Below are 267,890 nucleotides of genomic sequence, written 5' to 3' on the forward strand. Positions count from 1 at the left end.
GACTACAGTAAATGGACGACCGTCGGGCGTACTGGGTATTTATACCCCGCCCTGGAGGCGGGGTTAACTCAGCCTCTCGACCAATCGGGTACCCGTCACATGACTGGTCTCAACCAATCGGTCGAGAGGCACATGACCGACCAGGGCCAATGGTAAGCCGGTGTTCTGCACCAATGGCAGGCAGCTATGTTAATCATACCACCACATACGGTCCCAACTGGGACAACACAGAATTCATAAAGAAGACCATGGCAGAAATCTCCGACCTTGACACACACTGACTGATCATGGGGGGGTGACTTCAACTGTGTGCAGGACCCACTGACCGACCGATCAAACCCCAGAGCAGGGAAAAAGACTGGCATGGCCAGGGAACCAGGAGCATTTATGGAGCAGATGGGGGCCTGGTGGAGGAAGTAAGAAGAGACCTTCAATGGTGGGGCTCACTCCCACTCTCCCTGGCGGGGAGAGTGCAGACGATCAAGATGAATGTACTGCCAAGGTTCCTCTTCCTTTTCCGAAAACGTAGACAGTCTAATCATGGCGTTTGTGTGGGGGGAGGGTAAGAATCCGAGAATTCCCAAACAGACACTGCAAAGAAGGAAAATCAAAGAGGGCTTGGCCTTACCAAATCTACAATACTACCACTGGGCAGCAACGGCAGAAAGAGTGAGGGGATGGGGACAGGAACCCAACACAGATGGAGGAGGTATTCTGTAAAGGAACGACCCTGCGGGCCCTGGCCACAGCAGCACTCCCATCCTCCTCAACAAGAGACACAACGAGCCCAGTGGTAGCGGCCACGCTGAGAACACGGACCCAGCTGAGACAAGATTTCAGGATAACCAAAATGTCCCCAATGGCTCCCATATACGGCAATCACAGATTCCCCTCAGCCATGCAGGATTCCACCTTCAAAAGATGGAGGCGGGATGAGGGCACATCGACGGTCATGGACTTCTATGTAGGGCACAGACTGGCGACACTAGACGAACTGATGAGGAAGTGGAGGCTAGCAAAAGGACAGGAAATGAGACACCTCCAAATAAAGCACTTCCTCCGCAAAGAGACAGTAGGGTACCCTGGGGAGCGAGAAGCCAAACTACTTGAGGACCTGATTGGCACAAGCAGTGAGAAGGGGGGGCTGTGTGGGAAAATATACAGACAGCTACTGGACAGACCCCAGACTCCACTGGACGAAACCAGACAAAAATGGGAGGACAAACTGGGGACAGAGGTAGGGTGGGGAATCTGGAGTGAAGCACTGAGCAGGGTGAGCTCCACCTCCTCCTGCGCAAGGCTAAGCCTAACGCAGATCAAAGTGGTGCATAGAGCGCACCTGACCAGAACCCGAATGAGCAGGTTCATCCAGGAACAAATATGAGCGGTGCGAGAGGGGCCTGGCCAACCAGACCCACATGTTTTGGGCTTGCCCCAAGCTTGCTGGGTTCTGGACAGCCTTCTCCGAGGCAATGCGCAAGGTTGTGGGGTAAGGGTGAAGCCCAATAGTGGCAATCTTCAGGGTATTGGAGCAGCCAGAGGTACACATGGGGAAGGCCAACGCCCTTGCTTTCACTTCCCTAATTGCACGCTGGAGAATCCTGCTTGGCTGGTGATCGGCAGCACCACCCACAGCTGCAGGCTGGCTCGCTGACCTCTCGGAATTTCACCACCTGGAGAAGATTAAGTACGCCAGCCGAGGGTCAGATGAAGGCTTCCTGGATACTTGGGGGCAGTTTGTCGGGCTGTTCCAAAACCTGTTCGAGGCCAGCAACGAGGAGCAACCTAATAAGAATTAAAAAATAACACCAAGATAGATGAGGAACCAAAAGGCCGCGTGCGGGGCGGGGGGGGGGGGGGGGGGGGGGGGGAAGGTGGAAAAACCACGAGAGATGAGGGGGGGCTACCCCCTTTTTATGTCCCATTCTGTCCGGAAAATAAATCAAAAACACAGCCGGTGCCGGGGGGGGGGGGGGGGGAAGGAACCATAGACCGATCCAGAGGGCAACAAAATGCACGTAGGGTCAGTTAAGGAAAAGACAAACTGAACCTCTCTGTATAATAAAGAAAATTAGTGTGGGCGAGAAAAATATGATGTGTATATACAACTGCTTATAAATATGGGAAATGCCAATAAAAAGATTTTAAAAAAAATTAATTTTGCCCTCCCCACCCCGCATGAAGCTCTACCCCGAGCCTCCTCCTATATCTCATCTACATGCTTCCCATCACCAACATCATCCGAAAATAGTGTTAGTTTTTGTTACACTGATAACACCCAGACTATTTGTCTAACATCTGGATTTGGATGAGCAGAAATTTCCTCCTGTTAAATATTAGGAAGGCTGAAGCCATTGTCTTTGGTCCCCATTGTAAACTCGGTTCCCTAGCCACTGACTCCATCTGCCTCTCTAGCAATTGTCCAAGGCAGGCAGCACTTTCAATTTCAAAACTTTCATCCTTGTTTTCAAATACTTTCATGTCCTAACCCCTCCAAACCTCTGGAAGCTCCTCCAGCTCTAACCATCCAAAATATCTGTACCTTTAATTTCATTGAGGCAGCAGTGCTAACCTTAGCACCACCTTGCCACCTCCTCATCTGACACTTTCACAACATTTTTTTTTAAGAATCACCCACCCAACCTTTTGAAGCCAACGAGCAATATATCATGGCCAATCCACCTAACAGCATATTTTTGGACAGTGGGAGGAAACCAACGCAGATATGAGAAGAACGTGCAAACTCCACAGTCAACCAAGGTTAGAATTGAACCCAGGTGCCTGGTGTGAGGCACACTGCTAACCATTGTGCCACCCCGGTCGATGCCGACTGCCGACAGTCGATGCTGACTGCCAATTCTTTGATACTTCTTCCTATTGGATCATGACCCCACCAACAAATGTTAGGTTTTTTTTAAATTTAGAGTAACCAATTATTTTTTTCCCAATTAACGGGCAATTAACCAGCACATCTTTGGGTTGCGGGGGTGAAACCCACGCAGACACAGGGAGAATGTGCAAACTCCACACGGACAGTGACCTGGGGCCGGGATCCGAACCCACCAACAAATGTTAAGTAATCGTGTTTTCCAGGTCTGCGACCGACTTCACCTCCTCTGGAAATCTTCCCTCCATAGTCTCCAACCTCATGGTTCCCCAACCCCAAACAGCCCACTTCTACCTCCTTCCCAAGATCCACAAACAGGATTGCTCTGCTCATTTCTGCCTGCCATCAAACAACTCCTCTAACTTCATTCACATTGTCCAAATAAAAGGTCTTACAATGTGTAATAACCTGCACATAACACATCGAATTGAGGATGACGTTTCCCTGTGCTCCCCCAAGGTGGGCCTTGCGGATGGGGTACTATCACTGAGGTAAAAGGTCAGTCGGCATGAAGCTGATTAGGAGGACCCGGTAAGGTACATCCAGGCTTGCCTTGGTGTGCTTTTATTAAACTATGGGCACCCGCATAGATCCTAGCTAAGCCTGTCTCTTTGTAGGATATAATAAATGTTTCGTGTTCCACTCCCATGCAGGCCCTTTCCCATACCTCTTTTCCTGGTACATGGATGCCTTTTCCTCCTCTTGCCTTGGAAAATGTAATCAACTTTGCTTCCAATTTCCACCCTTCTCTCACCTTCACATGGTCTATCTCTGACCCACCTTTTCTGACCCTCTCTTGAATTCTCTGTCTCCATTTCCAGGGATAATCTACCAACAAGTATTCATTATAAGCCCACTGACTCCCACAGTTACCTCAAATTACACTTCCCCAAACCTTGCTTCCTGTAAGGACTTAACTCCATTCTCCTAATTTATTTGTCACATCTATTCCAATAATGTATACCAGAGCTTTGGTCTGCCTTTTTCTTCAACCCAGAATTAGCCCTACCGTGGTTGACAGGGCCATCAGCCAGGTTGGCATCATTTCCTACCCTTCTGCTCTCATTGTTGTCCTCCCTGACAAAACCATTATAGGAATCCCCTTGTGCTCACCTTCTACACCATTCACAGATCATCCTCCACCATTTCTGTCACTCCAGTGTGACACCATCACCAAACACATCTCCCCCCCCCCCCCCCCCCCCCCAATGACAGGACAGCACTATGTTTGATAGCTGGTGGGGATGTACTATGTGAAATGGTTGTAGCTGGGTTGCCTAGTACCATACTAACATCCTCATAGGCGATACTCACCTGCAACAACCTTGAATTTCCTTTCACTTATGCTTAGTCGGTCACCTTTTAGTGATCACCCTTTCAGCCTTGGAAAAGAGCATCAATAGGCCATGATGCTTTTTGACTCTTTCCAAAGCCTAAAAATTTATGTCCTGCTTTTTTTCTGGAGGCAGACTTGACATCACAGCTAACTGGTAATGTTGTTGACAGGTGCGTGTTATCAACAGGTGTGCAGATAACATGTTTATTTGACCGTCTGTTCCTCATGGTTCCTCTTTGGAGATTGTATGGCTAGCTGGTGGGGCACAGATGGGGGATTGTGATGTCTAAGTTATACCATTACCGAATGTGTCAGTCTCCATGAACTTGCTAGCCTTCGCTTCTCCTTCACTTCCATGTGTTCGTCAGTGAATGTATACCAATGCTACAGCAACAATCTCTCCAGCACAATGTGCATATGTCATGCAAATAGATAGCCTGATCCACATTATCCCATGCTTAGCCCATGAAAACTAATGAGGAATTGTAATTGTGTTTTCCCAAAAATTAAACTGATTTAAGCAAACGTGAAAAATGTCTTGCTCTTTAAGTGCAGTCACTGTTATACAGTTAAAATTGGTAGCCAATGTGTCTCAAGTCCAACAAAGAGTCAATGATAAATAGCCAGTTTTTGGAGGTGTTGGAACAAACCAAACTACTTCCCCAAACTCCTCTTCAAATAGGCTGTCTCTCTTCAGCTTCCACAATGACAGCTGCAACAATGTAAACAATAATCTCAAGATGGTGCCAACATGCTCCAGGCTGATATCTTGCACACTCCAGAAACTTGATTTGACCAAAATTATTTTCGTCTCTATCCTAATTTACACCGTCCCATTCATCCATTATAATATAAAAGTTTTGAGAGTCACCCAGATTCTAAACATCAGCTCCTTTTCTCTCCATAGATGCTGTCAGACCTGCTGAGATTGTCCAGTATTTTGTTTTTGTTCCCAATCATCTATTGTTTAGTGACTAACATTCACTCTCAGTCCAATAGTGCCTTGATCTTAAAATTCTCATCTTGGTGTTCAGATTTCTCCCTATTTCTGTAACCTTCAGAATTCTGTGTTCCTCCAACTCATAATTCTTTTGCCTTCCCTTCTCCTTTCCTCACCACTGGCAGTCATAGCCTCAGTCATCTAGGTCCCAAAGCGCTGGAACCACCATCTAAAACGCATTCACTCCTTTAAGGTGCTCCTTGAAAGATACCCTGTGCAATTCTCGGTCTGCAGGATTCTCCGCCCCGCCGGCAGCGCAACCACAGCCACGTGTTTCCCAACGACGTGGGTGGCCCATAATGGGAAACGCCATTGGCCGGCTGCGGGAATGGAGAATCCCGCTGCCGGTGGGGGCGCGCCATGCCGGAAAACGTTGCTGGCGGGATGGGAGAATCCCGCCCACTGTTTTTATCGGTCACCTGTCCCAATGCCACCTCCTTTGGCTTTGTCAATTTTTATTTTCAGATTGTGCTTTTCATGAAGTGTTTTGGCACATTTTACCACATTAAAGGCATTATATAAATGCAAACTGTTGTAGATTACCTGTTCAAGTCCTAAAGTGGATTTTATATCAATTATGCGGTCTCAAAGGTGAGATTGTTATCACCTCAGCCGAAGACCCAATAAGGTGATTTTCTAACCAGTTGAATCAATAGTCAGACAACCCCAGCATGTCCAAAGTTTCAACATACAACCTCATCAGATGAGGCTTCCTATCAGAAACATTGGAAACTGATTTGTATAAATCCTAGCTGGAGATCGGCAGTGCAAGACCACTGGTTCAGTGTGGGGGAAATATTCATTCAAATGATTGGCTGTTTTTCATTCTGAGGGTTTTGTGACTCCAGCTTAGAATTAGGGAATCTGTGATACGGAGGCTTAGAAAACTGACACTCGGGTTGTGTGATTTTCAGTGAACTTTAAAAATTTTTTTTTTTAAAAAGAGTACCCAATTCATTTTTTCCAATTAAGGGGCAATTTAGCGTGGCCAATCCACCTACCCTGCACATCTTTGGGTTGTGGGGGCGAAACCCACGCAGAGACGGGGAGGACGTGCAAACACCACACGGACAGTGACCCAGAGCCGGGATTGAACCTGGGACCTCGGCGCCATGAGGCTGCAGGGCTAACCCACTGCGCCACCGTGCTGCCCCATTTTCAGTGAACTTAATCTGAAACTACCATCACGGATTGCTAAGAATTTTCTATTGCCAGGGATGTGGGCTCAAATCCATCTCAAGGTAGTTTAGTCTTTTGCCCAAGGTTTTTAAACAAAATATCCCCAAGTCAGCTTTGATGGTGGTGCTTTATTGTTTTTGTAAAAAAACAAACAAGTGTGCTTGCCATTCTGCTGCACTCATAGGCAGACAGGTTTTTGGTTTTAACAATGGTACATGTACAGGAATTTACATTTGAGATTTATCAAAGACGACTGTGTGGTTTGACGCCTATCAGAGGTCCAGAGTACGGGTAATGTAGATAGCTTCTGCATCAGTCCCACACACTAAACGTTCGCCCACAACATCCAAACTATTCACTGACAGGGCATAAGCCCAGAGCAGATTCTCAATATCCACTCTTCCTTTTGCAGCATCCATGGTGAGCCACGCACTGCTCAATGATTGGTTTATGTCGGCATGGGCAACTGTGCTATTCAATGAGAAGTTTCTTCTACCTAAGAAAATGCAGGAGAAAGAGAGGCGATGAGAATAATGTTTTGCATTTATTACAATAAAAGCTCAGGTAACTTCAGAACCATAAATCTTGCACTTCAGTCCAACTACCAAATGACTCTTCAATTTGGTGCTCAACTATAGTCAAGAGCTTGGTCTACTGTGCATTCAATTCATTCTACATATTGTTACAGTAGCAAACGCACGCACACACACACACATTTTCATCTAAAGGCTATCTGTAATTCAGATTGATTGAATATAACCTTTGGTTGTCTCAGAGATGGGAACGATAGCTTAGTAGTTATGTTATGGTCAAATCCTACCACGGTAGCTGGAAAACTTTGGAAAATAAAAAGATACTTTAGGGAACCAGATTCATTTTTCATGAATTTACTTTGCAAGAAGGAAATCTGCCGGCCTTACCCAGATTCCGCCTTTATGTGACACCCAATTGTTACAAATAAGAAGCTTAAAAAAATAGTTATGTTTAATTTGCTCGCTGTTTAATTTAAAGGAGGAATGGAAGGGTGATGTGATCTGTTCCAAATTCTGCCCAACAACAAGCCTGTGTGGATTGGTTGTTAAAGAGGGGCACAGGATGATTTACTGGGAAGAAGGTGTTCATAAGAGTATCTATGTTGACAGTAGGTAGACTGTCAGTCTCCAAGTCTCTCAAGGAGATCTTAGGATTGTCAGGTTTTATAAAATTTTAGTATAAACTGTCAATTTAATTCTATGCTACAATGGAGTGGAGGGCCTGGAGGATAGCTAATTGGCATTTCCATCTGGATGCAAGGACCGGAGTCAGTCTTTGTGGAGAGAAGAGTCCATAGCAAGCCATCATAGTATTGGGTTACAGGATTTTATAAGATTTTACTAAATCTCACAGACCCAGGTCAGTCTGCAAGAATCTGAGACAGAAATCAGAGAGGTAGAATCCCTACTGTGCAGGCCATTCGGCCCATCGAGTCTGCACCGGTCCTGGGAAAGAGCACCCCAATTTATTTTTTAAATTTAGAGTACCCAATTATTTTTCTTCCCAATTTAGCATGGCCAATCCACCTACCCTGCTCATCTTTGCGTTGGGGTTGAAACCCACGCAGACACAGGGAGAATGTGAAAAGCACCCTACTTGAGGCCTGGATAGAGTGGATGTGGAGAGGATGTTTCCACTTGTAGGAAAAACTAGAAGCAGAGGACACAATCTCATCCTTTAAAACAGAGATGAGGAGGAATTTCTTCAGCCAGCGGGTGGCGAATCTGTGGAACTCTTTGCTGCAGAAGGCCGTGGAGGCCAAATTACTGAGTGTCTTTAAGACAGAGATAGATAGGTTCTTGATCAATAAGGGGAATCAGGGGTTATGGGGAGAAGGAAGGAGAATGGGGATGAGAAAAATATCAGCCATGATTGAATGGCGGAGCAGACTCAATGGGCCAAGTGGCCTAATTCTGCTCTCATATCTTATGGTCTTAAGCCCACACCACCCTATGCCCATAACCCTACCTAACCTTTTTGACAATAAGGGGCAATTTAGCATGGCTAATCCAATAGCCTGCCAATCTTTGGACTATGGGAGGAAACCCAAGGACCCGGAGGAAACTCACGCAGATACGGGGAGAACGCGCAAAGTCCACACAGGCAGCCACCGGAGGCTGGAGTTGAACCCTGGACCCTATGCTAACCACTGTGCCAGCATGCCACCCAAAGAGGTAGCTGGCCCTGCACCTGAAGCAGAGAAAATGCTGACTATTGTTCACCATGCAGAATGTGGGTGGGAAATCTGCTCAGATTGAATGAAATGTCCACTTAAGGGATGAATGAAAGTATAACCATCACATGGAATCGTTGGTCACGTTAAAAGTCACATGGGCTGATTTTTCTGGAGTGTATAGTACAAATTGCCTTAAAAAATAAAGTTTAGTCAATGTTACCAAACAGGATATGGAAACATCAACTCTCACTGTTTCTGGCCTCCCGCTGATGATCTGGGATGTCATAAAGGAATATTTTCATGGACAAATAATGAAGTCATCTTTCGGCGCCAGAGCATGGCGACTCTGCTAGCTCTCCCAAACAGATCATCTTTTTACATCTCTTATAATCGTACTAATCTTTTCTATGTATTTACATTGTGGACCTTGTGTTGCCCTTTTATATATTTTCTTTTTCTTTTCTCTTCATGTACTAAATGATGTGTTTGAGCTGCTCGCAGAAAATTACTTTTCGCTGTACCTCGGTACATGTGACAATAAACAAACAAACAAACTATTTTCCTAACTCTTTTCTTTTTAAAAAATAAATAAATATCCACTTCTCAACATAAGTTTACCTGAGCGGAAATATTTAATTTAACATTCTATCCAAGGCCAGAAAACAGCTGCAATTTTGAATCAGTGACTTGGTTCATACCTTGTTGTAGAAAGGAAGGCAGATCAGGAGTTATAACAGAAGCGTTCCAATGCCACAGTGACCCATCCTCGGAGCAGGTAAACACATGGTCAGGATTGGAGGGGTGAAAATGAACTTCCCACACTGTTAATAAAGGATAGCATACTTTAAGACGCTAGCAGTCTGCCATTCAACTGAATACACTTACAACCAACAAAAACATTGCAGTGACAACCACAATCGCACACAGGGGTTGTGGGACGTTGATGCCCCAGCTTGGTTTGGACACAGTCGCCATTTATTTGGAAGAGGAATGTCGAGATTACAGCATGGAGGAGGCCACCAGTCAGACTATTGTGGCCAGTGCCAGCTACTCCACTGGACCGGTGATATATTGCTCAAGGTCAGGAAGGTCCAAGAAGGATAAACCAGAGATAAGTCCATTCAATTTGAGTTACAATATGGCGAGTAATGGCACGGGAAATTGTGACACACATGCATCTAGGTGTAGGAAAGACTTAGAGAGAGAAGCATGCACAAAGTGAACTCAACTGTGTTAAACATCAGCGTGTAACCAGAGATAAATCAGAGCTAAAGAGCAGGGATAACTAGAACATGGACTCGGGCTTAGTTCAGACCACATTTTGGAAGTGCTTTTCAAACAATAGGGCATTCTAAGTGGATTTAGAGTCAATTAAATATTTTTTGAGTGTCATCATTATTGGAAGGCAGCAGCCAAATTGAGCACAGCAAGATCTCACAAACAGCACGAGAAAACATCCATCTGAGAGGGCGGACAGGGTCCCAGTTCAACATCTCAACTAAAATTTAGCATCTCCAACAGTGCAGTGCTCCATCAGCATGGCACTGGAGTGATGCTTAAATAATGTGTTCAGGTTCCTGCAATGGGATTTGAATCCATGGCCTTCTGGCTCAGAGGCGAGGACGCACTACTGATCTACAACTGATACTTTAAACCTGTTGCAGACAGTGAGGGAGGGAGGACCCAAATAGAGCAACTAATTTTCATGTGCAGTTTAATTGTAGATATAAGCACAGAAGTTTATGTCAGTAGAAGTCACCAAAAAACATGTCAGATTCTAAATGTATGCTGGCGGCACTACGACTTCTCAACCTTTCCACTGTTCTACTCCGGAAAGCCCGTGGTCAATTTTTATTCAGTCCTACATTTATTTACAGAGTGAAACATTACAAGCATATCCCTCCTAACTGAAACTGTGCTGTGGTGGAATTAAGTTTTCTTTTACGTGTTCAAGTGAAACCCCAATTAATGTCCTCCACCTGCAAATAATTAAACCCAAATGATAGATTATTAACGAACACAACCTCCGATTTGTCTTATCTGACATACAGTACAGGATACGCAGAGATTTTTTAAACTAAGTATTTGGAAGAAATAACGCCTGTAGCATTGCACATGGAGCCAAGACCAAGTGGAGTATTCAGGATAAACAGGGTTACAGGGTGGGAGTAATTGAAATGGATTTTAAAAAGCAGCAGATTTGGAAAGAATGGAGTCAGATAAAAAGATTTAGGAAGAGGAGTTGTGAAGGAGAAGGGGAAGTAGACGGGGACGCAAAAAGATGGGAAAAGAGGATTGAGGGTTGGGTGGTGTCTCATCAGACAAGTGAAGGTCAGTGCAGAGGGGAGTGGGAGATTGATCGGGGGAGAGGACAAGGAAGGTCAAGGGAGGAGATTGGGCTCCTGTCGTCAAAACAATACTCAGTAGATTGGGGAGCAGGTAGTTGTTTAGCTTGGGTGGTTTGACTCCAATCACAGAGTGTGAGGAGATGGATAATGTGGGCAAAATGGGGGAAAGAGGCGGCTGCAATCGCTGGAGTAATGCTCAGTGGGCTGATGGTGCAGATGGCTTCAAAAATCTCAGTAAAATAGGTTCTTCAGACTTTCAGATCCCCTGGGAATTCAAATGGATTCTTCAGTGAGCTCTAGGCACAAGGTAAGACTCCCTTAAACCAAACCATCAGTAAGCGGCACCAATCATCATTAATAACTTAACCAATGGTAATTGTGCAAGTATTACTACTGCTGCCCAAGTATCAATTTGTCATTAAAACAGATCGTCAAAACCTATTTGTAAGCTTGTGCCACGGAACTGTTGGAAACTGAGTGCAGATAAGCTTCTTCCTTATCTTCGTTCATCTCACCCCATCAGTGTATCCTTCTATTCCCCTTCATGCAGTTATCTAACTTCTCCTTACATGCATTTATTTATTTCAAAAATAAAAATTTTTTTTTTTTTTTTTTTTTAAAAAGAGTACCCAATTATTTTTTTCCAATTAAGGGGCAATTTAGCGTGGCCAATCCACCCATCCTGCACATCTTTTGGGTTGTGGGGGTGAAACCCACGCAGACACGGGGAGAATGTGCAAACTCCACACAGACAGTGACCCAGGGCCGGGATTCGCAACCCGGGTCCTCAACGCCGTAGGCAGCGATGCTAACCACTATGCCACCGTGCTGCCCTTTTACATGCATTTATAACAGTAATAATAATAATCGCTTATTGTCACAAGTAGGCTTCAATGAAGTTACTGTGGAAAGTCCCTGGTCGCCACATTCCGGCGCCTTTTTGGGGAGGCCGGTACGGGAATTGAACCCGCGCTGCTGGCATTGTTCTGTACTACAAGCCAGCTTTTTAGCCCACTGTGCTAAACCAGCCGGCATTTATGGTTTTTGACTCAAATGCTCTCTTTGGTAGCTAGTTCCACATTCTCACCACTCTCTAAATAAAGGCACTTTGAAAATAATACAATGAAACATAAATGCATTTACTTTAATGCCTATCTGTCAATTCTGGGTTATTATTCCCATCACTTGCCCTACCCCACCCAAAGAAAAAGACTGAAGGGAGTTCACTGGATATCAAAACATTTGTGCTGAAAATTCCCAGCAGTTAGAGGGTGGGAAAAATAACAAGAAACAAACATACTTTCTGCAGAATGAGCATCCAGTAAGGAGATGGGTATACTTCCTTGCCGGACATCCCAGATACAGAATGTTCCATCCTGGCCGCCTGTCGCCACTATATGTTGCTGGTTTGGATGTCTGTCTACACAGTGCAGTGGCACTCGGTCGCCAGTCCTGGGAACCAACAAACAGTGGCATTAAAGAAAAAACAGAGTGAGTAAGCACACACTTCTATTAACCTTGTACTACAACAAAGAACAATTAAGCACAGGAACAGGCCCTTCGGCCCCCCAGGCCTGCACCAATCACGTGTCCTATCTAGAACAACTGCCTGTATCCTTCTATACCCCGTCTGTTCATGTGCCAATCCAATGTTCAGATGTGTTAGAGAACTTGAAAACAATGAAAAGTTTTATCAGTTAATGTCAAGAAATGTTTCAATTTGTGAATGAGAATAGAACCAAGGGAACATCAGTATGACAGACAGTCATTAATAAATCTAATCGGAAATTCAGGAGAAGCTTCTTCACCCAGAGAGTGGGGAACTCAGTACTGTCCAATTGCCTACATTACAGCAGTGACTGCACTTCAAACACACTTCACTAGCTGTAAAGTGATTTGGGATATCTGGAGGGGTGAAAGAATTACAGAATCCCTAAAGTGCAGAAGGAGGCCATTCGGCCCATCGAGTCTGCAGAGCCCTTAGAAACAGAACCCTACTTAAGGCCACACCTCAACCCTATCCCCGTAACCCAGTAATCCCACCTAACCTTTTGGACACTAAGGGGCCATTTATTATGGCCAATCCACCTACCCTGCATATCTCTGGACTGGTGTGTTATAAATACATGTTTGTTGTATTCTTTTTTCGAGAGGAACCTGTCATTGGTTTAACAACAAAGGTTTAACACAGGTTCAACATAAATCAATGAAGGGAGGGGGGGTCTGGACATTTATTCTTTCATGCAGGACGTAAAATGTTCAACATGAGAGAGGTGGAAACTGAATCTTTAACTTTCAAAAGTAAATTTGCTATTTTGTTTAAAAAGCTATGGGGGTGGGCGGCATGTGGTGCAGTGGTTGGCACTGGGACTGCGGCTCTGGGTTCGAATTCTGGCCCTGGGTCACTCTCTGTGTGGAGTTTGCACATTCTCCCCATGTCTGCGTGGGTTTCACCCCACAACCCAAAGATGTGCTGGTTAGGTGGATTGGCCAGGCTAAATTGCCCCTTATAATTGGGTACTCTAAAATTTAAAAAAAAGCTATGGGGAAAGAACAAACAAAGAAAAGTACAGCACAGGAACAGGCCCTTCGGCCCTCCAAGCCTACGCCGACCATGCTGCCCATCTAAACTAAAATCTTCTACACTTCCGGGTCCGTATCCCTCTATTCCCATCCTATTCATGTATTTGTCAAGATGCCCCTTAAATGTCATTATCGTCCCTTCTTCACCACCTCCTCCGGCAGCGAGTTCCAGGCACCCACTACCCTGTGTGTAAAAAACTTACCTCGTACATCTCTTCTAAACCTTGCCTCTCGCACCTTAAACCTATGCCCCCAGGTAATTGACCCCTCTACCCTGGGAAAAAGTCTCTGACTATCCACTCTGTCTATGCCCCTCATAATTTTGTAGACCTCTATCAGGTCGCTCCTCAACCTCCTTTGTTCCAGTGAGAACAAACCAAGTTTATTCAACGTCTCCTCATAGCTAATGCCCTCCATACCAGGCAACATCCTGGTAAATCTCTTCTGCACCCTCCCTAAAGCCTCCACATCCTTCTGGTAGTGTGACGACCAGAATTGAACACTATACTCCAAGTGTGGCCTAACTAAGTTCTATACAGCTGCAACATGACTTGCCAATTCTTATACTCAGTGCCCCGATCAGTGAAGGAAAGCATGCCGTATGCCTTCTTGACTACCTTCTCCACCTGTGTTGCCCCTTTCAGTGACCTGTGAACCAAGATCTCTCTGACTGTCAATACTCTTGAGGGTTCTACCATTCACCGTATATTCCCTACCTGTATTAGACCTTCCAAAATGCATTACCTCACATTTGTCCGGATTAAACTCCACCTGCCACCTCTCCGCCCAAGTCTCCAAACAAACTAAATCCTGCTGTATCCTCTGACAGTCCTCATCGCTATCCGCAATTCCACCAACCTTTGTGTCGTCCGCAAACTTACTAATCAGACCAGCAGACCAGTTACATTTTCCTCCAAATCATTTATATATACTCCGAACAGCAATGGTGGGAATGCAAACCAAATACACGTAACAATGGGCTGAACAGCTCCCTTCTGTGCAGCAAAATGTTATGCAGGATTTAGATGTGTAAACGTGGAAACATCTTTCAAAAGTGCAATCCAACATTGCAGGATACTGTCACACCTCCTGCATTGGTTGATGTCCCAGTGGTGTGTCCAGTACCGATTGCAGAGACCGGACGGCTCTGGATTTAAAGTCTTTACTTTTCTCACAAAGAAGGGCGGGCCTGTAATCTCCAAGGTCTAACTATGGGGGCAGGATTGGCTTTTGATTTGAATTGTTTCCCTTTTGGCCAGGGCTCGGGGGGGTCGGGGGGTGCTGCAGCTGCTACGACTTCTATAGGATTTCCTGTTAATTATGGCAGACTTCTTCCAACTAACCACAGGAGACCCAGGGACAAGCTACAATAGTTTATTCATGATGCTAGCAGGGAGGCAACCTCTGGAGATGCACTCTCCTCTGATGCAGCTCTCGCAGCTCTAACACACAGCAACTCAGGGAGAGCATTCTAATACAAGTCACAGACACAGTCTGCTGTACAATTAGCCAGTACACAAAACACTGTTTTAAAAATTCCAATCTTGCCTAGGTAGGTTTATTATTAAACCTTCACCCAAAGGCTTGTCTTTAAATCACCTGGTGAGGAACTGTCTGTTCTTCTAACAAATAAACAACCTTGCTGGTGAGTTCCGCTGATATTAGGACCTTGAGGTATAGCATTTGACTAGCATGTGATTTTATGCTAATGCAGGGATGTTAGATCTTTCCTCCCTTTACTAAATCTACAGGATTTCCCGTTGATTATGGTATTCCAGTCAATTGAAAAGAAATAACCATAACATGATACATGTTCCCCCACTACCATAGTATTCTAAAAACTGTTTAATGATGAGTTCAACTCAAAAGTTAAACGAACAGCCTGCTGTGCATTTCTACTGCTCCTTTTATTTTTATGAATATTGCAGATATGCAGAGCTCGAAAATGTTTCTACAATTGCAATTATAGATACTTAACTATATCATTTTAATTTTCTATCCTGTTGCACTGTCTTACGTCATCTGTTGTGGCTTTGTATACGTACATTTCCTACACCTAGTGCAAGCTTAAGGAGAAACGTGCAACGGTTGAACTTACAAAGAATATATCTGACGAGGATTATTTCCTGGCTCTCTGAAGTCCCAGATTTTCAACTGTCCAATTGAGTTGACTGTCAAAATTTCTGTGGTTCGCAGGAAGGTGACTGCATTGAGTGAACTGCTGTCAGCATTGTCTGGAAAGAGAAGGGGCAAGCCTTGGTGTTCAGATTCATTTACAAACAACCTTATGTTAAATAGAAGATGAGCTTCTTAAAGTCAATGCTACTATTGTTCGACAGTAGAGGCTCTTGAGACAGAGCCATTAGTTGTTGGAAACCAGTTTGCATTTTGCAAGATTAATGTACTGAGCAGGTGCCAGCTGTGGCTCAGTAGGGAGGCACTCTCTCTTCCAAGTCATGAAGATTGTGGGCTCAAGTCCTACCCCAGGCCCCTGAGCACAAAATGAGGGAGTGCTGCACTGTTGTAGGTGCTGTCTTTTGGATAAGATGTTCAACGAGGGCTCAGTCTCTCAATGGCTGCAAAAGATGCATTAGTCAAAGAGTAGATAAGAGCACTCCAGTGAACACCGCAGCCACCACCTAAAAACAGATCATATGGTCATCATTGCATTTGTTTGTGGGAACTGGCTGCGCACAAGTTACCATTTTGGCACCAGTGGACTGATGGTTTCTCATCGTCACTGGGTATCCCTCGTCACTGACATTCACAATTTTCATCAGCCAGTTGTGCAAATACCCATCTGACACTAATCAAGAGCATATACAGTTGAATACCAATTTAAATAAATTCTTTCCCCAAATATTTCCAACCTCCTTTCCTCTTAAACTCATAAAAGCCTCTCTCTCAAACCAAGCCTTTGTTTGCCTGTCTCTGTGACGGTCAAATTTTGCCCGATTACATTCTCGTGAAGCACTTTGTGACATTTAAACTATGTTAAAGTCACCACACAGATGTAAATTGGTTTCAAAAATAAATCCTGTTTCGAGAGAACAGGCAATAGAGGACGTTGAAACAATCACAGAATCCCTAAAGTACAGAAGCAGGTCATTTGCCCATTGGGTTTGCACTGACCCGGTGAAAGAGTACTTCACCAAGCTCATTCCCCAGCCCTATCTCATTTACCCCTTAATCTCACCTCCCCATCTTTTTGGACAAGGGACAGTTTCCCATAACCAATCCACCTAACCTGCACATCATTGGGAGGAAATCGGAGCACCCGGAGGATACCCACACAGCACGGGGAGAAAGTGCAAACTCCACACATTCACACAGACAGTGACCCAAGGCCGGAATGGAACCCAGGTCCCTGGCACTGTGAGGTAATAGTGCTAACCATTGTGCCGCCGTAACAATGGAACAAGTAACGGTGAAGGCCAAATCTATAGGGAACTGGGTGGAGTACAAAATACCTCTCTGTAAAGTTGGTAATCCATGAGGGAGGAGCAAAACACTTTTATCATCAACTGTCTTTGTCCTATAGAGAGAGTTTCACTGGTGTGATGGCGAAGCTACCAAATTCAGAAAGGGCTTGAGAGAGTAGACGCTGAGATAGTTTCCGCTGTTTGGGCAGCCTCGAACAACAGGGACACAGTCGCAGGATAAGGAGCCAATCATTTAGGACTGAGATGACGAGAAATTACTTCACTCAAATGGTTGTGGATCTTTAGAGCTCTCTACCGCAGAGGGTTGTGGATCTTTGGAGCTCTCTACCGCAGAGGGTTGTGGATCTTTGGAGCTCTCTACTACAGAGGGTTGTGGATGCTACATCATTGAATACATTGAATGCAAGATTGAGATAGACAGATCTTTGGTGTCTCAGGAAATTAACAGATATGGGAACGGGCGAGAAAATGGAGCTGCAGCCTAAGATCAGCCAAGATCATACTGAATGGCGGAGAAGGCTCGATGGACCACATGGTGTGCTCCAGCAACCATTTCGTGGGTCCATGAGATGGTCAGCTGCACAACCCAAGAACCCGATTTCTCCATTTGTGCAAGTTTCTTGGCTGATACTCCAGTGTTGCACAGAACAAGTCAAATTGGAAGAATGAACTGAAGGCACTGTTGCTAAGTTGCAGATGATACAAAGATCTGTAGAGGGACAGGTTGTATTGAGGAAGCAAGGGGGCTGCAGAAGGACTTGGACAGGCTAGGAAAGTGGTCAAAGAAGTGGCAGATGGAATACAATGTGGAAAGGTGGGAGGTAATGCTGTTTGGAAGGAAGAATGGAGGCATAGACTATTTTCTAAGTGTGGAAATGCTTACGATATCAGAAGCACAAAGGTACTTGTGAGTCCTTGTCCAAGATTCTCTTAAGGTTAACATGCAGGTTCAGTCGGCAGTTAGAAAGGCAAATGCAATGTTAGCATTCATGTCGAGAGGGCTAGAATACAAGAGCAGGGATGTATGTCTGTGGCTGCATAAGGCTCTGGTCAGAACCCATTTGGAGTATTGTGAGCATTTTTCAGTCCCGTATCTAAGGAAGGGTGTCCTGGCCTTGGAAAGGGTCCAGGGGAGGTTCACAAGAATGATCCCTGGAATGAAGAGCTTGTCATATGAGGAATGGTTGAGGACTGTGGGTCTGTACTCGTTGGAGTTTAGGAGGAGGGGGGGGATCTTATTGAAACTTACAGGATACAGCGCGGTCTGGATAGAGTGGACGTGGAGAGGATGGTTCCACTTGTAGTAAAAACAAGAACCAGAGGACACAATCTCAGACTAAAGGAACGATCCTTTAAAACAGAGATGAGGAGGAATTTCTTCAGCCAGAGGGTGGTGAATCTGTGGAACTCATTGCCACTGAGGGCTGTGGAGGCCAAATCAGAGTGTCTTTAAGACAGAGATAGACAGGTTCTTGATTGATAAGGGGATCAGGGTTTATGGGGAGAAGGCAGGAGAAAAATATCAGCCATGATTGAATGGCAGAGCTAACTTGATGGGCCGAGTGACCTAATTCTGCTCTTATGGCCTTATCTTTCAGGTGAGATTTAAGTAAGGCTTTGTTCACTCACAGATGGACATATAGAATCCTACGGTTCTATTTCTTTAAAAAAAAAGAGCTGGTGAGTTCTCCCTGCAATGTTCGCCATTATTTATCCCTCAATGAACATTTTAAAGGATCGTTCCTTTAGTCTGTCTGGACATCATCACATTGTTGTTTGTAGGACTTTGCCGTGTGTAAATTGACTGCCATGTTTCCAAAATTACAACAGTGACAACATTTCAAATATACTTAATTGTCTGTATCGGGCCATTCTGAGGTCTGGAGAGGTGCTATACAAACCCAAGTTATCCCTTCAACAAGCACTGTCATTATTTATTTCTTTATACCCACCTATGGTCCGCACAGGTTCCATTTGGTCAACTTGTAAATGATTGATCCGGCCATCCTCTCCAACGGTGATGATCTCAGGGCCGTTACAGACCAGGCCGGTACAGGGAGCACTGTCATGTGAATGATAGTGGGCACGTTCCCACTCCTGTACCACAGAGAGCACCTGTTTAAACAAAATGTCAAGTAAAATTAAAAAAAGAAGACGACAAACCTTCCTTCCACTTTTAATTCTCAAACCTTTTGGTTATTACCATAAAACTTTCACATTTCGTATCTTTACCTCCTCGATTTCATGATGACGGAATACAATGACACTCCCTGTAGAAGAAGCAGTGACGATCCTCTCCTGATCCAGAAACTATAAAAATATAAAAGCCATAGTAACATCCATTATAAGTCAACATAGGAATTTGTAATTGCGCATGCTTGCTTTGAATGCCTACAGACATTTTGGATTGGATTTGTTTATTGTCACGTGTACCGAGGTACAGTGAAAAGTATTTTTCTGCAAGCAGCTCAACAGATCATTCAGTACATGGAAGAAAAGGGAATTAAACAATTCAAGAAAATACATGAGAATACATAATAGCCCAGACACAGGGAAACCCCAATGTTTCTACGTTTTAAATAATTACACTTTTGAAGAATGAACCTACTTTTTAAAAACTTCTTTCATGGCTTGTGGATGGGCTTGCCCATCCCTAATGGTCTTCAAGGTGGCGATGAGCCACGCTACTGCAGTCTCTGTGTTTCAGCTTTCCTGTCGTGGTTTGATAGAACTAGGTGGTTAGTGGACCATTTCAGAGGGTAGTTAAGAGTCAAGCACGTTGCTGTGGGTCAGAAGGCATGCATAGACCAGAACAGGTCAAACAAGCAGATTTCCTTCCTTAAAGAATACTAATGAACCAGATAGGCTTTTACATCAATTGATATTATCTTTATGGTCACTATTACTGACACATTATGTATTCATTAACTTTAACTGAATTCACATTCCACCAGCTGCTGTGTTCAGAGTTGAACCAATGTGTCCCAATTCATTTTTTTTTTCAATTAAGGGGCAATTTAGCATGTTCAATCCACCTAACCTGCATATCTTTGGGTTGTGGGAGCGAAATCCACGCAAACACGGGAGGAATGTGCAAACTCCACACGGACAGTGACCCAGAGCCGGGATCGAACCTGGGAACTCGGTGGGGTGAGGCGGCAGTGCGAGCCACTGTGCCACCGTGCTGACTCTTCTGCTTCATTGTTGCTCAGGTTCCTGCTGCGGCACAGAGAGCTGATATACTTGTACTATACTGGAAAACAGTTAGGCAACTTAATTTTAGCAGTGACCCATCTCAAAACGTTTGCCACAGGGGTCAAACATTTTGCATTATATAAAAGCAAATTACTGCGGATGCTGAAACAAAAGAGAAAATGCTGGAAAATCTCAGCAAGTCTGGCAGCATCGTTAGGGAGAGAAAAGGGCTAACGTTTTGAGTCCGATGACTCTTTGTCAACACATTTTGCATTAATATTTGGGATTTGATTGCCATTTTTTAATCATATTTAGGGGGATTAAAAGCCCACCCCCAATTACCTGAGAGGAGGTGATGGTGGTCTGCCTTCTTGAGCCGCTGCAGCCCATGCGGCAAAATGTGTATGTAAATATCCTCTACTCATTACACTGTTGTTGAAGGAGACAGAGGGTGGAAAGAGGGGTGGCAATGGTACGGGGAGGTTCTCCACAATGTTGCCATGGATTCTAGGAAGCACAATGGCAGACAAGGTTACGGACCAAGCACCGGAAACCGAGATTAGAATTGATGGGTGATTGAACTATAGCAGCACAGACATTATGGGCCAAAGGGCCTGTAAAACTCTATCACTGGGGGCTTCAGTTGCCCGCAGACTGTTCTTCTTGGTGACAAAAGGCACAAGAGTTAGGCAACCTAAAAGAGATTAATAAACTGATGACAGGTTTTGATAAACAGGGAAAATTAGTCTTGTAAATGGGGTAATCACCAGGGGGCCAATAATTCTAAATAATTGGAAAAGCTAACCGGAGGAGAGACAAAGAGAAACGTTTTGATTTAGAATTGTAAGGATCTTCCAGAAAAGGTGATGAAAGCTGATCCATAAAAAACTTTAAAAGGGACTTGTTCAGGTGTACAAGATGGAGGAACTTGCAGGAATTATAGACCAAGAAAACAGAGATTTGGGCGTGACGACACCAGCACAGGTCCTTCTCGAAGCAGTAAACTCTTGGCTGATGCAATGGTGCCAGTACTCATCTTAATCCTACACTAACACATTTCCTTCTGTGATAACTCAACACCAGAATATACAACGTTGAATGCAACACAATTTTGATGACGTGCAAATTATAGCAGCAGTATTTGAAATGGGATCCAATGCAACCTTGGGGAAATTAGGATATGTGCAAGGTGGGTTGCATGGTCTCATTCAAACTTTCATTCACTGCTTTACAGTTACCTGTAGGTCCATGACGTCACCATTGTGCTGGATTTTACACAAGGGCTTAGTGCTCTCCAAGAACAGCTGATCTGTTTCAGTGTCTTCTGTAACTGCTTCCCAAATGCAGACCGTATTCTTCTGCATAGGACAAAAAAAAAAGAGAAGAATGGTTCATTCCAGGGACTGAAAAAAAAACAGGACCTGTCTCAACTACAGTCCTCTTACAAGCTTGGAGCGAGCTGTTTAACCCGTTCTGCGAGTGTGGAACTGAACGAGATAATGATGAAGTTAATAACCATCAGGTGAGGGGCAAGATATGAATATAATTAGAACATAATAAAAGATTATAGAATCTCAAACCAAGAAGAAGGTCATTCAGCCTATCTTGCCTGTACAGGTTCTTTGAACGAGCTATGCAAATAATCCCAATCTCTCTGCTCTTTCCCCATAGCCTTGCATGTTTCTGTTTCAAGTATTGATCCAATTCACTTTTGCAAGTTATAGAACATAGAACAGTACAGCACAGAACAGGCCCTTCGGCCCTCGATGTTGTGCCGAGTAATGATCACCCTACTTAAACCCACGTAACCCGTATACCCGTAACCCAACAATCCCCCCATTAACCTTACACTACGGGCAATTTAGCATGGCCAATCCACCTAACCCGCATATCTTTGGACTGTGGGAGGAAACCGGAGCACCCGGAGGAAACCCACGCACACACGGGGAGGACGTGCAGACTCCACACAGACAGTGACCCAGCCGGGAATCGAACCTGGGACCCTGGAGCTGTGAAGCATTGATGCTAACCACCATGCTACCGTGAGGCCCCCACGGTATTGAATTGAATCTACTTCCACTAGCCTTTCAGGCAGTGCATTCCAGATCATAGCTCACAGCATAAAAAAGTCTCATCTCCCTTCTGGCTCTTTGGCAATATATATATAATATATATATATTATGTATATTTTTAAAATTTCCAATTAAGGGGCAAATTTAGCATGGTCAATACACCTACACTGCACATCTTTTGGGTTGTGGGGGTGAGACTAATGCAGACACAGGGAGGATTTCCCACTTTCAGTCTGTTAGCTTTGACAAAGAGTCATTGGACTCGAAACATTAGCTCTTTTCCCTCCCTACAGATGCTGCCAGACCTGCTGAGATTTTCCAGCATTTTCTCTTTCGTCACAGGGAGGATGTTCAAACTCCACATGGGTAGTCCCTGGCACCGTGAGTCAGCAGTGCTAAGCACTGTGCCACAGTGCCGCCCCTTTCTGGCAAAATTAAAGCTATGTCTGCGAGTTACTGACTCTCCTGCAACTGGAAACAGTTTCCCCTTATTTACTTGATCAAAGCCTTACACAACCTTGAACACTTTGACAAAACCTGCCTGTGAACCTCATAGCTCCAAGAACCATCCTAGTTTCTTGGGTCTCTCCACATAAATGAAGACTCAATCCCAGTACCATTTTATTAAATCTCCCCTGCACCCTCATCAAGTTCTTGAAAATGAAAATGAAATGAAAATTGCTTATTGTTACGAGTAGGCTTCAATGAAGTTACTGTGAAAAGCCCCATGTCACCACATTCTGGCGCCTGTTCGGGGAGGCTGGTACGGGAATTGAACCGTGCTGCTGGCCTGCCTTGGTCTGCTTTAAAAGCCAGCGATTCAGCCCAGTGTGCTAAACCAGCCCCATAATAAGGTCTTCACACACTTCCTAAGGTGCTGCACCCAAAATTGGACACAACAGGCCTCAGAACCTGTGATTTATAAAATGACTTCCTAGTGATTATGTAGGATTACATAGAATGTACAGAACAGAAACCAGTCACTTAACCCAGCAGGTGGATGCCTGTGTTTAAGTTCCACATGAACCTCCTCCCACAATTCTTCATTAAACCGTATCAGCCCTTCTATTCCTTTCTGCCTCACTGTTTATCCTTAATTCCACTTAAATGCATCAATATTTGTCAACTCAACCAGTTCTTGTGGGAGCAAATTTTAAATTCCAACCTCTCACTGTGTAAAGATGCTTCTCCCGAATTTCCGATTAATGGTTACTACCTGATATTAATGACCTCTAGTTTTGGAGTCCCTCATAGGTGGAAATATCTTCTCTACACCTATCCTATCAAATCCCTTCATAATCTTAAAATACTTCCATTGGCTTATCACCCCCCAGTCTTCATTCCTTACAAGAGAGAGGAGGAGCTCCAGCCTGAACAACCTAAACTGATAGACATGATCTTTCAGTTCCGGTGTCATTCTAGTCAATCTTTTTTGCACCTCTTCCAGCCTCTATATCACCTGGAGACCAGAACTGTGCACAGTACTCCCAAGTGTGGTCTAACCATGCTGAGGTACAGGTTTAAGATAACTTCTCTGCTTTTCAATTCTAACGTGCTGGAAATGAATCCCAGTGCTTTTTAAAGGCCTTATTAATCGGTTTGGTAATACGTGTTTCTGTATTCCCTGATAATTTTGTTCCTCTACCTCAATTAGAAACACATGTTTTAAGGCACGTCTGACCTCTTTATTCTTCCTACCAAAACATACCATCTTACACTTAACCGTATTGAGATTCATTTGCCAATTATGCGGTCATTCTTTAAATTGTTAATGTTTTCCTGCATTTTCTCAGTCTCTGCTGTATTAATTATACCCTCCAATTTGGTGTCAGTTGCCAATTTTTGAAATTATATTTCAAATTCTTGATTGAAATGGTTTGTATGAATGATAAACAAGAGTGGTCCCAGCATCAGGAACATCATTTCCCTTCTTTTTGCCAATCTTAAGAACTTCCTTTAACCCCCAACACTACTCTGTATTTGTAGTCAGCTTGGTATCCATTCAATAAGGATCTTTTCACAAATCGTTACAGGGCAGAACGAGGCCATTCGGGTCTGCATCAACATTCTGAAAGAACAACCTACCTGAGCCCACTCCCCAGCACTGTCACCATAACCCCACATAACCTACACGCCTTTTGGATGCGAAGGGGCAATTTAGCATGACTAATCCACCCAACCTGTACATCTTTAGACTGAGGAAGGAAACTGGAAAACATCTTCTGAATATTTGTATCTTAAAAAATGTCAAGGATCACGTATGAGTTGTCAACCAGATTCACTCCTGCCAATGGACCTCCTTCCCCTCTTGGAGACCCACCCTCCAATCTCCCTGGGCGACCCCCCTCCAATCTCCCTGGGGGGGTGGGCTCCCCCCTCCAATCTCCCTGGGGGGGTGGGCTCCTCCCTTCAATCTCCCTGGGGGGGTGGGCTCCCCCTTCAATCTCCCTGGGGGGTGGGCTCCCCCCTCCAATCTCCCTGGGAGGGGGGCATCTCCAATCTCCCTGGGAGGGGGGCATCTCCAATCTCCCTGGGAGGGGGTCATCTCCAATCTCCCTGGGAGGGGGGCATCTCCAATCTCCCTGGGACGGGCTCCCCCCTCCCCCTCCTCCCCCCCTCCCTCCCCCCCCCCTCACCCCCCTTTCCCCCCCCCAATCTCCCTGGGACGGGCTCCCTCCAATCTCCCTGGGACGGGCTCCCTCCAATCTCCCTGGGACGGGCTCCGTCCAATCTCCCTGGGACGGGCTCCCTCCAATCTCCCTGGGACGGGCTCCCTCCAATCTCCCTGGGACGGGCTCCCTCCAATCTCCCTGGGACGGGCTCCCTCCAATCTCCCTGGGACGGGCTCCCTCCAATCTCCCTGGGACGGGCTCCCTCCAATCTCCCTGGGACGGGCTCCCTCCAATCTCCCTGGGACGGGCTCCCTCCAATCTCCCTGGGACGGGCTCCCTCCAATCTCCCTGGGACGGGCTCCCTCCAATCTCCCTGGGACGGGCTCCCTCCCATCTCCCTGGGACGGGCTCCCCCCCCCCCCCTCCAAACTCCCTGGGACGGGCTCCCCCCCATCTCCCTGGGACGGTCTCCCCCCCTCCAAACTCCCTGGGACGGGCCCCCTCCAATCTCCCTGGGACGGGCTCCCCCCCCTCCAAACTCCCTGGGACGGGCTCCCCCCTCCAAACTCCCTGGGACGGGATCCCCCCTCCAAACTCCCTGGGACGGGCTCCCCCCTCCAAACTCCCTGGGACGGGCTCCCCCCTCCAAACTCCCTGGGACGGGCTCCCCCCTCCAATCTCCTTCGGGGCTCCCTCTCCTTCCCTCCAGCTCTTCCCCCTCTTGGCAGCAGACCCCAAGTTGCATCTCTTCTCCTTCTTCCTCCCCGCCTCCTTGTTATCGCCTCACGCTCTGCTCACCTCGGCGTCCCACGATCCGCTGGCAAAGCATTCGGGGAGCTGGAGGCTGGAGCCGGTCGTCGGCCGCCAGCGGACCCGGCTGATCTTCTGCGAGACGTACCTGCCCTCCATGATCGCAGGGGGAACGCCGCGACCCCGGGGCGGTTAACTTCCGGGTGGAGGGAGACAACTTCCGGGCAGAGAGAGAGAGGCAACTTCCGGGAAGAGAGGGAGGGAGAGAGAGACAACTTCCGGGCGGAGAGAGAGACAACTTCCGGGCGGAGAGAGAGACAACTTCCGGATTACTCCCCGGCTCACCAGCTCAGTTATTGCTGTTGTGGGTTGTTGCTAAACCTTACCCCATGGTATGAAGCGGTAAGTAATATCGATGAACGACATTAGAGCGGGTATTAGAGCGAAGTTCACTATTGGTGGAAAGCGGAATTGGTGTCTGAATAGTAATGTTGTGGGTGGAAGAGGCACTCACTCCCCTGACTTGAACACAATAATCGGGGCTGACACTGCAGTGCGAGACTGAGGGAGTGCTGCGTTGTCGCACGCCTTTCAAATATGGTGTTCATCTGCTGCCCTCTCAGATGGACATAAAATATCCCATTGTGTTATTGGATGAAGAGCAGGGCTTCATCTGGGATGAAGGCTGAGCTGTAGTGGATAAATAGGAGTCTGGAATAGGTGTCTTTGTTATCTAGGTGTTCCAGAGCAGAGTGCCATGGAGATGGCGTCTGCTGTTGGCCTGTTGCAGCGGTAGGCGAACTGTAGTGGATCAGAGAGGCTGGAGTTGATTTGTGCCATGACTAACCTTCCGAAGCACTTCATGATGATGGATGAAGTCTCCCTGGTGCCTGGCTGGTATTTATCCCAGAGTCACTGAAAAAACCAGATAATCTGGTCATGATCTCATTGCTGCTGTGGGACATTGCTCTGTGCAAATTGGCTGTAACATTTCCGATCTTACATTTTTACAAAATTGGGTGGCATGGTGGCACAACACTGCCGCCTCACAGCTCCGGAACCCAGGTTCAATTGCAGCCTCAGGTGATTGTGTGGAGTTTGCACGCCCCGTGTCTGCATGGGTTTCCTTCGGGTGCTCCGGTTTCCTCCCACAGTCCAAAGATGTGCCGGCTAGGTAGATTGGCCACGTTAAATTGCCCCTTAGTGTCCAAAAGATTAGCTGGGTTACGGGGATAGGGTGGAGGTGTGGGCTTAAGTAGGGTGCTCTTTCCAAGGGCTGGTGCAGTCTCAGGGCCAAATGGCCTCCCTCTGCACTGTAAATTCTATGATTCTAAGCCATGTTGTGACATCCTCAGGTGTTAAGGGTGCAATGTATCTTTTTGTTAGTATTTGTAATATCTATTTTTGGTGCCTACGTGTGTAATATGTTATTAGTTTAAAACTGAAATTCTTGTTATTAATGTTAATGCAAATTCTGTTGGTTTTAAAATTGACTAATATGCCTTTGTCATGTTAGATTCGGAGTATTATCCATTACAATTAGTATCAGCTCTGGCTCAATGATGGTAAACACACTCAAGACTTGAGCACATAATCCAGTCTGTACTGAGGATTTTGATTTGATTTATTATTGTCACATGTATTATGAACATGAATGAATGAATATCGCTTATTGTCACAAGTAGACTTCAAATGAAGTTACTGTGAAAAGCCCCTAGTCGCCACATTCCGGCGCCTGTTCGGGGAATTGAACCGTGCTGCTGGCCTGCCTTGGTCTGCTTTCAAAGCCAGCAATTTAGCCCTGTGCTAAGCAGCCCCTAGTATATAATGAAAAGTATTGTTTCTTGCATGCTGTACAAACAATGCATACCCTACATAGGGAAGGAAGGAGAGACTGCAAAATATAATGTTACAGTTATAGCAAGATGTAGAGAAAAGATCAACTTAATACGAGGTAGGTCCATTCAAACGTTTGATGGCAGCAGGGAAGAAACCGTTCTTGAGTCAGTTGGTAGAACAAAGAAAATTACAGCACAGGAACAGGCCCTTCGGCCCTCCCAGCCTGCGCCAATCCAGATCCTTTATCTAAACCTGTCTCCTATTTTCCAAGGTCTACTTCCCTCTGTTCGCGCCCATTCATATACCTGTCTAGATGCTTCTTAAATGATGTTATCGTGCCTGCCTCTACCACCTCCACTGGTAAAGCGTTCCAGGCACCCACCACCCTCTGCGTAAAAGACTTTCCACGCACATCTCCCTTACACTATCCCCCTCTCACCTTGAAATCGTGACTCCTTGTAACTGACACCCCCAATCTTGGGAAAAGCTTGTTGCTATCCACCCTGTCTATACCTCTCATAATTTTGTAGACCTCAATCAGGTCCCCCCTCAACCTCCGTCTTTCCAACAAAAACAATCCTAATCTACTCAACCTTTCTTCATAGCTAGCACCCTCCATACCAGGCAACATCCTGGTGTACCTCCTCTGCATCCTCTCCAAGGCATCCACATCCTTCTGGTAATGTGGCGACGAGAACTGCACGCAGTATTCCAAATGTGGCCTAACCAAAGTCCTATACAACTGTAACATGACCTGCCAACTCTTGTACTCAATACCCCGTCCGATGAAGGCAAGCATGCTGTATGCCTTCTTGACCACTCTATCAACCTGTGTTGCCACCTTCAGGGTACAATGGACCTGAACTCCCAGATCTCTCTGCACATCAATTTTCCCCAAGACTCTTCCATTGACCATATAGTCCGCTCTTGAATTTGATCTTCCAAAATGCATCACCTCGCATTTGCCTGGATTGAACCCATCTGCCATTTCTCTGCCCAACTCTCCAATCTATCTATATTTTGTTGTATTCTCTGACAGTCCTCCTCGCTATATGCAACTCCACCAATCTTAGTATCATCTGCAAACTTGCTAATCAGACCACCTATACCTTCCTCCAGGTCATTTATGTAGATCACAAACAACAGTGGTCTGAGCACGGATCCCTGTGGAATGCCACTAGTCACCCTTCTCCATTTTGAGACACTCCCTTCCACCACTACTCTCTGTCTCCTGTTGCCCAGCCAGTTCTTTATCCATCTAGCTAGTACACCCTGAACCCCATGTGACTTCACTTTTTCCATCAACCTGCCATGGGAAACCTTATCAAACGCCTTACTAAAGTCCATGTATACGACATCTACAGCCCTTCCCTCATCAATTAACTTTGTCACTTCCTCAAAGAATACTATTAGGTTTGTAAGACATGACCTTCCCTGCACAAAACCATGCTGCCTATCACTGATAAGTCTATTTTCTTCCTCAAACTTTGGTATCTTTTCCTGACGGAAGAAGGTGGAAGAGAGTATAATCAGGGGTGTGTGGGGTCCTTAATTATGCTGGCTGCCTTTCCGAGGCAGCGGGAATTGTAGATAGAGTCAATGGATGGGAGGCTGGTTTGCGTGATGGACTGGGCTACATTCACGACCTTTTGTTGTTTCCCGCGGTCTTGGGCAGAGCAGGCTCCATACCAAGCTGTGATACAACCAGAAAGAATGCTTTCTATGGAGCATCTGTAGAAGTTGGTGAGGGTCATAGCTGACATGCCAAATTTCCTTAATCTTCTGAGAAAGTAGTCGTTGGTGGGCTTTCTTAACTATTGTGTCGGCATGGGGGACCAGGGCATGTTGTTGGTCATTTGTACACCTAAAAACCTGAAGCTCTCAACCCTTTCTACTTCGTTCCCATTGATGTAGACAGGTGCATGTTCTCCACTACGTTTCCTGAAGTCGATGAAAATCTTCATTTTGTTGACATTGAGGGAGAGATTAATGTCGTTGCACCAGTTCACCAAATTCTCTATCTCATTCCTGTACTCTGTCTCATCATTTTTTGAAATCCGACCCACTACGGTGGTGTCATGAGCAAATTTGAAAATCGAGTTGGAGGGGAATTTGTCCACACAGCCATAGGTGTATAAGGAGTACAGTTGGGGGCTGAGGACACACCCTTGTGGGGCACCGGTGTTGAGGATGATCGTGGAGGAGGTGTTGTTGCCTATCTTTACTGATTGTGGCCTGTGGGTTAGAAAGTCCAGGATCCAGTCACAGAGGGAGCAGCCGAGGCCAAGGCCATGGAGTTTGGAGATGAGTTTAGTAGGAATGATGGTGTTGAAGGCTGAGCTGTAGTCGATAAATAGGAGTCTGACATGGGTGTCTTTGTTATCTAGGTGTTCCAGGGCAGAGTGCAGGGCCATGGAGATGGCATCTGCTGTCGGCCTGTTGCAGCGGTAGGCGAACTGTAGTGGATCAAGGCAATCAGAGAGGCTGGAGTTGATTCGTGCCATGACTAACCTTCCGAAGCACTTCATGATGATGGATTGAGTCACTGGACGATAGTCATTCAGGCATGCTGCTTGGCTTTTCTTTGGTACAGGGATGTTGGTCAGCTTCTTGAAGCAGATAGGGACCTCGGATTGTTGTAAAGAGAGGTTGAAGATGTATGTGAATACCCCCGCCAGCTGATCCGTGCAAGACCTGAGTGCTCGTCCGGGTACCCCATCCGGGCCAATGGCTTTCCGAGGGTGGATGTCGAGAAGGCTGCTCTGACGTCTGCAATGATGATCTCAGATACATGTTTATCCGAGGCTTCTGGGGTGGAGGGCTCACTCTCGCTGACCTCTTGCTCAAAGCGGGCATAGAATGCATTGAGCTCATCAGGGAGGGGTGCGTTGGAGCCGGCGATTTTACATGCCTTCATCTTGTAGCCCCTTAGGTCTTGCAGATTGTGCCATAGATGGTGGGGGTCCATGTGGCTAGCCTGGGACTCGAGCTTGGTCCGGTACTGTCGTTTGGCAGCTTTGGGGGATTTGTTTTGATCATATCTAGCTTTCTTGTATTGGTCAGGGTCGTCTGACTTGAACGCCTTAGACCTAGACTTCAGCATGCAGTGGATATCGCTGTTCTTCCAGGGTTTCTGGTTGGGATACACGCAGATTTGCTTCTTTGGCACACAGTCTTCTACACACTTAGTAATGGAGTCAGTTATTGTAGTGGCATACTCGTTCAGGCTGGTCGCAGAGTTTTTAAAATACTGACCAGTCCATTGACTGTAAGCAGTCCCGTATGAGATCATCCGATTCCTCAGACCAACAATACACGACTTTCATTGACGGATTCTCACGCTTTAGTTTTTGCTTATAAGCAGGGAGCAGGAGCAAGCCTTGTGGTCAGATTTGCCAAAGTGTGGGCGGGCGATAGAGCGGTAGGCATGTTTGATATAGTGGTCCAGGATGTTTGTGCCTCTGGCATGTTGGTGGTAACTTGTTGCCTCATTGTTGGCTGTAGTCCTTTAGATAAAACATTAAACCAAGAATGATGAAATAGGCATCCTATGGCACTGTTCAGTTTAAGGGCAAAACAGTCTGTTCATTGTCCAGGCCAAAACTTATCTCGGAATCAATGTCACCAACAATAGACTATTTGCAGATTATTCAATTCTTCTGTAGTTTGGGATATTGCTGTGTGCAGATTGGCTGCTGTGCTTACTTACAAAACAACACTTCACTTCAGAAGTATTTACAAGTCTTGTAAAATGCTCTGGGATGTAACAAGAAGTGTAAGTTTCTATATAAATGTAATGTTGATCTGACTGTAATTTCTAGGAAATTTCCCATACATGACATATGTGTAGTTTCCAGGTTTAGTCTCATAAATCAATAATCAATCCAAAACTCAATTCATTAATCTAAAGAGCTTTGGGAAATGATGGTTAACATATCTGCAGTTTTCTGGTTCAATTGTTTTAATTGCAATTTAGCACAAGATAATTTATTTTATTCAAACAATTCAAATTTACTTTATCCAAATGTCTTGCACTTAATATGCAATTCCAGGCTAATTGCTTTCTTTCTCGACTTGATTTTCTGTGTGTTATATTAATTAGAACATACAGTGCAGAACGAGGCCATTCGGCCCATCGAGTCTGCACCGACCCACTTAAGCCCTCACTTCCACCCTATCCCCGTAACCCAATAACCCCTCCTAACATTTTTTGGTCACTAAGGGCAATTTAGCATGGCCAATCCACCTAACCTGCACATCTTTGGACTGTGGGAGGAAACCGGAGCACACGGAGGAAACCCACGCAGACACGGGGAGAATGTGCAGACTCCGCACAGACAGTGACCAAAGCTAGGAATTGAACCTGGGACTCTGGCGCTGTGAAGCCATAGTGCTATTCACTTGTGCTACCCTGTTGCCCCGAATTGCCATTTAAATTGATGAATTGAAATTTAACCACATGGAAATTTCTAGAAAAGAGACAATGGAAGCAAACCAGCCACAGCTATTGTAAATTCATTAAAAAATCAGCTTCTGTTTTGTGCCCTCAGTCCTGCCTGTTCTATTAGGATATGGTTTCTACCCGAAATATATGATGAGAAATAATGTTAGCAAAACCTATGCTTGAATTTAACGGGATTTTCTTCCCCTACAGTTTCCACCGTTAACAGCTACAAGTTGATGATGCCATCTGAGTGTGTTTCATGGCCACGAGTTTCCAGTATGCATCAATAGGATTCTCTCTCCGAAGACGGGAGGCTGTGTCAATCTCCGCCATGTAACAGGATTTCTGAGAATATTTTGCTTTTGCTTTTTTAACCAACGTGGGTGGAAGTAATTAAGGTAAAAATCAGCCAACTTCACCGTCATTGACCAAGTCAAATGTGTAATATTTAAAAAAAAAATCTAAGTACCCAATTCTTTTTCTTCTAATTAAGGGGCAATTTAGCATGGCCAATCCACCTACCCTGCACATCTTTGGGTTGTGCGGGCGAAACCCACGCAGACACGGGGAGAATGTGCAAACTCCACACAGACAGTGACCCAGAGCCGGGATCGAACCTGGGACCTCAGCGCTGTCCAAGATATATATTTCTTTCCATTTGTTGAGCTTAAAGTCCTTTCCAATTTGAACAACGCTACCAGTACTTTGTAAGCCCAAGGTCCTAGCAGTCAAACTGAAAAGCTAAAAGTTTGTGAATTAATTACATTTTTAAAAATGGAAACTATCTGAGCTAAATTATTCTTTTCTGAGATAAATTTTAAGTGGTGCAAAATAATAGTCAACTTGTTTATAAGCCTAAGAAATCGTAATGTAGCTGGAGACATTATTTGCCTCCGATTGAAGGCTTCCAAACTAATCATCATCAAGCTTTTATCTGAAACAAATCAATTGCATCTCACTCTTGCCGGCTCAATCACGCAACTGTAAGGTTTACAAGCTGATGCTACATTCTCCCAATGCCAAGTCCCTAAGGCACTTTACGTTTGTTGTTTGTGCTTTTCATAGAACATACAGTGCAGAAGGAGGCCATTCAGCCCATTGAGTCTGCAGCGACCCACTTAAGCCCTCAATTCCACCCTATCCCCGTAACCCAGAAACCCCTTCTAACCTTTTTGGACACTAAGGGCAATTTAGCATGTCCAATCCACCTAACCTGCACGTCTTTGGACTGTGGGAGGAAACCGGAGCACCCGGAGGAAACCCACACAGACACGGGGAGAACATGCAGACTCCGCACAGACCGTGACCCAGCAGGGAATCAAACCTGGGACCCAGGCACTGTGAAGCCACAGTCTTTTTTTTTTTATAAATTTAGAGTACCCAATTATTTTTTCCAATTAAGGGGCAATTTAGAGTGGTCAATCTACCTATCCTGCACATCTTTGGGTTGTGGGGGTGAAACCCACGCAGACACGGGGAGAATGTGCAAACTCCACACGGACAGTGACCCAGGGCCGGGATCGAACCTGGGACCTCAGCGCTGTCCAAGATATATATTTCTTTCCATTTGTTGAGCTTAAAGTCCTTTCCAATTTGAATAACGCTACCAGTACTTTGTAAGCCCAAGGTCCTAGCAGCCAAACTGAAAAGCTAAAAGTTTGTGAATTAATTACATTTTTAAAAATGGAAACTATCTGAGCTAAATTATTCTTTTCTGAGATAAATTTTAAGTGGTGCAAAATAATAGTCAACTTGTTTATAAGCCTAAGAAATCATAATGTAGCTGGAGACATTATTTGCCTCCGATTGAAGGCTTCCAAACTAATCATCATCAAGCTTTTATCTGAAACAAATCAATTACATCTCACTCTTGCCGGCTCGATCACGCAACTGTAAGGTTTACAAGCTGATGCTACATTCTCCCAATGCCAAGTCCCTAAGGCACTTTACATTTGTTGTTTGTGCTTTTCATAGAACATACAGTGCAGAAGGAGGCCATTCAGCCCATTGAGTCTGCAGCGACCCACTTAAGCCCTCAATTCCACCCTATCCCCGTAACCCAGAAACCCCTTCTAACCTTTTTGGACACTAAGGGCAATTTAGCATGTCCAATCCACCTAACCTGCACGTCTTTGGACTGTGGGAGGAAACCGGAGCACCCGGAGGAAACCCACACAGACACGGGGAGAACATGCAGACTCTGCACAGACCGTGACCCAGCAGGGAATCAAACCTGGGACCCAGGCACTGTGAAGCCACAGTCTTAACCAGTGTGCGCTACCGTGCTGCCCTGTGTCATCTGCTAAGTGTCTGTAGCTTCAGCATCTCTTTAGGCAGTATTGAAAGAAAATAGCCATCAGTGATAGGTGTACTGTAACTTGAGCGACACTCTGACTAAAAGGGTTAAATTCTGAGGGCAGGCTGCATAGACTAGGCTTGTATACTCTTTTGAGTTTAGAAGATTAAAGCGCAATTGAGTTGTGGTGTTTAAATTATAGATCGAGTGAAACTGTTTACCTCTGGTGGGGAAGTCCAGAACAAATCCGAGCTGGGCAGTTCGGGGTGAAATCAGGAAGCACGTCTTCATGCAAAGAGTAGTGGAAATCCCTGCCCCATCACCTTGCACCGGTCCTCCCTTGACTCCCAGGTTAAAACAAAAAGTTGAAGCTTGAAGTCAATTGAAAATCTTAGAACTGAGATTGATAACACCCCTATTTAGCAAAGCTACAGAGCCAAGGCAGATCAATGGGAATTGAGAAACAGATCAGTGCTGACCTAATTGAACGGCTTAACAGGAGTTGAAAGGCCTCCTCCTGACCTATATTCCGAACTAAAGGCTCCAAGCAATACAAATGCTTCATGCCAGCTTTTTGTTGGGAATACTCTTTATATTCTTGTTTTTTTTGTTGCAGCTGTGAACCTGCAGAAAGCTTCTGGTACAATGAGTAACAGAAGGAAGCGCACAGCCCCAGTGCGGGTAGATGAGGAAACAAAGAAAAAGCTGAGCTGGAACATGTGCGAAGACTTGAAGGAGCCGCATCCACTTGTACCACCACCCGACAGCAATAATCCTTCGGCTATGGGCACGAGTTTCTCAGGACAAGTAGGACAGGTAGACCCACTGCTGGATAGCAGTCCGGAACTGGACGAAACATTGATTGTTGTTGAGGATGGAGAAAGTCCTCTTCCATCAACTGCTATCACCCAACTCCTTGTAGTCTCCCAAAGCCACGCGAATGAAGAGTGGCGAGCGCTGCTGGACGAATTCACCCTTCAACTTCCATCAGGGCAAATGTTTCCAGAGAAGCTTTGTTCTCTTAGTATATACTTAATGAAGAGCAGTGCTGATGATCAGCTGCAAGTTTCAGTCAGGAGGAAAGGTGACGATTTTGAGAGTGATGGCCGTGAAGAATTTGTGAGCTCTGTGAGAACTTCACTCAGTTATAAGATGCTGGAGGATATAATTTGGCTTCAGAAAAAGAACATACTTGGATTGTTCCAAAAGGACATCGAAGACTGTCAAACACTGAAGGTATTTAGCTATTCCAATAAGATATTGATTCTTCCAATAAAATGTTGTCCATTGCAATGACCATTGAGTCTTCCTGATTGGGCACGTGTTTTTGTTTTCACCTTTCCTGTTGGTGATTTTCTAGTTTGGCTACTCGCCAATTACCAATAAAGGCTGAGGCAGGAAACTCTCAAAGTGAATGGAAGTGAATCTTTTTTTCTCACTGACATCTGATTTACTCAGTATCTTGTTGCTCGTTATGCTTTCCTTAATTTGCTCTGTTTTAATTATCTTTGCTTAAGAGTCGCCAGGTATCTTTCTGATACCACCACAAGGTTCAAAACCGAATACTGATCAATGACTCGATACACCAGTTAGTAAATTTGAAATCAATGCACATTTATTTACACACACAGTCCATTATTACTCATGCACAAACTCTACTCACTAAACTACAACTACTACTAAAAACCCATACTTAGCTTCGGGCACCCACTCAGTCAGGGGAACAATGGCCATTGTCCGGTTCTGAGGCTGCTGGCTTCGAACTGGTATAGAATAGTAGCTAGGAGCGCCTATCTCGTAGCGTGCATTGACCTTAGAGTTACTTGGCTGGTGCTTGGCGGGCCTCTCGTCGCTGAGAGCCAAATGCCAAGATGAAGAAGAAGAAGAGTTCTAAGAGTTTAAGAGCGCTCTGACCTTGGGGACTCCTCTTTATACCCCAAAGGGTTTCGCGCCTTTCTGGGCGGATCCTGGACTTGGTCCAAATTAATTGGACCATGTCCCAATCATTTGTTATTGATTCTCTCCAATAAAGGGGTCGTTCCTCGATTGCTGGGCGGGCCCTAGTTAACCGTTGGCTTGCCTTTGTTTTAGTCTCCACTGGCGCCGGGGAGTCTGCCCTGGTACCGATTGTTTAAATGTTTCTCTTTTGTCCCCGGAGATAGCTCATTGCTATGCTAATGGCTTATAGTATCAGTTCTGTCTGGGCTCTGCAAGTTCCAATCCACGGGCAAACCTTGCACCTGCTTGTTTTCCTAGTACTGTCCATTTTTCCCTGTACTCTTTGCAAATGTCCATTTTGAAATCGGGACGTGGCCACCCCAGTTGGCTACAATCTCCGCCATGGATAAACATCCAGTCAGAAAGTTGAAATTAGGCACCGGACTGATCCACATTTGAAGCTGAAAAATCAGGGGTGGCTAACAGCCACTAGAGGTTGCATCAGATGGAGGTACAATCCAGTTCACTCACACCAGTCCATAATTAATAATAATCTTTATTATTGTCGCAAGTATGCTTTCATTAACACTGCAATGAAGCTACTGTGAAAATCCCCACCTGTTTGGATACGCTGAGAGAGAATTCAGAATCTCCTAACAAGCCCGTCTTTCAGGACTTGTGGGAGGAAACCCACGCAGACATGGGGAGAATGTGCATACTCCGCATAGACAGTGAATCCAAGCCCGGAATCAAACCTGGGACCCTGGTACTGTGAAGCAACAGTGCTAACCACTGTGCTACTATGCCAGCCCATACCACTGACTGCTATCTGTATTGGTAAAGGTGTTGAATGCTGTTACTATGGACCTGGGTTCAATTCCAGCCTCCGGCGACTGTGTGGAGTTTGCACATCCTCCCCATTTCTGCGTGGGTTTCTTCCAGATGCTCTGATGTTTCCTCCCACAGTCCAAAGATGTGCAGGTTAGGTGGATTGGCCATGCTAAATTACCGCTTAGTGTCCAAAAGGTTAGGTGGGTTTACTAGGTTATGGGGATATGGTGGGGACTTGGGCCTAGGTAGAGTGCTCTGTCCAGGGATTGGTGCAGACTAGATGGGCTGAATGGCCTCCTGCACGAGATTAATTCTATAATCTATAGGAGCCAATTAGAAAGGCGCTTTTAATTTATTAATTTATTAATTATTTTAATCAGTTCAAATGTACTGATTTAAAAAGTTCTACCTATTTCACACAAAGAGAAATAGTTCAAAGGTTCAAATCAGCTTTTCAAGCATCCAAAAGCAAAAGAGGTCATTACTTTGCAGAAGCCTGATGGACAGATTTCTGCCACCATCACTGGCCCTCACTTCCTGCTGTTCGTTGGGACAGACAACGAGCTATATTCCTTTGGTGCAAACAATTAAATCATTGAAAATATGGTTTCAAGCATTTGTTAATCTCAGCAGTGTGTAGAAGTACTACAGAGAGAAGTGTGTACACTGATGGGACAGTTCACAATGGCACTATCTACAGTGTGGAGCTAGTGACATATCATCTAATTAACAATGTATGCCTGAATGATATATCTGATCTCAGACAACCTTCTGAGCCAGTTTTGCTGTGCTTTGATTCATGCTTCTCATAACCAAACTTGCATCAAATTTCAATTCTCTATAAACCCTGTGCTCACTGACCTACATTGGTTCCTAGTTTGACAATGCCTTCATTTTAAAATTCTCACCCTTTGTTTTCAGATCTCTCCATTGCTTCGCCCCCTCCCTACCACTGTAACCTCCTCCAACTCTCTGCACTTCTTCTCTAATCCTGGCCTCTTGTACACGTCCGGTTTTCATTGCTCCACCATTGACAGCTATGCTTTCAGCTGTCTAGGCCCTCCTAAAACTCTCCACCTAGCCATCCGATCTTAAAAACCATTTGAGCATTCCTAATAACTAATGCAAATTTTATTTGGTAATGTTCCTGTGAAGTGTCTTTGAGCTCTTTTCTAACGTGAAGTACTAAGATCACAGGGACAGACCACTCAGCCTCTACAAGCCCATGTTGGTGTTTTTGTACAACGCGAGTCTCCTCCCAATCTTGTTCGTTCTAATGCTATCAACATATTCTATTCTTTTTTCCCTGGTGTACTTTGCTGGTGTGGTGGTGTGTTACAGTTCATTCGGGGAGTCAGAGTTGCTGTGGCAACCTGCACCTTTCCATGCACAGTGTAGACTGGATAGTGATAATAGAGGCGCCCACCCTTCTTTCCATCACTTGGCTGACCAGGAATCTCTCTCACTCTGACCACTTGCCATTTGTGTTCGCTAGAAAGATTTTCAGGTTGACCCTCAACTCTGTTTGGTCACCTTCCTTGGCCATCAAGTCCTGGGGTGGGACTTGAACCTGAAGTTTCTGGCTCAGAGGCAAGGACCCTCTGCTACATAAAACATAGAACAGTACTGCACAGAACAGGCCCTTCGGCCCTCGATGTTGTGCCGAGCAATGATCACCCTACTCAAACCCACGTATCCACCCTATACTCATAACCCAACAACCCCCCCCTTAACCTTACTTTTTAAGGACACTACGGGCAATTTATCATGGCCAATCCACCTAACCCGCACATCTTTGGACTGTGGGAGGAAACCGGAGCACCCGGAGGAAACCCACGCACACACGGGGAGAACGTGCAGACTCCGCACAGACAGTGACCCAGCCGGGAATCGAACCTGGGACCCTGGAGCTGTGAAGCATTTATGCTAACCACCATGCTACCGTGCTGACCTCCTTATTTGTACTTTTCTAGCTTTCCTTAAATGCATCTCTGCTATTCTGAACTACTCCTTGGGAGCGAGTTCCACATTCTCACCACTCATTGGGTCCAAAGTTTTTTCTGAATTCACTCTTTATCCCTGAGGGCACCATATACAAATTGTCCTTTAACTGTTAGATTCTGCACAAGCGTTACGCAGATTCCCAGCCCAACTTCCTGATCCATGGGCTGGCTCCAGTCACATCTTGTCTTCAGTTTGCACCCTGCCCAGCTTGCTCTTGGTTACAAGCAATTCTCCTGATGAGATACATTTAGTCCTTCTCAAAAGTGCAATTAGTTCCGACAACTACACTGCGTTAACTTGTATATAACTATATAATAAACTGAAAATTTCAACAATTGGAGATATTAGCGGGGTGGAACAATGCTGATCATGTTGTCTCAAGCACAGACTAGAAATATAGTAAGAAAGAAACACTTGCAACTTATGTTACTCTTTCCATAATCTCAGGCAGCCCCAATCGTTTTGCAAATTGTTTATATCAGTCTCGTAGAACATACAGTGCAGAAGGAAGCCATTCGGCCCATCGAGTCTGCACCAACCCACTTAAGCCCTCACTTCCACCCTATCCCATAACCCAATAACCCGTCCTAACCTTTTTGGACACCAAGGGCAATCTAGCATGGCCAATCCGCCTAACCTGCATGTCTTTGGACTGTGGGAGGAACCCGGAGCACCCGGAGGAAACCCACACAGACACGGGGAGAATGTGCAGACTCCGCACAGAGTGACCCAGCGGGTAATCGAACCTGGGACCCTGGCACTGTGAAGCCACAGTGCTAGCCACTTGTGTTACCGTTTATCCTTTCCAAGGTCCTGACCTCCATCCTAAAGCATGGTGCCCAGAAGTGGACCCAACACTCCAGCTGGGGCTGAACCAGTGATCAATAAAGTTTTTTAAAGAAAGACTTGTGCAGTAATTCTTCACTTCACGTTGTAGTTGAGTTCTTGAAAAGTGCAACTTTAAATGAAACATTAGGTGGATAAGATTTTCCCATTATCATCAATTGAAAAGTTAGATTCTGGAGGGCACTTCCTGTCGAAGGGGGAAAAGAGCAGTGAAACATTATAGCCTATAAGGAACACTGTTGCTAAATTCCTACATTCACAAAAGATATAACTTGGTTCATCACTAGTTGCTCTCCGCAGTGCAAAGCGATGTTAAAGCGAAGCTCCCATTAGCTGACCGACACTAAATTGTAACGACTAATGGGGAGCAACTTAGCGATGACTTGTATGTGGTGCCTTTCATGACCACTTGATGTCTCAAAGTGCTTTGCCACCAAGAAAGTAATTTGTCTTCGTCAAATGTAGTAATTGTTGTAATGTCAGAAACGTGGTTGCTAATTTATGAAAAGCATGCTCCCATCTTTGCTGACCAGATAATTTGTTCTTGTGCTGTTGATTGAGGAATTAATATTGGTGAGCAGACTGAGACATTCTCCTCTTCAACTTGATGTCGATGGTACCTTTCATTTGAAAGAAGACACCTTAACAGTGCAGTGCTTCCTCACTACCGCACAACCTTGATCTTTGTATTCAAGCTCTGGGGTGGAACTCTGAGATGAGAGTGCTACCAACTGAACCGTGACTGATACTTGAATTGATATTATATTGACAATGTCTTGCGTGTTTATTTTAACTGTGTCGACGAACCTTTTTGTTTTGTTCTGTAGATCGGTATATATCTTCTTGAGTCTGGTTTAGGAAAACCAGAGTTCCTTAGTGAAGGAAGCTGCAGGATCAGAAAGACAAATGCACTGATGCAGAAACTCATGGAATATATTCATGACTTAGCAGTTCCAGGTACAATTCTCAAAGTAAAGGTAAAACAGAATCAGGCTGGTTTGAGAACTGTTGCAGTCAGATTATTTTGTAATTCAGTTCCTTATTTTCCCCCCCTCGCAGTAATACCAGCGGCTACATCTTTCTTCACAGTTTATCCCATATCCTGGGGTCAATGATGCCATGCTTGATGCTCCTAGAATTGATGTCCATCAGGAAGGAAGAACTTGCATTTCTCGAGCAGCGTTTCCCTGACCTCTGGATGTCACAAAATGTCTCGCAGTCAATGACGTACTTCTGAAATGCGGGCACTGTTGTAATACAAGACATGTGGCAGCCAAACTGTTCCCTGGAGGCCCAGCAAACGTCGGTGATGATCATCCGATGTTTTGCTCTTTTGTAGCGTTGCTCAAGGAAAAAATGTTATCCAGGACGCAGGAGATGACGTGCCTGTTTTTCTTTAAAATAATGCTTTGTCTTGGTTTTTTTTACACACTTGGGAGAGCAGACAGGACCTCGGTTTAATGTCTCATCCAAAGGATGGCATGTCTGACAGTGCAGCATTCCCTCAGTACTGCACTGGCGCAGCAGCATGAATTTCCATGCTCAAATCTATGAGTGGGGTTTGAATCCTTGACCTTGTGACGCAAAAGTGAGAATGCAACACTCTGAGCCACAGCCGACACCGCTGCTGTGAATTACTTGTAGACGTCTACCAGGAACCCGTCTAGTCCTGGTCCTTTCCTGACTGCATGGAATTAATGCCTTCCATGATCTTTTCCAGCCCGAGCGGTGCTTCCAGTCCCTGTCTCCTGTCCACAACTGGTATATCCAGCCCATTGAGGAACTGTTTCATCCTCCAGTCCACCTCCAGGGGCTCTGAGGTGTACAGTCTCCGGTAAAAGTTTACAAAGGCCTCGTTCATCTCATTTGGGGCTGTGACCATCCTAATGCTCCCATCCTTTACCTTTGTTGTCTCTCTTGAGGCAGTCTGTTTCCTTAGCTGGTGTGCCAGCAGGCAGCTGGCTTTGTTACTTCCAATATGGAGTTGAACAGCTGCTGCCTAGCCGCCCTTTCCTTCCTATCCCTCAGCCTCAGTCAGACTTTCTCTCTCAAACATGTCTCTTGCAGGAAGGCTGCGTTCACCCTCAGGCTTTAAGATGGGCGAAGACTCTGTATCGTTTCACCGGTCCATTGAGACCCCTCGCATTCCAGGTGACCCACACCCTTCCCTCCTGTGGGGTAAGCAATGCTTATCTCATGGACATGTCCCTGCACGCCAGGTTTTCCCTGTGTTTGTGGGCCCTCCCAAGATGACCGCTGTCACCTTTCATTCTCTAGCCATCTCCACATGCGACCTGCTGTAACCAGCCTTCTACCCGTGTACTTCCTTACAACTCCTGTTTCCTTGCCTGTCGCCTTTTGTGCCCCCCCCCCCCGACCTTGCCAGGCGTTCCCTCCCAGGACGTTCTCTGCAACCCCCCCCCTCCCACTTTTACATCTGTACACCAGCTTCCCACTCTCCACTAGAACCGCATTTCCATTTTTACCTCCCTGTCAGATTCTCCCCCACATCCCCAAGTACAGATACCCCTCTTCCCCCCCCCCCCCCCCCCCCCCCCCCGAATCATTAAAGTCTACGTTTAGTTTGTTGTCTTTCATTGTTGTTTCCTGAGCTTGTTCTTCCAAATGAACTTGTTTGCCTCCGGGGAGTTAAAAGTAATGTTCCTTACCATCGGTCTGTGACCCATAGTCTGGTTGGGTACAGCATGCCAAACCACACCTTACTCTTGAACAGTGTGGTTTTGTCTCCATTAAATTCTGTTCGGTGCTTGGCCAGGCCCACTCCAATGTCTTGGTACAAGCGGGTGGTGTGTCCTTCCCACTTGCATGACCATGTTTCTTTCGCCCACTTCAGGATCTGCTCTTTTTCCTGGAATCTATGGAGCCTCACTATCATTGCCCATGGTGGGTTTGCCGAGGCTGACAGAGCGACCTGTGGGCCCTGTCCACCTCTGGGGGATTGGCGAAGCCTTCCTCACCGACCAGCTTTACGAGCATCGATGCTACATACTCTGTTGGGTTCCTCCCTTCTGTGCCCTCCAGTAGCCCGACGATCCCCAGGTTTTGCCGAAGGGACCTTGATGGGTCTCTGTGTATTTGGAACCCTGGATATGCGTTATCCCTTCTTAGTTCTCAAATAACAGAGATTCCAGACTGTACTTTTTGGCAAAGTTTATTTGTCAGCTTTTAGTGCTACTGGTAAGCTCAATTTCAGTACAACATGTTGGAAAGTTCCAATTAGCCCTGCAGCAAGCCAGTCAGATTGATTGTCTTTAGCAAATACAGTAGTTGAATTCAAAATACAACATTATATTTCTTGGTAATTTCTTCAAATCAAGATGCATAGTACAAAAACGACGGAGTGATTTAAAACAAAAGAAAATGGCAATTTTGAAAAGCAAGCAGAATAGGTTTCAGAAAATAGGTTAGAGTGATTCCGGAATGAGTTTTCTCATCCCGCCAGCTGATCTTTTAAGGAGATCACAATCTTAAAGCTTCACCCTCTTTACAGCTGTGATTGGCTTTAACTAATTTACAATTCACTCAATTCGGCCAAACTCTGTCAATTTAAGAGATAAATGATTTGGGGTAATTTTCCATAACATTGTCTGAGCGAAACACATTTCCCACCAGGACTTATCACCATGGACTGACTGTTCGTTACCATGGAAACGGAACTGGGACCTCATCCCGGTTCTCTAACACAAAGCGTCTTTCTGTTATTTGACCTTGCAGTCCCTAGCAGTTTGCATAACTTGCAAAATGTGAAAATTAAGTCTTGTCTGATCAATTCCCACCATTCAGCTTTTATCACTCTCATGGTTAATATGATTTAATTAATTATTCTTAATGATTTTTTCATTAAACCTTTTATCTATCTTATCTATAGCTAACTCAAAAGGTTGATTTCTATCAGACCTGTTTGCTTGGTCATTGACCTTTCCCTTCAGTACGTTCTGAGTTGTGACCAGTGTTGCCACCTCGGCTTCGAGTGAGGCGATCCGCTCTCCCTGGTCCGTGGCAGCTTTTTCAAGGTTCCGCATCATTGCCTCTTAGACCCCCAGTCTCCACTCCACTTTGACCATTGCCTCCTTTATGGGGGCCATCGTGGCCTCTACTGCTGACCCCACCGCCGCAATTAGGTCCTTTTTCATTGCGTCCCTGTGCCTCTGGAGTATTGTTGTGATGAACTCCATCAGGTTCTCCATCTTGGCCTGGGCCATGTTGGGGCCGCCATGGTGGGTTCTCGGCCGTCACGCGTGTCTCCCCGTTCAGAGGTCAAGATTTTCCTCTTGCTGCTCTTGTTGTTTTTGCGGCCTGATTTCTGGCTCGTCCGCATCCTGGTTGATACAGTGGTGGTAATTTAGGGAACTTTTTGCACTTTTTGTGCCTGTCTGGCCGGGTTGAAAGGTCTAATTCAAAGTTTCTAGGCAAGTGCCACCTTTCGTGTGACCATTCAGCTTATGGCCGCCACCGGAAGTCTGAATTTTGGAAGATCATAACCTGTCTCTGTAGCCACCTCTTTTAGATCCTAGTATACAGGTGATGGTGATTTAATTTCCTTCTTCCCTTTCACCTCTTGATTTTCAAATGTCTTTGAGAAGTTTTCTAAGTCTTCTGCAGTGAAGGCAGACCCAAAATACCTGTCCAGTGCTTTTGCCATTTTGATTTTCATTATGAATTCCCCAGGTTCGCACTCACATTTGTTATTCTTTTCTTTTTTAAGTATTTGTAGAAGCTCTTACTATCTGTTTTTATGCTGCTTGCTTTCTTTCATACTTTTCTTTCTCCCTCTTTTTTTTTAGTTCTTTGGTGTTTCTTAAAACCTGTCCAATCTACTGACCTACCACTAAACTTCACAAAATTTTACTGTGTTTCTTTCAATTTGATACTGTCCTTAAGTTCCTTATTGAGCCACGGATGATGCATCCTTCCCAAAGAGCATTTCTTTCTCACTGGGATAAATCTTTGCTGAGTGTTATTAACTCCTTAAAAGTCTGCCACTGTCTTCCCTTCTAATCTATTTGCCCAGTTCACTTTAGTCGACTATCCCTCAACGTCCTTATAAATTACCTTAATTTAGGTTTAAAACAATAGTCTTTAACCCACACCTCACCTTCAACCTGAATATGAAATTCTATAGTTTTTCTGATTGCTGTCACCTCGTGGTTCCTTTACCATGAGATTGTTGATTAATCCGATCTAATTGCACATTGCCAGGTGAGGAATAGCCTGCTCCATGGTTGGCCGTAGAAAGTACTATTCTAAGAAATTGTGCCACACTATGAACTAATTTTCCGTGCCACCCTTGTCAATCTGACCCGCCCAATCTGCATGAAGATTAAAGTCCCCCATGATTATTGCAAAAAAATAGAAAATGCTGGGTAAACTCAACAGGTGTGGCAGCATTCGTGGGGAGAGGTTGATTTAACGTTTCTACAAACAAAAAGGGGGTGGGGATCAGGATGGAGGGGAGTGGTTACAGTCTTTTGTTGTTTTTAGTTTCCTTGGCGTGCCCCAACAGAACTCCACCCCTCATCCACCTGTCCTTTGTTTTTCAGTTTTGCTTTCACTGACCGTTGGTACCTATTACCACATTCTGCTATCTTATCTTTATGCTGCTATTAGCACTTTTTTAGTCCTTAATACTACCATTAACATTCCCTTTGTCTTATGTCTATTACATATTTGTCAACCTCTCCTTAGCTTTGGTCTATCCCTGACCTATTCTGCCCCACTTTTTCCACTATCCTCTCCAACTACATACTTCATTACATTTCTATCCCTCTTCAGTCCTGTAGAAGGGCCATACAGACTCAAACCATTAGCTCTGTTTCTCCACAGATGCTGCCAGACCTGCTGAGTTTATTCAACATTTTCTGTTTTTATTTCAGTTTTCCAGCATCCGCACTATTTGGTTTTACATAATTATTTCAGTACCTTATACGGCCCATTTATTTCTCCCTTTATACTCTGTACTGCAGTATGACTAGTTAGGGGCCGATGAACTACTCCCACAAGTGGCCTATTAATGTCTCACAGATTTGTGTTTCTTGCACCCTCCATCCTGATTCTTGTCTTAGTCATTAAAACTGTCAAATGCAAATAATTTGACTTTTCTGGAGCCCAAAACCAATGGACTTTGTGGTAATGGCATGGATTTTAAGTAACGCACTGACCTTGCATCCAGATTTTCACCAGTTCCGCCAACTCCAGCACAAACACATCTTCCCCTCACTCTCCCTGTCAGTTAGCAGGATCCATTCTCTCTGGGATATCCTGGTCCACTCCTCCGTTACCCCAGACACCACGTCCTCTTCCCGTGGCACTTTCCCATGCAATCACAGAAGGTGCAACACCTGGCTCTTTACCTCCTCCCTGCTTATCATCCAAGGGCCAAAACACATTTTTCAGATGAAGCAAACTCGATGGGCTGAATGGCCTCCTTTGCACTGTATGTTCTATAATACATTGTCTCGTCTCCCCCCACCCCACCCCACTTGGGTCATCTGTTCCAGGTTCCTAGTTGCCCTTTGACTCACTGCTTATCTTTGTTCTGCCTATAATGCATTGTGATCTTTTAATGTGCCACTATCAGCACTCTTCTTAGTCATTATCGCCAATATTTACATTCTATTCTTATTGCCCATGACAATTTTGTAAATCTTCATCTATCGCTGCCCCCTATCCAGCCCCATTGCTACACAACCCTTCCCTTCACAACAGTATAAATCTCTTCCTGTTTCCAGTTTTCTCCAGCTTTGACAAAGAGTCATCCAGATTTGAAATGTTAGCTCCGTTCTCTCTCCACAGATGCTGTCAGACCTGCTGAGATTGCCCAGTATTTTGTTTCTGTTTCACATTCCAGCATCTGCAGTATCTTATTTTACCTTGCTGAGGCCTTCGTTTCTATACTGACAGCCTGCAGACCTCCAGGCGAGAACATGACTTTTCCCCCTGTGCCCAGTTGCCCAACACGGTATAAATAGGTTTGTTTTCCCCCCCCTCAGAGCAATGAGCTAGTTCATCCAATTTGAAAGAGAGATTTGCATATATCTGTAATCACGTTTTTAATGTACGAAACTAACCGAGGGTTCCAATTTGCATCCAGAAAGATCCCACAAACAGCAATGTGATAATGTCCAGATAATCTATTTTAGTGCTATTGTTTGAGGGATAAGAATAAACATTATCCACAATACTGAGGAGAATACACATGTTCTTTGAAATAGTGCCAGGTATCTATTACAACCACCTGAGAGGGAAGAGTGGGACCCAGTCTAATGCTGTCCTAAAGAAGGCATCATCGACAGTGCAGCTCTCTCTCTCTCTATCGTCTTGTGAGCACATTCATAGATTTCAATATGTCCCTGGAGTGTGACGCGAGCCCACAACCTCTGACTCCCACAGCTGATGAGAATAGTTCAAGCTGCTGTCTGCGCAAACCTACAAACTCCCCATGAAAAGGTTTAACTACCTCTTGAATAACACTGAAATCTTCGCCACCACTCCCTACTTGCAGACACTTTCAGACTTTCATTGTTCCTATTCGATGAACTACTCCCTTAGAGGAACAGGAATGAGCCATTTAGCCCCTCGAGGTTGCTCCACCATTCAGTCAGATTATGAGCAATTGTGAACTTGTTTACCAATTTGTGTCAATGCCCTCTTGCACTGCAGCCAAGGTTTAACCAGAATTAGTTTTCTGGTATATTTGTACATATTAACACAAGCATATGAAAGAACAAATAGAATCATAAATTGGTACAGCACGGAAGGAGGCCATTCAGCCCCTGGTGACCATGCTGGCTCTCTGCTAGTTTGCTGGCCTGTCCTTTTTCCAGTGCCCATTTATTCTCTTCTCGTTCAATTCCCCTAATGAAAAACATAATTTACTACATTGACGGCAGTGCATTCCAGGCCCTAATCACATGCTGTGTAAACAAACTTTTGCCTCGTGTCATCCTTGCTTCGTTTGCAAACGTCTTAAAGTAATGTCCTCTAGTTCTCGTCCCTTCTACCAGTGGAAAGTTTCTCCCCGTCTACCCTGTTTCGAGCCCTCATGACTTTGAACAGCCCATATTAACCTTCTCTATGGAGAACAACCTCGGCTTGTTCAATCTATCCTCTTTTGTGAAACGGCTCATTGCTGGAATAATTCTCGCAAACTTTTTCTGCATCCTCCTAAACCTTCACATGCTTCAAAAAGAGTGGTGACCAAAATTGAGCACAGTACTCCAGTTGAAGCCAAACCAGTGTTTTCGCAATGGTTCATCATAACTTCCTTCGTTTGTACTCCATACCTCTATTCATAAAGCCCAGAATTCTATATTCCTTTTTAACCACTTTTTCCCTCTGCCCTGCCAACTTCAACAATTTGTGCATATGCTCCCTCGGGTCTCTCTGTTCTTGCATCCCCTTTCGAATTTGTCCCCAGTAGATTATATTTCCTCTCCTTGTTCTTCCTACCAAAATGTATCACTTCACACAAATCTGTATTATATTTAATCTGCCACATGTCCACCTATTCGACCAGTTTGTTTGTGTCCTCTTGAGAAGTTTATCACTACCTGTTTTGTTATACTCTTGACGTAGCATAAGCTGCTTCCTTGATGTACACTCTGACAAAGGGAGGTTCAGACTTGGAGATAGCTTCAACACATTTTTTTTTAAAAAAATAATTTTTATTGAGAAATTTTGATTTTATACAACAATAATGCACCTTAGTAAAATACCGAAAATAACAATAATATTAACAATCATATACATTCACCTCATCCCCATGAACAACCCAGCATTTTAACAACAACGCAAATTAAAACACTATAAAGTTACAGAATAAACACTACAATAATGCCCCCCCCCCCCCCTCTACCCCCCGGGTTGCTGCTGCTATTGACCCAGTTACCTATCTCTGAGCCAGGAAGTCCAGAAAAGGCTGCCATCGTTTATAGAACCCTTGTATTGATCCTCTCAGGGCAAATTTGACCTTTTCCAATTTTATAAATCCCGCCATGTCACTGATCCAGGTCTCCACGCTTGGGGGCCTTGCATCCTTCCATTGTAACAGAATCCTTCGACGGGCTACTAGGGACGCAAAGGCCAGGACACCGGCCTCTTTCGCCTCCTGCACTCCCGGCTCCACCCCAACCCCAAAAATCGCGAGTCCCCACCCTGGTTTGACCCTGGATCCAACCACCCTCGACACCGTCCCCGCCACCCCCTTCCACCTTCCAGAATTCTTCCATTGCTGGGCATGCCCAGAACATATGGGCGTGGTTCGCAAGACTCCCCGAACACCTGGTGCACCTGTCCTCACCCCCGAAGAACCTACTCATCCTAGTCCCGGACATATGGGCCCGGTGCAGCACCTTAAATTGGATGAGACTAAGCCTCGCACATGAGGAGGAGGAGTTGACTCTCTCCACGGCCTCCGCCCAAGTCCCGTCCTCTATCTGCTCCCCGAGTTCCTCCTCCCATTTAGCCTTCAGCTCCCGCTTCAACACATTTATTAAACTGTTAACAAGTCTCCTACTTGGATTCGACTCTCCTGTTAATCCTGCTATAGCTACTCAGACTAACCAGTCTGCTACAATCCAGGTGGTAGGTGTGATGTGCTCAATCAACCCTATCTGTACTCACTAAGTGTCTCCACTGGAAAGAGGAAGATCATGTGTGCTGTGTTCTTGTATATGGGTTGGTGTAATGTCCCCCCTGTGGTAGTGTCACCTCTGTGTGTGTCTTGAATGCCCATTGGTCGTGTCCTATCTTATTGGCCGTTTGGTTGAATGTCTGTGTGTCATGTCTCTGGTGCTCCCTCCATTGTCTATCTAGTCTACTTGTATTTACATTAACCCCTTCTGTATTTACAGTGATGCATATCACCACACTACCCTCCCGACTGTTCATAATTTTTCAGGTTTTGCGTCGTCTTCAAAAGTTTAGACTCTCCCTGTACTCCAAAGTCACGGTCATTATTAAAGATCAAGAAAAACAGTACTCTTAGTACTGACCCTTGCGGAGCCCCACAAAATGCCCCCTTCCAGTCTGAAAGACAACTAAGTACCACCATACAAGCAAAATACTGCCAATGTTGCAATCAGAAACAAGTACAGAGGAAGCTGGAAAAACTCAGCCTCTATCAGGAGAGAAACTGCCCATCACCACTACTTTCTGTTCCCTTTCGCTCAGCCAACTTCATATCCAAGCTGCCCCTTTTAAATCGTGGGCTTCAACTTTCCTGATGAGCCTGTTATTTGGCATTTTATCAAACATGAATGAATCTGCAAAGCCACGTTAATTCTCTCAAATAACACTCATTTTCTGTAATTTTAGAAGTCTCAAATATCACAGAAGAAGCTGATAAAGAGCGGGAAAGAGAGAACGTTGAAGAGCTTTATGATTTTGTGCGGCATACACATCAGCAGGAAGCTCTGCACATTGAGAATGTTCAGCACCCCCTGCTTATCCCGACACTCAGACTGTATCAATGCCAGGCTGTCAGTTGGATGCTTCAGAGAGAGGAGTACAGTGCTGGCTGCTCCTCAAGCAGTAAGTTTGAACCGGAAGCCGGTGAACATAAGCCTTTTGCCTAAATGCCATTTTTGGACTGAAGGCACATCTCCTTCTGAGAGTGAAAATTATTTAGCTTTCCTATGGTAATTTTTACTGTTTTTCTAAACTTGATGGTTTGAAACGTATTTTAAAATGGACAAATTTTGACCATCATCCAGACTCGAAACGTTGGCTCCTTTTCTCTCCACAGTTGCTGTCAGACCTGCTGAGGTGGTCGAGCATTTTCTGTTTTTGTTTTAAAATTGGAAGTGTTGAGGTGGTTATACCATTTTGTCAGAGAGTTGAGGTGCTTCCTACTTGCCTATAGGTAATCTTGCAACCTAATGCCCTAACAGGTTAAGCTCTACTCACTAATCAAGCAGCAGGAAGGTATTGGTGCTCTGTGCTATGAAGCAGTATGATCTTTACCTGGCCAACCTCCAGCAGGGTCTCTCAGTACAGTTTGGGGGTCATCTGGCCCACCTGGTTTCACTTTCCTTAGTCTGATCCTGTCAACATAATTTTCTATTGTTTTTTCTCTCTCGTGTGCTTATCTATCTTTCCCTTAAATGCTGTTGACCTCAACTGGTCCATGAGGTAGCAAGTTCCACTCTCTGAATAAAGATGTTTCCTGGAATCACGATTGGATTGTCTTAAATTTATGGACTCGAGTGGAACAACATCTATGTCTACCATATCAAACCCCTTCAAAATTTCAAAGATCGTTACCATGTCACTTCTCTAACTTTAATTTCCTATAGAAAAGAACCAAGCCTGTTCTGTCTTTCCTTTTTTTAAATAAATTTAGATTGCCCGATTACTTTTTCCAATTAAGGGGCAATTTAGCGTGGCCAATCCACCTACTCTGCACAATTTTGGGTTGTGGGGGCGAAACCCACGCAGACACGGGGAGAATGTGCAAACTCCACACGGACAGTGACCCAGAGCCGGGATCGAACCTGGGACCACTAGGCCACTGTGCTGCCCTCTGTTCCGTCTTTCCTAATAACAGGACTGAGAAGTTATAACTATCATCCTTGTAAATCATTATTTGCATCACCTTCAAAGAGTGAATCCATGAAATGCCAAGTCTTTTGCTATTTGCAGTTATACAGATGTATATTTTTCCCCTGGTTACAAAACCATGTATCATTTATGGAGTAACAACGGAAAATATTGGAAGCATTCAGCAGATAGTGTTTGTGGGGAGGGAAACAGAATTGATGTTTCAGGCTCATGAGTTTTCATCAGAACAGGCCATGCAGACTCTGCCGACAATTGTTACAGTGGAGAAAGTAGTTTAGTCCCTTTGTCTGAATTAGGGTGATTGGCAACTTGTACTTAGGGATATGCTTGGTCTGGTACTCCGGTTTTGTAAATTTGGGACCCATGCACTCGAGTTCCCTCCTCCACGTCTCCCCAGTTGTGATGAATAAACCAGGGATGAGAAATTTTAATACCAGGAAAGGCTGCCACCGCCTAAAGAACCCTCGCACCGACCTTCTCAGGGTGAATTTCACCCTCTCCAACTTGATGAACCGCGCCATATCATTGATCCAGGCCTCCACGCTTGGGGGCCTCGCATCCTTCCACTGAAGTAAAATCCTACGCCGGGCTACTAGGGATGCAAAGGCTAGAACACCGCCTCCCGCAGCTCCCGGCTCCGCTGCTACCCCAAATATCGCGAGTCCCCAGCCTGGCTCAACCCTGGATCCTGCCACCCTCGACACTGTGCTTGCTACCCCCCTTTCAAAAGTCCCCCAATGCTGGGCATGCCCAGAACATATGGGCATGCTTCGCTGGGCTCCCCGAGCACCTAGCACACCTGTCTTCGCCCCCGAAGAACCTGCTCATCCTCGTCCCGGTCATATGAGCCCTATGTAGCAACTTGAACTGTATGGGCTAAGCCTCGCACAAGAAGAGGAGGAATTCACCCTTTCCAGGGCATCCACCCACGTCCCCTCCTCAACCTCCTCACCCAGCTCCTCTTCCCATTTACCCTTCAGCTCCTCCACGGGGGCCTCGTCTACCTCCTGCATTACGTGGTTTACGTCTGAAATCCTCCCTCCTCCAACCCACACCCCCGAGAGCACCCTGTCCCGTACCCCACGTGGGGGCAACAGAGGGAACCCCTCCACCTGCCGCCTGGCAAACGCCCTAACCTGCATGTACCTAAACATGTTTCCCGGGGGAGCCCAAACTTCCCCTCTAACTCACCCAGGCTCGCGAACCTCCTATCCACAAACAGGTCCCTCAACCTCCTAATACCTACCCTGTGCCAGCCCAGAAACCCGCCATCGATGCTCCCTGGAACAAACCGGTGGTTCCCCCGTATCGGGGACTCCATCGAGCCCCCCACCTCCCCCCTATGCCGTCTCCATTGCCCCCAAATTTTGAGGGTAGCCACCACCACCGGGCTCGTGGTATACCTCGTTGGAGGGAGCGGCAACGGTGCTGTTACCAGCGCCTCCAGGCTCGCGTCCACACAGGACGCCATCTCCATCCTCTTCCATGCTGCCCCTTCCCCGTCCATTACCCACTTACGTACCATCGCTGAATTGGCAGCCCAATAGTACCCACAGAGGTTGGGCAGCGCCAGCCCCCCCCCCCCCCCCCCTATCCCTGCCCCGCTCCAAAAACACCCTTCTCACCCTCGGAGTTCCATGCGCCCATACAAATCCCGTAATACTCCTGTTAACTCTCCTAAAAAAGGCCTTCGGGATATGGATGGGAAGGCACTGGAACAGGAACCAAAACCTTGGGAGCACTGTCATCTTGACGGACTGCACCCTACCCCCAGCGACAGCGGTAACATATCCCACCTTTTAAACTCCTCCTCCATTTGCTCCACCACCCTTGTGAGGTTAAGCTTGTGCAGGGCCTCCTAGCCACCTGGACCCCCAAGTACCTAAAGCTCCTCCCTGCCTGCTTCAGTGGGAGCCTACCAGTCCCCTCTTCCTGATCCCCCGGGTGCACAACGAACAGCTCGCTCTTACCCAGGTTGAGCTTATACCCAGAAAAGCCCCCAAATTCGCTGAGAATCCTCATCACCGCCGGCATTCCCCCCACTGGATCCGCCACATACAGCAACAGGCCGTCCACATAAAGTGACACTCGATGCTCCTCCCCACCCCGCACCAGGCCGCTCCAGTTCCCTGACTCCCTCAACGCCCTGGCCAGGGGCTCAATTGCCAATGCAAAGAGCAAGGGGGACACCCCTGTCTCGTCCCCCGGTGCAGCCGAAAGTACTCCGACCTCCTATTCGTGGCTATACTCACCATTGGGGCCTCATAAAGCAGCCTCACCCAACGGACAAACCCCTCCCCAAACCCAAACCTTTCAAACACCTCCCACAGATACCCCCACTCAACCCTATCAAAGGCCTTCTCCGCCTCCCCTTCCACAGCCGGCATCATTATAACATTCAGAAGCCTTCGTATGTTGGTATTCAACTGCCTTCCCTTTACAAACCCTGTCTGGTTCTCGTGAATGACCCCCGGCACACAATCCTCTATCCTTGTAGCTAAAGTCTTTGCCAACAGCTTGGCATCTACATTTAGCAGCGAGATCGGCCTATATGACCCGCACTGCAGGGGGTCCTTGTCCCGCTTAAGGATCAAGGAACTCAGCGCCCGTGACATAGTTGGGGGCAAAGCCCACCCCTCCCTTGCCTCGTTAAAGGTCCGAACCAATAGGGGGCCCAACAGGTCCGCATACATTTTATAAAATTCGGCCGGAAATCCATCTGGTCCCGGCGCCTTCCCCGACTGCATGTTCCCTATCCCTTTAACCAGCTCCTCCAGCTTAATCGGCGCCCCCAGTCCCTCCACCTGCCCCGCCTCCACCTTCGGAAATCGCAGCTTGTCCAAGAAGCCCTCCCCCCCCCCCACCACCGGGAGTAGAAATTTTAATATTTAATAACCTTTATTGTCACAAGTAGGCTTACATTAACACTGCAATGAAGTTACTGTAAAAAGCCCTTAGTCGCCACATTCCGGCGCCTGTTCGGGTACACAGAGGGAGAATTCAGAATGTCCAATTCGCCTAATGACACGTCTTTCGGGACTGTGGGAGGAAACCGGAGCACCCGGAGGAAACCCACGCAGACACGGGGAGGACATGCAGACTCCGCACAGACAGTGACCCAAACGGGAATCGAACCTGGGACCCTGGAAATGGGAAGCAACAGTGCTAACCACTGTGCTACCATGTTGCCCACATTCTGAAGTTTTAAAAAATAAATTTAGAGTACCCAATTAATTGTTTTTCAATTAAGGGGCAATTTAGCATGGCCAATCCACCTACCCTGCACATCTTTGGGTTGTGAGGGCGAAACCTACGCAAACACGGGTAGAATGTGCAAACTCCACACGGACAGTGGCCCAGAGCCGGGATCGAACCTGGGACCTCGGCGCCGTGAAGCAGCAGGGCTAACCGACTGCGCCACCGTGCTGCCCCACATTCTGAAGTTTGGTGGATTTCTGACATAAACATATTGGAAATCTGCCATTTCAAATATAAATTCCAACCTTGGGGACTGGTATGAACTTAAAAAAGAAATCAATTCTGCTGTCAGTCAGTGTCAGCAGCATTATCTGATCCAAGCAGATAGTCTTGGTGCTCTGCTCATGAAACTGCATGGGTGTGCCCGGGAATCCAATCCAGCAGCAACCGTAAATCTTCAATGTCCCTCGTGATATTAGGAACCAGGCTGCCAAAACTTGGTTAGCTTCTGTTGACTGGCAGTTATTACCGTCTCCTTCTGTGCTGCATTCAAGGTGTGACTGGCACCAACATGTGTGCACACCAGAGATTCACATCCTGCAAGGTGTCAGGAGTATCGGGGTATGTTACACATCAATCCAGACACTATATGGGAAGGTTGAAAGTGTGGATTTTTAGTTGCAAGAATAGAAGTGAGATATCATTTACACTTACTGCCCACATAAACTGCAGTTGGAGGGCAGCTGATCCATCCTTTGTATTTCTTCACCTTTATTCTTTACCATTCAGCTCCACCATAATGTTCAATGTAATGATGCAGTTAAAAAAATTACAATTGTTTCCTTGCAGAAGATTCCCTCCACTTGTTATGGAAAGAAATCACCACAAAGGATGAGAAGAAATTATATTACAACCTGTACACTGGCTGGTGGGTATATTTTAATATCTGGAGCACATTTTGGTGCTAAAACCAAATTTGTAGGCCTCAGCGTGCTGGCAGTTGGGGTCAGGATTCAGAGTCCTTTTATGGTGGGTCTGATTACTATAACAAAGAAATCAGAGGTAGCAGTACATCCTCATCCAAGGTCCAATCGCCTTGTTCCCCAACTTTAGACTTCAGATCAGATTCCACCTTGTCTTGGTTCTTTATGTTACCAACAGCGTTGCTGTTTCTTGCTTCCCTCCTGTGTCTCATTTACTGTCCCTACTGTCTAGTCGCTCGGGAATCCAGTCCCTATCCAGAGGCTTCTAGTCGCTCAGGAATCCAGTCCCGATCCAGAGGCTTCTAGTCGCTCGGGAATCCAGTCCCTATCCAGAGACTTGAGAACATCATCTAGGTCGACCATCCCCCACTGCTGCACTGAGGGATGTTGTACTGTCAGAGGTGCTGCCTTTCAAGTGAGATTTTAATCCCAAAACCCTGACTGCCCTGTGGAGTGCACATAAAATACCCTGAGGCGCTAATTTGAAGATGAGCATGGAGTTCAACCCAGTGCCCTGGTCACCATGGATCCCTCAACCGCCATCACAAGAACAGATTATCTACTTCTTGTCTCCTGGTTTTTTGTGGGACCTGGCTGTGTGGAAATCGGCTGCTGAATTTCCCTTTTTAAAAAATAAATTTAGAGTATTTAATTCTTTTTTTTTTCCAATTAAGGGGCAATTTAGCGTGGCCAATCCACCTAATCTGCACATCTTTGGGTTGTGGGGGTGAAACCCACGCAGACACCGGGAGAATGTGAAAACTCCACACAGACAGTGACCCAGGGCCGGGATTTGAACCCGGGCCCCCAGCGCCACGAGGCAGCAGTGCTAATTACTGCACCACCCTGCTGTTAAATTTCCTACGTTGCAGTAGTGACGATACTTCAAAAACGTACTTCACTTGGGGATGTCCGCAGGGGCACGAAAGGGGCTAGAAATGTTATAAAAACACATTGCTGTCAGACTGCAACTATGTAAGGAGTGATGCAGTTAATGTTTCAGGTTGGTGACCTTTCACCAGAACTGGAACAAAATAGAACCGTAACAGGTTTTAAACAGATGCAGAGGGGAGGAAAGAATAAAAGTGAAGATCTGTGAGAGGGTGGGTGGCAAGAGAGATTAAATACCGAATGGAGGATGGCGCAGGGCAAAAGGGGGCTGTAAAGGGACAAGTAAAGCCTCTCTCTCCTCCTGGGTTCTCGGATCTTCTGACACTCCAAATATTGCCAATTCTGGGCTCGGAGTCACCCTCCCTTCCAGGGCCTCTGACATGACATCTGAAAATCCCGGCCAAAATCCCCTCAACTTCAGACATGCCCAGATACTTGGTTCTCAGGACTCCACCCACACGTCCTCCACCTCCTCACAAAACCTACTCATTCGAGCCACAGTCATCTGAGCCCTGTGAACCACCTTGAACTGGATCAGGCTAAGCTTGGCACATGACGAGGATGCATTGACTCTCCTCAGGGCCTTCTCCCGTAACCCAACTTTCAACTCCCCTCCCAGCTGTTCCTCCCACTTCCTCTTCACCTCCTGGGGGTTGGGATCCCTTCCCAGACCATCAGTTCCTTATATATTTTGAGCCCCCCCCCCCCTCCCTGCTTTTGACATCACCTTATCCTGTAGCCCCCGTAGTGGGAGGTGAGAGAAGCTCCGGACAAAGTCCTGTACCTGCAGTTACTGGAACCCGTCCCCACCTGGCAACTCAAACTCCTCCTCTAGGTCCTCCAAGCTCGGGAAAGCCCTCAGTGATGAAGTGATCCCCAAATCTCTCAACCCCTGCCCACTGCCACCTCCTGAAGTCCCGGTCCAGCCTCCCCGGAGCGAACCAGTGATTATCACAAATCGGTGACCACACTGACGCCCCCTCCATTCTCATGTGCTGCTTCCATTGCCCCCACACTTTCTCAAGACTGCCACTACCACTGGGTTTGTGGAGTACCCCGCCGACAAGAACGGCAGAGGTGCCATTAACAAAGCCTTCAGACTCGTGCCTTTGGAAGATGCCGCCTCCACTCACACCCGCACCGACCCCTCCCCCACTACCCGTTTCCTAATTGGAAGGGCCAAGCCCCCCTCCCCGTGCCCTCACTCAAGAAGACCTTATTCACCCTTGGGGCTTTCCCGCCCCATATAAAACCCAAGATTGCCGCATTCATCTATCTAAAAAATGCCTTGGGAATGAAGATTGGAAGACACTGAAACATGAACAGCAATCTCGGGAGGGCAATTTTCACAATCTGTACAATCTCCCAGCCAATGACAGCGGGAGCACGTCGCACCTTTGGAAGTCCCCTTTCATTTGCTCAATCAACCTGCCCAAATTTAGTTTATGGAGCTGACCCCTGTCCCTTGCCACTTAAATCCCCAGATACCTAAAACTCCCTCCCTCCACTTTGAGCGGCATCTCCCTCAGTCTCCTATCCTGCCCCCTTGCCTGGATCGCAAAACCTCACTCTTGCCCATATACAGTTTGTAACCTGAGAACTGGCCAAATTCCTCCAGTATCCCCATATTTCCTGCAATTTCCTCCTACAGGTCTGTTATATAAATGAGCAAATCGTCTGCAGAGAGCGAGACCCTATGTTCCACCCCCCCCCCCCCCCCCCCCCCCCCCCCCCCCCCCCCCCCCCCTCACTATCCCCCGCCAAATGTTCGATGCTCTCCGCACCATTGCCAAAGGCTCTATGGCCAGGGCGAACAGTAGTGGGGAGAGTGGACACTCCAGACATCCCGATACAGACTAAGATATTCTGATCGAACCCGGTTTGTCCTTCCATTTGCCACGGGTGCCTGAGATAACAATCGGATCCAATCCACAAATCCCTGCCCAAACCTAAACCTTCCCAGGACATCCCACAAATAGTTCCACTCCACCCGATCAAAGGCCTTTTCTGCACCCATAGCCACCACCACCTCGACCTTGCGCCCTTCTGCAGGCATCATTATTATATTTAGGAGCCGCCTAATGTTGGACGCCAGGGGTCGTCCCTTAACAAATCCCGTCTGGTCCTCCCCTATTACCCCCTGGTACACAATCCTCTATACTTGTGGTCAAGATCTTTAGCAGCAATTTTGCATCCACATTTAGCAGGGAGATTTGACTATACGACCCACAGCTCTCCAGATCCTTATCCCGCTTCAAAATAAGGGAGATTCTACGATAAAGGGGATGCCTGCGATAACGTTGGGGGGAGCACTGCCAGGGGGGGAGCACTCATTAAAAGCCTTTACCAGGAGCGGCCCCAACAGCCCGGAAAACATTTTATAAAACTCCACCATGTATCCGTCTGGTCCCACCTATAACCTCCCCAAGTCCAATTGAGGCTTCCAAATCCTCCACCAACTTCTCATCTATCCTCGGGAACTCCAGCCCCCCTCCTCCCCAGCTGCGGGTCCAACCCGCAGAAGTGAGAGCAGATGAGAGTGACCCCTAGTTTATGGAGCTGCTGTCCAGAAGACCCCGGAAAAAAGCGATCCAGTTGGTTGAGGCGAGTGACAAGCAGACAACGCACGCCAGATCAGCTTTCACTCTCCCCACCAAACTAGAAATGTTGTACCTGCGGAGCCGCGCCCCCCCCCCTCCCAGACAACCTGCACCCCCAGGTACCTAAAGTGAGTCCCTGCCCTACGGAATGGCAACCCCCATAGTAAACAAAACTTAATACCCTCCTTGTGTAGTGCTGACTTGACCGTATTAAAGCTTGCCCTCTTTGCGACCACTGCTCCAGGTCCTGGTACCTGAATCTCGACGCCTTCCCAAGTGTATCGCCTCGTTTGCCTGGCCCACCTCCTGATGCGTTCCTTGTCCAGGAACCGATGCAATTGCACCACCATCGCCCTTGGCAGCTCGCCCCCCCCTTTGAGGTTTGTGCATCAGTGCCCTGTGGGCCCGATCCACCTCCAACGGCCTGTCTAACGCACCTTCCCCAAGCAGCTTCTCCATCACCTTCCCCACATACGCACCTGCATCCGATCCTTTGATTCCCTCCGGCAGACCCACAATCCAGATGTTCTGCCTCCGAGAACGGTTCTCCAGGTCCTCCACTTTCTCCAGCTGTTGCTTCTGCTGGTCATGCAGCAGCCCAATCTCTGCTGCCATCGAGGTGGACTGGTCTTCCTGCTCCCCCGCCAGCTCCTCCAACCTCTAGATCGCCTGTCCCTGGGCTGCCAGTCTCGTCTCCACGCGGTCAACCACCGCCTTGATTGAGTCCACCGACCGAGCCAAGTCCTCCGCACTTTCCTTCTGCTGTTGGGTGAACTTCTCATTCGGGAAGCTCACCAACTGGTCCATCGACCACTGAGCCGGTGGGGCCATACCCTGCACATCCGCCATCTCCGCGTGTGTTGTCTGCTTCTCACTCGCCTCAACCAACTGGATCGCTTTTATCCGGGGACTTCTGGACAGCAGCTCCATAAACTAGGGGTCACTCTCATCTGCTTTCACTTCTGCACCTTTTTCCTACAAAATTTCTGCGACAAACCGGCGTAAAGGCCACACAAAGACCACCATGAGCGAGAGCTGCCAAATGTGCGACCACTCACTCCGTGGCCGCCACCAGAAGTCCTGGTCACCTCTGCTACTGCCCCTTCTCTTTATTTCATGTCTTCTTTATTTTGTGTCTTTTTTTCTTTGGAATAATAGGGTAAGAACTGACTATGAGGAGGTACATATGACCGGAATGTCTGATTAAATTAAACAGTGAGCCTCTTGTTCTATCTACCGCACCCAACAATGTAATCCTAGAATGCTGGGTGCAGCCGGAAATATCTGGTCCTCGGGGAGTTTCCGGACTAAATGGTGTTACATTCCGAGTGTTTTAAAGGAGCAAGCTTTAGTTACATAGAGTTCCACCTTAGCAATAAAATGATCTGTTGTGCATGACATGGTCTGTAGCATCAGCAGCTTATTATGCTATGATTTCTGTATGAATGTAGAATTTCTGTATTGCTTGACCTGCTAGTTCTGTGCTCTCAATCTGTTTTTAGCTTTATTCGTGAGCGCCCTCTGCAAAGTGCTGATTGGCCTGGGGGAGTCCTTGCGGATGAGATGGGTCTGGGGAAAACTGTGGAAATGCTGGCACTCATTCTGACCCACATACGCCAAGACGTGAAGCAAGACATGCTGTTGCTCCCGGAGGTATAGTCCACCATTTGAGCGCACTGTTTAGCTGGATTCTAGAGTTGCCAATCCTGCAGGACTGCCCTGGAGTCTTCGGAAATTAAACAAATTAAATGCTGTGAGCAAACACAGCAGAAAGATCATAGGGGGCATTAAAAACAATTGTATTTTTAAAACATTTTTTGGGATGCTTTTCATAATTAGTTGCAAAAGTATTTGCCTTCGGGTCAGTAGGGAGACTTTTGTCTGGGTGGAATATTTGGCGGAGGGATATTATCCAATGAAATCTCCAGACATCGAGTTGGTAACCCTGCTGGATGCTAATTTATCCACTGTGGTTATGCTTAAAAGACAAATTCCATGGGAACTGGTGATATCAGAAAATAGCACACTAGGAAAAAACCTGAAAGGAACTTTACTGCGGAGTAAGACTCTTAGCAGGGTGATGGTACAGATACAGAGATCCTAAATGGTGGGCCTGTTGATAGAACAGACCCAGGCAAATGAGATTCTGGATTTTATACATTGTGACAATTCATTTAAAACAGGGAAGTAATGCTGAATTTGTTGTACAATGATTAGGTCACTGTTGCTGTACTGCCTGTACTTCTGGCATCCCACTATTGGAAGGATATTTGAACCACGGAAAGTTGACAGTAGAGATTGACTGGAATTATACCAGATTCAAGTTGTATAATGTCTTTTCCTGCTTGTCCCCCTGTTTGAACCTGTGATGTCTGAGATCTGCATTGTCAAGTACTGTAGAGATGACACAAAGATAGGTAGGGTAGTAAGATGTGAAGAGGACACCAGGAGGCTACAAAGCAATATAGGTAAGTTTAAGTGATTGGTCAAAGACCTGGCAAATGGAATATAATTGTGCAAATGTGAAATTGCCTATTTTGTGAAAAAAAAAGAAGCATATTATCTGAATGGTGAGAGGTTGCAGAGCTCTGAGATGCAGAGTGATCTAGGGGTCCTAGTGCATGAATCGCAAAGGGCTAGTATGCAGATTCAGCAAGTCGTTAGGAAAGCTAGTAAAACGTTATAATTTATTGCAGGGCAGCATGTGGCGCAGTTGTTAGCACTGGGACTGCGACGCTGAGGACCTGGGTTCAAATCCCAGCCCTGGATCACTGTCCATGTGGAGTTTGCACATTCTCTCCATGTCTGCGTGGGTTTCACCCCCACAATCTAAAGATGTGCTGGTTAGGTGGATTGGTCACGCTAAATTGCCCTTTAATTGGAAAAGAAAAAGAATAGGCTACTCAATTTATTTTTAAAATAATAATAATTTATTGCGAGAGCAATTGAATATAAGAGTAGGGAAGGAATGCTTCAGCTGTTGCGGGTAGCACTGCTGCCTCACATCGCCAGGGACCCGGGTTCAATTCCAACCCCTGGTGATTGTGTGGAGTTTGTACCTTCTTCTCGTGTCTGTTTGTGTTTGCTCCAGGTGCTCCGGTTTCCTCCCACAGACTAAAGAAGTGCGGGTTAGGTGGCCATGCTAAATTGCCCCTTATTGTCTAGGGATATGCAGGTTAGGTTATGGGGATCGTGCGGGGTGGACACTCGTAAATGGACAGAGGACGGGGTGGACACTCTTAAATGGGTAGAGTGCTCATTCAAAAGGTCGGTGCAATTCGATGGGCTGAACAGCCTCCTTCCACACTGTAGGAATTCTATGATTCAGGGTATTGATGAGACCACATCTGGACCACAGTATCGGTCTCCTTATTTAAGAAAGAATAAATATTTGTGCCTACTGTTCTGTAGAAGTGGATTTCATTTGGAACTTCGCTGATAGGGTTAATATAACAGTTCTGAAAAGCTCTGTGAAAGAGATGTCAACAGGTCAAGGGATGAAATAAAGGGAGTGTGTCTGACCGGCATCTGTAAAAGCAAAGATGTCAGAAGGTTATGGGATGGAATATAGGGAGTGTGACTTTGGTACTAATTAATGTTCTGACCCACATCTGTGAAAGCAGAGAGGTCAAAAAGGCAAAGAATGGAATGAATGGGAACCGTTACTTTATTGCAGAGATAACGTAATTAAGCTCGTTTGACCAGTTGGAACAAATAAACATTGAAATGTAAAAGGAAGGGCCTTGGAATGAGATAAGCCAGATGGCCATGGGATACAAAAACCTTTGTATTAATATTGATAGTGACTTGTGCTAATGATTATGTCAAAAATAACCTCCCGACCTCGAAGAATAATTCCATATATGTACATGTTCTGGATCCTTGCCAAATCATAGGTGTATCTAGGAATTTAAGGGGACCACCCCTAAGCTGTAAGATGTATAAAGATACCGTCCTTATTCTGGGATTTTGGCACTTCTCGAAGGTGGTTACCCGACTGCTTAGAGATTTGTCCCGGCCGTAAATAAACGAATATTCGTTACTGACGTGTTCGAGTGTTTTACTTCTGGACTGACGATCAGATACGTGAAAGCGCAATTCACATTTGGTGGCCCGTACGGGGATCTCCAGAGGGGTCTGCGCAACTAACCGCCGTAATTGGCTGAGCTCGTTCAAAGTAGAGGACGAATTTGGCCCCCAACGTGAGTAAAAATTTGTTTTCCACCTTGGTATTCGCCTACTACCAGTTTGATCGTTGCTCAGCCTTGCCGTTGGTTTGTCGAGAAGCCTCTGCGAGATCCAGGTCAGTCCAGCGAACCCGTTTTAAAGAGGGTAAGTGAGTGAACCCTGTGGTTATCGTCTCTAGGGGCAGCCTGGGACTGCCGCCGTGATTCCAGGCAGCGTTCGCTGGAGTTACGGGCGGGGTTGCCAGGACTGCTAGGGGCAGCCTGAGGAGCCGCCGTGATTCCAGGCAGCGTTCGCTGGAGTTACGGGCGGGGTTCTCAGGATTGCTAGGGGACGGTTAACGGGCTGTGGGCAGCCTGGGACTGCCGCCGTGATTCCAGGCAGCGTTCGCTGGAGTTACGGGCGGGGTTGCCAGGACTGCTAGGGGCAGCCTGAGGAGCCGCCGTGATTCCAGGCAGCGTTCGCTGGAGTTACGGGCGGGGTTCTCAGGATTGTTAGGGGACGGTTAACGGGCTGTGGGCAGCCTGGGACTGCCGCCGTGATTCCAGGCAGCGTTCGCTGGAGTTACGGGCGGGGTTGCCAGGACTGCTAGGGGCAGCCTGAGGAGCCGCCGTGATTCCAGGCAGCGTTCGCTGGAGTTACGGGCGGGGTTCTCAGGACTGCTAGGGGACGATTCCGGGCTGTGGGCTCCGGACGGGACTGCCGCCGTGATTCCAGGCAGCGTTCTCTGGAAGTTACGGGCGGGGTTCTCGGAGCCTATCCCCCGGTGTAACCCATACCTTCACTGAAGAATTTTACCTACTTACCCCTTAATAGCATTGGTGTCCTGGGTCCTGTGTTATTAAGGAAGTGAAGTAAGCTAATAACCACTTAAAATCTGGTCTTCTTGAGTTGTATTAGCTGTTTAAACTCGGCTGCTTTCCTTGTCTTTCTCCAGCAGGCTGTGTCTCTCTCTCTCTCTCTCTCTCTCTCTCTCTCTCTCTCTCTCTCTCTCTCCTGTTGCTGTTGCAGAGTGCTGCTGCTTCTGCTCCCTGGGTTTATATTCTCTTTCGAAGAGTTATTAAGTTTTAATGACTGTATTGTATATGGGCTTGTTTCACTTTGATAGTTTAAAAGTATCTTTGATGTAAACATCTTACTACAACTAATTATTCATTTTGGGCATATCGTCTCCTCTCAGATCTGATTTTAAAAAATGCTTTCTGTTTCAATAGTTAACTTTTATTTCTGTGGTTTCAAATCGTTTAATTTTCCAATTGTCCCCAGTTCATAACTTTGCCTTTGATTTTGACTTAAATGATGTTTCTCGTAGCCAGGTCATCTCCAATTTTCTTTAAATTAACTTGATGTTCGTAGAATTTTACCCCTGAAATTGACACTAAATTCGACTGAGCATCTTCCATTCTTTCCAGCTGTTTACTAAGAGAGTTTATTTCAATTAAGGTGTGAAACTTTGCCCGTAGCTGTATGCTAAAATTTAACTTGGTTGTGACTTGAAAGACTTGCCTGTTTTAAACATTCGTCACTTAATGCAATTGAAACTCTCATCCATGCTTTTTCAGATGCTTTCTGAGATAGTTACATTCCATGAAGGTGTGAGCCATTGTTTCTGCTGAGACCTGATTGTGAGCAAGAATCTGCATTTTATAACCCTGCTCTTTGCAGCTGCTATTAACCTTTTGTGGGATCTTTCCCTGTACCCTCTCAAACCAGATATTGCCAGACTTTCATGTTTCAAATGACACATTTTTCTGTATTATCAAGAACCCACCGCAAAGAAATTAATTGCCTTGTGGAGGGAATACTGTCAGTTAATGAAAGATGCATCTATACTGGCTAGCTGGCAGGCAAATGCCTCAAAATTGGGTATTGGCCTCACCAAAGGGGGAATTGTTAAAACAGTAGAGGTCTTAAAAAGGGAATGTAAAGAATATAAGAAACGTAAGAATGCTAATCCTACCCTGGCGCCGGTCAGCAATGCGAAGCAAGGTTGGGAGGAGGGGGACGATGGGGATGAGGAACATCTGTTCAATTGCGGGGGACGTCAGAAGCCCCCACAGCCCCCACAGCCCCCACAGCCTCCACAGCCTCCACAGCCCCCACAGCCCCCACAGCCTCCACAGCCCCCACAGCCACCTCCGCCACCGCCCCTGGAATGTGATCAGTATTATGAGTAACTCAGTATGTTCAGAACTACATTGGTCTCAGAATAAACAGATAAAGAATTTGTGCTGGGCAGTTTCGAAACTGCTGCGTTGAAATTGACACTGCATGGCTCCGCAGGGTCCTAGTGCCCGCTGATCACAAACAGTCACTAGCAGAACCGCCTCAAGGAGGCACTCCTCCAGGCCCCTGCCCTTGGTCGACCCTTATCTGATCGCCCTTTTCAGCTCTATTGCACAGTCCTTGCCGACTGCGCCACAGCTGTCCTGACCCAACGCCGCGGCGACCGCTGTCGCCCGGTTGCATACTACTCCTCTAAACTCGATCCGGTAGCCCTTGGCTATCCTATCTGTACCCAAATTCTTGCAGCTATCTACAACAGCCTGCAATCGGCTGCTAATATTACCCTCCAACAAGATATCACTGTCTATAGTTCCCATTCTGTTACGGCCCTTTTGGGACAGCTACAGACTCAGCATCTCACGATGGCTCGTCAGAACAAATATGAGATTGCTCTCCTTAATAACCCGAAGATCCAGTTTGCCCACTGCACCACTATCAACCCTGCTGACTTTTTGACGCATCCTCCCACAGACTTGCTCGACCCAACTCATGACTGTCTGCAATTGTTGCAGGAAGTCTCCTCGGTTCGAGACGACCTCTCCGATATACCCCTCCCAAGTGCAGATTGTTCCTTTTTCACCGATGGAAGTTCTTCCGTCGGCGAAAGGGGGGATAGACAATCTGGCTATGCAATCATCGATCAAGACGGTGATGGAAAAACAGAGGATTTCTAACCTCCGCTGGTACACCCATCTCACACCAGCAGTTAGTAACACAGTTATTGCAGGCCCTTATGCTCCCAGACAAGATAGCGGTGATAAAATGCGCAGCGCATACAAAAGGCACGGGACTGGTGGAAACGGGCAACAGGAGAGCGGACGAGAAGGCAAAAGAAATTTCTAAATCTGGCAAACTAATGGTGCCTAGAATGATGAGGCAGACTAAAACCCCCTCGGGAAAGTCCCCCTCTGAAAAACCTATGCCAACCATTGCTGACATAATCCAAATGCAGGAGGACGCTCCTGCAACTGCTGTAAATATGTGGAAAAACTTAGGATGTATATATGATATCGAAAATAAGCTGTGGGTCACCCCGGTAGGACAAACATGTATGACCGATGCATTAGCAGCCTGGGTGACCGAATGTGTACACTTTGCAACTCACTGTGGAGCTCGTGCCACAGGGGACATATTGTTAAAAAGCTGGTGGCACCCACGACTGCAAGAAATGGCCCAACAAATTAGCAGTCGGTGCCTAATCTGTCAACAGCACAACCCCGGTAAGGCCGTCCCCTGTGATCCTGGCACAACCCCCTTACCTGAGGGTCCATTTGAGACCCTACAAATGGATTACATTGAGTTGGAAAGATGTCAATGCTATAAATATGTGTTAGTCATTGTGGACACTTTTAGCAAATGGATCGAGGCCTACCCGACTACGGATAACAAGGCCTCGACAGTAGTTAAGGTGTTAATGCGAGAAATTGTTCCGCGATTTGGAATTCCAGCCCGGCTGAGCTCTGACAATGGTCCCCACTTCATAGGTCAAATCAATAAGGAATTCTGTGCTCTGCTTGGAATAAAGCAACAGTTTCATTGTGCCTACAGACCACAAGCCGCTGGAGTGGTGGAAAGGGCTAATCAGACTCTAAAGACTAAACTCGCTAAACTACAAGCAGACACTGGGGCCACTTGGCTCAAACTCCTGCCTTTAGCACTCTTCCAGCTACGTGCCACCCCCGCAGGAAAAACTCGCCTAAGCCCAGCGGAAATACTATATGGCAGACCCTTTCGAACGCCTTGGGACAGCAGTGTTCCACGGAATGTTCAATTCCATTACATGACTACCGAGATGGCTAATTATATATTAACACTAACTAGAATTTTGAAAGGATTACACTCCCGAGTTCGTGCCACCCAGGAAGAAGTCCCATCCATTACTCATGACGTCTCCATCAACCCTGGGATTATGTCCTAATTCGAAATTGGACACGTAAAGGTTTGGAACCTCGATGGGAGGGTCCCCTACAGGTTCTACTCACTACCCCCACTGCAGTCAAAGTGGAGGGCCGGAACGCATGGGTACATATGCACCATTGTAAGTTAATTAAGTATCCATGATGTTCTAAACCTTTCCTTTAAGTCCTAGGAACACGAGTACCAGGATGAGGCCCCTCTTCGCTGTCACAATACTCGCCACCCTGCTCTCTCTCGCTGCATCCGAAGGAAGGAGATGCCTGTACGGAAGCCGACACCCACCCATGTGCCGGGAAGGGACCCCACGATGTGGAACAACGACAGATCTCCGATGGATCACCACCGCTATCAAAACCTGCCCAACCACCGTTCCTCCCGACGACCAGAAGCGCCGATTCCTGATTACGTACATGGTTCTAATGTACGATCGCCGCACATGCAGGTGGAACCACCGGTGCATTGATAAGGACAGGGTACAAATTTTACCATCAAGGACTACTCACCCCTACTCGCCTTCCAGAAGGAAGCGGGCAACGCACCATGTAACGGCAAATTCTTTTCTGTTTATGTCCTATGTCTATGCTAAGAAAGTGGGTGTCTCCTCTTGCTGGGTATGTACACAGGTCCCGACCCATGCCCATGGAGGCGTTCCCTTGATATCTGTTCCTTTCTCGATCGAACAGACGGCTGAATGGGTTATATTCCAGACAGTTCAGAGAATATCACGCGTCTGGTAACCCATATCAGAGATGGAGTACAGCGCTTGCGACTCGCCGGTCAGGCTGACTGGTGGAGCTGGATGTGGTCCAATTCTTGGGCCACTTACCTATTCCATGGGCTCATTATCTTCGTTACCATCTGTTTGTTGCTCTGTATCATAGCTACTGGTGTGAAATGCCTATCTAACCGTTTGGGTGCCACTGCATTACCACAGATGCTTCAGAGATCCGCCCTAGACGAAAAAGAAAAACTGGTTCCACCTACCCCTGACCTATATGAGGAAGTGGCATCCTGCCGGAGCCTAGTAGAGGAGGAGTACCTCCGCCTCGCTCTCATTTCCATCTAAAGTATCCTGAGTGTTATGTGATCAAGGAATGATCAAAGGGGGGAATGTAGAAGTGGATTTCATTTGGAACTTCGCTGATAGGGTTAATATAACAGTTCTGAAAAGCTCTGTGAAAGAGATGTCAACAGGTCAAGGGATGAAATAAAGGGAGTGTGTCTGACCGGCATCTGTGAAAGCAAAGATGTCAGAAGGTTATGGGATGGAATATAGGGAGTGTGACTTTGGTACTAATTAATGTTCTGACCCACATCTGTGAAAGCAGAGAGGTCAAAAAGGCAAAGAATGGAATGAATGGGAACCGTTACTTTATTGCAGAGATAACGTAATTAAGCTCGTTTGACCAGTTGGAACAAATAAACATTGAAATGTAAAAGGAAGGGCCTTGGAATGAGATAAGCCAGATGGCCATGGGATACAAAAACCTTTGTATTAATATTGATAGTGACTTGTGCTAATGAGTGTCAGAAATTGTCAAAAATAACCTCCCGACCTCGAAGAATAATTCCATATATGTACATGTTCTGGATCCTTGCCAAATCATAGGTGTATCTAGGAATTTAAGGGGACCACCCCTAAGCTGTAAGATGTATAAAGATACCGTCCTTATTCTGGGATTTCGGCACTTCTCGAAGGTGGTTACCCGACTGCTTAGAGATTTGTCCCGGCCGTAAATAAACGAATATTCGTTACTGACGTGTTCGAGTGTTTTACTTCTGGACTGACGATCAGATACGTGAAAGCGCAATTCACAGTTCTTTTGGTGCCCCTTCCTGTTTCCCTCTCGCAATGTTCTGTCTTTTTGTGCTGTGGAAGATGGGTGATATCATGTGGTCAGGATAGTTGTAGAAAATTAAATGAAGCGAGTGGCACCATAATATAATGCATGTTCATTGTGCACCTGCATAGTGCCCTTTGATGGTTTTCATCTGTGACTCCGTGGGTGACACTCACACCTCTGAAACAGAAAGTTGTGGGTTCAAGTTCAAGTCTCAGTCCAGAACCCGAGCACAGGCTGACATTCCCAGTGCAGTACTGAGGGAGTGCTGCACTGTCTGTCACAGTCATAGTTGTAGAGGTCTCCAGCACAGAAAAGGCCCTTCAGCCTATTGCATCTGTGCTGGTCAAAAACAACCACCTAACTGTTCTAATCCCATTTTCTAGCACTTGGCCCATGGCCTTGCAAGCTTCGGCATTGCAAGTGCACGTCCAAATACTTAACAAATGTTATGAGGGTCTCGGCCTCCACCACCGTTTTGGACAGTGATTGCCAGACTTTCACCACCCTCTGGGTGAAAATGTTTTTCCCCACATACCCTCTAAACCGCCTGCTCCTTACTTTAAGCCTATGCCTCACCGGCCATTGATCCTTCCAACAAGGGATAAAGTTTCTTCCTGTCCTACCCTATCTATCCCCCTCATAATTATATACATCTCAAATCATTTCTGAGGTTCTGTCTTTCAGATGGGATTTTAAACTAGGGCTCTATCAGACGATTAGATGGACGTAAAGAATCACGAAGCGTTATCTCAAGAAAGAGAAGCTTTCTCCAGTGTCCTAATCAACATGTATCCCTCAACCACCAGCAACCACAAACAGATTCCTGGACCCTCTCACATTGCTGTTTTGTGGGAGCTTGCTGTGTACAAATTGACTACCATGTTTTCTACATTGCATTTTAAAAAAAGGTTCTTAATTGGCTGTAAAGCACTTTGAAATGTCCCAAGGTTGTGAAAGGTGCTATAAAAATGCAAATTTTTATTCAATTAGATAATTTCATGGCAATTGACAACTAAACTCTGGTTGGACAGAAAAAAATAGCTTTCTTGGGTTGGCAACACATACAACAAACAAGGAAACAACTTGCATTTCTAGATAGAGACTTTAATGTAGAAAAATGTTATATTGCCCTTCACAGTTTTGTAACAAAAGAAAAGCTTGCAATGCCAAAGAATATCAGGCGAGCTGACAAAATATGTGGTTCAAGATTCAGGTTTTATGTAGTGTCTTAACCGAGAGAGAGAGAGGTGGAGGGGCTTGCAGAGCAATCTATTCCATTTATAAAACTTGATTGGTGATTTTTTTTTGGGGGTTTGCACTCAAACTTTCAAAAGGTTTGAAGCCTAATTCTTTCTGTTCTTCCACACCCGTCCCATTAACTGGAGGTTCCCACTCCTCTCAAAGTGCATCACCGTACATTTATCAATATTAAATCTCATCTTCCAGCTGCCTTCTGCTAACCTACATTCCCCTGAAGTCTTTAGTAATTCTCCACAGTTTGCTGCCTCCTACACTGTTTGTCTGCCCACGCTTGAATCCACATTTCTAAGATTGAATCACCGATCGCATCAACAGAGGACTCTTCAGTTGTTATGGAAGTGTTGATGTGTGAAGAGCTTGATCACTGATGCACTTGTACAGCTGTTACTTACTGCGTTGAAAGCCAGATGAAGCAAGTAGGTGACTTGAGCTAGGCACGCTCAAATTCAATCAAACTGATGCAACAATCATGTTGCCGTCTTGGTTGTCGGTGACTGTCACTTCCTGGGTACTGGTATCACTATTGCAAAATTTCATGGTGGTTTTTAGTGTGATCTTTTATCTGCTCACCTTGTTTACAAGGAGAGGTTTTGTGAGTAAAGTTAATTTTTGTTGAAAAAACATTGTCGGGAACATTATTCAGATAGTTGAAATGAGAAGTAAATCATTACAGTCAAACCTTATCTGGTATTGTGCTTCTCTTACTAGGGGAAATCTGTGAATTATTACGTTCCACCGTCACCACCTGCAGCCTCTTGTAGAACAAAAAGGAATAAAACTGAAGTCAAACCCAAGGAAAGGCTGAACTATCCTAGTAAGTGCTCCCTTTATTACCATGTTGCAGGAATGATTTGGTGTCTAAAGAAACAGTATTACCCTAGATCTGGTGCAAAACCTTATCTGCTGGGAGTACACATGAGACAAGCAGGCGCACTTTCCACTATCTGCTGCCAGTTCATTTTAATGGACATAAAATTGGAAGCGGAATCAGTAGAAGTTACCTCACAAAAGTAAGACTTGCCTTTATACAACCCCTTGTCTGCTTTCCAGTTGTCCCAAAAATGGTTCTATGGAAATGTATCCTTTTTAAATGAAGTATTGTGAAGATTATTTGATTTTAGCAGTTCAAGTCACCAATTCATAAGGTCATAAGACAGGACTTTCGGTTGCGGCTATGCGGAGCTAAGCCGCACGTTCGGCAGCTCCCGCCAGGAACGGACTTTTGGGCTCTTTTAAAGGCCCCCAGCGGTACTTGCTCGACGGTTCCCGACGTGGGAAAGTGTCTGCAGGGGGTCCCCTGGTCTGTGGTCTTGACCAGGAGCGGGGCTAGCAGAATAGCGGTAGCAGTGCCTAAGAAAAAGCGGGGGAAGAGAATCAAGATGGCGGCCGGCAGAGGCCTCGAGGAATGGAGGCCCTGGGCGCAGGTGCAGCAGGAGACTCTCCGGCGATGTTTTCAGGAGCTAAAGGTGGAGCTGCTAGATTTGCTGAAGGCGAATGCGGACAAGCTGATGGCGACGCAGGCAGCCCAGGGGGTGGAGATCCGGGAGCTCCGACAACAAGCCTCCGAAAGAGAGGATGAGGCCGCGGCCCTCGCGGTAAAGGTGGAGATGCATGAGGCGCTCCATAAGAAGTGGCAGGAGCAGTTCGAGGAGATGGAGAACCAGTCGAGGCGGAAACATTTTGCGGATCCTGGGCCTCACGGAGGGGTTGGAGGGGTCAGACCTGGGGGCCTATGTGGTTGTTTTGTTGAACTCGCTGATGGGAGGTGGGTCCTTCCAGGGGCCCCTGGAGCTGGAGGGGGCCCACAGAATACTGGCCAGGAGGCCCAAGCCGAATGAGCCGCCGCGGGCGGTGCTGGTGCGGTTCCACCGGTTCGTTGACCGAGAGTGCGTGCTTAGGTGGACCAGGAAGGAGCGGAGCAGCAAGTGGAAGAACACGGTAGTGTGGATCTATCAGGACTGGACTGCGGAGGTGGCTAAGCGGAGGGCCGGGTACAACCGGACGAAGGCGGTGCTCCACAGAAAGAGCGTGAAGTTTGGCATGTTACAGCCGGCGTGTCTGTGGGTCACATTCAAGGACCGGCACTTTTATTTTGAGTCCCCGGAGGAGGCGTGGGACTTTGTGCAAGCCGAGAAGTTGGACTCTGACTGAGGGTCGGGGGTTTGTAAATAACTGTGTTAACCTGTGGTGGGAAGGGTCTCTGTGTTATGCTGTTTAATGCTGTTTTAAGCTGGTTGTGTGTTGGTTCTTGGGCGGGTTGGGTGCTGTCTTTTTTTTGCATGGGCGGGGTCAGGCAGAGGGAAAGAGCGGGCTTTTCTTCTGTTTCCCGCGCTGAGGGTGGTTGGGGGCGGGGTCGGAGCTGAGAAGCGCAGGCTTTTTTTCCGCGTGAGAGCGGGAGGGGGAGGAGGAGGGTCATCTGATGGGTCTGGGGGACGAGAGGTAGTCCCACGTTGGGGGGGGGGGGGGGGGGTCGGAGGTGTGGCGGGAGCTGCCGGGGTCAGCAGAAGTTAGCTGGCTCACGGGAGTGCTACGGAGGGAGTAACGCTGCTGGGAGGGGTCCTAGCCTGGTGGTGGTGGGGGGGGGGGGGGGGGGGGAGATGATGGGGGGGTACCGGGTTGCTGCTGAAATGGCCAGGAAGGAGCTGGAGTATGCAGGGGGGGGCCTGGGTGGGGGTTTGCCGCCGTGGGGAACGGGCCGAGCGGGGGACGCTGGCCTGGGGCGGGCAGGGGATGGGGTATGGCTAGTCGGCAGGGGAGGGGGGCAGGGAGCCCTCTGATCTGGCTGATAACTTGGAATGTGAGGGGGCTGAATGGGCCGGTCAAACGGGCCCGGGTGTTTACGCACCCTGAAGGGGCTAAAGGCGGACGTGGCTATGCTCCAGGAGACGCACCTGAAGGTGGTGGACCAGGTTAGACTGAGGAAGGGCTGGGTAGGCCAGGTGTTTCATTCGGGGCTGGATGCAAAAAATCGGGGGGTGGCGATTCTGGTGGGAAAAAGGGTGTCGTTTGAGGCGTCAAAGGTGGTGGCTGACAGTGGAGGGAGGTATGTGATGGTGAGCGGCAAGTTGCAAGGGGAGCGGGTGGTGCTGGTGAATGTCTATGCCCCGAACTGGGATGATGTGGGTTTTATGCGGCGCATGTTAGGCCGCATTCCGGATCTAGAGACGGGGGGGGGGGACTTTGACACAGTGCAGGATCCCCCATTGGATCGATCCATGTCCAGGACGGGCAGGAGGCCCGCGGTGGCTAAGGTGTTGAGGGGGTTTATGGACCAGATGGGAGGGGTGGATCCTTGGAGGTTCGCGAGGCCGAGGGCCAGGGAGTATTCATTTTTTTCCCACGTGCATAAGGCCTATTCCTGGATCGATTTTTTTTGTCCTGAGCAGGGGGCTGATTTCGAGGGTGGAGGATGCCGAGTATTCGGCCATAGTCATTTCGGACCATGCCCCGCACTGGGTAGACCTTGAGCTGGGGGAGGAGAGGGACCTGCGCCCGCTCTGGAGCCTGGAGGTGGGGCTGCTGGCAGATGAGAAGGTGGGCGGGCGGGTTCGGGGGTGTATCAAGACGTACTTAGAGGCCAATGATAATGGGGAGGTGGGGACGGTTTGGGAGGCATTGAAGGCGGTGATTAGAGGGGAGTTGATTTCCATCCGAGCCCATAGGGAGAGGGGAGAGCAAAGAGAGAGGGAGAGGTTGGTGGGGGAGATGGTGAGGGTGGACAGGAGATACGCGGAGGCTCCGGGACTGTTGAGGGAGCGACGTAACCTTCAGGCCAAGTTCGACTTGCTGACCACCAGAAAGGCGGAAGCTCAGTGGAGGAAGGCACAGGGAGCGATGTACGAATATGGGGAGAAGGCGAGTAGGATGCTGGCGCATCAGCTATGTAAGCGAGACGCGGCCAGGGAGATTGGTGGAGTGACGGATAGGGGAGGTAATGTGGTGCGAAGTGGCGTGGACATTAATGGGGTCTTCAGGGACTTTTATGGGGAATTGTATCGGTCCGAGCCCCCCGGGGGGGGGGGGGGGGGGGGGGCTTTTCGGATAGGCTGAGATTTACGAAGGTTGAGGAGGGACAGGTGGAGGGGCTGGGGGCACCAATTGAGCTGGAGGAGCTGGTCAAAGGGATAGGCAGCATGCAGTTGGGGAAGGCGCCGGGGCTGGATGGGTTTCCGGTTGAATTTTACAAAATGTATGCAGACCTGTTGGGCCCCCTGTTGGTTAGGACCTTTAACGAGGCAAGGGAGGGGGGGGGGGGGCTTTGCCCCCGACTATGTCACGGGCGCTGATTTCCTTGATCCTTAAACGGGACAAGGACCCCCTGTAGTGTGGATCATATAGGCCGATCTCGTTATTAAATGTGGATGCCAAGCTGTTGGCGAAGATCTTGGCCACAAGGATAGAGGACTGTGTGCCGGGGGTCATTCATGAGGACCAGACGGGGTTTGTGAAGGGAAGGCAGCTGAACACCAATATACGTAGGCTTCTGAATGTTATAATGATGCCGGCGGTGGAAGGGGAGGTGGAGATAGTGGTAGCATTAGACGCGGAGAAGGCCTTTGATAGGGTTGAGTGGGGGTACTTGTGGGAGGTGCTGGAAAGGTTTGGGTTTGGGGAGGGGTTTGTCAGTTGGGTGAGGCTGTTATGTGAGGCCCCGATGGCGAGCGTAGCCACGAATAGGAGGAGATTGGAGTACTTTTGGTTGTACCGGGGGACGAGGCAGGGGTGTCCCCTGTCCCCTTTGCTCTTTGCGTTGGCAATTGAACCCCTGGCCACGGCGTTGAGGGAATCGAGAAATTGGAGGGGTCTGGTGCGGGGTGGGGAGGATCACCGAGTGTCATTATATGCAGATGACTTGTTGCTTTATGCGGCGGATCCAGTGGGGGGAATGCCGGGGGTGATGCAGATCCTTAGGGAATTTGGAGGCTTTTCTGGGTACAAGCTCAACCTGGGTAAGAGTGTGTTCGTCGAGCACCCGGGGATCAAGAGGCGGGGATTGATAGGCTCCCGCTGAAAAGGGCGGGGAGGAGCTTTCGGCACCTGGGAGTCCAGGTGGCTAGGAGCTGGGGGGCCCTTCACAAGCTTAACCTCACTAAGCTGGTGGAGCAAATGGAGGAGGAGTTTAAAAGATGGGACAAGTTGCCGCTGTCGCTGGCGGGCAGGGTGCAGTCCGTCAAGATGACAGTGCTCCCAAGGTTTTTGTTTCTGTTCCAGTGCCTCCCCATCTTTATCCCGAAGGCCTTTTTTAGGAGGGTCAACAGGAGTATTACGGGATTTGTATGGGCGCATGGGACTCCGAGGGTGAGAAGAGTGTTTTTGGAGCAGGGCAGGGATAGGGGGGGCTTGCGTTGGCGCTGCCCAACCTCTGTGGGTACTACTGGGCTGCCAACGCAGTGATGGTGCGTAAGTGGGTAATGGACGGGGCATGGGCAGCATGGAAGAGTATGGAGATGGCGTCCTGCATGGACATGAGCCTGGAGGCGCTGGTAACGGTGCCGTTGCCGCTCCCTCCAACGAGGTATACCATGAGCCCGGTGGTGGCGGCTACCCTCAAAATTTGAGGGCAATGGAGACGGCATAGGGGGGAGGTGGGGGGCTCGATGGAGTCCCCGATACGGGGGAACCACCGGTTCGTACCAGGGAGCATCGATGGCGGGTTTCTTGGCTGGCACAGGGTAGGTATTGGGAGGCAGCGGGACCTGTTTGTGGATGGGAGGTTTGCGAGCCTGGGTGAGTTAGAGGGGAAGTTTGGGCTCCCCCGGGGAGCATGTTTAGGTACATGCAGGTTAGGGCGTTTGCCAGGCGGCAGGTGGAGGGGTTCCCTCTGCTGCCCCCACGTGGGGTACGGGACAGGGTGCTCTCGGGAGTGTGGGTTGGAGGTGGGAGGATTTTGGACGTGTACCACGTCATGCAGGAGGTGGATGAGGCCTCGGTGGAGGAGCTGAAGGGTAAATAGGAGGAGGAGCTGGGTGAGGAGATTGAGGAGGGGACGTGGGCGGACGCCCTGGAGAGAGTGAATTCCTCCTCTTCCTGTGCGAGGCTTAGCTGCACAGGGCCCACATGACCGGGACGAGGATGAGTAGGTTTTTCGGGGGCGAAGACAGGTGTGCTAGGTGCTCGGGGAGCCCAGTGAACCACGCCCATATGTTTTGGGCATGCCCAGCGCTGGGGGAGTTCTGGAAGCAGGTAGCAAGGACGGTGTCGAGGATGGTAGGATCCAGGGTCAAGCCAGGCTGGGGACTCGCAATTTTTGGGGTTGCAGTGGAGCCGGGAGTGCAGGAGGCGAAAGAGGCCGGTGTTCTGGCCTTTGCGTCCCTAGTAGCCCGGCGCAGGATTTTGCTTCAATGGAAGGATGCGAGGCCCCCAAGCGTGGAGGCCTGGATCAATGATATGGCGGGGTTCATCAAATTGGAGAGGGTGAAATTTTTCCCTGAGGGGATCAGTATTGGGGTTCTTTCGGCAGGGGCAGCCTTTCCTGGACTTCCTGGCAGAACGGTAGGAAAATAGGCCGGCAGCAGCAGCAACCCGGGGGGGGGGGGGGGGTTGTGTTTCGGGGGAAGGGAGAAATGTGTATATGTGTTTATTGACTATGCCGGGTGTTTATCTATTTCTTCTTTTTGTAGTTACTGGGGGTGGGGGGGGGTTTGGTTTTGGGGGTTAGTGTGTTTTTCTTTTTGTTGTTGTTAATACTGGTTTCTTGTTGTTATTTTCTGTTTTTGATATGTTTTGGAAAATCTCAATAAAAAGTATTTAAAAAAAAAAAAAAATTTAGATCATAAGACTTTTCAAAGTTTGTGTGTTCTGTTTTAGAAAATGTAGTTATTTGATTTGGAAAAAACGAAGATATGTTGTTATTCTATCTTGAAGGGATAGATAAGTACACTCCTCTGGGCACAAGAGAGGAACCAGGAGATTTTTTTTTTGAGCATTAACCATACTGGCATCATGTATCTTGGTGGGAACTGAGGATTATTTCTGTAAGAAATTATCCATTTGTAAAGAAAGACAGTCGGCGCTGAGGACCCGGGTTCAATCCCGGCTCCGGGTTATATTCTCCCCCTGTCTGCATGGGTTTCACCCCCACAACTCTAAAAGATGTGCACGTTAGGTGGATTGGCCATGCTAAATTGCCACTTAATTGGAAAAATATAATTGGGTACTCTTAAATTTAAAAAAAAAAAGAAAGACAGCAGCCAAAAGTGTTTCTTGACATGACATCCAGCCAGAGTACTTGCAGTATGTCCATTTGCCATGATGCTTTCTGGAGCATTGAGACCTGAATGGGGAGAGGGAGTAAAACGATTTGATTAAATTTTGAGTTGTTCAAATTTTCATCAACCATGCAGTCGGAATGGCCTCACTTGTACTGATTTTCTGCCTGTGTGGGGAGCACATAACACTGCCCTGGTCACTTCATTCCCTCCGGTGCCAGAGTTAATTACCAGAGGTCATAGAATCAGAATCATTGGCAAGAGGCCCGGAGAGTAAATTAGATTTTTTTTCACTCCATGTTGTCAGGATCTGGAAAGCTGTGCCTGAAACCTGTGGTGGAGGCTGATGCAATAAATTATTTTAACAGTGAGTTGGACAGGGACTTGAGCACAAGGAACATTTACAGGGTTATATCCAAAAGGCAGGGATGTGGACTATGCTCTTTCAAAGAACCAGGGATGTCGGGGCTGAATAGCCTGCTTCTGTGCTGTGAATTTTTATCATTTTCTATGTTCTGATAAAGAAACTTGAGGGTTGAACAGAGAGACCAAGGTGTGAAGGAGGAAGCTGAGAAAGTGTGAAGTAGAATGAAGCCAGTGTGTGAAAGTCAGCATAAGAAGTCAGGGAGGAGAATGAAAGCAAGAAGTGAAAGTGGAGAGCGAGAGAAAATACTAAACTGGAGGAAGAGGAGTGTGTGTGTATGTGTGAGAGAGAGAATTTCAGTCAGAAGCAGAGGAGGAGGTGGAAACTCAAAATTTGTACCTTGGTAGAGTAAGCTGCCATTTACCTTCCTCTTTTATTGCTGCCATTCTTTCCATTAACTTCTTTCTCCCACTGCCCCAAATTTCATTCCCTGCCAATGCCTTGGATTCTCTTAGTTATTAGTTATTCCCCACTGACCTCCGCGCTTCTCTCAGACCTGCGACCTCCTGAATCTTTCACTTCACTTTGAGTATCCCTATTCCTTCCACACATATTGAGCTACCAGAATCTTTCAAATCGCTGTGCCCATCTGTGAACTTTCTCAAGACTGTTTCCAAGTCTGACTACCTGAAAGTTAGCCCAGATAATCATTTCAAATCTTTGACATTTGCCTACCTTAACCTCAATGCTTACTCTTTCTCACTCATCCTCATGCTCTCTTGTGCACTGTGATCCCCACTCTTTGCTTCTTCCCACATGCCCCACCAGTCATTCTTCAGCTCTCCTTTCTCAATTCATCACATTGCAGCATCTCTCTGACAGTCTTTCTTTTTGCCCTCCCATTTCTGTTGTATTTCATCTTTCTGCATAAACAATGCTGTTATGTATATCTATAAAAGAACATGTGCAAGATGCACTCAAATGTTGAGGAGAAAGGGATAGAAAGGTGGAGTTCCAAAAATGTGAGTGAGAGAAGGAGAAACTGTTGGGGAGAGTGATGCAACACTAATTGAATGTTTGACCTAATCATAGAGTCTGGGAGATCACCTCTATATTGTAATACATGGGTTAATGCTGACATAAAATACTGCACTACATCATTAGTATGTTGAAATTTGAGCTCACAGTGTCCTACTCTCATTCTTTTGCAGGACTCAAGGACAGTGCAATGCCTTCCACCCTGTTGTCTTCCCTTTGTATGAATATTAAATCAAAGTTTCACATCACTGCTTTTTGAATTTCATTGTTTTTGCTTCTAACTGATTCCACCCATTTGGTCGCTGTACTGTGGATATTTGCTGGTCACTCAGCTTTGCTGAAATGATCAGACTTATTCTTAGTTGCATTGACCATAATAAGGTCGCAAGAAATATCTAGGCCCGATTCCCTGCCCTATCCCCACTTAACTTCTTGTACACTTGGAGGCAATTTAGCATGGCCAATCCACCTAACCTGCATATCTTTGCACTGTGGGAGGAGCACCCACGCAGACCCGGGAAGAACGTGCAAACTCCACTCAAGTCATGCAAGATCAGATTTGAACCTGGGTCCCTGACGCTGAGAGGTAGCAGTGCTACCTTCATTTATATAGCACCTTTAATGTAGCAAAATATCCTAAGTAGCATAAAAGGAGCATCATCAGGTAAAATTTAACACCAAGCACATGGGGAATTATTAGAACCGGTGACAGAAAACATCCATATGTATACATATGTTGATTTTAAGGAACAGCTTAAAGGAGAAGAAAGATGTGGAGAGGCAAAGAGGTTTGCTGAGGGAATTCCAGAACTTGGAGCCTAGGTGGTTGAAGGTATGGCTACTCGTACTGGAGAAATTAAAATTAAGAATGTTCAAGAGGCTAGCATTGGGAGAACGTAGCTATCTTTGAGAGTCATCTGACTGGAGGATATTAAAGAGATAGGGGTGAGGCTAAGGAGGAATTTAAAAACTAGGATGCGAATGTTAAATTGGAAATGCGGTCGATGAGGAATCAAAGATTGTCACAAATGAATAGTTGGCTTTGTACTGCTGATTGCTAATAATGCCCTCATCTTGTGTATAGGCCTACGAGTAATGCTAATCACTGCCATAAACAAAATGAAGATGAAGAAGGCGATTTCTGTCAGTGCTATGTATAAATACATCACTGCTACCTACAAGTACGACATTCAGCGGAACCGCAATCTAATCAGGAAGACCTTGGCCAAACTTATTGCAGAACAAGTGATCCAACAGGTCAAAGGTCATGGATTAGCTGGATCCTTCAGGGTGGGAAAGAACTACAAGGAACAAGCGATAAGAAATGGACCAGAAAAACAGGTGTGTTCTGTTTTAATTCATTGAGAGCTTTTTAATTTTGAAACATAAGGGTGTGTCCAGAACTGGGGTCACAGTCTGAGGATTCAGGGTAAACCATTTCGGACAGAGATAAGGAGACATTTCTTCACCCAAAGTGTGGTGAGCCTGTGGAATTCATTACCACAGGAAGTAGTTGATGCTGAAACATTGAATATATTCAAGAGGCGGCTAGATATAGCACTTGGGGAGAATGGGATCAAAGGATATGGAGAGTAAGCAGGATTAGGCTATTGAGTTGGATGATCAGCCATGATCGTGAGGAATGGCGGAACAGGCTCGAAGGGCCAAAAGGCCTCCTCCATTTAGCCCCTCAAGTTGCTCTCTAATCTTACTCCATATATCTGCCTTTACCTCATGTCTCTTAATGGTTAACAAATGCTAAACAATCTCTGTTTGAAATTAAAGTAGTATCACTTACTGTTTGCGGAAAAGAGTGTGAAACTTCTACCACCTGTAGTGTAGAAATATTTCCTCATTTCACTCCTGATTCTTGCGCAGTGATTCTTATTTTTGACCCTCCCCTATACGCTCCTACCAGTGAAAATAGTTTCTCCCAACCTACCCTATAATACCTTGAAAACATGGATCAAATCTGTATTAACTTGACCACCAAAAGGTAGTCTAAATGCATTGTAAGTCTTTAAGGTATAAAAATAACAAAGTTTAAAATACAGTTTAGACTCAAAAACGGGAGCAGCTAGTTAAACATTGCAATAACAGTAACTGTAAAGAATCAGAACTCATGGCTGTTAAATCCAAATAAACACAGGTAACAACAGCCATAACTAATGACCTCACAGCATTTAATGATGACATCATCAATGGATTTAAATAAGAAGATGCACAAGAATAACACTATATAACAAAGTCTAAATTTCATGGAATACGATCTTAGCTAATGTAATTTCTCCTCTTAGATTATTTTTTGGAGTTCAGGGGCCAGATTTTCACAGTCGGTTGGTTCCAGAGCCATTTTTAAAATGCCCAATTCTGGGACTCACCCTTGCGTTCGCAGTGCTGGTAATTTTCGGCAGTGCAGGATAATGGTATGGGGTAGCGGGCCCACACCCTGCACTCCCGGCCTGGCTGCCTCCATTGCGGGGACAGGAAACTCACAGCCCCCTGTGATTCCTGTTAAGTTGGGCCAGCTTCTCCATGGCTTGTGATTGACGGCCCGTCGAGATGAATTGTGACTCATAGTCTGGATCTAAGAATTCTTTGAAATCTACATTCAAATGGCCTTCCCCATGATCCCTCCAAGCCACCTCCATGGCCCTTTCATCCCCATTCTTCCCACTAAAACTTTTAAGGCCTCAGTTAGAATGCCGTATTGGGCTTCATACTATAGGGAGAATATTGGGACCTTAGAGTATAACACAGATTCACTAGCATGTTCATTGGAACAATTCAAATCTGGGTCAAATGGAAGTGTTTAAAATGATGAAAGGATTGACTGGGTAGATAGAAGCAGATTGTTTCCAGTGTTCGAGGGGTCTAGAATGAGGGATCATAAATGCAAGAGGTTTAGAACATCGGGCTAGAGAAATGTCTCACGCTTGGTTGTGGAGTGTAGAATTCACTATCCGAGTTAGTGGTTGAGGCAGAAACTATGTCAACATTGATTAGATTAACATCTAGTTAGATTATCTGGGCAGATGAAAGAAATACTCACGTGGAGGTTAAATCCTGACATGGACTAGTTGAACTAGGCAGCCCGTTACTGTGTTATTTCTATGTATGTATTATGCGATTTATATGTACTGTTTTAATTAATCTCATTGTCTCCGCTTAGAAACCAAGTCCTGTGAAAAATGTGTTACATATTTTACTAAATAATGAGCAAGAGGTGAAAAGAGAAGACGGTGAAACAGCTTTGAATGCCACAGATCCAGGCAAACTGTTGGCGAGCGATTCTTTTGTGCGTCTCCTGGAAGATGAAACTGCCGATTGTGGAGAAACTGGGCAACACCAGAATTCAATCAAATCACCTGAAACATCACTGGACTTGGATCCAAAAGAAGAGGAGGTTATTAATGGAGGGTTAGAGAGGATTCCAGCTGGACAAGGCCTCACGGAGAATAACGCAATTGATGAAATAAGAGAAAGTTCTGTTACTCCCCTGCAGCTGACCATAAGTGATAGAGGTTGCTCAAACGTCCCGCAGGGCGATTCTCGAGACGATCTGAATGTGCACCTTCCCTCTAAGATGACCCTTTCCTTTAACAATTCAAAGTGTCATTTTGAATGCATCTGTGGAGAATGTGGTCTGATTGATTATAAAGCACGGGTGCAGTGTCTGAAATGCCATTTATGGCAGCATGCAGCATGTGTTAATTACAAGGAAGAAGACCTAAAGGTTAGACCATTCTACTGCCCACACTGTCTGGTCATGATGCAACCTGTGCCCACATCTGCAACCCTCATCATCTCACCCAGTTCAATTTGCCACCAGTGGGTGGATGAAATTAACAGGCATGTGAGATCTTCTTCCGTTTCCATTTTGGTAAGGAATCGTACAGTGAAAAGGAAATGAAACTGGCGTGCATCTTAAATGTATAGTTTTCATTATCATTGTCACTGCTTTATTATTTCTTTGTTCTCTATATATGTTAGGATTATCTATTGGGAAGTAAGCAAATACATTTTTTTCTGTAAGTTCTTTATTGAGTGGAGCCCTGAAGTGATGCTGCTGATTTGTTGCAGCACAATCCTGGCTGTCAGTGCAGTTAATCCAGGAAAAGATCTTGAGGCCAAAGTATGAGGGTGCTAAATGAGTTGAGTTACCAATATGGTGGGCAGGCAGCACATGTTCATTTCGGGCCAGAGTTTCACTGACCACCATATCGGCAAAAGAAACATTGACATACATCGACTGTTCCTGAAATGGGTGTCAAGTCCTTTCGACTCTCTGAAACCAATTTCAGAAAAATCAGGTCTGCATGTAGCTATCCAGGGGCCCTTAAAGGAACAGCAGCAGGCTGCAAACAAAAAGTGTCAGGAAAATACATGTATGATGTGGAGCCGGGAGGTGCAGGAGCGTTGGTCCCAGATTTGCATCAGAACTGTGATCCCCTGCCACCCACCACATATTCTCGACCCTCACTGACCACCAACCACCTCACCCCTCCGTTGCCCACCTTTTTGATGCCCCAATCACCCACCAGCCCTGTTGTCATGAAGCACCCTATCCTTTCAGTATTTTATTCTTGTTTTATTTAAATTTATGTGACAGATAAATTTGCAAACCAAAGTAGGTTGACTTAATTTTATAAGTAGTTAATTGTTAGATGTTTAAGTAATTGGATCCATTCTAGTGTGATTAGTTGTTGTGCTAGCTTAGAATACTTCAGTTCTTTAGAGCAGCACCTTCATTGACATTTTTGACTTCCCCTCCATAGGTGTACCAAGGAGTGAAGAAGCATGGCTTTATCCAACCTCATGCCCTGGCAAAACACGAGATAGTCATCACGACGTACGATGTGCTTCGATCGGAGTTAAACTATGTTGACATTCCTCACAGCAACAGTGATGATGGGCGTCGATTACGCAAAGACAAGCGTTACATGGCCATTCCAAGCCCGTTGGTTGCAGTGGAGTGGTGGAGGATCTGTCTGGATGAGGCTCAAATGGTGGAATGTACCACTGCCAAGGTGAGAATGTAGAAGGCAGAGTTTGTATGATGGAAAGTGACCACTTCCTGACATAGCACCGCTGATGGGGAAATTGGGTGTGTTGTCTGATTGTCCAATTATTTGTTCAAACCGGTTGGGGAATTGTTTGGAATGCAGGTCCACGTTTTCAACATGTGCTCCCGGCAAGTGAATCTCCCCGCCTGGAATGCAAAGTTTGAGAATGACTCCGATTAATGTAAATTGGTGTTGACTTACTGTAGTCCTCTTGATGTCCTTTTCCTTTTCTTTGATTAATTCTATTCCATCCCTCCTTCTCACCTAAACTTATGGAAAAGGAGATTTTTATTCTGATCATTTTGGACTGAATTTGACCTCTGGTTCTGAAGGAGAATGCCTAATGTCACTGTGTCAGATACCCCCTTCAGTATGCTGAAAAATGCAGAATGCAGGTATTGTACTTCACAGACCAGACATTTGTATTTTTAATGTTAATGTTCACAATATATGCAGTGTGCATATTCTGTCTTGTGACAGCAGCATTGCAGTATCTATAACTGCATCAGTACATTTGTTCTTAACAGCCCACAGGTGATGAGGAGCTTGCCACAAAATGTCAGTCCCCAATCAACGGTAGCACTTTGTCGGAAGGTCCTGGGTCCAATCGCCACTGCAGAGAGTTGAGCACGTATCCACCTTCTGCTTTCTCGGGTGGATGTGAAAGATATCACATCACTATTTCGAACAAGGACAGAGACTTCCCACCTGATGTCCTGGCCAATATTTATCCCTCAATGAACATTGCAAAAACAGATGAACTGGTCTTCTTCACACTGTTGTTTCGGGAACTTGCTATAAGCGAATTGGCCGCCATATTTCCGACAATGCAACAGCACTTCAAAAAATAAAGTATTGCATTGTCTATAAAGTGTTTTGGGCTGACTGAGGTTGTGCTAGGCGCTGTATAAGTGCTAGTATTTCTTTGAAATAACTCCTAGAATAGAATTTCTTCAGTGCATTTGGCCCATCGAGTCTGCAACGACCCTCTGAATGAGCACCCCACCTAGGCTCACTCCCCCGCCCTATCCTCCTAGCCTCATCTAACGTGCACATCTTTGTGACACCAAGGGACAATTTTGGCATTGATCAATCCACCTAACCTGCACATCTTTGGACTGTGGGAGGAAACCGGAGCACCCGGAGGAAACCCACGCAGACACTGGGAGAAAGTGCAAACTCCGTACAGACAGTCACCCAAGGCCGGAATTGAACCCAAATCCCTGGTCCTGTGAGGTAGCTGTGCTAATCACTGTGCCACTGTACCGCCCTTAAATCACCTTTATGGTATTAAGTTTTTGAATCAAGTGTGGACAAATGAAAATTGAGACAGCTCAGTATCTTTGCTTTGAGACACGAGAATTTTCACACAAACCTGTACACGTACAACATCTTTTATCTGTCCCTTTTTTCTTTTCAGGCTGCAGAAATGTGTCTACGGCTAAGTGCCATCAATCGTTGGTGTGTCACAGGAACTCCAGTCCAAAGGGGGTTAGAAGGTAAGAAGTCTCTGAATCCGAACATTTTCTCCCTATGATTCAAAGGGTCTACGCTTGAGAAGATTTATCTCGCCCATCCTACGTACTGGAGTTGCATTAGATAAAGTAATTTGTATTTTACAAATGGAAACGCCTAATAATGAAACGAAAATGAAAATCGCTTATTGTCACGAGTAGGCTTCAATGAAGTTACTGTGAAAAGCCCCTAGTCGCCACATTCCGGCGCCTGTCCGGGGAGGCTGGTACGGGAATATATATAGGAAGAGAGAGCAGATCCTTGTTGAACAAATCCAAAAAATCCACAGTGTTGAAACTAATTAAACTAGCTGTATGAGTGGCATGATTAGCAGTTTCATATTGGGTGTTGGGCTAGTGTGTAAATTAAGTTTGGATAAACCGGACTTTATTAGCAAATTTAGCCCTGGCGTGCACAAAACCTTTGTGGAGAAGGATAGGAGACTGTGGTGTTCATCCTCACCAGGAATTCACTCAGAATGCGTTTGGTCCAGAAGTACATTTAAAAATTTTTTGTAAGTACCCAATTCTTCTTTTTCCAATTAAGGGTGGCCAATCCACCTACCCTGCACATCATTGGGTTGTGGGATGAAACCCTCGTAGACACGAGAAGAATGTGCAAACTCCACACGGACAGTAACCTGGGTCCTTGGCGTCGTGAGGCAGCAGTACTAACCACTGCGCCAACATGCCGCCCCTAAGGTCCTGAAGTATAGTTGCCTCAAAATTATTCTTGAGGAGCTAAATCACTAAACTGTTGTGATGTTTATTTAATTTTAAAGAGAGGACCTTTAGTTTAGCACGGGGTTGGCAGAAGCATATGATATACGTTGCCTGTGACATGCGGAAAGCACTGGATGTGTCCACATGATCCATCTTGGGATGCTTTATTTTCACAGTCAATGTGATTTGAAGAAAGAGCAATACTGCACAGGAACAGGCCCTTCGGCCCTCCAAGCCTGTACCGGTCATGATACCAACCTTTGCCAAAACCCTCAGCACTTCTTTGTGCCTTATTCCTCTATACCCATCCTATCCATGCGTTTGTCAAGATGCCTTCTGCCATCAATGCATCTGTTTCCACAACCTCCCCTGGCAGCGTGTACCAGGCACTCACCATTCTCTGCGTAAAAAACATGACTCGTACATCTCCTCTAAACTTTGCCCCATGGACCTTAAACCTATGCCCCCTGGTGATTGACCCTCAACCCTGGGAAAGAGTGCCTGCCCATCCACTCTATCCATGATCATCTTGTACACCTCGATCAGGTCACCCCTCAACCTTCGTCTTTCTAATGAAAGCAGTCCGAATCTATTCAGCCTCTCCACATAGCTAACACCCTCCAGACCAGCAACATCCTGATAAACCTCCTCTGCACCCTCTCCAAAGCCTCCACATCCTTCTGGTAGTGTGGCGACCAGAATTGTGCACAATTTGTTTACCTGAATTTCTCAGTCTCCCTCCTGCTCTACTTTCAAAGCCTTAACCTTTAGTGTAAATGTTTCCCTCTAGTTCGTTAAAATGTTCCCCCTCACAATTCTCTGCATTCTATTTAATCTGGCAAATATTTGCTCAATCTTGTTTATGTCCACCTGAATTTAGTTACGGACCTCTTAGATCAAACAAAAAGGAGCATAATTAAGTACTGAAATTTTAATATGGTATCCCATACCCAAGTTCAGATCATCTGAGAAAATCAACTAACCCCTGAATTTACGGCTTACATTCCTCCAGTCAGAGAATTAGCCATTAATTATGTTTTATGCCATTTAAATAACTTAAGTCCATAGCGTCACATTCTTTAACACCATGTACCTTGATTTCCCAACAAGCGAAGGGGAATGTAGAGCATTCACAAGCTAATGATCCTTGGATCACTAAAGATTATATACGTTAAAATGAAACGAAAAGGAGGCTTATGATGCACGTCAGTTTCATTATTCCGAAGCAAGCTGAATTCAAAAGATAAAAGGGAGAACTGAAAAAGAAATTAAGAGGGACAGAGAGAAAGGACCAGAATAGATTGGTGAATGACATGAAAGGAAACGCAACTTTAAAAAAAAAAAATGAAATAATTGTTTCGATAGTCAAAGGAAGGGCGGCATGGTGATGTAGTAGTTAGCACTGCTGTCCCACGGCGCTAAGGACCCGGGTTCCATCCCGGCCCTGGGTCACTGTCCGTGTGGAGTTTACACATTCTCCCCGTGTCTGCTTGGGTCTCACCCCACAACCCCAAAAAGATGTGCAGGGTAGGTGTATTGGCCATGCTAAACTGTCCTTAGTGTCCAAAAGGTTAGGTGGGGTTACGGGGATAGGGTGGAGGCATGGGCTTAAATAGTAAGAAGTCTTACAACACCAGGTTAAAGTCCAACAGGTTTGTTTCAAACACGAGCTTTCGGAGCACGGCTCCTTCTTCAGGTGATTCACCTGAAGAAGGAGCCGTGCTCCGAAAGCTCGTGTTTGAAACAAACCTGTTGGACTTTAACCTGGTGTTGTAAGACTTCTTACTGTGCTCACCCCAGTCCAACGCCGGCATCTCCACATCATGGGCTTAAATAGGGTGCTCTTTCAAGGGCCGGTGCAGACCCGATGGGCTGAATGGCTTCCTTCTGCACTGTAAATTCTATGATTCTAGGTTGTTCGTATGCAAGAATTTGAAAGTGGCAGATCAAGCTTATGCAGTTGTTAAAAAAGGTATATCGGGATCCTTGGCGTTCTAGGGACACAGATTGCAAAAGCAAGGGATTTATGCTAAACTCTTACAAAACACTGATTAGACACCAGCTGGAGTTTTGTGGCCAATTCTGGGCACCACACTTTAGGAATGATGTCAAGGCCTTCAAGAAGGTGCTGAAGAGATGTAATAGAATGGTACTGGGGATGAAAGAATTCAGGAAAATTGGGATGGTGCTTCTTGGATCAGAGAAGATAAAGAGGAGATTTGATAGAGGCGTTCAAAATTATGAAGGACTTTGACAAAGTAAATAAGGAGAAACTCTCTCACAGGCAGGAGGATTGGTAACCAGTGAACACAAATTTAAGATAATTGGCAAAAGAATCAGAGATGATGTAAGAAAAAAGATCTGCAGGATGTTAAGATCTGGAATGCACAGCCTGAAAGGACAGTGGAAGCAAATTCAGTGGTAAATTTCAAATGGGAATTGGGCAAATACTTGAAGTGGGCATATTTGCAGAGCTACAGGAAATGAGCAAAGGGCTGGGACTAATTGGATAGCAGGCACTAGTAAGAAGGACTGTGCAATATAGCGTTTGATACAGCACTTCATCAAATACCCACAACATATAACGGCAGCAGGGTAGCATGGTGGTTAGCATAAATGCTTCACAGCTCCAGGGTCCCAGGTTCGATTCCCGGCTGGGTCACTGTCTGTGTGGAGTCTGCACGTCCTCCCACTGTGTGCGTGGGTTTCCTCCGGGTGCTCCGGTTTCCTCCCACAGTCCAAAGATGTGCGGGTTAGGTGGATTGGCCATGCTAAATTGCCCGTAGTGTCCTAATAAAAAAGTAAGGTTGTTGGGTTACGGGTATAGGGTGGATACGTGGGTTTGAGTAGGGTGATCATGGCTCGGCACAACATTGAGGGCCGAAGGGCCTGTTCTGTGCTGTACTGTTCTATGTTCTATATCCTTTATCATTAATTCTTTCGACTTGTTTTACCTTGATTGTTCATTTTTCCGCTTCAAATTATATTTGAAATGTATTGTTATGGTTGCATTTCAAAATGTTGCCTCAATCTTGAATTTTCTTTCTAAAAAAATATTTTTCTTGGTATTTTGAGTTATAGAAAGCTCTGTTTCCCTTGTTTAATTTGCTAGAATTTGATTCAGCCTTCTTCCTTTTTGGACTCTACATGTGTTGATTAGAAAGCAGTCACATCGGTGTAGAAATCCTTGCCTTTTTTGTTACTTGCATAACTTTTTCTTTAGTCTATCTTGAGATAATTAGACATTATTATTATGGATCTATGGTTTCTCCAGTTTGTCTAGTTATTCCTTTTGACTTATAATATAACCTCAAAATAAACAGGTCAACACCTCTAAATTAGTGTGATGAGTATTTGACAGGAGTACGTTGAGTATCAATATGTTATTTTCAGGTTATTTATTTGCTTACAAAGGCTATCCAGATTAATTTTGAGGCAACTTACTTGCACTTTTTTTGACTTTTGTAATCCACATGCAATTTTGATGTGTCTGATTTATTTCTCCTTCTTTCTTTAGACCTATATGGATTAGTTCTATTTTTAGGTGTGGACCCATATTGGGTTAAACACTGGTGGGACCAACTCCTATACCAACCTTACTGCAGGAAGAATCCTATTCCAATCTACACCCTCATCGCAAGGATCATGTGGAGAACAGCAAAAAAGGATGTGCTTGATCAGGTACACGTGCCCACCTAGATATCAGCATAAATACATTTGGATGGGGAGGGTGGAAATATGCAATAGGGAGGCTCTCAGCTGGCTGAAGTTTGGCTTCTGGCCTTAATCTAAATAGTCCAGGCGAACCGCCAGTATCTGTCGTGCCTCCGCGGACAGCTCTCCCTTTTTTTGCAGCAATGATTTTCAGGCCATCTGTCTCACCATCTAAATCCTGAGGTGGACTGACAAACAATCACAGCTGTCATGGCTGCCCTTCCTGGTTCCTTTAATTGGCAGCCATTGCTTTGGCCGAGTTCTGACCAGATTAGGCCCCAACATCTTTTCTGCTCAATAAAGACTGTTTCCTCTGAGGTAGGATTGCCTAAGTTATACATTAGGCTTCTCATTTACACACTTAAAAGGCTTCTTTTCTCGCTTCGGGTCAGAAATCTTCTAGGTGTCTTGAGGTGTCATCCCATTTGTTCTACGACCACAAAATGAATGTAATGAGGTTCCATTTGTACCCCATTATTATAAATTAATGGAAGTGTACAATTAACATGCTGCAGAATAAATTGTTCTTTGAATCTTTGAATCTTACTGCCAGCATATCTCCCACTTCCCACGGTTCACGAGATGCAACATATAAACTAGCAACAGGAGTAGGCCATTTGGTCTTTTGAGTCTGCTCCACTATTCAATATGACCATGGCTGATCCTCTATCTCAATGCCATCTTCCTGTTTTCTCCCATACCCCTTGATGCCACTAAAATCTAAAAAATTAGCTGTCTCTTTCTTGAATACATTCAGTGACTTGGTTCCACAGCCTTCTGTGGTAGAGAATTCCACAGGTTCACTACCGTTTGAGTGAAGAAATATTTACCTATCTCAATCTTAAATGGTCTACCCTGTGTCCTGAGACGTTGCTCCCTGGTTCTAGATTCCCCAAACAGGGAAAACATCCCCCCTGCAACTCGTTGTCCAGCCTTGTTAGAATTTTATATGTTTCAATCAGACCTCCTCCTGTCCTTCTAAACTCTAGTGAATACAGGCCCAGTCAAACTAATCTCTTATAGGACAGTCCTGACAACACCGCATCAGCCTAGTGAACCTCCACTGCACAGTAGAGTAGTGGGGCTGTAAATGTAGATGATGGGTTATTGAATTGCAACTGGGGGTAGTTGTAACACTGCTACAGTAGTGCTTGGTGATCCTTTCTATTCTGCACAGGTCAGATTTTGAGGGCTTCTTCTTCTAGTACCCTGGTCTCCGATTTGGTTAATCCCTTGGATTAGAACCCCCTTTACAGATTCACTATCCCCTGGTGTATGGGACCCTAATCCCAGAATCACCATCCCTTGGTACAGTATCTCAGACTTCAGATTCACCATTCCTCGGTACATTCCACTTTGGTGTTGTTTGTCCAATTTCTAACCACCATTTCCAGGATTTTAGAAGGTGGTGGGAATATTGGCATTGGGATGACTAATCCTTTGCCACTTTCTCCTGCTCCTCGGAGGAATGCCACCTCAGCATTTCACAGCGGAGACGTTGTTTCTGCTGAAAGTTTCTGTTTCGGCTGAGTGTTGGCGGGTTTGATCAGCAAACTGGGCATTTGTTCCACCCTGTCCTCACCCAGGTGTTGCTTTTTCCCCAGATCCAGATTCCCGCTCAGACTGAGGAAGTTCACTGGCTGCAGTTCTCACCAGTGGAAAGGCACTTCTACCATCGGCAGCATGAAATTTGTTCCCAGGACGCACTGCAGAAGCTCAGGAAAATTTCCGATTGGAGTATCAAGTTGAGCAGCCTGGACAGACGGACAGTTGGCTCCATTCTATATCCCTTGTTGAGATTAAGACAGGCGTGCTGTCATCCACAGGCTGTACGAGGAGAGTTCCTTCCACTTCAGAAAAGGTATATGTACAGAGAAGATGGAACAGGGAAAAACACCATTCAACTGGCTCCGAACATTGGGGCCATAACATTTCCCAGTCATTGTGAGGCAATGTTTAAATCACACAACACATCCGTGCACAGGAAGGCCAACGTGGAAACTGACTATTCAGCTCACCCACACCGACATTGACCTTCAATGTGAGGAAATAGGCCCAGATCTTCCGGAGACTGGATGTACAGCCCAAGAAGTGCATTGGGACGCAGCGGGAGTCCTGACACGCTGGCCTCCATGAGAATGGCCTGGGAAGTTCGAACTTCCAATGGTCCCTGTTCCCCGAGACCCTGAAAAAATCTCCAACTCTGGGTCAGAGTTCTCTGTGGGGAAGCTTTTCTTGTTGTCTCTTTTTAACTCTTTCATAGTTAATTATGTATTTATATTTAATTATTTATCTATTTGGGCAGCACGGTAGCACAAGTGGCTAGCACTGTGGCTTTACAGTGCCAGGGTTCCAGGTTCGATTCCGGCTTGGTTCACTGTCTGTGCAGAGTCTGCACATCCTCCCCGTGTGTGCGTGGGTTTCCTCCGGGTGCTCCGGTTTCCTCCCACAGTCCAAAGACGTGCAGGTTAGGTGAATTGGCCATGCTAAATTTCCCTTCGTGTCCAAAAGAAAAAAAAGGTTAGGAGGGGTTATTGAGTCATGGGGATAGGGTGGAAGTGAGGGCTTAAGTGGATGGGTGCAGATTTGATGGGCCGAATGGCCTCCTTCTGCACTGTATGTTCTGTGTATGTATCTGTGGCTCCTTCATCTTAGCTTAAATAGTTATGTGGAAGTGGATTTAAAGGTGACTTTTAAAAATGAATATTACAACGCAGTTGGGTAAGAGTAAGTAAGTGGGACTAATTGGAAAGCTCCCTCAAAGAATCGTCACAGGCAGAATGGGCCTCAAGTGGCCTCGATCAGTTCTATGATTCCATTGGAAACAGTCTGTTATGTCAGGCCTTTTTCAATTTCAAACACTCCTTAATTTGTGTCATCTTAATTTTAAAAATACCCACACTTTAAAATATTTTCTAAACACATCAATAAAGCATCAATGTGAGCACAAACATAATGGATTTGTCACTTTGTTTCCTAACAAAATCCTGTTTCCAGGATATTGGGTTGACTGGGTGGGGTGGGGAGGGAGGATGCAGTGATTTACTTCTAGAGGTGACCGGCTGGGTGACCATTTGTTATTTTTGTAATTAAAAACAAAATACTGGAAGACACTTGGGTGAGGATCTGTCTATCCATGACCTGTAAATCTTTCTTCTCACGAAATACTGCCTGGCCTATTGATTGTTTTCTTTTCAGATTTGCAGCATCCACTGTATTTTCCTTTTTGGAAGGTCATATTTTCATATTTATCCAGTCATCGAGTCATAGTCATAGAGGCCTACAGCAGAGAAAAGGCCCTTCGGCTCAACGCTTCTGCGCCGGCCAAAAACAGCCACCTAACTATTCTAATCTCATTTTCCAGCATGTGGCCCATAGCCCTGTGTGCCTTGGCACTGCAAGTTCACATCTCAACTCTTCTTAAATGTTATGAGGGTTCTCTGCCTCCACCACCCTTTCGGACAGTGAGTTCCAGACTCCCACCACCCTCTGGGTGAACATTTTTTCCCCTCACACCCCTCCTAAATCTCCTGCCTCTTGCCTTATATCTATGCCCCCTGGTCATTGATCCTCAACAAAGGGGAAAAGTTACTTCCTGTCTACTTTATATATGCCCCTCATAATTTTATACGTCTCAATCATGTTCCCCCTCAGTCTCCTCTGCTCCAAGGAAAACAACCCCAGTCTACCCAATCTCTCTTCGTGGCTAAAATTCTCCAGCTCAGGCAACATCCTAGTAAATCTCCTCTACACTCTTTCCAGAGCTGTCACATCCCTCCTATTTTTTTTTTTTTTTTTATAAATTTAGATTACCCAATTATTTTTTCTATTAAGGGGCAATTTAGTGTGGCCAATCCACCTACTCTGCACATTTTTGGGTTGTGGGGGCGAAACCCACGCAGACACGGGGAGAATGTACAAACTCCACACGGACAGTGACCCAGAGCCGGGATCGAACCTGGGACCTCAGCGCCGTGAGGCGGTTATGCTAACCACTAGGCCACCGTGCTGCCCTACATCCCTCCTATTATGTGGATTCCAGAATTGCACACAAGATTCTAGCTGTAGCCGAACCAATGTTTCATACAGTTCCAGCATAACCTCCCTGCATTTAAACTCTACGCCTCAGCTAATGAAGGCAAGTATCCCATAGGCCTTCCTAATCGGCGTATCCACCTGCTCTGCTATCTTGAGAGACCAGTGTACATGCACACCAACGTCCCTCTGCTTCTCGGTGCTTCCCAGGGCCCTGCTGTTTATCATGCATTCCCTTGGCTTGTTTCTCCTGCCCAAGTGCATCACCTCACACTTACTTCGATTAAATTCCATTAGCCACTGATCAGCCCATCTGACCAGCCCATCTATATCCTCCTGGAATCTAAGGCTATCCTTCTCACTATTTACCACCCCACCAATTTTCATATCATCTGTGAACTTACTGACCAATCCCTTAATAATATCTTTAATTGGACAATCCCTCAATTATCTATCTGCCCGTTCTGCCTTGGGCATTCCGATCCCAATGTAAATGTTATATCTAATCTGCCTGAACGCCTTTTCTCTTCAACTACTAGAATGACGTACTATACACCTACTTATCTGTACATATACCGAATCGTAGGTACCTATTTATCTTAAAAAAGAGAGACGCACCTTTCAGAACCTCGGTATGTCCTGAATTGCTTTTCTACCAATGGTGTATTTTTAATGTGTAGTCACATTTATAAAGTAGCCAGTTGGTGTTCAGCCAGCACCCACAAACAGCTATTAAAATAAAATTGTATTTTTAAATTGTTGGTTAATGGAATAATGGTAGCCAGGGCCCCAAGGACAGCACGGTAGCACAGTGGTTAGCACAGGTGCTTCACAACTCCAGGGTCCCAGGTTCGATTCCCGGCTTGGGTCACTGTCTGTGCAGAGTCTGCACGTTCTCCCCGTGTGTGCGTGGGTTTCCTCCGGTTGCTCTGTTTCCTCCCACAGTCCAAAGATGTGCAGGTCAGGTGGATTAGCCATGATAAATTGTCCTTGGTGTCTGAAAAGGTTGGGTGGGATCACTGAGTTACGGGGATAGGATGGAGCCGTGGGTTGAAGTGGGTGCACTTTCCAAGGGCCGGTGCAGACTCGATGGCCGTATGGCCTCCTTATGCACTGTAAATTCTATGATTTCCTGCCCTATCTCGAGTTGTGCCCTGCGACTTCTTGAGAGGGAAGATGGGGCCTCCTCTTAAGGAAGGTCCCATCTGAAAGTTAGCATCTTTCACAGTGCAGCATTCCCTTGGTACTGTGATCATTGTACTTAATTATATGCAAGTACTGAAGCCTAACGTGCAGGTGCAGCAAGCTATTAGGGCGGTTAATGAAATGTTAGCCTTTATCGAAAGAGGATTTGCATACAGGAGTAGTGAAGTCTTACTTCAATTGTATAGAAGCACCTGGAGTACTGTGTGCAGTTTTGGTTGCCCTACCTCGGAAAGGATATTATTGCCTTAGAGGGAGCGCAAAAAAAGGTACACCAGACTTGTTTCGGGGATGGTGGGACTGTCGTATGAATTGAGACTGGGCCTGTATTCTCTAGGGTTTCGAAGGATGAGACGTGATGTCATTCAAACCTACAAAATACCTAAAGGAATAGACAGGGCCGATGTGGGTAAGATGTTTGATTGGGTGTCCAGAACCAGGGGCCGCAACTTCAAAATAAGTGGGAAGAGGAGAAATTTCTTTACACAGAGAGTTGTGAATCTGGAATTCTCTACCCTCCGAGGGCTGTGGAAGCTCGGTCATTGTGTATGTTTAAAGTAGAGATTGATAAATTTCTGATTAACAATAACATAAAGGGTTATGGGAAGTGTCTGATCAGCCATGGTTGTACCATGGTGGAGCAGGTTCGATGGGCTGAATGGCCGACTCCTGATCCTAGATGGTGGGCATTAACTGGGGATTCCCTCTGTAATGAACTCAAATTGGCTTTATTGGTTGGCCAATTGGAGTATGAGCTCCCTAAATGATAGCTCATTGAGGGGGCCCATATAATCACCTGTGTAGGCTTTGTGAGCCAGTCTTAAGTTGACTGGACAGCTAGCAGCACTGTTTGTAGCTGCTCCTGTAATATCGTTATTGTAATTAAATATTGGTGTGGTGACGGAACTCCTGCCTCCCGTGGATTACTACACCCTCTATGTAAATAGAATAAATAGGTTGATACAGTGATTGTTGGGTTAGGAGGTGTATGTTTGGAATGCGTATCTCTGTAAATAAATGCATGTAAAAGTGTGGAAAGAAAGGTTTCAGTTCATTACCTAGCTTTCTGAAATAAAACATACCCCAGTGGCGTGTTAGCTGACGGTTTGTGCTCAAATCTCTGGAGTGTGTCTAGAACCTACAACCTCTTGACTTCAAGGCATGTGAGCCACCAACTGAGCCGCAACTGACATTGCAGGATGTGTGCTTACAGGATGTGTGCTTGCTTTCGAGCTGGCAAAGGCAACGTTTGGCAATTTCTTTACCCAGATTGTCTATGCTTTTGTGATTGCAGTACCATGACGATGGAAGAACTCTTAAAGTCTCTTCAGAAAAAATGTTGCACCGAGTGTGAAGAGGCTCATCGGCAGCTAGTGAGTTCTCTTAATGGATTGGCTGGCATTCATATTATCAGAGGTAGATACATTTGTTCCAAGTGGGTTTTATGCCTCTAAATATATGAAGTAAATATGAATCCACTTATTTTAGTCGATAAAGGGGATAAAGGCTATGGGAATAAGACAGATGCATTTCATTAAAACTTTGCATGTACCAAAATGGACTGCTTGGGTTGAATGATCAGTTTGTTTCTGCATTGTACTTGTATGTATTTCTATATAGCACAAACTTAATATGAACATGCTAGCTTAATTTATGTATATGGGCCGGAGCTTTCCATTCAGTGGGCAACAGTTTGCCCGTTCACATTAAGAGATGAAAAATTACAAGCTGACAAACTCTGGAATGAAGTACCCAAGCTACTATTCAAACCCAAATATGCTAACTGTTATACCAGGCGGGATTTACCCGGTGCGTCTCACTGGAATCTGAACAGGACATGGCCGGCTCCTGGGATTCCCGACAGCCGTTACACCATGCGAGATCTAACAAGGTCTCGTGAGATGTGATCTGGTTCTGGCCACTACTGATTTCACCGAGGATGCCCCAGCCGGGTGCCGTTCGGCACTGGTTCCCACAAATGGGGACCAGGCGGAAAGGAATTTGGGGGGTGGGGGGGAAGAGAGGTTTCCCATGCGATTGGAGGCACCCAAATGCCCTAATCTGTATATACCTGAAGGTATTCCCTGGGGGGAGACCCCACCTCCCCTCCAATTCCTCTAAGGTCGCAAACGTCCCATCGAGAAAGAGGTCCCCCATTGCCTGATACCTGCCCTGTGCCAGCTCAGAAACCCTCCATCCATCCTCCCTGGTACAAACTGGTGGTTCCCCCGTATCGGGGACCAAACTGAAGCCTTCACCTCCCCACTATGCCGCCTCCACTGCCCCCAGATTTTGAGGGAAGCCCCCACTACCAGACTCGGAGTATATCTTGCTGGGGGGAGCGGCGACGGCGCCGTCACCAGCGCCTCTAGGCTCGTGCCCACATAGGACGCCGCCTCCAACCTCTTCCATGCTGCTCCCCTCCCCCTCCATCACCCACCTACGTATCATTACCACTTTCGCAGCCCAGTAGTACCCACACAGGTTGGGCAGCGCCAACCCCCCCACCTCCCTACCCCGCTCCAGGAATACCCTCCTCACCCTTGGGGCCTTATACGCCCTCACAAACCCCGTAATACTCCTACTGACCCTCCTGAAAAAAGCCTTCGGGATCATGATAGGTAGACACTGAAAGAGGAACAGAAACCTCGGGAGCACCGTCATTTTGACCAACTGGACCCTGCCCGCTAGGGAGATTGGTAACACAGACCACCTCCTAAACTCCTCCTCCATCTGCTCCACCAGCTTCGTAAAGTTGAGCTTATGCAGGGCCCCCCAGCTCCTGGCTATCTGGACCCCCAGGTATCTGAAGCTCCTCTCTGCCCTTTTCAGCGGAAGCTCCCCTATTTCTCTCCTGGTCCCTCGAATGCACCACGCACAGCTCACACTTCCCCATGTTGAGCTTATACCCAGAGAAGTCCCCGAACTCCCCAAGAATCCTCATCACCTCCGGCATCCCACCGGGACTATCCCCCTCCAGCTCCTCGATTCCCTCAGCGCCACGGCCAGGGGTTCGATTGCCAACGCAAACAGCAGGGGAGACAGGGGGCACCCCTGCCTCGTCTCCCGGTACAACCAAAGGTTCTCCGACCTCCTCCCATTCGTCACCACACTCGCCACTGGGGCATCATACAACAGCCTCACCCACCAAATCCCTCACCAAACCCGAACCTCTTCAAAACTTCCCAAAGGTATTCCCACTCCACCCTGTCAAAGGCCTTCTCCGCATCCATCAACGCCACTATCTCCACCTCCCCGTTCACCGCCGGCATCATTATGACATTGAGAAGCCTCCGTACCTTAACCTTGGCCAGCAGTTTCGCATCCACGTTGAGGAGCGAAATCGGCCTATATGATCCACACTGAAGGGGGTCCTTATCCCACTTCAGAATCAATGAGATCAACGCCCTGGACATCGTCGGGGGCAAAGCCATTCAAGGCCCTCACTAGCAGCGGGCCCAGCAGGTCTGAAAAGCTCTTATAAAATTCAAACGGGAACCCATTGGGTCCCGGTGCCTTCCCTGACTGCATGCGCCCCATCGCATTAACCAGCTCCTCCAGCTCAACTGGCGCCCCCCAGACCTTCCACCTGCTCCTCCTCCACTCTCGGGAACTCCAGCTTGCCCAAAAAGCGGTCCATTCCTCCCTCCTCCACTGGGGGCACTGACCGGTATAGCTCCTCATAGAAGGTCCTGAACACTCCGTTAATGCCCCTCGCACTCTGCACCAGACTCCGTCCTCCATCCCTAACTCCCCCTATCTCCCTCGCCGCCTCCCGCTTCCGGAGCTGGTGCGCCAGCATCTGACTCGCCTTCTCCCCGTATTCGTATATCGCTCCTTGCGCCACCCTCCACTGCGCCTCCGCTTTCCTGGTGGTTAATATATCAAACTCCACTTGGAGACTTACGACGCTCCCTCAATAGCCCTTCTTCCAGGACCTCCGCGTACCTCCTATCCACCCGCACCATTTCTTCCACCAACCTCTCCCTCTTCCTTTTCTCCCCCCTCTCCCTATATGCCCTGATGGAAATCAGCTCCCCCCTAACCATCACCTTCAGCGCCTCCCAGACCATCCCCATCTGCACCTCCCCATTATCATTAGTTCCTAAATACCCCTCTATGCACCTCCGGACCCGCCCGCATACCTCCTCATCTGACAGCAGCCCCACCTCTAACCTCCACATCGGGCGTTGGTCCCTCCACTCCCCCAGCTTTAGATCCACCCAATGCGGTGCGTGATCTGAAATGGCTATCGCCGAATATTCCGCGCCTACCACCCTCTGAATCAACGCCCTGCTGAAGACAAAAAAGTAAATCCGGGAGTAAGCCTTGTGGTCGTGGGAGAAAAACGAAAACTCCCTGGCCCCGGCCTCATAAACCTCCAAGGATCCACCCCTCCCATCTGGTCCATGAACCCCCTCAGCACTGTGACCGCCGCCGGCCTCTTACCCGTCCTGGACCTGGAGCGATCTAGTGCTGGGTCCAGCACTGTATTGAAATCTCCTCCAATTATTAAACTCTTCCGTCTCAAGGTCTGGAATCCGGCCCAGCATGCGCCGCATAAAGCCTGCATCATCCCAATTTGGGGCGCACACATTAACCAGCACCACCCGCTCTCCCTGGAGCCTACCGCTCACCATTACATACCTGCCTCAACTATCCACCACCACACTCGACGCCACAAAACAACATACTCTTCCCCACCAAAATCGCCACCCCCGGTTCTTCGCATCCAACCCTGAATGGAACACTTGCCAAACCCACCCCTTTCTCAAGCTTACCTAATCCGCCACCCTAAGGTGCGTCTCCTGGAGCATAGCCACATCCGCCCCCAGCCCCTTCAAATGTGCGACCGCCCGGGCCCACTTGACCAGCCCATTCAGCCCCCTTACATTCCATGTGACCAGCCGAATCGGGGGGGGGCTATTCACCCTCCCGCACGGCCTGTTCCCCACAGTGGCAGATCCTGGTCCCGACCCCTCCTAACACCATCAGTTCCCCTTCGGCCCTTGCAGCAGCAACCCAATCCCCCCCCCCCCCCCCACCACACAGATAGGGCCCCCCTAGCTGCGTTGCCCCTCTCATTGTACTTCCGTAAGTCAGCTGACTCCTGCTGACCCCGGCTGCTACGGCACCCCAACGACCCTCCCCGGTGTAACACTACCACCACCCCCCACCCACCCATCCCCCCCCCCCCCCCCCCCCCCCCCCCCCAGGCCGGCACAGTCCCCTCCCATTCCGACTCCAGCGCGGGAAAAAGCCAGCGCCTCCAGTTTAAACCCCGCCCCTCGACCCAAAAACGCGGGAAGAGAAGGCCCGCGCCACTACGGGCCTACAAAACATCCCACAAGCTTTCCCACAAGAAAAACAAAAGCCGACACAAAAGAACAAGGGAGAACAGACCCTCCAAACACTGTACATCAGTCCCCAACCCCCCCATAATCCTCAGCCCTAGTCCAGCTTGTTGTTTGGGGTTGTTTGTGTATGGTTTGTAATTTTGTATAATATATTCAAAACAGAAAAATGGCGTGTCGATTGCTTCCTGCGGCTAAGCGCAGCCGCGGCCAGCCATTCCCCATCTTTTTGGGTTGCGGAGGTAAGACTCACGCAGCCACTGGGAGAACGTGCAAACATCCACACGGGCAGTGGCCAGGGTTGGGATTGAACCCAGGTCCTTGGCGCTATGATGCAGCAGTGCTAACTACCGTGCTGCCCTAGGGAACAACCCCTCTAATCCTGCACATTCTCCCAGTGTCTGCGTGAATCTCAACCCCACAACACAAAGATGTGCAGGCAAGGTGGATTGGCCACACTATATTGTCCTTTAATTAATAAAATATAGTGATTTGATATTCAATTTTTTTTTATCAATAGCGTGTTTGAGACAATAATAATAATAGATTTTCTTGCCAAATGGACATTTTACCCATAGATCTATGGTGAAGCCTTAATGTAATTATGTAGATATAAGGGGCTGGACTCTCCGCCCTGCCGCGCCACATTTCAGATTCACCCTGGTGGTGGGATGCTGCATTACGCCGGCCAGTCAATGGGGTTTCCCACTGTAGGGCAGCCTCACACCGTCGGGAAACCCCCGGGCTGCAGGCAAAATGGAGCATCTCGCCGGCGGAGAATCCAGCCTTCAGACTTTTGGATCACAAATATACTTGCAAATTTGATTCAAAGAAACAACTTGCCTTTATATAGCACCTTTCATGACGTCTGGGTTGTGTCAAAGCCCTTTGCAGCCAATGAAGTAATCTAGAAGCTTAGTCACCATTGTAATAAGGAAAGGAAATGCGGCAGCCGGTTCTCACAGCAAGCTCCCAAACACACCATTTTTCAAGATATTGATTGAGGGATAAATATTGGTTTCAAAACAATTGGCATCTCTGACAGTGTAACACCATCTCACTACAGTGTCCTGGAGTGGGACTTGAAGTTGCAGCATAATTGTTGCGGTATAATTGTATGTTTCAGGCGAGTTCGTCACGGCAGTTGAATATTATAGAGATGTTCTGCGTTCATCCGAGGAGCATAAAGGCAAACTTCAAACCGACTCTCTACAGGTGAGTGGGTCAATCTGGATTTCAACTTGCATTGCGGAATGATACAAGTTCCATATTGATCTGTGTAGTTGCGGGTTTATAACAGCCCCACTCTATCAACTGAAATGTTGTTCTTTCCAGCGACTCCACGCTACCCACAACCTTATTGAGCTCTTGGAGGCAAAGCACCCAGGGATCCAGCCAACTCTTCGAGATCACAAACTTCGTGAAGAAGTAGGTAGCCACTTTCCTTTGGGGGGCAGTGCTTCTAACTAACCATGCAAAGTAATTTTCATTTACTACTTGCCTCTTAAGACTTGTCATTTAGTAGTTAACTCCAGAGGTGTAATAGTCCTGAACATTGCAGCACTGTATTCCCTAGCACTGTATTCCCTAGCACTGTATTCCCTAGCACTGTATTCCTTAGCACTGTATTCCTTAGCACTGTATTCCTTAGCACTGTATTCCTTAGCACTGTATTCCTTAGCACTGTATTCCTTAGCACTGTATTCCATAGCACTGTATTCCTTAGCACTGTATTCCTTAGCACTGGATTCCTTAGCACTGTATTCCATAAACTGACAATTTTAATTTTATTGTATTATCTTTTGTTTACATTTCATACATATTGCTTTTGGCACAGGTATTTAAAAAGGAAGAGAGTAAAGCGAGTGTCAGAACATAGAACATACAGTGCAGAAGGAGGCCATTCGGCCCATCGAGTCCACTTAAGCCCTCACTTCCACCCTATACCCGCAACCCAGTAACCCCTCCTAACCTTTTTGGACACAAAGGGAAATTTAGCATGGCCAATCTACCTAACCTGCACGTCTTTGGACTGTGGGAGGAAACCGGATCATTCGGAGGAAACCCACGCAGACACTGGGAGAAGATGCAAACTCCACACAGAGAGTGACCCAGCGGGGAATCGAACCTGGGACCCTGGTGCTGTGAAGCCACAGTGCTAGCCACTTGTGCTGCCCCCACCTGTGTTACCGTGTTGATCCTCCAGAGAGTGCAGATGGGAAGTTAATAGGCGATGCGGCAATTGCAGGTGAAATACACAAATATTGTGCTTCTGTCTTCACTATGGAACGATGGTGGACGACCGCGGTAAGAGGGCCACATGCGGCCCACCTGCCATCTGAGTGCAACCCAGAAGACGTCTTGTTATTCAGCAGAGACTGGGTCATTGCAGGGTACACAGTGGAGACTGGGTCATTGCAGAGTACGCAGCGGAGACTGGGGCATTGCAGGGAACGCAGCGGAGACTGGGACATTGCAGGGTACGCAGCGGAGACTGGGGCATTGCAGGGAACGCAGCGGAGACTGGGTCATTGCAGAGTACGCAGCGGAGACTGGGGCATTGCAGGGAACGCAGCGGAGACTGGGTCATTGCAGAGTACGCAGCGGAGACTGGGGCATTGCAGGGTACACAGCGGAGACTGGGGCATTGCAGGGAACGCAGCGGAGACTGGGTCATTGCAGAGTACGCAGCGGAGACTGGGGCATTGCAGGGTACACAGCGGAGACTGGGACATTGCAGGGAACGCAGCGGAGACTGGGACATTGCAGAGTACGCAGCACAGACTGGGACATTGCAGGGTACGCAGCGGAGACTGGGACATTGCAGAGTACGCAGCACAGACTGGGACATTGCAGGGTACACAGCGGAGACTGGGACATTGCAGAGTACGCAGCACAGACTGGGACATTGCAGGGTACGCAGCGGAGACTGGGACATTGCAGAGTACGCAGCACAGACTGGGACATTGCAGGGTACGCAGCGGAGACTGGGACATTGCAGAGTACGCAGCACAGACTGGGACATTGCAGGGTACGCAGCGGAGACTGGGACATTGCAGGGAACGCAGCGGAGACTGGGACATTGCAGACTACGCAGCGGAGACTGGGACATTGCAGAGTACGCAGCAGAGACTGGGACATTGCAGGGTACGCAGCGGAGACTGGGGCATTGCAAGGTACGCAGCGGAGACTGGGGCATTGCAGGGTACGCAGCGGAGACTGGGACATTGCAGAGTACGCAGCGGAGACTGGGGCATTGCAGAGTACGCAGTGGAGACTGGGACATTGCAGGGTACGCAGCGGAGACTGGGACATTGCAGAGTACACAGTGGAGACTGGGACATTACAGGGTACGCAGCGGGGACTGGGGCATTGCAGGGTACACAGTGGAGACTGGGGCATTGCAGAGTACGCAGCTCAGACTGGGACACTGCAGGGTACACGGCGGAGACTGGGGCATTGCAGGGTACGCAGCGGAGACTGGGGCATTGCAGGGTATGCAGCGGGGACTGGGGCATTGCAGAGTACACAGCGGAGACTGGGGCATTGCAGGGTACGCAGCGGAGACTGGGGCATTGCAGAGTACACAGCGGGGACTGGGATATTGCAGGGTACGCAGCGGAGACTGGGGCATTGCAGGGTACGCAGCGGGGACTGGGATATTACAGAGTGCGCAGTGGAGACTGGGACATTGCAGAATACACAGTGGAGACTGGAACACTGCAGGGTTCGCAGCGGAGACTGGGACATTGCAGAGAACGCAGCGGAGACTGGGGCATTGCAGAGTACGGAGCGGAGACTGGGACATTGTAGGGTACACAGCGGAGACTGGGGAATTGTAGGGTACACAGCGGAGACTGGGACATTGCAGGGTACACAGCACAGACTGGGACATTGCAGGGTACACAGCGGGGACTGGGACATTGCTGAATATACAGCGGAGACTGGAACATTGCAGGGTACACAGCGGGGATTGGAACATTGCAGGGTACACAGCGGAGACTGGGACATTGCAGGGTACACAGCGGAGACTGGGACATTGCAGAGTACGCAGCGGAGACTGGGACATTGCAGGGTACACAGCGGAGACTGGGGCATTGCAGGGTACACAGCGGAGACTGGGGCATTGCAGAGTACACAGCGGAGACTGGGACATTGCAGGGTACACAGCGGGGATTGGAACATTCCAGGGTACACAGCGGAGACTGGGACATTGCAGGGTACACAGCGGAGACTGGGACATTGCAGAGTACGCAGCGGAGACTGGGGCATTGCAGAGTACGCAGCGGAGACTGGGACATTGCAGGGTACACAGCGGAGACTGGGACATTGCAGGGTACACAGCGGAGACTGGGACATTGCAGAGTACGCAGCGGGGACGGGGACATTGCAGGGTACACAGCGGAGACTGGGACATTGCACAGTACACAGCAGAGACTGGGACATTGCAGGGTACACAGCGGAGACTGGGACATTGCAGAGTATGCAGCGGAGACTGGGGAATTGTAGGGTACACAGCGGAGACTGGGACATTGCAGGGTACACAGCGGAGACTGGGACATTGCAGAGTACGCAGCGGAGACTGGGACATTGCAGAGTACACAGTGGGGACTGGGACATTGCAGGGTACACAGCGGAGACTGGGGCATTGCAGAGTACGCAGTGGAGACTGGGACATTGCAGGGTACGCAGCGGAGACTGGGACATTGCAGGGTACGCAGTGGAGACTGGGACATTGCAGGGTACGCAGCGGAGACTGGGGCATTGCAAGGTACGCAGCGGGGACTGGGACATTGCAGGGTACACAGCGGAGACTGGGACATTGCAGGGTACACAGCGGAGACTGGGACATTGCAGGGTACACAGCGGAGACTGGGACATTGCAGGGTACGCAGCACAGACTGGGACATTGCAGGGTACGCAGCACAGACTGGGACATTGCAGGGTACGCAGCAGAGGTTGGGACACTGCTGGTTGCTCGCAGTGTACTAGAACTATTCTGTGCTTGGTAACCTACACATTTAAGTGTTACCGTTTTTAAAAAAATAATTTTTATTGGAATTTTTTACAGAAAATATAACAACAAGTATAGCAACAAGCAGTAATAAGCAACTAACAGCCCCATAACACCCACAATTGCCCCCATACCGTAACATCACATGTATCACACTCTTCCCCCCCCCCCCTCCCCACAGGGAATCCCTCCACCTGCCGCCTAGCAAATGCCTTTACCTGCAGATATCTAAAATGTTCCCCGGCGGGAGCCCAAATTTCTCCTCCAACTCCCCCAGGCTCGCAAACCTTCCGTCGATAAACAGGTCCCTCAGCTGTCTGATGCCCGCTCTATACCAACCCCGAAATCCCCCATCCATGTTCCCCGGGACGAACCTGTGGTTCCCCCTTAACGGAGCCTCCATCGAGCCCCCCACTTGTCCCCTATGTCACCTCCACTGCCCCCAAATCTTGAGGGTAGCCGCCACCACCGGACTCGTGGTATACCTCGTGGGAGGGAGCGGCCACGGCGCCGTTACCAGGGCCCCCAGGCTTGTATCCCCACAGGACGCTCTCTCCATCCGTTTCCATGCTGCCCCCTCCCCCTCCATCACCCTCTTGCGCACCATCGACACATTGGCCGCCCAGTAGTACCCCGAGAGGTTGGGCAACGCCAGCCCCCCCCCCATCTCTACCCCGCTCCAAGAAGACCCTCCACTCTCGGGGTGCCATGCGCCCAAACAAATCCCATGATGCTGCTGGTCACCCTTTTAAAAAAGGCCCTAGGGATAAAGATGGGCAAGCACTGGAAGAGGAACAAGAACCTCGGGAGAACCGTCATTTTGACGGATTGCACTCTGCCCACCAGCGATAGCGGCACCATGTCCCACCTTTTAAATTCCTCCTCCATCTGTTCCACTAGTCTGGTGAAGTTAAGCTTATGAAGAGCCCCCCAACTCCTGGCCACCTGCACCCCCAGGTACCTGAAACTCCTCACTGCCGTCCTGAAGGGGAGCCTCCCAATTCCCTCCTCCTGATCTCCCGGGTGCACTACAAATACCTCGCTCTTTCCTAAGTTCAGCTTATAGCCCGAGAAGCTCCCAAATTCCGCTAACAGCTCCATCCCCCCCGGCATTCCCCCCTCTGGGTCCGCCACATATAACAGCAGGTCGTCCGCGTACAGCGATACCCGGTGCTCCTCTCCACCCCGCACCAGACCCCTCCATTTCCCTGACTCCCTCAACGCCATGGCCAGCGGTTCAATCGCCAGTGTAAAGAGCAGGGGGGACAGTCGACACCCCTGCCTGGTCCCACGATAGAGCCTAAAGTACTCCGATCTCCTTCCATTTGTGACTGCACTCGCCATCGGCGCCGCGTAAAGCAGCCTCACCCATTTGATGAATCCCTCCCCAAATCCAAACCTCTCCAGCACCTCCCCACTCAACTCTATCAAACGCTTTCTCTGCGTCCAGCGCCACCACTATCTCCGCCTCCCCCTCCACTGCCGGCATCATGATAACATTGAGCAGTCTCCGCACATTCGTGTTGAGCTGCCGCCCCTTGACAAATCCTGTCCCAGACCATCCCCACCTGTATCATTGGTATCCAGATACCCCTCAATGCTTCTCCGAACCCTCTTACACACCTACTCCTCCGCCAGCATCCCCACATCCAGGCGCCAGAGCGGGCGCTGGTCCCGTGCCTCCCCCATCTCCAGATCAACCCAGTGCGGAGCATGGTCCGAAAACGCTATGGCCGAATACTCAGCATCCTGCACCCTCGGGATCAATCCCCTGCTCAGGACAAAAAAGTCTATCCGGGAATAAACCCTATGGACCTGAGAGAAAAAGGAATACTCCTGAGCTCTCGGTCTCCCAAACCTCCAGGGATCCACCCCTCCCATCTGGTCCATGTATCCCCTCAGCACTTTGGCCGCCGCCGGTCTCCTACCCGTCCTTGAACTGGACCGGTCCAGTGTGGGATCCAGCACTGTGTTAAAATCTCCCCCCATGATCAGGCCCCCTGCCTCCAGGTCCGGGATGCGGCCCAACAATCGCCCCATGAAGCCAGCATCATCCCAATTCGGGGCATATACGTTCACCAGCACCACCTTCTCTCCCTGCAGCCTACCCCTCACCATGATATATCTGCCCTCCTTGTCCGACACCACCTCAGCCGCCTCAAACGCCACCCTCTTGCCCACTAGAATCGCCACCCCCCGGTTCTTCGCGTCCAATCCTGAATGATAAACCTGCCCCACCCACCCCTTCCTCAGACGGACCTGGTCCGCCACCTTCAGGTGGGTCTCCTGGAGCATAGCCACATCCGCCTTCAACCCCCTTAGATGGGAGAACACCCTGGTTCTCTTAGCCGGCCCGTTCAGCCCCCTCACGTTCCAGGTAATCAGCCGGATCAGAGGGCAACCCGCCCCCCTCCCCTGCCGACTAGCCATAGCTTGGCAGATGTTCGCCCCAGGCCAGCACACCCCGCTCGACCCGTTCCCCATGGCGATAGCGCCTCTCCTCCTCTTCTCCCCCCCGCCCCCATCGGGTCGTTCCAGCAGCAACCCGGTATTAAGTGTTACCGTTAGGAGTAGTGTTGCATGCAAGTTTTTTTTGATAACTATGTCAAAGTAGGAACAGGAGTGTTTCTCCCAAGAGAGTGGTCAATGCTTAGCTGATGTATAAAGCAGGATTTTCTCTTCAAAATCTTTAGTCTAATTGTAAATAGCATTATATTAATCCAGTGTTGCTGGTTCTCTCTCAAACTATCAAAAGACAAATGCATATTTTAAATAAGAAAAACAGTGACTTCAGTTTACTGGCCAGTTTTGATTATTGCCAATCCCCTCCTGCACTGAGGGCTGGTTGATTTCTTTGCTGTGCTTTCTGGGAGAGTTCTGTGCACTAATCTGGAAGCAATTACATTTGGATCAACATGGATAGCAAATTGGAAATGTTAGTTCAGACATGGTACTCAACTGGTCTTCAAATTTCCCAGTTCAGCCAAATCGGAGCTGCCACTTTGACCATTACTTTGCTGCGCAGCATTTCAGCCACTCACTGATTTGTACTTTATAGAAAATGATTTGCTGGGGTGTAGGTTTTGCGGCTGGACCAGATTTTATTGTCCATCCCTCATTTCCCTGGGAAGGTGGTGCTGAGCTTCCTTCTCGAACCGCCGCGGTTTCGGTACACCTACGGTGGTGTTCCAGGAGCTTGAATGAACAGCGATATATTTCCAAGTCAGGATGGTGAGTGGCTTGGATGTGTATTCGCAGGTGGTGGTGTTCCCATGTATCTGCAGCCCTTGTTCTTCTAGGTAGCAGAGGTTATGGGTTTGGAAGGTGCTGTTGAAGGAGCTTTTGTGAGTTTCTGCAATGCATCTTGCATCTGGTGCACACTGACGCTTCTGTGCATCGGTGGTGGAGGGAGTGAATATTTAAGGTTGTGGATGGGGTGCCGTTCAAGCGGGCTGCATTGTCCTGATGCTGTCGAGCTGCTCGAGTGTTGGAGCTGCCCTCGTCCAGGCAAGTAAAGAGTATTCCATCACATTCTTGACTTGTACTTTGTGATGGAGTCTGCAGGTAAGTTGCTCGCCTCAGAATTCCCAGCCTCTGACCTGTCTTCTAGCCACAGTATTTATATGGCTTGTCCAGTTCAGTTTCTGATTAATGGTAACCACAGGAAGTGGGGGATTCAGTGATGGTAATTGACGTACTATTAATTGCACGAAAGACTCAGATTGGTACAACTGTGGCTTTATTACAGTCTGATGCATGGCCTCCTACTGCAGCTGGCAGAATGGCTGATCAGGAGGAGTCATGCCTATTTATACGGTTCCTTGTGGGCGGAGCTAGCCGGCAGGGGCTACCGGCGAACCTGTAGTGTAGGTCCTACTGTACATCCCCTAATACAGGTGCACACAGTTAACACAGTGGATCACCACAGTAATACCATTAAATGGCAAGGAGAAATGGTCAGATTCTCTCTTTGGAGATTGCCTCGCATGTGTGTTGCACGAATATTATTTTCCCTTTATCAGTCTGTACCTGAATGTTGTCCAGGTCTGGGTATGAACACAGTTTCTTCAGTGTCTGAAGAGTCGCAAATGGAACTAAACATTGTGCAATCATCCATGAACATCCCCACTTCTGATCTTATGATGAGGAGGACGATTATTGAAGCAGCTGAAGATGGTTGGGTCTCGGACACTACCCTGAGGAAGTCCTGTGGCATTGTCTTGGGACTGAAATGATTGGCCTCGAACAGCCAGTCATCCTACTTTGTGTTAGGTGTGACTCCAACCAGTGGAGAGTACTCCCTTGCTTCCCATTTTTGCATTGACTTCAGTTTACCCAGATCTCCTTGATGCCACACTCAGTGAATTGCTGTCTTGATGTCAAGGTCAGTCACATTCACCTCCCCTGCTGAGCCTTGGGAATTGACATGGTTCACTGAGCGCACCACACGTTCAAATTTCACCTGATGAAGATGTCACCAGACACTGGCATAGATAAAGACCACTGTGGGCTGGCATGATTTGTTCAATTCTATTATATTTATGATCTTTAATATTCCTTCTCTTGCCTTGTCATATACAGGCTGAGCAACTTAGACAGCACTACATGAGCAAATCGGATTCGGAGGTTTCTGCAGCATGCCAAGCTTTGCCGCCCGTTCAGCAGAACATCCGTGAGTTACAACGAAAGGTAAACGGCCGTGTATCAGAGAGCCGGGTAAAAAATAGCCCTATATCGGACCGCCGGGTAAACAAACGGCCCTGTATCAGAGAGCTAGGTAATCAAACTGCCCTGTATCGGAGAGCCAGGTAATCAAACGGCCCAGTATCGGAGAGCCAGGTAAGCAAACGGACCTGTATCGGATAGCCAGGTAATCAAACTGTCCTGTATCGGAGAGCCAGGTAATCAAACGGCCCTGTATCGGAGAGCCAGGTAATCAAACGGCCCTGTATCGGAGAGCCAGGTAATCAAACGGCCCTGTATCGGAGAGCCAGGTAATCAAACGGCTCAGTATCGGAGAACCAGGTAAGCAAACGGCCCTGTATTGGAGAGCCAGGTAAACAAACTGCCCTGTATCGGAGAACCAGGTAATCAAACGGCCCTGTGTCGGAGAGCCAGGTAAACAAATAGCCCTGTATCGGAGAGCCAGGTAATCAAACGGCCCTGTATCGGAGAGCCAGGTAAGCAAACTGCCCTGTATTGGAGAGCCAGGTAAACAAACTGCCCTGTATCGGAGAGCCAGGTAAACAAACTGCCCTGTATCGGAGAGCCAGGTAAACAAACGGCCCTGTATCGGAGAGCCAGGTAATCAAACGGCCCTGTATCGGGGAGCCAGGTAAACAAACGGCCCTGTATCGGAGAGCCATGTAAACAAACTGCCCTGTATCGGAGAGCCAGGTAATCAAACTGCCCTGTATCGGAGAGCCAGGTAATCCAACTGCCCTGTATCGGAGAGCCAGGTAAACAAACGACCCTGTATCGGAGAACCAGGTAATCAAACTGCCCTGTATCGGAGAGCCAGGTAATCAAACTGCCCTGTATCGGAGAGCCAGGTAATCAAACTGCCCTGTATCGGAGAGCCAGGTAAACAAATGGCCCTGTATCGGAGAGCGAGGTAATCAAACTGCCCTGTATCGGAGAGCCAGGTAAACAAACGGCCCTGTATCGGAGAGCCAGGTAATCAAACGGCCCTGTATCGGGGAGCCAGGTAAACAAACTGCCCTGTATCGGAGAGCCAGGTAAACAAACTGCCCTGTATCGGAGAGCCAGGTCAGCAAACTGCCCTGTATCGGAGAGCCAGGTCAGCAAACTGCCCTGTATCGGAGAGCCAGGTAATCAAACTGCCCTGTATCGGAGAGCCAGGTAATCAAACGGCCCTGTATCGGAGAGCCAGGTAAACAAACGGCCCTGTATCGGAGAGCCAGGTAATCAAACTGCCCTGTATCGGAGAACCAGGTAATCAAACTGCCCTGTGCCTGCGAGCCAGGTAATCAAACTGCCCTGTATCGGAGAGCCAGGTAATCAAACTGCCCTGTATCGGAGAGCCAGGTAATCAAACTGCCCTGTATCGGAGAGCCAGGTAATCAAACTGCCCTGTATCGGAGAGCCAGGTAATCAAACTGCCCTGTATCGGAGAGCCAGGTAAACAAACGGCCCTGTATCAGAGAGCCAAGTAATCAAACGGCCCTGTATCGGAGAGCCAGGTAAACAAACTGCCCTGTATCGGGGAGCCAGGTAAACAAACGGCCCTGTATCGGAGAACCAGGTAATCAAACTGCCCTGTATCGGAGAGCCAGGTAATCAAACTGCCCTGTATCGGAGAGCCAGGTAATCAAACTGTTCTGTATCGGAGAACCAGGTAATCAAACTGTCCTGTATCGGAGAACCAGGTAATCAAACTGCCCTGTATCGGAGAGCCAGGTAAACAAACGGCCCTGTATCGGAGAGCCAGGTAAACAAACGGCCCTGTATCGGAGAACCAGGTAATCAAACGGCCCTGTATCGGAGAGCCAGGTAATCAAACGGCCCTGTATCGGAGAGCCAGGTAATCAAACGGTCCTGTATCGGAGAGCCAGGTAAACAAACTGCCCTGTATCGGAGAGCCAGGTAAACAAACTGCCCTGTATCGGAGAGCCAGGTAAACAAACTGCCCTCTATTGGAGAGCCAGGTAAACAAACGGCCCTGTATCGGAGAGCCAGGTAAACAAACGGCCCTGTATCGGAGAGCCAGGTAAACAAACTGCCCTGTATCGGAGAGGCAGGTAAACAAACTGCCCTGTATCGGAGAGCCAGGTAATCAAACTGCCCTGTATCGGAGAGCCAGGTAATCAAACTGCCCTGTATCGGAGAGCCAGGTAAGCAAACTGTCCTGTATCGGAGAACCAGGTAATCAAACTGCCCTGTATCGGAGAACCAGGTAATCAAACGGCCCTGTATCGGAGAGCCAGGTAAACAAACGGCCCTGTATCGGAGAACCAGGTAATCAAATTGCCCTGTATCGGAGAGCCAGGTAATCAAACTGCCCTGTATCGGAGAGCCAGGTAAACAAACGGCCCTGTATCGGAGAGCCAGGTAATCAAACTGCCCTGTATCGGAGAGCCAGGTAAACAAACGGCCCTGTATCGGAGAGCCAGGTAATCAAACGGCCCTGTATCGGGGAGCCAGGTAAACAAACTGCCCTGTATCGGAGAGCCAGGTCAGCAAACTGCCCTGTATCGGAGAGCCAGGTAATCAAACTGCCCTGTATCGGAGAGCCAGGTAATCAAACTGCCCTGTATCGGAGAGCCAGGTAAACAAACGGCCCTGTATCGGAGAGCCAGGTAAACAAACTGCCCTCTATCGGAGAGCCAGGTAAACAAACGGCCTTGTATTGGAGAGCCAGGTAAACAAACTGCCCTGTATCGGAGAGCCAGGTAATCAAACTGCCCTGTATCGGAGAGCCAGGTAAGCAAACTGCCCTGTATCGGAGAGCCAGGCAATCAAACGGCCCTGTATCGGAGAGCCAGGTAATCAAACTGCCCTGTATCGGAGAGCCAGGTAATCAAACAGCCCTGTATCGGAGAGCCAGGTAAACAAACTGCCCTGTATCGGAGAGCCAGGTAAACAAACTGCCCTGTATCGGAGAGCCAGGTAATCAAACTGCCCTGTGCCTGCGAGCCAGGTAATCAAACTGCCCTGTATCGGAGAGCCAGGTAATCAAACTGCCCTGTATCGGAGAGCCAGGTAATCAAACTGCCCTGTATCGGAGAGCCAGGTAATCAAACTGCCCTGTATCGGAGAGCCAGGTAATCAAACTGCCCTGTATCGGAGAGCCAGGTAATCAAACTGCCCTGTATCGGGGAGCCAGGTAAACAAACGGCCCTGTATCGGAGAACCAGGTAATCAAACTGCCCTGTATCGGAGAGCCAGGCAATCAAACTGCCCTGTATCGGAGAGCCAGGTAATCAAACTGTCCTGTATCGGAGAACCGGGCAATCAAACTGCCCTGTATCGGAGAGCCAGGTAATCAAACTGTCCTGTATCGGAGAACCAGGTAATCAAACTGTCCTGTATCGGAGAACCAGGTAATCAAACTGCCCTGTATCGGAGAGCCAGGTAAACAAACGGCCCTGTATCGGAGAGCCAGGTAAACAAACGGCCCTGTATCGGAGAGCCAGGTAATCAAACTGCCCTGTATCGGAGAGCCAGGTAAACAAACTGCCCTGTATCGGAGAGCCAGGTAAACAAACTGCCCTGTATCGGAGAGCCAGGTCAGCAAACAGCCCTGTATCGGAGAGCCAGGTAAACAAACTGCCCTGTATCGGGGAGCCAGGTAAACAAACTGCCCTGTATCGGAGAGCCAGGTAAACAAACGGCCCTGTATCGGAGAGCCAGGTAAACAAACTGCCCTGTATCGGAGAGCCAGGTAAATGACCCTGTAGTGGGGACCAGTGAAAGAGTTGTATACTGCAGTGTGTCTCTATTAAAGCCATGTACTGTAAAGGAGACCAGAGGTGGGAGGGCTGCAGCAAACACCCAATTTAGCACAAACCGTTAAAGGGACAAAAGCACAGCAAAAGTCATTTTTAAATTGCAAAGTTTTCTAGGTGCCATGGGTCCATGAGTTTTAGCCAAGTAGAGATATACTGAGATGCAGATGCTATTGCACCAGACTGTAGCAATGACTGCGTATCCCTAGTGTTATATCGCTGCTGGAAGCCCTGCAATTAAAATAAACCCTTCTGCAGGGCTTGCTGCGCTGAATTGGGTATCTCCTGCAGCACTCCCAAAACTGGACTCCTTGCAGTAAAGGGATCATTTAAAAAGAAATTTACTCTTTTTCCAAACATGTATAAAACAGAAACATATAAAACACAGACTCCACAATATTGCAGTCATCAGTTTGTACAATTTTTTTCCCCCAGCACCTCGCAACCCCAGAACATGTACGCATGATTCGCCTGCCCCCATCCACACTTCTCGCACTTATCGGCCACTCCTTGGAAGAACCCACTCACATGTACCTTTTGCACCACCTTGAACTGAATCAAGCTCCTCCTCGCACAGGAGAAGGTTGAATTCACCTTCTGCATCGCCTCACACTACAGTTCCCAGCATTTCCCCCCCCCCCTAACTCTAACTCCCATTTGTTCTCAGCGCTTGCCCCCACCCCCACCACACTTCCCCCAAACATCCATATATATCTCCAATCCTACTCTCCCTCAACTCATCTGGGAGCAGGAGTTGCCCCAATAAAGTGTACTTTGGCAACCTGGGAAACACCCTCTAATCTTTTTGTGCCGAGTCCCACACCTGCATATATCTAAACTCACTAACCTTCGCTAACTCAAACCTGCAAGCTTCTCTTCTGAGTACACGTCCCTAACCCTCTCCGGCCCTGGCTCCCCCACCATCGCCTAACCTTGTCCAAGTTCGTTGCCCAATAATAGTGCAGCGGGTTTGGCAATGCCAACTGCCCTTTCTGTTTCTCCCTCTGTAACAGAGCCCTTTTACCCTCTCTTCTTCTGTAACAGAGCCCTCTGTACCCTTGGCACCTTCCCCACCCATACTCCAAGATCACTGTCTCCAACTTCCGGAAGAGGGTTTGGAAAACAAACCGGGATCTTGGCAGCGCATTCATCTTTACAACCTGCACACTTCCTGCCAGTGTCAGGTGTAATGTATCCCATCTCTTAAAATCCCCTGTAATCTCTTCACCAGTGTTGTCAAATTTCCCCTTGCATTATAGCCCATTCCCTCGTTACCTGAATCACCAAATACCTAAACCTTTCCCTAGCTATCTTGAATGGCAACACCTTCAAGTTAGCCCCCTGTCCCATCACATTCACCGGAAATACTTCACTCTTCCTGACATTTAACCTATACTCCAATATTCTCATGATCCTATACATACTCTCCAGCGGGTCCGACACAAGCAATAGGCCGGCCACCTACAATGACACCTGGTGCTCCTTGCTCCCTTTCACAAACCTCTGCCACTCCACAGACCGCCGGAGGGTCATCGCCAAGGGCTCAATCGCCAACGTGAACAACAATGGTGATAGCGGACACCTCTGTCTCGTTTCCCTCTGCGGTCCAAAACTCTTCCCCCATGCCATAAACCTACCCAAAATTTCAAATAAATACCTCCATTCCACCCAATTGAAGGCTTTCTCCGCATCTATAGAAGCAATAACCTCTAGCACCTGACCCCCTGAGGGAGTCAAAACCACATTTACCAGCCTCCTGATATTGCTGGAGTGTTGCCGGCCCTTTACAAAACCTGTTTGATCCTCAGAGACCACCCCTGGGCAAACCCCTCCATCCTCTCGCCAACAACTTAGCCAGTATTTTCACATTTGTATTCAACAATGAAATAGGCCTGTGCAACCCACACCCACAATGGATCCTTCCCCTTTTTCGGGATTAGAGTAATCGACACCTGTGTCAACGTCTCTGGCAACTCCCCCATTTCCAATGCCTCATTAAACATCCCCAACAAATACGTATTCTCCTGATACTATCCATCACTTCCCTCAGCCCCAGCGGCTCCTCCAATACCCATAATCAGCTGGTGCACATCCAAGCCCGGGATCGCTCCCGCTAACCCCTTCCCGAACCCTGTATCATCCGCATATACATTGACTGGCAGCAACGGTTTCCCCTCCAGCACTCCACTCACTATCACACATCCCCCCCCCCCAGGTCCCGCACTTCCTTGAGCCTCACAACTCCCGTCCTTTTGTCCAACAAAACCCCCCCCCCCCCCCCGACTTTGAATCAAACACAAGTGAAATACTTGTCCCATCCATCTCTTCCTCAACCTAACCTGACCCTTCACCTGGAGGTGCATTTCATGCAGGTAAATCACCTCCACTTTCAAACTCCTCAAACTCGAGACCTCTTAACCAGCCCGTTTAACCCCCAGATGTTTCACATCACAACTCTTGCCAGAGGCTTATGCCTCCATTCCCCTCTACTATTTGCCATCCATCACCCCCCCATCGCTTCTACCTTCCTTAATACCACCCTGAACCGGGCCCATCCAATTAACCATCAGGAAGCTAAAGTAGTCAATGATTGGTACAGCAGTGCTAATGCTGAGAATCTATAATATTTCATGTATAGTTACTTTCCAAAAAAGAGTTGGTTATTGAAATAACTCCCTACAGATTTTCTCACCTTTGCTATTTTCCTCTGTGACTTAGCACTGACTTCTGGTTTTGGAAGTTGGTAAATAGGATGGGGCAGCTGACCATTACCTTGACATACCTGCAATGCCTTTCTCTTCTTGTTTTTGTGTCCTGTCACCAGATGCACTTTGGGACTCCTTGGTGGCTGGGAATCATTGAGTGTGTACTGCAGGCAGACCTGGATGAAGAGCTGGTGACTAGGGTGCAAAATGAAATCTCGTCCAACTATAAACATCAAGCGAATAAACTGTCCATGGCTGAAAAGTAAGTCAGTTTGCATCCTGTCCATAAGAATAACAGAATTAGGAGCAGGAGTAGGCCACTCGGCCCTTCGAGCCTGTTCCGCCATTCAATCGGGAAAATACAGAGATTAATAATCTGTGTTGACCTTGGGAGTAGAGTGTGGAGTGGTGGAAGTGTTACTGAACTAGTACTTCAGAGGCTCAGGCTAATCCTCCAGGGACATGGGTTCCAATCCCACCACAGCAGCTGGTGGAATTTAAATTCAATTTATAAATCTGGAGTATAAAGATAGTGACCATGAAACTATCACTGACTGTTGCACAAACCCATCTGGTTCACTAATGCCTTTTAGGGAAGGAAACCTGCCATTCTTACCCGGTCTGACCTATACGTGACTCTAGACACACATCAACAGCCGAGCAAACTATTACGTTCAAGGGAAAAAATGGATGGATAATAAATGCTGGGCAATGCCCTATGAAAGATTTATTTTAAAAGGTGCATGTATGGAGAGTCAGTTGTACATGGTGAAGGTCATTGCACCAGAGTGCAGGAGGAGGTGACTGAGTCAGAGATGTCCGTACACGGTCCCCATCAGGAGGGAGGGTAATGATAATGATCCAGTAGGCATTGAGTGAGGGCCTCGGGACTCTCCTTGGGCGGAGTACTTGGATCATCAGGAGCAGGCATGCAGAAATCTGACAGAGTTCCCTGAAGCAATGTGTGCTCAAGCACTTCAAAATAGAAAATAAGAGCAGGAATAGGCCATTTGGCCCTTTGAGCCCGGTCTGCCATTCATTATGATCATGGCTGATCATTCAGCCATTCAGGGGCTGTTATTTCAGGGGCTGTTTAGCTCACAGGGCTAATCGCTGGCTTTGAAAGCAGACCAAGGCAAGCCAGCAGCACGGTTCGATTCCCGTAACAGCCTCCCCGAACAGGCGCCGGAATGTGGCGACTAGGGGCTTTTCACAGTAACTTCATTTGAAGCCTACTCGTGACAATAAGCGATTTTCATTTCATTTTTCATTTCATTCAACTCAATAGCCTGATCCCACCGTCTCCTATTTCCTTTGGTCCCTTTTGCTCCAAATGCTATATCTAACTGCTTCTTGAAAAGATGCAATGTACTGTCCTCAACTATTTTCTGTGGTAGCGAATTCCACAGACGGAATTTTAAAAATAAAATTTAGAGTACCCAATTCATTTGTCCAATTAAGGGAGTTCATGCGATCAAGTTCCTGACACAATGTTGAGCTCATCACAATGCTGGCTCATGTGGATATAATTTATAATTAAAGGACAATTTAGCGTGGCCAATCCGCCTACTCTGCACATCTTTGGGTTGTGAGGGTGAAACTCACGCAAACACGGGGAGAATGTGCAAACTCCACATGGACAGTGACCCAGAGCCGGGATCGAACCTGGGACCTCGGCGCCCTGAGGCAGTAACGCTAACCACTGTGCCACCGTGCTGCCCTTACAGATGAAATTTCTTCTCATCTCAGTCCTGATTGGTCTACCCAGTATCCTCAGACCGCGAGCCCTAGTTTTGGACTCTCCAACCATCGGGAACATCTTTCCTGCATCTACCCTGACTAGTCCCGTTAGAATTTTCTAAGTTTCTATGGGATCCCCCTCATTTTTCTGAATTCCACTGAATATAATCCTAACCGACTGAATCTCTCCTCATAGGTCAGTCCCCCATCCCAGGAATTAGTCTGGTAAATATCCTCTTTACTCCCTCTATAGCAAGAACTTCCTTCCTCAGATAAGGAGACCAAAGCTGCAAATAACATTCCTGGTGTAGTCTCACCAAGACCCTGTATAACTGCAGTAGGACATCCCTGCTCCTGTACTCGAATCCTCTCGCAGTGAAGGCAAACCATGCCCTGTGACATATCTTCTTCACTGCCAAGTTTGCCTTCTTCACCGCCTGCTGCACCTGCATGCTTACCTTCAGCGGCTGGTGTACGAGGACACACAGTTCACGTTGCATATTTCCCTCTCTCAATTTATAGACATTCAGCTAATAATCTGCCGTCCTTTTTTTTTTTTGCTATCAAACCTCCCATTTATCCAAATTATATCCACATGAGCCAGCATAGTGATGAGCTCAACATTGTGCCAGGAACTTGATCGCATGAACTGCAACCATTAAAGAATGGCCAATCTCACATCAAGACACTTGGAGAATAACACAAAATGGATGCGAGAGTAGCATGATGGCCTGCAGAGGGTACAGGGCTCATTCAGAAGCCTGGGGTATGCCGTTTACAGAATGAGCGTTGTTCTCCAAGGAGTAAGCGAGAAGCTGCGTACCCATAACAGGATATTTGCGCTGTTGGCATGTCAGCGGCTAGAAGGGATGACTGCTGTGCCCCAGTAGCCAGCCCCATCTAACTTGCATTGAAGTCAGCCTAGGCCTGTGGAGCTGGGCGAGGAGGATGAGGGTTCCAAGAACATCTCTGCACCCTCGCCTTCTTCTGCTTCCTGGTCCCTCCACTCGAGCACTCATCTGTGGCACAGGTCTCCGAGAGAACAACTGCTGCTGCATAGATGCTGAGCCGCCAGTCTCCGGTAGGTTCCCTTTGATTGGGGAGGGATGATCAATTTAACATTTTCACTGAGCAAGGGGAGAAGGAGGAATTTTTTAATGCAGTAAATTGTTAAGCGCATGGACTGATATGTCACAGGGCATTGGACCAGTAAACGACACTAAAATGTTCTGAGCAACTCCATTAATATTTCACTGAGTGACTGGAAATTTACAGATCAGTACATTGAACCTTACCTAAGTGATGCACTGAAACGTTTCTAATAGAATATTGCAAAACTTTATACATATTCAGGAAGTTCAAATGAACAATGAAACTTCATGCACTGCTGCCTCATGGCGTTGAGGACCTGCGTTTGATCCCGGCTCTGGGTCACTGTCCGTGTGGAGTTTGCACATGCTCCCCGTGTTTGCGTGGGTCTCACCCCACAACCCAAAGATGTACAGGTTAGGTAGATTGGCCACGCTAAATTGTCCCTTAATTGGGAAAAAAAAAATCATTGGGTACTCTAAATTTATTTTAAAAAAACAATGAAACTTCACTAATTACTACATAACTGAAATATTGAAACTTTTTTACTTTGGGATGAAGCTTCTCTAAATATATAATCTTTCTTTTTTTTCAGTAACTCATTCAGTTTTGCTAACAGCTGGTTAAAATTCACTGATTAAATCTCACTCACTCACTGACTGCTGCTCTGAAACTTGACTAAATAAACTTCCCTGATTGCTGCACATTAAGCCTCCACTTTGAGTAAGCTCTGATGCAATGAACCATTCATCAACTAAAAGACATGGTAGCAAATGTTGTCTCAATCTGTGTTGATCACAGTTAACTTTGTACGCTCAGGTTCCGGGACTACAAAGGCCTACAGTTTTTGCTGTCCGTACAAATGGACGAGTTGAAGAAAGCCCAAAAGATCGTACAGGACTCGGTCAAGAATCTGGAGACCCCTCCATCACAAGAAGAAATTCGGCTCGCCACAGTGTGTCATCTTCGCCCGGTCCGATTTCCCCTGAACAAGTGGGTATATTGGCCAGTGATATAATTGTTTTGTATTCTTCAATAGCTGCTTGTGGTTGCATTCTGTATTTCCATATTTTTGTAAACTAAGAATTTTTGGGAAGAATCGTTTTTACGATGCTTCGATTTTTTAAAAAAACCTTCCATTTATATAGGTCTTTCACATCCTCACGATATCCCAAAATAATATAATAATATTTTTTTTATTGTCACAAATAGGCTTACATTAACACTGCAATGAAGTTACTGTGAAAATCCCCTAATCGCAACATTCCAGTGGCTGTTCGGGTTTACAGAGGGAGAATTCAAAATTCTTAGTTGGTACGGGAATTGAACCCGCGCTGCTGGCCTTGTTCTGCATTGTAAACCAGCTGTCGAGCCCACTGAGCTAAATCAGCACATTACAGTCAATTAAGTGCTCCTTGAAATGTAGTCACAGTTTTAATGCAGGAAACCTGGCAGCCAAACTTCGCACAACAATTCCCACAAACACAAAGAGATAATGACCATATAATCAGCTTCAATTATATTGTGGGAGAAATGTTGGCCCGGACACAGGCAAGACCTCCCCTGCTATTTTTTGATATAACTACTTGAGACCACCCCAAGAAAATGCTGTGAACACTCAGCAGATCTGTCAGCATCTGTAGAGTGAGAAACAGAGTTTAAAAAAAAAAAAAATTAGAGTGCCCATTTATTTTTACCAATTAAAGGCCAATTTAGCGTGGCCAATCTACCTATCCTGCACATCTTTGGGTTGTGGGAGTGAAACCCACGCAGACACGGGGGAATGTGCAAACTCCACATGGACAGTGACCCAGGACCGGGATTCAAACCCGGGTCCTCAGTGCCGTAGACAGCAATGCTAACCACTGTGCCACCATGCTGCCCTGTGAGAAACAGAGTTAATGTTTCAGGTTAATGACTATCCTGTCAGGACATCGACTTGAAACGTTAACTCTGTTTCTCTGTCCACAGATGCTGCCGACTGTTTCCAGTATTTACTGTTTTTATTTTGGAATTGCCAGTGTTGGTTTGCAACATTCAAACAGCTATTGGGAAAAATATCATTGTCAGCAGTTTCTGTGGAGGCTGCGATGAATGTAAGAAATAATTATAGTTCGTAATCTTTTTGCAGTAATGTTATTAAAACCTTGGTTAACATGCATATAGATAGTATGACTGCTAGAGTGGTGATTAAGGTGTTGTGAAAGTGAGGTAATCATTGATTTGCAGATGAAGTGTTCTGCTAATAGATCTTGAGAACCATTTACTTGTTTACAGATAGCTAGCTAATGGAATATTGTATGGGTTTGAAGGACCCCTGGGGTGTAGATAATTTATGAGGGGTATTGTGTTTGGTCCTGGCTATACAAGTCGAGGGACATCTTGTAAGAAGAGACAAAGGCTACCTCATGCTTTGGGTACAGATGATGTAGCTAATGGGAGGAGCCAGATCTGTGTGAAGAGTCAGTAGGTCCGAGAACTCTAATCTGAACAGAGGTGTTTCAGTTTGGTCCTGAAAGGTGTTCTCTTCAAAGATCCTGCACAGAGAAAATCAAGTAGAAACCTGGTTGTTAACATTATTCATGAGTGGTATTTAATATATATTGGTGTGCTTAATTGGAATGTAGTGACATATTTAGGGAGTAAGTAAGGTTGTTTCTTCTACTTAAGAACTTTTGACACTGTTAACTATAAAGCTATTTCTTTGTTGCTAATGTGGCTAATTCTGTGATTAAATTAAAGTTTGTTTTAACATTAAATACACCTACTGGCCAGTGTTCTTTGGGGAAATAACATTTCCTTGCAGTTTTACAGATTGAAAATAGTTGGGTTCTCATTTGGGATCCTAACAATACATGTGATGAAACAACCTTTTATGGCTGTCGGAACATGATTTCACATACATTAAGAAAATTGGTATTATGCCATTAGAAATGGGAGACATGTGGCCAGGGCAGCAACCACAGCAGCCATTCCTCCATTCTTTTATTATTTTTATTTATTATTTTCTCTTCCTCTGGGCTGGTTGTCTGTGATAAGGGTATGAATATACGATTGGATTGGATTGGATTGGATTTGTTTATTGTCACGTGTACCGAGGTACAATGAAAAGTATTTTTCTGCAAGCAGCTCAACAGATCATTCAGTACATGGAAGAAAAGGGAATTAAACAAAATTCAATAAAATACATGAGAATACATAATAGGGCAACACAAGATATATAATGTAACTATATAAGCATTGGGATCGGTTGAAGCATACAGGGTGTAGTGTTAATGAGGTCAGTCAATAAGAGGGTCATTTAGGAGTCTGGTGACAGTGGGGAAGAAGCTGTTTTTGAGTCTGTTTGTGCTTGTTCTCAGACTTCTGTATCTCCTGCCCGATGGAAGAAGTTGGAAGAGTGAGTAAGCCGGGTGGGAGGGGTCTTTGATTATGCTGCCCGCTTTCCCCCGGCAGCGGGAGGTGTAGATGGAGTCAATGGATGGGAGGCAGGTTCGTGTGATGGACTGGGCGGTATTCACGACTCTCTGAAGTTCCTTGCGGTCCTGGGCCGAGCAATTGCCATACCAGGCTGTGATGCAGCCCGATAGGATGTTTTCTATGGTGCATCTGTAAAAGTTGGTAAGGGTTAATGTGGACATGCCGAATTTCCTTAGTTTCCTGAGGAAGTATAGGTGCTGTTGTGCTTTCTTGGTGATAGCGTCGACGTGAGTGGACCAGGACAGATTTTTGGTGATGTGCACACCAAGGAATTTGAAAATCGCTTATTGTCACGAGTAGGCTTCAATGAAGTTACTGTGAAAAGCCCCTAGTCGCCACATTCCGGCGCCTGTCCGGGGAGGCTGGTACGGGAACATTTGAAACTGATATTAGTGTTTATACTTTTAAGCGTCATTTCCCAATTGTATGGGCCATCTCACTTGACCCCTGACCAAATGATTTGATGAAGTTCACAAACGGGTTGCTTTCCGTTCCTGGCGCCACAACAAAGAAGTGGAAATGGCGCTCGGGTATCTGATGGCAGTTGGCCTGCGCAAAGGTGACCCCGTAACCAAGAATGAGACTGCCCCAAGATAGTGCCGTAGAAGAGGGGCCTAACCAAGTATGCCAAGTTTGTCAGAGATCAGATCCGTGAGGTCTGTGGTTTCGCTCCCCATGAAAGGTGTGCAGAAGGAATTGCTGAAGGTCTCTAAAGACAAGCATGCACTCAAATTCATCAAAAAGCGAGTTGGCACTCACATCCGTGCAAAGAGGCAGAGGGAAGAACTCAGCAATGTGCTGGCAGCAATCAGAAAGACAGCTGCGAAGAAAGATTAACCTGTACAAACTACATTTAAAGTTATTTCAATGTTTAAAGAAAAAAGTACACAAATGGGTTGTTGTCTCGGACTTGAAAGAATTAATCCCCCAACTACATGATTGGGCTATTTCCCCAATATCTGTTGAAATAACGGAATAACTCAACAACAAAAGGGTACATCAGTAGCCATTTCTCAGGCACAGGAATTAACCATTTCTGAGGTATATGAATGGTCTTCTGTAATTGAATGGACTAACTGAATAATCCAACATCGATCAAATACCTGAATGGCTTTTGCTGAAGATGCATAATTGGTCAATTGTCTCTATGTATTTTTGCTTTTCTCAGACAGATAGATATTTTCTGTTTTAGCTGTTATAGGTGTTCGGAAGGAACCCTTTTCCCTCATCGAGCATGAATCAAACCTCTTCTTTTCCTTTGTTTTACAGTTGTCAATTCTGTAAGGCAGACGAATTATTTACAGAATATGAATCCAAGCTGTTCTCACACAGGTAAGTACTTAAACTGGAAGAAATAATATTCTTTGTGCGTTTTCTCCTCCTCCAGGGTACAACACAGCAAGCCCTGTTCTCTGACACAGTGTGACAAACACTGCTCCTGGTACAGAACAATAGACTAAAGCAGATTGTTTGCGATCTTGAGCTCAGCATCTGACCCATATCTTCTCTTTCGCCAAGACCATTTATTTTCCACCTCTGCAATATCACTCATACCCATCAGCTGCTCAAACCTCTTGCATATTAGATTTTTCAATGCTCTCCTCGCCAATCCCACTTTCTACCTGACAGAACGTTCTTAGCCATAACCTAAATTGCACCCAGCCCTATTTCTTAATTGTATATTTGTCATTGTTAATTTCCTTTTGTTATTGAAGATGGCTATTTCTTGCATGCATCATCTATTGTATGTTCTAATGTGGCAGTGGAGCCTGACTGCAGACCGGGTGCATGGCAAGGCTGCATTGTCTGATTTTTGCCAGTACAGCCGAAGTCTTTCAAGCTTACCTTTTGTCCTTTGCTGCTTGCTTTCTTTGCTGTTCGAAGAAAAAAAAATGCCGCGACATGGAATCACTCCCCAGGTAATTCTTTCTTGTTCATTTTTCTCTCAGTCTGTGGTGGACATGCCACATTTCCTGAGGTTTGTGTTCCAGGGGTTCCTTGAACCTTAACTTCAGCCTACCTTCCAGGCAGCGTCCAAGTTTAAGTTGTGAATATATCACCGCCTTAGGAAGTTTATTCCCCAGCCATAGGTACTACATGTCCATCTTAGCTGAGCTCTGATAATGAATCCTTCAATACCAGCCATTTCTGCTCTTTGAAGTACCCCAGTATTGGGCACTTTGGCTGGGATTCTCCCTTCTGGGGACGAAATTCCCACGCCGGCAGGAAAACTGGCACCAATGACTCTGGCGTCAACGGGCCCCCAAGATGAGGAATTCTCACCTGTCTCGGGGACTAGGTGGACGCTGGAGGGGTTGGTGCCACTCCAGCCGGCGCCAAGTGGAAGGCGCGAGTTCGTGCATGTGAATCACGAATGACCATCGTGATCTCGCGAATGCTCAGAACCGCCGGCGTGATTGCGCGCATGTGCAGACCGGCCGGCTTATACGTGCCGGCCATGGCTGAGCACTACTGGGGCCGGCGCAGAAGGAAAAAGTGCCCCCACGGAACAAGCCCGCCCGCAGATCGGCCCCGATCACGGGCCAGGCCACCGTGGGGGTCCCCCTCTGTGGGCGGTTCACCCCCACCGACACTGCCAGGTCCCGCTGTGTGGGACCATACGTAACCCACGCCGGCAGGACTGCCCAAAAATGGATGGCCGCTCGGCCCATCAGGGCCTGGAGAATCGGCGGGGGGGGGGGGGGCTGCTGCCAACAGCCCCCAACCTTCGTGGCGGGAATCCCGCCCCTGTCCGAAAAAAGGCGCCGGAGAATAAGGCAGCCGGCGGCGGGGCGGGGGTTGGAAAATCCCGTTTTTGTCTCCCATTTGAAGCCCATGATGTTCTGAACAGATTTCATGTGGAACCTGCTCAAGTGCTTAATATGTCTGGAGTAGGTCGACCATCTTTCACAGGTATATATAGGAGAGTAGTTATTACCACAGCTTTATAAACAGCATGTTTTATTGTAAATTTGACACCTTGTTTCTTCCAGTGTCTTGCATAAATGGGCAAAAGTTGAAAAATAAAGTACATATTCTCTCCCTGTATGATTTCTGTTTACTTTTTAAAAATTACTTTTTCAGAGTTACAAAGCCCGGGCTCAGAGTGTGCACAGGGGCAAACCCCTAATCCAGCTCCTTGCCTGCTCCAAAAACCAATTCAGATTGAATCCAATTCATGGTCCCCACAAGAGAGACATACCAGATCCAGGCATTACACCTGACCTCGCGCTCATCTTAGTCAAAAGGCATCCCAGTATGAAATGTACACACTCTCTGTTAATTGTATATTAATTGGGTGTTAATTGTATTCAGTTGGGGTGCATTAATTGGGGACTGTGTTCTTATTTTGGAACAAATTGAAAGAGGAATTGAGAGTTTGAGTTGCACAACTTGTCATGTCTGTCTCTATTAATAAAAGCTTGTAAATTTAGAGAAGAGGCTCCAATGTCCTCTCCTTCATCACCTGTGTACCAGAATTCTAACATTATTCATCTATCTCCTCTGTGTTCACTAGAGTACAGTAATTCCTGATTCAACAATGCCTTGATTTGAAAAAATCTCATCCTCACGTTTAAATGCCTTCAGGGTCTTGCTCATCCTTTCTCCCTATCTATGTCACTTCTTCTAACTCTACCAATTCTCTGAGATCTCTGTATTCTTCTAGCCTATGGCACCTCTGGCCTCTTGCTTCATTCCACCCTTGATAACCACGCCTGGTCCTTAAGCTGTAGAATTCCCTCTGTAAACTTGCCCACCTCTCTATTTTTCCTCGCTTTTTCGACACTGCTGAAAACCTACATCTTTGACAAAACGTTTTGTCATTTATTTGGACTAATTTCTCTGAAAGTGGCTCACTGTCAAATATTCTTTTATTATGCTTCTAGAAAGTGTCTGAGGATGACGTACCTTATTAGAGATTTTACATATATATGCATTTTTATTTGGTGCAAGTCTCTACTGTGATCAGGCAGTTGGGAGCCTCACATGTTTTATTGTGCACTGTGCTGCCAATTGAGGATCTCCCGGTACCTATTTTACCCCCAGGCAGCATGCAAACTCAGACATCGCATTTGACAATGACCATATTGTGAATAGCCCCTTGAGGAAGTCAGCACAGTCTCTTGGAGATTCAGATGTCTTCAAAATTATATGTCTGGAAATGGAAAATTTTATTTAGATGTGCCCTCTGAAGCAGACATGGTAAACCAATACTGGAGCAGTTCGGATATAGGAATTTCCACAATTGATCAAAGAACCATTTGGTTGAGAGAACTGCCACTGCACACGGTGTTTGTTTCCACTTGACTCCAGGTAACTATGAAGGCAAAGCCCTAATAAATACAGGGGCAATGTTTGCACATGCAATGGGGGCGTTATCAGCATACTGCAGTGATTGTTTGAACTACAGCGTATCCCTGTGCACACTTGGCCTTTCTAAGCTTGTCTCTCCAACTCTTGTGCATAACTTCTCTGGACACAGATAAACAATTTGGAGGAAAATGTCGATGGTCTGATTAGTAAGTTCGCGGATGACACCAGGTTGGTGGAGTGGCAAATAGTGTTGAGGATTGTCAGAGGATTCAGCAGAACATAGATAGGTTAGAGACTTGGGTAGAGAAATGACAAATGGAGTTTAATCCGGACAAGCGTGAGGTAATGCATTTTGGTAGGCCTAACATAGTGGAGAAATAGACCATAAATGGCAAAACCCTTAGGAATATGGAAAGTCAGAGAAATCTGGGCGATCAGGTCCACAGATCTTTGAAAATGGCAACACAAGTGGACCAGTTAGTCAAGAAAACATACAAAATGCTTGCCTTCATTGGACAGGGCATCGAGTATAAAAACTGGCAAGTCATGCGTTGGTACGGCCACGCTTGGAATATTGTGCACAATTCTGGTCGCCGCACTACCAGAAGGATGTGGAGGCTTTGGAGAGGGTGCAGAGGAGGTTTACCAGTATATTGCCTGGTCTGGAGGGTGTTAGCTATACGGAGAGGCTGAATAGACTCAGACTGTTTTCATTAGAATGATGGAGCTTAAGGGGTGATCTGATAGAGGTGTACAAGATTATGTGAGGCGCATGGCTAGAGTGGATGGGCAGGCACTCTTTCCCAGGGTGGAGGGGTCAGTCACCAGGGGGCATAGGTTTAAGATCCGTGGGTCAAAGTTTAGAAGAGTATGCGAGGCAGGTTTTTTTACACAGAGGGTGGTAAGTGCCTGGAACGGGTTGCCAGGGGGATTGTGGAAGCAGATACATTAACAGCGTTCAAAAGGCATCTTGACAAATACATGGATAGGATGGGTATAGAGGGATGTGACACAAGGAAGTGCTAAGGGTTTTGGCCAAGGTTAGTATGACCGGCGTAGGTTGGTGGGCCGAACGGCCTGTTCCTGTGCTGTATTGTTCTTTGTTCTTTATATGCAAGTGGTGTATGTCCCAATGGGGACCGGAGATGGATTTCATGGTAAGATAAACCGAAACCCTACAGGGATGATGTGTATTTTATATTGGGGGAAACTGAAGTTTGCCTTTGTTGTCCAGTGTTAAAGGTCAGAAAGTAATCTTCGAAGAGATGATTGAAGAGGATGAGGGCATGGTTGATGAACGCTTGCCCACCACTAGTCGTGGACTGTGGGCTGCGAGTGAGACAGAACGTGTGTTAAAAGCCATCTTAGCCTTTGGGAAAGCACACCGAATGGATACCTTGCTAATAGAAGAAGGGAACATCTTCATGGAACTGTTTGAGTCTTGGAAAAAAGAATACAAGGTACATTGGAAATCCTCAGACACAATAGAATTGATCTGCCATATCTTCAAGAAAACTGATTATAAATGATCACATTTGCTCAAAAAATAGTTTTGTTATACAGTTATTGAGGCTAAATCTGAAAAATGTAACTCCAAGAAGGGAAGGGCAGAAAGCAAAAATTAAAGCTTGACATCTGTCATGGGGAAGGTGCAAGAATCAAACATTGAAGAAAGTTATAGTGGGGGCACTTAGAATTTGAGATAATCGGGAAGAGTCACCATGGTTTTGTGAAAGGGAAGTCATTTTAACCAATTTATTGGAGTTCTTTGATGGAGTAGCATGCTCTGCGGGTAAGGGGAGTCAGTAGATGTAATGTACTTTGACTTCCAGGACATTTGATAAGGTGCCACATCAAAGGTTATTGTGGAAGAAAGAAGCTCATGTTGTAAGAGGTAACATATTAACATGGATAGATAGAAGGTTGGCTGGCTGGCTGGCAGAAAACACAGGTGCATAAATGAGTCCTTTTCTGACGAACAGAATCATAGAATCATAGAATTTACAGTGCAGAAGGAGGCCATTCAGCCCATCGAGTCTGCACCGGCTCTTGGAAAGAGCACCCTACCCAAGGTCAACAACACCCTATCCCCATAACCCAGTAACCCCACCCAAGACTAAGGGCAATTTTGTACACTAAGGGCAATTTATCATGGCCAGTCCACCTAACCTGCACATCTTTGGAGTGTGGGAGGAAACCGGAGCACCCGGAGGAAACCCTCGCACACACGGGGAGGATGTGCAGACTCCGCACAGACAGTGACCCAAGCCGGAATCTAACCTGGGACCCTGGAGCTGTGAAGCGATTGTGCTAGCCACAATGCTACCGTGCTGCCCCAAATCCTGCAGGGGTCTGTGTTGGGGCCTCAATATTTCGCAATTTTTATCAATCTTAGTTGAAGAGAGTGAAGTGAAGGTAGCTAAATTTGCAGGTGACACAAAGATAGTTGTGCAGAGCGCTTACGGAGGTTGAACAAAAACATTGCAGCACAGGCCCTTCGGCCCACCAAGCCTGCGCTGATTCAGATTCCTTATTTACACCTACTACTTATTGCCCAAACGATCCGTATCCCTCTATTCCCTGCCCATTCATGTGTCTATCAAGGTACATCTTAAACATTGCTATTGTGCCTGCCTCCACCATTTCTACTGGCAACGCGTTCCAGGCACCCACCACCCTCTGCGTGATAAACTTTCCCAACACATCTCCCTAAACTTTCCCCCTCTCACCTTGAACCTGTGCCCTCTGTAATTGAGTCTTCCACCCTGGGAAAAAGCTCCTGACTATTCACCCTGTCTATACCTCTCGTAATTTTGTAGACCTCAATCAGGTCCCCTCTCAGCCTCCGTTCTGCCAACCAAAACAATCCGAATTTATTCAACCTCCCCTCATAGCTAACACCCTCTCGACCAGTCAATATCCTGGTAAAACTTCTTTGCACTCTCTGCAAAGCACTCGCGTCGTTCTGGCAGTGTGGTGACCAGAACTGCACGCAATATTTTAAATGTGGCCGAACTAGAGTTTTATACAACTCTAACATGACCTGCCAACTCTTATACTCAATGCTCCAGCTGATAAAGGCAAGCATGCCGTATGCCTTCTTAACACCTTATCCACCTGCATTGCCACTTTTAAGGAACTATGGGTCTGAATGCGCAGATCCCTCTGTACATCAATGCTCTCAAGGGTTCTGCCATTTACTGTATAATTCACATCTGAATTTGATCTTCCAAAATACAGCAGCTCGCATTTGTCCGGAACCCAGAACCCTCTGTCTTGGAGGCGGGTGTGCTTGCAAATGAGCCAGAAGTACGGTGTGACTGACAAATGTTGAACAGAAGACTCTTAAAATGTATTGCAAAGCTTTGTTAGCACCAGTTTGTCATACCTCAAGAGTGTTGGAATTGCAAGGTGCAGATCAGATTATCAATAATGCATCTTTGTTTCTAGTATCGCATTATCAATATTATAGTTTTTAAAAATTAATTTAGGGTACCCAATTCATTTTTTCCAATTAAGGGACAATTTGGTGTGGTCAATCCACCTAACCTGCACATCATTGGGTTGTGGGGGCGAAACCCACGCAAACACGGGGAGAATGTGCAAACTCCACACTGATAGTGACCCAGAGCCGGGATCGAACCTGGGACCTCAGCGCTGTGAGACATCAATATTATAGTTAAAGGAACAAATAGGAAAGTAACCAACGAATGAGCAGTAAGCAGCTACCAATAAACAACTAATGACGAACCCAACCAATAAATAAATGATTTTTGAAAATACTTAATTGTAAAGTGCTTTGGGATGTCCAAAGGACGTTTTTCATCTCCATAGCCCTTTATTACTAATTAATCTGTTCCCTTACAGTTATTTACAATTCTCTTCACAATTAACCATGTGAACTTTCGCTGTTATGCAGCTACCATCAACTTCAAAGCAATGACTTTGGCTGGGATTTTCCGGACCCACGGCAGGAGATTTGGCGGCTCAGCCAAAAGTCCACTGACTTTGAGCTAGACCAGGCGATCCCAATTGTGGATAGGGCCAGAAAATCCTGCCCAAAAATATTTAAAGGTGGAAGACAAGATGAATTGAGCGTTATTTTTAAAAATCATGTGGAATAGACAACAAAAGTAAAATAATACAAATTATTGGTTAGGACTCCATTAGAATATTGTCTAGTTTTGTGAGCCTTATTTAGAACAGTTGCCAAGGCCATGGGGAGGGTGCAGAGGAGATAAACTAAAGGGATACTGGGATGAGAGAATGTGGAGTGATTAAAGAAACAGGGGTTTATATTACTGGAACAAGTTGTTATAATCCCCATAGAGAATGATAACTTTAAACAAGAAAGTTGAATTCCCGGTGACCAGTTTAAGGAACTGCGCAACAAAATTTCAAGGTTTTTTTAATAAACAGTTTATTGAGGTATTTATAGTTTTACAACAACAATAAAGTAAACAATGTACATGAATTTATAAACATAGTGCAAAAGCCATATTCCTCCCTTTCAGGGCTCACCTTTACTAAACCTCTATTCTAAACTAATCTAAAGTAATCTTCTGCTGAAGGTTAATTTTCCGCAAAGAAATCGACGAAGTGCTGCCACCTCCGGACGAACCCTGATGTTGACCCTCTCATGGCGAACTTGATTTTCTCCAGACACAGAAAGCTAGCCATGTCAGTTAGCCAGGCCTCTGGCGTCGGGGGCTTTGAGTCCCTCCAAGCTAATAGAATCCGGGCTATCAGGGAAGCAAAGGCTAGAAAGTCTTCCTCGTTCTCCTCCTGGATTCCCGGATCTTCTGACACACCGAAAATCGCCACCTCTGGACTCGGTGCCAGCCTTGTTTTGAACACCTTGGACATGACCTCCGCAAACCCCTGCCAGAATCCCCTGAGTTTCGGGCATGCCCAGAGCATATGGACATGGTTTGTTGACCCCCCGCACACCTTGCGCATCTATCTTCTACCCCGAAGAACCTGCTCATCCGGGCTACTGTCATGTGGGCCCAATGCACAACCTTAAATTGTATCAGGCTAAGCTGGGCACATGTTGTGGATGCGTTGACTCTACTCAACGCGTCCGCCCAGAGACCATCCTCTATCTCGCCTCCTAACTCCTCTTCCCACTTGTGTTTTAACTCCTCGGTCTGTGTCTCCTCTGACCCCATGAGTTCCTTGTAAATGTCAGGAACCCTCCCTTCTCCCACCCACACTCTAGAAACTACTCTGTCCTGCATCCCCCTTGGTGGTAGGAGCGGGAAGGTTGAGACCTGCCTGTGTAGGAAGTCCCGTGCCTGCAGGTACCTAAACTCATTTCCCCATGCCAATCCAAATTTCTCCTCCACCTCCCTGAGGCTCGAAAGGCTCCCTTCTATAAACATATTCCCCATCCTCTCAATCCCTGGTCTCTGCCATCTCCGAAACCCCCGTGTTAGGATATGAAATGCTCCACCAGAAATTACAGTAGAAGCAGAATCCATAATATGGGTGTAGATGTAACTAATTATAATTTTAAAAATAATATGGGGGAGGATAAGAGAAGACTAAATGATTTGTTCTTTAGGTAAAAAAATAAAATTGACTTACACACTGTTGTAAGAGAGCTTGTTGATGCATGTTGGGCATGCAGGAATGAGTGTGCATGTGGTGTGTGCTCGAGTGTTAAATTGAATGTTAAGTAGTGTGCATTTGAATGTTAAATAATGTATGTTTACATGTTTGTGTAAACATTTAGAGAGAGATAATCTCAGGAATTGATGTACTTAAGCTGGAAACAGACAAATCTGTCTTTAAACATTTTTTTAAGCACCTGTTTTCCATTGTGTCTGTAGTTGCTTCACGAATATTGGATGGCACTGCGCAATCGTGTTTCTTCTATTGATGAATTAGCCATGGCAACTGAGCGCTTTCAAGTGCGCCTTCCAGACGAGCCCAAGCCAAGTCTTCCTGTTCTTCACATCATTGAGTCACATGAGGTACGAAACTGGGGAGCCGTGTTTGGATTCTTGGATTTCGACCATGTTAGAGACTGAATGTTGTAAGAATCCTTCCTGTTTCTTTCCTTTGTTGTCGTTTCTTTTATGTTATTATTTTTGGTCTGTGGACCCATAATCGGAATGTGTCTTTAAACAGAAGATTGCTTGCCAGGACAGTCTGCTCCTAGGTTTTGTATTTTGCAAAGGAGAATCCAGACTCGTTGGTGCTGAGTGAATCTTAGGAAACAGTTTTGGCCGAAATCTGATTGATTGGCTAACTGGCAATTGGTATATTGGTCAGGGGCAGTGTTCTGCCTGATAACAGTCAGTGATTTGTTCCTGCCTGATGCTTTCTGAGAGAACTTGCCAGAAGCCTCTAGATCTTCAAAGGAAGAAGAGCTGTGTTTGCTCCCTCTCTCTGCTGCCATTTGCCTGCTGTATCTGTGAGGCTGCAGTGAAGATCATTACAAGCTGAAGGAAAAGAAAATACCCAACTGAAGGCCTAACTTTCAGAAAGAAATGAACTGGAAGACATCCATCTGAATCCAAGTTCCTTATCCTTTTATTTTATTATTACTTCTCTTCCCTTCCTCCTCCTACCCTTTCCCTTCTGTGTTGTTTTTCTGTGTGTGTGAGTGTGTATATAGACGGTAGGACGATTTAGAATTGGGGGGGGGGGGGGGGTTGGGAATCAGGTATTCGATGGTCAGTTCAATTTTTGTCCATTTACTGTTAATAATAAAAGGCTGCTGTTGTTTAAATTTACAAACCTGGTGACTGTAGTCAATTTAACTCGACCAAAGCCGCGGGTGTTAATATAAAATCTAATCTCACCTGTGTTGCGTCTCTGAGTCAAGTGGAGCTGGAATTGACTGCGCAGTAGCCCAGGGCATTGTAACACCATGAAAAGGGAAGAAGAAAATGTGAATTTTTGCAAGTTCATAATAAGTCAAATAGGCATATGAAGGAGAAGGTATGGAAGAATATGTTGGTTAGAGGAGGAGTGAAAGGAGCCTGAACACTGGAATAAACTAGTTGGGTTGGAAGGCTGGTTTCTGTGCTGTAAATTCTCTGTAGTATGTATGCAGTATTTATTTGCTCTGAGTGATTCTTTACTTGGCAGACGTGGGTGAAGCAATTTCTACTGGTGGTGAGATTTGTTTAAATACCAATAGATTTCTGTCCTGCACAGACCACAAGAACAAAATGGAACCTTTTCTTCATAACATGTTGCTCTCTTTCTGCCAGCATGGAGGAATTAGTCCTCCCCATGACTTGAAGGGAACCAGAAAATCCTGACTTTATAATATATGCTTTATGTATAACACTGATACTTCCTCCATGCCTCAGTGCTTTCTCTTTAGTTCTTCCTTCTTTTGGGATACAAGGGGTGGAATCCTACAGATAGGGCCTTGTTGCTGAAGACGCTGATGGTGAGAAGGAAGCCAGATGCATCTGAGGCCAAATTTGGAGAGCTCTTGTTGGGTTGTAGGGCTGGAGGAGGTTCCAGAAATAGGGCAGGGTGAAGCTATGGAGGGATTTATTTATTGCACCCAATACAACCTGGAGCAAGATGTCCTAGGACAGGGTTTTCCCAAACTTTTTGAGCTGCAGAACTCCTAGTGACCTCCCAAGATCACTGAGAACCCTAAACATTCTCACAATGTCAACGCCCTTTTTTGCCACGCAATAGGAGCGAACACAGAAATCAAATAAAAGTATTTTCTAGCTATAAATATGCACCTATTAGGAAGAGCACACAGTCACAAACACATTAGCCAGCAAGATGGCCTCCTCATATTTACCCGGGCAAAGCCACCCTCCTATGGCCCCTTAACATTAATCCCTGGAAGTAGGACCCACTTTAAGTGGGTAATCTGGTAATTAAAAAGTTCCCTTATTTAAAAAATACATAGGCCTTTTTAATGGGAGGAATGATGTTGGAAAGCTGATTCTCATATTGAACACAACCACCACCCTCTCTCGCACCCATACACGCACACAACTCACTCCCTCACTCGCACTCTCTCGTCTCTGTCTCACATTCACAAACACTCACGTATCTCTTATTCACACACGCACTCAACCCCATTCTCTCTCTCACAAACACACACTCATAGAATTTACAGTGCAGAAGGAGGCCATTCGAACCATCAGGTCTACACCGGCCCTTGGAAAGAACACCCTACTTAATCTCATGCCTCCATCCTATCCCTGTAACCCAGTAACCCCATCTAATCTTTTGGACACTAAGGGGCAATTTATCACTGCCAATCCACCTATCCTGCGCATCTTTGGACTGTGGGAGGAAACCGGAGCACCCGGAGGAAACGACACGGGGAGAAACTGCAAGCTCAGCACAGACAGTGACCCAAGGCCAGAATGAACCCAGGTCCCTGGAGCTGTGAAGCAGCAGTGCTAACCACTGTGCCACATGCCGCCCCTATTCTCTCTCTCTCTCTCTCTCTCTCTCTCTCTCTCTCTCACATACGCGCTCACCCCCATTATCTTTCGTGTGCGCGCGCACACTCACTCCCCGTTCTCTCACATGCACGCACTCAACCTCGCTCTCTCTCACACACACTCACCCCTCTCTCTCTCACACTCACTCACACACCCACACACACATGTACTCACTCCCGTTCTCTCTCGCACGCACTCACTTTCAATATCTCTCTCGTTTTCTCTCTCTCTCTCTCTCTCTCTCTCACACACACACTCACTCACTCCCTCTCAGACTCACTCACTCCCTCTCTCACACACACACACGCTCTCTCTCTCTCTCTCTCTCTCTCTCTCTCACACACACACTCATATACTCACTCCCGTTCTCTCGCTCTCGCTCTCGCTCTCTCTCTCTCTCTCTCTCTCACACACTCATACTCACTCCCGTTCTCTCTCGCACGCACTCACCTTCAACCTCTCTCTCGTTCTTGTTCTCGTTCTCTCTCTCTCTCTGTCTCTCTCACACACCCCAATGGAATAAGTCAAATCTGCTAATCAGAGAAATGTTTCTCTGATAGCTGGGTGCTGAAAGTACGTATGCAGCAAATGTGTATTTTATTTTTGTCGCCTACGTAACACGAGGTGAAATTTCTGACTCTAAAAGCCAGATCAAGATCACTATTTCATTTTACAGGTCGAACGAAATCGAATGAAACTCCTAAATGACAAAGCTGTGGCTACATCCCAATTACAGAAGAAGCTCGGTCAAGTCCTCTACCTCACAAATCTGGAGAAGGTGAGAATTGTTTGAATGTGTGGAACATGATCTAATGTACATCTAAACAAACAACATCCTGGAATAGCCAACCATTGCTTCAGCTCCATCGTGACCATTTTCCTGTGGGCTGCAATTATTCAGACAGGGAGCAAATGCCCGGAGCAGTGGTACAAAGGGGCCCATCCTTTTCAGTTGTCACAAATTTGGGTGCTGGATGCTTGCTGCCTCTTGTGGTTCCCAACCGGTTGCAATAGCTGAAGACCTTGCTGCATCAATCTTTCTCTTAGCTGCTGTATGGTTTCAGGCCATTACTGGAATGGAAAGAGGGGGCAAAAAGGAGTTTTAGCAGCAGTTGATCTATCTGGGATCAGTGATCCATCTGACATATTAGCTATTGGGAATAGTTTTGTTCATTGTGACCCAGGATGGCATCTCCCCTCTGTCAATGGTGGTCCCGCTGGGCTCCTCCAGGAGTATTTGTCAGGGTTTCCAGGACCATCCCCCACCCCAGATGGCTGCAGGTGCATAGAATAAAGCTTCTCCCCACTCTTTCCTCCCTCTCTTCTACAGCCACCCTATAACGCCTTGCATTCTTCACCAGCCCCTGGAATGGGATTTGATCAATAGGATGGGAGCTGAGTTCCACCCAGAGGAGGAGTACAATCTTTGGGCTAGCATCTCTACATCTGAACTGTCCAATAATGAACCATTCTTTGATTTGTATGCTGTGTTCCTTTTTGCTTTATTGACCCAGAGGGGATAGTAGCATAGTCGAAATTTTACCAGGCTGATAATCCAGAGGCCTGGACTAATGAGCCAGAAATGTGAGTTCAAATCCCAATTCAATTAATTAAAGCTGTAAGAAAAAAACTAATATCAGTAATGGTGACCATGAAACTATCTGATTATTGTAAAAAAAAAACCATCTGGCTCACTCATGTCCTTTAGGAGAGGAAATCTGCCATCTTGTTTTATAAATTTAGACTGCCCAATTATTCTTTTCCAATTAAGGGGCAATTTAGCGTAGCTAATTCACCTACCCTTCACATCGTTAGACACGCAGACTCGGGAAGAATGTGCAAACTCCACACGGACAGTATCCCAGGGCCAGGATTAAACCCAGGTCCTCGGCGCTGAGAGGCAGCAGTGTTAACCACTGCGCCACCATGCCACCCAGAAATCTGCCATCTTTACCCGATCTGGTCTACATGTGTCTTCAGACCACAGCAATGTAGTTGACTCTTAACCTCCTTCTGAAATGCATGGCAAGCCGGTCAATTGTATCAAATCACTACAGAATGCTCAAGTAAGAGTAAACCAGGACCAGCGCTAGGCTCAGATACAGCAAAGGCGCACCCGGCCCAGGTGATCCTCCTCACTAACATCTGGGGAGTTGTGTCCAATTTGGCAACAGCCTGACGTAGTCATGCTGAAAGAATCATGCTGTAAAGACAATATCACAGACTCCTCCAGCATCATCCAATGTAAACATCTGTGGTTGTTCACGATTATTGGCATAAAAGCCAATAAGAAGAGATGTTTTACTCTGTTATGCTCTGGATTGCACTGAATAAATGAATGTTGGAAGCAAATACAGTCGTAGCTTTGAAGGGAAATTGAATACACGGGTCTGGATTTTCACCACGATGGACTGTCTGTCGTGGTTAAAATGGCGGGGGAGCCTGGAAATTAGAAACCCCATCCCCGAACATGGCACTTTCTATTTTCATGGGGGCGGGAATGGAGTCAGACCGATGTTTGGTTTGCAGGGACAGCTAGCTATTTAAATTATCAGCTGCCTCCACATAATTCTGAGTTTTGCAGGCCCAGAGTGTGAAACCTGAAAAATGCAGATTAGACCAGGTAAGAGCAGCCCTGAACTTTTTGGATTCATTTAGATAGCCAGGCTACCCCTTTGAGAAGCATGGTGTACCCCTTTGGTCCTGCTTCTGGGACACCTTTGCAAGAGGTATGGTTCCCTTTGGAATTCCTAAAAGTAGTCATAAATGTGCATAGACACATTACTGTCTGCCTCATTTGAACTGTCAACAGACCTATCAAAATCAACCATCAGAACTGTCAAGAAACGGAACAGAAAAGGAAGCACATTTAAAAAGGGAATATTTTCATGGCTCTGGGGAAGGGGAGGGGAAGTGGGCCTAACTGGGGCACTTGATCCATGCTTAAATTTTCAGAAAACGTGTGAGATTGGTACTCCTGGAGAGACAGAATAGTAATTCGAGAGAAAGTGATAAATGGACAAGGTAACCCCTAGGAGTCCTTCTTGCGATGGATTGTAGGTCTCATTTCCATGTAGCACATAAAAGGCCACTGAATCCGACTCTTTATAACTCTTGATTCTTTTTCCGCACAGTTTGTATAGCTGAAGTTTTGATTGCAAAAAGATTGGGAGTTTACAGCAAAGAAGGAGGCGATTCACCCATTATGTCTTTGCCAGAGTGGAATTCAGAGCATGGAATTATCTGATGGATTATTAATAATCCAGGATGAATGAAATAATCTGATTGGATTAGTGTTAACCTGTGATGTAATAGATAATCTGAGGGATTAGTGCTAATCCAAGATTAGGTACCTAAAACATTGGATTAGTACTAACCCAAAATGGAATAACCAAAGAAGTGAAGTAATCTGATAAATAATAGAGCAGAAATTAATGGAGTTAAAGGCTAAAAAACCCACCAGGGCCTAAAAAATCCATCCCAGAGTATTAAAGGAAGTTACTCTGGAAATATTGGATGCATTGGTAGTCATATCTTCCAAAATTTTGGAGCAGTTCCTACAGATTGGAGGGTGGTGAATATAACCCCGCTATTTAAAAAGGGAGGGGGAGAAAAAAGGGAGAATTACAGACCGGTTAGTCTGACAGCAGTAGAGGGAAAGATGCTAGAGTTTGTTATAAAAGAAGTGATAACAGAACATTTGGAAAGTACTACTGGGATTGGACAATGCCAGCTTGGGTTCATGAAAGGCAAATCATGCTTAGCAAATCTACTGGAGTTTTTTGAGAAAGTAACTGGTAGAATAGATAAGGGAGAACTAGTGGATGTGGTGTATTTGGCCTTTCGGAAGGCCTTTGATAAGGTCCCTCAAGAGATTAGTGGACAAACTAAAGCACATGGGATCGAGAATTGTTTGACAGGCAGGAAACCGAGAAGGGGAATAAATGAATCATTTTCAGAGTGGGAGGCAGTAACTACTGAGGTACCACAAGGATCTGAGCTTGAGCCCCAGCTGTTCATGATATATAGGAATGTCTCGGATGAGGGAATCAAATGTAACATAAGAACATAAGAACATAAGAACTAGGAGCAGGAGTAGGCCATCTGGCCCCTCGAGCCTGCTCTGCCATTCAATTAGATCATGGCTGATCTTTTGTGGACTCAGCTCCACTTTCCGGCCCGAACACCATAACCCTTAATCCCTTTATTCTTCAAAAAACTATCTATCTTTACCTTAAAAACATGTAATGAAGGAGCCTCAACTGCTTCACTGGGCAAGGAATTCCATAGATTCACAACCCTTTGGGTGAAGAAGTTCCTCCTAAACTCAGTCCTAAATCTACTTCCCCTTATTTTGAGGCTATGCCCCCTAGTTCTGCTGTCACCCGCCAGTGGAAACAACCTGCCCGCATCTATCCTATCTATTCCCTTCATAATTTTAAATGTTTCTATAAGATCCCCCCTCATCCTTCTAAATTCCAACGAGTACAGTCCCAGTCTACTCAACCTCTCCTCATAATCCAACCCCTTCAGCTCTGGGATTAACCTAGTGAATCTCCTCTGCACACCCTCCAGCGCCAGTACGTCCTTTCTCAAGTAAGGAGACCAAAACTGAACACAATATTCCAGGTGTGGCCTCACTAACACCTTATACAATTGCAACATAACCTCCCTAGTCTTAAACTCCATCCCTCTAGCAATGAAGGACAAAATTCCATTTGCCTTCTTAATCACCTGTTGCACTTGTAAACCAACCTTCTGTGACTCATGCACTAGCACACCCAAGTCTCTCTGAACAGCGGCATGCTTTAATATTTTATCGTTTAAATAATAATCCCGTTTGCTGTTATTCCTACCAAAATGGATAACCTCACATTTGTCAACATTGTATTCCATTTCCAAGTTTGCTGACGACACAAAATTGGGCAGAATTGAGAGTTGTGAGGAGGATGCAAGGAAGCTTCAAGGTGATTTAGACCAGTTGAGTGAGTGGGCAAACACATGGCAGATGCAGTATGACACGGCTAAAGTGGAATTATACACTTCGGTGTGAAAAACAGAAAGAAAGAGTATTACTTAAATGGTGATATATTGGGAATTGTGAATATATAAAGGGATCTGGGTGTCCTTGTACACCAGTCAGTGAAAATGGAGAGGCAGGTACAGCAAGCAATTAGGAAGTTTTGTTAGCCTCCATTGCAAAAAGATTTGAGTTCAGAAGGAGGGATGGCTTACTACAGTGATGCAGGGCCTTAGTGAGACCACATCTGGAGTATTGCTTACAGTTTTGGTCTCTGTACCTAAGAAAGGATATACTTGACACTTGCCATAGAGGGAGTGCAGCAGTGCTCACTAGGCTGATATCAGAGTTGGTGGGACTGTCCTACGAGGAGAGATTGGTTCGACTGGGCCTATATTCACTAGAGTTTCACGTTGCCGAGAGCCCGGGTTTAATCCCGGCCCCGGGTCACTGTCCTTGTCGGGTTTGCACATTTTCCCCGTGTCTGCGTGAGTCTGCGATGTATAGATAGGTGAATTGACCACCCTAAATTGCTCCTTAATTGGGGGAAAAAAAAGTATTGTGTACTCTAAATGTATAGAAAAAAATATTCACTAGAGTTTAGAAGGATGAGAGGAGATCTGATTGTAACGTATAAAATTCTAACATGGCCGGACGGACTAGATGCAAGGAGGATGTTTTCCCTGGTTGGGGAATCAGGGACATAGTCTCAGGACACAGGATAGACTATTTATGACTGAGATAAGGAAATATTTCTTCACTCAAAGGGTAGTGAACCTGTGGAATTCTCTACCACAGAAGGTTGTGGAGGCCAAGTCACTGAATGTATTCAAGAAAGAGATAGATTATTTTTTTAGATTTTAATGGCATCAAGGTGTATTGACAGAAAGTGGGAATATGGTATTGAGATCGAGAATCAGCCATGCTCATATTGAAGAACCAGGCAACGTGCCTCAATGACTACGTCTGGTGGCCTTGTCTTCAGACGTAATGAAGTGCTCTGAGAGGTTGGTCATGAAGCGCATCACCTCCATACTCCCAGAACGCCTTGATCCAGTGCAATTCGCATACCGTCACAACCGGTCCACAGCAGATGCCATTTCCCTGGCCCTACACTCATCCCTAGAGCATCTTGACAACAAGGACTCCTACATCACACTCCTATTTATTGACTACAGCTCCGCCTTCAACACCATAATCCCAGCCAAGCTCATATCAAAACTCCAAAACCTGGGACTTGGCTCCCCACTCTACAACTGAATCCTCGATTTTCTGACCAACAGACCACAATCAGTAAGAATGAACAGCAACATCTCCTCCACAATAGTCCTCAATACCGGCGTCTCGCAAGGCTGTATACTTAGCCCCCTACTCTACTCTGTACACACACGACTGCGTGGCAAAATTTGGATCCAACACCCTCTACAAGTTTGCTGACGATACGACCATAGTGGGCCGGATCTCGAATAACGATGAGTCAGAATATAGGAGGGAGATAGAGAACCTAGTGGAGTGGTGCAGCGACAACAGTCTCTCACTCAATGTCAGCAAAACTAAAGAGCTGGTCATTGACTTCAGGAAACAAAGTACTGTACACGCCCCTGTCAGCATCAACGGGGCCGAGGTGGAGATGGTTAGCAGTTTCAAATTCCTAGGCGTGCACATCTCCAAAAATCTGTCCTGGTCCACCCATGTCGACACTACCACCAAGAAAGCACAACAGCGCCTATAGTTCCTCAGGAAACTAAGGAAATTCGGCATGTCCACATTAACCTTTACCAACTTTTACAGATGCACCATAGAAAGCATTCTATCTGGCTGCATCACAGCCTGGTATGGCAATTGCTCGGCCCAGGACCGCAAGAAACTTCAGAGTCGTGATCGCTGCCCAGTCCATCACACGAACCTGCCTCCCATCCATTGAGTTCATCTACACCTCCCGTTGCCTGGGGAAAGCGGGCAGCATAATCAAAGACCCCTCCCACCCGGCTTACTCACTCTTCCAACTTCTTCCATCGGGCAGGAGATACAGATGTCTGAGAACACGCACAAACAGACTCAAAAACAGCTTCTTCCCCGCTGTTACCAGACTCCTAAACGACCCTCTTATGGACTGACCTCATTAACATTGCACCCTGTATGCTTCAGCCGATGCCGGTGCTTATGTAGTTACATTGTACACCTTGTGTTGCCCTATTATGTATTTTCTTTTATTCCCTTTTCTTCCCATGTACTTCATGATCTGTTGAGCTACTCACAGAAAAATACTTTTCACTGTACCTCGGTATACGTGACAATAAACAAATCCAATCCAATCCTTACTGCTGCTCTTAGTTTCTATATTTCATAAGTTCTAACCTAAAGTGAAGTCATCTGATGGGTTATTACTAACCTGGATAACAACAATAGCAACAACTGCTATTTGCATTTATAAAGGAGGAAATATTTAAAAAGTCTAACTTGATCACTATCCTACATTTTATTTCAGTCTCAGGATCCATCTACAGGCAGCGTCAATCCAGATCCCTGTCCCATCTGTGCACGGCAATTAGGACAGCAGGTAAGAAGTTAGCTGTCGGAATGGGAGGCTGCAGTGTGTGTCAATTCATTCAACACATTCACATATAGGTTTCAGATAAAACTTCTTCCATGCATTTTGAACAAGATTTAGAACAAGATCTGGCCAGATAATTTTTTAAAAATTAAATCTGAAAACATCACTTCTGTAATGTTGAAATATATTTGTAATTTTAATCAAATCTCAGAAACTGCTCATCAGTCTGGGTTTATTTTCAAAAGGTGCTTCCTTCATAATCGGCTCTGGGTCATGTCAATTTCTTCCCTCGCTGATTTTAATTTGAGCTTTTTAGAAGTGTTTCGCTCGCAGATGCAGCTTTTCATTTTAGTCCACGAGTTCGTAATTGTGCATGAGAGTTTGTTCAACTCTGATCTCTGTGCATGCAAAATATGTCTTCTGTAGTTTATTTTGGCAAGTGTAAAATTATCAGAATGTAATGTGGAAACAGATTTAATATTTTAAAACAGCTTGCATTTATCTAACAACCCAGGGTGCTTCACAGGAGTGTTATCAAACAGAATTTGATATCAAGCCACGTAAGAAGACAAAAGGGGTGTTTTGGGGGGGATAATAGAGCAAATTTTGGAGCTAGGGCCGAGGCAGCTGAAGGCAAGGCTACCAACGATGGGGCGATGAATAATGGAGATGTGAAAGAGGCCAGATTAGAGGACAGTTTTGTCGTGCAAAAGGTGCTATATTAATGCAAGTTATTGTCATTCCCTTAAAGTGCAAACATTTTGTTCCTCCTTCAAATGATTTCAAAGCTGTTTTCATCTCCCTGACTCCCCACACTGCTTTTGTAGACTGTCTGTGCCAAGCTGTTGCTGTCACACTGCAACAGAGGGTAATTCCTGTTGCCAAGTCTCCAATAATCAGCACTTAAGGTATTTGGTGAATTACTATGGGCCTGACTCACTCCAGCTGCAGTGCCTGAACTGAGCATCAAAGGTTCCTCATAAATATACCCGTCCCGTTCCCTCATCAGCACCAGTCCCACCTCACAACGCATCATTCCGATTGTTACTTTTAAGTTCAGAAGTTTTAATTACAGAAAGAAAGAACTTTTCGTGTCCTTTGGACATCTCAGTACTGCACAGTTAGCAAAATTCTTTTAAAGTTTAGACACTGTATTAATAAGCAGCAAATTCCAGCAAGATCTGACAAATAGCAACGTAATCAGTTCAGTTTTAAGTTGCCATGTTGAAGCATGAATGTTGACCAAGCGATGAGGAGAATCCCCATGTTTCTTTTTAACTGATATCATGGGATCTTTTGCACTCATCTGGGAGCCTCGTCTCAAGATGGCATCTCTGAGAGTGTAGCATTCTCTGTGTTGGCCTAGATTTTGTGTTCAACCCCTGCAGTGCGACTTGAAACCCTGCCCTTCAGGGGAAGAATTTTTCAGATGGTGCGGTTTATGCAAAGCACATTTCTGCCAATTCCGGCTGCCCCATGGTCATTTAATGGAGGCCGAGACTTCTGTCCCAATCTGGCAAGGAAGGAAGTTCCCTTTTAGAGAGCTGCAGGCAAATCCAATTAGTCGGCAACTCTGTAGTCCCAGCAGTGCAAGGTTTGAGCAGTGGCCATTGTTGGAACTACAGCCAATCCTGAAGTAGAGATATTAATGGAGGGCGGACTGAATGCAAGTCTGGGGCATTGGTGGAGTTTGACCGGCAGGTCCCAGCAAGGGGGGTGGGGAGCCAACTTTGAGGGCTTGGTGTTTGGGGAGGTCGGTTGGGGGGGGGGGGGGGGGGAGATTGTGTGGCAGAGAATGATAATTGAGTTAAAGGGGGGGTATGAACTGATGGCCACAGGGCACCCTCAAAGGACATTCCACCCTCTCTTGCCTGACACCAGCCTGCACAATAAAAGCTGCCAGACTACCCACCTGGTGTAGGCCACCCCCTGCTGCAGGTAATAAAGTGGCAGTAGCCCACCGTTGTAAAATATAAGACCGGTCGGACAGGCAGTTAGGCGCCATGCATTTTACGACTCCCCTCCATGGACAAGGGAGCATAAACTTTTGCCCAGAAGCGAGCGTGGTATTCACTGAGGCACAGATGACCCTATATCAAGTTGTGTAAAACACGGAAGGAAACTGATGTCTTTATTCCACTAGCTTTTTGTAGGCGCTACTTGTTTGCCAACTTGTGTTTTCTCTCAGTTCCCTGTTCTCTTCTTTATTCACAGTGGGCAGTACTGACTTGTGGACACTGCTTCTGCAATGACTGCATAGCCATTATAATAGAACAGTACAGTATTGGTGCTCGGCGGAGCACTATCAAGTGTGCGATTTGCAGACAGACAACAGCACACAAAGAAATCTCTTACGTATTCACAACTGAGGCTGCAAACAAAGAAGATGAATTTCCTGTTAAAGTAAGCTGCCTTAATGAACAAAATCTTCTCTGCCAAATGGAGAGGGCCTTTTAAAAGCTATTTGCATCATTGTTAATCTGTGTACCTAAAGCAGAGACTGAAACAAGGGGGATATAACATGGGAGCAGAGAAATGATGCACAAAGTAGGAGCAACTGGGATCATGCTGAAGGAGGGTAACCTTGCATTGTTTTCCTTTCGCAAATCTAAAGAAGTATTCTGCTACAATGATACCAGAAATGGGGATGTGCTACATATGTATTAATATTGGGGTCTGCATTAGGAATCAGTGCACCAAAAAAAGAGGACGACCCATAAGAAAGAGTTGATCTGGGGCAGCACGGTGGCACAGTGGTTAGCACTGCTGCCCCACAGTGCCGAGGTCCCAGTTTCGATACCGGCACTGGGTCACTGTCCATGTGGTGTTTGCAGATTCTCCCGTGTCTACGTGGGTCTCACCCCACATCCCAAAGATGTGCAGGGTAGGTGGATTGACCACGCTAAATTACCCCTTAATTGGAAAAAATGAATTGGGCACCACAAATCTGAAATTTCCCAGAGTTTAATTCTACATGTATCACTCTACCTCTGTATATCTCACAAAATGTTTCAATTTGTTTTATTTAGCATTAGCACTAATACCTTAATTACATTATAACTTATGAGTTAAGCAGTTTACTTGGAGACCCAGTTCACTTCCAGACCATACCTAGTGGTGTAGATGCAGAAGCTTCAAAGTAACAGCAACCATTTGCATCAGTAAAGGTCTTCTAATAAAGAAGTCATCCCACTGGCTTTACACAGCCCTAATCAGCCCTACAGCTTAGGGTTGCAACTGCTTGGCCCAAGATCATAAGAAACTACAGAGAGTCTTGAACACAGCCCAGTCCATCACGCGAACCCACCTTCCATCCGTTGACTCTGTCTACACCACCTACTGCCTTGGAAAAGCGGGCAGCATAATCAAAGACCCCTTCCGCCCGGGTTATTCTCTCGTCCAACCTCTTCCATCATGCAGAAAATACAAAAGTCTGAACGCGCACAAACAGGTTCAAAAACAGCTTCCCCGCTGTTGCCAGACTCCTGAATGACCCTCTTATGGACTGATCTGACCTCTCTACCCATCTTCTCTACATCCGATGTCTATGTACTTACATTGTGTATTGATCGTATGTCCCATGTCTTCCATGTATGGAATGATCTGCCTGGACAATACCTCGGTACACGTGACAATAAATCCAAATCTAATTAGATGAAAGTGGACAAGAAGTCAAAGGAGCTTGGTCAGTGATGGATTTTAAGGAGGATGTAAAAGGAGAAGAGCCTGGTGTAAAGGCAGAAGTGACTTCCAGAATATCTGGTAGAAGGCTGCCAGTGGGGGGATGAAGACAAGGATGGCAGAGTTGGAGGAATGGAGAATTCTGGAGGGGGCGTCTGCTGGAAGCGGGAGGTTACAGCGATAGAACGTGGCCTGGCCATGACTGGGTTTAAATACAAGGGTGAGAATTTTTAATTTGAGGCATTGGTGGATCAGTAGCCAATGCAGGTCTGCAAGAGTGGGAGTGGGCAGTCTAATTTTGAATAAGCTGAAGTTTGCATAGTGTAAAATATGGAGGCTGGCCAGGAGAATTTTGATTCTGGAGATGACAACGGCGTGGATGAGATGGGGGCAGAAGCAGATAATGTTATGGAGTTGGAGGTTTGACGGCAAGATTTGGAGTTGAATAGGAAATCAAGGTTCCAAACAATCTAGTTCAATTTAAATCAGGAACCAGGTTAGGATATGAAATGTTTCGAACCCTTGGTGGGAACCAAAGACAATGGCTTTTGTCTGAATCAATTGAATTAAATTGTGGTTCATCTGAGGCTGGACGTTCGACAAGCATCAGCCAATATCGAGGCTGTGGGGGGTGGGGGGGGGGGGGGGGGGGGGGGGGGGGGGAAGGGAGAGAGGTGCTGAAGTTTTAGAGCTGGCTGTTGTCATTAATCTCACCAAACCAGAAGTTTAGCATCGTGTGGTTGGTTTTAGTCATTCCCTCTTCTGTGCCTTCTGTTTCAGGGTAGCCATTCTACCAAAGTGGAGGCTGTGCTCAAAACCCTGAAGAAAATCCAGCAAAAGGAACCTGGAGCCAAGGCCCTGGTTTTCTCCACGGTAGGTTTTAACAGCTCAATTTCACAGTTGGTACTTGACCAAACAGCAATTCAGGACTTCTTGCACTGCTGCCCTTCTTGACAGCGGGTTTAATCTTCAGCTTTGAATTGACAGGTACAGGTGCTCGGATGATTTTGTCGTCATGCTAATAATCCAGAGGCTTGGACGAATGATTCAGAGACACGATTTTAATTCCTACCATGGCAGCTGGGAAATTTAAATTCAACTGATTCGATAAATCTGGAATAAAACGCTGGTCCCAGAATTGGTGACCATGAAATTACTGGATTATTGTGAAAACCGAGCTAGTTCACTCAAGTCATTTAGGGCAGGAAATCGGCACCCTGACCTGTCTGGCCTTTGTGTGACGTCAGACTCACAGTAATGTGATTAACTCGTAATTGTGCTTTGAAAATGGTCTAGCAAACCAGTCAGTTGCATTTGCGAAGGAGCCTCACTGCCTCCTTTACAGGGGCATTTGGGGATGGACAATAAATGCTGGCCCCACTGGCAATGACCACCAGCTCTGAAGAAGGGTCATAAGGACTCAAAATGTTAACTCTGGATGTGATTTAGCTTAAAGAATATATAGAGTCTGTTCTGGGTGACATTCGAGTGCCATTCCTTGGCTGGGCTCTCCTCGGTAAGGCCGATAGATGCTGGGTGGTCGTTCAATCTGATGTCAGTACGGCTTTTTTTTTGTAAAACAAGAATTTTATTTGTAATAGCAAAGTAATGATATGCTGCTTGTTCAATTTAAGGTTGCACGGTATTACTATTTCCAAACATGTCTGAATGCGAGCAATGTAATTACTGATTTTTACATGTAATACAAAACCACTTTATCTCAAGGTGGTAATTATAAAAACGACCATATGAAATTCCATTTTCTAAAGCGATCAGTTCATTATTCCAGTATTAAAATAACACCTAAAACAAAACCTAAAACAAATTTTTGTAGCAGTCTTGCCAAAAACCTTTCTATTTGATTGTTTCGCACATATGCCAATTTATTGATTTTCCTTTTCATTTTGTTTTAACAGTTATTAACTATAACACCCTTGTGCGGTTATGCTCACATTGCCACATACTGGATTCTCCCCCCCCCCCCTGATGTTTAGTATTTCAGTCTGGCTTCCAGAGACATGGCTCTCTCTTTGGCAAACCAAACAAAGCAGTCTCTACTCATCACAGGTGGAATTTCCCTCCACGCCCTGCTAAAGCAAGATCCATTTACTCTATCATCATCATTATCACACCTTGCCCTAATGTAATAGTCATTATGCAACCTCAAATCTGAGGACACAATTAGCAAATACTGGGAAATGCATTGGTCCAAACATGTTCAAATACCCACCACAAGCAAGCAGACTGATTTTTATTTATAAATGTTTTTTATTGGGTTTTTGAATATAGTATATTTACATTTATGTACACAGATTAAAATATATATATATAAAGAAGAAAAACAAAACTGGTAGGATATTGTACACTAGCTCAAAAAGAGCAACAGTTAACAATATTACGTTTAACAAATAAGTAGGCACCTGTTTGGGGGGGGGGGGGGAGAGAGAAACTGGGGAGGTACATATATATTTGGGTGCCGGAGAAACAATTACAGTAGTTATGTCCAGTAGAGAGAGGGCAATACGGGAATGGATCTGATGTTGGTGTTGTTACTTGCTTCTCCCGGACGGTTTTCGTTGCCGTTGTTGTTGTGCGTTCACCTCCGCTGAGGTCATTCGTCCCATCTTTCTCCCGTATTTTCCTTCCTCTCTGTCACTGTATTTGCCGAGTTTGTTGTCGTTTCTAAATGAGTTTTTAACCTCACTTAACTGTGGGAGACTGGGATCCGACAATTGTGGGCAGGATGCAGATTGCGACGTCTCGCAAGATCTGGTTCGATCCTGCGGCCATCAGGAATCCCAGGGGAGCCCCCTCCTGGGATCTACCGGCCATTCTCGATTCAGGAAGAACGTGGCTGGTAAATCACGCTCTCTGTTTCTCTCTCAGCAGTTGCTGCCAGACCTGTTGAGTTTGTCCAGCATTTTCTGTTCTTATCATCTATCATAAAAAGCTTCACTGCCTGAGCAGTAACTCTACAGCAGTGGAATATCGCTCTCTAGAAAACCCGCCCAATTTTCCTTTCATCCAAGAAATAAAGAACTAACAGCTGTAAAGTGCTTTCAAATATGTTGAGGATGTACGGTGCTATATAAATGTAGGTCTTTTTGATTAAATATAAAGTGTACAGCCCCCACCCACTAGCCATCTGTAAATGTACAGAGCTATCCTGTTGTGCCTGTCCCTGTGCGCTGCTACATATAAGACAATAATTTTGGGTAGTATGACCTGCATTGAGGTTCATTGTTCTCAAGATTTCAGTGAATTATTCTCGCCTGATTTTCATTTTGTGCTGTTACCTTACAGTGGCAGGATGTGCTGGATATAATCGGGAATGCCTTATTGGATAATAATATGGAGTTTGTTCAGATCAATGGACTCCATAAGTTCCAGGTAAGGAAAGACATCTATTTAGATGTATACCCAGGACCTAAAAAATATGTGTCTGACCAGGGGATTCATGACTCAAACAGTATTTGTTCTAGTCCCTGGGCAGGCTAGCATTTATTGGCAACCCTGCTGGACCGGGTTTGTTACAATGCAGGGGATTGTGTGGTTGTTTCGGAAGAGCCAACCACAAGTGTGCGACTGATGTTGCAAATGTTGGGTAAGGATGGTAGGTTTTCTTCCCTTAAGGACATTAGTGAACACGATGAATGTTTGAGATAATCCAAGTTTCACGCTCACTTTCCCTGGTGTCCGCAGTTTAGTTCCAGATTTGATCAACTGAATCCAAACTCCCGGGCCGGATTGTCTAGCTCCCCTGCAGCATATTTTCAAGTGGCAGAGGTAGCTTGGCATTGGCTGCCAGCGGGATCTTCCAGTTCCGTTAAAATGTATGGCACTTCACTTGGCTTGCCCACCCCGCCACAGGGAACATGTCACAGGGGGTCAGCTTTGATGGGACCCGCATGTTGCCCCAGCAGGAAGAACGTGAAAATCCCATCTATGGTCTCTGGACTATTTGTCTCGTCCTCTGATTAGTATCAAGGCCACTACTTTCCATACACCTGACATTCTTAGAAAGCTTTCAGTTGTTCTTGCTGGAGTTCAGTGAAGACTGAGGGAAACTTTTGTTATTGGGAATTTTACTACAATTAGCAGAGTACAGCTCCTTTCACCGTGTCCTGATTTTAGGTCACATTTGAGACTCCCTCCCTCTTATACTGGTTTTACGTGGTACCATTTCCTCTTCAGTGCTGATTTCATACAATCCTATTCCCTCTTGAGGCCCTGGTTTTCCATGATCCCATTCCCTCTGGAGGCCCTGGTTTCCCATGATCCCATTCCCTCTCGAGGCCCTGGTTTCCCATGATCCCATTCCCTCTCGAGGCCCTGGTTTCCCATGATCCCATTCCCTCTCGAGGCCCTGGTTTCCCATGATCCCATTCCCTCTCGAGGCCCTGGTTTCCCATCATTCCATTCCCTCTCGAGGCCCTGGTTTCCCATGATCCCATTCCCTCTCGAGGCCCTGGTTTCCCATCATCCATTCCCTCTCGAGGCCCTGGTTTCCCATCATCCCATTCCCTCTCGAGGCCCTGGTTTCCCATGATCCCATTCCCTCTCGAGGCCCTGGTTTCCCATCATCCCATTCCCTCTTGAGGCCTTAGTTTTCCATGATATAGCTTGCACTCTCGCACTTACGCTCTCTCTCTCTCTCTCTCTCTCTCTCGGCCCTGGTTTTCCATAATCCCATTCCCTCTCTAGGCCTTAGTTTACCTCGACCCTGTCCCTCCCGAGGGCCTGGTTTTCCATTTCCCATTCCCTCTGGAGGCCCTGCTTTTCCATGATCCCTTTCCCTCTTCAGGTATGGTTTTCAATGAATTCATTCCCTCTTTGGTTTTTTTCTCACATTGTTTAGTTTCCTGCTTTTTCTCCAAATCTTTTGTTTGCAGAGTTTGGCAAGTTGCTATGATGTTTTTAGTTATCTTTTCAGGTAAGGCATAGTGGGCAGCAATGGAAGTGCTGTAGCTGTATAATGTCAAGGACACCTGGGGGAAATACAGTGGGTTCTGAAGGGAGGAAGAAACAATGAAAATAGTTACTGTGTTAGTCATCTCAAATGCAGAAAAATTCCAATTGATTCCTCTGTTTTTACATATGTGCAATGGCTACATGGGCCACAGTACAGGGGAGTGCCCCATGTGCAAGAAACTACCCAGCCAGAAAAAGTACTTTAAGCATTCGTGGGCACCCAGTGCCCAGGAAGTTACCCAGGGTAAACTTTCATTTCCTGTCCCCAGAAAACTTATCAGAAACAGTGTCAGCAAACATCACACACAAAATGACCCTGGATACTGTACCTAGCACATGTCAGAGCCTTTCATAGAGGAGGTGATCCAGAAACAATTCACTTGACCAAAACTAACAGTGAAAGATTCACCCCTGCCATTAATAATAATAATAATAATAATAATCTTTATTTGTGTCACAAGGATGGACGGCATGTGGTGTGGGACTACGGCGCTGAAAAGCCAGGTTCGAATCCCGGCCCTGTGTCACTGTCTGTGTGGAGTTTGCACATTCTCCCGTGTTTGCGTGGATTTCACCTCCACAACCCAAAGATTAGGTTAAGTGGATTGGCCACGCTAAATTGCCCCTTAATTGGGAAAAAAAAAGTAATTTGGTAATCTAAATTTATGGGGGAAAAATATTAGTGTCAAGTAGGTTTACATTAACACTGCAATGAAGTTACTGTGAAAATCCCCTAGTCACCACACTAAGGTGCCTGTTCGGGTACACGGAGGGAGAATTTAGAATGTCCAATTCGCCTAACAAGCACGTCTTTCGGGACTTGTGGGAGGAAACCCATGCGGACTTGGGGAGAATGTGCAGACCGCACAGTCAGTGACCCAAGTCGGAAATCGAACTCGGGTTTCTGGCGCTATGAAGCAACATTGCTAACCACTGTGCTACCGTTACAAAATAGAAAGCTATATGTGGGTAATTCTGCAACAGAACGTAAATAGAGATAAGTAAATTTACATAACTAGAGGTTCCGTCACAATGTCTAGCTGTAAAATTGTTCCATTATCATACACCACAGTTAGAAATATGTATAATTACATCTTTCAGGAGAATCTATCAGCTTTTAAGTACGATTCAAAGATCAATATTTTGCTGCTGCCTCTCCATACGGCATCGAATGGTTTAAACATCATTGAAGCAACATACGTGCTGCTGGTGGAGCCTATATTAAACCATGCTCATGAACTTCAAGCAATAGGAAGAGTACATCGTATTGGACAAACAAAGTGAGCAATAGTTCAGAAATACATGTTCCATCTATTTTTCTGATCTGATATTTTTGTTGTACAACAATCCTTATTGTGCAAATATATAACCAAATGACATGGGCCTGCTTCTGTGCTATAAATTCTGTTGGCCCAACCAGTCATTTTGATCCACATGAACCTCGTTCAAACCCCGCCTCATCAAACCCTAATGACACATACCCTTCTGTTCGTTATGTAGTTTCCCTTTCAATTCATCTATGCTATTTACTTCAACTAATAATTTGGAACTCCCTCCCCAACAGCACTCTGGCTGTACCTATACCTCATGGACTGCACCAGTTCAAGAAAGCAGACCACCACCGTCTCGAGGGCAATTGGGGGATGGGCAATAATAATGCTGGCCTAGCCAGCAATGCCCAGGTCCTGTGAAAGGATTAAACAAAAAACATGCTTTGTTATCAAATTTCATGTGTCCGAACTTTGAGCAAAGAGGTTAATCCTGGACTCTAGCTTGAATTTATTAGATACCGTTGTATTTTCATGGCTTCTAGCTATGAGCACCCTAACAAGTGGAAATCTTATTCTGTATCCACTCTGAAACATTTTCACAATTTTCAAGACCTTTCTGTTATTTTTGCTGAAGTATGGAAGTTAGTAATGGAATACAATGACGTGACCATTTTCTATGATTATTTAAGTTATTAGGTTGACTCGATTGGTCGTGCCTTGGTAAGTTTCACTGTTTTTTTTTTATAAATTTAGATTACCCAATTATTTTTTCCAATTAAGGGGCAATTTAGTGTGGCCAATCCACCTACTCTGCACATTTTTGGGTTGTGGGGGTGAAACCCACGCAGACACGGGGAGAATGTGCAAACTCCACACAGACAGTGACCCAGGGCTGGGATTCGAACCTGGGACCTCAGCGCCGTGAGGCGGTTGTGCTAACCACTAGGCCACCGTGCTGCCCGAAGTTTCACTATGTTAAGGGCACTATATAAATGCAAGTAATTGTTGTCCTTTGTTAGTACTTGGTCGTAACCAGTATTCTGTAAGGCCTGGTGTATCCTTTTAAATTGTTAACTAAAGCATGATTGCATTGCTTCCTTATATTTTACATCATCCCCTCAGGACTGGCTCTACCTTGTAAAATGTTTGTTTTTCGTGTTGGTTAACCATGTGAGTTGGCACCTACGAGCTTGGCTTTCCTATCTGAGCTATCTAGAGGGGAACTGCTGGCCCTCATTTCTTTTCAGCATAACTCGCATCAGTGTCAAATGAATTGACATGGCACTTTTTAAATGTATCTAAACAAAAAAAGTTAAAACTGGTTTGAATGTAAAAGAAGGAAGACTTTCACTGAAATAGCCTTTCACAACCCCAACATCCCAAAGTGTTTTGCAGAAGCACTTTTCCGATGCAGTCGCGATTGTAAAGTAGAACGGTTTTCTTAGAATTTTACTGCATACTTAGAGGCCATTCTTTTCAGTGCCATTTCTCTGAAAGTTGTCCACTTAATTTCACGTGGCAATCTGTAAAATTGTTTTGCAAGCTGTGGTTCAACGTCTTCAGGTTCTCTAAAAGTGAAACAAAAACAGAATATTCTGAAAACGCTCAGCGGGTCAGGCAGCATTTACGGAGAGAAAACGGCTAACTATTTAAGTTGACGATTTTTCATCAGAACCGTGAGAATGACACCACTCTCAGCAGATCGTCCCCTATCTCAGGAAAAAGGGACTATTTAACTGGACTGTGATATGAAACCTGGGTCCTTTGTGCTGCTCTGTAATTGCCACACATTGTTTGAATTTATTTACAATGAATAATAAGTCCCTTTCTCTTTCTAGGGAAACTGTTGTTCATAGGTTTCTAATTAAAGCTACGATTGAGGAGAAGATGCAGAGTATGCTTAAAAGTACTGAAAAAAGGTGAGATCAATTTCCACATATTGCAGTTATTATTTCAATTTGTGTCAAGCATCCAGAATTGCTGAAAGATTAAAATAAGACTTTTTCCTAAATAAAGCTTTCAGCTTGTATAGTCAGAATTAGTAAATGAATAGGTTATCACCTGCTTTAGTAACTGTGACATTGCCTTCAGTCCCCATCACAAAATCTGTCCGGTAGCCTCCCACTCCATTCTTTTACCCCCCCCAAGTGCCTGAGGCTGAACCATTCTGCTCGCGACCTTGATATCCTATTTGATCCTGAGAATGTGGTTCCAATCACATATCTGCTCCACCAAGACACCCAACTTCCATGCCTATGTTACCTATAGATTTGACTTTTCCATAGCTCTCCCGGCCAACCCCAGAGAACAGTGGATGATCAGAGATGAATAGATGTTTGGATAGTAAGGAAATCAAGCGGTATGGGAATAGTGTCAATTGCGACTCTGTAGGTTGCACTTTCATCTTTGAATCAGGGATCCAAAAGTCCCACTTGGACACAAAAATTAAGGCTGTTACTCAGCACAGTGCTGGAGGAATGTTGCACCAGAGGTGGTGTTTTTTGGATGTGACATTAAACGGAGGCAGTCTGCCCTCTCGGGTGGCTATAAAAGATCCCATGGCACTATTTTGATGATGAGTAGGTGAGTGATCCCCAGCATCTTGATCAATATTTATCCCTCAACCATTGATAATCTAGTAATGAACAGATTATTATTGAGTGATGTTGATTAATTAGTCAATTAGTGTATTAATCAAAACACAGGGGAAGAATTCCCTTGCTGCTCTTTGAAATAGTCCCATGGGATCTTTTATTCCTATTTGGCAGGGCAACCCAGAGCCAAAGCAAGAATTTCCTGGAACAGATTGCTGACCTGTCTCCAGAAGCTTGTAGCCTGTGGGTGCCACTCTGCATCAAGCATGGCTGACCAGGAATCTCTCCCGCTCTTACCATCTGCCAGTGGCATGTTGGAAGGCTTTTGCAGGTTTGGCAACGTCATGAACACATCTTCCTTGGTTATTAAGCCCTGGGCTGGAACTCAAACCCGGAGCTTTTGATTCGGAGGCAGGGACGTTACCCACTGCACGATAAGACCTCCTCTCTTAAATATGTGTCCCCTGTTAATTGACCTCTCCATTAGAGGATGCAGAACACCCCTGTCTACTCTAGCTAGACCCTTCATAATCTTGTACACCTCAATCAGGTCATCCGTCTGCCTCCTTAGTTCTAAGGTAAAAACACCAGCCTATCTCATCTTTACTCATCGCTGCAATTTTCAAAACCTGCCAACATTTGTGTAAATGAGCAATCACATCTCACCTGTAATGTGGCAATGAGAACTGTACACAGAATTAGGGCACAGTAGTGACCTAATCAGCATTTTATATAGTTCCGTCATTCCATCCCTACTTTTATTTTCAATATCTTGTCCATTAAAGGAAAGTGTCCCGTATGCTTTTTTTACCACCTTACTGCCTATCCTGCCACCTTCAAGGACCTGTGGACATGCCCTCCAAGGCCTCTCATTTCCTCAATTCCTCCTAACACCCTCCCATTTATTGTGGATTACTTGTTTCCATTACCTCACGCTACTCTGGATTCATTTCCATTTGCCATCTTTCCACTCAACTAAACCATTAATATCATTCTGGAGATGATAGATATCCTTTTCACTATCAGCTACATGGTCAATCTTTGTGTCATCTGCAAATTTCCAATCACGCCTCCCACATTTAAGTTCAAATCATTTAGAGACAACAAACAGCCAGAGCCCCAACACGTAGCCCTATGGGACCCCAGTGTAAACTGCCTTCCATTCACAAAAACACCTTTGTCGCTGAGCCAATTTTAAATCCAACTTACCATCTTCCTCTGTATCCCCTGGGATTTCACTTTTCTGACCAGTCTGCTTCTCGGACCTTGTCAAATACCTTGCATGTGCATGTAGACTACATCCACTGCATCACCCATATCAATCCTCCTTGTTACTTTCTCAAAATAATTTAACTAACTTGTAAGACACAACCTTCCTCTTTTAAAAAAAAACAACATGTCGGCTATCACTGATTAATCCGTTTTGTGAAGTAACAATTTATCCTGTCTCTCAGAATTGATTCTAATAATTTTTCCATCACCAAAGTCAGACTGACCGGCCTATAATTTTCTGGCCTATCACTCACACCCTTTTAAAATAATTGTACAATGCTTACAGATCTCCAATCCTCTAGTACAGCACATATCCAGTGAGGATTGGAAAAATGATCCTTAGATCTTCCACTATTTACTCTCTGGCTTGCTTTAACAACCTGGGATACAATTTATCCATCTCGAAGGATGTCAGTCCCTTCAGCACTTCCTCTCTCACTATGCTTATTGTATCTAATATTTCACACTCCTTTTCTTTAACTAGAATGTCTGCATCATCCCTATTAGTGAAGACAGAGACCAAGTTCTCATTTAGAATCCTGCTCACATCCTCTGCACTAGTTCTCAAGTTACCAGATACATCTTTGATCGGCTCCATTCCTTCCTTAGTTACCCCCTTGCTCTTAATACACTGGTAAAATATCTTTGGGTTTTAATATTCTCTCTGCTTTGCTAAGTACCTTTTTTTTTACTTCACCCCTGTATATTCAATACTCCTTCCTCTAGGCTTTCTACAGTATTAAGTTTTTCTGACTATATCATAAGGCTTTTTTTTTCTGCTTTCCTTACCTGTATTGCTTCCAGATTTGGCAGTCCCACCCTTTCTCTGCTCTGCCTGCAGAATCTTGCTTTTGAATGCCTCCCACTGGCCTTTCATTGATTTAACTTCAAGTAGCTGCAACCAGTTCACTTTTATCAGATCACCTCTCCGCTTCATAGAATTAGTCTTTCCTCAATTTAGAGCATTTACTCCTGTTCTATCTTTATTCGTTACCAAAATTATGCTGAATCTAACTATTCCGGTGACCATCTCCAAAATGGTCACCAACTGCCATTTCATCCACTCGCCCAGCTTAATTTCCTAAGACTACATCTAGAATTGCAGTCCCTTGGGCAAGTTACATGCTGGCTAAGAAAGTTCCCCTGAATGCAGTTCAAGAATTTGGCGCCCACTGTGCCTATTATACTGTTCGTATCCTGGTTGTTATTGGGGTTATTGAAAAACCAACTTTTATTTCCCTGTCGCTATTGCACTCAGAAAATTGCTTACATATTTGCTGTTCTCCCTCTCGCTCGCTCTTGCGCTCGCTCTCGTTCCCTGGTGCTCTCGTTCCCTGCCGCGTTCCCGCGCTCCCTCGCGTTCCCGCGCTCCCTCGCGTTCCCGCGCTCCCTCGCGTGCCCGCGCTCCCTCGCGTGCCCGCGCTCCCTCGCGTGCCCGCGCTCCCTCGCGTGCCCGCGCTCCCTCGCGTTCCCTCGCGTTCCCGCGCTCCCTCGCGTTCCCGCGCTCCCTCGCGTTCCCGCGCTCCCTCGCGTTCCCGCGCTCCCTCGCGTTCCCGCGTTCCCGCGCTCCCACGCGTTCCCGCGCTCCCACGCGTTCCCGCGCTCCCTCGCGTTCCCGCGCTCCCTCGCGTTCCCGCGCTCCCTCGCGTTCCCGCGCTCCCTCGCGCTCCCTCGCGCTCCCGCGCTCCCTCGCGCTCCCTCATTCCCTCTCCTTCGCGTTCCCTCATGCGCTCTCGTGTTCAATCGCGCTCGCGTTCCTTCGCGCTCACGTTCCCTTGCGTTCCTTAGCGCTCACGTTCCCTCGGGATCGGGCTTTCGTTCCCTCGGGCTTTCGTTCCCTCGTGTTCGCGTTCCCGCGCGCTCGCGTACGCTCGAGTTCCCTCGCGCTCGCGTTCCCTCGCGCTCGCGTTCCCTCGCGCTCGCGTTCCCTCGCGCTCGCGTTCCCTCGCGCTCGCGTTCCCTTGCATTCGCTCGTGTTCCCTCGCATTCGCTCGTGTTCCCTCGCCCTCGCATTCGCTCGTGTTCCCTCGCGCTCGCATTCGCTCGTGTTGCCTCACGCTCGTGTTGCCTCGGGCTTTCGTTCCCTCGGGCTTTCGTTCCCTCGGGCTTTCGTTCCCTCGGGCTCGCGTTCCCTCGCGCTCGCGTTCCCTCGCGCTGGCGTTCCCTCGCGCTCGCGTTCACTCGCGCTCGCGTTCCCTCGCGCTCGCATTCGCTCGTGTTCCCTCGCATTCGCTCGTGTTCCCTCGCGTTCGCATTCGCTCGTGTTCCCTCGCGCTCGCATTCGCTCGTGTTCCCTCGCATTCGCTCGCGTTCCCTCGCGCTCGCATTCGCTCGCGTTCCCTCGCGCTCGCGTTCCCTCGCGCTCGCATTCGCTCGTGTTCCCTCGCATTCGCTCGTGTTCCCTCGCGCTCGCATTTGCTCGTGTTCCCTCGCATTCGCTCGCGTTCCCTCGCGCTCGCATTCGCTCGTGTTCCCTCGCGCTTGCATTCCCTCGTGTTCCCTCGCGCTCGCATTCGCTCGTGTTCCCTCGCATTTGCTCGTGTTCCCTCGCGCTCGCATTCGCTCGTGTTCCCTCGCATTTGCTCGTGTTCCCTCGCGCTCGCATTCGCTCGTGTTCCCTCGCGCTCGCGTTCCCTCGCCCTCGCCTTCCCTCGCCCTCGCCTTCCCTCACCCTCGCGTTGCCTCGCCCTCTCGAACTAATAGAATCGCCTCTTAAATTTGGCCCAATTGGGATTGGCACGATCGGTAATCCCAGTTGGGATCTATTTGCTGTGTGCCATGTTGTGGCCTTTTCTTTTGGCTGAAAATAAACTGCCGTTTTGATTCAGCTTCTCGGGTCTCCTGAGCTTTTATATTATATCATCCCTCCTCACAGCTGTAATCAATTCTTTAACCAATTGGATAACTATATGTGCAGAGAGTGCCCCCAAATGGAAAATCTCGAGCACCGTTTCTTGTTACTCGAGGGGCAGCTGGTGTCACCGAGATGCACTTGTGAGGTTGAGAGCTCCGTGGACAGTGCATTTCAGAAGCTGGTCTCCCTGAAGCTTAAGAGAGAGCTGATATGGAGATGCCGGTGTTGGACTGGATTGGGCACAGTAAGAAGTCTTACAACACCAGGTTGAAGTCCAACAGGTTTATTTGGAATCACTAGCTTCCAGAGCACTGCTCTTTCATCAGCCTCCCCTCTATTCGTCCTGAAAACCCGACATCTCGGGATTTTGACCTGCCATTTTTTCCCCGCTTTAAGCCAACTTTCTGTTATACCAAAGATATGCTGCCATGTGTCCATCTGTGGCCTCAACTCATCGGCTTTGTTTGCTATAGTTCTTGCATTTCAATAAATACCTTTGCTGCAAATATTTGCTTATTTTGCCTTTCAGCTAATTTTCTGTCTACCGCTCCGTCCTCTGAATATGTCCGATCTGAATCTGCCCTCAGCTTCCCTTCCCCTTGCCACTCTGTAGTTTAAACCCTCCCCAACAACACTAGCAGATCTCCCAGCAAGAACATTCAACCCAGTCCTATTCAGGAGAAAACTGTTCTGCAAGTACAGGTTCCACCTTCCCCAGAACTATTCCCAATGCTTCAGAAATCTGAGGTCTCCTCGTGCACTATCTTTCCAGGCTCTCATTCATCTGCCATATTCTCCTATTTCCATACTCACTAGCACTAGCCTTGGAAGTAATTTGGAGATTACTACCTTTGAGGTCCTGCTTGCTAATCTCTTTTCTAACTCACTGAACTCAGTCTGCAGGACCTCAGCCCTTTTTCTACCACCATCATTGGCACCAATGTGAACCATGACCTCTGGATGTACACTTTCACTGCCCAGAATGTTCTGTAGCCATTCGGTGATATCCATCCTTGCACCAGGGAGGCAATGTACCATCCTTGAATCATGTCTACGGCCACAGAAACATCTGCTGTCCCCCTAACTTTTGAATTTCCCACTACTATTGCTCTCCTGTCTTTTCTCCTCCCTGCTGCACAACTGAGCCACTAATGGTGCTCAGGTTATGATTCTGGTCTCTCCAGAGGAACTTCCTCTCCCATTGGTACTCAGAACTGAGTATCTGTTAGAAAGTGTAATGTCCTCTGGGGTCTGCTGCACTACTTGCCCCTCTCTGCCTGCTCTTTCTTCCTAAGAAGTCTTACAACAGCAGGTTAAAGCCCAACAGGTTTATTTTGAATCACTAGCTTTCGGAGTGCAGCTCCTTCATCAGGACTCGCCTAATGAAAGAGCAATGCTCTGGAAGCTAGTGATTCCAAATAAACCTGTTGGACTTCAACCTGGTGTTGTAAGACTTCTTACTGTGCCCAATCCAGTCCAACACCGGCATCTCCATATCAGCTCTCTCTTAAGCTTCAGGGAGACCAGCTTCTGAAATGCACTGTCCACGTAGCTCTCAACCTCACAAGTGCATCTCGGTGACACCAGCTGTCCCTCGAGTAACAAGAAACGGTGCTCGAGATTTTCCATTTGGGAGCACTCTCTGCACATATAGTTATCCAGGACGTGAATAGTGTCCTGGAGTCCCCACCCGATACAGGGTGCACACTCGACGTGTCATGTCTCAAATTATTTATTTACTGCAGCTAAATTGGAATTTAAATAACCACCATAAAAAGTTAATTAATTCTGACTCCAATTTTATCCAATCTCATCCAGAAGATCACGTCTTATACTCAGTATGCTGTTTTCAAAGAAATTCTCCCCAGTGACAGAATTAACATTTAGCCCTCGTTCAACACATAAACAGACAATCTGGTCATTTCTTTCACAGAATCGTAGAATTTACAGTGCAGAAGGAGGCCATTCGGCCCATCGATCCTGCTCTGGCCCTTGGAAAGAGCACCCTAAGAGGCCCACACCCTATCCCCATAACTCAGTAACCCCACCTAACCTTTTTGGACACTTGAGGGCAATTTAGCATGACCAATCCACCTAACCTGCACACCTTTGGACGGTGGAAGGAAACTGGAGCACCCGGAGACACGAGGAGAACGTGCAGACTCCACACAGTCACCCAAGACCGGAATTGAACCTGGGACCGTGGCGCTGTGAGGCAGCAGTGCTAACCACTACACCACGGTGCCACCCTCCTTCATTCCTGATTGTGTGATCCTGTTGCACAAACATTGCACGCCATATTTTTCATGTTACAAACTGTGACTACACTTCAAAAGTGCAGTCAGGCTGATTTCGCTCAGTCGGTTGGACAGCTGCTTTGTGATGCAGAGCAAGGACAACAGCGCAGGTTCAATTCCTGTACCAGCTGATGTTATTCAAGAACACTCTGCCTTCTCAACCTTGCCTGAGGTGATCCTCCGGTTAAATCACCATCAGTCAGCTCTCCCCCCTCAAAAGGGGAAAGCAGCCTATGGTCATCTGGGACTGTGGTGACTTTACATCGGCTGTAATTGAGGTAACCTGACATTGAGGTTGTGGAAGACGCCATGAGAACAAAAAAAAAACAATTCCACGATTTAGAAATGAATTAATCTGACTTTTCTTTCTTAATTGGTCTTTAGTCACAACAAGTCGGTGATTGTACAGTCGGAAGCTTCTGTATTGACAGTGGGGGACCTGGCAGATCTCTTCTCCGAGGAAGAGAGAACAACAGATGAATGAAAGAGGATTATTGACCACTACTGGAGATTAATTACTGTCTCTCTCTGCTTTGTTATTTATTGTGGAACATCATTAAGAAAAGGGGCTCGACCTCCACCTGGACACTAATGAAATTGAAACAAACCTGAACTATGAATGACATCAACTTAAGACACAAGCAATTCTGCTCTTGTTTCGTTTATTGATGAGCTTGAATTTCAGAACTTTAAATACAATCAAGAATGTCCAGTGAGATGTTCAATACTGTGTGAAGGGCCAAGGTCGGGAATGAAACATTGAATCACAATGGGGAAGGTCGACAATGAAACAGTTGGCTGAAATTTTGCTATAGCAGGGCATCTAATGGCATTTGCCGTTAGTTAGACTTCCCTTACACCCTTCAGCTCAAAGCACATTTGCCCGCTAAACCGGTAAAAATGCGAGCTGGTAATGGAACAGTAAGAGAAGCGGAACATCAGAGACCTGACTGAACAGGGCAAACACCAAGGTATCTTTATCAATGAGCTGTTGGGTTGGGAAATAAACACAGGAAGGAATGTAAATTAACAGCAGTGAATTCAATATCTAGTACAAAAAGAGAAATACCGAGAAAGAAAGATTAGATTAAGAGAGAAGAAGCGATAAGGGAAGTAAATAAAATATTTCAAATTTGGGCTGTTTAAAATCTCCATCAAAAAGGTAATACCTGATGGAATGAAACTCCACTGGTATCTGTTAATTTCTGGCGCAGAGAGGGTGATTAGAAGTAATTATCATCCAACACTTCATTAAAAGGGTACTTATTCTTGAAATGACCAGACTTAACTTTCTGTGGTGAGTTCAGAGGGTAAATACAGCGAGGTTCTTTTAACAAAGCTAATGATGGAATCAAACAACTTGGACAGCAACTCTTGGATGGGGGGAAAGCTAGAAACCGCACCAGGCATACCGAATAATGAGGTGTCAAGCTTCAACACAGGACGACACGTGTGCTAAAGAGCATAAGCATAAAGTGATGGACAGAGCTAAGTGATTCCACAATCAACTAATCAGCTCTAAACTCTGCAGTCCTGCTACATTAAGTCGTGAATGGTGGTGGAGGCTCCACAAATATCCCCATCCTTAATGATGGAGGAGCCCAGCACATCTGTGCAAAAGACAAGGCTGAAGCATTTTGCAATAATCTTCAGCCAGAAAGGCCTAGTAGATCATCCATCTTGATCTCCTCCAGAGGCCCTCAGCATCACAGATGCAGTTTTCAACCAATGCAATTCACCCCACATGATGTCAAGAAACGGCTGAAGACACTGGATACTGCAAAGCTGATGTGCCCTGACAATATTCTGGCAATAGAACATAGAACAGTACAGCACAGAACAGTCCCTTCGGCCCTCAATGTTGTGCCGAGCAATGATCACCCTACTCAAACCCACGTATCCACCCTATACCCGTAACCCAACAACCCCCCCCTTAACCTTACTTTTTAGGACACTACGGGCAATTTAGCATAGCCAATTCACCTAACCCGCACATCTTTGGACTGTGGGAGGAAACCGGAGCACCCGGAGGAAACCCACGCACACACGGGGGCACACACGCACCCACGCACACACAAGTACTGAAGACTTGTCCTCCAGAACTGGCTTCGCCCTTAGCCATGCTGTTTCGGTACAGCTACAACACTAGCATTTACCCAGCAAAGTGAAAATTGCCTAGGTATGTCTTCTGCACAAAAAGCAAGACAAATCGACCCTGGCCAATTCTAGCCCTATCAGTCTACTCTCAATCATCAGTAAAGTGATGGAAGAGGTCTTCAACGGTGCTGTCAAGCGGCACTTACTTAGTAATAACCTGCTCACTGATGTTCAGTTTCGGTTCCACCAGGGTCACTCAGCTCCTGATCTCATTACAGCCTTGTCTATTACATGGACAAAAGAGCTGAATGTCAGAGGTGAGGTGAGAGTGGCTGCCCTTGACATCAAGGCAGCATTTGATTTAATATGGCATCAAGGAGCCCTAGCTAAACGGGAGTCAATGGGAATCAGGGAGAAAACTCTCCACTGGTTGGTGTCATACCTAGCATAAAGGAAGATAATTGTGGTTGTTGGAGGTCAGTCATCTCAGTCTCGGGACATCACTGCAGGAGTTCCTCAGGATCGTGTCCAAGGCCCAACCACCTTCAACTGCTTAATCAATGATCTTTCTTCCAACATAAGGTCAGATGTGGGGATATTCGCTGATGATTGCACAATGTTCAGCACCATTCGAGATGACTCAGACACTGAAGCAGTTCACATGCAAATGCAGCCAGACCTGGATAATATCCAGGCTCGGGCTGACAAGGGGCAAGTAAAAGTCGTATCATACAAGTACCAGGCAATGACCATCTCCAATAAGAGAGAACCAAACCATCACCCCTTGACATTCAATTGTATTACCATCACTATCCCCCACTATCAAGATCCTGGGGTAACCCCATTGACCAGGAACTGGACAAGCCATATAAATACTGTGGCAGCAAATGCATTGTCAGAGGCTATAAATTTTGCATTGAGGAACTTACCTCCTGAGTGCAGCTCTAACGACACCCAAGAAACTTAAGTCTATCCATAGGCCGCTATTGGCACCTTTCCACAAACTCCCTCCACCACCGACGCACAGTAGCAGTAGTGGACCATCTACAAGATGCACTGCAGGAACTCACTGAGGCTCCTTGGGCAACATTGTCCAAACTCACGACCACTACCACCTAGAACAGGGGTGGGCAAACGGCCCGCCAAAGGTATTTCTGCGGCCCACCAAGTCATTAAAAAAGAAAAATAATAATTTTTTTTTTTTAATTTTTTTTTTTTTTTAAATTTATTTTTAAGGTTAATGGTGGGGGGGGCTGTTGGGTTACTTACTGGTATAGGGTGGATACGTTGACTTGAGTATGGTGATTATTGCTCGGCACAACGTCGAGGGCCGAAGGGCCTGTTCTGTGCTGCACTGTTCTATGTTCTATATGAGGCGCCCAGAATCATAACCGGGTGAAGTAATTATTTTACTTAATATACTATGCGGCCCTTTCTGAATTGTGAACTTCTGAATGTGGCCCTTGCACGGAAAAGTTTGCCCACCCCTGACCTAGAAGGATAAGGGCAGCAGATTCATGGGAATACCACCAAATGTGGAAATATATTGCTGTTCCTTCACTCACTGGGTCAAAATCCTGGAACTCCCTCCGTAACACCACTGTGGGTGTAGCTACACCACATGGGCTGCAGTGGCTCAAGAAGGCAGCTCACCACCACCTTCTCGAGGACAATTATGGATGGGAAATAAATACTGGCCGAACCAGCGAATCCCGTAAAATGACTTTTAACAAAAAATGGTGTTGGACTGGTAATCCAAAGGCCCAGGCTAATGTGTTGGGGCCATAGGTTCAAATCCCTCCGTGGCAGCTTGTGGAATTTCATTCAATTAACAGACCTGGAATATAAGGCCAGTTTCCGTAATGGGGCCCATGAAACTACCATCCTTATCTGGCCTGGCTTACATGTGACTCCAGATCCACAGCAATGTTAACTCTTAACTGCCCTCTGAAAAAGGCTTGGCAAACCACTCAGTTTAAGGGTAATTAGGGATGGGCAGTGATGCCCACACTCCATGAATTAAAAAAAACACATTTGACTGCATTTGTTTCTTGCCTGAAATTGCTGTAATATTCATGCATTATTTTGACAGCAGCTTCTGGCCCATCAAATACTCTGGAGGAAGGTCTGTGATGTAGCTGTAAACATGTTCATATTTCTCTTTCCAATATTATATGTAGGTATTGGAAAAAACATTCCTACTATGTCTTTAACATGAAATCAATTCTGATTTTTGGAATAATGTATCAAATAGGGATTTTTAGATTTCTAATGAATTGTCAGATGGGAACATTGGTGTTTTGGAGGAATGGACTCTGATAGGAAAGTTTGCCTGGTGGAGCAATGGGTGCATGTTCCCTTCCAAGCCACAGGTCATCCTGACTTGGAACCACATTTCCGCCCCTTCCCTGTTGAGCGATCAAAATCTTAGAACCCCCTTTTCAGCAACACTTGCACGAGTTAGACTGCCGTGGTTCAAGACGTGGTGCACCGCCACTCAGTCACGGGAATTGAAGAATGACTATCGAATGCTGGCCTAGCCAGCAATGCTCACACTCAATGAAAGAAAATTTAAAAACCTTTGGATAGTAGAGTTTGGATGGCAGAGGGGTAAGGAGAGTTTTGGTGTAGGGAGGTGGATTTCAATGGGAGGATTCAAATAGAATAAGAAAAATAAAAGAGTTACTCTTGTTTATATAGGCAAGCTAATTGTACACTGCAAAGCCTGACAAACAGCAGTACGATGCATCAGATAATCTGCTTTGGTGATTTTGGTTGAGCTACATGTTTACCAAGGCGCTGAGACAGCTCCTGTGCTCTTCTTGAAAGGCGTTATTTCTAACAGTTGAAGGGACCTTGGTTTAACATCCGAAATATGGCAATTAGAAATGAGCAACAAATGTTAACCTTTAAAATGATAGTGGCTGGAACATGGCTGGGGGACCGGAGAATCCAGGCCCGTATGTCTGACAGTGGAGCACTTCCTCGCTACTACACTCGCGTTATGACCTAGATTATGATTAAGTACTGAAACGGGAGTCCAAGACCTTCTAACTCAGGGGTAAGAATGCTGCCAAATGAGGCAAGCTGACACTCGGATAGTCAGGAGGATGGACTTTGATGGGAGAATCTGGTGAGTAGAAGGTGCAAAGGTATTTCTCACCTTCTGAATTGTCTGGTATTCTTATACAAGATTCAAATGTAAAAGTTCCAAGGGGAAAAATTGACTTGATGGGATAAGATCCTTGTTAAGAAAAATTGAACCATAACTTTATCTGACTGACCAAGATCAAGCTCTCATTCATCATTATTTTCAAATCGCAGGATGCAAAGTTAATATCAGCACGGGATTCTCGTTATTGATCAGCCATTGCTACTTGTAATATGTTCACATGAATACAGCTATGTCTTTCTTTTCCATCTTTAGGAAATCGGAGGTGTTAAGGAGTTATTTTACTCATTGAGATTATTTATTGTACAGTTTGGGGAGAAGTTTCTCCCTCTAATTTTGACAAATATCTTCCTGTGTTAACTAGGTGAGCTTTCCTCTTTTGTTATCATTCTCTTGTTTTTGCTAAGTTATCCTTGGGAACAGTTCCACTCCTCTGCATTATTCATTGCTGTGACCCACATGTTGCTTAACGTACTTATTCAGCAGTTGTAAAAATTGAATAAAATGTTTCTTTTGTGATTTTTGTTTTAACTGTAAGAAAATTAGTGGTGGAGGAAAGAGATTAGAGTCTAGTTCCAATATCTGAACCATCTGAAAAACTCCAGGATTGATACCTGAATGGATGTTGAAGCTCTCAGGCGCTTTTATTCTTAAATCAGAAGCAAATACTCTTTTTATATAGAACATACAGTGCAGAAGGAGGCCATTCGGCCCATCGAGTCTGCACCGACCCACTTAAGCCCTCACTTCCACCCTATCCCCGTAACCTAACCCCTCCTAACCTTTTTGGACACTAAGGGCAATTTAGCATGGCCAATCCACCTAACCTGCACGTCTTTGGACTGTGGGAGGAAACCAGAGCACCCGGAGGAAACCCACGCACACACGGGGAGAACGTGCAGACTCCGCACTGACAGTGACCCAGCAGGGAATTGAACCTGGGACCTTGGCGCTGTGAAGCCACAGTGCTAACCACTATGCTACCATGCTGCCCATATGTGCCTCTGGCACATCAAAACACACAGGAGCTCTAATCATTCATGGTGAACACACAAAGATACAAATAAAGCGCTGGAGTGTGCCACTCGGCCCCTCGAGCCTAATCCAACATTCAATACGATCATGACTGATCTGATTATAACCTTAATCCCACATTCCCGCCCACCCCCCTTTCACCCTTTGGTCAGTCAAGAATCTATCGATCCCGGTCTTAAAAATATTTAAAGATTCTGCTTCCACTGCCTTTTGAGGAAGAGATTTCCAGAGACACATGGCCATCTGAGAGAAAACATTTCTTTTCACCTCCGTCTTAAATGACCAACCCCTTATTTTTAAATTCTCTGACAAGAGGAAACATCCTCTCTACACCCACACTGTCAATCCCCTCAGCATCTTAACGGTTTTGCTCGAGTCACCTCTTATTTTTCTAAATGCTAGTGGATACAAACCTAACCTTCAACTTTTGCTCAATAGATAAGCCGCTCATTCCTAGTATTAGTCTAGTAAACCTTCTCGGAACTGCTTCAAATGCATTTACACCTTTCCTTAAATAAGGAGACCAATACTGTGCACGGTACTCCAGATGTGGTCTCACCAATGCCCTGCACAACTGAAGCATAACTTTTATAATCAGTTCCCCTCACAATAAATAATAGCATTCTATAAGCTTTCCTAATTACTTGCTGAACCTGTATATTAGCTTTTTGTGAAATGAAAATCGCTTATTGTGATTCATGCAATGGGAGATTCAAATTTCTCTACATCTCCGAGCTCTGCAATCTCTCACGATTTAGATAATAAGCTTCTCTTTTATTCTTCCTGTCAAAATGGACTGTATCACATTTGCCCACATTATACTCCATTTGTGGATTTCCGGTGACGGGGATGTGCTGAGTAGTCGCATATGGCTCTCCTTCCACGAACCTGAAAATAGGCTTTTACCCAAAATAGCCCGCTAAAACAGGGAAAAAAGTATCCCATCACCATAGCTAATGATATTATAAGAAAGGGTGCCAAGCAATACTAACTCCGGAGGCCATAAGGAGGTGAGAAACCAGGAGAAACAAGCGGCTAAGATGGCAGACGCACAAATCGAAGAAGTGCCGGTCACACTAGGATGAGAGGGACCGACAAACCGCATATCGGCGGATGGAGGATGTTCCTCTCCAGGGAACTAAGAGAACATGGGGAAGAGACAAAGACCGATATCCAAGCTGCGGACAGAGTGGCGGTTGTGGAGGCTCTGGTGACCATGCAGGTGGCCCTGGACAAGGTGGAGAGGCAACTGGTGGCCCAGGGGAACACCATCAAACAATTAGAAAAAACTTCAACAGGAGAAGGCAATAGCGAAGTTGGTCGCGATGCAGGGGGAGTCTGAAGGGGAATATAGAGGACCAAGAGAATCAATCACGGCGCCAAAACTTAAGAATAATGGGCCAGCCAGAAGGGATTGAAGGCAGGGACCCCACAGACCATGTGACCCAGATGCTGGGACACCTGGTGAGAAGAGGCAGCTTCTCCAAACCGCCAGAAATAGACACAGCCCACCGGTCGGTCCATCCAAAACTCAAGGCTGGAGATCAGCCGAGGACAAAATGCACCGGTACCAGGACCGGCAAAGAATCCGCTGGACCAGACAGACAAGGACCTGCAATTGGGAAGGTCACCGGATCAGGATTTCTAACAGTTTCCCAGAACGGGCTGGAAAAGCAGCAGCAGACACAGTGGTGACATTTTGGCCAAAGGGACCTCAATCAGCCTGAAAGATACTTTGCATAGGACTGCTCTGCCTCGCTTTGAAGAAGGGAATTAAAACATAGGAAGGAAGGGGCGAGGGCAGCGGAGCAAGGAGAGGGTGAGGAGGATGGCAGGAGGGGAAGACAGGTAGCAAACGAACATATCACCAACCCCAGCCGGGAGGGCCACTACACTAGTGGGAAACCTAGCGCCAGGAAGTATGGGCGAGGTGGAGGGGGCATGGCATGTTTACCACAGGGGAGAGAGTGCTAAGTAATGGGGGGTACACAAAATTAATGGGGGGGGGGGGGAGAACAAGGGGGTGGCGTAACAGGAGGGGGGAGAAGACAAGAGGGGGAAAGAATCATAGGGGAAACATAGGGACAAGGGTAGCAAGGGCATTAGGCTGGCGACAACAGGCCACCCGTGGCGACTTGGAACACATAGGAACCCCAAGCAGCCAGTTTGGAGGGTCCCCAAGCAAAGGGAAACCCCGAATTTCAGAGGCTCATCCATGTGGTTTGCACATAGTTGGCTGTCCTGTTGGGTCGCCCCTGTACAAAGGGAAACCCCGGAGCGCAGGGGCCCGGCCTCATGGTGAGAACGGTGGCCATGTTGGATTGCCCCCTAACAAAGGGAAATCCCGAGTACAGTGGCGCATCCACAATATCAGTATGGTTGTTCCCACATAATCTTCCCCCAAGAGACACACCTGAGGGAGAAGGACTGGGATAAGGAAGGGCTGGGTGGGACAGACCTACCATTCCTGTTACGGCAAGAGAGCTGGGGGGGGGGGGGGGGGGTAGCCATACTGTAACATAAGAGGAAGGTGTTCACTGCGATGAGGACGGTTAGGGACCCAGGGGGACGGAGCAAGAGTCAGCGGTGTGCTGGACAGGGCATCAGTGGTCCTGGTCAACGAGTATGCACCGAACTTGAAGATTAAGGACTGCAGAGGTAAATTAGTAGCCAAGCCGGAAACGGTCAACAAGGCGTTTGAGACTTTCTACCAGGGACTGTACACCGTCAAGCCCCCCGCAGGGGACTTGGGGATGAAACAGTTCCTTGATGGACTTGACATACCAGTTGTGAGAAAGGATAGGAAACGAGGGCTGGAAGCACCACTAGAACTGGGAGAAGTTATGGAGAGCATCAACCCCATGCAGGAGGGGAAGGTGCAGGGACCAGATGGATTCCCGGCGGACTACCACAAAACATTCATGGCAGCACTGGCCCCACAGTTGCCGGAGCTGTCACGGACTTGCTGGCGATGGGCACCCTGCTGCCTGTGCTAGCGCAAACCTCAATCTCACTGATGCCCAAAAAGGACAAACCAAAAGAATCCGGGCACCACAGACCCATTTTGCTGCTAAACGTAGACGTGAAAATACTAGCCAAAATCCAAGCCAAGCGACTGGGGAACTGCCTACCGGAGGTGGTGGCAGAAGACTAGATGGGCCTTGCCAAGGGTGGACAGTTAACATTGAACATCAGGTGCCTGAATGTGATATTGACCCCACCCAGGGAGCGAACACTAGAGGCGATCATCTTCCTGGATGCCGAAAATGTCTTCGAAAGAGTTGAAGGGAAATACTTGTTCGGCTTGGAACGGGTTCACGGCCTGGGTGATAGTCCTGTACAGCTGGTCAGGCATACAGATGAGCACCACCAGCTCTAAGTACTTCCAGTTGCACAGAGGCACACGGCAGGGATGCCCACTGTCCCTGCTGCTGTTTGCCCTAGCGATCGAACCACTGGCGGTCATGCTTAGCGTGGCAAAGAATTGGAAGGGGGTCTAAAGAGGAGACAGGGAGTGCAGAGTCTTGCTCTATGCAGATGACCTGCTCCTCTACATCTCGGACCCACAAAGCAGCTTGGAGGGAATCATGGTGCTCTTGAAGGGGTTTGGTACCTTCGCGGGCTATGAACTCAACCTGAACAAATGTGAGATCTTCCCGGTGAACCCGCAAAACAAATTCTGTTACCTGGGGATCCAAATTGTCCATGACTGGACACGGGTCCACAAGTGGAAACTGACCAGCCTGACGGAAGAAGTTAAAAAGGACCTGCAGAGGTGCAACACACTCCCACTCTCCCTGGAGGGAAGGGTGCAATCAAGATGAACGTACTGCCCAGGTTCCTCTTCCTGTTCAGATCCATAACGATCTGTATCCCCAAGGCCTTTTTCACCTCAGTGGAAAAATTGATCATGGCATTTGTGTGTGTGTGTGTGTGGAGGGAGGGGGGGGGCGAAGAACCCAAGGACCCCCAAAACAGACCTGCAAAGAACGAGAAGCCCTCCCAAACCTGCAGTAATACTACTGGGCAGCAACAGTGGAAAGAGTAAATGAATGGATTAAGAAACCAGAGACCGGACTTCCGGTGGCTGCGATGTTTGAGTGAGCCGCACATTCGGCGGGCTCTCACTCCGGCGGGGCTTTAGAGCTGATTCCCAGCGATAGCGGGACCGCGGAGCGGCAAAATGGCGGCCGCGAAAGTGCTGGAGAGCGGGCTGCAATCGATGGAACCGTGGGAGTTCAGGAAGCAGAGGAAGGGACAGAGACAAGGAGCAGAGGAAGCTGACCTGGAACATAAAATGGCGGACACACGGACCTTTCTTGCTCCAGGAGATGAAAAACAGTTTTGAGTCGCTGAAGCGGGACAACTTGGACCCACTTCAGAAGGCAGTGGATCAGCTGAATCAGAGGCTGGATGCTCAAGAGGTAAAAGTTAAGGAGCTGGGAGAAGGAAGGCGGCAGCGAAAGTGCTGAGGAGCGGGCTGCGGCACATGGAACAGCGGGAGTCCAGAAGGCAGAAGAAAAAAGAGAAAAAGGCAAGGACCTGAAGAAACTTACCTGGGACCTAAGATGGCGGACACACCGACCCTGGACTCAGCAATCCAGCAGACGCTGGATTACATGCTCCAGGTAATGAAGTCCAGTTTTGAAGCGCTGAAGCGGGACAGCTTGGACCCAATCCAGAAAGCGGTGGATCAGCTGAACCAGAGGCTGGATGCGCAAGATGTAAAAGTTAAGGAGCTGGGAGAGGCGGTGGAGGAGCAGGCGGATGCGCAGACGGTTGCGGCGCTAGAAGTTGACGGCCTGAAAGAGCGGCAGAGAAGACTGCTGGACAGAGTGGAGGAGCTGGAGAATAGAGTCCGCAGGAACAACCTGAGGATGGTCGGCCTCCCGGAGGGGGCTGAGGGAGCTGATGCCGCAGCGTTTGTAGCAGACCTATTGATGCAGCTGATGGGGGCCGAAGCCTTTCCGCGACCGCCGGAGCTGGAGGGTGCAGGCGAGGCAGGGGCGGCCGGGTGGACACCCCCCCCCCCCGCCCAATGGTGATTAGGTTCCATAGGTTCGTGGACAAGGAGCGGGTGCTGCTGTGGGCAAAGAGCGCCAGGAGCAGCACGTGGAACAACAGTGTTCTCTGTATATACCAGGACCTAAGCCAGGAGGTGGCTCGGCGGCGAGCAGCCTTTAAGAATGTCAAGGAGGTGCTGTTCAAGAAGCACGTGAAGTTTGGTCTGCTGTTCCCGGCTCTCCTATGGGTCACGATCCAGGGTCAACACCACTACTTCTCCGAGCCCAAGAAGCAATGGATTTTGCGAGGGATCAGGAGCTGGTCCCGAAAAGAGGCCCCACGGACGCGAATTAGGGCCCGAGGATTTCTGTGGGAAGGTACGCCAAATGGGCCTGGGCTGCTGTTCAACGGTTTGCTGGGCCAAAGGTGCCAAGCGGAACATTTGGGACTCTTTTTTTTAATATAATTTTTATTGGAATTTTTTACAGAAAATATAAAACATAACGACAAACAATGAAATGCAACAAAATAACCCACAATAACTGTAACACCCCCAGACCGTATCGACGCATGTATCACATCCCCCACCCCCCCAACCCCAATGAACAACAAAAGAATTTAAAAATAAATTTAAATTAAATAAACAAACATAGTCATCGTCCGCCCCCCCCCCCCCCCCCCCCCCCCCCCACCTTTTCCCTCCCCCTTCGTCCCCTCCCCCCCGGGTTGCTGCTGCTACTGTCCCTGTACCCTATCGTTGAGCCAGAAAGTCGAGAAAAGGTTGCCACCGCCTAAAGAACCCTTGTACCGACCCTCTCAGGGCGAATTTGACCTTCTCTAGCTTAATGAAACCCGCCATGTCATTGATCCAGGTCTCCACGCTTGGGGGCCTCGCATCCTTCCATTGTCGCAAGATCCTTCGCCGGGCTACTAGGGACGCAAAGGCCAGCACACCGGCCTCTTTCGCCTCCTGCACTCCCGGCTCCACCCCAACCCCAAAAATCGCGAGTCCCCATCCTGGCTTGACCCTGGATCCCACCACCCTCGACACCGTCCTCGCCACCCCCTTCCAGAACTCCTCCAGTGCCGGGCATGCCCAGAACATATGGGCATGGTTCGCTGGACTCCCCGAGCACCTGACACACCTGTCTTCACCCCCAAAGAACCTACTCATCCTCGTCCCAGTCATGTGGGCCCGGTGCAGCACCTTGAATTGGATGAGGCTAAGCCGCGCACACGAGGAGGAAGAATTAACCCTCTCCAGGGCATCAGCCCATTTCCCGTCTTCGATCTGTTCCCCCAGTTCCCCCTCTCACTTAGCTTTCAGCTCCTCTACTGACGCCTCCTCCGCCTCCTGCATAACCTTGTAGATATCAGATATCTTCCCCTCTCCGACCCAGACCCCCGAAAGCACCCTGTCGCTCACCCCCCTCGCGGGAAGCGAAGGGAATCCCTCCACCTGCCGCCTAGCAAATGCCTTTACCTGCAGATACCTGAACATGTTCCCCAGGGGGAGCCCACATTTCTCCTCCAACTCCCCCAGGCTCGCAAACCTCCCATCAATAAACAGGTCACTCAGCTGTCTGATGCCCGCTCTGTGCCAACCCTGAAATCCCCCATCAATGTTCCCCGAGACGAACCTATGGTTCCCCCTTAACGGAGCCTCCATCGAGCCCCCCACTTCTCCCCTATGTCGCCTCCACTGCCCCCAAATCTTGAGGGTAGCCACCACCACCGGACTCGTGGTATACCTCGTAGGAGGGAGCGGCCACGGCGCCGTTACCAGGGCCCCCAGGCTTGTATCTCCACAGGACGCCCTCTCCATCCGTTTCCATGCTGCCCCCTCCCCCTCCATTACCCACTTGCGCACCATCGACACATTGGCCGCCCAATAATACCCCGAGAGATTGGGTAACGCCAGCCCCCCCCCCCCCCCCCCCCATCTCTACCCCGCTCCAAGAAGACCCTCTTCACCCTCTGGGTCCCATGCGCCCAAACAAAGCTCATGATGCTGCTCGTAACCCTTCTAAAAAAGGCCCTAGGGATAAAGATGGGCAAACACTGAAAAAGGAACAGGAACCTCGGGAGAACTGTCATTTTGACGGACTGCACTCTACCCGCCAACGATAGCGGCACCATGTCCCACCTTTTAAATTCCTCCTCCATCTGCTCCACCAGCCTGGTAAAATTAAGCTTATGGACAGTCCCCCAACTCCTGGCCACCTGCACCCCCAGGTATCTGAAACTCTTCACTGCCCTCTTAAATGGGAGTCTCCCAATTCCCTCCTCCTGATCACCCGGGTGTACTACAAATACCTCACTCTTGCCTAAATTTAACTTATAGCCCGAGAAGCCCCCAAATTCCGCTAACAGCTCCATCACCCCCGGCATTCCCCCTTCTGGATCCGCCACATACAACAGCAGGTCGTCCGCATACAGCGATACCCGATGTTCCTCCCCACCCCGCACCAGACCCCTCCATCTCCCTGACTCCCTCAACGCCATAGCCAAAGGTTCAATCGCCAGTGCAAAGAGCAAGGGGGACAGGGGGCACCCCTGCCTGGTCCCACGGTAGAGCCTAAAGTACTCCGATCTCCTTCCATTGGTAACTACACTCGCCATCGGAGCCGCGTAGAGCAGCCTCACCCATTTGATGAATCCTTCCCCGAATCCGAACCGCTCCAGCACCTCCCACAGGTACCCCCACTCAACTCTATCAAACGCTTTCTCCGCATCCAGCGCCACCACTATCTCCGCCTCCCCCTCCACCGCCGGCATCATAATAACATTTAACAATCTCCGCACATTCGTGTTGAGCTGCCGTCCCTTGACAAATCCTGTCTGATCCTCGTGTATCACCCCTGGCACACAGTCCTCTATCCTGGTGGCCAGGATCTTCGCCAGCAAGAGATAGGCCTGTATGATCCACACTGCAAGGGGTCCTTATCCCGCTTCAGAGAGATCAGTGCCCGCGACATCGTCGGGGGCAAAACATTTGGGACTCTTTCCTTTGTTCATGGACATTGGTTTGGGGTTTTTTTTTCTCATGTTTTTGTTTTTTCCTCTTTTTTCTGTTTTTCCTTTTTGGGCGGATTTGTACTTTTTGTGCAGCCCGCGGAGGACACTGGAGCCGGCTTGCTCCAGTGGGTTGGAGAGGGGGATGGGGTGCCAGGGAGTGGGGAGGAGGACGGGGAAACAATGGGAATGAGACAGGAAGGCGCCGGAGTGTTGAGTCACCGGGCTAGCAGATTGGCTAGTCAAGGGAGTCAGGTGGGGGGGGAGATCACAGCCAGTGGATGGCAGGGGTGGGGGTATCGGGGGATGTGGTTCGGGGGGGGGGGTTGTTCTGCTGATGTGGGAGGGACTTGAAATAGGCACTGGAAAGGAGGTCGATGGTGGAGGCAGCCAATGGGCGGGCCAGGAATGGCGCGACGCATGGGCCGGGGGCCGGCCCGAGAAAGGCTATGGCTGACCGGCGTGGTGGTGGTGGGGGGGGGGGGGGGGGGGTTGTGCCCCCCGACCAGGCTGATCACCTGGAATGTCAAGGGACTGAATGGGCCGGTTAAGAGGGGGCGGGTGTTCGCGCACTTGCGGGCTCCGAGGGCGGACGTAATTATGTTGCAGGAGACACATCTGAAAGTGTCTGACCAGACCAGGCTAAGGAAGGGCTGGATTAGCCAGGTCTTCCACTCGGACTTGGACTTGAAGTTCAGGGGGGTGGCAATCATGATCAACAAGCGGGTGCAATTTGAGGCGGAGGGCATAGCCGCAGACAGGGGGGGCAGTAACCTGATGGTACGGGGCAGACTGGAGGGGAGAAGAGTGGTGCTGGTGAATATATATGCCCCGAACTGGGATGACGTGGACTTCATTAAAAGAGTGCTGGGGAAGATTCCGGACCTGGACTCTCGCAGGCTAATAATGGGGGGGGGACTTTAACATGGTCCTTGACCCGGCTTTGGATCGGTCGTGTCCCAGAACGGGTAGACTCCCAGCAATGGCAAGGGAGCTGAAAGGGTTTATGGAGCAAATGGGGGCAGTGGACCCCTGGAGAGCCAGACAGCCGACAGGAAGGGGCTACTCGTTTTACTCGCACGTCCATAAAGTATATTCTAGGATAGATTTATTCGTACTAAGCAGGGATTGTATAGGGGAGGTAAAGAACACGGAATACTCGGCAATTACTATCTCAGACCATGCCCCGCACTGGGTAGACCTGCAGATCGGGGGAGCGAGCTACCAACGCCCGCAGTGGAGGCTAGACGTGGGACTGCTGTCGGAGGAGGGGATCTGTGAGAGGCTTCGGAGATGTATGCAAAATTACCTGCAGGTGAATGACACGGGGGAGGTCTCAGCGGCGACCCTGTGGAGGCGCTAAAGGCAGTAGTGCGGGGGGAGCTGATTTCAATTGGGGCCCACAGAGCCAAGGCAGACAGGGCAGAGATGGATAGATTGGTCAGGGAAATGGGTCGAATAGATGAAGAGCACGCGGAGTCCCCGGGGGAGGTTTTACTCAGGGAGAGGCAGAGACTACAGGCGGAACTGGGGGCACTATCCACGAGTAGGGCCGTGGAACAGCTTAGGAAGGCGAGGGGAGTGGTGTACGAGCATGGGGAAAAGGCTAGCAGACTGTTAGCGCAGCAACTCAGGAGGAGGGAGGCGGCCAGGGAAATAGGTAGAGTGAGGGATGGGGAGGGGCGCAAAGTGGAGGACCCGGCAGGATTGAATAAGGTATTCCGGGACTTCTATCGTAAGCTGTATACTTCGGAGCCGCCGGAAGAACCGGAGGGGATGAAAAGGTTTCTGGACGGGTTAACCTTCCCAACAGTAGGTGGGGGGCGAGTGGATGAGCTGGGGGCCCCGATTTGAGTGGAGGAGTTATTGGGGGGCCTAAAGGCCATGTAGTCGGGGAACGCCCCGGGGCCGGATGGATACCCAGTAGAGTTCTATAGGAAGTTTTCTGAGCTTGTGGGCCCAGTCTTGGCGAGGGTTTTCAATGAGGCAAGGGACAGAGGGACCCTGCCGCCGACAATGTCGCAAGCCACTATATCACTGATATTGAAGCGGGGTAAAGACCCGGAGGCGTGCGGGTCCTACAGGCCAATCTCCCTGATTAATGTTGACGCCAAGCTCCTGGCAAAGGTACTGGCGGTTAGAATGGAGGACTGCGTACCGGAGGTGATTGGGGAGGACCAAACTGGGTTTGTGAAAGGTAGGCAGCTGGCGGCCAACCTGAGAAGATTACTTAATGTGATAACGATGCCCCCGGCGGGCAGGGAGGTGGAGGTAGTGGTGGCAATGGACGCCGAGAAGGCCTTTGACCGGGTGGAGTGGGACTATCTATGGGAGGTGCTCGGACGGTTTGGGTTCGGGGAGGGATTGGTGGATTGGATCAAATTATTATATCAGGCCCCGAGGGCCAGCGTCAGGACTAACAGAGAAGTGTCGGAGTACTTTAGGTTGTACCGAGGGACCAGACAGGGCTGCCCGCTCTCCCCGCTGCTGTTTGCGCTGGCCATAGAGCCGCTGGCGATTGCACTGAGAGCCGCAGAGGGTTGGAAGGGGATGGTGAGGGGCGGGGTAGAACATAGGGTCTCTCTTTACGCAGATGACCTGCTCCTGTACGTGTCGGACCCAGTGGCCGGGATGGGAAGTATAGAACATAGAACAGTACAGCACAGAACAGGCCCTTCGGCCCTCGATGTTGTGCCGAGCAATGATCACCCTACTCAAACCCACATATCCACCCTATACCCGTAACCCAACAACCCTTCCCCCCTTAACCTTACTTTTAGGGCACTACGGGCAATTTAGCATGGCCAATCCACCTAACCCGCACATATTTGGACTGTGGGAGGAAACCGGAGCACCCGGAGGAAACCCACGCACACACGGGGAGGACGTGCAGACTCCGCACAGACAGTGACCCAGCCGGGAATCGAACCTGGGACCCTGGAGCTGTGAAGCATTTATGCTAACCACCATGCTACCGTGCTGCCCCCTTGGAATGTTGAGGATGTTTGGCCAGTTTTCAGGATACAAATTAAATATGGTCAAGAGTGAAATGTTTGTGGTCCAGGCAAGGGGCCAGGAGAACAGATTGAGAGGGCTACTGTTTAGGCTGGTTGAGGAAAATTTCCGGTATTTGGGAATCCAGGTGGCACGAGACTGGGGCAGGCTGCACAAGTTAAATTTGGCCAGAGTGGTGGAGCAAATGAAGGGAGAGTTTCGGAGATGGGATGCACTCCCGCTGTCGCTGGCAGGGAGGGTGCAGACTGTAAAGATGACAATCCTCCCTAGATTTCTGTTTGTTTTTCAGTGCATCCCGATCTTTGTTCCACAGTCCTTCTTTAAAAGAGTTAACAGGATGATCATGAGCTTTGTCTGGGCGGGAAAATCCCCGCGGGTGAAGAAGGCGATGTTGGAGAGGAACCGCAGCGAGGGAGGGCTGGCTTTGCCGAGTCTGATTAATTATTACTGGGCGGCCAACATCGCTATGATAAGGAAGTGGATGGTGGGTACGGGGTCTATTTGGGAGCGGGTGGAGGCGGCTTCGTGCAGGGGCTCCAGCTTGGAAGCCCTGGTCACGGCTCCTCTACCGCTGCCGCCGGCCAAGTACACCACCAGCCCGGTAGTGGTGGCGACCCTGCGGATATGGGGCCAGTTGAGGAGGCATGTAGGGGAGACGGGAGCGTCAGTTTGGGCGCCAATCTGCGACAATCATCGGTTTGCCCCCGGGAGTATGGATGGAGGGTTCCGAGTATGGCGGCGGGCGGGGGAAGGGCGGGTGATATGTTCCTGGAAGGGAGCTTTGCGAGTTTGAGGAGCTTGGAGGAGAAATTTGGGCTGGTAAGGGGAAATGATTTTAGGTGCCTACAGTTGCGGGACTTTGTTCGTAGACAGGTCCCATCTTTCCCACGCCTCCCGCCAATGGGGATCCGAGACAGAATAGTCTCTAGGGGGGAAGAAGGGGAGGGTAGAGTCTCAGGTATTTATAAGGTGCTCATGAGGGAGGAAGGGTCCCAGACGGAGGAACTGAAACTTAAATGGGAGGAGGAGCTAGGCGTGGAAATGGAGGATGGGCTGTGGGCAGAGGCCCTGAGTAGTGTAAATTCGACCGCGACATGTGCCAGGCTCGGGCTGATTCAATTTAAGGTCGTTCACCGGGCCCATATGACGGTGGCTCGGATGAGCAAATTCTTTGGGATAGAGGACGAATGCGCTAGGTGCGCGGGAGGACCAGCGAACCACGTTCACATGTTTTGGGCATGCCCTAAGCTGAGGGGGTACTGGGAGGGATTTGCGGACGTCATGTCCCGGGTGCTAAAAACAAGGGTGGCGATGGGTCCAGGGGTGGCAATTTTTTGGGGTTTCGGAAGACCCGGTAGTCCAGGGGGAGAAAGGGGCCAATGTTTTGGCCTTTGCTTCCCTGATAGCCCGGCGACGAATACTATTGGCGTGGAGGGACTCAAAGCCCCCGAAGACTGAGTTGTGGCTTGCGGACATGTCGAGTTTCCTGGGTATGGGAAAAAATTAAGTTCGCCTTGAGGGGATCTGTACAGGGGTTCGCCCGGAGGTGGAAACCATTTATTGACTTCTTTGCGGGAGAGTGAGCGTCAGTGGGGGGGGGGGGGGGGGGGGGGGGGGGGGGGGGGGGGGGGGGGGGGGGGGGTAGGTAGAGTAGAGTAGAGTAGAAGGGATAAAATGACGGGTAGTACCGGTGGGAGAGGAGCGGGCTTGTGCAGTATGGTACGACTGAAGTATTGAAAGTACGTGGATGTTTGCACATTTCTGCCTTTTTTGCTTTCTTTCTGTTGATGTCTGTAACTGTTTACAAAGCCAAAAACTACCTCAATAAAATTGTTTATTATAAGAAACCAGATACCGGATGGGTAAGAATGGAGGAGAGTTCCTTCACGGGGACATCTCTCTGGGCCCTGGTGTTCCCATCCCCATTGACCAGGCACTCAAGGAGCCCAGCGGTGATAACCACACTTCAGTTGTCGAATCAACTATGACAGCACTTCGGTCTAACCGAGATGTCCATTAAGGCCCCCATCGGTAACAACCACAGGTTCAGGCCAGCCAAAATGGACGCCACCTTCAAAAGATGGAGACTCATCGGGGGGACATTGACAGTCAGGGACTTCTACATGGACAACAGACTGACAACACTAGAGGAACAGAGGTCCATTCTAACTGACCGGGGGAAACAAATTGAGAAACATGCAAGTTCAAAACTTGTTATGTAGAGAAACAGACATAGCCATGGCCACCACAACAATCGCTATTAGAGGACCTATTGGACGCAAACAGCCTGGGAAGGGGAAACTGCGGGGACCTGTATGGGTGACTACTGGGGAAGACACACTCCCCACTGGACAAGACAAGGGAAGAATGGGAGGGGGACGTAGGGTTTGGAATAAGATGGAAACTCGGAGCGCAGCACTGTACGGAGGCAACTTTGCCTCCACTTACGCAAGGCTAAGCCTAATGCAACTGAAAGGGCACACTTTAAAAAAAAAATGTTTTATTCAAGATATTTTCATGTAAACAAACAAAAGCAGAAGAACAACCAAACAACACCCATTCCTTCCGTTCTCCTAATACCGCTCACTTCTCCCATCCCACCTTCCCCATTTTAACCTCCGCTGAACCCTCAATCCTCCTTAAAGAAATCAACAAACGGCTTCCACCTCCGAGTGAACCCATCCGCTGACCCCCTCAAGACGAACTTGCCCTTCTCCAGCCTCGGGAATTCTGCCAGGTCGCTCACCCACACTCCAGCTTTCCTGCCACCCGAGCAAGATCTGTCTCTGGGATGTCAGGCAGGCAAAGGCCGAAACATCGGACTCCCGTCCCCTGGACTCCTGGATCTTCCGACACCCCGAATATCGCCACCTCTGGACTAGGGCCACCTCCACCCCCAGCACCTCGGATATTACATCCGCAAATCCCTGCCGGAAACTCTTCAGCCTTGGACATGCCCAGAACATGTGGATATGATTTGCAGGTCCTGCCCACAGCCATCCTCCACCCCTCAAAAAACATACTCATCTGCACTACCGTCATAAGTGCCCAATGTATTATGTTAAACTGGATGAGGCTTAAACTCACACACAACGAGGACGCATTCACCCTCTGCATGGTTTCTGTCCACTTCTCGTCCCCCACTGCCCCTCCCAGCTCCTCCTCCCACTTGTGTTTTGTATCCCCAACCAGAGCCTCCTCCCAATCCAGCAACTCCTTTCAGATCTCGGACACCTTCCTCTCCACTGGCCCGTCTCTCGGCAACACCTTGCCTTGCAACCCCAGGGGTGGCAGCCCAGGAAAGGATGTCTCCTCTCTCCTTATAAAACCCCAGACCTGCAGACACTTAAAACCATTCCCCCTGGGCAGCTCGTACCCTTCTTCTAGGTCCTCCAACTTTGCAAATTTTCCCCCTATGAACAGGTCAACAAATTGGTCAATCCCCGCTCGCCATCAGCCCGAAACCTTGCATTCAACCCCACTATGTAGGTGGAGTTTGCACGTTCGGTGGCTCCTGATGGGCCTTTTGTTATTTTGGCCCTTTTCACCAAGGTTTGAAGTAAAATTTTATATGATCAGGCTTCAGAAAAGTTGTGGTATTTTTAGGATGTCGAAAACCCAATGGGAGAATACGGGATGAAAAGGAACTAGCGCTGGTCCGCTTGAGATGCCATTTGACCGAGTAGAACAAAATTATTTGTTTGCGGTGTTGGAGCAGTTTGGGATTGGGCCTAAGATTGTGGCGTGGGTCAAATTATTATATAAGGAATTGAAGACGGGTGTTATTATGAACGAGGTGAGCTCGGGATATCTTCAGCTGCATTGGGGAACGTGGCAGGGGTGTCCGATGTCCTCCCTCTTGTTTGCGCTGGCAATAGGATCCTTGGCCATTGCGCTGAGGTGCTCGGATAAGTGAAGGGAGATAGTGAGGTGATTTTCATTTTCAGTGCTCCTGGAGTGCTTCATGGTCAGAGATGCCGTCTTTCTGACAATATATTAAATCAAGACTAAGCTTTGCCGACGGCCTTTTGTTGTATATCTCTAACCCGAGTCCCACGGTGGGGAATATAATGGGGTTGCTCTTGAGGTTTGGGGCTTTTTCAGGATATAAGCTGAAATTGGAAAAGAGCGGGTGTTTTTTTGGTTTCTTCTCTGGGGGCGGGAGCTGGCTGAGGGGGATTAGCGTTCCATTTGGCGACTACTCACTTCAGGTACGTGGGGGTGCAGGTGGCTAGAAATTGGGCCTGGCACATCAAATTGAATTTTAGAAGCCTGGTGGGTAGAGTCGAGGCAGATTTGTTGAGATTGGGACAGCCTCCCCATTCCAGTGCCAAAAGCATTTTGTTGGGGGTGGAACGGTTGATTCTGTCATTTATCAGAACAGATTCAGTAGCGAAGATTCAGAAGACGGTGCTTCAGAGAGGGCGGCAGTCAGGGGTTTGACTCATCCAAATCTGTTGTATTACTACTGGCCGGTGAATGCCAAGGGGTTGGGGTAGCGAGCCGGAGGCAATGTGGGTGAGGATGGTGGCTCTTGTAGGGGGTTGGGGGTTGTGGGCGCTGGCAATAATAATAATAATTATTATTATTATATTATTGCCACAAGTAAACTTACATTAATACTGCAATGAAGTTACTGTGAAAAGCTCCTAGTCACCAAATCCCGACGCCTGTTCGGGTACACCGAGAGAGAATCCAGAATGTCCAATTCACCTAACAGCATGTCTTTTGGGACTTGTGGGAGGAAACCGGAGCACCCGGAGGAAACCCATGCAGACACTGGGAGAATGCGCAGACTCCACACAGACAGTGACCCAGCCGGGAATCGAACCTGGGACCCTGGAGGTGTGAAGCAACTGTGCTACCGTGCCACAAGTTTGCAAGGTTGGAGGAGTTGACGGAGAAGTTTGGGATTCCAGAGGGAGAGGCCTTTAGCTCTATGCAGGTGCGGGACTTTGCAAAAAAGGTTCCCCCAACATTTCCGGTAACACCCTCCTCCTTGTTGCCGAAGGGGGTGTTATCAGTGATGGGGTTGGAAGGGGGGTCATCTCGGTGATTTATGTGAAGCTTTTTGAGGAGGATATAGCGTCGCTTTGGGGGTTAAGGCCAAATGGGAGCAAGGAGCTGGGGGTGGTGCTGGAGGAGGGGTTGTGATGTGAGATGTTGTGGAGGATGAATGCCTCAAACTCATGTGTGAGGCAGGGGTTAATATAGAGTGGTAAACCACGTTATTGCATGATATGTATGGTACTGTATTGTACATGCCTGAGCTTGTCCAGGCTGGCTCTGCCTGTGGCTCCTCCCCTCAGGCTTCTAAAAGTGTATAAAAGCGGCAAGTCTCTGCCTCTGGACCCAGTTCCTGCGCATCCTCTGCCGGAACTGCGACTGTTGGGCGATATCGGCTACCCAGCGCATGGAGGTGCAGATCAGGGACGCTTATGTCGCAGGCATGAACTCTAACTATATCCGCCAGCGCTTATTAGAAGGGGGAACACTCGGCCTCCCAGAGACAGTACAACTCTCCAGCTCACTGGAGGTGGCCTCCCAGAACACGGGGGCCTAACCTCCGACTGCACGGCACCCTCGTGGGCGCCACCATCAGCTGACCCGGGTGCGACGCAAGCCTGCGCCACGCAGCCCCCCCCCCCCCCCCCCCCGCCAACGCCGGAGGCCCGAAGTGCTACTTCTGCGGCCAGAGTAATCACCCCCGACAATCTCCGCAGTCTCCCCGGAGTCCAGCTCACCCGACCGTATTCTGGCTGCTGCTACCTCCGACCGACCCACCGATCGCCTTCCGACACTCTCCTCCGTCACGCTCGGCCTGTCCCCGCAGTCCGGATCAACGGGCACGAGACAGCCTGCCTTTTCGACTCTGGGAGCACAGACAGCTTCATACACCCAGATACGGTAAGGCCCCTCCCCATCCTACCCGCGACCCAGAAAATCTCCCTGGTTTCCGGATCCCACGCAGTAGAAATCCGGGGGTACTGTGTCGCGACCCTCACTGTGCAAGACGTAGAGTACACCAACTTTAGGCTCTACGTCCTCCCCCATCTCTGTGCTGCCCTATTACTGGGGCTCAACTTCCAGTGCCATCTCCAGAGCCTTACTTTAAAGTTCGGCGGACCCTTGACCCCCCACCCCCACGTCTGTAGCCTTGCGACCCTTAAGGTCACCCCAACCTCCCTCTTTGCAAACCTCACCCCGGACTGTAAGCCCGTCGCTACCAGAAGCAGACGCTACAGTGCCCAGGACAGGACCGTCATCCGGTCGGAAGTCCAGCGACTCATGCGAGAGGGGATCATTGAGGCCAGTAACAGCCCCTGGAAAGCCCAAGTGTTGGTCGTCAAGACTGGGGAGAAGCACCGGATTGTCATCGATTATAGCCAGACCATCAACCGGTACACGCAGCTTGATGCGTACCCCCTCCCCTGCATATCTGACATGGTCAATCAGATTGCGCAGTATCGAGTCTTCTCTACAGTCGACTTGAAGTCTATGTACCACCAGCTCCCTATCCGCCCGGAGGACCGCCAATACACTGCCTTCGAGGCAGATGGCCGCCTCTACCACTTCCTCAGGGTTCCCATCGGCGTCACCAATGGGATCTCGGTCTTCCAAAGGGAAATGGACCGAATGGTTGACCAGTACGGACTGCGGGCCACGTTCCCATACTTCAAATCTTCACCATCTGCGGCTGTGACCAATAGGACCATGACGAGAAACTTCCGGCCCTTCCTCCACACTGCTAAACTCCTGAACCTAACGTATAATAGAGAGAAATGCGTCCTCCGCACAACCTGCCTGGCCATCCTCGGCTACGTCGTGGAACACTGAGTCCGAGGGCCCAACCCCGACCGCATGCGCCCCCTCCTGGAACTCCCCCACTGCCCTGAAGGGTCCCCAATTATGCGGACAAGGACCGTCCACTGATCAAATCCACCATTTTCCCCCTGACGGCTAAGGCCCGACTGGCCATCAATCGCATGAAAGCAGACTTTGCCAAAGCCGCGATGCACGCTGTGGACGAGTCCATCCCTTTCCAAGTGGAGAGTGATGCGTCGGACTTTGATCTGGCCACTCAACCAGGCGGGCAGGCCCATGGCTTTCTTCTCCCATACCTTCCATGCCTCCGAAATTCAACGCTCCTCCATCGAAAAGGAAGCCCTAGCTATCGTAGAAGCTGTGAGACTTTGGAGGCATTTCCTGGCCGGCAGGCGATTTACTCTCCTCACTGACCAACGGTCGGTTGCCTTCATGTTTAATAACACACAGCGGGGCAAGATCAAGAACGATAAGATCCTGAGGTGGAGGATCGAGCTCTCCACCTACAGCTATGATATCTTGTATCGACCCAGGAAGCTCAATGAGCCCCCAGATACCCTCTCCCATAATACATGTGCCAGCGCACAAGTAGACCGACTCCGTGCCCTCCACAATGACCTCTGTAACCGGGGGGGGGTCACCCGGTTTTTCCCACTTCATCAGGGCTCACAACCTGCCTTATTCCATCGAGCTGGTCAGGTCCATGACCAGGGACTGCCAGGTCTGCGCGGAGTGCAAACCGTACTTCTATCGGCCAGACAGATCACATCTGGTAAAGGCCTCCTGTCCCTTTGAGCGCCTCAGCATGGACTTCAAAGGACCTCCCCTCCACTGACCGTAACGTGTACTTCCTCAACATCGTTGACAAGTACTCCAGATTCCCCTTCGCCATCCCCTGCTCTGACATGACCTCTGCCTCCGTTATCAAGGCCCTGCACAGTCTTTTCACCCTGTTTGGGTTCCCCGCCTACATTCACAGTGATCGGGGCTCCTCCTTTATGAGCGACTAGTTGCGTCAGTTCCTGCTCAGCAAGGGCATCGCCTCCAGCAGGACGACCAGCTATAACCCCCGGTGAAACGGACAGGTGGAGAGGGAGAACGCAACGGTCTCCCTACAGATGCTCCAGACCTGCTGAGATTTTCCAGCATTTTCTCTTTCATTTCAGATTCCAACATCCGCAGTAATTTGCTTTTATCCTGTCGGGTTGTTGGTCAGCTTCTCCTCCTGTACCTCAGTGTGGCTTGGGGGATTTGATGGAGTTCCTGTATTTGGAGAAGGTTAAGTTTGCTTTGAGGGGACAATGGAGGGCTTCCACAAGCTATTGGGTCTGTCTATTCTACACTTTAAACGGTTAGTTACCATCGGCTGCTAAGGGTAGCTGGGTGGTTGGGGCTGTTTCTTTGAGTTATTGAGGTATTAGTTGATGGAGTGGGGGGAGGTTTGTTGTTCTTGATGTTTGGCATTACTTTGTTTTGCATGTAAAATGTTAAAAATAGAATAAAATATAATTTTTTTAATTAATTAATCTATTCCTTTAATTCCCCAGATGCACTTTCTGTAGGTCAAATGTTCACTTTGTTAGTTATTTTAATTTAATTATCTTTAGAAACTCTGACGATCCATTTTTGTATTGCTCACCATCTTTCACTTGTACTATAGTTTTTCCCTCCCTATCAATCTTCTTGTTGTTCTTTGATGTTTTTTATATTCTGCCCAATATTCAGACCTGCCACTCATCTTTGCGCAAATATATGCTTTTTCTTTAAACCTTTGAGTTGAATTGAACCACACTATGAGAAAGATGGACTTTAATTTATAAACTAACTTTAAGGAGTTCAGGATGTCGTGAAGCACTTTGCAGGTAATGAATTACTTTTGATGTGTAGTACCTGTTAGAAGTTAGAAAATACACAACCAATTTATGCACAGTAAGCTCCCACAAGCTGCAATGGAGTAAATGTGTGGGTGTTCACTGAGAGATAAATGTTCCTTCAAAAAGAGCCTGAGTGAGAATTCCCTTGCTCTTCAAAATACCTTTAACTTCCACTGGAAAGGGTACAGATTAGATCACTTTCACTTTATTACGAGGAAACTTTATTTCTTACATACTGACTTACTGTTTAAGGCATTTAGGGGTTCACTTTAATATTAGGTATGTGCATTTATAGATAACGAGTGACTTTCTGAATGGTATAGGGGTATAGATGAGCACATTTTCATTTTATTATGGAAAAGCGTTAACTTTTCATACTAACTAACTGACTAACTGTTTTATGGGTTTAATAGCTGCAGATATACTGCAAGGCAAGAATTATAGCTGGGGGAAAGGCAATTATGTTGATATGAGGCAAGACTTAGGATGCATTGGACGGGGAAGGAAACTGCAGGGGATGGGCACAATTGAAATGTGGAGCTCGTTCAAGGAACAGCTGCTGCGTGTCCTTGATAAGTATGCACCTGTCAGGCAGGGAGGAAGTGGTCGAGCGAGGGAACCGTGGTTTACTTGTCAAGAGGAAGTTATGTAAAGATGAGACTCAGTTAGGGCGCTCGAGAGTTACAAGTTAGCTAGGAAGGACCTAAAGAGGGAGCAAAGAAGAGCCAGGAGGGGACATGAGAAGTCTTTGGCAGGTAGTATCAAGGATAACCCTAAAGCTTTCTATAGGTATGTCAGGAATAAAAGAATGACTGGGGTAAGAGTGGGGCCAGTAAAGACAGTAGTGGGAAGTTGTGCGTGGAGTCCGAGGAGATAGGAGAGGTGCTAAATTAATATTTTTCGTCAGTATTCAAACAGGAAAAAGACAATGTGGTCGAGGAGAATATTGAGATACGGGCTACTAGGCTAGAAGGGCCTGAGGTTCAGAAGGAGGAGGTGTTAGCAATTCTGGAAAGTGTGAAAATAGATACGTCCCCTGGGCCGGATGGGATTTATCCTAGGATTCTCTGGGAAGCTAGGGAGGAGATAGCTGAGCCTTTGGCTTTGATCTTTATGTCATCATTGTCTCCAGGAATAGTGCCAGAAGACTGGAGGATAGCAAATGTTGTCCCCTTGTTCAAGAATGGGAGTAGAGACAACCCCGGTAACTATAGACCAGTGAGCCTTACTTCTGTTGTGGGCAAAGTCTTGGAAAGGTTTACAAGAGATAGGATTTATAATCATCTAGAAAGGGATAATTTGATTTGGGATAGTCAACACGGTTTTGTGAAGGGTAGGTCGTGCCCCACAAACCTTATTGAGTTCTTTGAGGAGGTGACCAAACAGGTGGATGAGGGTAAAGCAGTTGATGTGGTGTATATGGATTTCAGTAAAGCATTTGATAAGGTTCCCCACGGTAGGCTATTGCAGAAAATACTGAGGCATGGGATTCAGGGTGATTTAGCAGTTTGGATCAGCAATTGGCTAGCTGTAAGAAGACAGAGGGTGGTGGTTGATGGGAAATGTTCAGCCTAGAGTTCAGTTACTAGTGGTGTACCACAAGGATCTGTTTTGGGGCCGCTGCTGTTTGTCATTTTTATAAATGACCTGGAGGAAGGCGTAGAAGGATTGGTGAGTAAATTTGCAGATGACACTAAAGTTGATGGCGTTGTGGACAGTGCGGAAGGATTTTGCAGGTTACAGAGGGACATAGATAAGCTGCAGAGCTGGGCTGAGAGGTGGCAAATGGAGTTTAATGCAGAAAAGTGTGAGGTAATTCATTTTGAAAGGAGTAACAGGAATACAGAGTACTGGGCTAATGGTAAGATTCTTGGTAGTGTAGATGAGCAGAGAGATCTCGGTGTCCATGTACATAGATCCCTGAAAGTTGCCACCCAGGTTGATAGGGTTGTTAAGAAGGCGTACAGTGTGTTAGCTTTTATTGGAATTGAGTTTCGGAGCCATGAGGTCATGTTACAGCTATACAAAACTCTGGTGCGACCGTATTTGGAGTATTACGTGCAGTTCTGGTCGCCGCATTATAGGAAGGATGTGGAAGCATTGGAAAGGGTGCAGAGGAGATTTACCAGGATGTTGCCTGGTGTGGAGGGAAGATCTTATGAGGAAAGGCTGAGGGACTTAAGGCTGTTTTCATTAGAGAGAAGGTTAAGAGGTGACTTAATTGAGGCATGCAAGACGATCAGAGGATTGGATAGGTTGGACAGTGAGAGCCTTTTTCCTCGGATGGTGACGTCTAGCATGAGGGGACATAGCTTTAAATTGAGGGGAGATAGATATAGGACAGATGTCGGAGGTAGGTTCTTTACTCAGAGAGTAGTAAGGGCGTGGAATGCCCTGCCTGCAACAGTAGTGGACTCGCCAACATTAAGGGCATTTAAATGGTCGTTGGATAAACATATGGATGATAAGGGAATAGTGTAGATGGGCTTTAGAGTGGTTTCACAGGTTGGCACAACATCGAGGGCCAAAGGGCCTGTACTGTGCTGTAATGTTCTAGATGGAAGAGCAGCAAAAGAAACCCCACCAGCCCAGCACAAGCCCCCCGGACCCCCAACTCCCAGGAAGAGCCCACCCTCGGCACCCTGGCCGTAATTGTTGGGAGGGTTGCACATTCTCCCTGGGGTCTCACCCCCACAAACCAAAGATGTGCAAGGTAGGTGGATTGGCCACACTAAATTGCCCCTTAATTGGAAAAAAAAATGAATTGTGTATTATAAATTTTTAAAAAGTAATTGTTGGGAGGGTACTTACCAACTTGCCATCCCTTGACTGCAAGCCGCCAGGTCCACGCTCCTCAACACTTGCACAAATTCATGCCAGCGGGTCTCTTGGCTGGAGGGCTGCAACATCCCGCCTGGCTGGTGAATGGTCTGTCCGCCTGGCAATAACATGTAAAATAGCTCGAATGAGCTATTTGCATAGTCCTGCCGAGAGGATGTTGTCATCCAACAGCATGGACAATGTGGCAGTGGAGGCTGTTGATATCTTCATATTCTCTAAGCCCCACAAGCACCAGAAATCTGACGATTGCTGCTAAAATCAGCACACATTGCAAAGACTAGAGAGAATCCCGCCCATTTCTTTCTCATGCCACCTCTGGTTCTGTTGTTAACCACCTGAAACCTGTGCCCTCTGGTTAGTGATCCTTCAGCCATTGCAAACAGTTTCTCCTTTACTTACTCCTGATCTCAACCCCTCATGATTTTAATCATCTCTCCCAAGTCTCGTCTTGGCCTTCTTTTCTCAAAAGAGAACAATCCCAGCATCTCCTGTCTACCTATGTAACAACAATCCCTGATCCCTGGAACCTCTCCAAAAACTTCACATCCTATCTGAAGTGGGATGCCCAGAACTGCACACATTGCTGCAGTGGGTTTTATATAGGTGAGCATTACCTTTTGACTATAGTACTCCATAACTCTTATGTATAAAGCTCAGGGTTCCATGTTTTTTTCATCTGCTTTGTTAACCTGCCCTACCACCTTCAAAAGCCTGTGCACCAATACCCCCAGGTCTGTGCTCTTTCAACCCCTTTTAAAATTGTTACCAGTGGAGATGCATTGCCCCTCCTTATGCTCCCTCCCAAACTGTATCAGCACCCCACACCTCGCTGCGTTGATTTTCATCTGCCGTGTGTCCATCGCTCCGCCAGACGCCATGTCCGCTTTCAGTCTTTCGAAATTGGGGCAGCACAGTGGCACAGTGGTGAGCACAGTTGCTTCACAGCGCCAGGGTTCCAGGTTCGATTCCCGGCTTGGCCCACTGTCTGTGTGGAGTCTGCATGTCCTCCCCGTGTGTGCGTGGGTTTCCTCCGGGTGCTCTGGTTTCCTCCCACAGTCCAAAGAAGTGCGGGTTAGGTGGATTGGCTATGCTAAATTGCCCTTAGTGTCCAAAAGGTTAATTGGGGATACTGGGTTAAGGGGATGGGGTGGAGGAGGTGTGTGCTTGAATGGGGTGCTCTTTCCAAGGGCCGGTGCAGACTCTCTGGCCTCCTTCTGCACTGTAAATTCTATGATTCTATGAAAGCTGAAGCCATTATGTCTGTAGTGATATCATGGTCGTGTTGTAATTCACCAACTGCCCACTAGGAGTCTCACTAGTTTATATAAGTGAGTGTAAGAGTCAGGTGACCCCTCAGACTGACTGGAGGAAGCTGGGGAGAAGTTGCTTGTGCATGATTTTAATGTTATTCATCTGTGGTTTTGCATATAGTTTACCCACAATTAATGGTAATAAATCGTTTATAGCTTTAGCTGCAATTGTTCTTGTAAAAAATATCAGGCTATTCAACAAGAACATCACAATGTTCAAGCTGAGTAAAAGAATGTAGAACAACAGCAACTTGTCTGAGAGCGCTGAACTGTGAGTTTACTAAGCCTGGGCTCTCAGCACACTTCTCGAGAGTGGTATATCTGGACAACACCTGCTTGTCGGGAGAAAAGTCTGTAGTTTCCACCTTTGCTGTGCTAATTCCATCGGTATACACTCATTGCTAAATCAACAATGTCTGCATTGCTTGGCCACATTCATTGGATGGATAATCGACATATGGCCAAAGATCTTGAACTGGGAATTGAGTATGACCTCCTGGGCATCCACACCACTGCTACCAGGGTGCAGACAACTGGGGGATGGTCGCTGATGGCCATGACCTCTGGAGGCTGACTGTTTGGAAGGCCACTGGACGAGGCAAGCAGAAATGGAATGCTCAGCTGGGTAGTAGGCCTAGAGAAAACAGCCCAACGAATCGTGCACCTTTCTCTGCAGCAACCAGTGGTTGAGACTGTCATGTCAGAGTGGAGCTCACAATGTTTAATAGAGTTGACCATCACGATGCAAACCATTGTCTTAAAGCAGGCTGCCACTGAATCTGAGTGAGAATGTGTGTGTTTGTGTCTGATTGTTAACCTTAAATGTTATCTTTGAAGAGCAAAAAATGTCAATACATTTTTAACCTGTTTTTTTTTACCCTCAGTCTCCTTGTATGATTCAATAACTAAATTATAAAAGTGTGTGATACATTCCTGTGGACTTTAGTTAGTGTGAAGCGAGGCAGAGTAACACAGACAGAGAATGATGGGAGATGGCCGTCTTTTGCTGCTGATCGTTTTATAGGTATTTAACAAGTACAAATGTGAATGACCGCAGTACGAGAAAGCCCGGCAACATTTTTATTGCAGCTCGCAGATTCTTGTGCAGCTTCAGAGTTAGGTTGACACAAAAGCTATTTCGGTGTCTCAGCCAATTCTCCCACGTATAAATCTAAGCAATGAATGAAACCAATACTTTGCAGCGATGTCTCTGGTCTGGGATTTGTTCAAGACATTGCACCTGAACAATCAACATTGAATCTATGTGAGTTTCAGCCATTAAATTGAAACAACAAAAAAAGACCTCGGGCATCAATCAGGTTTCAGCAACAAGGTCTGCAGCCAGTGAAGCAAAACCTGCACAAACAGAAGAGCTGTTGGTGACGAGTTTAGTGTTCAGGAAATAAATCATCGCTTGAATTGATTTTAAAACAGCATCTCCCGTGCCACTTTCCATTCATTATACATCAGTTTTGGGCATTGTTCTGGTGTGAAGGTGCCCAACGTGACCACGTAGTGCCAGACTCCCACCAGACCGCCCTTGCACGCAGATTTGTCTACATTAGTTTTGGGTGAAAGCTACAATTTTTAAAGAAAGGTCCCACTACACCTCTATCTCGTCGTTCCTGACCTCCAGGGTGGTGGGGAGACTTCTGGAACTGGCATTAATCTCCAGGTGGCCAAAGAAAGCCTTCTGGGATATTTTAAACTGTAACATCATTCGGGAAGGTCGCACACGTGCAGACCAGACTTGCCATCTGTGTTTATCTGCGTTTATTTGATCTGTGCCACCTTTAATGTATATTGCTGACACTGGTGTGCCCATGTGGGGCCTGCAGCTGTGCCCTCAGTACCTACCAAACATTGAGACACTCCAGCATGATTGGACGCACACCCTTTTCTTCCGAAAGTGCAAGATTGTAGCCCTGTGGCTCTTATTGCCCAGAAGGAGGTTCCCCTGGTACCAGAAAGAACCAGTTCTGAATGGGGAATTGAGAACAGTTCACAACTGGCGTTCCAGTAGAAATCTCCAGTTAATACTGCTGATGGTACCAGTAAGCGGTACTGGTAGGAACATAGCAACAGGAGTAGTTCATTCAACCCCTTGAGCCTGTCCCGTCATTCAATTAAATCATGGCTGATCTGTGACCTAACTCCATATACCTGCCTTCGGCCCATGTAGAAGAATCATAGAATCCCTACAGTGCAGAAGGTGGCCATTTGGCCCATCGAGTCGGCACCGACCCTCTGAAAGAGCACCCCACACAGGCCCAATCGCTGTCCTACCCCTGTAATTCCACCTAGCGGCAATTTAGAATCACCAATCCACCTAACCTGTACCTCTTTGGACTGTGGGAGGAAACCGGAGCACCCGGAGGAAACCCACGCAGACACGGGAACAATGTGCAAACTCCACACAGACAGTCACCTGAGGTCGGAATTGAGCCCGGGTCTCTGGTGCTGTGAGGTAGTGGTGCTAACCACTGTACCACCGTATCACCCTTAATATCCGTTAATATTTTTGTTAACAATCTATCCTAGATTTAAAATTAGCAACTGATTTAGCTTCAACTGCGGTTTGTGGGAGAGAGTTCCAAACCTCTACCACCCTTCCAAACATGTTCTTCCAAACATCTCCCCTAAATGGCCTGGCCCTAATTTTTAGACTATGCCTCCAAGTTTTAGAATCTCCAACCAGTGGAAATAGTTTATCTTTATCTACCCTGTCTTTCCCTGTTAATACCTTGAATACTTTGATTAGATCACCCCTTAAGCTTCTGAATTGTAGTGAAAACATGTTTAATTTGAGTAATTTCTCCTTGTAACTCAACCCCTGTAATCCAGGTATCATTTTTGATGCTGTAATACTGGTGAGGTAGCCCGTACTGGTCCGAGCTTTTTTTTCCAATTTCTTCATGTTCTTTATATTGTACTTCATTTTTTTTATTGTTTGATGCATTTATTTGTCCCACTTATTGCTAGTGCAGTCTTGAACGTCAACTCATATGTCAATAATATCTCCCTTCCAATGTGTATTCTTGGGAGTCAATTCATTGTAGTGTTAACATAGGCCTACTTGTGACACTAATAAAGATTATTATTATTATACCTGTTATATACCGCTGTGTCTAACCTAGTTTAACCTAATTGATGTTCTAACATTGCTTCATGATTCAAACAACCTCCTCGTTGATACCTCGTTCTATTATTGAAACCATTAAATTTATGGCAGTCAGCTGTATCACAATTGAGACAACAGCTCTCCAGCCCGAGACTTTTAAATGATTCCGAGGCAGCGGGAGCTGGGGCCATTTTTTCCCTTTCTTAAAAATTTAGAGTACCTAATTCATATTTTACAATTAAGGGGCAATTTAGCATGGCCAATCCACCTAACCTGAACATCTTTGGGGTGTGGGGCAAAACCCACGCAAACACTGGGAGAATGTGAAAACTCCATAGGGACAGTGATCCAGAGCCGGGATCGAACCTGGGACCTTGGCGCCATGAGGCTAACCACTACGCCACCGTGCTGCCCGGGAGCTGGTAGCCAGAGCAGCCCAAATTCAGGGGAGGGGGCGTTTCATCAGAAAGACGTGCATTTCTCATTATAACCTCTTCAGACAGCGTGATATTTCATACAGATGTGATCCCGTGGTGGCGATTTGGTATTTTCAAATTTTCCTAGACTTGCTCCCACCACATTGCTGGTTTTCCATGTTGTTACTTCCACTGATGTCTCCCAGCCAGAGTTGGCTATCCTAGTGTCATATTTAGCTTGTGGAACACCTTGGGCCATTTTACGAGATCAAAGGCCTTATATAAATGCAAGTAGTTGCTAATCTAATCAGTGCAGAAGGAGGCCATTTGGCACATCGAGTCTGCATCGACCTTCCGATAAAGCACTCTACCCAGGTCCACTCCCCCACCCTATCCCTGTAACCCCGCAAATTGATCACAGCCAATCCACCTAACTTGCACATCTTTGGACACTAAGGAGAAATTCAACATGGCTAGTCTACCTGACCTACACATCTTTGTATCATGGATATTTATATCCATCTGAGGAGACAGAAAATGTCTTGGTTTAAAGTCTCACCCTAAAGGCAACACCTCTGACAGTGACAGGAGTGTCTGCCTGGATTATGTATTCAAACCTCTGGAGAGCGGTTTGAACTCACAACCTTTTGATTCAGAGATGAGAGCCACTGCTAAAACCATGTAACTGACAATAGCTACAGAAAGATCATTAGTTCTTCTTGGGGGCTTGCTTCAGCCCTAAGAAAGCAGCGGTGAGGAACCCGTGCTTGGAGTCATTGCCTTCCTGCCTGTGACTCACATCTCATTGTCTTTGTTCAGCCAGGATGAATGTCCCATGGAGCCGATGCTGTTTGTTTCGTTGAATGCCTCGTGAGAGTTTCTCTGTGTGTATCTGTTACCCTGGCCGCCACACGCTGTCCCATTCATCTTCAGAATCTCAGCCCACTGGACGTTGTCCAAGTGTAGTTAAGGCTGAAAAAGGCGCTCTGAAGCCTGATTTCAACACAGAAGAGGGACAGGTTGATCCGAAGTGTGAGGGAGGAACAGATCTTATTCCTCAGAGTCCGAAGACTTCACCCTGAGAATGAGGATCGCACGTGCCCCAATGTGTTGCTTAAACCTGCTGTTCGTATTGATGCTCTTACCCGCTTTGGCTTTGTCAATTCCTAATGTAGCAAAAGGTGAGTTCTGTAATGAAGCAACATGTCTCTCCCAGATACTTCCACATAATGTGTTGAGCAATCCCAGAACTGGCCAACTGTTTGCAGGCGGTCTTGGATTGTGCTCTCTCACCTTTAGTTTCCTTTGCTACAGTCTGCAGTTCTCCTGCATCTGGAATTTATGTCTGGCTCGTGCAAGTTTTATCCTTCTATGTGCCCATAGTCTATTTAATCTTTTAATAGACAGATTAAAAGATTACCTTTTAATCTGTCTAAAGCTGTATGCCTTTATCTGCCTGTTTGTCTAAATGTATATCTATATATTTATCTATCTATATATATTTATCCATAAGTATATCAACATATGTATCTATCTGTATATCAATGTTTTATCCATCTGTATATCCATGTATTTACTAGTTGTATATTTATATAGTTATCTACCTGTATATCGACATAGATATCTGTATATCTATGTATTTAGCTATCTCTATATCTACATATTTATCTACCTGTATATCGACATATGTGTCTAACTGTATATCTATATATTTTTCTTTTTTTTTTAATAAACATTTTATTGCGGTACTTTTGGTTTTACAACAACAAAATAAACAATGTACATAAGTCTATAAACATAGTGCAAAAAGCCTGCTTCCTCCCTTACAGGTCCCACCTTTATTAACCCCCTACTCTAAACTAAACTAAACCCCCCCCCCCCCCCCCCCCCCCACTTTTGCTGACGATTAATTTTCTGCAAAGAAATTTCTTGCCACCTCCGGGTGAATCCGAACAGTGACCCTCTCAAGGCGAACTTGATTTTCTCCAAACAGAGAAAGCTCGCCATGTCCGATAGCCAGATCTCTGACTTCGGGGGCTTTGAGTCCCTCCAAGTTAATAGTATCCATCTCTGGGCTACCAGGGAAGCAAAGGCCAGAATGTCTGCCTCTTTCTCCTCCTGGATTCCCAGATCTTCCGGCACCCTGAAAATCGCCACCTCTGGACTCGGTGCCACCCATGTTTTTAACACCGTGGACATGACGTCTGCAAACCCTTGCTATGATCCCCAAAGTTTTGGGCATGCCCAGAACATATGGACATGGTTCGCTGCCCCCCCCCCCCCCCCCCCCCCCCCAAGCACACCTTGAACACCTGTCTTCTACACCAAAGAACCTGCTCATCTGGGCCACTGTCGTGTGAGCCCGGTGAACGACCTTGAACTATATCAGGCTGAGCCTGGCACATGTTGTGGATGCGTTGACTCTACTCAACGCATCCGCCCAGAGACCATCCTCTATCTCTCCTCCTAACTCTTCTTCCAATTTGCGCTTCAGCTCCTCAGTCTGCGTTTCCTCTGACCCCATAAGCTCCTTATAGATGTCGCTTCTCCCACCCTCACTCTGGAAACTATCCTATCCTGAATCACCCTTGGTGGTAGGAGCGGGAAGGTTGAGACCTGCCTACGTAGGAAGTCCCGCACCTGGAGGTACCTAAATTCATTTCCCCTCGACAATCCAAACTTCACCTCCAGCTCCCTCAAGCTAGGAAACCTCCCTTCTATAAACCTCTCCCCCATCCTCTCAATTCCTGCCCTCTGCCATCTCCAAAACCCCCCTGTCCATCCTTCCTGGCAAACCGGTGGTTATTGCAGATTTGGGACCAGACCGATGCTCCCTCCGCTCCCACATGCTTCCTCCATTGCCCCCAGACTCTCAGGGCTGCCACCACCACGGGGCCGGTGGAGTACCGTGCCGCCGGGAACGGCAGAGGCGCCGTTATCAATGCCCCCAAGCTGGTGCCCTTACATGAAGCTGCCTCCATATGCTCCTATGCTGACCCGCCCCCCCCCCCCCCCCCCCACTTCCTGATCATGGCTATATTCGCTGCCCAATAATAGTTACTGAAGTTTCTCAGCGCCTGCCCGCCCTCTCCCCGGCTCCGCTCAATCATGCCCTTTTTTACTCGTCCATACAAAGCCCGTGGTAACTTTGTTAACTCATTTAAAAAAGGTCCGTGGAATAAAGATGGAGAGACATTGGAACACAAACAGGAATCTCGGAAGGACTGTCATTTTCACCGTCTGGACCCTCCCAGCTAGTGACAATGGGAGCGCGTCCCACCTCCGCAAATCGTCATTCATTTGGTCCACCAGAGGGGCCAGATTAAGTTGGTGTAACCGTTCCCATTTCCACTTGGATGCCTAGATACCTAAAACTTCCCCCTACCACTCTAAACGGCAGCAACCCCAGTCGCCTCTCCTGTCCCCTTAACTGGATCGCAAACATCTCGCTTTTCCCCATATTTAGTTTGTACCCAGATGTACCATTAATTGGACGCGAGTCAGAATGAAGATCCAAACTGTGGCTTTAATCAGCTAGTTGTTAGCCTGGTGGTCGACTACAGAGAAAGGCCGACCGCCGGGAACTCTGGGTACTTATACCCCACCTCGGAGGTGGGGTCTACTTGCCTCTCGACCAATTGGTGAGCAGTCACATGACTAGTCCCAGCCAATCAGATGAGAGGCACATGGCCAGCCAGAGCCAATGGGAAACCAATGCTCTGCACCAATGGCAGTGCTCCCATTCATACCACCACATACGCCAGAAACCCCCTGGGGGGCCAATTTCCCCCAGAATCCTCATTTCTTCCATCCCCTCCACTGGGTCCAATGCATACAGAAGCAGGTCATCTGCATAAAGTGAGACTCTGTGTTCCACTCCCCCCCAGACCAACCCCTTCCATCCCCTTGAGGCTCTCAGCGCAATTGCCAGCGGATCTATAGCTAGCGCGAACAACAGTGGGGAAAGGGGGCATCCCGGTCTCGTCTCCTGGTGCAATCTAAAATAGTCTGTTTTTGTCCTATTCGTCCGTACGCTCGCCACAGGAGCCTGATACAGCAACCTGACCCAGTCAATAAAGCCCCGTCTAAATATGAACCATCGCAGTACCTCCTACAGATATTCCCATTCTACCCGATCAAAAGCCTTCTCTGCGTCCATTACGACCACTACCTCCACCTTCCTACCTTCTGGGGTCATCATGATCGCATTTAGCAACCTTCTTTAATTGGACACCAACTGCCTTCCCTTAACGAACCCTGTCTGGTCCTCCCCAATCGTGTCCGGAACACAGTCTTCAATCCTAGAGGACAAAACTTTGGTCAGCAGTTTGGCATCCACATTCAATAGAGATATTGGCCTGTAGGATCCACACAGCTCCGGATCCTTATCCCGCTTCAGAATCAGCGAGATATCTATATATTTTTCTATCCACATATTTGTCCACCTCTACAGCTATATATTTGTCTATCTGTACAGCTATATATTTGTCTATCTGTTTCCCTATCTTAACACATAATGGATAAACTGCAATCAAATAAAGCAAATTTTATTTTCTTGCCCAAGTATTCTGGGAATGTTCCAATACTTGTGAGATAGAATGATCATCAGTAAATGCTCCTTTATCTCTATGCCATTGTTATCTTGTATTTATTGAAGCCTAGTTACATGGGAGGTTAGAATGCAATTCTCATATTGATATATATTAGGAAGTAGGAGTTTCAAGATAAGAAGTGCAGGTTTACAATAAGTGCCTTTCCACCATCTAGTCCAGAAGCAGCCGGTTTTAATGCAGTGAATTTGCAGATACAGGGTTGGTGAAGGAAGGAAAGATTCCTTCCTGGAAAATTGGAATCATTCTGAGAAGGAATGAAGTGTACTGACAGGATGTCAATTACCATGACAGAGCTGGGGCCAATACTGCGGCAGTAGAGGTATCAGGACAGGATGAAAAGGAGCCTTTCATCACCTCAGGATGTCCTAAAGCTCTTTATAACCAATAAATAAAAATTGTTGAAGGATAGGAAACACCAAATTTGCAGATACCACAAACAGCAATATGACAATATTAACATGTTAATGTTTGCCAGGCTACCAGGTAGATCTCCCCAATTATTCTTCAAAAGTGTCAAGAGATTTTTTACATCCACCTGTTTTAGCGTCTCACCTGAAAGACAGCACCTCAGGCAGTGTAGCACTCCCTCCAGTACCTGCTTGGCTGGAGAGGGACTAATTAGGGACACCCAACATGGCTTCATAAAAAGAAGGCCAAGTCTTACAAATCTGATTGTATCTTTTTGAAAATGTCAGCAGGTTGGTAGATGAGAGAAGCCCAGAAGACATTGTCTACTTAGATTTATATAATATAAATATAATTACAGGCGGATTTGGATTTGTTTGGAGAGTGATCACAAAGTAACATATTTGTATGTGACAAGCTAGATGGAACAGAGACTCTTTATCTGTCTGTCATTGTTTGTATATTCATATAGAATGGAGAGCTGATATTCTGAAATATTACTTCATGACCCTTCATAGGTCCTGCGAGGGTGTCTCAGTCCAGTCTATTGCCAGTGTGCTGCATGCATCATTGCTTCCCTAGTTTAGGGAAAATCTCTGATTTCTAGCCTTTACAAGAACAGCCTGTATTTATATAGGGCCTCAAACACGCAGCACGGTGGTTAGCACTGTTGCTTCACAGCTCCAGGGTCCCAGGTTCGATTCCTGGCTTGGGTCACTGTCTGTGCAGAGTCTGCAAGTTCTTCCCGTGTCTGCATGGGTTTCCTCCGGGTGCACCGGTTTCCTCCCACAAGTCTCGAAAGACATGCGTGTTAGGTGAATTGGACATTCTGAATTCTCCCTCTGTGTACCCGAACAGGCGCCGGAATGTGGCGACTAGGGGATTTTCACAGTAACTTCATTGCAGTGTTAATGTAAGCCTACTTGTGACAATAATAAGGATTATTATTACACAGCATGACAGGGAGAAGACATGGAGGCTGGAGTTAATTGCCAAAGTAGAAAGTGGAAAAGCTTATGAGTAAAGGGGCTCTGACTCTGCCCTTCCTCCTAAATCTACTCCTCCCTTCACCTCCTCCTTTGTTCCCACTGACAGCAGAGCTTCAGTCGCTTCAACACTACCGTCTATCACTGCCTCACTGAAACCCAAACCCAGTATATATTAGAGTAATGGAAGTGCAATGGGTGGCTGCAGGTTTGGCTGTAGCATCGACTTGGAGACTGTTAAACTTGATGCAACATTGTTCTTGTGTGCTGCCTTGGAATCCACACATTTTTTGTTTGCATTGGATATGAAGCAAGTAAACCCATCTTTCCGTTTATTCAGAAATCAATGAAACAGTGATGTGTACCAAGGACTTGATGGAAGTGGAGATCCCCAAATATTTCTTCTTAATGAGGAGTCCTCCAGTGCGTGTAAGTAAATTACTAATGGAAGGACAATGTGACCAAAGTAAACATTGCAGTGGAGGCATAACTGGAATATCTAACTTTTACCTGAGATTCAGTTGTTATTGGACAGTTTTTGGTTATATGAATTCTGTCATGTTTTCCAATTTTGTTTGGCCATTTATCCATAGAAAAGAATTGAAAAAAAAACTTTAATGTTGTTTAAGAATAAAGTTTTATAACAGCAGTGAGATGAATGCTAGTTAATTTGCTAAATGGAAGCTATTGTGAGAAAGTGAGCTATTTATATACTTTTAATAATCTTTATTGTCACAAGTAGGTTTACATTAACACTGCAATGAAGTTACTGTGAAAAGCCCCTAGTTGCCACATTCCGGCGCTTTTTCGGGTACGCGGAGGGAGAATTCAGAATTCACAATTACCTCAGCAGCATTCTGGATTCACAGTTAAATTGACAGCTCTGTTGCCATTTAAGTGCAATGCCAAGTAGATTAAGTGACCATGGCCTTCTAAACTTTCCAGTCATAGCAACGGTGGATGACCTTGTTGTTGGAGTTCTGGTCCCAGGTATTGAACCCGTGCTGCTGGCCTTGTTCTGCACCACAAACCAGCTGCCTAGGCTACTAAAGTAAAGACCAGAACTCCAACATCACGGTCATCCACTGTTGCTATGACTGGAAAGTTTAGATGCCATGGTCACTTAAACTACTTGGCATTGCACTTAAATGGCAACAAAGCTGTCAATTTAACTGTGAATTCAGAATGCTGCTGAGGTAATTGTAGGCTCTGAAACTCAGCCGAGCATTCATAATGACCTAATAATAGTAGCCCTTGGCAAAATGTCAGCAAAGACCTCTTTTGACATTGAAAAAGATGGTAATATTTTTTCTAATCTACAATAGATGGCCCGTCGATCAAAGCAGTCCGACAAAGTTTTTTTTGAACTATCAAAATGACATCTTCAGCCTATTGTTTCAAGTTTAAAGAGTGAGGGATTGAAAAATGCTCTGATCATGACACTAAAACAGACCTTATCCACACTTCAAGAGCATCTACATCTGCTCCTTCAATTCATGAGTCCCACACTAGAGGTGAAGGCTCTTGCAACAGCAAAAGGGGGTCTGTTTGAACACAGCATTAAGTCCAAATGGCCCTGCTGAGTTCAGGTTTCTCTCCTGTGTAGAACCTGCACACCCCCCTCGCCCCTCATCTCCAAACTCTTTCCCCACTGCGAAAAATTTAATCTGACACAAATTGGGGAAGGGCTTCTACATCTGGTTTATTTTTTAAAGTAAAAATCTGGCCCCAAATATCTTTCGTAGAATATATGAGTTTATGTGGGATATTATTCCTCTATTGATAATTGTAAGGGCTCTATTCTGGAGCTGCATTCCCGCCCCCCTCCTCCGAGTGTAAAAGTCAGGGCTGAGCCTACTCTTGATCAGTTTGCCCCTCCTGCCATTTAATAACTGTCAGGCCTTCTGACCCCATCTGCGGAGAGAGCCCAGTCCTGAGAACTGTTGGCCAGTCAAATGGTCAGCTGCGCTCTGGCTCGAGCAGTCCCATTGCTAGGACCGCATCCAGTCCCCGACGGTGACAGTCATTGGAACCAGATATAAAGTTAAGTGGAGTTGGACCTACCTGCTGGCAGGCTCCAATAAGGGGAAATGCAAGGGTGGGAGTAGCTTCAATGGGAGGGGGGGGGGGCCTTGGTGGCAGAGACCCTGTAAAGGAGGCGTCTCCCCACTCACTTCCCCTTACCCAACCACCAGCCTGAGCAGTGAAAGCTGCCTCCGGTAAAATCCAAACGGTGACGGCAGGGCGTCCTTAAGTGGCGATTCATTGGTCACTTTAACGGCCCATTGGTAGGCAGCCCCTTTTAATGCCTCCCCAGCTGCTGGTAAAATTGCAGCGGAAGTGGAGTCTGGCAGGTAAGTCCCGGGAATGGCTTCCATGGCATGGCGCCCAATTCTATGGCCCTCCTCCACCTGGCAACTAACCCCCGAGAGGCAGTAAAATGCCAGCCTATGTGATTACGCAGGAGATTATTCCGCTATTACCAAATGAATGAGTTTATACAGAAAATTGTTCCTCTATTGCCAAGTGTATGAGTTTATACAGGAGATAATTTCTCTATTGTACAGTGCACAGCATACAAATTACTTGGAAGTACATGGAATGTACAATAAAGAAACAGACCTTTCAGTCCAACAGGTCCGTGCCAGTGTTTATGCATCTCATGAGACTCCTCCCTCGCTTACCATATCATCAACATATCATTTTATTCCCTTCTCCCTCATTTACTAATTTAGCTTCCCCTTAAGTGCATCCATACGCTTTGCTTCAACATTCTATGTAAAGAAATTTCTCCTAAATTCCTTATTGGTTTATTAGAGACTATCGACTATCTTCTATTTTTAGCCTATCATTTTCACTATCACCTTCTCTACATCTAACCTATCAACACTTTCATAATTTGAAAGACCTCCATCAGACCAACCCTCACACTTCCCTTTTCTAGACAAAAGAGCCCCGGCCTGTTTAACCTTTCCTGCTAGTTATATAATCATAAAAACCTAGGCCTGATTTTTTTCTGATGGCGGGGTCTCACTTTCCACCTTCTGAAGAGTCAGCGGGGAGCATATTCCTGCCATCTCTGAGTATCCTGCTGTAATTTCACATTCAAACGAGCATAAGGGGCTGGATTCTCCAATTTTGAGGTTCTGTCCCCACGCTGGCTTGGGAATGGTGGCATTTTACGACCGAAAATGCGGCGTAAAACGGCCACACATCCTCCGTTTGGCTTGGGGTGAGCAGCGTAGAGCAGCCAGCTCTAGCTGCCGATACGGCCCGGAGAATTGCCGGGTCCGTAGCCGCGCATGCGTACGGCGCAGCCTGCAGCGGACCCGGCCTGCGAAATAGTGCCCCCATTTTCGATGGCTCTTGAGATCGGGACCACCCCCAACAGGGTCCCCATCCCCTGACAAAGTTCCCCCTGCCCGCGGATTGGCCCTCCCCCGACTGTGGGGTGCTGGACTGAGTCTGCAGTTGCCACACCGAATTCCCAACGGATGATACACACGCAACCGACGCCATCGGGAATTTGGCTGGTCGGGGGCGGAGCATCGGTGTGTGGGCCTCAGGCAACGTCCTGAGGTCGTTGAGGAGGGGGCAGAGCGACGCGAAAGTGATGCAGCCCCGATTTGATTGTAAACCGGTATTCTCAGGCCGATCGGCGAACGCAATTTCGGCGTTGTCGACTGGAGGATCCCGCCCTCAGTGTCTGCAAGGGGGGGGCTTCTGCCTCTGACGTAGGAGGAAGTCCAGCCTTGGAGAACTGTTTGGCCAATCTAATTGGCTGGCAGCTCTCCAGTCCCTGCAGCACAACACCACTGCAGTGGGCAGAAGAAGAAATCAAGGAGGATAACTGAGGTTAAGTCCGGGCACCAGAGGTCCAGTCCAGGTAAGTACAAGGGATTCCGGGGGTGGGGGGGGGGGGGGGGGGGGGGGGGAGAGTCTGATGGGGAGGGTGGGAGGGGTGTGGTTGCAGAAAGAGGTAATCCGGGGAGAGGCCAGGTGTGTGGGTGAGGGGAAGTGGAGGGAAGAGCTCCAATGATCACCAGACCTGAAGTAAAGGGCGTCCGACTTCAAAGGGGACTTTTGATGGAGAGGTCTCCCCTGCCCACTTCCTGTTGATTTTCGGCCTTAACCCTCACAAGTTCAATTTTCCCACCAGCCTAAAACTTGAGGCTGGCAGGAAATTACCCTTAAGTGGCCACTCATTTAAACGTACTGAGTGCCTGATTGAAGGATCCAATAATTGGCAACTTAAGGGCCTCAAATGGGACAAGGGAGGGCTTCCCGCCCGAGGCCTTGTCAGCCTCAATGTAAAATTGCTGCAAGGCCGGGGCAGGCAAGAACCTGTAGAGTATCCAATCTCTTCAATTTCACATTCCCTCCCCTCCCATTCAAAAACTTGCCACTGGGGAAGTGCAAGACTTGACCTTCAAATAATGGACTACATCTGGAAGACCAGATGTAGGCCATTCTGCCTATCCAGTCTGTGGTAGTGGGTGGTCTGTATTGGCACAATTACGTAGAGTTGGTTATCCCCAGATTATGCCCTTGTGGCATGTTTGGAAGTGGAGATGGCATTTAATCAGGCAGGCGGGTGACACTCGAACATCCCTCCACCTTCCCATCTCCGCCAAAATGAAGTCTGGGGGGTTGCGGGTAGGCTAGTGGTCAGACTGTCTGCCTTGTTTCCAATTGAGGCCCTTGAGTGGGCAACTCACAACCACAAGGGCCTCATCCTGCCTCTTCTAACATTAGCCCAGCATCAGGTGCATGGCAAACAAACTTTGCGGTCTGCCAAGGTCGGCTCCTCTCATTCAAAGGTATTGAGTGCCTGATTGAAGGATCCAGAATCAGAAATGGGGGGAGCCCACCAGGATACACCCCCCTGCCCATTCTGTCAACCCTCTCCAAACCCCCCCCCCCCCCCCCCCCACCCCCCCCCCCCCCCCCCCCCCCCCCCCCCCCCCCCATCCGTCCCCAACTCCAGTAACCCCTCTCATCTGTGGCCTGGGTCACTCTGCAATCCTGGGCCTCTGGTGGCTGCTGTTCTGGCCAGCTGCTCTCAGTGGATGTGACCTCTGCCCCTGGGGTTCTTCGTCCTGGAGAAGGCCATTTTGCCAATTTATTCCCTGAGCGGCACTTAATATCCCTGAAACAGGCAATGTGGATCTCTTGCCAGCTCTCCAGCCAGCAGGCAAGACCCTCAGCACCGTCATAAAATGCTCTCCAGTGTGACGGGAAGGTGAGAGAATGTTCATAACCCCACAGAATTCTGGTATCAGCTTTGTAAATCTTTTTTGCATTTTCTCCTGTGCCTCTATAAACATTCGGTAAGATGCAGATCATAACTGCTCACAGTACTCCAAGTGTTGTTTAACAAAGGTTTTGCACAATTGAACATAACGTATCTACTTCTTAGTTTAATTCCCCTAGAAACGACGTGCTTGGTTCCCTGTAATCTGTATCGTTACTTTTAGTTTATGAATCTGTGCTTTGCTCCTCTCCCTGATTTAAACTCTTATTTTCCAAGCAGCCTGTGGCCTCCTTATTCCTCTTATTCTTGTCTGCATAGTCATCCTGTCTAAGTAAAATTAATTTGCCAATTACATGACCTTTCTGCGATTATGAATATCTCCCTGTATTTTGTTGCAAGCCACTTCTGTAGTAATAAATTGGTGTCATCTGCAATTTCTGAAATTGTACTTCCAATTCCCCAGTTTGAATTGTGAATGCAAATTGTTGACAGCAGTAGCCCCAGCAACAGATGCAAAAAAATAATTGAAAAGGTCTAATTAAATGTGGGCCTTTACCTCCATGAGGCTGGAATACAAGGTGCAGAAGTTACGTTGCAGCTGCATAGAGCTCTGGTTAGATCCTATTTTGATAACTGCATTCTGCTTTGTCTAGGCAGGGGCATTTCTATGTTTTCATCTTGTGTTTAATGAATGTGTGACAATTGACATGTTTTGGTACTTTGGACAATTACATCGTAACCAAAATCGACAGAAAAGTTAATAGTAATTTTATTTAAAGGTGAGTTGACCTACGTTAACTTCCAGTCCCGCACACTTCAATGTTAAAATTCTCATCTTTGTTTTCAATTTCCTCCGTAGCCTCACCCCTCCCTGTCTCTGGAATTTTCTCCAGCCTTAAAACACTCAAAGATATCAATCTGCACCCTTCCAATGTTGGCCTCTTTCTCAAGACTGATAAGAACATAAGAAACAGGAAAAGAGTAGGTCATTTGGCCCCCTGAACTAGCTTCATCACTCAATGCGTTGATGGCTGAACTTAAACATTAAGTCCTCTTGCCCGGCCAATTACTGTGCTTTGATTTAAGCTAAAATGGGGGAATGAAAGGGGTGACATGACCTGGTCTGAATTCTGCTGATAGAAAATCTGGGTGACTTGATAGTTAATGATTGTTTTACTGGTTAAAAAAAGGTGCACGATGTTCATAGACAGTAGGTAGACTGTTGAATCTCCAAAGTCTCAGGAAGGCATTAAGAATGTCAGGTTTTGTACATGGTTATGCTTTAAACTGTCTGTTCAATTTCAAGATAGCATGAAGTTGAGAGTCTAATGGCTAATTAATCAACACGTCTACCTGGATACAAGGTTAATGTGATTTATGTTGCCATGGCAATGGTCTTTGAGAGGGAAAGAGTGTATAGGAAGTCATTTAGGATTAGGTTATAATGTTCTCCTCGGGGGCCGCATGGTGGTGCAGTGGTTAGCACTGTTGTCTCACGGCGCTGAGGACCCGGGTTCGATCCCGGCCCCAGGCCACTGTCCATGTGAGTTTTCACATTCTCCCTGTGTCTGCGTTAGTCTCACCCCACAACACCAAAAGATGTGCAGGGTAGGTGGATTGGCCATGCTAAATTGCCCTTTAATTGGAAAAAAAGAATTGGGTACTCTAAATTTATTTTCAAAATAGGTTTTAATGTTCTCCTATAAGATATCCCTGAATTTCACATGCAAGTTGGGTCTGACAGGATCCAAGAGGGAGGGAGTAGATGAAGGCGGCAAGTTTCTATAGTACACTGAGCGGGGTGGGAGCTTGTGCTCAAATAGAAAAGACAAAATTTGTGAGCATTTAAAATGAGACTGGAAAATTGACCTAGCTTGAACTAGAGGGGCAATCTCTAGGAAAACCTCGACCGTTAAAACCGGTTTTGGTGTTGTGTTACCAGACTGGAACAGAAAAAGAATGGAAGTAAACTATTGGGTGCTTAGAATCCCTTTGGACTGGTTCCACGAGAATAGCGTGCCTATTTAAGGGACAGAGTAAAGATTAACCTTGGTGGGAGATTTTTGGCCATTTAAAAGTAAACTACAGGAAAGGTTTCCCATTTAAAAGTACAAGATGCCTCCTGAAATAGTGTTTAGTTAATTGTGCTTTCAGTTTGTTAAAGTAAAAGTCTTAAAAGGTGAAATAGTAAGAATTACATCCATTTGAATGGGATCACCTTTAAGTTTGTAAGCTTCAAAAAATAGAGGCCCATTCTATTTAATCTGACCTCACAGGAGAGCCCACTCGTCCAAGGACTAGTGAAAGTTCATTGCACTCCATATAAGGCAAGTATATCCTTCCTTAGGTAAGGAAACTGAAATTGCACAGTAGTCCAGGTGGGGGTCTCATCAAAACCCTACATTATTGCAGAAAAAGTCTCTTGTAGTCCAATCCAGTTGTAATAAAGCAATCAGACTATTTGCCTTCCTAATTACTTTCTGTGGCTGCATGTCAACTCATTCTCATTGCTCACCCATTTGCAGAAACAGAGTTAACCCCAAACCCGGAACCCAAAGTCCCAAAGAGTTTTATTGGACTCAAAGTGTTAACTCTGTTTCTCCCTCCACAGTTGCTACAAGACCTGCTGAATGTTTCCAGCACTTTTTTTGTTTTTATTCCCGATATTGGGGCTCAGCCCAGTAGTTTTACTCTGTGTGGTCTCCAGTGCTTCTCATGCATCCTTTGTTTCTCAGCAACTAACTAAATGCTGGGCACAGTCTCGCAAGTGTGGTCTGAGCAGAGAACGGTACACAATGATGGTGACGTCCTTTGCCTGTTCTGTATTGAACACTGGGTTCAGCATCCTATTAGCTCCGTTCATTGCTGCTCTGCATTAGGTGGGCATGATTCACTTTGAGGTTCCCTCTTTCAGTTTAGTCATTAACCATTCCAGCACCACACATTGAGGATGCATGATTTAGTCCAATTAAGTTGTAATTTCTGAGCTGCTTCTTCCAGTTCCACTGCCCTCCTTGATTGGTAGCCTCTGAAAATGAGGCTACTTAGCATTGAAACTCTGAATTTTTATTTCTACATGTAAAAATTTATTAGAAAAAGATTTGTGGCAAAGGAATGGAGAACGTCTAATATAATTCCTACATTTAAAAGGAGAGATAGAGCAATTTGAGAGAACTAATGACCAATTATCTTAACTTTGTAGGAAAGGGCAGCATGGTGGCGCAGTGGTTAGCACTGCAGTCTCACGGCGCTGAGGTCCCAGGTTCGATCCCGGCTCTGGGTCACTGTCCGTGTGGAGTTTGCACATTCTCCCCGTGTTTGCGTGGGTTTCGCCCCCACAACCCAAAGATGTGCAAGGTAGGTGGATTGAACACGCTAAATTGCCCCTTAATTGGAAAAAATTAATTGGGTACTCTAAATTTTTTTTTTTTTTTAAACTTTGTAGGAAAGATGATGGAGACCTTAAGTAAAAATGTGATAAACATCTATAAAAAAGATAGCATGGATTTCACAAGGAAAGCTCATGCTTGACCAATCTTGGTGAATTATTTGGAGAAATAACAGAATGTAGAGAAGGGTAAGACAGTAAATGCAATATATTTGGGTTTTCACAATGGCCTGTGATAAGCTGCCACATAGAAGCATATGACTAAGGTCTGAGCACATGGAGTTAGAGGGCAGCACGGTAGCACAGTGGTTATACAGTTGCTTCACAGCTCCAGGGTCCCAGGTTCGATTCCCTGCTGGGTCACTGTCTGTGCAGAGCCGGCACTTTCTCCCAGTCTCTGCGTGGGTTTCTTCCGGGTGCTCCGGTTTCCTCCCACAGACCAAAGATGTGCAGGTTAGGTGGATTGGCCATGCTAAATTGCCCTTAATGTCCAAAGAAGATTGGGTGGGGTTACTGGGTTGCGGGGATGGGGTGGAGATGTGGCCTTAAGTGCGTCGGTGCAGACTCAATGGGCCAAATGACCTCCTTCTGCACCTGTAAATTCTATGATTCAATGATAGGTTAGACAGCAAACTGTCTACCAACTGAAACAGAGAGCTGGGGTAAGTGTAGTTATCCTGACTGACAAAAGTGGGAATTGGTGTTCCACAGGGATCTCTGCTCAGACCACTGTTCTTCACAATTGATGCCCGTCATGTCTGTGCTGGCTATCTGAAAAAGAGTAATTCACCTAGTTCCACTGCCCGCTTTCTCCTCGTAATCCTGCAGTCAGTACAGGGATCCCCTGTGGTCGTTTCCCTTAGTAACAAGTATACCGCTTTGGATACTGTTGGGGGGGGGGACGACTTACCAGGGGTAAGCCATGGGGTACAGAGTCTGTCCCTGTTGCTCAGAAGGGAAGGGGGGAGAGGAGTAGAGCATTAGTCATTGGAGACCCCATAGTTAGGGGGATAGATAGGAGATTCTGTGGGAACAAGAGAGACTTGAGGTTGGTGTGTTGCCTCCCAGGTGCCAGGGTCCGCGATGTCTCGGATCGTGTTTTCGGGATCCTTAAGGGGGAGGGGGAGCAGCCCCAAGTCATGGTCCGCATAGGTACCAACGACATAGGTAGGAAAAGGGATAGGGATGTAAGGCAGGAATTCAGGGAGTTAGGGTGGAAACATAGATCCAGGACAGAGTTATTATCTCTGGATTGTTACCCATGCCATGTGCGAGCGAGACGAGGAATAGGGAGAGAGAGCAGTTGAACACATGGCTACAGGGATGGTGCAGGAGGGAGGGTTAAAGATTCCTGGATAATTGGGGCTCATTCTGGGGTAGATGGGACATCTACAAACGGGATGGTCTACACCTGGACCAGGGGGGTACTAATATCCTGGGGGGGAAATTTGCTAATGTTCTTCGGGAGGGTTTAAACTAGTTCAGCAGGGAATTGGGAACCTGAATTGTAGCTCCAGTACACAAGAGGTTGAGAGTAGTGAGGTAATGAGTAAGGTTTCAAAGTTGCAGGAGTGTACCGGCAGGAAGGAAGGTGGTTTAAAGTGCGTCTACTTCAATGCCAGGAGCATACGGAATAAGGTGGGTGAACTTGCTGCATGGTTGGGACCTGGGACTTCGATGTTGTGGCCATTTCGGAGACATGGATAGAGCAGGGACAGGAATGGTTGTTGCAGGTGCCGGGTTTAGATATTTCAGTAAGCTCAGGGAAGGTGGTAAGAGAGGGGGAGGGGTGGCATTGTTAGTCAAGGACAGTATTACCGTGGCAGAAAGGACGTTTGGTGAGGACTCGTTTACTGAGGTAGTATGGGCTGGGGTTAGAAACAGGAAAGGAGAGGTCACCATGTTAGGGGTTTTCTATAGGCCTCCGAAAAGTTCCAGAGATGTAGAGGAAAGGATTGTAAAGATGATTCTGGATAGGAGCGAAAGTGACAGGGTCGTTGTTATGGGGGACTTTCACTTTCCAAATATTGACTGGAAACACTATAGTTCGAGTACTTTAGATGGGTCCGTTTTTGTCCAATGTGTGCAGCAGGGTTTCCTGACGCAGTCTGTAGATAGGCCAACGAGAGGCGAGGCCGTATTGGATTTGGTACTGGGTAATGAACCAGGACAGGTGTTAGATTTGGTGGTAGGTGAGCATTTTGGTGATAGTGACCACAATTCGATTACGTTTACTTTAGTGATGGAAAGGGATAGCTATATACCACAGGGCAAGACTTATATTTGGGGGAAGGGCAATTATGATGCGATGAGGCAAGACTTAGGATGCATCAGATGGAGAGGAAAACTGCAGGGATGGGCACAATGGAAATGTGGAGCTTGTTCAAGGAACAGCTACTGCGTGTCCTTGTTAAGTATGTACCTATCAGGCAGGGAGGAAGTGGTCGAGCGAGGGAACCGTGGTTTACTAAAGCAGTTGAAACACTTGTCAAGAGGAAAAAGGAGGCTTATGTAAAGATGAGACGTGAAGGTTCAGTTAGGGCGCTCGAGAGTTACAAGTTAGCTAGGAAGGATCTAAAGAGAGAGCTAAGAAGAGCCAGGAGGGGACATGAGAAGTCTTTGGCAGGTAGGATCAAGGATAACCCTAAAGCTTTCTATAGATATGTCAGGAATAAAAGAATGACTAGCGTAAGAGTAGGGCCAGTCAAGGACAGTAGTGGGAAGTTGTGCGTGGAGTCCGAGGAGATAGGAGAGGTGCTAAATGAATATTTTTCGTCAGTATTCACACAGAAAAAGACAATGTTGTCGAGGAGAATACTGAGACACAGTCTACTAGACTAGAAGAGCTTGAGGTTCATAAAGAGGAGGTGTTAGCGATTCTGGAAAGTGTTCAAATAGATAAGTCCCCTGGGCCGGATGGGATTTATCCTAGAATTCTCTGGGAAGCTAGGAAGGAGATTGCTGAGCCTTTGGATTTGATCTTTAAGTCATCTTTGTCGACAGGAATAGTGCCAGAAGACTGGAGGATAGCAAATTCGAGGTGGCTAGCACGAGGGGACATAGCCTTAAATTGAGGGGTAATAGATATAGGACAGAGGTCAGAGGTGGGTTTTTTATGCAAAGAGTGGTGAGGCCATGGAATGCCCTACCTGCAATAGTAGTGAACTCGCCAACATTGAGGGCATTTAAAAGTTTATTGGATAAGCATATGGATGATAAGGGCATAGTGTAGGTTAGATGGCCTTTAGTTTTTTTTCCATGTCGGTGCAACATCGAGGGCCGAAGGGCCTGTACTGCGCTGTATCGTTCTATGTTCTAAATGTTGCCCCTTTGTTCAAGAAGGGGAGTAGAGACAACCCCAGTAACTATAGACCAGTGAGCCTTACTTCTGTTGTGGGCAAAGTCTTGGAAAGGTTTATAAGAGATAGGATGTATAATCATTTGGAAAGGAATAATTTGATTAGAGATAGTCAACATGGTTTTGTGAAGGGTAGGTCGTGCCTCACAAACCTTATTGAGTTCTTTGAGAAGGTGACCAAACAGGTGGATGAGGGTAAAGCAGTTGATGCAGTGTATATGGATTTCAGTAAAGCATTTGATAATGTTCCCCACGGTAGGCTATTGCACAAAATACGGAGGCATGGGATTCAGGGTGATTTAGCAGTTTGGTTCAGAAATTGGCTAGCTGGAAGAAGACAAAGGGTGGTGGTTGATGGGAAATGTTCAGACTGGAGTCCAGTTACTAGTGGTGTACCACAAGGATCTGTTTTGGGGCCACTGCTGTTTGTCATTAGGGCGTAGAAGGATGGGTGAGTAAATTTGCAGATGACACTAAAGTCGGTGGAGTTGTGGACAGTGCAGAAGGATGTTACAAGTTACAGAGGGACATAGATAAGCTGCAGAGCTGGGCTGACAGGTGGCATATGGAGTTTAATGCAGAAAAGTGTGAGGTGATTCATTTTGGAAGGAATAACAGGAAGACAGAGTACTGGGCTAATGGTAAGATTCTTGGTAGTGTGGATGAGCAGAGAGATCTTGCTGTCCGTGTACATAGATCCCTGAAAGTTTCCACCCAGGTTGAGAGGGTTGTTAAGAAGGTGTACGGTGTGTTAGCTTTTATTGGTAGAGGGATTGAGTTTCGGAGCCATGAGGTCATGTTGCAGTTGTACAAAACTCTGGTGCGGCCGCATTTGGAGTATTGCATGCAGTTCTGGTCGCCGCATTATCGGAAGGATGTGGAAGCATTGGAAAGGGTGCAGAGGAGATTTACCAGGATGTTGCCTGGTATGGAGGGAAGATCTTATGAGGAAAGGCTGAGGGACTTAAGGCTGTTTTCGCTAGAGAGAAGAAGGTTAAGAGGTGACTTAATTGAGGCATACAAGATGATCAGAAGATTAGATAGGGTGGACAGTGAGAGCCTTTTTCCTCGGATGGTGATATCTAGCACGAGGGGACATAGCTTTAAATTGAGGGGAGATAGATATAGGACAGATATCAGAGGTAGGTTCTTTACTCAGAGAGTAATAATGAAATGAAATGAAATGAAAATCGCTTTTTGTCACGAGTAGGCTTCAAATGAAGTTACTGTGAAAAGCCCCTAGTCGCCACATTCCGGCGCCTGTTCGGGGAGGCTGTTACGGGAATCGTACCGTGCTGCTGGCCTGCTTGGTCTGTTTTCAAAGCCAGTGATTTAGCCCTGTGCTAAACAGTAAGGGCGTGGAATGCCCTGCCTGCAACAGTAGTGAACCGCTCGCAAATGAATTGGGCTCGGGAATTGAAAGTACAATTTCTAAACTTGCACACAACACCAAATTGGGGTGTGCAGTTAATACTGAGAAGATAATGAGAAAGCCAAGAAGACAAAAATTTACTTGTAGAATGAGTGCAAAATTAGCAAATGAATTTCAATGCACTTAAATGCCTGTAGTGTCCTAATAAAAAAAGTAAGGTTAAGGGGGGGGTTGTTGGGTTACGGGTATAGGGTGGATACGTGGGTTTGAGTAGGGTGATCATGGCTCGGCACAACATTGAGGGCCGAAGGGCCTGTTCTGTGCTGTACTGTTCTATGTTCTATGTTCTAAGGGTGAAATGATTCATTTCAGTCTAGAAAAATAAAGAGGTCACATAGAAGGTGTCACAGTGATTAGCATTGCTGCCTACAGTGCTGAGGACCGGATTCGAATCCCGGCCCTGGGTCACTGTCCGTGTGGAGTTTGCACATTCTCCCCGTGTTTGCGTGGGTTTCACCCCCACAACCCAAAGATGTGCAGGGTAGGTGGATCCTTAATTGCAAAAAATAATTTGGTACTCTAAATGTATATTAAAAAAGAGGTCACATACTGCTTGGCTTATAACCATTGATACAGATAATCTGTTATCCTTTTGGGTGGCATGGTGGCACAGTGGTTAGCACTGCTTCCTCACGGCGCCGAGGACCCATATTTGATCCCGGCCCAGGGTTACTGTCCGTGTGGAGTTTGCACATTCTTCCCGTGTCTGCATGGGTCTCAGCGCTAACCCAAAGATGTGCAGGGTAGGTGGATTGGCCATGCTAAATTACCCCTTAATTGGAAAAATTTGAATAAAGAGAATATGTTTCCCTTTTTGGTGGAGTCCAAAACCAGAGGCTATTAGCATAAGATACATTAATGTATCCACCAGGGAATTTAGAAGAATTTTCTTTACCCAGAGAGTGGTTAGAATGTGCAACCACAAGTAGAGGGGAATAGCATATTGATGGGGAATGCTCGACAAACACAAAAAGCAGGACAAATCCAACCTTGCTAAAGACCACCCCATCACTGAACACTTCATCGTCAGCAAAGTGATAGAAGAGGTCATCAACAGTGCTATCAATCGGCATTCAGAAACAGCCTGCTCATTGATGCTCAGTTTGGGTTCTACCAGGGCCACTTATCCCGTGACCTCATTACAGCCTTGGTCCAAGCATGGACAAAAAAGCTGAACTCAAGAAGTAAGCTATGTCCGATAGCCCTTAGCATCAAGGTCACATTTGGCCGAGTGTGGCATCGAGGAGCCTTAGCAAAACGGAAGCCAGTGGGAAATCAGGGGAAACTCTCCACTGCTACGAGTCATATCTGGCACAAAGGAAGATGGTTGTGGTTGTTGGAGGTCAATCATCTCAGCCTCTGAACATCACTGCAGGTGTGCCTCAGGGCCCCTTGTGTCCTAGGCCTAACCATCTTCAGCTGTTCCATCAATAACCTTTGCTCCATCATGAGGTCCGAAGTGGGGATGTTTGCAGATGACTGCATAATGCTCAGTACCATTTGTGACTTCTCAGATAGTGAAGCAGTCTGTGCCTATGTACAGAAAGACCTAGACAACATTCAATCCTGGTTTGATAAATGGCAAATACCATTTGCGCCATGCAAGTGTCAGGTAATGTCCATCTCCACTAAGAGAAAGTTCAACCATCACCCCGTGACATTCAATAGCATTACCATCGCTGAATTCCCCCATTATCAACATTCTGGGGTTACCATTGACCAGAAACTCAGCTGGACCAGCCATATAAATACTGTGGCTACAAGGACAGGTCAGAGGCTGGGAATTCTGCGGTGAGTAACTCATCTCCCGACTCCAAAAAATCCTGCCCACCATCTATAAGGCACAAGTCAGGACTGTGTTGGAATATGCTCCACTTGCTTGGAAAAGCGCAGCTCCATTAGCACTCGAGAAGCGTGACACCATCCAGAACAAAATAGTCCACTTCAATGGCACCCCACCCACCACCTTCAACATTCACTCCCTCCACCAACGATGCACAGCGGCTGCAGTGTGTACCAGCTACAAGATGCATTGAAGCAACTCACATGACCTTCCTAACCCATGACCTCTGCCACCTCAGCGGCAGCAGATACCTGGGAATACCCTCACCTGGAAGTTCCCCACCAAGTCGCTCACTATCCTGACTTGGAAATATATTGCCGTGCCTTCCTCGCTAACAGCACAGTGGATGTACCTACACCACATGGATTGCGGCAGTTGAAGAAGGCAGCTCACCACTTTCTCGAGGGCAACTGGGGTTGGGCAGTGAATGCCGGCCTAACCAGCAATGCCGAGATCCTGTCAAAGAATTTAAAAAACACAAGAGAATAGAAGGATGGTGATGCTGATGGGATAAGATGAAGAGCAGTTGTTGAGGGCTCATGTGAATCAAAAACAATGACATTGATCTGTTGGACATAGTGGTCTGTTTCTGTGCTGTAGAATTCCCTACCATTCTCGACTAAGGCATTCATAAATGCCTGTATCTATTTCATCATCTTGCTTGAGGTGGGTACCAAATGATATGTTGCCAACCCATTGATTACCTTGCCAGAGTCCGCAGACTCCTTCATAATGTTGGTTTCATGGTGTAGGATTTGTAAGTTCTCCATTGCACAGTATTAAAATGAATGACTTTTGACATGGTTGAGGGAAGATGTTGATATAGTTGTGGCTTGTAGCGGCAGAGGAGATATTCAACATCAGCTGAATGTTGAGCAGTGGGCAACTATACTTTGTCATGTCAAAAGCAAGTGTGGAGCGTTCGAAGTGGACGTCCCAGGTGGGAGGCACAGGCAGAGCTCCAAGCTTTTCCTTGCTTCTCTTTGGTGGTGAGCACTTGAATCTCCCTTTGGTTTCACAGCAAGATTCAACATCAAGAAGAGTGTTAATCTCATGCATGATCACTGACAAATATTCAAACACTGTGACAGCAAAATGTCGGTATCCAAAGCTTTGCAATGCCAGCTATTTTTAATCAAATCCTTGACTCCTTATAGATTTGGGATTTACATCTGAACGATCCTGAATGCCATGGATTGGAGACTGAAAACTTTTATGTGTTCAGAATAAAAACGAACCTTTCAGACTGCGGCACCATTACGGTACCTTTCTCTGCTATGTTTTGTTGATGAAAAGTTGGGAAAATTCTAGCAATGCAATGTTGATTCTCGGTTAACGTCTGTGCCACAAAGTGAGATTGTTCTTTTCTCACCTCGATATGCAGTTAGTTCAATGAAAACCCAATTATCTTACATTGATCCAAGTTTATGCATTGAAATTAATTTACTTATGGGAAAAATATTGGTCATCTGAATTCATGAAATAAAAAATAGCAGTTTGTACATAGAGGTAAAAAATCATTTTGTGGTTATTTTCCAAAGTTAACTACATTACCCAATTCACTACCCACCTGAGTTTTTGTAAAGATGCTCACAATCCACACCATTGTTTACCAAATCCCTTTACCTCGGTGTCATCGAGAACTATAATACTCCACAACCGAGTTCAAATGATTTTATGTTCAGGAACCTGCTGTGATAGCTTAGACCATAAGACATAGAAGCAGAATTAGGCCACTCGGCCCATAGAATCTGCTCTGCCATTCAATCATGGCTGATATTTTCTTATCCCCATTCTCCTACCTCCTTCCCATAACCTCTGATCCCCTTATTAATCAAGAACCTATCTATCTATAGAGCTTCACTCTAAGGAACTCTGCTGTGTCTCAGGGAGAGAGAGAGAGATGGGTCTGGCTGGTTGATTGGTAACCAGGATTATTCCTGCTGGCCTGGCTAATGACCTTATGCTCATATTTCTTCCACCAGTGCAGAGGTAAGTTATAGTGATGTTCATGCCAAATCTAGTATTGCTGTGGAGCACACCATGAAGGCATCCGCTGCTGCCATAGATCAGGAAGCAATACAATATCACCAGCGGAGTCTCAGCTAGTATCTTGCATAACATTGCCCCGATGAAGATCCTTCCAATGGAAATTCACAGAAGGTGGGTCAGTAGCAAGAGATCAGGGGCCACCCTAACAGCTGCAGGTTTTATGTCCTCCTATTGTTCCAAGACCTTTCCTTTTAATTGGGCTTTGATGGGAGCTTATGTACAAGGGTCACAGACATAAGATTTTTTAATTATAAATTTAGAATACCCAATTCTTTTTTTCCAATTAAGGGGCAATTTAGCGTGGCCAATCCTGCACATCTATAGGTTGTGGGGATGAGACACATGCAGACATGGGGAGAATATGCAAACTCCACATGGACAGTGACCTGGGCCGGGATTGAACCCGGGTCCTCGGCACCGTGAGGCAGCAGTGCTAACTGCTATGCCACCATGCCACCCCCATCATAAACATTAATAAACATTTTATTGAGTTTTTTTTGGCATTGTAACAGCAACAATATAAACAATGTACATGAGAATATAAATACTGTATAGTGCAAATACCACCTCCCTCCCCAACAGGTCCCATCATTAATTAACCCCCTAATCTACACTAACCTAACCCCCTCACCTCCCCCCCCCCTTGCTGACGATAAATTTTCCGCTAAGAAGTCGATGAATATCATAGACATTAATAGGTAAATGAATGCACTAGAAGATTGGGCTTGGGTGGGGAAATAAGGTACTTGAGAAATGACCTTGATGGATGTGCTAAAGGGATGGACTTCAAACCTGTTACTCAACCTAAGGGCAGTTCATGTACTAAAGCATGGCCTTGAACCTGATAGTTAATGTAGAAGAAAGATGTGCTTTGATGAAAGAGTTATGGTGCTGGAGATAGGATGGTCAAATGTCCTTCTTACCTTTCTTAACTTATTTGTTGTAAACGAATGCTGCAAATTGTGATTCTTAAAAACAAATACTGTATTGATTCCAGGCCTCTGATGATCTGCACATCGTATTTAGGAATACAATACAGAACAACAGTTCCGCCATTATCACCAGAACCTACATCAACATCACGTTTGCCTGTAGATATCCAATGAACTATATTGTTCAGCAGCTCAATGCTGAAAACAAGATAAGTGTTGACACCAGGTAACTCTCCATGAATGTAAATCTCCGAACGTGAGCTTTTTTGCTATGATATGTGAGAACGCTTCATCAGTGCTAATTTACTTTGCTTCTTCTAGAACCATTATATTGAACACGGAAGATGGGAACTTCTCCATTTCAATGATTCTTTACAAAGATGAAAGTTACAAGGAAAAATGGATGACTGTTCCATTTCTGAGTCTGGAAGATAACATTTATGTGAAAGTCGACATGGTACGAACATTCTTCCCTCCAGCTTTGATCCAAGCTTTGTATTATACCTGCACCAACTGTGAAATTGTAAGAGCTGAACAACTGGGGACATTGGATCGCAGACAGGCAAAGGATAAAATGAGAGGCTTGCTCCAGTCCGTCAGTAGAGTTAGGAGTGCGCTTGAGTGGTTAGGATCTGGAATGCGCTGTCTGAGAACACCTCTAACTCCCATTTTAGTTTTTAAAAAATCCTTTTTCACACTGGAGGCAGGTTCAGTCGAGGAGTTCAATGCGGAAATTGGATAGAAATCTGAAAAGGAAGAATGTACAATGTTATGGGGAGAAGGCGGGGGTGGGGAGGGGAGGTGGTGGTACTGGGTGAATAGGTCGTCCATATAACCAACATAGACACAATGGGTCAAATGGTCTCTTTCTGTGTTGTAACCGACCAATGATTCTATGATTACGTGGAGAATTTTTTTAAAAATTCCAATTAAGCGGCAGTTTAGATTGGCCAATCTACCTATCCTGCATATCTTTTTGGTCGTGGGGGTGGAACACACACAGACACGGGGGGAATGTGCAAACTCCACATGGACAGTGACCCGGGGTCAGGATCGAAACCGAGCCCTCAGCTTCGGGAGGCAGCAGTGCTAACCACTGTGCCACCGTGCTGCCCGATTACATGGAGAATTAATGTACAAATAGAAATCAAAAAACGTTGCTGCTCAGAAAGAAGCCATTCAGCCCTTTGTGTCTGTTCCAGCCATTTTAAAGAACTTGGCAGTTAGTTTCACCCCACCGCAGGGCAACACGGTGGCACAGTGGATAGCGCTGCTGCCTCACAGCGCCAGGGACTCAGGTTCAATTCCCACCTCTGGTTACTGTCTGTATTGAATTTGTACATTCTACCCCTGTGTGCGTGGGTTTCCTCCGGGTGCTCCGGTTTCCTCCCACAGTCCAAAGATGTGCAGGTTAGGTGGATTGGCTAAGCTAAATTTTCCCTTAGTGTCCAAATGATTAGGTGGGGATAGGGCGGGGTCTTGCAGAGGGTCAGTGCAGACTCGATGGGCTGAATGGCCTGTTTCTGCACTGTAGGGATTCTATTCTATGATTCTATGCTCTTTTCCTGCTCCAGCTCTGCAGTTTCCTCCTCTCGAGATGTCTATTCTATTCTATGATTTACTTAATTTCCTTTAGGCAGTGCAATCCAGATCACCGTAACTCACTGAACAATGAAAACAAACTCACCTCCTCTCTGGCCCTTTTCCCAATCGACCTAAATCTGTGTTATCAACCCTCACGCCACTGAAAAAATTATCTTTACTCTATCTGGAGCCACTGAGTGAGATTGGGTCTAGCACAACCAGTCGTGTACATTCTCTGAAATCCATGTATCTTTCTGATAGTGATTGTGTTAAAGTTCAAAATCCCTTAAAATATTCAGTCATGAAGGTTAGTCCTGGTATCGCCCTAGTAAATCTCCTTTGTATTTTCTCCAGGGCTAATAATTTCCTTCCTTCAGAAAGGTTTTGTGCAGGATCCTCACCATCTCTTTAGTTTCAACCCCTCTCCAAATAAACACAAAATCCTGTTTGCTCTCTGGTTCAACGACTAGGAAAATTAGGAGAAACGTTAAGAGGAAAAATAACTAACGAGAGGTTACTGATCAAGGTGTTAAGATTCAAAACAGAGGTATAAAAGCCAACGTAAGTGTACTTTCCGTGAATGCTCATAGTATTCGGAATAAGGTAAATGTGTTGATGGCACAAATCATCGTGAATGACTATGATTTAGTGGCCATTACTGAAACATGGTTAAAGGGTGGTCATGAATGGGAGTTAAATATCCGAGGGTATCAAACTATACGGAAGGACAGAATGGATGGTAAGGGAGGTTTGGCTCTGTTATTTAAGGATGACATCCGGGCAATAGTAAGGGATGACATCGGTGCTATGGAGGATACGGTTGAATCGATTTCGGTGGCAATCAGGAATAGTAAGGCGAAAAAGTCACTGATAGGCGTAGTCTATAGGCCACCAAATAGTAACATTATGGTGGGGCAGGCAATAAGCAAAGAAATAACGGATGCATGTAGAAATGGTACAGCAGTTATCATGGGGGATTTTAATCTACATGTCGATTGGTTTAACCAAGTCGGTCAAGGCAGCCTTGAGGAGGAGTTTATTGAATGTATCCGTGATAGTTTCCTAGAACAGTATGTAATGGAACCTACGTGGGAACAAGCAGTCCTAGATCTGGTCCTGTGTAATGAGACAAGATTGACTAATGATCTCATAGTTAGGGATCCTCTCGGAAGGAGCGATCACAATATGGTGGAATTTAAAATACACTAGTGTTTTGTGCTTAAATAAAGGAGATTACAATGGGATAAGAGAAGAGTTAGCTAAGGTAGACTAAGAGCAAAGACTTTATGGTGAAACAGTTGAGGAACAGTAGAGGACCTTCCAAGCGATTTTTCACAGTGCTCAGCAAAGGTTTATACCAACAAAAAGGAAAGACGTTAGAAAGAGGGAAAATCGACCATGGATATCTAAGGAAATAAGGGAGAGTATCAAATTGAAGGAAAAAGCATACAAAGTGGCAAAGATTAGTGGGAAACTAGAGGACTGGGAAATCTTTAGGGGCAACAGAAAGCTACTAAAAAAAGCTATAAAGAAGACTAAAATAGATTATGAGAGTAAACTTGCTCAGAATATAAAAATAGATAGTAAAAGTTTCTACAAATATATAAAACAAAAAAGAGTAGCTCAGGTAAATATCGGTCCTTTAGAGGATGAGAAGGGAGATTTAATAATGGGAGATGAGGAAATGGCTGAGGAACTGAACAGGCTTTTGGGTCGGTCTTCAGAGTGGAAGACACAAATAACATACCAGCGACTGATAGAAATGAGGCTATGACAGGTAAGGACCTTGATTGCTATCACTAAGGAGGTAGTGATGGGCAAGCTAATGGGGCTAAAGGTAGACACGTCTCCTGGCCCTGATGGAATGCATCCCAGAGTGCTAAAAGAGATGGCTAGGGAAACTGCAAATGCATTAGTGATAATTTACCAAAATTCACTAGACTCTGGGGTGGTCCCGGCGGATTGGAAATGAGCAAACGTGACACTACATTTTAAAAAAAGAGGTAGGCAGAAAGTGGATAATTATAGGCCAGTGAGCTTAACTTCGGTAGTAGGGAAGATGCTGGAATCTATCAACAAGGAAGAAATAACAAGGCATCTGGATGGAAATTGTCCCATTGGTCAGACGCAGCATGGGTTCGTAAAGGGCAGGTCGTGCCTAACTAATTTAGTGGAATTTTTTGAGGACATTGTCCAGTGAAGCAGTTGAGGCTCCTTCATTAAATGTTTTTAAGATAAAGATAGATAGTTTTTTGAAGAATAAAGGGATTACGAATTATGTTCGGGCAAGAAAGTGGAGCTGTCCACAAAAGATCAGCTATGATCTCACTGAATGGAGGAGCAGGCTCGAGGGGCCAGATGGCCTACTCCTGCTCCTAGTTCTTATGTTCTTATGTTCTTTTTTAAGCCTGCACTGAATTGTCACGTCAAAGACGTCTGCATTAACCAGAGTGGCATCTTCCTTTGCACTGTAATTTCAGTCTAGATTATTATTTTTATATGTTAACATTTCAGACCCTAAACTCTTTAATCAAGGTGTGTTTCACCATTTCTAATATCCCCTCCATTGTACCTCCATTGTTTGCAGATGATACAAAGATCTGTAGAGGGACAGGTAGTATTGAGGAAGCAGGGGGCTGCAGAAGGATTTGGACAAGTTAGGAGAGTGGGCAATGAAGTGGCAGATGAAATACAATGTGGAAAAGTGTTAGGTTATGCACTTTGGAACGAGGAATTTAGACATAGACTATTTTCTAAATGGGAAATGCTCAGGAAATCAGAAGCACAAAGGGACTTGGGAGTCCTTGTTTACGATTCTCTTAAGGTTAACGTGCAGGTTCAGTTGGCAGTAGGAAGGCAAATGCAATGTTAGCATTCATGTCAAGAGGGCTAGAATACAAGACCAGGATGCACTTCTAAGGCTGTATAAGGCTCTGGTCAGACCCCATTTGGAGTATTGTGAGCAGCTTTGACCCTGTATCTAAGGAAAGATATTCTAGCCTTGGAAAGGGTCCAGAGGAGGTTCATAAGAATGATCCCTGGAATGAACAGCTTGTCGTATGAGGAATGGTTGAGTACTCTGGGTCTGTACTCATTGAAGCCTAGAAGGATGAGTGGGAATCTTATTGAAATTTACAGGATACTGCGAAGCCTGGATAGACTGGACGTGGAGAGGATCTTTCCACTAGTAGTAAAAACTACAGCCAGAGGACATAAACTCAGACTAAAGGGACGAACCTTTAAAACTGAGATGAGGAGAAATTTCTTCAGCCAGAGGGTGGTGAATCTGTGGAACTCTTTGCCACAGAAGGCTGTGGAGGCTGAATCACTGAGTGTCTTTAAGACAAATATAGATAGGCTCTTGATTAATAAGGGTATCAGGGGTTATGTGGAAAAGGCAGGAGAATGGGGATGAGCAAAATATCAGCCATGATTGAATGACGGAACAGAATCGATGGGCCGTGTGGCCTAATTCTGCTTCTAGGTCTTATGGTCCATCCGTTTTTGTCTGCTAATGCCTCATAAAGCACTGTGGGGAATTTCTCTCATTCAAGGTGCATCTTAGATGTAAGTTATTCCTGATTATGCCATTGCCAGGTAAATGGCCTGGAGATATTGTTAGTTCACTCAGAAGCGAGACTTTGCTGTCAGCGTCGGGGTGGATGGACTTAATATTAGGTGACATTTCTGTCCCAAAACCTAGAAATTTGAGAGCTGAATATCAATTTCTCTTTTAACTCAGTTACATATGACGAGGCTGTGACACATTTTGTCTGACTTTCTGGTGGCATACACACAGGATGTGAAGTGGGTCGTACCTGGAGTGGGGACCGGTGGCAGCAGCCAGCTCACCATGTCAGACCCTGAGGGACCATTCCCATCAATCAGAATTGCTCCCCATGATTATATAATTTCTCACGAGAGGAAATTCCACCAAGGTGGCAAACAAAGGATGATCGCTGGTGAAAGAAGGAAACAAATTGCATTTAAGCGAGTTCCAAAGTGTTTTACAGCTAATGACATAAGGTAGAAAATGTGACAGCCAATTTATGCACAGCAAGCTCCAACAAACAGCATTGTTTCAAATGACCAGCCCATCAGTTTTAAATGATATTGGTTGAAAGATAAATATTGGCCGAGACACCGGGGAGAATGTCCTTACTCCTCCTCGGATGGAGCCCTGGGATTTTTTTATTTCCACCCGAGTGGCAGATGAAACCTTGATTTAACACCCCACTTGGAAAAATGTATTAGTTGATTATTGGAAGTCATGTTAATAAATGATTGTATGCAAATGCTTAAGCATTTTCCACTTTTACAATTTATTTCCCATAGCAATTTTTTTCCTCTGGTTAAAAGACACTTGGGGTTTTTTTTCTCTGACACACTTGATTTTTCTGGTTGTTTTACAGATACCAAGTCATTTATTGGTGCGTCTAGAAAAGTGCTGGGCAACACCTACCAATGAGCCCCATCACAACATTCAGTACATCTTCATTAAAGACAGGTTGGCCCATTTTACACATGATCGTCTGCTGCCAGGTCAATGATAGATTGGGACCAATTATTAGTCAAGAGTCAGAGCCGCACAAGACAGTTTTAACAAATATACACCCATTAAGCACAAGGGAATAGCTTGGTGGAGAAATTTCACATTTATAAATCTAGTGCATAGGAGAGACCTCAACTCGCACAACATAAACCTGATGTCCAGAGAGCACTGCTTGTGTAGCAGTAACCCAATGCCCAGGAGAGCCATCCCCTTCACACTGGTTCCCGTAACAATTCTGTGATATAAATTCCACGCATACATAGAAATAATGGAATTACACTGGATATGGGCAGAGAAACAAAACCTGTTCTACCGCATTGGTCATTGATTATTCACTCTGCCCAATGTTCAGTTGCTCCATGCAGCAATTCGACATGTCCTGTCTCCATTCATGCCCATTGTCACAACCCTTGACCCCCTCACAAGTCTCTCTGACTCTCTTCTTCTCCCTGACACTCCATTCCCAGGGCTCTGTTGTTCTCACTGTACACTCCATTTCTCTATTGTCTGGGATGTATGTCATCTTGACCTGGTGACCTTTCTACCCTCAATCCCGTTTATGTCTGTAGTAAGCTGCCATTTGTTGTTAGTATTAGTTGTACTTCCACACCCTCCACCAGTTCTACTGCCACCTTCCAAATGAAGCAAGATACTTGCAAAGCATCCATGCCCCTGATAGTCACCCATTGTCATGTATTATGTGTATATCTCATCTCTGAACCTCCTCCTTTTAATTATTGTGTAGTTATAGCAACTAATGGTATTTCCCATTCTGTGAACCTTCAGCCCTCTTTCTTACTCATGATTCCACTGCAATATCCCTGGACATCAGCTGGAGGCCCTGCTGGCATCCACCCAAGTCTTCACTGAGCGCACCTTTGTATTACTGAGGTACTTTCCGCAAGGTCAGTCTCTGCACAAACCCTTTTGTGTGTGAGGGCCTAGGCGTGGAGTCTGTGTGTGAGCTACATTCAGCAAAAGAAGCATCCCAGAATGCAACAGTTTTTCCAAAGTCACCTTACACTCAACCTTTCAGAGATGGTGGCAGAGTGGGATTGTCACTGGACGAGTAATCCAGAGACCCGGGGTAATACTCTGGGGGCATGGATTTAAATCCCACCATGGCAGATGGTGACATTTGAATTAGAACATAGAACATAGAACAGTACAGCACAGAACAGGCCCTCCGGCCCTCGATGTTGTGCCGAGCCATGATCAATGATCACCCTACTCAAACCCACGTATCCACCCGATATCCGTAACCAAACAACCCCCCCTTAACCTTACTTTTTAGGACACTACGGGCAATTTAGCATGGCCAATCCACCTAACCCGCACATCTTTGGACTGTGGGAGGAAACCGGAGCACCCGGAGGAAACCCACGCACACACGGGGAGGACGTGCAGACTCCACACAGACAGTGACCCAGCCGGGAATCGAACCTGGGACCCTGAAGCTGTGAAGCATTTATGCTAACCACATTGTCAATTGTTATAAAAACCCATCTGGTTCACTAATGGAAGGAAATCGGCCATCCTTACCTGGTCTGGCCTACATGTGACTCCAGAACCAGAACATATGGTTGACTCTTAAATGCCCACTCAAGAGCAATTGGGAATGGGCAATAAATGCTGGGCCAGGCAGTGGCGCCAACATCCCATAAAAGAATTTATAAAAACAAAAACAAAATCTCCCATAAATCGCCAATTAGGCAGTGCAATCAAATGTAATTTTCTTGTGACTGGTGCAGGACTGATAGGGCTTCAAGGTAAACTGGTTAAAAAAAAATCCCTTCAGAGCAAGCGATGACAACTGCCTACTGGTCAGTGCTGCCTTCCGTTCATTAATGACATTAATGGGCAGCAGGGTAGCATGGTGGTTAGCATAAATGCTTCACAGCTCCAGGGTCCCAGGTTCGATTCCCGGCTGGGTCACTGTCTGTGTGGAGTCTGCACGTCCTCCCCGTGTCTGCGTGGGTTTCCTCCGGGTGCTCCGGTTTCCTCCCACAGTCCAAAGATGTGCAGGTTAGGTGGATTGGCCATGCTAAATTGCCCGTAGTTTCCTAATAAAAGTAAGGTTAAGGGGGGGTTGTTGGGTTACGGGTATAGGGTGGATACGTGGGTTTGAGTAGGGTGATCATGGCTCGGCACAACATTGAGGGCCGAAGGGCCTGTTCTGTGCTGTACTGTTCTATGTTCTATGTTCTATGACTGGGGCAGAGCAGGACACAGCCTTGTGGTTTCCATTGACGGGGAAGAACAGAGTCCTGATGTGCCAAGAGCAGGTAAATTAATTGAATTTAAACACTTTTATGGGAATTGAAGCAGGGGAATTAGGCCTGGGCCAGGCTTCAGTTGACTGTTGGTCACTGCAGGGACAGGTGATTGGCCTGGCATCTGGGGGACCTCAGGTTCCTGTGTGGCTGCAGTGATGATCCTCTGCCACAACCACCACAGACACGCTGCCTATCCACAGTAACAGGCAGATGTCAGAGTTATAGCTGTACAGGAACATTTTGCCTTGAGACTGAGGCAGGAGTGGAGGAAAGCGCCAGACCGTACACATGTGGAAGTAGCTGCCTGGTTGACGGAAACAATGTCGGGCTGGCAGCTTAACTCAGGGTCAAATCGGATGTTAAAATTGCAGATGGTTCTGGGTCAACCTCAGACAGTGGCTCGGGAGGGGACCACGTAAAGAGTATTGGACAGAGTTTGGTAAGAACATTTTCTAATCAAAAGAATTTGATAGAGAGGATAGTGTTGCCTGTGCCCGAATAATGACCAGATGGTGCATTTGTGTTTGTAACATGTCTGTTGCTGTATGCAATATTTTCATGTCAGTATGGTCAATGAATTAATTCATTACATAAGGTCCTGTAACTCTTGTGGGCAGCACGGTAGCATGGTGGTTAGCATAAATGCTTCACAGCTCCAGGGTCCCAGGTTCAATTCCCGGCTGGGTCACTGTCTGTGCGGAGTCTGCACGTCCTCCCCATGTGTGCGTGGGTTTCCTCCGGGTGCTCCGGTTTCCTCCCACAGTCCAAAGTTGTGCGGGTTAGGTGGATTGGCCATGATAAATTGCCCGTAGTGTCCTAAAATGTAAGGTTAAGGGGGGAGGGGGGGGTTGTTGGGTTACGGGTATAGGGTGGATACGTGGGTTTGAGTAGGGTGATCATGGCTCGGCACAACATTGAGGGCCGGAGGGCCTGTTCTGTGCTGTACTGTTCTATGTTCTATGTTCTTTGGGTTGCTAACCTTGGCGGGATGTAATCCTGGAGGTTATATCACATGACCTCCTCATGTCAACTACCCTACCCCTGCCCTCAATTGCCCATTGCTTGACCAACATCCCAAGCCTCATCGGGCACTGCCTTCCTCTGGCCAACTGGAAAGTAACCAGGCTCTTAATTACCCAATTGACAAATAGCCTATTCTTTTCCAACTCCCAACATATCTGCTGACCAAATATGTTGAAACAAACGTTTTCGTACATGCTCCCTACCCATGACTTTTCTCCTGGGTTTATTGCTCCCAGCTGCTTCCTGGGCCAGAATTTTACATTGTTTAGGCAGACGCAAGCCTGACCTGGAACCGTGTGAAATCACGTAAGAAAACGTTGGCCGCGCATCCCAACATCATCGCGCACCTGTGCGACATTTCAGGTGGATCAGAAGCACACCTGCTGACAATCAAACAGGCAATTTAGCCCATCAGGGACCAATTAACCTCAATTGTACGTAGCCTGCCTGCTCTCACGGTTGGCAGGAGGGCTGATTGATTGACCGGAGCAGCCTTCACGTTTTAGCTGCAACCTCGATCCAGGGTGGGATGAAATGTCAGGGCTGAAATAAAATTTTAAAAGGTGTCTGGGGACTGAAGTTTGTCTTTGAATGTTGTGCCTGGATATCCTTTTTCCTTGAGGATTTATTTTGCACAGATCTGCAGCTCCCCGAGACTGCTCCACGATGGCTGTCCCTCTGAGTGAGTCCATAAGTAACCCCAGCTCGTACCCTCTGTTTCCCCAGCGCCCACCCTCTTCCAACCCTCCTCGGCAGCGCTCACCCTTTCCCAGCGTGCGTTTCACGCTGACTGCACGTTAATTCGCCAGTCAGGGAGACAGCATGAAACACAGTGGTTAGCTGAAGACCTTGTTTCAAATCCCGGCCCTGGGTCACTGTCTGTGTGGAGTTTGCACATTCTCCCCGTGTCTGCGTGGGTTTCACCCCCACGAGGTTAGGTGGATTGGCCACTCTAAATTGCCCTTAATTGGAAAAAAAAATAATTTGGTACTCTAAATTAAAAAAATAAATTAGCCAGTCAGTGTGAAATCACGTTCCAGGACTGATCATAGCTGGAAAGGATGTTTAGTGCCGGCTTCTGGGCTTGCCCAGTGGGCGCACCCAATGGACCCAAAGCCCATGCCCCAGTGATTTATCTTCAATCCCAGTGATTTCCCTAGCAACCCCTAATACTAGTTCAGCGGAAGATGGGAAAAAGAAGAGATACTTGTGATTTAATTATTCACCCGCAGCTCGGGTGTAACTGATACCACTGTGTTATTGTTCTTATAACAGTTGCCCAGAGGTTAAGACTGAGCACACCCTTTTAGTGGAAACAAATGGCCAAGGTTCTGAGGCCATGTTTCGGATCCAGATGTTTAAGTTTGTGGGCGACGCTTACAAAGATATCTTCCTACACTGCCATGTTCAAATATGCCACAACACAGCGGCTCTGTGCCAGCCTGTAAGTATAAAATGACTGGAAGTTTGAAGAATGTAAAATATTTACACAATCTGTGAAGATTTGGGGTGGACTTTTGCCAGTCCATCAGGGTGGGAGCGGAGCCCTAAAATGCTGCCATTCATTCAAAACTCCATTGACTTTGCTAGGGCCGTAAAATCCTGCCAGTGTAAAATTGCGCCTTTGAATTCTTAAGAGGTTGTTTCCACCAACCCTCCCCTCACAACAACTGGGTCACACCTCCTGTCAGAGTAATTGATATCGGGCGGAATTCTCCATCCCACCAGCCCCGTTTTCCGGTACGCCCCGCCAGCAGCGGGATCCTCCGTTCCGGTAGTCGGCCAATGGGGTTTCCCATTGCGGCCATCCCATGCCGTCGGGAAACCCACGGGCGTGGGTGTGCTGCCGGCGATGCGGAGGGTCCCGCCGACAGAGAATCCGCAGATTGTGTGAGCTACTTTGCTATCCTGTGGCAAATTAGGTCTGCGTCTAATAGTTCGCTGAGGATACGGAAATGAACGTTACTGATTTAATTCAGTACATTCACCATTTTCTCACGTTAGTATACAATGGGCAGGAAGTTGTGCTTCAGTTGTTTAGATGCTGTGTGGGGACACTGCATTGGATTCTGATCACTGCACCTCAGGGAGGGTACTTTGATCTTGGAGGGGGTGCAGCACAAATTTACCATATGTTAACAGACTGAATTATGTGGCAAATTGCATGAACTGGACTTGTGTACCCTTGAGTTTAGAGATTGAAGGTTCTAATCAAGGTGTTTAAAATGATGAATTGTTTTATAATCTTTATTAGTGTCACAAATAGGCCTACATTAACATTGCAATGAAGCTCCTGCGAAAATCCCCAAGTCGCCACATTCCGGTGCCTGTTTGGGTACGCGGAGAGAGAATTCAGGATGTCCAATTCATCTAACAGCACGTCTTATGGGACTTGTGGACCGAAACCAGAGGAAACCCAGCCAGACACAGGGAGAACGTACAGACTCCGCACAGACAGTGACCCAAGATGGGAATCGAACCTGGGTCTCTGGCGGTGTGAAGCAACTGTGCTAACCACTGTGCTACCGGGTAGATACAGAGAAACTGATGGGTGTGGGGTTAGGGGAGTATCAAAGACATTGGGGCCCGAGTTCTGTCAAGGTGCTGCCCATCTATCCATCCAATAGTGCCCATAACTGGTTCCAGGATTCTTTCCCCCCTGTATCATCTCTCCAGCCACAAATTTATTACTCTTTCATCCTATTGAGATAATGTTTTATTCTTACTGCTCTTGAGGGCCTGCTTTTTAATTGATTACCAAATAGCTGAACCTATCATGGGGGATGCAAATGAATCAAGTTGAGCCATTTGCATTCTAATAATGGGCAGCACAGCAGATTCTCCCAGCCTGTGTGAGTATCCGTTCCTCAGGGCTGAGATTCACATGGGCGATATTTGGTGCAGGTATTTCCCAGCGTGGCGCTGGCGCGGTGGACCTCGTTGTGGGCAAGCGGGTAACCCTTTAAGGGAGCTGACACCAAAGTCCAACGGAAGGCCCCACTGGCTCCCACAATTTAAATCCTGCACACCCCACCCCCACCAGACCCCTCACCAGATTCCCCCAACAGAGACCCCCCCATAAGAGAGATCTTCCACCAGTAACCCCCCATAAAAGAGACCTCCACCAGAGACCCTGCATAAGACACCCCCACCAGCGACTCTGCATAAGAGAGACCCCCACCAGAGACCTTGCATAAGAGAGACCCCCACCAGAGACCCCTATAGAGAGATCCCCAACCAGAGACTCCCCATTGGAGAGTCCTCCACCAGAAACCTTCCCTATAATATCCTGGTACTAATCTCGCTATGTCAGGGGAATTCTGGGAGAACCCGACATGGGATTTACGCCGGGAGTTAAACAGATCCCGCTGCTCCCCCATTCTAGCTCGTGTGATCAGGATCTCACCCAAAAAGGACAAGAACCTGATCGGAGGTCATTGCAATCATTTTCATCTCATTAGTGAGATTAAAGTCGAATGCAACAGCCTCCGACTGGTTATGGTTACGCCACTCCCCACCCCACAGCAGGAAGTTATGCAGTCGCAATTCACTGCAGATCCCTATACGTGTGGACCAGGTGCCATGGACTCTGAGTGGGAGCAAGGAGATGAGCACCCCTCTCCAATTGTGTCCAAGGGAGTACAAGGGCACAGGTGAAGTGGATGGGGGATCCTTCAAGGGAGCTGGGGGTTGGGGAGATTTAGGGTGGACTGGAGGTGGCCAGGTCGGGGGTCTCCCCTGGGATGGGGTTAATTTCTGATCTGTAGAGCCTTGAAGCCTGTTTTCTTCCTGTTCAACACCCCATAACAGTGCAAGTACAGCTGCAGCTTGTCAGTCCTAAAATGCTCTCACAGGATGGAGTCATTCTGCAACTTGTCTCTTGGAGAAGCATTTCATTCCCCTTGCAGTTTCAATAGACTCTGCAGTTTCACTGTTATAGTATGCCTGCTTTCATCCTTTTGTACTTGCTTGTTTGTATTCCACTCCACACACCATTGACTTTTATAAACCTCATGATTGACAGCTGAAGGCTTTATCAAAGAACAGTATAGCTTTGTTTGTTTTTATAGCACTTTACGGTCCATTTCTCTGAAGTTCTTTCTCTTTTGTGCAGGTGTCCTATCTCACTGCATTTTTTCTAGAGTTTTTTTTCTACTCTGAATTGCTTCCGAGAAAGTGCAGATGTGCAGTCGAAGTGCATTGTTTTCATAGTCGGTCTTTTCCAATAATAATTATATAATTATATATTATTGTATTATGTATTATATAATTATCTTTATTATTGTCACAAGTAGTCTTACATTAACACTGCAATGAAGTTAATGTAAAAAGCCCCTAGTTGCCAATTTCCGGCGCCTGTTCGGGTACACAGAGGGAGAATTCAAAATGTCCAATTCACCCAACAGCACGTCTTTCAGGACTTGTGGGAGGAAACCGGAGCACCCGGAGGAAACCCACGCAGACACGGGAAGAACATGCAGACTCCGCACAGACAGTGACCCCAGCTGGGAATCGAACCTGGGAACCTGGTGCTGTGAAGCAACAGTGCTAACCACTATGCTACTGTGCCACAAGTCTTCCTAGAAAGAGCATGTTGTCATCTTACTGCATTTTTTCCACAGTGGGTCTTTGTTAACCTCTTATGCCTGAGCAGCATGCCTGCACTGGAGTTACTTTTCTGTCATAGAAGAAGCTGGCACAGTTTAAGACATCAAAGTCCAAAGGGTTCCTCAATGAGAACCTTCTCACAGCCACTTTTGAATTATTTGGATAGACGCCAGCAAGGATATATGGGGAGGGGGGGGGGGGGGGGGGGGGGAGGTTGCCCCTCTGTGGTCAAGGGTTGAGGGAGCTCTCCTTGTCTGTGTAGAGTCACGATCTATGTGGTGTGGTGGGGAAGGCAGGCTTATCATTATACTTTGGGATTGGGGCTTCCTTTAAAGAGGAGCCGGATCTGTGGGTGTCTTTTGGCCCTGCCCCTCTCGGTACTGGTGAAACACCTGCCCCCTTCCTGTCCTTACATCCTTCCCTCTCTCTGTAACCTCCTCCAGCCCTTATATTCTTCCCTCTCTCTGTAACCTCCTCCAGCCCTTACATCCTTCCCTCTCTGTAGCCTCCTGCAGCCCTACAACCCTCCCTCTCGCTGTAACCTCCTCCAGCCTCTAGAGCCCTCCCTCTCTCTGTAACCTCCTCCAGCTCTACAACCCTCCCTCTCTCTGTAACCTCCTCCAGCCCTACAACCCTCCCTCTCTCTGTAACCTCCTCCAGCCCCGACAACCCTCCCTCTCTCTGTAACCTCCTCCAGCCCTACAACCCTCCCTCTCTCTGTAACCTCCTCCAGCCCCGACAACCCTCCCTCTCACTGTAACCTCCTCCAGCCCTTACACCCCTCCATCTCTCTGTAACCTCCTCCAGCCCCTACAACCCTCCCTCTGTAACCTCCTCCAGCCCCTACAACCCTCCATCTCTCTGTAACCTCCTCCAGCCCCTACACCCCTCCATCTCTCTGTAACCTCCTCCAGCCCCTACAACCTTCCCTCTCTCTGTAACCTCCTCCAGCCCTACCACCCTCCCTCTCTCTGTAACCTCCTCCAGCCATACACCCCTCCCTCTCTCTGTAACCTCCTCCAACCCCTACACCCCTCCATCTCTCTGTAACCTCCTCCAGCCCCTACAACCTTCCCTCTCTCTGTAACCTCCTCCAGCCCTACCACCCTCCCTCTCTCTGTAACCTCCTCCAGCCATACACCCCTCCCTCTCTCTGTAACCTCCTCCAGCCCCTACACCCCTCCCTCTCTCTGTAACCTCCTCCAGCCCTACAACCCTCCCTCTCTCTGTAACCTCCTCCAGCCCCTACCACCCTCCCTCTCTCTGTAACCTCCTCCAGCCCCTACAACCCTCCCTCTCTCTGTAACCTCGCCTGGCCCCTACAGCCCTCCCTCTCTCTCTGTAGCCTCCTCCAGCCCCTACAGCCCTCCCTCTCTCTGTAGCCTCCTCCAGCCCCTACAACCCTCCCTCTCTCTCTGTAACTGCCTCCAGCCCCTACAACCCTCCCTCTCTGTAACCTCCTCCAGCCCTACAAACCTCCCTCTCTCTGTAACCTCCTCCAGCTGCTACAACCCTCCCTCTCTCTGTAACCTCCTCCAACCCCTACCACCCTCTCTCTCTGTAACCTCCTCCAGCCCTACAACCCTCCCTCTCTCTGTAACCTCCTCCAGCCCCTACAACGCTCCACCTTCATAACCTCCTCCAGCGCCTTCAACCCTCCCTCTCTTTGTAACGTCCTCCAGCCCTACCACCCTCCCTGTGTAACCTCCTCCATCCCCTAGAACCCTCCCTCTCTCTGTAACCTCTTCCAGCCCCTACAACCATTGCTCTCTGTAACCTCCACCAGCCTCTACCACCCTCCCTCTCTCTGTAACCTCCTCCAACCCCTACAGCCCTCCCTCACTGTAACCTCCACCAGCCCCTACAACCCTCCCTCTCTCTGTAACCTCCTCCAACCCCTACAGCCCTCCCTCTCTCTGTAACCTCCTCCAGCCCCTACAACCCTCCCTCTCTCTGTAACCTCCTCCAGCCCCTACAACCCTTCTTCTCTACGTAACCCTCTAAATTTACAACCCTCCAAAATGTATATGTGGTGAATGTAACTCCGTAATTCACACTGTATTGTTATATACATGAGACCATGCATTTGTAAGCGCAGTTGCGTTGCCCGACCACTAGGGGGAGTAGTGCATGGAATGCTTAGGAGTTTCTACAGGGCTCCACCCTTAGCTCCGCCCATGACTCCTCCCCCTGGACTGCTGTATAAATACCAATGCTCAGAGCCAGTAGTTCAGTTAATCGAGAGTTCAACGCGGAACAGGCTGGCTCAGTTGTAAGTAGATTAAAACCACTGTTCATATCTTAAAGCACGTGTCTAGTGAATTGATGGTTCCATCAGTATAATTTCAGCCTCTTGAACGTCCCTGACTTTGATTGTTCCACCATGGGTGAGCTGCCTTCTGCTGCCTGGACCCTAAGCTCTGAAAATTCCCCCTCCCTTTCTGACTCATTTCCTCTCTTTCTCCCTTTAAGACGCTCCTTAAGGCTTATCCATGTGACCAAGCTTTTCATCACCTGTCCTTACATGGCTTGCAGTCAAATATTTGGAGTGTAGGTTTGTTGTTCTAGTGTGAGCAGTGGCACTTTGAGGAATTACTGTTGTTTTTGGGTGGATGTTGGAGCTATGTGGCATAGCATTGCTATTCCAGCAAGTCCAGTGAATCATAAGAAAGATATTAGTATTCGGAGAGTCAAATATTTGTTTATGGTTACAGTGTCTTAGGGTTAGCCTGAATAAATGATGAAAATGTGAGGAAGTTTGTTCCAAAGATGAAATCATTTTTTATTCTTTATTGTTGTACAGAATTGTAGCACTTCACTGGAGGTGACAAGGATGCGGAGAGATCTTGCCTCATTCCACATTGTTTCTTATGGACCAATCAGTCGAAAATCAATCAAGAACAAACCACCGAGTCCGGGTAAATCTACCTCCTTGTTTCCCTTACTCAGAATATCAGAGTCTTACCTACTGACAACATGAATCAGGAAACACAGGCACTCTCCATATAAACATGATTCGAGAAATCAGGCATCATCACCCAATGATTAAGGGCTTGCCCTGTCCACTCTGCGCATTGGCTTTGTCGCTTTAAGAAAGGCAATCCCTCATCAGTCCATTGCCAGTAGAGCGATATGAGCCCTCTCCCGGGATTAAGTGCGCCTGACTGCCACGGTGCCAGCCACAATGGGCTGCATAATATCAAGCTCAGATTGTTCAGTAGTTGTCATATTGTTGTTCGTGAGGCTTTGATATATGCAAATTGCTTGCAACGTTTACTACTTCATAAGTGACTACTTATTTATGACTGCAAAGTGCATTGGGACATCCTGAGTTCCTAAAAAACACTTTAGCATGCCCCCCCCCCCTCCCTCTGACTGTGGGGCCATGTTTATTAGCGGGACAGAACTCCATTTTGTTTTACAGGGTCCATTTTGAATTTGTACTCCAGGAGTCCATATTGTGTGAGCATGGCAATCAATATTTAATACTTGACATTTGTGTGATCAACCCCTATCACTTTGGTGAAGTTGACTTGTTTGTGCACAGAATTAATATGCAATCGGTCAGAGGATGCCTCCCTGTTGAGAAACCGTCGCTGTAATTAATCCTGTACTGAATCAAAATTCCTGAAAGTGTGCCGCAATATTGGACAGCTTCACTCAGGCCTGAAACCAGCCGTTTCTTACCTTCCCATGTGAACGGGGGGCTGATAATTTTAAATCCCAATGCTGACACCAGACTACAAATTTACTGGATGACATTGACTATTTTATATTTTACATGGTCTCTTTTTTAAAGATCGCAATCAGCTTTGTGAGACGGTCATTCCCATGTTCTAAAAGGAATGCTGGGATTCCCAATAACTGCCCTCTCAGTGAAGAGGGTAGAATATGAGGTGGGATTCCATCCTTTTTTAAAATAAATTTTGAGTACCCAATTATGTTTTTTTTCCAATTAAAGAGTAATTTAGTGTGGTCAATCCACCTAACCTGCAGATGTTTGTGTTGTGGGGTTGAAACCCACACAGATGTGGTGGTACAACTAGGAGGTTTACGGTACCTATCTGCCATTGGTGCAGAGCACTCGCTGCCCATTGGCTCAGGTCGGTCATGTGCCTCTCTGCTGATCGGTCGAGGCTAGTCATGTGACTGCTCACCGATTGGCCGAGAGGCAAGTAGTCCCGCCTACGAGGCGGGGTATAAGAACCCATAGGACCCGACAGTCGGCCTTTCTCTGTAAGTCGACTGCCGGGCACACAACTAGTTGATTAAAGCCTGATATTTGGAACTTCTTCATGACTCGAGTCCAATTGATGGTATATCAATTTAATCAACTAGAATTTTGAAATGGAGCTTCGGATCAAACCAGACTGCCTCCGCATCAGCCCGCATGCTACAAACGCGTCAGCAACTTTTAAACATTGGCTGGCGTGCTTCAACAGCTACCTCTCCACCACAGGCAGCCAACCCACCAAGGAGCAGAAACTCCACATCCTCCACTCGTGCGTGGGCACCGCCGTCTACTCGATGATTGAGGTAAACAAGACTATCACACGGCCATGGATCTTCTGAAAGGACATTTTCTCAGGCCTGTTCACCAAGTCTACGCACGGCATCTCCTGGCTACAAGGCAGCAGTTCCCCGGTGAGTCCCTTGATGAATTTTATCGGGCCCTCGTTGTCTTGGGGAGAAATTGCGCCTGCCCACAAGTTACTGCGGCAGAACATGCAGAACTGTTAATTCGGGATGCCTTCGTTGCAGGCATGAAACCTTCTTCAATACGCCAGCGGTTATTAGAAAAAGACACTTTAAGCCTCGCTGCATGGACCCTCGCATCCTCTCTGGAGGTTGCCGACTGAAACGCCCGCGCATATGCCCCCGGCCGTGCGGCAGTCCCTTGGGCAACGTGGCACGCAACCCCCCTGTCCCCCGCTGACTCCGACCTCCCCAGGCCTGCGCTGCGGGACGCCCCGATAAGCTCATGTGGCCCCGCTGTTACTTCTGTGGCCTGGCCTAGCACCCCCTCCCGCACTGTCCGGCCCGCTCCACAGTATGTAAGAGCTGCAGTAAGAAAGGTCACTATTCAGTGGCCTGCCAATCAAAGTCGGTCGCTGTTGTTCCATGCAGCGACCGTGGATCGCCCCCCCCGCGCTTCCCCAGGACCCCGCGCGGCACACAGGCCTCTCTGCCCCCTCCTCCGGCCACCACGAGCGACCCAAGGACCTCTTTCTCCCTGCCTCTAGCCACCACAAGTGACCCACGGGCGCCATCATTTTGGGTCCCGGACGCCACGTGTGGGTCCCATGCGCCATCATCTTGGGGCCCCAACCCCACGTGCGGCCGACGGGCGCCGCCATTTTGGACCAACACCGAGCACCCCACCAGCGACTACTCCACAAGCGAAGACGACCCAGATCTCCTGCCACAACTCACTGCAGTGACTCTCGACCAGTCGCGACCACGCACGCTCTCCACTGCGACGACACAGATCCTTCTCAATGGACATGAAACGAGCTGCCTACTAGTCTCCGGGAGCACAGAGAGTTTTGTCCACCCCGTTACGGACCGAATGGTTGACCAATACGGTTTACGGGCGACCTTCCCGTATCTTGATAACGTCACCATCTGCGGCCACGACCAGCTGGACCATGACATCAACCTCCAAAAATTCCTCCCTACCACAAAACTCCTCAACTTCACATATAAGGATAAGTGCGTGTTTCACACCGACTGTCTAGCTATCCTCGGCTACGTAGTGCGTAACGGAGTGATAGGCCCCGATCTCGAACGCATGCGCCCCCTGATGGAACTGCCTCTCCCCAACTCCCTCAAATCCCTTGAACGCTGTCTGGGTTTCTTCTCTTATTACGCCCAGTGGGTCCCGAACTACGCCAACAATGCCCGCCCCCTCATCCAATCCAACACTTTTCCACTGCCGATGGAGGCCTTTAGCCGCATCAAAGCGGATATCGCAAAGGCCACAATGCGTGCTATTGACGAGTCCCTCCCATTCCAGGTCGAGAGCGACGTATCCGATGCAGCTCTGGCGGCCACCCTCAACCAAGCGGGCAGACCGAAGGCCTTCTTCTTCCGGACCCTCCACACTTCCGAACTCCGCCATTCCTCGGTGGAAAAGGAGGCACAGGCCATAGTTGAAGCTGTGCGATACTGGAGGAACTATCTGGCCAGCAGGAGGTTCACCCTCCTCACAGACCAGTGGCCTTCATGTTTGACAATGCACAGAGGGGCAAGATCAAGAACGACAAGATCTTGCGATGGCGGATCGAGTTGTCCACGTACAACTACGATATCTTGTATCATCCTGGGAAGCTCAACGAGCCTCCTGATGCCCTGTCCCGCGGTACCTGCGCCAGCGTGCAGATTGACCGCCTCTGCACCCTCCATGCGGACCTCTGCCATCCAGGCGTAGCCTGCTTCTATCACTTTATCAAGACCCGCAACCTGCCCTACTCAATTGAGGAGGTCAGGACCGTGACCAGGGTCTGACACATTTGCGCAGAGTGCAAACCGCACTTCTACCGCCCCGAGCAAGCGCATCTGGTAAAGGCGTCCCGCCCTTTTGAACATCTTAGTATGGACTTCAAGGGTCCCCTCCCCTCCAACAACCGCAACACCTACTTCTTAAGTGTGATTGACGAGTACCCCCGCTTCCCTTTTGCCATCCCCTGCCCTGACATGACCACGACAACTGTCATCAAGGCCCTCCAAGCCATTTTCTCCCTGTTCGGTTACCCCGCGTACATCCACAGCGACCGGGGTCCTCCTTTATGAGCGACGAACTGCGTCAATTCCTGCTCAGCAGGGGCATCGCCTCTAGCAGGATGATCAGTTATAACCCTCGGGGTAACGGGCAGGTCGAGCGGGAGAATGGCACAGTCTGGAAGACCATCCTGCTGGCCCTACAGTCCAGAGATCTCCCTATCTCCCACTGGCAAGAGGTCACCCCCGACGCCCTCCATTCAATTCGGTCTCTCCTCTGCACTGCCACAAACCAAACGCTTCATGAACGTCTTCTTGTTTTCCCTAGGAAGTCATGCTCAGGATCCCCACTCCCAACTTGGCTGGCCACACCCGGGCCCATCTTGCTCCGGAAGCATGTGCGGGTGCACAAGTCCGACCCGTTGGTGGAACGAGCCCAGTTACTCCACCCTAACCCGCAGTACGCATACGTGGACTATCCCGACGGTCGGCAGGACACGGTCTCCCTTCGAGACCTGGCACCCACCGGAGTGCGGCCTCAACCCCCCACATCAACACCCTCCTCCCAGTCCCAACCCGCCCCGGCGCCCCCGCAACCCAGCGCACAGGAACCCCCTCCCCTGGCCAGAGCTTCACTGGCACCGACCAGGGGTACGGACACAGGATCACGACCGCCACTCCCGGAGTCAAGGACGGCCACCGGCCCGACGTCACCGGCACCGCTGCGATGGTCCAGCAGAACGTCGAGGGCGCCCGACAGACTGATCGCTTCGATCTGATGTTCCACTGGACTTTTATCGGACTCCTCGTGTCATTCAGAGTTCCAATGTACAAGTTGCACATTTTTTTTCGTTTTTCTATTTGTGTACTGTCCATTGCTGTTCATTGTATCTGCACAGTCGTCGCGAGCCAGTGGGCAGCCACCATTTACCTCGGAACACCTCGTTCTCTCTAGTCATACCACCAGTCCAACAGCCCCCCACCGGCTTCTTTCTCAACAAGAGGTGAATGTGGTGGTACGACTAGGAGGTTTACGGTACCTATCTGCCATTGGTGCAGAGCACTCGCTGCCCATTGGCTCAGGTCGGTCATGTGCCTCTCTGCTGATTGGTTGAGGCTAGTCATGTGACTGCTCACCGAGAGGGGGGGGGGGGGGGGGTATAAGAACCCGTAGGACCCGGCAGTCGGCCTTTCTCTGTAAGTCGACTGCCGGGCTCACAACTAGTTGATTAAAGCCTGATATTTGGAACTTCTTCACGACTCGAGTCCAATTGATGGTACATCAGCAGACATGGGGTGAATGTGCAAATTTGGACAGTGACCCAGGGCCGGGATTCAAACCCGGGTCTTCTGCGCTGCAGTCCCAGTGCTATCCACTGCGCCACATGCTGCCCGTGGTGGGAATCCATCCTGCTTAAATGTTGACTGATTCTCTTTTGCTTCATCTTGAGTATACCAGTATTAGCCAACATCCGTCCCCCTTCACACGCCCCACTGCAGTCTCCCCACCACCAGCCATACTGACAATATAGATCATATGAGGAACACTGTGAGTGGACGGATATGTGTGCATTTTACCAAAGAGGCAGCAAGGGTGAGTGAGAGGATGGAGTGGGGATCGCTGCCACCATTTGCCCGAGGATTTGCAACTCTTGATTTGCAAATCTTCCACACTGCCTGTAGAGGATGGCAGACCTGCTCCAGAGTAGAATGGGGGGGGGGGGGGGGGCTGTTATGGGTGTCTGTGGCTGAGGGGATATAAAACATTCCAGTGGGTCTTTTAAACAGTCCAAAATATGTTCAGGGCTGACAGAAAAAGTTTGTCATTCCCAGCTATAGAAGTTGCTTTTGTAAGACTTGCAAAACTCCTCATTACATAGAAAAGCCAGAAAAATAGGATCAGGTGTAGGTCATTCAGCTCTTCGAATCTGCTCATATGAATATGGTTAATCCTCTATCTCCATGCTCCCCTCTACCTCTTCTTTATATTCAGTGACGGTCTCCACAGCCTTCTGTGGTAGAGAATTCCATAGGTTCACCATCCTCTGAGTGAAGAGGATTCTCATCATCTCAGTCCTAAGTGGTCTACCCAGTATTCCCAGACTGTGACCCCTTGTTCTAGACCCCCCCCACCCCACCCCCCATCCAGAGGAAACAACATCCCTGCATCCAATCTGTCCACTCCTCTCGGAATTTAAAAAGTTTTAATGAGATCCCCTCTCATTCTTCTGAACTCCACCTATTTCTTCTGCCTGTCTTCGTCAGTCATAGCAGCTATGCCTTATACATCTCAGTCTTCCTTAGCCCCAAATTGTCATGAGCATAAAAGTGGAAATTGAGCAACTACCAGGCTCAGGACTATAGTGCCAGACAGCTTGCAGGGAAGGCGAGGCAGTATGAGAGGATTGTGAGGCACAATATCATCAGATACAACTTCCATTTGGCTGTCAAGGGAAGGTAGATGTAAGGTCTTGGTTCTCTTAAAATAATTGAAATGGTGGGGGGGGGGGGGTATGGGGGGGATGGGGGGGGGGAAGCAAGGTGGTGCAGTGGTTAGCACTGCTGCCTCACAGCCCCGAGGACACAGGTACGATCCCAGCCCCGGGTCACTGTCTGTGTGGAGTTTGCACATTCTCCCAGCGTCTGCGTGGGTCTCACCCCACAACCCAAAAAGGTATGCAGGTTAGGTGAATTGGCCACGCTAAATTGCCCCTGAATTGGAAAATAGAATTGGGTACTCTAAATAGAAAATAAAATTAAAATAATAAAACAAATAAAAATAATTAACACGGTACAAAGGTGAGCCAAGAATAAAGTGGGTCGAAGAGGAGGGAGGGACTACACAAGTGTTGGAGAACAGATGTGGAGCTAAATGAACCTGTAATAAACTCCCTATACCAAGGGAAATTTCTTGTGACTGATTGATGAAGTTGTAAAGTCCAGTGAGATTGGATAAATGCCAGTGATGTGGATTGTTTCCTGTTGGATGTAGATATAGAGAAAATGACAAGCCCTCTCTGATCAGACTAAGTTTCATACCATGAGATAATGGGTGCGATTCTCCGTCCTGGTTACGCTCTCACTCCAGCGAACCGGTGAATAGCAGGAGAAGCCAAAAATATGAACTGCGCCAGGTGCCAAACAGTTACCGATGCAACCGGCCTGATCCCGTCAACGAAATTGAGATCTCCCCGTGGTGTGGCGAGAAACCAATTATCACCACTTAAGCCCCATTTCCATATAATTAAAAAAAATATATATATATTTATTAGACGTATTTGTAGTTTTTATAATAATAACAATAACAGCAACATAAACATGATACAATAAATATTTCCATCCCCATCACATTCTTCACACCCCCAATAAAACAATAGTCCAGCCCCCCCCCCCCCCCATGGATTTCTGCATCTGCTGACATTTTAATTATCTTCAAGAAAGTCGACGAACGGCTGCCACCTCCTTGAATTGTCTCAAGCCAGGACAGTTGGTAGGATTTCGCAAGCCCAGACCAGATGGTGGGGGATGAATGTAATGCGACATGAATCCCAGGTCCAGGTTGAGGCCGCACTCATGTGTGCGGAACTTGGCTATAAGTTTCTGCTCGGCGATTCTGCGTTGTCGCGCGTCCTGAAGGCCGCCTTGGAGAACTGCTTGGGTATGTGTTCTATGTTCTATGAACTGTCCTGGCTTGAGACAATTCACATCTCTTTAACCTGGGGTTACCCTAACTCTGGATCTGTAACAACTTAATCACCTCCTAATGCTCGCATTCCAAGCATTGTCTGACATCTTTGAATTTGTCTATATAGATGTTTCTCTTCATTCACCTGAGGAAGGAGCAGTGCTCTGAAAGCTAGTGTTTGAAACAAACATGTTGGACTTTAATCTGGTGTTGTAAGACTTCTTACTGTGCTCACCCCAGTCCAACGCCGGCATCTCCACATTATATTTTTACATAGTCATTAAAGCATGCATATACGAGGTAGGCATTAAATCATTACATAGTAATAATACATTAATAGTAAAGGCGATCGGGTGGGTGTCAATTCCACACTGGTTGCCTGCGTACTTCAGGGATTCGGTTGTTCTTGACGTTAGAGGTCCTCTCGGATTCTTCAGAGGATGTCTTTACCTTAGAATGCATTACAGTGCCTTTTGCAGAAGGAAGACCAGTAGCAGCCAGTGATTCTTTGGCAATCTCGGTTTCTGTGGATTTACCGGAAGTCTATTATCTCCTGCAGCAAGAATAAATCAAATTGAGTTCTCCGCTTCCACTTCAGTAATAGTAAAGCTGGGAAACTCTGAATAGGTGCATGTGTGGTGTGGTGATACAGTGCCAAGAAACCTTTTAAGTGGCGATGTTATCAACCTTGGTCCTTGGAGGCTTTCAGTGCATGCTTCAAGAACTGGACAAACCTTTTAGCTAAACCATTTGTGGCTGGGTACCACTCATCTTTTAATAGTCTTCGCACTTCTGAGCTGTGAACCGTGGATTATTACCACTCTCAATTTATTCTGGTTTCCTAAATCTGGTGAAAATCTCTGAGTTTGTTCTGCAGTTGTTGACTTGATTAGGACCACCTCAGGCCATTTGGATTTTTTGGGGTTTTTTTTGGATTTTGTTTATTGTCACGTGTACCGAGGTACAGTGAAAAGTATTTTTCTGCGAGCAGCTCAACAGATCATTAAATACATAAAAAGAGAATAAAAGAAACAAAAATACATAATAGGGCAACACAAGGTACACAATGTAACTATATAAACACCGGCATTAGGTGCGGCCCCATTGGTGCTGACAGGGGGTGTACAGTACGTTGCTTCCAGAAGTCAATGGCCAGCTCCTTAATTTTAGTGTGTATCTCTGACAACCATGAATATGCGCCCCTCATATGGACCAGCAAAGTCAATGTGTAGACATTGGCAAGGCATTTTAGACCACTCCCATGGATGCGATGGGGACAATGGCTGTGCGTTCCTTATCTGCGCACATGACTGGCCCAGTCCTGCTTTATCCTTTATCTGGGCATCAATTCCTGGCCATCAGAAGTAACTCTGTGCAAGCTCCCTCATTCGAACTTTACCTGGGTGTAATTGATCCAACACTCTTTGTCACAAATTTGGAAGAATTATTACCCTCACCCCCCACAACTGGCATCCGCCTTGTACTGCCATCTCACGTTTCCTGGAAATATACGGCTTTAATTCAGGATGCGTTGCCGCTATCCTCCCTTTTGTTTCCAGTACCTTCCACATCATGGGATAATTTCTGGTATGTCGTTGGGCTTGAGCAGCAGTTACTGGAATGTGCTCTATCTGTGCACAATAGAAGATATGTTCACTGCTGGGTGGTATCTGTCCAGCAGGCAAAGGCAAACGTAACAATACGTCAGCATTGGCGTGGCTCTCTCTCTGACTGACAGTAATTGATCTCGTAGGAATAGGCAGATGATATTAAAGACCATTGTTGGAGTTTACTTGCTGCCAATGAAGGAATACCACCTTTCTGTGGCCCAAAAATAGCTGTGAAGGGCAAGTGGTCCATCAGCAACGTGAAGTGATGACCAAAAGGCTTTGGTGAAATTTTCGCACATCAAATATAATACTGTGTCTTTTTTTCCAAGAACATAGTTTGATTCAGCACGTGTTATACAAAAGGTACCGGTCCCTCCTCCGCTGAAGTTAATAAGTGTGACGCCACCGCTCCAACCCAGTACAGTGAAGCGGCACAGGCAGTTTGTAATGGTAACTTTGGGTTGAAATGTACTAACATTTCTGACTTCTTCAGTGCTTCTGTAACTGACTGTTATGCTTTTTTGCATTCTGGTGTCCCTTGCCATGCCTGCTTTACCCACAAGGTAAGTAAAGGTTTGAGTAGGGTTGCTAGATTCAGGACAGACTTCCCATAGTAGTTGATTAACCCTAGGATTAACCTTAACTGTGTTACATTTGTCTGTCGTAAGACCTCCATTATAGCCTCCATCTTCTTGGGTGCCTTTTGTAAACCCTTACTATCGATCACATTGGACTGATGTTTGAAAGAAGTCACACTTGCCTTCCCTGACACGAGGGCCATGCATCTGAAGGCGTTTTGATGTGGCTCCTAAGTTTTGTAAATGTTCCTGTTCATTGGTACCAGTAATTAGTAAATCATCCTCTGTAAACCACTAAGATTCTGGTCCATGGGAAATAAAGTGGACGCTGGCATTATTGCAAAAGGTAATCTCTAGAGCATAAAAAACCTTTGTGAGCAGTTCTTGAGATTCAGCTGCAATATTCATTTGCAGGTAGGCTTGCAATATGTCGATCTTGCTGAACTTCTGTCCTCCTGCGAGACTGGCAAACAAATACTCAATGTAATGGGTTTTGATCCCCACATAGAACTGGATTGATGATTATTTTAAAATGTCCGTAGATGCAAGTATTTCCTTCCCGCTTCATTACAGGCACAATAGGGGTTGCCCAGTCACTAGTAGCAATGGGTTCTAAGCCTGCTGTGTCCACTAGTCTCATTAGTTCAGATTCCACCTTTGGACATGTAGTGTAGGATACTGCTCTAGCCTTGAGACTCTTTGGCTGGCTATATTTTTTGATTTTTAATGACACTTGTTCTCCTTTCATGGATCCCAGTGTGTCTCAAATACACTGCTGTATTTTTCAAAGATGGTCTGTAAGTCCAACTTTGAGTAAACTAAGCTGTTCACAGCACTCCAGTTCAATTTGATCTTTTCCAGCAAAAGCGGGAAAAGAATGCTGAAATATTTCCTCAGGCAACATGGCGTGCAGTTGCCCACTTAACTCTACTTTGACTATGATGCATCCTTCTAGAGGCACTATTTCCTTGGTGTAGGTTCTCAGGATGACATCTGTTGCATTCAAAGGTAGGCGATTCAGTATGGATTCATAGATGGTCTCGTGAATTAAGGAGATGGTAACCCCCAAACCAACCTCCACTTTTATAAGTTGCCCATTCAGTTTCGGAACTACGCAGAACTAATGTGATTCACGTTGAACTGAAAGTACATTCAACGTAAATTCCTCATGAGAATGGTATGCTGTGTCTTCATTGTTGTTATTGTTCTTTTCTTCCACATTGTGAATTTTCTCATTTGAATTTATTTTGTTTCTTCCTTTAAATGCGTTCTCAAATTTCCCTTGAGTGTTCTTCACTGGTAAACTGGATTACCCCAGCAAACCTTCGCTGTGTGGCCAGTTCTATCATAATTTTTGCACTCTACTTAATAGAAGATCTCAGTGCAATGGCAAGCGGTTCCAATGCCAAAGCAGACAGGAGCAGAGACAATGGATATCCCTACCTCGAATAGGATATCCCTATTCAGTGTGGAGTAGTAAGAATTCAAAGTATTCGTACGAACACTAGCAGTGGGGGTCCTATACAATAAACAAATCCAGGATATAAACTTTAGTCCAAATCCAAATCTCCCAAGAATCTCAAAGAGATACTCCCACTCCACCCTATCAAACGCCTTTTCATTGTCCAGGGAAGCAATCACCTCCGGTTGGGGCACCAAGGAGGGGGAGAGGACAACATTTAACAGACCACATATATTGACCAACAATTGCCCTAGATGAAGGAAATTTGATCTTCCGAGATCACCCCTGGGAGACAGGGCTCCAACCGCAGTGCCAGCACTTTAGTAAGTAACTTAGTGTCTGCATTTAAAAGTGATCTCGGCTCATATGACCCACACTCTATTGGGTCCTTCTCTTTCTTAAGCATCAAGCAATTAGAGGCCTGAAAAAGTGTAAAGGGCAATCAACCCCAGGATAAGTAGTGGTTAAACGTATCTAAAATTTAGGTACCAATTGCTTTGCAAACTTCTTAAAAAACTCAATGGGGAAGCCATCAGTCTGCATCAATCCAATGCATTTCATAATTTCCTCTGGGCCCAACTGGGATTCTAACTCTTCCTGAGTCTCCCACTTCACAACTGGGGTGGATAATCCATCCAAAAAATCAGTCATGACCAAACTCTCCGCAGGAGGCTTCGATCTATAGAGATCCTGATCAAACGTTTCAAAAGCCACATTGACCTGAGTAGGGGCAGAAACCAGGCTTCCACTCGAGTCCGGTATCTGTACAATCTCCCAGGAAACCGCCTGCCATCTCAGCTGGTGAGCTAAGAGGCGACTGGCATTCTTCCCATGTTCATAAAATACATAGAATGCTGCAGCTGGCCCACTGCTCTGTCCGTTGATAATAATTCAAATTGAGTCTGAAGCTTTTCTCCACTAGCGAACAACTCTGGGGTTGGGGCAAGGGTGCACTGGTGGTCCTCAAGAATGGAGCCTACCAGCCTCAGCTGCTCTGCCCTCGCTGTATTTACCATGTGCACTTTGTGGGAAATTATCTCTCCCCTGATGACCACCTTAAGGGCTTCCCCCAGCGTAGGAGTTGAGATAGACTCACTTTTATTAAATTTAAGCGCGTTCATAAAATCTCTTGTCTGCTAATAATGCCGCATTCAGTCTCCATGACGGGTCTCCATGGCGGTCTCCATGGCAGTCTCCATGGCAGTCTCCATGGCAGTCTCCATGGCAGTCTCCATGGCGGGTCTCCATGGCGGGTCTCCATGGTGGGTCTCCATGGCAGTCTCCATGGTGGGTCTCCATGGCAGTCTCCATGGCGGGTCTCCATGGCAGTCTCCATGGCGGGTCTCCATGGTGGGTCTCCATGGCAGTCTCCATGGCGGGTCTCCATGGCGGGTCTCCATGGCGGGTCTCCATGGCGGGTCTCCATGGCAGTCTCCATGGCAGGTCTCCATGGCGGGTCTCCATGGCGGGTCTCCATGGCAGTCTCCATGGTGGGTCTCCATGGCAGTCTCCATGGCAGTCTCCATGGCGGGTCTCCATGGCGGGTCTCCATGGCGGGTCTCCATGGCGGGTCTCCATGGCAGTCTCCATGGCAGGTCTCCATGGCGGGTCTCCATGGCAGTCTCCATGGCAGTCTCCATGGTGGGTCTCCATGGTGGGTCTCCATGGCGGGTCTCCATGGCAGTCTCCATGGCGGGTCTCCATGGCGGGTCTCCATGGTGGGTCTCCATGGCAGTCTCCATGGCAGTCTCCATGGCAGTCTCCATGCAGTCTCCATGGCAGTCTCCATGGTGGGTCTCCATGGCGGGTCTCCATGGTGGGTCTCCATGGCGGGTCTCCATGGCAGTCTCCATGGCAGTCTCCATGGCAGTCTCCATGGCGGGTCTCCATGGCGGGTCTCCATGGCAGTCTCCATGGCAGTCTCCATGGCGGGTCTCCATGGCGGGTCTCCATGGCAGTCTCCATGGCGGGTCTCCATGGTGGGTCCTCATGGCAGTCTCCATGGCGGGTCTCCATGGCGGGTCTCCATGGTGGGTCTCCATGGCAGTCTCCATGGCAGTCTCCATGGTGGGTCTCCATGGCAGTCTCCATGGCAGTCTCCATGGCGGGTCTCCATGGTGGGTCTCCATGGCGGGTCTCCATGGCAGTCTCCATGGCAGTCTCCATGGCGGGTCTCCATGGCGGGTCTCCATGGCAGTCTCCATGGCGGGTCTCCATGGCAGTCTCCATGGCGGGTCTCCATGGCGGGTCTCCATGGCAGTCTCCATGGCAGTCTCCATGGCGGGTCTCCATGGCGGGTCTCCATGGCAGTCTCCATGGCGGGTCTCCATGGTGGGTCCTCATGGCAGTCTCCATGGCGGGTCTCCATGGCGGGTCTCCATGGCGGGTCTCCATGGCGGGTCTCCATGGCGGGTCTCCATGGCGGGTCTCCATGGCGGGTCTCCATGGCAGTCTCCATGGTGGGTCTCCATGGCAGTCTCCATGGCGGGTCTCCATGGCGGGTCTCCATGACAGTCTCCATGGCAGTCTCCATGGCGGGTCTCCATGGCGGGTCTCCATGACAGTCTCCATGGCAGTCTCCATGGCGGGTCTCCATGGTGGGTCTCCATGGTGGGTCTCCAGGGCGGGTCTCCATGGCAGTCTCCATGGCGGGTTTCCATGGCGGGTCTCCAAGGCGGGTCTCCATGGTGGGTCTCCATGGCAGTCTCCATGGCGGTCTCCATGGCGGGTCTCCATGGCAGTCTCCATGGTGGGTCTCCATGGCAGTCTCCATGGTGGGTCTCCATGGCAGTCTCCATGGCAGTCTCCATGGCGGGTCTCCATGGCAGTCTCCATGGCAGTCTCCATGGTGGGTCTCCATGGCAGTCTCCATGGTGGGTCTCCATGGCAGTCTCCATGGCAGTCTCCATGGTGGGTCTCCATGGCGGGTCTCCATGGCGGGTCTCCATGGCGGGTCTCCATGGCGGGTCTCCATGGTGGGTCTCCATGGCGGGTCTCCATGGCAGTCTCCATGGCAGTCTCCATGGCGGGTCTCCATGGCGGGTCTCCATGGCGGGTCTCCATGGCGGGTCTCCATGGCGGGTCTCCATGGCGGGTCTCCATGGCAGTCTCCATGGCAGTCTCCATGGCAGTCTCCATGGCGGGTCTCAATGGTGGGTCTCAATGGCGGGTCTCCATGGCGGGTCTCCATGGCGGGTCTCCATGGCGGGTCTCCATGGCGGGTCTCCATGGCGGGTCTCCATGGCAGTCTCCATGGCGGGTCTCCATGGCGGGTCTCCATGGCGGGTCTCCATGGCAGTCTCCATGGCGGGTCTCCATGGCGGGTCTCCATGGCGGGTCTCCATGGCAGTCTCCATGGCGGGTCTCCATGGCGGGTCTCCATGGCGGGTCTCCATGGCGGGTCTCCATGGCAGTCTCCATGGCAGTCTCCATGGCGGGTCTCCATGGCGGGTCTCCATGGCAGTCTCCATGGCGGGTCACCATGGCAGTCTCCATGACAGTCTCCATGACGGGTCTCCATGGCGGGTCTCCATGGCGGGTCTCCATGGTGGGTCTCCATGGTGGGTCTCCATGGCAGTCTCCATGGCAGTCTCCATGGCGGGTCTCCATGGCGGGTCTCCATGGCAGTCTCCATGGCGGGTCTCCATGGCGGGTCTCCATGGCAGTCTCCATGGCAGTCTCCATGGCGGGTCACTGGGAGGGACCTGATTCTAGCTCCAAATCAGCAAATTCTGGGGCATGGTCCAAAATCACGATTGCTAAGTAACCCGCCGCCGCCACAAAAGGGAGGAGAGACCTATCCACCACAAATAAGTCAACACGCGAGTGTAACTGGTGCAGATGGGAGAAAAAATAATTTTTTTTATTATCCGGGGCAAAAAAGTGCATGGATCTGCCCCACCTCCCCCTCATCTGTTCCATGAAGAACAACAAAGCCCCGGCCACCCCTGATGGTGACAGAGATTTGGGCCGATCCAGGCTAGGACCGATCCAGGCTAGGACCGATCCAGGCTAGGACCGATCCAGGCTAGGATTCAGAACACCGTTTAATCACCACCCAAAATAAGCTGCAAATCCAAATCGGGGATAGAGGTCAGCAGCTTATTAATGAAATCTGTATCATCCCAGTTTAGAGCATAATATTAAACAGAACCAAGGTGTCTGCCAAAAATCCCAAGACAATAATATGACCCGATTGGGGTCAGCCAAGACCTGAGCGATCGAAAGCTGAACCCTTTTATTGATTAATACTGCCAAACCCCAGGCCCTACCATCATAGCCCAAATGAAAAACTTATCCCACCCACTCCTTCCTCAACCTTTATTGGGTCTCTGACCCGCAAATGAGTCTCTCACAGAAACGCAACGATGGCATTTTAACTCTCAAGGTTAGCAAATACCCTCGACCTTTCCACTGGACCTTTCAACTCCCTGACATTCCAGGTGACCAAACAAATTGGGGGTTCCCCTCCCCACCTCTCAGTCTGGAGTCAGCCATTTCCATCAAGAGGAATTATCCAACCAGGCCGACCCAAGATGGCCACCAAACCCGCTAACAAGATTAGACAAAGAAAGATTTTCAGTCACTGTCAGCAAACTACCCCTGCCCCTACCCCCTCGTCCCCATCCTCAGACACTATCACACCCAAATATGCATACAGGAAACAGCAAGGCGAACATAAAGAACGAAAACCTACTTCTAAAAAAAACCGAACCCCAAAAAAAACAAAAACTCTAAGCTCATTATTTATAACAGAACTACCATAATGAGCTGCAAAACCCCTCCTGTTAGCTAACTCTTCGGCTACCAGAGTGGCTCCTACCCAGAGTGAAGAAAAATGCTAACAGAAAAAAAACAGGCAAAGTATAAAGAACCCTTAAAACACAGGACTCTAACAGGGAGCTATATATTTTTACAACACTTAGAACAAAAACACACATAAAACTAAACCCTAGACTTAAGCCCAACTTGTAAAACATTCAACATCCAACAAGAACAGAAAAATGCAAACATGAACAAGGAACCCCAACAATTCCACATATTAACATGCCCATCCCCAATATCCAAACTGCTCAATTGCCCTGCACCCAGCCCATACTTCTTTACAAAGGAATCCACCTCCCCGGCGCATTAAAATAAATACTTTCCCGCAAAAGTCGTGCCAGGTACGACCCCAAACCGGACTCCGTTTTTGTACAGGGCGACCTTCACTTTGTTGAACTCAGCATGCTTCTTCGCCAGCTCCGCTTCCACATCCTGGTAAAACCTGATGGCGTGGCCTTGCCATTTGTGATGCTCTCTCTTGTCCATTTCAGGACCCGCTCTTTTTCTTTGAAGCTGTGAAATGTCACGATTATTGCTCGCGTGGTTTGTCAGGACAAGGCTTCTATCGGAGTGTCCAGGGGATCAATCCAACTTGGGAGGGAATGTGAGTCCACCCTCCCCCACCATCTTGCCAAATATCTCCGCATAATACTCTGTGGGAGTTGGGCCTTCCATCCCCTCTGACATCTCCACAATTCGGATGTTTTGCCTCCTGGAATGATTCTCAAAATCATTTATTTCGGCCTTCAGTGATTTATTGACATCAGCCATCAGAGACATCTCGGGAGAGGCAATGTGGAAAAGGCCAGAAGTTTAGTACCCTAGTGGGAGCCATCTCATGCACATCTTCTCCCTACATAACGCCACCAGATGTTCTGCTGACCTACTGTTGATCTGCCTCAACATTGACCGTCAAAACTTTCAATTTTCTTTCTCACATCAGAAAATAAATTTCTTTGATCTGCTCCTCATCGCCAGTTTATCCTGTTGTGTATTGTACTTGCAGGATGTAATGCCGAAGCATGCGGGTTGGATGCAATAATCAACAGAGGTTTTTTAAATGGCTGTGAACTGTACAAAGGCTTAATCTAGACTGAGGCAAAAGCCATGAAGCAGCCGATGATGCCACAGACTACCATGTGACTAAACTCTTAAAGGGACCATACAACACAACAACAACCCATATATAAAACAACCTGGAGACACTGCACCAAGAGGTTCCAGGGCCTCAGGAGAGCATTCCTGGTGATTGGCATAACATTTTCATTTGCCGCTCACCAGTCTCTGTCACAGCATTCTCCCACACAGCACTCCTTGGACATCACATCTTGCGGCTCCACCCATTCCTCTTTCTGCAGGCACCTCACATGCTCATCAGCACTTACACTCAGCCTCAAGTTTATTTGTCCACTCACTTCCTCTGTTGCAATCCATGTTGGGATCAGCAAACAATAAAACAGCGAAAAATCAGTAAAGAAGATTTCACCTTATTTTTGTATTTTAATTTAATGCTCAAATTAAAATCAATATGAATTATACATTACATGGTGGATACATATCAAAGTTAGATTTTGCTTTATTCTAAGGCTGTCTACTAGTAATCCACAATGAATATCCTGTTGTCGACTGTGACCTTGTATGTGGGTTAAGTCCAATATCTCCAAAGGACATATTGGAGGATATGAAACCCAGACTGTCCAAAAAGTTGAATGCTGTCACTATTATTCCCAAAGCAAATATCCAAAGATGGAGCTTGGCTCCCACTCAAACAGATTTCTCAATCCAGTAGCATCATCTGATGAGTGTCGCTGTCCACACAATAAACCCAGGGGGGGATTGTCCATTGCCCAACGCCGTTATCGTAATCAGCGATCGGGCGGAGAATCCCTTCCGATGCTCAAATCAGGGGCGGCGCCGGTTTGACGCCGGTTTTTGAGTCTCCAGCCCCTCTGAAATAGCTCCATCGCATTGCATGCGCACACCGTTGGAAAGGCGCTGCCACTTCATCGGAAGCCCCTCCCCTAATGCTTCACCCCGATGGGCTGAGTTCCCGACTGGCGTGGAATACTTATGCTATTTTTTTTCGTCAACTCCGCTTGGCTTGGGGGGAGTCGTGCCGCTGGCCGTGGGTGGGTAGGGGGGAGGGGGGGTGGTCCAGGGGTGGCGAGGGGGCTTACCGGGGGGGAGGGGGTGGGTGGTCTGGGGGTGGCGAGGGGGCTTACTGGGGGGGGTCATTATTTGGCAGCCCATGTCCGTACGCGGCCAGCACCATGTTACATGGCACGGCCGCTGCATGTCGCTGCCGTGCACCGGACCCATTCTCCAGCTGTTTTTGGTGTGGGAGCTTTACCCAGTGCGGCTGCTAGCCCCCCAACTGTCCGGAAATCTGTGCAGCTGTTCCCACACTGGCGTCAGTACTGAGTGTGGAAATCGGAGAATCCAGCCCCCAGTATCCCAAACAAACTGACAGTTTCGTTAACTGACAGGTATTCTGATGATGATTGTTTTTCTTAACATACCATGGCCAAAGAGAAAAAAATCCACCATGTGTTCTGCGGACCCTCAAGAGAGTAACCAAATGTGAAGGATCACTGCTTTTTTGGGCTGTATTTTCCGCACCTTCCACCAGTGGGAGCTTCTGGTCTGGCCAAAGGAGGCACATACCGAGGGTTCCCTGCCAGTGGGATGGAAGGGCCATACAAGTCACTGTAGATGTCGGCAGAATTGGAAGATCCACTGGTGGCCAATGACGGGTCACCTCCACTGCCGGGAAACACTCCGCGGTGTGTGGGGATGCAACATTAAAGTACCACATGATCCAGGTGTATATGTTCACTTATGCATTGACTACATTGATTTGTAGCATACTAACGATATGGATTTTCATCACACCTATGTTGCTCTGTTTCGGCCTCAACAGTGTCGCCAATACTGTGGGTATTTCTATTTATCTTGGTAAACCACAAGCCTTCCCTTCTATCGATCAAATGACCACACAACCAGTTAGTTAGTCAAAAGATGGTTTATTTACATACACAAGAGTTATCTCAACATGCAAACACAATATCTACTATGAGTTAAACTACACCTATCAGCTACAATAACCTATACTTAACTTCAGGGTGACCGGCACTGTGCAAATGGATAAAGCCTTTATCTGGATTTCACTTGGCTGGTTCGAAGAAAGTGGCTCTGTCTCTGCTGGGCTTATCCGTCAGGTTGGTCTTGAACTTGGCTGGCTGTTCCTGCTGCAATTGGGTTGGCACAGGCCGGATCCAAAAGAGACAGAACACATGGCTGTGTCCTCTTTTATCCCTCTGGGATTTTGCGCTCTTTGGGACGGTCCTTAACCTTGTACCCAATAGTTCGAAAGGGCTCTGATCACTCTCTTCAATTTCAGCCAATAAAGGGGTGGGTGCCTTGGTCGCTGGGCGGGTCCTTAGCGGTCATTGACCTTGTCAGTTATGCTTTCTGAGTAAGGGGAGTGGAGCCGATCAGGCTGTGGCTGTACCGGTTGCTTGATTGGAGTTCTATTGTCCTGGGAAAATGGGTCATTAAAATGCAAACGAGCGAGGGTTTTGGTCAGGTCTGGTTACCTGTGTTTTAGATACACATAGGCTGTGTATCTGTCTGAGTCCTGGATTCGCCATAATTCCCATAGTCATTTGCAGGTGGCCATCTTAGATGGCTACACCAATCCTAACCATGCCTCGCAGTCACTGTCCGCAAATGTTGGGCGGGATTCTCTGTTGGCTGATACCAGAATTGGGAAACGTGATTAGACGGAGAATTGGTTCCGACGCCGAAATTGCAGCGGGCGCCGATTGCATGCCAAATCGCAATTCTCCATTGCCTCAACAGAGGTGTCAATGCATTCCAGAATGCACATACGGTAACCTTTGTCGGCATATCATTAACAGGCCCGACCTGGTATTCTCTGAGGCCTCCGCGATTCTCCACCTCCAATGGGTCGAATTCCCGACAGCGAGGTTCACTTGTGCTTTTAAAAATCATGAAAGAAGTGTTGCTGAGTGGGAGAAAATGGGGTACAGAATGTGACTAACATCGCCATAGTTTGCTGACAGTTATGCCGCTGGCCGGGGGGCTTCTGCCAGGGCTGGTAGGGGTAGTAGCGGGGGGTGGCCAGGAAGTGCGCTGTGGGGTCGGGCTGGATGGGTACGGAACACGATTGCCGCAGCCTGCAAGGCAGCCATGCAGCTGTGCATGGCGCTGACTACCCACTGTGAACGTAGGACCACAGGTTGTAAGGGTGCCAACCCCCTCGGGGCCCTCTGGCCCCAGCTGACCCAGCATAACCAGTGCCATCTTGTTGGCTGGGATGGTGTGTATTGGTGGAGAGTGAAGTGTGTATATGCGGCTGCAGCTTGTCAGCCTCCTGAGTGTCAATCACAAATCCAGCATAATTTTTCATTGGAATTGATTGTGTTCCACATGGCACTGGTGCTAGCCCCTTAACAGTTGCTGAATCCAGTTTTGTTGTCGTGGAAGTCCATGAATCATGCTCTGGTGTCAACACTTAGTCTCAAGAACAGAGAATTCAGCCAGTTGTCATTACAGAAGTCATTACGGGCACTTACACCTCTGTACTTTCTCTCCTTGCAGGAGGAGATGGTACACAACGTGGATGAGAAGCAGAGACCAGGTTGAGGTGGGAGTTAGAGGGTAGGAATGAACATCTGGTGACAGGCACCTTGTTGGCCATTGGCAATGTGTGCCCATGTGGTCCACTGGGCAGGACCTCTTGTACTAGGCGCCTGCAGGTGTCAGGAGCAACCTGCCATGAGAGCCTGAGACTCCTCAAGCATGAGGTGCTCACACATGATAATAATCATCGCTTATTGTCACAAGTAGGCTTCAATGAAGTTACTGTGAAAAGCCCATAGTCACCACATTCCGGCGCCTGTATGGGGAGGCTGGTACGGGAAATCAACCCGTGCTGCTGGCCTTGTTCTGCATTACAAGTCAGCTGTTTAGCCTACTGTGCTAAACCAGCCCCTAACTGAAAGCAGATCCGCTTTGCGTTGGGGATCTTGCTTCCCTCCAGTTAGTTCTGTGCCCATCTCTCTGCCCTGTGGAGTGGCATGTGGCTGAGGGGGAGACAGCTGGTGCTGCTGCTAGTGTTGCTCCTGTTGCTGCTGGCATTGGCGTCACTTATACACTTCCCCTTCATCAGAGACACCAGGGAGCTCTTCTAGCTGTGTACTTGTCTTGGTGACCCTGGTGAGTTGCTGACAAGCTGGGAAGCAGGTACCTTGTTCATTCTGAATTGAGTGTTAAGACAATACTTTGTTGCGTTTAAATTACCTTAATTACAAAATGGACAAATCCAAGGGAGTTCCCTGCTTTCCTTCAATCCCATCCTGATGAAACTCAGGGCACGATGATGACGGTGTTTATTTCAGGGGAATTTAGTTCCGGTCCGCACCCAATCCAGCCTCCTCTTGCCAGTAAAAACTCCATCAAATGTGTCTTTAATCAGTCTAACAGGCTAACTGAAACTATGCCGTTACATCACACAATGAATTAAAACATATCGTAGGTGTAGACAATGTGATCCCCTGCATTGATTTTGATCGCCTGAGAGGGTTCGAAAAGAATTTTCCAGAGTATTTAGCATTCCCCTTATTGGTCCTGGGTTTTGGCACCTCCTCCAAGGCCCCCTTAAATCAAAGATTTTTAAAACTTCATTCATGGGATGTTGGCTTCACTGGCTGGAGGCTGACAAGCTGCTACCCGCATATACACAGCCTTGAACTGAGTAGCCAATTTCAGAGTCAACCACATTGTTGATCTGGAATCACATGGTGGCCAGACTAGATGAGGAAGGTAGATTTTATTTTCTAAATGACACTCGTGAACCAGATGGGTTTTTACAACAATCAACATGGTTTTATGGTCATCATTAAACTTTTAATTCCAGATTTTTATTTAATGCAAATTTCACCATCTGCCATGGTAGGATTCGAACCCTTGTCCCCCTGGGTCTCTGGATTACTAGTTCAATGACAAAGCCACTAGACCATCACCTCCCCAACAGTGGATGGCGATGGCCGGTGTGGGGTGGGGGTGGCCATCGTAGGGAATAAATGTGGGGTAAGGTAAGGGTACATTAGGAAGAATCTAGTCATGATGCTGTCACTGGGGAGGGGGCAGATTTGATGGGTTTAGCTAGTCTAGTTGATCTACCATTTTGATTTTTACACATTTGTTAATCTAAATACCTTCCTTTATTGCAGGCTCAGTAAATCTCCCGCCTGTCGAAGCATTCATCTTGATTGGACTGTTGCTGGTCCTACTGATCATATCGGCACTCCTGTGCAAGCTCTGGTTGTGGATCAAAAGATCAAAAATGACAGCTCGGCCACAATTAACTCTGGCAAATTTCTCTTGTTCTGAACTAGCACCTTGAAAGTTATCCCTTACAACTGTCAGCACCAAAAGATTCTATAATTCGGAAGAGTATAAGATGATCCAGCCCATTTACCAGTTGTCTCTTCCCTCCTTGGGTCCAGTGTTGTCATAGTCACAATTGATCATATAATATTAATTTGTCCTCACAACATCCCAATTCATCATCATCTCCCTCACTATTCTATTCAGTAACAAAGAACAATAAAGCACAGGAACAGGCCCTTCGGCCCTCCAAGCCAGCACCAACCATGGTACCTGCCTAAAACCATATGCACTTACGGAGTCCATACCCTTCCATTCCCACCCTATTCATATATTTGTCTGAAGATGCCCCTTAAATGCCGCTATCGTACCGGCTCCCACACCTCCCCAAGCAGCGCGTTCCATATATTTACCACCCTCTTGTTTAAAAAAAAAACTTGCCTCACACACCTGTTCTAAACTTTTCCCCACGCACTTTAAACCAATGTCCCCTAGTACTTAACTCTCCTACCCTAGGAAAGAGCATCTGACTATCCACTCTGTCCATGCCACTCATAATCTTGTAGCCTTCTATCAGGTCGCCGCTCAACCTCCGTTGTTCCAGTGATGTGATGATCGGAATACCTTGCCCCTTTAAGAGGCTTGTGATGATCGGAATACATTGCCCCTTTAAGAGGCTTGGAACCCTGGGGGACTCCGCCTCTGGCTACGCCCCCTGGGAAACAGTACTTAAGATGAGACCCCATTTTGCGAGCACACTTCTCATGGAGGCTGCCATTGTTCACTGCTTATTAAAGCCTTTGATTACTGACCTAACTTTCGTGTCGTAATTGAGAGTGCCTCAAGTGAGAACAGACCAAATTTAACTAACCTCACATCTATTGCCCTCCATACCAGGCAACATCCTAGTAAGCCACTTCTGTACCCACCCCAAAGCATCCACATCCTTCTGGTAGTGTGGCGACCAGAATTGTACACAATATTCCAAATGAGGCCTAAATAAGGTCCTGAACAGCTGCATCATGACTTGCCAATTCTTCTATTCAATTCCCCGACAGATGAAGGCCAGCATGCCGTATGTCTTCTTGACCACCATATCCACATACATTGCCACTTTCAATGATCGGTGGACATGCACGCCCAGATCTCTCTACCTGTCAATACTCGCAAGTGTATCATCAAACATCCTTCTATTTATTCCCATCTCACTTCATTGCATGCTATCCACTAACAATTCTGTTCACACTAAGTGCTGTATGTTTTATTACTTTTTTTCCTAAGGTGTATGCAAAATTTATCTTGAGTATTTGTTTTATTGTCAGCAGGTTGTTGTAGAACATTGCCACACTATTGCTCTGCCCAGTTCCTGCCCGATAATGGCCCAGTTTCTGAACAGGTAGAACTTCCCAGTGCTGCCCCTCTGCTGTTGAGGCCAATCTCTCCCAAATTTCCTCTCCCATGGTGTCTAAGAATTGAATGTTTCTTGGATATTTCTATGAGGGATATTGAGAAGCACACGCTCATTACGACAATTAGGTGGAATGGGATAATATCTAAAAGTCTTTGGAATAAAAGGTACACAGAAAGTTTATTGCTATTAGAAAAAAATTTCTAATTACTCCCAAAGCTCTGGTTTCATTTTATTTGCATGTGCATATGTGTTTAAAGAACCAAAATTAAACAAAACCTGAACCGGTATTAACAGAAAGTGTTAAAACGGCATACTTGAGAATTGTCAACACGTTCCGCCTCCAAACTTCAATTTAAGGTTCGCCGGCAAAATTTGGTTCCAATTCCATCTACAAGTATGCTGACGATACGACCAGAGTGGGCCAAATCTCGAATAGCAACGAGTCAGAATACAGGAGACAGATTGAGAACCTAGTGGAGTGGTGCATCGACAACAATCTATCCCTCAATGCCAGCAAAACTAAAGAGCTGGTCATTGACTTCAGAAAGCAAAGTACTGTATGTGGTGATATGCATCATTGTAAATACACAAGGGGTTAATGTAGGTACACTGCAACTAAATAAACAGTAGAGGGAGCACCAGAGACATCATGACACACAGACATTCAACCAATAGGTCAGTAAGATAGGACACGACCAATGGGCAGTCAAGACACACCCAGAGGTGACACTACCACAATGGGGCTACCCATATAAAAGGACAGGGCACACATGCTCTTTCTCTCTTTTCCACAGGCGTCACTCAGAGACACAGGGGCAGATCAGGAAGCATCACACCCACCACATGGATTAGAGCAGACTGGTTAGTTAGACTGAGTTACTATAGTAAGATTAGCAGGAGGGTCAAACTTAAGTAGAAGAATTGTTAACTGTTCAATAAATGTGTTAAACCTATCTCCAAGTCTGAACCTTCCTTTGTCAGAGTATACATCAAGAAAGCAGCTTATGCTACATGAAGAAGCATAACACAACACTGTACACACCCCTGTCAGCATCAACGGGGCCGAGGTGGAGATGGTTAGCAGTTTCAAATTCTTAGGGGTACACATCTCTGAAAGTCTGTCCTGGTCCACCCATGTCGACGCTACCACCAAGAAAGCACAACAGCGCCTATACTTCTTCAGGAAACTAAGGAAATTCGGCATGTCCACATTAACTCTTACCAACTTTTACAGATGCTCCATAGAAAGCATCCTATCTGGCTGCATCACAGCCTGGTATGGCAACTGCTCGGCCCAAGACCGCAAGAAACTTCAGAGAGTCGTGAATACCGCCCAGTCCATCACACAAACCTGCCTCCTATCCATTGACTTCATCTACAATCTCCCACTGCCTGCGGAAAGTGGGCAGCATAATCAAAGACCTCCCACTCGGCTTACTCACTCTTCCAATCTTGCTCGATCTGGTGAGTGTGCTTAACACTCAATTTGCTCTGTTTTATTTCTTAGCTCTAGAGTCGCCAGGTATCTTTATGATACCGCCACGAGGTTCAAGTTCAAATCAATGACTCAATACACCAGTTAGTAAGGTTCAATCAAACACATTTATTATTACACAGTAAATCAATACTCATGCAACTAATACTAACGGACTAAACTATTCCTACCACTATAAGCCAATACTTATCTTCGATAAGGGAACACACGATCAGGGAACAATGGCCTCTTGTTCTGTCCTGAGACTGCATGCTTCCCAGTTGGTACGGGCTAAGGGGTCAGGAGTGTCTACTCTCGTAGCGAGCGTTGGTTGGACACTTACTTGTCGGTATAGCTGTTGGCCAGGCCTCTCCTTCTCATGTTCAAGTTCTTAGAGAGCTGCTGCAAAGGTGTTCTGCTGCGAGGGCTGGCTAAGAGAGAGAGCTGGACTTGGGATCTGTCCTTTATAGATCACAGGGGCTTCACGCCCATCTGGGCGGACCCTATACCTGCTTCAATCGATTGGACCTCATACCAATCGATTGGTTTGAATTCCCCAATACTGGGGCTGTTTTCCGATCGCTGGGCAGTTCTTGGGGCTGTTTGTAACTTATTGCTGGCGCCGAAGAGTCTGGCTTGACCTTTGTTATTCTCAATTGTGTCCATTGTGCCCGGGAATCACCGGGAATCGCTTAATTAATATGCGCAACTGTTAGTTTCAGTGCTGTCTGGTTTCTTTGCAGACAGAATACACAGGGAGATTCTGCAGCCTGCCTGTTTTCCTTACCTTGTCCTGTTTTCCCTGCATGCATTTCAATTCTCCATTCTGTGTCGGGCAGTGGCCAACTTCGGTGGCTACACCAACTTCTTCCATCGGGCAGGAGATACAAAAGTCTGAGAACACTCACGAACAGACTCAAAAACAGCTTCTTCCCCACTTTTACCAGACTCCTAAATTACCCTCTTGTGGACTGACCTGATTAACTCAACACCCTATATGCTTCACCCGATGCCGGTGTTATGTAGTTACATTGTGTACCTTGTGTTGCCCTATTATGTTTTTCTTTTATTTCCTTTTCTTTTCAAATACTTAATGATCTGTTGAGCTGCTCACAGAAAAATACTTTTCACTGTATCTCGGTACACGTGACAATAAACAAAATCCAAACCATTGAGGACCGAGTCAAACGAAGCACGTGTTCTAACTTTTCCCCCTCTCCTCCGCCCATTGCTCATTTGCATCCCCCTGCACCTCCAACCACCATCACTTCCACACTGTGGCTCAATGATCGTACTCTCATCACAGAGTCAGAAGGTTATGGGTCAAATCCCACAAAACACAAGTATAAAACTGCTGGTAAGTGCAGTACTGAGTGAGCGTAGAACTCTTGGAAGTGCTGTCTGTTGGATGAGATGTTAAACGCGGCTCCATCTGCCTTCTTGGGTGGAAATAAAAGATCCACAGCAATGCTTTGAGCAAGGGAGGTGGTCTCCTGGTTAATATGTTTTTAAAAATGTGTTTATTAAAAAAATTTAATAGTAAAAAAAAAACACCCGAAACAATCAAACAGAAATACACAATAGGAAAAAGAGACAAGAAAGCAAAAGCACGTGACGGTGACTTGATCCTGAAAGAAGTTAATGAATAGCTGCCATCTTAGGTAGAACCTTCCACCAACTCTCTAATGGTGAACTTGACCTGCTCCAAATGTAGAAAAGACATGAGGTCACCCAACCAAGTTAAGGCACTGGGCGAAGCAGGAGACCTCCACCCATGCAGAATTCACCTCCAGATTATCAATGGGACTGAGGTGAGGACATCCATCTTCACCCCTATCTGAAGCACCGGCGAGTCCGACAACCCAAATATGGCCACCAATGGCCTACTCAAGATGGCCACCAAACCAAATCATTGGACAAAGAAAGACCTGAAGTCATTGTCAGCAAACTACCTCGAACTCCCTCCTCCCACTGCCATTGTCCTTGAAAACAACCACACTCAAATACACATACAAATAGAGGCAAGGCAAACATAAACAACTCAAATCTACCTCTAATTAAAACTAGAACCCGAAGCTCATTATCTAAAAAATTACTTTAATGAGCTGCAGCCAACCCTTCATAACCACTCCCCTTAGCTAACGCTCTGCTTAGCAGGGGGGCTCCTGACTAGATTTAACAAAAATGGTTACAGACAACAAAATACTAAAACCCTATAAACCTTGTGCTTTGAAAGGGAGTTATATATTTTCCTAACAAACAGAACCCCACATAGAGCTAGACCCATAATCAAAACCAGAACTGTACAAATAGTAAAAATTCAACATCACCAAGAACAAGAAAATACAAGAACAAACATAGAACACTAATAATGCATCAATTCCACATGCCCATCCCCAGAACCTAAAAACTCAATTACACCACACCCAACTTATGTTTTTTTAACAAATGTGGCTGCCTCTCCCAGAGTGCATGGTGGGCTCGGTCCAACTCAGGAGGGGATGTGAGTCCAACCTCCCCCACCATCTGCCCAAACATATCTGCAAAGTACTCCATCGGACTTCCAATCCTTCGGCAAAACCTCAATTCTAATATTTAGCCTCTTGGACCGATTCTCTAAATCATCCACCTTGGCCTTCAAATACTTGTTCGCTTCGACCACTGAAGATAGCTCTGATTCCAGCAAGGCTTCCATACCTTTTATCTTGGCTCCATGGGCTTCCACAATTTTATTAGTTTTCCCCAGTGCTGCTCAGATGGGGGCCAAGGCCTCTTCTATTGATTTCTGGAAGCCATCCGACACAACCCGTCAGATTTTCAAATTCATTAGCCAAGGGACTACAAAGTACTTCGGCCGTTAGAGTGGACGGAGCCTCAGAGACTGACTCCACTCTTTTAGCTGCCGAAGAACTCTGAGAGGACTTCTTTCTCCTGCCTTTTCTGGGCATTTAATAATAATAATCTTTATAGTCACAAGTAGGCTTACATTAACACTGCAATGAAGTTACTGTGAAAAGCCCCTAGTTGCCACATCCTGGCGCCTGTTCGGGTTCACTGAGGGAGAATTCAGAATGTCCAATTCACCTAACAACACCACTTTCCGGACTTGTGGGACGAAACCGGAGCAGCCGGAGGAAACCGATGCAGACGCAGCGAGAACGTGCAGACTCCACACAGACCGTGACCCAAGACGGGAATTGAACCTGGCACCCTGGCGCTGTGAAGCAACAGTGCTAACCAATGTGCTCCTGTGCCGCATGTCATGCAGGATCCTTATTCCATTAACTATGTGGGTTTTCAAAAGTAAACACCCCATAATACTAAGAAAAAGCAGCAGAAAAGCCACATCTTGTGCATCTTCCCCCTAAATTAAGTCCCCCCTGGTCAATATTTATCCTTTAATCAACATCACTAAAAGACATCATCTGGTCATTGTCACATTGCTGATGGTGGGAGCTTGCAGTGCACAAATTGGCTGCCTCAATGCCTACATTACAATAGTGATCACATTAAAGCATTTTGAGAATTTCTGAGTCTATGAAATGCACAATATAAATGCAAGCCTGGGCTTGTGAAATCCTACCAACTGTCCTGCCTTGAGACAAGTCACACCTCTTTAACCTGGGCTTACCCCTTTCTCCAGATCTGTAAAGACTTAATTATCTGCAAATGCTCGCATTCAAAGCATTGTCTGGCATCTTTGACTTTGTATATATGTTTCTGGAACATATCTCTTCATTCACCTGAGGAAGGAGCAGTGCTCCGAAAGCTAGTGATTTGAAGCAAACCTGTTGCACTTTAACCCGGTGTTGTAAAACTTCTTACTGTGCTCACCCCAGTCCAACGCCGGCAGCTCCGCATCATATCTTTTTTTAAGCACAGCTTATTACTGGGTGTGTGTGATTTACAGTTTTGTTTATCTGAATAGTGCAAACCTTTCATCTTTAGTTTAACTGCTTTTTTAACGGTCAAAATAAAATTTAATCAGGCCAGAAAGGATTGAAAAAAAAACAATGCCTCAATATTCATTCTCAAACTGTGGCAATATAATGGTAAATGATTCAGAATTATAGCAGTAACATCTTGGTCAAAGAATTGGTTTTCAGGAATACTTAAGGAGGAACAAAGAAAATACAGCCCTGCAAGCCTGTGCCAATCATGATGCCCTTACTAAAAAAAAACCTGCCCGTACTCGGTCCATATCCCTCTATTTCCTCCCTATTCACGTACCCATCCAGATGCCTCTTAAATGTTTCTAATGTGCCTGCTTTCACCACATCCTCTGGCAGCTGGTTCCAGGCATCCACCACTCTCTCTGTGAAAAACTTACCTGTACATGTCCCTTAAACTTTCCCCCTCTCACCTTGAAACTGTGCCCCCTTGTAATTGACACTTCCACCCTTGAAAAAAAAGTCTCTGACTATCCATCCTCAAGAGGTCAGAATAGGATGGGCTCAGGTATCTCAAAAAGGTTGTGGGACTGGATGAGATTACAGAGACTGGACGGGTGAGACCCTGGAGGGATTTGAAAACAAGGATGAGAATTTTGAAATTAATGCAATGCTTAACTGTGAACGAACAGGGGGTTAATAGGTAAAGGGAACCTGCTGCGAGTAAGGACACGGACAACAGAGTTTTGAATAGCCTTAAGTTAATGGAAAGTAGAATATGAGGAACCAGCCTGGAATACGTTGGAATAGTCAAGTCGAGATGTAACAAAGACATGAGGGAGAGTTTCAATAGTAGCTGAGGTTGGACGAAGTTGGGCAATGTCACAGAGGTGGAAATAGATGGTCTTAGTGGTAGCGTGAATATGAGGTTGGAAGTTAATCTCTGGATCAACAATGACTCCAGGTTGTCTGATTTAGTCTCAAACAGTTGCTACAGAGGTGGATGGAGTTGGTAGCTAGGGAACAGAGTTTGGAGTGGGGACCAAAGACGGTGGTTTAAGTCTTCCCAATATTTAATGGGAAGAAATTTCTATCGGATAAGCAGTCTGATGATTCAGCAACAGTGGAGGAGGTAAGAGAGGTGCTACTGATGGTGTTGGGTGTGGTCAGCGTACATGTGAAACTGATCCTGTGCTTTCAGATGATAAAATTGTGGAGCAGCATGTAAATTAGATTAGGAGTGGGCCAAAG

The 267,890-nt window shown here is 47.1% G+C and overlaps 2 protein-coding genes and 1 pseudogene across 4 annotated transcripts; 2 read left to right on the forward strand and 1 right to left on the reverse strand.

Moving 5' to 3' along the window:
• Positions 1–6,510: 6,510 nt before the first annotated feature.
• Positions 6,511–25,842, reverse strand: nup43 (nucleoporin 43). Its single transcript, XM_038800628.1, has 8 exons — positions 25,663–25,842; positions 21,419–21,538; positions 19,218–19,295; positions 18,938–19,100; positions 15,641–15,776; positions 12,260–12,411; positions 9,310–9,432; positions 6,511–6,898 (listed from the first exon to the last, which is right to left on the reverse strand). Exons 1-8 carry the CDS (start codon positions 25,771–25,773, stop codon positions 6,675–6,677), a joined length of 1,107 nt encoding a protein of 368 aa, XP_038656556.1. The 5' UTR covers positions 25,774–25,842; the 3' UTR covers positions 6,511–6,674.
• Positions 25,843–25,891: 49 nt separating this feature from the next.
• shprh (SNF2 histone linker PHD RING helicase) lies at positions 25,892–163,761 on the forward strand. Of its 3 annotated transcripts, none has more exons than XM_038800625.1 (31): positions 25,892–26,016; positions 32,108–32,295; positions 34,810–35,429; positions 40,640–40,769; positions 50,148–50,363; positions 55,440–55,518; positions 60,567–60,717; positions 71,265–71,370; positions 80,251–80,507; positions 82,339–83,049; positions 83,945–84,196; positions 85,653–85,731; positions 89,987–90,150; positions 91,788–92,044; positions 96,716–96,837; positions 101,902–101,990; positions 102,111–102,203; positions 110,371–110,478; positions 117,082–117,224; positions 120,611–120,784; positions 124,541–124,603; positions 128,820–129,045; positions 133,420–133,563; positions 136,703–136,804; positions 143,535–143,606; positions 145,815–146,003; positions 148,062–148,154; positions 150,585–150,671; positions 153,354–153,532; positions 155,362–155,442; positions 162,925–163,761. In XM_038800625.1, exons 3-31 carry the CDS (start codon positions 34,839–34,841, stop codon positions 163,022–163,024), a joined length of 5,058 nt encoding a protein of 1,685 aa, XP_038656553.1. In that variant the 5' UTR covers positions 25,892–26,016; positions 32,108–32,295; positions 34,810–34,838; the 3' UTR covers positions 163,025–163,761. The 3 variants fall into 3 exon arrangements, with proteins under 3 accessions (XP_038656553.1, XP_038656554.1, XP_038656555.1); XM_038800626.1 differs by lacking the exon at positions 25,892–26,016 and adding an exon at positions 26,411–26,511; XM_038800627.1 differs by lacking the exons at positions 25,892–26,016; positions 32,108–32,295; positions 34,810–35,429; ... (3 more) ...; positions 60,567–60,717; positions 71,265–71,370 and adding an exon at positions 79,889–79,998.
• LOC119967737 lies at positions 123,791–124,110 on the forward strand (annotated as a pseudogene).
• Positions 163,762–267,890: the final 104,129 nt, after the last annotated feature.

The sequence above is a fragment of the Scyliorhinus canicula genome, chromosome 6 (assembly GCF_902713615.1).
Source record: "Scyliorhinus canicula chromosome 6, sScyCan1.1, whole genome shotgun sequence".
NCBI lineage: Eukaryota > Metazoa > Chordata > Chondrichthyes > Carcharhiniformes > Scyliorhinidae > Scyliorhinus > Scyliorhinus canicula.

Excerpts from the sequence above, each read along its gene's own strand:
- nup43 (XM_038800628.1), bottom strand. The coding sequence starts at position 25,773 with ATGGAGGGCAGGTACGTCTCGCAGAAGATCAGCCGGGTCCGCTGGCGG. Across the intron at positions 21,539-25,662 it reads GCGGATCGTGGGACGCCGAG|AAGAATACGGTCTGCATTTG; the intron begins GTGAGCAGAGCG and ends TGTCCTATGCAG. Across the intron at positions 19,296-21,418 it reads GTGACGTCATGGACCTACAG|TTTCTGGATCAGGAGAGGAT; the intron begins GTAACTGTAAAG and ends ATATTTTTATAG.
- shprh (XM_038800625.1), top strand. The coding sequence starts at position 34,839 with ATGAGTAACAGAAGGAAGCGCACAGCCCCAGTGCGGGTAGATGAGGAA. Across the intron at positions 102,204-110,370 it reads ATCACAAACTTCGTGAAGAA|GCTGAGCAACTTAGACAGCA; the intron begins GTAGGTAGCCAC and ends TGTCATATACAG. Across the intron at positions 124,604-128,819 it reads TCCAAGCTGTTCTCACACAG|TGTTAAAGGTCAGAAAGTAA; the intron begins GTAAGTACTTAA and ends TTTGTTGTCCAG.